The sequence below is a fragment of the Myxine glutinosa genome, chromosome 1 (assembly GCF_964187855.1).
Source record: "Myxine glutinosa chromosome 1, kmMyxGlut1.1, whole genome shotgun sequence".
NCBI lineage: Eukaryota > Metazoa > Chordata > Myxini > Myxiniformes > Myxinidae > Myxine > Myxine glutinosa.
In genome coordinates, this window is record NC_136261.1 from 15,311,011 (window position 1) to 15,599,368 (window position 288,358).

Below are 288,358 nucleotides of genomic sequence, written 5' to 3' on the forward strand. Positions count from 1 at the left end.
CCAAATCTACCCCCTTGCCCCTCCCCTCCAAATCTTCCCCATCACCCATCCCTTTCAAATCTCCCCCCTTGCCCCTTCCCTCCCCTCCCTCCTAAACTCCCCCAACACCCCTCTCCTCCGAGACTCTCCCTCGCTCCTCCCCTCTGAGACTCCCCTCTCACCCCTCCTCCTCAAAGCATCCTCCCTGCTTCTTCCCCCTTCCAACTTTCACCTTCATCTCCCCCAACCTTCTGCCTCGCTCTCCCCCTCCTCAAATAACACCTCACTGTGCCTCACCCAATCTCCATCAAACCTTATGTCTGCCCCATTCTTCCCTTTCTCCAAGCTATTCTGAAATCTCTGAAATCTCTGACACACCTTCAACAGCTCTCCCTACCTCTTCCTCCTCTTCCACATCTTACCCTACCCCTCCCCCCCCCCCTGTTCTGTATCCGATGCTCCCCCTTCCTCTTCATTAACGGTATGGACCTCAAACATCCGGGGCCTTCACTCAAACTTGACTGATCTCTCCATACAGGTTGCTTCTGACAAACCAGATGTGATCTACTTAACAGAAACTTTCCTCCTTCATGATGTCTCTGATGCCTTGGTATCTCTCCCAGGTTACTCCCTCCTCCGGTATGATAGACCTGAGCCTCGTCCTGGAGGTGGGGTTGCTATCTTTATAAAAAAAACTCTCTTCCTCACTCGCCCTCCACTGCCCTCTCTCCACCTCACCCCCAGGAATACCTTTGGCTACGGCTTCCCCTTCGCTCCCACCTTTTGTTCATATGTGTGTTGTACCGTCCACCAAACAGTGATGACTCCATCTACATCTCGCTGTCTGATAATATGGACCAACTTCTATCTACCCATCCCAACTCTCCCTCTTCCTCATATGTGGTGATTTCAATTGTCACCATGCCAGTTGGCTGGGTGTGGGTACCTCTCTCACCAGCCATGGCTCTTCAGCAAAGGACTTCTGCGACTCACTGGGACTGACACAATCTGTCAATTTCCCGACCCGGATGTCAGTCAACGGAGCATCTTCTCTTCTGGACTTGGTTATGACTAACTTCCCTGAAAATGTCTGCTGCTCTTCTTCTGCTCCAATCGGCTCATCTGATCATGTGCTTGTTAAAGTGGACATCTCTCTGACCATTCTCAGAGAGCCTCCTCAGCGTCGACGAGTCTGGCATTTCACTCAGGCCAACTGGCACGGTCTTCAAGCAGCCATCAATCATCTGGACTGGTCTCCCATATCTACCGCCTTTGACATCAACTCATCCTGGGAATTTTTTCAAAGTAAATTGCTCTCTCTCATGCACAGATTTATCCCATCTCGTCTTCAGTTGTCATACCCTTACTCCCGTCCATGGTACACGGATTCTTGTGGTGAGGCTGTTGCCCAGAAACAACTTGCTTTCGTCTCCTGGAAAGCAAATCCAATGGAAGGAAATCACATTTCCTTTCACAAAGCCCGAAACAAGTGTGTGTGCACCCTCAGGAGAGCCAGGAAACAATATCTCACCGTTCTCAAGACCGAACTCTCTTATCTGTCTCCCTCTTCCAAATCCTGGTGGCATCTGGTCAAATCTGCTTCTGGTGTTTGTTTCCCCTCCATCCCCTCCCTCACCTCAAACGGCTACACGGCTGACTCCGCACGTGAAAAAGCTGAATGCCTCAACTCTGTGTTTGCCTCTAAATCTTGTGTCCCAAACCCATCCCTCTCTGTACCCAACGTACCCAGTCGTACCCAGCTGCTCCTGGACTCTGTGTCCTTTCCTCCTGACAAGATGGAAAAGTTTCTGTCAACCCTCGACTCTGATTCTGCAACTGGTCCTGACGGCATCAGCCCACGGGTCCGAAAATCATGTTCTACCGCTCTTTAACTCCCTCTTTCTGTTCTCTTTTGCTCAAGGTCATCTGCCATATGCTTGGAAATCAGCCAACATCACCGCTTTGCACAAAAAAGGTGCAAAAACAGATCCTAGCAACTACAGACCAATCAGCCTTCTCCCAATTATCAGCAAAGTCATGGAATCCATCCTTGCTTCAGAAATGAAATCTTTCCTCTTCTCCAATGGCTTGATCTCTGACCATCAATTTGGTTTCAGACCTGGTCACTCTACTCTGGACACGCTGCTTCTGCTTTCTCAACAATGGATGGAGGTCCTCAACGCCAAACAGGAAATTAGAGCTGTCTCCCTTGACATTTCACGTGCCTTCGATACGGTCTGCCACCCAGCTCTGCTCACCAAACTGTCCTCCTTTGGTATCCATGGAAATCTCCATGGCTGGCGGACTTCCTCTCTGGTCGTAGTCAACGTGTGGCCCTGAATGGGTTTCTCTCATCTCCTCTTCCTGTTCAGGCTGGAGTTCCCCAAAGCAGTGTTCTGGGCCCTTTGCTTTTTCTGGTCTTCATCAATGATCTCTCTGACTCTCTTGAAAATCCTTTCTATCTAATGATGATGACTCTACTCTCTGTCGCTCCATTCCTCATCCCTCAGATCGGCAGTCTGCAGCCTCCTCACTCTCTGCAGACCTGGACAAAATCACAGACTGGGCAAACAAATGGAACATGTCTTTCAATCCTGACAAATCTCACACTCTTACGATGTCTCTCCGAAAAGACCGACTGGACAACCCTCCCATCCACTTTCTGAATAATCCTCTCCAAGAAGTTCTGTCACTCAATCTTTTGGGTCTCACTATCTGCCATGATCTTTCCTGGGAAAACCACATTTCAAATCTGGCCTCCAAAGCCGGTCGTCGACTGGGCATCCTCCGTCGTGCGAAGTCCTTCCTTGGTACACCTGAGCACCTCACCACTTACAAGGCTTTCATCCGCAGCTCTATGGAATACTGCTCTCCCCTCTGGTCTGGTGCTCCTGCCTCACACCTAGCTCGTCTTCACGCTGTTGAAACCAAAGCGTTCAGAATCATTGGAATCTCCCGCGATGAAGCTAACTCCAAGGGCCTTTCACTCACTCACCGTAGGCAGGTTGGTGGTCTTTCCGTCTTCTACCGACTCCTTTCTGGCCTTGCCCCCCCCCCCCCCCCCCACAGCTCTCTCTGGGCTCTGTCCCCCAAATATTCCTACAGGTCGCACAAGATCTGCCTGCAACCCTCTTATGGTTAAACTGCCAAAATCAAGACTTTCTGCTCACCTTCACTCCTTCATTCCTCTTTTCTCCCGCCTCTGGAACAAACTCCCTCACTCTCTTCAATCCCACTCCACCCTCCAGGTCTTTAAAACAGCTGTTCACAACCATCTCTTATCTTCCCCCATCCAAAACCTTGATCTTTTCTACCCCTGCTAATTTCGGTCCCCTTGTGTTTTATACCTCTCCCCCCTCTCCCCCCTTCCCACGCCTCGTCCCCCCAAGCCCTCTCCCTCCCACAGTTTTCCCTGTTCTCAAATGTTGTGTTTGTGTGCTTCCCTTTCTCTCCCCATCTTGTTTTCCGCTCCCTCTTTTTATATATTTTGTTTGTGTGGTTGATTTGTTTGTGAAATTAATGTTAGCTCTTTCATGAGCCTCGATTCAGTATACAAAAAAAAAAAAAAAATCCTCCAAAAGCCACTTTCTGGCACAGCCGTCCTCTGCAACCCACCAGGGATATTGCCCGGCCGACGCGACCAAACCTTTTCATTGAAGGTTGCTCACGTGGCGAAATGGCGGATGGCTTTCACTCGAGCCGGGGCTTTGAGGCAAGGATACTCCGGAACCTCAATGCAGATGCCCGACTACCCAGGCTCCACAGCACTCCCGCGATATCACCTATCGCACGACTTCCTTTCAATGACGCAAAGTTCACTCGCACTGTACGCTCGACCGCTCGGTCCGGAGCTTCCACAAAAACATCTTTTCACGATCTCCTCACGCCTCTTCTTCCTCGCTCCCTTTTCTTCCAGGTCACAATCCGATTTCCGGCCACATTTTACCAGGAGCACTTTTAAACCTTTTAACCTCAATAACCCTTTCCCTTAAGCCACAATGAGCATAATATTTAGAACCAACAATGATAACAATAACAACCATAATTAGGGCCGAATCCATAACACTTCCCCCCCTCAAGAAAGAAAGTTTGAACACAGCGAAAACTTTCTTTGTAGGCAAATTCTTGAAACCAACACAAGTAATCAATGTTTCCCCAAAAATAAAGCAACAAAACTTCGAACAACTTACAGAGATTTCCAAAGTTAATTCAGTCTGGACAAAGCATCAGCAACGACATTGTCCCTGCCCTTTACATGTTCAATTTCCAAGTTACCCCTGCAAAGCCAAACTCCATCTCATCAACCTCTGATTTTTACTTTTAGTTTCTTTTGAATGAAGGTTAAGGGGTTGATCAAAAATCCCAAGTCAAGCAAATCGATAGCACTTTTTCTGGGAGGCCGAGCTGAGGGCCAGGTTCCATGGTGGTTGGGTGTTAAGGCCTGGACATATTCACTACCTGGACGCCTTTAGGAACGTGGAGTTCACGGTTAGTCCGTGTAGGAAAGTTCACTACATGGACGCCTTTAGGAACGTGGAGTTCACGGTTAATCCGTGTAGGAATCTTGGCTCGGCTGCTCCTCAGCATTCAGTGCTTCCACTCTTTCTAACTTTCCTAACCATCATGGTTGGACCACTTGTCACTGTAGTCACATGAATGGCGGTCTCCTTCTCGGCCACTGCTCTGATATAATCCTTCCTTCGGGAGCTGCCACAACTCTGGAAGCCTCCATAATAATATCGATTGCAGCCACCACCACTATTACTCCGTGGTCCTCCTCTGTAGCCCCCTCGACCCCGAGGAAATGCCTTCCCTACTGTGATGGTCCGACCATCCAACTCCTTGCTATTCAGATCCTTTTCTGCAACTCTGGCGTCCTTTGAGTTTTCAAACGTGACAAAGCCAAACCCTCTTGACTTTTGTGTCTCCCTGTCTTTTATCAGCAGCACTTCCACAAGCGGTCCATATTTGCTGAAGGCAGACTCCAGAACCTCTTCCTTTGTTTTGAAGTACAGTCCCCCTACAAAGAGCTTGCCAATATTGTCTCCATCCCTGACGTGCGTGTGCCGACACTTAGTTTCAGGGTATTTCCTCTTCTCTTCAGGGCGCTTCCTACTAGGCTTTTCAACAAACATCGGGTTACCAGAAACTTGGCCACCGGCCAAATCATTCCCGATAACAAAAGATACTCCTTCTACAGGAAAAGTGACTTGTAAACCGACGGTGACCGGCCCTGACACCAAATCGGACTCCAAATGGATGACATGAAGTGGAGCACTAACACAGCCCCCAATCCCCTGTAAACGAACACTATCCCCAGTTGCCGTCTCCTCAGACAATGGCAAGATGCCTTCAAGCATTAAAGATTGATGTGCTCCTGTGTCCCTCAAGATCCTAATAGGTCTCCGGTTAGTCGAGGCTCCATCCAGTGACACAAACCCCTCTGAAATAAATGGTTGGTAACCCTTTTGAGGGCGATTTCTCACAATGGCCATTGCATTTGGAGTCGTACTAGTCGAACTCCGCTCCTGATTTTCCTTTCCCAGAGCATAACAGTTGGACATCAAGTGTCCAGGTTTATGGCAAAAAGTGCAAGTAGGCCCGGAGGAGAACCTCGTGGTCTGCCAAGGCATGGGAGCGGCGGTCTGCCTCGAGCCCCGCGGACGATAGGTCTGTCTTGGAACCGCAGTCTTCTGATTTCTAGAAGTCGTGGTGTCAGAGTGGTCCTCATTTTCATCTCGAGGCCGCCCCCATGGATTTTCATTCTCCGCCCCTGATGTACCATAGCTCCCCTGGCTATGTCTGGGCGAGAAGTTCGCTTTGTGGAACCCCATCCTGTGTGTTAAGGCATAGTCATCTGCCATGGTTGCTGCCTCATACAGCTTTGGTACTTTCCTTTCCTCCAGATGAACTTTAATGTCCTCGTGGACACACTGTTGGAATTCCTCCACCAGGATAAATTGTCGCAATAGTTCGAAGTCTTTTCCAACTCCTTTTGAATCACACCACCTATCAAACATGGTTTCTTTCAATCTGGCAAACTCCACATGGGTCTCACTCTCCCTCCTCTTGGCATTCCGGAATTTTTGCCGGTAAGCTTCCGGGACCAATTCATAGGCTTTGAGAATGTGTTTCTTCAATACCTCATAATCTGCACATTGGTCAATCGGTAAAGCCGAATAAATATATTGAGCCTTACCCACCAGAACACTTTGCTCTCGTATGGAACAGTACTCCTCAGGCCAGTTTAACAGTCGAGCCACTTTCTCAAAGTGTGGAAAAAACTTGGCTACCTCCTTTTCATTGAAGGGTGGAACCAGCTTCACATGTCTGCCAACATCCCAGATGTTTTGACTAGGTGTCGAACCAGTCGGCATGGATGGTACCTCTCCCCGTTCTTTCATTACATCCAGCTCCTTGAGTCTAATTTCCTGCTGAAGCGCCATTTCACGATCCCTTAACTCCGTTTCGGCTTTTCTCTCCTCTAGTTGGGCAACTTAGCATAACAATTGTGCATTTTGTGAGGAAAGCACCAAATTTGGCACACTAGTAGACTATCATATTATGAAAAGATCTGGATATTGGGCCATCTCAGATTCAGAGATTTGATTTTTGCAAGATTTCGATTCGATTGGGATCGAAGAGAACACCTTCTTCGTCTTCTGTGCAGTGAAGTTGCCAGCCCTGAATTCTCTGGCTACATCTGGGTGCTTCATTGGGAGTGCAACCATGTCCCTCAGGTGAACAGGGACCCACCTGGCATAGTGTGTGTGGTCTAAGGCATGGAACCATGGGACCAGTTCCGTCAGGGCATCAAGGTACATCGTGAATGAAGCCTGCCGCAGAGAACACACGTAGACCAGTACCAACATCTCTAGTTCCAGCACAGTTGCCCAGTACTGAAAGTTGGGAATGTCTTCTCCTCTCTGGTGACACCAGTCTTCGAACTCAGGCAGGTCTTCTGCATCATCAGCATATGTCATACAGTGGCGTTCATACGCACGGTGTCGCAGGATGTGCAGTGCCGCTGCAGTGATTTGATGAGCTCTTCTTGTGCGGGTGACGTGGGCAGCTCGCAGGAAGGAGTCGGCCGTCCCTGGCGTTGCAATCTCAGCTTGCAAATCTGCAAATCTTGCAAAAATCAAATCTCTGAATCTGAGATGGCCCAATATCGAGATCTTTTCATAATATGATAGTCTACTAGTGTGCCAAATTTGGTGCTTTCTTCACAAAATGCACAATTGTTATGCTATATTTAGCTTAGCTGTCGGACTATGTTTTTTTCTCCTCTAACCTTTCCTGGAGTTCTCTTTAAACTCTCCTTTCCTCTGCTTGTTTCTCTTCTCTTCTCTCTTCTGCTTTCCTTTCCTGGAGTTCTCGTTACTCTGCTTTTAATCTTTCCTGGAGTTCTCGTTCCTCTGCTTTTAATCTTTCCTGGAGTTCTCGTTCCACTCTCCTTTCCTCTGCTTTTTTGTCTTTTAACCTTTCCTGGAGTTCTCTTTCCTGTTCTGCTCTTTCCTTTTCTGCTTTCCTTTCCTCTGCTTTTAACCTTTCCTGGAGTTCTCGTTCCTCTGCTTTTTCCCTTTCCTGGCTCTGTAATTGCATCTCCAGTTTGCAGAGCTCCACATTTTCTTGTTCTTCCAGGAAACAATCCCAGGCTACCTCTTCCCATGTTCCTAATCCCACCATAGATTGTATCACCACTGTCTGCATCTCTGCCTTCTTCATATTAGTTCGGACCTCCAAGCTAAAATGTTTGGCCAATTTCCAGAGGTCTGATTTTACTAACGCTCTGAACTGTGCTTCACTAGGGGTCACTGCAAACTTCTCTGCGTCAAACTCCATGGCGACTATTGTTAACACCTGTTAACCTTCACACAAGAAATGTAAAAAAAAAAAATGTTTTTTTTGTTTGTTTTTTTTGGAAAAATTTAGGAATGTTGGAACAAGTTCCAAATTTGGGAATGTTAGGGAATTCTTTCCCGGACTAAATCTAGGGAATTTTATATCCCGGACGCAGACCCAATTTCGAGCCCACGAGTCAATTGGACGAGCCCCCAATTTCTGTTATGGGGTCCTCCCCTATTCCCTGGTCTCGGTAAACCTCCGAACCCTGAGAGGGTCCCCGGCAGAAAGATATGTTATCCTTGGTTGAAATTAATCAACAATGAAACCCTCCATGAAACCATCAAATGAAACAATCAAATCAATAATGAAACCACACCAAGGGTTATCAACAAACAATAATAATTATAAATCACACCGGAATCATGACACAAATAATAATAGCAATTCACCCTACAATCCCTATCTGAAGATGGTACCACCTTATCTAGTCCTTTACCCAAACTCACGGTACTCCCCCAATGTCTCTGTACCCCTCCAAGGCGAAGTCGATTCGCTCCAGTGAACGTTGGATCAATGTCCGATCAAAATCACTTGAGGAGTGGACAATCGAAGCAACCCAGAGGTCACGTGGTCCAACACCCCGCAAAATAGCGGTGGAATGGAAACCCTCCCAAAGACGCGCTCTGACATACACTTTTGCGGTTCAATCAGCGAGTCTCCTTATAATCCTCCAAAAGCCACTTTCTGGCACAGCCGTCCCCGGCAACCCACCGGGGAATAATGCCCGGCCGACGCGACAAAAACCTTTTCACTGAAGGTAGCGCACGTGGCGAAATGGCGGACGGCTTTCACTCGAGCCGGGGCTTTGAGGCAAGGATACTCCGGAACCTCAATGCAGATACCCGACTACCCAGGCTCCACAGCACTCCGGCGATATCACCTATCGCACAACTTCCTTTCAAGGACGCAAAGTTCACTCGCACTGTACGCTCGACCCGGAGCTTCCACAAAAACATCTTTTCACGATCTCCTCACGCCTCTTCTTCCTCGCTCCCTTTTTCTTCCGGGTCACGATCCGATTTCCGGCCACATTTTACCAGGAGCGCTTTTAAACCTTTTAACCACAATAACCCTTTCCCTTCAGCCACAATAAGCATAATATCTAGAACCAACAATGATAACAATAACACCCATAATTAGGGCCGAATCCGTAACAATACAAGTTCGTAAATAATGTCAGTATTAAAAATTTTTGAAGGACTCGAAGTCTCAAAGCTGTCTGTCACCAGGAAGTGAAGAGATTGCAATGAGACACTGGATTATTCCCCTCACCAAAAAAAAGGGAATTGCACCTGGGTCCATGTTTGTTTGCCTGTCTGTCTGTTTGTTTGTTACCTGGCAAAAACATATTTTTTGACAAGTATGTTGATCACTCTGGTTTGTGTGTGTGTTTGTTTGTCTGTCCTCTCACATACTTGCGCACAGGTCCCAATTTTAAACTGATCTTCACGAAACCTCACCAAATGGTAGAGTTAATGATCCGACAGAATCTTATTTATTTTTGAGGTCAACATAGGCCAAAACGTCAACATCGGCCAAAAGGTCAACATTGGCCAAAAGATCAACAACCTTTTCAAATTACTAAAATCGTCAATTTTCATCTTATTGACTTGAAATTTGAATGGAATTTTCCTTTCAATTTTGGGGGATGACAATTTTCATTGTCAAGTACTCCCAGTGGGGAATGAGATATACCAATGAAGATGTCATCATTGCCTTCATTATGACTTCATAATTCGACAAGTGCGCTGCAGTTCTTGATCAAATGCTTGATCCGATCAGAATGAAAATAACAAATTCTGCAACTATTAGTCCAATGGACACAAAATTTGGGCCAAAGGAGCGCTTCCTCCTGTATAATTTTTTATAACAATTATGACGTCATAGGTCACGTGGTGCCGGCGTCATCCTGGAAAAATCGAAAAACGTTGCAACTGCATGGGGAATAAGTGCTGTTAACGATGACGTCATAATTCGACAGGACAGCACTCAGCCTTATCAGTTTGAAATTTATTAAGTGTGATCTACACAACAATTATATTAGAGAATATAGATATATGATATCATCGCTTGCATGGTCTGGCAGCCATATTGGATCAAAGAAAAAAAACACCTTCAGAAACAGAAGAGTTGGCTCGCACCAAGTTGACTGCGCAGCGTAAATATTCCATGAATACCACCTCGTTGATCTTGTGATGGCATCATGGAGACTCTTCTGGGGAAGTTTTTCGTCCTCATGTTTAACGAAGCATTCAGTAATGAATGTTGTGGCCATAATGGTTCCCTTGGTCAAAGCATTACACATGCTTTCCTCTACCATCGGTGATGCAACTGCTTCAGTTACATCGTGGACGAGCCTTGTTGATGACTCTGCAGAAACGTCACTCTGCGGACGTGACCTCCGTCCGTCCGTGCGTGCGTGCGTGTGCGTGCGTGCGTAAGTGAAGGACCGCATTCGAATTTGGTGTGTGGGTGCAACCCACGTCAAAATCCAAGATGGCCGCCACCATATATATGTCTGAACATTGTGAGCGAAATATCTTGAAAAATAAGCGAAGTATCAACTTCTAATCTGGTGTGTGGGTGTATCTCGGCACAAGGAAGAACGCTATTGAAAATTATGTCGCCACGTCAAAATCCAAGATGGCCGCCACCATATATATGTCTGAACCTTGTGAGCGAAATATCTTGAAAAATAAGCGAAGTACCAACTTCTAATCTGGTGTGTGGGTGTATATAGGCATAAGGAAGAAGCCTATTTAAAATTGGGTCGCCACGTCAAAATCCAAGTTGGCCACCGCCATGTATGTCTGAACCTTGTGAGCTGAATATCTTGAAAAATAAGCGAAGTATCAACTTCTAATCTGGTGCGTGGGTGTATCGAGGCACAAGGAAGAACGCTATTGAAAATTGTGTCGCCACGTCAAAATCCAAGATGGACGCCACCATATATATGTCTGAACCTTGTGAGCGAAATATCTTGAAAAATAAACGAACTACTAACTTCTAATCTGGTGTGTGGGTGTATCTACGCATAAGGAAGAACGCTATTGAAAATTGGGTCGCCACGTCAAAATACAAGATGGCCACCACCATGTATGTCTGAACCTTGTGAGCGAAATATCATATCATAGCATGTTTTCTGCATCTTCCACTTTGTCAACTCACATCACTTCCCCGACGGGGGACCTAGGCGTAACGCTTGTTACCTCTGCAAGTGAAGGTTTTGTTTTCACCTCTGTCTTTTTGTCTGTGAACAGAATATCGCAAAACGTTATGGACGGATTCAGACGAAATATGGAGTGTTTGGGTGTGTGATGAGGACGAAATGATTCGAAGATTTCGGTGAATATCCAGATCCAGCTGCTGGAATAGATTCTTCACCATTGAGTGATCGGGCTTAATCCGACATACAGCACAATATCTGAAAAAGTTGTGGATTGATTCGGACGAATCTTGGTGTGGAGGTCTTAACTTGTTCTTGGTGTATGTGACAAGCAAGGTGTATGTCCATCCCAAGTGTGTCATGTCCATCAATTGTGGCATTGGTGGAAGTTCCCCATTTGAGTGTGACCATTCACTTATTTTAGCCTCGTCTTTCACTTGTTGCTCTCTTCATTTTTTTCTTCTTCTGTTGGGTTTATTTCTTGTATAAATTCACATATCACCTTTTAAAACATTTAAATGTGAAAATGCCAAAAGTTGGACAATCGCGCAACATTTTAACGCCATGCATGATCATGTGAGGTTGTAAACATTCTGGTTCACCGTGGAAAGTACTTGCTGCAAACTTTGCATTTGTGAAGCTGCTCACACATGAGGCTGCAATCTGATCGATATTATAAATGTCTTGTTGCAAAGCGTGCACATGTGCGGCCTCTCTTTGGTTGTTGACTGAAACCTCAATCAGCAATGCTGTCTTTTCCTTTTTGTGTTTGAGCACTATGTCCGGACGCAATGCTTTGTGAATTTATTTTTGGGTCTCCATCCGATTATGAAAATGACTTTTTGCAAACGGTGCAAACGTCAGGTTTTTCTCTCATTGGTTCCTATCTCCATATGCGGGTTTCGGAAGGTGGAACAGAACCCTCCCAGGACTCAAAGTGTACACCCGTGTGTGTATGTGTGCGTGTGTGTTTGTGTGTGTGTGTACATACATGTGCGTGAGCCCTCATATGCATGTATGTGTGAATTGTTGTCGTTGTTGGCTGCTATCTCCACACCTGCGTGGGTTTCAGGAGATGAAATGGAGACCAAACAGGCCTCAAAGTATCCACCTTCATTCTTTCTTTTCTCCTGTATGGATTCTGATGTGGTACATCAAAGACGAAGATTCCAAAAACGACGTGTAACAGATTGTGCACTTGTTAGGCCTCCCTATGGTACGAATGATGTCACAAGATAGTAAATTGCTCGATTGCAGAAATGTCTTCTTGCAAACCATGCACTTGTATGGCCTTTCTCATTGGTTGTATTCTCCATTTGGGGGTTTCAGTAGGTGGAAAGGAGTTCGACCAGGACTCGAACACCTCCAGTTCAGTAGAGGATCACATTTCAAGTATCAAGTTGTGAAGTTTTGTTGTTTACATATTTGTTCTTGTCAGGATCAGCACTGAAACCCAGACAGCCTCAAACGAGACCTTGTTTGTCGTAATAATCCCCTGGACAGTTTTCAAAATCTCATTGAGGGTCCTCTTTATCACTCATGTTGCTCCAGCTATCACTGGCATAATGTCGGTGCGCTTCAGCTTCCACGTACTTTTAACTTCATTTTTACCATCGACATGTCACACGTTTGCAAGAGGTTTGTGTTGTTGTTGCTGTGATTATTGTGGGGGGTCAATTTTTGAAATAGGCCTCCATTGGTCGGACAGCTGCCGGACCACACCCATATCTGTCGATTGACTCCACCCACCATAGAGCCGAGAGGAATAAAATGGCCACCATCTTCTTTCCCGGCCGAGCACATGAGGCCTCTGTTGATTATAACAAATGTCAGGCTTTGTTGCATCAGAATTCCATTGGCTTTGTTTGGGTTGTGTGTAAAATTCCGAGTAAGCATTAATCAAGTCCGTGCGCACCTCAAAAATAGTGTCTGAGATTCCCCTTGGTTAATACCGGGAAACTCACGGATAGCCAAAAGCGAGCTTTTAAACCCCAAATGCGGATTTTATCTATGCGGGGGAAGAAAGGGGAGGAAGCTGAAGCGCTTACCTGATCGATCCCACAGGGCAGTCCGCAAACCTGCAGAAAATAAACTCACACAAAAACCCGGATTTAAAAAGTACAAAAATAAACAGGTTTATTAAAACGGAATGCCGGTAACAAGAAACGCAACGATAAATAAGATTCCGAAATGGAGCGCTCCCACACCAGACTTATAACACAGACACAGGAAGAAAAGAACGGTGGAAAATAATGGTGTGATTTATCGTGGACAAAGCTCAACTCGCTCAGCACGTCAGCAATCGTCCCGGTCCAGCGCACAGTCCTGCCGCGGCTCCGGTGTTGGCGGGAAACCGCTCGTCGTTTGGCACGCGCGCGCAAAGTCAGGCCTCCGTTCTCCTCGCACGCCAAAGGATCGTTTCAGTCAGAGTGATGAAGGCCAGGGGTGAGCGAGAGGCAGGAACGTCGAGGGACGAGAGGAAGATGCAAAAGGTGAGGAAGGTCAAAATGCAGGCGTGAAGGGCAAACAGCAAGAGGCCAGGGTCATCGAGCAAGGGTGGAGGGCCAGAAGAAGAGAGAGGAAATGTCGGTGCTTGATGGCTTTTAACGTCGGCCCGTGACGTCATCAGCGCTTCTCCACCAATCAGCGCGCCGCTTCTTGCTCGCCTCTGACATCCTTGTTGGTCTTCACCAATCGGTACTCTGCTTCCTTCTGGGCCTTCCTTCCACCAATCAGCGGGTCGCTTCTTGCTCCGCCCTGGCCAATCACGAGTCCTTCCTTAACCTGGTCTTCCCTTTGGTTGACTCCCGCCCAATAGCGAGTCGCTTCTTGCTCTGCCCCGGCCAATCGCGAGTCTCTGGGGCGTGTCTTCGGCCTGCTTGAGCTATGTGAGGCGATGTAGATGGTGTTATCCATCGGCAGTGTTCAGAACTGGCTTTCGGTTTGTTTTATAATTATTTACTGCAACAAATGGGCCTTTCTCATGAGTGTTTATTGCGGTGCCATAAAGGACAAAGGATTAATCAAATAGGGCAAGATTTACAAGAGATAATTTACCCTTATGCCCTAATCTAGTTAACATGCCCCGCCCCCTCATGACGGGGACGAATATACACCTTAATCCGACATTCGGGCCAAACAGGCCCCCTACTTATTACATGGGGTGCTTCTTCTTCTTCACGACAGTCGGAGCATGATACCGACACAAATCTACCTGACGCTACATATCACTACCCTGACAAACATAACAATAGTTACGTAATTTTTGAGCAGCGCCATATGCGCGTTTCCCAATCTATATGTTGCTGGATTTTTAAAGCCAATTCTGTCACGCTTAATGACAAAGTCCCGAACATCGAACGACCACATGCAGGCTTTTAAGGACAAAAGGTTTATTATCACATAGAAAGTGTGACGGCAGAAACTTGCTAACTAAATAAATCTCTGACATTCTTGAGTCCCAAGCACAGAACTACTGTCATCTATATAGCCCCACAGAGGATAATAACTAACCCTTCCTGCCGCTCCTGTCGGAGTGGGTGTACTAACTGCCTCAAACCAGACCCAGCCCAGCTGTCAGTCAGACTCGTAATTGACGTGTAACCAAACCGTGAAGACCCTCGGAGATGAATTGTATGATGGTATTTGAGCATTTTCTTGGTTTCTGCAGCATTTAGTTCAAAGTCATTGGCAAATTTCTTCTGTGCGAGTTCGAAGATGACAATGCAAACTGCTTGACCACATAAATGTCTTGTTACAGATTGTGCACGTATAAGGCTTCTCTCGGGTATGAATTCAAAGACGACAATGCAAACTGTCTCTCCGCCTGAATGTCTTGTGACATTGTGCACTTGTCAGGCATCTCCCCCATATGAATTTTAAGATGAGATTTCAAACTGCCTGACAGCGTGAATGTCTTGTTGCAGATTGTGCACTTGTAAGGCCTCTCTCCGGTATGAATTTTAAGATGAGATTGCAAATTGTCTCCCCGCCTGCATGTCTTGTTGCAGAATGTGCACTTGTAAGGCTTCTCACCTGTATGAATTCTAAGATGAGATTTCAAACTGCCTGAATGGGTGAATGTCTTGTTGCAGATTGTGCACTTGTAAGGCCTCTCTCCAGTATGACTTTTAAGGTGAGATTGCAAATTGTCTCTCCGCCTGCATGTCTTGTTGCAGAATGTGCACTTGTAAGGCTTCTCTCCAGTATGAATTCTAAGATGAGATTTCAAACTGCCTGACTGCGTGAATGTCTTGTTGCAGATTGTGCACTTGTAAGGCTTCTCTCCTGTATGAACTCTAACATGAGATTGCAAATGTCCTGACTGCGTGAATGTCTTGTTACAGATTGTGCACTTGCAAAGCCTTTGTCCTGTATGAATTCGAAGATGAGATTGCAAATTGCCTGACAACGTGAATGTCTTGTTGCAGATTGTGCACTTGTAAGGCTTCCCTGCAGTTTGAATTTTAAGATGAGAATGCAAACTGCCTGACTGCGTGACTGTCTTGTTACAGATTGTGCACTTGTAAGGCCTCTCTCCTGTGTGAATTTTCAGATGATATTGCAAGTTGTGTCTCCGTGTGAATGTCTTGTTGCATGTTATGCACTTGTGAGGCTTCTCTCCAGTATGAATTCTAAGATGAGATTGCAAATTGTCTCTCCGCATGAATGTCTTGTTGCAAACTGTACACTTGTGTGTCTTTTCTCCTGTATGATGAAGCACGTGTTTCTTGAAAAGACTTGATTTTGAAAATGATTTGTTGCAAAATTTGCACTTGTGAGGTTTTCCCACCATGTATCCTTTCAGCTCTCCTTGCAAAAACTTTGATGTGTGGGATGACTTATAAGGAGCAACAGATTTTTCTCGATGCTTCCTTAACTTATCAACATAATCAGTTCTTTTAAAGTTGTGTTTTGGGTTTTTGTTGCATGGTTTCTGTTCTTCCTTTTTCAAGCGATGCCTGACTTGGACATCAAGAACGCAGTCTGGAAAACTTGTATCAAAATTCTTCTGAGTATGCTCAGTTTGATTGCCTGAGGAGGGGTTGAGGGGCAGAAACAAATCACAGACATGAATTTGAACTGGTTAATAAAGGGTTTTTTCAAAGTTTTAACACAAATTATCTTTATTCCATGTAAGTACAATGTGGACAGTTAAAGTCCATCTCAAATGTCCAAATTTCTCAAACAATTTGATTAATTAGATAAACATGGAAGTTTGTTACAATGAAAGAAAAACACATTATTTTAAAAAGAAACGACAAAGCATCTGATGATGCAAAGACCGTCCGCATCCGCTTTGTATTTAGACTTCCTCTTGCGTATGCGAAACATGACTAACAACAGGGCAAAAAAAAAATGACAATTTTATGCGACCTTACCCTTCAGACATCAAAACCAATAGGTTTCAGTGATTCAATATGCAAACCCTCCTTAAACTTCAAGTCGATCACATGGTTATCGACGATTTTGTGACCGTTACCTTTGACCTCTTGACCTCAAAACAACTGGATTCCCCAGCATCATATTGGTGAAGTAATTTATTGATGCAATATGCAAATTCTGTTCAAATTTAATCAATTCAATCGGATGAAAATTTGACGATTTTATGCTTCCTTGACCATTTGAACAACAACAACAAAAAAATTCGTCTCATCAGATCACAGAATATTTTGCCTCATGCTTTATCTTTCAAATGCCTTTTTGCACCAGGCATGTTGTCATGTGCCTTTTTCTCAGGAGTGGCTTCTGTCTGGCCACTCTCCCATCAAGCCAAGATTTGTGAAGTACTGCAGAGACTTCTCCTTCCAGCAGGTTCTCCCATCTCAGTTAAGGAGTTCTGCAGTTCTTTCACAGTGGTCATTTGGTTCTTTGTCACCTCCCTGACCAAGGTCCTTCTTGCCCGGTTGCTCAGTTTGTACGGACGGCCAGCTCTCAGAAGTGTCTGGGTAGTTCCATACGATTTCCATTTCCTAAAGATGGAGCTCACTTTGCTCTTGTGACCTTTCAACATCACATTTTGTTTTCTACCCTACCCCAGATGCCTCCTCACAATTATCTCGGAATTTGACAGACAGTTCCTTCATGGTAGAGTTTCAGCGCTGAAGTGCACTGTAAACTGTGGGACCTTATATAGGTGTGTTTGTTTCTTAATCCTGTCCAATCAAGTTGTGTAGACATCTCGACGATGATCAAAGGAAATTGGAAGCACCTGAGCTCAATTCGGAGTGGCATCGCAAAGGGGTTGAATACTTGTCGCCGAAAGACATTTAAGCTTTAAATTTTTCCTCATCTTCAAATACATGGAACACCAAAAACACGGTCCCTGAAGCTATGAGGCAGTGACGCTGCATAACTTTGCATCTATTAATTACGTAGTTTCAATATTTGTTGCATCCTGGCTATAAATTACATACATCAATTAATTAATTACTGTTTGAATATACATTTCAACCCTTTAGACTGCTGAGTCACCTTAGAACTTTGAAGTCCCCCAACACCTTTCAGTCCCCCAAGACCCTAAAGACCATCAAGACCCATTATAACCAGAATACCTAACCTCACCTCTCCACCCCTCACTCTGCTCTCCTTTCCACCACTCGCTCTCCTCTCCTCTCCTCTCCACCCGTCACTCTCCTCTCTCCTCTCCACCCGTCACTCTCCTCTCTCCTCTCCACCCGTCACTCTCCTCTCTCCTCTCCACCCGTCACTCTCCTCTCTCCTCTCCACCACTCACTCTCCTCTACACCTCCTCACTGCTTTTGACACCTCACTCCTCTCCTCACCTTTTGCCACCCTTCCCTCCTCTCCACCATGTCCCCGTTCCACCTCTCTCTCCCCTTCCATCATCACCCCTTCCTTTCTTCCTCCTTCCCTCCCCCCCTTTCTCTCTCTCCCTCACCCCATTCCCATTCCACTCCCCTTCCCCACCTCTATAATCCCCCCCTCACTTTCCCATCTCCTCCACTCTCTTCCACTCGACACCCTCTCTCCTGTTCCCCCCTCCCTTTCCACCCCCCCCCCCCCCCTGTACCCCACCCCTCCACTCTCCCATTCCCCTTTTCCTCCCCTCCTCTCCTCTCTCTCCCCCCTCTTGCTATTCCTGGCACAAAGCGACTCTGCGTTGCCCAGCAACCCTGGCTACTTTTGCTAGTTGCACATAAATTACAAATAACTAATATCACCAATGTTACAAATAAATTTGTAGAAAAAAAAAAATAGTTGTGTTTTGATTGGTGTATATCATAACACAGCAACTCAAGTTGTCAGGTCATTATCCTCAGTTAAAACAAGCCCGTGCCTCTGTGGCGACATGTGGGGAGGCAAGCGTAGCGAGGTGATCAACGCTAGTTCTTATAATAAAGCTTTGTTGAAAAATTGATGACAATAGCTAAAATGGCAAAGAAGTTACGGCCCGGACAGGCACACAGACAGACACATACACACAGAAGTGATATGCATCAAAATAAATTTAAAGAGAGTCCAAAATTCTCATTACCTTTTTGATCCAAAGCTTCCAAAGCGTCAGATTCAATCTTTATAATGTGAAGATCTGCAAACACATCAAATTAGAGACTAATAACAAAGTCTGTCTGCAGACAAAATCTAAAATTACAAAAACATACATTGCTGCATTAAACAGTAACCTTTTCTTTCCCCAACAATCCGAGATTCTCTTGACAACTGGACAGGTACTCCACCACAAACATGCATTTAAAAGGGCACGAATTACCTGTACAGATGGAAAGTGCACTCGGAATTCGAGACATTGCGGGTGAACAACTTCAGGGTGAAAGGACCGAGTTGAATGAAGACTTGTAATTCAAGAAATTGTGGATGAGAAATAATGAAATTAATTTGTATCAAACTGTATTTACATCCTTGTTGTTACCTCCACCACCAAAGGTTGACGAGGGTATTGTTTTACCCGTATGTCTGTCTGTTTGTATGTTAATCACCTACAGGAGTTGTACGCTGATCTTCACGAAACTTGAGCACCTGTTAGAGGCAGTGACAAGCTAAAAGCCTATTGTTTTTCAAGGTCAAGCATTGACATTCAAGGTCAAGCAAGACATTGTATTTCAAGGTCAAGGTCAAGAGGGCAAAAGGTCTAGGTCACAAAATTGTCAATTTTCATTGGATTCATTTGATATCTGTGTATTTTCTGGATATAAAACCGAAAAACACGGGCAGATGGTGAATCCTTCACGAAACTGAAAGAAATTTGTAGGGAATCCGTGAATCAAGCTATGTGTTCCGTGTTACCTCCCCAAACCCCGGTTACAGTGCCCCTCAGAGTCTCGAGATGCAACACAGCAGAAAGATTTGTTATTTTGAGTGTTCTCATAAACCATGGTAAAACCACACCAATGCATTGTGTAGAACAAAACAAGTAAATGTGTTAATAACTCTCACATACACAAAAATAACACTTAAATAAAGTACCATGAAAATATCACTGGAATAAAATGAACAATAGATATTGTTGCGAATATGGAATTTGGCCTCCATATCCGCTTGTAAATATTCCCCTATTTTCTCCAATACTCCCCAACTTTCCCCAATCCCCCATTCCCTAGTCCCATTGCATGTAAATAACAATCAGTAGAGCCGACCTTCCCCTTATTCCCCCATTAAATGTCGTGCCCAGGTCCACCGCACCACACGTAGACAACTTTCGGACATCTTCCTAGTTATTCTTATTCTATGTCAGTTAAGGCCTCGTTTCCATTAATTATGACTCTTCGTTGCACCAGAATGTGATTATATGGCATCAGTAGTGAGTTTAGGACCTTTCCCATACCTCCTCCCATCTTCTTCCCCGTCTACAACAACAGAGGGGCACGGCGCTGCGCGGGGGGGAGTGTGCGTCCTCCCACCGGCTCGGTTCGCCGCCATCGACAATGCGCTCCAGACGATGCGCTCCAGACCATGCGCTCCACGGGGTTACCACGAAGGGGCTCCTTGTCAGCTCCTCGTCAAGGGCGGAGCCTGGTAAACCCCCCCGCACGCACCCAATGAGAAGCAACGTGCCGATTCCACGAGGCGGAGCTAACGAGCCGAGGGCGTGTCACTCCCCGCCGGATATACACGGCCACGCGCCGGATGTGACGTGAGATGCGCCCCCAGCTGGAGAAAGAACGTTGCCTACGACCGCTGAGAGGAAGAGAACCCGCCTGTGAAAGAACGTTACCACCTCGAGCGCTGTGCAACCTTCCGCATCTCTGGACCGGACCGGGTCGACCCTGTCCTTGAGCCAAGAGTGCACCTTGAGCCATCGATACCCGCTGTCCTTTTCATCAACCCCCGTGTGAGTCAGCCTTGTCCCGTTTGCCTGTCGTCTGTTGGGGAATAATATAAGATTGTGTCTAAGTGCTTGTCTTTCTATGTTGTACCTCTCGTCCCTGTAATCTGACCTTCCGCACGAATATAATCTCCTCCGGAGGTCTTGAGAACCGTATCCCTGGTGTCGTCATTTTATAACCCAGCCGGGTGTCTTCTTTTTCTTATTGATCCAGCGTAGCGCGGCTTCGTCAAAGTTCGAGTACAATCGGGTAATTTGTGCGGACACGACGGCCATTCCGCTCGGCCCACCTTAACATCAAAGTCGTGTCTGTAACAATTGGTGTCGAGGAGTGAGATTCGGACCCGGGACTAAATTAGTTAGGCCCAAATTTTGGGAGGGAAAATCGAGCCGGAGCGCGTACGGCGCTCGACCAAATCGATCCGGAGCGCGGTCCCGCGGTTACTGCGCTCGACGAAATTATAACAGCAAAATTTGGATTTGTTTTACGAAACTCGAATTTTGAAAGTCGCGCTATGGCGGATCAAGACGGCTGGGGTCCGGTAGGGGAGAGTGAAGCAGGGTCGGTCCAGGACCAAATTGAGGGACATGAGGGACAGGAGGAGAGCGAAGCAGCGAGGGTAGCAGACGCACAAAATAGCGTCGTTGTGCCCGACATTGCGGGAGCGCAAAATGGCGCCTCGCTGGTCACCACGCCCGCGACCGTGGCAGCGCCCCTGGTGGATCCGAACCTTTTTATGTTGCAAATGGGGGCCCTTATGGAGAGGCTAGAAGCAAAAATGGGGGTAATGAATAACCAAATGGGGGTAATGGGAAACGAAATGGGGGTAATGAGGGACGAAGCGAGGGCTCGGAGTGAGCAATTGGGGGTAATGAGGGACGAAGCGAGGGGTACCAGTGAGGGGTTAGACAATAATTTTTAGGAGTTAGACAAGAAAATTGGGAAGTTAGACAATAATTTTGAGGGGTTAGACAACGGGATAAAAGAGGTGAGAAATGGGTTAACGGGGGTAGAAAACAGAATGGCCGCTCAAGAGAATCAAATGGAAGGGATGCAAAAAGGGTTAAAGGGGTTAGAAAACAGTATGGAAGGCAAATTGAGGGACATGAGGGACCAAGCGGAAAGGGAAGTTAACCAAATGGGGCAGCAGATAGAGGGGGTCAGAATGGGGGTAGAAACCAAACTGGATGCTCACAGGGAGGAAATGGAGCAGATGAGGGTGGCATCTGGGCAGGAGATGCAAGTGATGGGAGAAGAGATCAGAAGAGGAGTGAGTGAGGAGGTCGGAGGAGTGCGCGAGGAGGTGAGGCACTGTAAGGAGCACATGGAAAAGGAGGTGAGAAAGGGGACTGTAAAGTTACAAGGGGGCATAGAGGACCTGACGCAGGAGGTGGAACAGCTGACGGAGGGACAAAAAGGACTAACGGAGCAGGTTCAAAGGAACACTGCAGTATTAGGAGGTTTAAAAGCGACACAAAACGACATAAAAAACGACTTAATAGCGACAAAGAAGGAATGTCAGATAGTACGTGAGGGACTGACAACGAGGTTGGACGAGGTGATAGAGGTAATGGAGACGAAGGACCGGCAGGTGAGGACGCACATGGAAACGGTCAAGGTAGCCTTGGAGGACGTGCTTGAGGAGACGTACCGGGGAATAAAAGAGGTGAGGCACAAATTAGAAGAAGTGGAAGAAGGGGTGAGCGAAATTAAGAAGCGACGGAGAGGGGATAACAAAGAGATAAAAGAGGAGATAAAAGAATTGGTCCAAAGTCTGTGTTTGGATCGTGATGTGCTCATTAACCGGATGAGGGATTCGCAGGTGATGGAGGAGAAGCGAAGAGGAAGAGGACCCGGTGTAAGTGGTGACCAATATGGTCGTGCGTATGATGCGCCAGGGGATTTAAGAAGCTTGGGGATTGGTTTGGATCCGGGTGTTCGTGAAAGGCCGTTGGTGAGGTGTGTGACAGGTCTGGTGTGCGAAAAAGGAGGTGTGCGAGAAAGTCCGACTCTGGGGTGTGTGAGGAAAAAGTGTGTGCCAAGGAGTGAGGGTGCTGGCGAGAGTGAGTCGGTCGTAGAGCGTGTGCGAGGGAGCACATGGAAGCGCGGTGTGGTAAGTGTTACCGAAGGTGTGACGGGAGAGTGTGCGCAGGAGTGTGCGCGAGAAAGGTGTGTGACGGACAGGTGCATGGGGAAAGAGTGCGCTGTCAAAGGCAAGGAAGAATGCACACCTGTGGTGAGTGTTACAGAGGGTGTGACGGGAGAGTGTGCGCAAGAGTGTGCGCGAGAAAGGTGTGTAACGGACAGGTGCATGAGGAAAGAGTGCGCTGTCAAGAGTAAGGGTGAGTGTGCTGTCAGGAATGGAGGTGAAAGTAGTGAGAGTGCCATGGAGCGTGAGTTAGTTGTGACAGGTGAGCGAGGATGTACACCTGGGATGGAAGGATGCACACCTGGAATGGTAGAGCGTGAGTGGGAATGCACGCTGGAGTTGGTTGTGAGGCACGTGGTTGGGTGTGCGAATGAGAGCACACCTGTGATTGTCACAGAGGAGGTGACCGAGGAGGGGGCGCGAAGCGGTGTATTGGTGAGGTGTGCGAGCAACGAATGTGTGCCAAAGTGTTCGGTGGTCAGGTGTGTGACCAAGGCTGTGAGTGGAATGGGTGTACCTGGGTGTGTAAGGAAGGGTACGAGGAGCATGGGCACAGCTGGATGTGTGAGCAAGGAACGGGCTGCGGGGTGTAAGCGTCCAGGTGAAGCATCGACGTTACACGGGTTAGAGGTTAGAGCGACTTTTAGCCGAAGCAGGCCCTCGGTGCGTGCCGGGCCTCGCTTTGAACGGCCGCGTCCGTGCTCCACTAGGCGGAGCTGGCAGCCCGATAGAAAGGGTCGTCATGGCGACCACTTTTTGGTGAGACGTGCCGGCAGGTCGAGAGCGGGACATTGGATGGCTCCGTGCCGAGATGGTGCGTGGGATCTCGGCACGGGTAAGCCCCCGTCCCTGCCCCGAATGCCGGACGCATCCAGCCGCCGGCACAAAACAACCAGTATCCATTGCTTGGCTTTACGAAGCCGGGCTTTGGACAGGAATTGGCGCACCGAGAGGCATTAGTGAGTAGACTGGGTGATGAGGTTAGTGTTTTGGACCCAAAATTGGAGAAAAACAAAATTTGATGATTGGCAAGGGATTGGCAGTAGTGATTGGCAGATGATGGGCAGTGATTGGCAAATTTTTGATTTATTGAAATTTGATGTGCAAAATTGGTAGTGAGAGACCCCCGATGTGGTGGGATGGCAAATCCACCATCCTTCCCATGTGGGGGCAAAGGAGCACTAGCTTATGGGGTGTATGGCAGTGAAAACTAGCCCGGGTGGGTTAGGATATTGTGTGTAGGGATCTAGCGAAGATGACATTAGGTGACGTTAAGGTTAGTTAGTGACAAGGATACCTGTAGTGGGGACGCAGGTAGATTAGCGTGGATGATAATGACGTGGGAGCGCAATAGTTTAAAGGGACGACTGGGAAGCGCAAGTTTCAGAAGGGAGTAGTTAGATGAGATGATGCCGTGTGTGTGTGAGGATGGAACAGGTGTGATTGCACAGGTGTGCAACTGGACAGGTGTGTGGAGCAGTGTGTGAGTAGTGAGTGTGTGGATCAGCGTGAATGCGCTTGGGGAGAGAAGGGTGCAGGTGGCACCAGGTGTGAGAGCACAGGTGTGCAAATACAGGTGTGTGGAGAGAGTTGGAGTAAGTGGTACGGAGTGGTGTGCATGGTGCGAAGGTGTGGATGGGGGAAGAGTGGACCCCTTTCACGAGTACCCGGGGCGGGTAGTGTAAGTGTTAGGTAGAGGGTACAGGTAAATTGTGGTTGGATATTGGCATCTGTGGTGCGGTTGCAGAATGGTGTTGTGGATGGGTGCATTAGTGTTGTGGAAATGGCTGGGCGTGTAGCCTGTTAGTGTGTGTAGTTGGTTGGGCACTCCACCACTGTGAGGATGTCGGCCAGGTGAGGCCGCAGGTGGGCTCTGGGAGCCGGTAGAGTTGTGGATGGGGCCCGAGGATCCGGAGGACGGACCCGGGTAGCCCAGTGCCAGAGAGGGCACCGAGTGGGGAGAGAGCCAGAGGGCCTTCCCCAGGTAGTTAGGTTAGGGTGAGGAGCAGGTAAGCTCGGAGGCAACTGCAGTGGTGGAGGTGTGCAGGTGGGTAGACCCACTGGGAGAGGTACACGCCACAGCCCAGAAATTGTGCGAGGGCACCGGGAGATGAATCGGGGGAGTGAGACCCCAAATTGAAGAGCACCACAGTTTGGCCAATGGGAATTGGTTTTTAGAACCCATAGTGTAAGAGGGCCAATGGTTTGGCCGGAGAAAGACCCCGGGTAGTGTAAAGTTGTTAAAGTCATTTAGGAAATAGTTAGGATTGATGAACCTGTCGCACCATACGCAGCCACTTACCTGTGGTGATGATGATGACTCCACACCTGTGTTTTCTTTGTTTTGTTGCAGGAGATGAATTGCTGTGTGGATTTGTGAGACGCATCACGACGTGGATGAGACATTGGGGTGATTCCATCTCTCCCTCCCTAGGAGGGACTGATGTTGAATTGGTAATGGCAAATTTTGATGTTGAGTTGAAAATGGCAAATTTTGATGAGAGTTGAAAATGGCAAATTTGATTGGTTAGGAGGGAGAGAAGACGAATTTGGTTTATGGGAGGAACGGGGAAGACAGTAGGGATGTTTGTTGATTTGTAAAGTAGATGTTTATGGGTAGTGTTGTGTTTTGTGGATACAGTAAGGGGTAAGGGAGGGGCCATGTAGGTTACCTGGTGGGGGGGGGGGGGGGGGCGTACGATAGGAACGTACCTGTCTCACCTGGTTCCCATGTGCCCCCAGTGTGCATCACCTTACATTGCGTGCACTTTTGCGCCCTTACCACCTTACTCACTTGTCTGCTTCTTTTGTCTCCCACCTCCGAGGATCTGGCTTTGGGGTAGAGAGAGAGGAGAGAGAGGTGCTGGCTGCGCAGTTGTGGGCCTGCACTTTCGCTGTTTGCTGCCGGGATCGATACACCATATGGACCGCAATGTTTGTGGCCACCCACAATGGACCGCAGTTCGTTTGCGGCCAAGCACCACCCGGGGATGGACCTATGGGTCAACGTGGCACCTATGCCATACAGGTGAACCACTTTTAGTTAACACCAAGTGCACCACAAGAAGAGCAAGAGACACCTGCAGGGTTAGGGGTTGTCGAATTTATTTTTATTCCAATGAACAATGGTGACTGCACCGATTGGTGGTGGGGTGGTGCTTTTGATGCTGGGAAAGGGTGCTCTGCACGTTATTAAAGGCCGTCGGCCACAGAGCACTCGTGGGTTGGTGTATCGATGCTGGCAAGCGCGCTCTCTCTATGCATAACATCTGCATGTGTTCCTCCAAAAACAGGTCCTGGATCGTAGTGTAGATATCAGCGTAATCTTGTAAATAATGCTCCCTACCGGCTGTATGTGTAGTTTGAGAATTCTTTCCGGATTCGGTTATCCTGTGGGTGTGTTTCTGTGAGGAGAAGGGTGCAACGTCGCAGGGGGACATATTTACTCATTTGTGAATATCTGTAAAACTGTCGCACTCAGGGTAGAGTTAATAGTAGAGGGAACTACATTGCGTGCCACACTAAAGTAGGTAAAAATTTATCGGGTCGGGACGCCCCGAGGGTAGAGAAGGGTGCAATGTTGCGAATATGGAATTTGGCCTCCATATCCGCTTGTAAATATTCCCCTATTTTCTCCAATACTCCCCAACTTTCCCCAATCCCCCATTCCCTAGTCCCATTGCATGTAAATAACAATCAGTAGAGCCGACCTTCCCCTTATTCCCCCATTAAATGTCGTGCCCAGGTCCACCGCACCACACGTAGACAACTTTCGGACATCTTCCTAGTTATTCTTATTCTATGTCAGTTAAGGCCTCGTTTCCATTAATTATGACTCTTCGTTGCACCAGAATGTGATTATATGGCATCAGTAGTGAGTTTAGGACCTTTCCCATACCTCCTCCCATCTTCTTCCCCGTCTACAACAACAGAGGGGCACGGCGCTGCGCGGGGGGGAGTGTGCGTCCTCCCACCGGCTCGGTTCGCCGCCATCGACAATGCGCTCCAGACGATGCGCTCCAGACCATGCGCTCCACGGGGTTACCACGAAGGGGCTCCTTGTCAGCTCCTCGTCAAGGGCGGAGCCTGGTAAACCCCCCCGCACGCACCCAATGAGAAGCAACGTGCCGATTCCACGAGGCGGAGCTAACGAGCCGAGGGCGTGTCACTCCCCGCCGGATATACGCGGCCACGCGCCGGATGTGACGTGAGATGCGCCCCCAGCTGGAGAAAGAACGTTGCCTACGACCGCTGAGAGGAAGAGAACCGGCCTGTGAAAGAACGTTACCACCTCGAGCGCTGTGCAACCTTCCGCATCTCTGGACCGGACCGGGTCGACCCTGTCCTTGAGCCAAGAGTGCACCTTGAGCCATCGATACCCGCTGTCCTTTTCATCAACCCCCGTGTGAGTCAGCCTTGTCCCGTTTGCCTGTCGTCTGTTGGGGAATAATATAAGATTGTGTCTAAGTGCTTGTCTTTCTATGTTGTACCTCTCGTCCCTGTAATCTGACCTTCCGCACGAATATAATCTCCTCCGGAGGTCTTGAGAACCGTATCCCTGGTGTCGTCATTTTATAACCCAGCCGGGTGTCTTCTTTTTCTTATTGATCCAGCGTAGCGCGGCTTCGTCAAAGTTCGAGTACAATCGGGTAATTTGTGCGGACACGACGGCCATTCCGCTCGGCCCACCTTAACATCAAAGTCGTGTCTGTAACAATATAATTGTACCATCATTCCCCAATTCTCTCAAAGCAATACACTCACAATACGCCAAACGCGAGTGGAATGTAACATTCCCCAAAGTCCGTGCACGAATCCCCACGCGGTGAAGGTGGATGTTGTGCAGAACTACAAGAACAGGCAGTTATCAGCGTGGCTGCAAATGAGGAGTTATGAGGTGAGAGGTCGATATGGCAATTGAGCCGATATGGGAACCAACGGCGATCCACACGATGATGTCGATATGGGAATCCCAACGACAGAACACGAAGCACCAGGCGGACGGCCTCTTCGAGGAAAAAATGGCCGATCGGCCTGAAATGGAGGCTCTTGCTTTCCTGCCAACAATAGCTCACGCCTGGTAATAAAACCTGAGGCACAGGTTTAATTGCAATCGCAATATGACGATGTCGTGGGCAATCCCTTTCACGAAAAGCCTCAACTCATTCGCGATCAATGTCAAAAAAATCCGCTCGCAGCCTTGATGGGACTCACGGCTGTCTCGCTCATGGCCGTCTCCTTCCCCTCCGATCTCTTCCTCTCTCTCCTCTTCCGGTTTCTTTGCTGCGTTTTCCTTTTTCCTTCACAAACATTTCTTTTTAACTTTTACTGAAGTCATCTCCATTTCACACAAAAATCTTAACAACATAACCTGAAACTAAAAAAAATACAAGTATAAAACAACAGCAATGGCAGAAGTGATGAATCCGTAACATATGCTTATTATGTCGATAAACGCACATGACAAAGATCTACTGTAGTCTATATACCCCACAAAGATTAATAACATGACCCTTCCTGCTGCTTCTGTGGCGTTTTTCTAAGACGTTTTTTGTGGCGTTTTTCTGAAGCTGCTTCTCATTAAAAAAACAGTCATAACATTTATGATAATATAATAATATTATTGAAGTTACGAAACAATATCCCCACTCCCCAAGTGGTTTTTGATTGCGATATTGCCACCCTCACCCAACACCCTCATGGAAGTAAGTTTTATTTTTTAGAATGATGAGGCACGGTCTGATCTTTTCAATGACCTGATGTAACGTAAGTTATAGAAATAATAATTAGCAATAATAATAAGGACAAGTCAGGAGACGACAAAGGTTCACGAGCGAGCGGTATTCAATGACAAAGGACGGACTACAACCGAAACAGGCCCGGACAGGCCAGGCCCAGAAATGTCAGAACGAACGGGGTTACTGACCTTGAAATAAGATAGAAAATCATGCATAATCAGTTATGAGGTCAGTTAGCAACACAATACCGAAAATTTGGTTCGATTCCGACAACTTTGAAACTTTGACCTTTGTGACCTTCAAAGGTCAAAGGTCGAAGATTCTGAAATTTGTTGGAAAACTTGTATTTCATGATGTATGTGATAATATAAGATCATGTACGACATTTCACCCAATCAGGAAGTGAACAATGTAATAAAACCATCAAAAATCGACTTTTCTAAATTTTGTGACTTGTGACCTTGACCTTGGGGCGAAAAAAAACAAATCGAGCTCTGTGGGGCTAGACACATGACATTGGCCTAACCAAAAACCGAAACCCCTGTCAGATTCCAACAACTCCCTCGGAGATAATGTAGCTTTAACTCGATTACCCCCTAAAAAGACATCTTTTTCGGGCGTCGCTCCGCCCACAATGGGCGCAATACGTCCACTCTCGGCGGGACAGAACGAGATCATGATATCAACCTCCCACCCAAGTTTCATAAAGATCGGATGATATAATCGGGTAGTTATGCTGCGGACAGACAGACAGACAGACACACACCCATGATGAATATAGTGGTCACTCTGTTTGACACTGTTTGATAACTTGTGAACCAATAATAACATGAATCCCTGCAGCTCCCACAGGGAACGGTTGTGTACGAGTGATAATTAAAATTGTGTTGTTGACAACAAATCACTTCAACCTCAATATAGGACCTTCACAATACAAATTACTCCATTGCTCCCGGGCAAAAACCCAGGCAGTGTATAATCACAAGAGACGACAAAGGCATGAAGGGCAATTCTCTGGTTTTATCTGGGTGATTTTCTTTTACCAAGCAGAGACCTCGATCTTCCTCTGGATGAAAGAGGAGGCAAGAAAAAGATTTGGCTGCGCTGGTTCCCGTCGGGTAAGAATGCACAAACAAACATACAAATACACTTTCTTCCTTTTATATTACTAGGGTGTGCCCGTACGTGGGTGCAAAAAAACATGCGTGCAAACAACAACAACAAAAAAAAACTTTGAAACCACGTGGCAGTAACGACCACAGAACCCCCCCCCCCCCCTCTATTTACATGAAATGGTTTGGTCCATTCGCAAAGCCAAAGCGAACGGCTTGCGAGTACGGTAGAACCCCCCCCCCCCCCTCTATTTACATGAAATGGTTTGGTCCATTCGCAAAGCCAAAGCGAACGGCTTGCGAGTACGGTGACCATACCTTGGGAACCACTTGTCCGATTAATTTCAAACCTTGAAAAGGCACATCCTCGGGTCCCCAGCAATATACCTGGCAAGTTTCAAGTATATCGGACCCGTGGTTGTCGAGAAACAGCGGTCACAGACACACAGACACACACACATACACACACACATACACACAGAGATTACTGGAATTATAGATAGACTAGGGCATGCCCGTACTATATATATATCGAAAATTATATCCCCCCCCCTCTATTTACATGAAATGGTTTGGTCCATTCGCAAAGCCAAAGCGAACGGCTTGCGAGTACGGTGACAATCCCCCCCCCTCTATTTACATGAAATGGTTTGGTCCAAAGTGAACGGCTTGCGGAGTTTGGTAAATAAATCGCCATAGCTCGGTAACTACTTCTCCGATTAATATGAAACCTTGAAAAGGCACATCCTCGGGTCCCCAGCAATATACCTGGCAAGTTGCAAGTATATCGGACCCGTGGTTGTCGAGAAACAGCGGTCACAGACACACACACATACACACATACACACACACATACACACAGAGATTACTGGAATTATAGATAGATATGGGTGTGGATACAAGAAAGCAACATCAATTAGAGTGAAAAAAAACAGGAACAATGAGCCTGACAGTAACTGCTTACATGAAGTAAAAAGGTTCTCCGACTTATCTTAAAACTAATCCTTAATGCAACCTTCACATACACGGATTATTCTTATGAGTCCTTACGGATCGCCAACTCGTAGTCAATCACAAGCATCCGTAAATAACTCGCTGGTATCCGTAGATAACTCGTCACAACTCGCAACAACTTTTGACATGTCAAAAATCATCTTCCGTTATTTACGGATGCTTGCGATTGACTACGAGTTGGCGATCCGTAAGGACTCGTAAGAATAATCCGTGTATGTGAAGGCACCCTAAGACAGAGACTTGCACAGTTAGATACAGCACATGAGATGCGGAACAGAAAGAAGATGAGGATGTAGAGGAGGGTGGCCTCTCCTCCTTTGAGGTGCTGGAGGATGGCGAAGAGTGAGGCAAGCTGGACAGGAATGGAGGCGTGCTCATCAGTGCATTCCCCAAACCAGTGCAGCATGAAGTCTGGCAACAATCATCAAGGCCACAACTCGACTCTAACTGCCACCTACTGCAGCTGGGATGGCGATTTGCCCCTCCAGCACCAATACTCCAACTACTAATCAACATCGACGGCAGCTCTCGTCTCAATCTCCAATCTACAAAGCACTACTGACTGATCTCCAACTCGTGACATGCTTCTGACGGGTCTGCCACTCAAACTCCAGACACTCCTTTCGCTGGTCCTCATCAGAAACTCATGATGTGCCTCTGACTGGTTTCAAACTCCAACTTGTGGCACTCTTCTGACTGGTCTCTAACTTCAACGAGAGGTGCATGCTCAGTTGAAGGGTTTTTATTGGCTTGATGTGTGATGTCACCACCACTGCTTGATTTGACTCACTTGTCCCAATGTGACCTCTGGGGCACAGAGCAATGACCGCCGTGATATCACTCCCTAAGGGTGTCACCCACTCGGGCGCCATGACAGCATGCACATGGTTGGGAAAATAAATAGAGTGGAGAGGAAATGGAAAGCACATACAAAAGAGAAAATATAGAGGGCTGGATGGAAGACGAGGGACTATCCACATTCCACACAATTATTCCTGATGGCTAATTGTGTTTATTTTGAGATGACGAATGGAAACATTCATTAGCAGATAACTGTCCAAATAACGAATCCCTTCATCTCCCCCCCCCCCCCCCCCCTAACCCCTTTAAATCATTTCCATCACAATATATAAATTTGAAAAAAATAGTGCTGAAGAACAACTCACTCCCAAGCTCCCTCAAAGCTACTTCAAGCAAACTTGTGAAGTGCAATTTGCCATGCAAACTGCTTGCTCTCCTTCCCTCCATCACCCAACCCAACCACCAAATATTCGCACTCCATCTCCCCAAGAAAATATAATGGAAAAAGCACAGCATTGAGTAGGAATGCAACTGAATCAATTCAACAACACCAAGAAATCTCCACAAAGTGATTCACAAAACAAAAGGCAACAAAATGTATTCAAAGAGCGAGTGCAAAACTCTCATCACCTTTTTGATCCAAAGCTTCCAATGCTTCAGGTTCAACCTTTATAACGTGAAGATCTGTAAACACATCACATTAGAGACTAATAATAATGTTTGTGTGCAGACAAAATCCAAAACTGTAAAAGCAGAAATTCATCACTACATTAAACAATTCCCTCTTCTTTCTCCAATTGTATTTTGTTGTTGCATACAAAGCCAAGGCTCATGAAAGAGGGAGAGCATAACAGAACAAAGAACCAGGAGGAGGAGGGGCAGAGAACACCAATGGCAGCGTTGAAGGATAAAATCGAGGAAAACTTGGACAAACAGGAACGTCACTCGGTGGAGCGCATAGTCTCGCCTCGTGCGCTCATTTTGAGCAAAACTACCATCGTGAACTGAATATGCTATTATTATGGCACAATGATATTGTTACGGACGCGGCTAGGATGTTGATTGGCCGAGCGGATGGCCGCCGCGCCCGAACAGTTAGCCTGACTAACCCGATTTCTGGACGTTGGCCAAAATCGCGCCACAGATATTCAATAGGGAAAAGACAAAAGCGAAGGATGTGAAGAAGAAGAACACCAAAGCAAAAGGGTGGAAATACGAATATAATTTATTACTATTTACACAATCAAAGAAACCAAGGAGGAAAGATAATAAAATAAAATAGAAAGAGGGACAGACCAGAAGAACACAGTGCAAATTCCTAGCTTACCTATAGCAGTCTTAATTAACCCAGGGACAGAACAAACAAAACAAACTCACGTACACAAGAAGGATGGAATCGTTGGAATGAATGCTGGAAGGAGGAATGGGAAGGTTCAGCTGGGGCAGATGGTTCGGGGTTTGATCCCGCATGGGACGTCGGGCTGGACCTCAATGGCCACCGATGCCACCGCAATCTGGTTCCCGCGGGGTAACGGGTCGAAGCTGCCTGGTGGAGTCAACGCTGCTTGTGGAGCCAAAGCTGCTGGTTCTCTGGCTCACCTCAGGACGCGTCTCCCTTCTTTCCCCGAGGGCTCGTCCAGACTCGTCTGCCGTCTCTGGCGCAACTCTTAGAACTCTGAACTCATCTGCCGTCTCTGGCGCAACTCTTTCTTGGAACCTCTCTGGCGCAACTCTTTCTTGGAACCTCTGGCGCAACTCTTTCTTGGAACCTTTGGCGCAACTCTTTCTTGGAACCTTTGGCGCAACTCTTGTAATTGACCTCTCCCTCTCTTGCTTAGTCCAACAACAACTTCTCGGCTTTCGCGCGCGCGCTTTATAGCGCCTCAGGCGATCAAGCCGCTGGTGTCCAGGACACGCCCATCGGTCAGCTCGCCTCGGCCCTGATTGGTCGGCACAGCCCTCTGGCTCCGCCCTTGATGACGATGGGCGGGCACGCCCTTCTTCCCCGAGCTGACCACGCCGTAATGGCGGCAAATGCAGTTGGCAGTAGAGGTTTTGGGAATGGGAATGAAAGGGGATCTATCTATTTGAATTCGGTGCAATGGAGTATTAATTAATGGAAGACAAAGCCTTAACCTAATACACAGAATAAGGAAATAAACTACTGAACAGGGATATATGGTGTCCTTCGTGTATGCTTTATGGAATTAACTACGGGAATGCCCTTTCACCTTTATACAACACTGGAGTAAGGAGGGCGATATTTTACAACAATTTACACAACAACAAAAAAAAAACATTCTCATATCCACAACAATATTATGGACCAGATATCCATATAATACATATGCACATTATTATGACACATACATTGCCATTATCCATAGTGTTTGTCGACCATTTTTGTGCACATCGATATGAAATTGCATCAATTCAGATGTATATGAAAAAAAATTCCAACTATGTTCCCAATGGGGAGTCCATCATATGTATGAAGTTTCGCTTCAATCTATACAGTAGTTCTGGAGAAGATTTGTGTGCACCGTTTGTATTACCGATTTTTGTACATGACATCAACAGGTGCAGAAGGATTCCTGGCAATGATGCACGGCGAAAGGGAGGACTCAGTTTTCACTCCTTTTCTTTGTTTTCTTTCATTCTTGTTTGTTTGTTTGTCCGGCAAATATCTCAGCCATCCTTTGAGCTCGGAAGGTTAATGCTGACACAATAGTGAGCAAGTGATCTGGCAAAACAGTATGTCTTATTTTTTGATTAATCAATTAATTATTATCCATTTATTAAGTATTTATTTATTTATTTGGCATGGCGGCGGTGTACTTTGAATGCAGCTCCACTTGTTTACATTATTTTCACTCCAATATAGCCACCAGACCACGTGACCAATAACGTCATAAATTTATTTCTTCATTCACAGAACAGATACATGAAGTTTCAGGATGAGGGTTTTGATTCAACCAGTTTTAGCTGGAATACCACTTCAACGATGATGTCATCATTATCACCCTATGTACCATGTGGGGAGTTGATGACATCTGGCAAGCTTCAATTTTTTTTTCGTTGAGCAGATTCGGAGTTGTCCATTTTTTTTTCTTTTAATCCAATATGGCTGCCCCACCATGTGACCGATGTCGTCAGAATTATAAATAAAATATTCTCCAAGGGTACTCCTTCCTATGTTAAAGGTTTTGCATTGATCGGACGGTTATTGAAATGCACAGTCTTTGTACATCTGGATAGAGAGTGGTGTTACAATTGCCTGGCAACTCTTTTGGAGTGAAACAATGAAGGGATATTGGGATGAAAATGGTTTGGAGAGGAGGGAAAAACTTTGCAATGATTTGGGCTTGTGGGTGGGAGGATTAACAAGGATAGAAAATATCATGGTTTTGTACGAGGGATGATCCGAAATTGATGGTGAACAGCTGTTTCGAAAACATTGAGAGAAGAATGATATTGAAGAGAATGTGGAAGTTGGTTGCACAGGCTGAAAAAAAGAGGAACGAATGAGTGGAGGTGAGCAGAAGGGAATGACGTTTGGGACTTTGGGAGAACAGAAGATAGGAGTAAAGGAACCATGACATAATCTAGGGAGTCGTAAATTCCGACACGTGCACCCTTCGGGGCCTGGTGATGATGTCATGCAGCACCTGGTGAGGAATAGGAAAGGAGAGGTGGACAAGAATCCGATTCCCAAAACGTAATTCAATGGGAAACTTTGGCTGGGAAAAACCAACTGAGGGAAGGCAAGATGGTTTATTGGTCATGGAACGAAAAATGTAAAAGGACCTTCAAGGAACAGCAGCACGTTCACCTGTACTGTGCTACACAGCGAAGGTGCACTGATTTACACGATAAAACCACCTTGTGAGGTGAGGTACCTGTCGAGGTCGATCAGAACACCAAGCAAGGTTGTAATCTCATTAGTCCTTGCACGAAGGACATGTCACGTTGACCAAACATTATTACCACGTGACGAAAGCATCAACATGGTTTTTGAACTTCTTCTCTTACCTGAATAATCGGAAGGTGCGATTTGCAGTCCACAGGTATCGTGTTCAACTTCCACAACCCCCATCTCTCTGTCTCTCTCTGAGGACACCGGGAGGATATTAACCAAAAACCTCGTGATAAAACATCCGCCGGACACGAGCAAGCACATATTGGGGATTCCGGGGGAGCAGATTCGTCACGTTCAAAAACAAAGCAGGAATATTGAGTTTTTACCCACAATTCCAAGGCTGTGCTGGCTTAACCGGTAGGGCCGCTGGCTTAAGATCTCAGCGTGTTGAGTTTGAGCACCTGTCGTGCTGTTGAAACAACACCAGGTGGGTTGACTCAGTCTTCTATCATCTTTCCAAAGTCAGTAAAATGCGAAACAGATTACTGGTAACCGAGGCACCGCATCAGCAGCAAAGAAAATAAGCCACGCTTACCAAAAATGATGTAACCAGTAGACACAGTCTACATAGCAAGTAACACCAACTACAATTCCGAGTCAAACCTTTCTCGTTAACTGTTAACTCCAGGAATAACACACCGCTGACAATCACTCTTTGCTGCTATGTTTACATGCGTGAACCTTTTTACTGCTGTGCTCAGAAATGTTTTTTTGCAATCTGTTGATGCCATGTCGTTGTAGTGTGTGCCTGTGATCATTGCCTTTTTATTATCATTTTTTTCCACTGGAAAGGCGGCGGCTTCCTGCTTCCTGCTCATGTGAGCGAGATTGTTGCCACCATCTTTGCCTTGCTTTATTGATCAGCTGTGCTGAAAAGGAAGTTTGGTGTCTCGTCTTATCCAAAGAATTTAATCATGCCATTATTCCTGGATCCACTGTTCTCTATTATCCTCCGCACTAGCTAGCCTCACAGTAGGAGTCCAGAACCTACTTTCATGCTCCTTTGAGCCAGATGTCAAAAGCTGGACAAGGAAATAATGGATGAGAATATCGCCAACACCTTGACGACCAACTGTACTAGAATAGCAGACAATACCGGCGACATTATCCTGGGTCGTCCTTTAACCGCTGCTGTCACGAACCCTCTGTCGCCGTTTCCATGGCCACCGTCAGCCCCATCACTGCTGTGTCCACATCGGCTCCCAAATTAACGACCTGGCCATCATTGGCATTGGCAATGAATTACCGGCGGCGCTTTCCCAAGCCGAACGGAATAGACGTATTCCTGAATATTTGAACGTCCATGTTCTTCATAACTTGGAACACGAGCGGTCCTTCCTTTAATCAGGAGAGTGGACCGAGTTCTTCCTAAAGACGATACTTGTAAGGAAGCCACCAGCCATAGACTGCTTCACCATGCAGTACACGCAGTACACAGAGCTCACAACTCTGCCATTCTTGTGGCTACAGCCATACATCTATTACATCTCAGCTGAGTGACTCCAATCGGCAATTCTAATGGAAACCTAAAACAGAAAGAGGAACCAACAAGTCAAGTCGAGGAGGACGAGAGCTGAAAAATGTGGGCAAAAGCTGCAGGATGAAGTCCTTCAGGTTCAAGAAATTGAGCGCCAGGCCAATGAGATCAAGTGCCAGTCTCTGAGGGAACGCGAAGCCTGGGCTGTCCATCTAACAAGACAGACGTCCGAGGAAGGCTGAATGGGAACTGGAGAAAGAACGGATAATGGTGTCGTTTTTGGATGCAGGAGATGAGACACCAACATCTCCATCCAAGTAGCCGACAGTCACCCCTCAGCGTGGGATTCTGCATCGTGCGAATCGTCATTTACTCCATCAGCTCAACCAAACAAACTGTTGCCAGCGCAGCTACCGCCACAGCAACCAGAGCCGATAATATAAATCACTGCAGACCTACAACCTACTCTGCAATTAATCATTAATGACAATACATCACCGATTGAGAATGGGAAGCAGACGCATCAAATTATGTGTTTTGATTGAGTCTGATCAAACCTGGGACCCATGAGATGGCTGCAGGGATGTCAACAGGTGGACATGCCCTGGCATATTCATCCACAAGCAGCGCTCCATTACAACCTTCAACTTTTAATCCAAAAATGATAGCATGTCATCAGGCACCGCACCTGCCACCTTTGACTTCACCACACGGGCATCCAGCTTACCCATCCACGACGCCTGCCACATCCAACCTAAAGGACTTGCTGATAGCTTCATCCTGTGCGGTACCGAATAAGAGTTTGCCATATTTTCAGAGTGGCAGAGAAAGTGATTTTGCCCTTCTCAAGCTGGCATTGGATACCCTAATTAGCTATCACACAAACTTGCAGATCACACATACGAGCCCTGCAGGACAAGTATGGACAGCCGAGGAAACTCGTACAGAGTGAAAGTGGCGCCATCAGAAACATGGCAGCAGTGAGGCGTGGAGATGCAGAGGACTTTCAAGACTTTGCTCTGGCAGTGCACTCCCTCCTGGGTATGTTTTAATCTCTCAAGGGTGAACAATGAACATGGATTTCAACAATGTGGCTCACGTGTAGACAGGCTAATTAGCAAACTGCCATGAAGTTATCGTGATGGATTTGTCGAGCACTGCATTAACTTAGGACTCTTGAATGCAGATTATCTTCCTATAATTCACCAAATGTCCGTCTGTCTATTCGAAGGTACCGCACAAACGGCTGAACCGATCGCAATGATATTTTGGGTGGGTAATTCTGGGACCCCCTGGAGTAAAATAGGCTATATTGTTTTTCCAATTTTTCCAATTTCCCAATTTTTCAAAACACGATGGAATAATATTTACCGATATGAACAGTGATGTGGCTTTTGTTGAAATTCTACAAATACTGTTTATTCTATGCACCAGGAGAGAGAAGATCGACTCCTGACAAACTCTTCCTATATAAACGTGCGGCTCTGAAGTAACATGAGAGCATGTGCAAAGCGACTGAGAAACAGGTGTAGCAGCCGCTTCCGTTTTGCAGAATTCAATCTTTTTTCAAAATGGGCATCATGTAGTTTAGATTTTGATGATTTGCGTGTGATATGATTCAACAGATGTTTATATGAATGGTTTTAAATAAAAAAGAACCTTCAATTTCTGATATTTTTCCTTTTCATTTGGGCTTCCCAATTGAAGCCACGCCCCGAGGGCGGGTACCGTTGCTCTTAATCAGAACGACACTTTGCACCATCTGGCAGGTTGGATCCAGGGAAAGTTCCGAGCTAAATGTTCAGTGAACCAAGCAGTTGACCTCCACAAATGCGAGGGCCCTGGATAAGAGAAAAAGGATGATTCCAAAAGGACCATGCTTTTGAATTCAACAATGGAGCAGCTGAACTTAGTAGGTAAACTTGAAACATTACTGCTCAGACAGTACAGGAAGATGCGGTGCAGTGCACTGGTGCTTCTGTCAAGCTCGAAATATCATCAGTCGAGAACCCGAACCAAAGGCATGTGATAGATGCAGCATTCACTGCAACAATGCTGCGCTTATGAGTATTCTTTCCCAGTGGCTTCTCTTAGAGACGGTACCTCTACCGAGCTGGGACACCACTCCCTCTGATAAACAAGCCTCAACCAACAATATTAATCTGGTCAGATTACCGCACCTCATATTACCAAGGCAACCAATGTGGTTCGGCCGAAAGGGTGCTCCAGTGGCATTTTCTACCAACCTGGGCTGGTCTCTAAAAGGACCAGCCAGTGTACTGCAACAAAGGACAATTCAGTCATATTGCCTGTTTCCTGCCGTCATGCCTTAATCACCAGACCAAATGAAAAATGTGGAGAGACTCTGACAGACATGAATTCCAGAAGTCAACCTTTTGGGAAACAATGTCGGTGGACATGCAGGCCTTACCCGGCCCTTCACAGAACAAAACTTGGAATTACCTGGTTGTGGCTGCACAGCAGTGTCTCAATCGGTTGGCCTCAAATAAAGACTGTCCTACCTTAAGCACTCACCAGAGTGGGGAGACAGAGAATATTCTGTTTCCATGCTCACAGCACGATAGTTTTCCGGACCACGTCCAGACACTTGCCACGGGTAAGGATTTACCCCTCTGAGGCCGACTGATCTCATCAGAGAAGGAGGAAGACTACAACAACAACAACAACAAGCATTTTAAGGCCATTTTCCCTGCTTGAGCGGGGGTTAGCCTTGCGGGCCCCATGACAATCTTCTGCATTTTGCCCTACTTTCTACATCTCACCTTGTTAACCCCCTTTCCCGCATTTCTTCTTCCACCATCTTCATCCAAGTCTTTCTCGGTCTTCCCTGTTCTCTACTTCCTTCTTCATTCATTTCCATCACTCTTCTCAACCAGTCACTTTCATCCTTCCTCAACACATGACCAAACCATCTCAACCTGTTTCTCTTCAGAGCATCCATCACAGGATCTATTCCCATCATCTTTCGCAATTCATCATTTGTCTTCCTCTCTCTCTACAGTACTCCGCACATCCACCAAACCATTCGCATTTCCACCCTTTCCAGTCTTCGTTGCTGCTCTACGTTCATTACCCATGTCTCGCTCCCATAAATCATTCCACTTCTCACACATGCAGCATACACCTTTCCCTTCAGCTTCAATGACACTTCCCTCCTCGTCAGCACGCCACTCACTTCCCGTAACTTCCAGCAACCGTTGCTGCGTCTGATACACCTTCTCCATTCAGCATGTCTCCGAGGTAGCAAAATGTTTTCACACCTTCCAGCTTCACGCCATCTCCAAGATCCAACTCAACATTTCTTCCATCTGCAGCTCCCTCTGTGCACACCTTACAGTTGAATGTAGCTGCCACACTGGTTAAGGACCCTCTCAAACCAGTACATTTTTGATGATCCCACTCAGCGCACATTGTACATTGAATGGAGTTCACTCCGACACCCTTCCTGCACACAGGACACGGCCACTTCCCAGTTCTTTCCACCTCACCACTTGCCATCACCTTTGTCTTTCTGATATTCACCTTCAGACCTTTTGCCTCCATACATCCTTACACTTGTTCATCTTCTCCTTCAGTCCATCCATACTCTCCGCAATCAACACCAGATAATCTGCATACAAGAACTCCCACGGTAAACCCTCCTTCATGTTCCGAGCACCTCCATCACAGCTACAAATAGTAGTGGACTTAGTACCAACCCCTGATGCACTCCCACCTTCACCTCAAACTCACCAGTTTCCGTCCTTTGTCCTTACAGCTGTGCTCTCTCATATATTGCCATCACTACTCTGATGAACCATTCCTCCACTCTGTAGAAGTAGGACTTCTACATGGATTAATTAATTAATACTCTCTTGAATTAATTGTAGTTCTTGCAGGAAAATCACAGAAAGTTTGTATAGAATGTCTGAACCATTTCATCTCTTTATACATATGGAAAATGTATTCCTTGAGCTGAATAATGAGTAATGCTGTATTGGGAATTGTGAGGTGGAAAGAACATGTGGTCGAACCAAATTCTTTTTTAGCAATGCTTGTATGAAATCAGATGTACATTCGTCAGGCTGACAGGGATCCAAAGGGAGTACTCCAGTGAGGATCATGTTAAGAAGTAATAATGTCTGCTCAGGGAGACCCGAAAGGAACTTTTTTCTACAATACATCTGTTTGCTTATTTCTCAAAGCATACCTACGAGGTCTCATGATTTGCAAGAGCAAAGCCAGATGGAACCATAATGTGTGCAAACCCCCATCTTTCCCTTGAGAGGGACTTCCAAGGACTTTTACATGCATAAAAGGGAAGTCGGAAAGCTGGAAAGGAGGAAGTATGACGACGGACGTGCTTTACCGTTCTGCTGCGCAATTCTATGTTGTAACCAAGTGAACTCTGTGACATTTTGTATGTAATCTGTGCTTATTAGACCGAGATTTCTTCTTCCTAATGATACTTAATAAACTCTCCTAAAAGCAACTGATTGGTGGACATTGATGAGACCAGCACAGCTCTCTTCTTCCGCACCTCATCTCTCTCCAAATAATACTTCTTTGACAATGGCGTCCCTGGGTTCCTCGCAACTCTAACAGAGTCCAGGTAAGCTGATACTGGTGTGTCCTTTGCAGAACGCGAGAGAACCATGTGGAGATTTTATTAAATCACGTGTTAAAATCATGGCATGTGCATGTGTTTGTCGAAAGGTTGGTCTGTCAGGTCATGTCATGCCTGCAGCTGGTCATGCAGCAGGTCATGTTGCAGGTTGCAGGTTGCAGCAGCAGGTTGCAGGTTTTGTCTGCAGCAGGTCTATGATTGGTCCACATCGATTGGTGGATTGGTGTGGTGGTCGGCTGACCGTGGTGGTATTGGTACTTAATTGATTTGCCATTGCAAAAATGGGGTTGTGTACAATTGAGATGATTTGTGTGTCAAATGTGTGCATTTTTGTGTTTTAAACTCACAAGGCTTGTGACAAGTCCTGTGCACAACACAGACCTGCCCCAGGTTTTTGTGGGTGTTTAATGTTTAATGTGGGAAGATGTTTTTTGTCCCCCGTCGCACCTCGGAGCGAAAGGGGGACTATGGTTTTCCCCTCCGTCCGTGTGTACGTCCGTCCGTCCGCCCGTCCGTGCGTGCGTACGTGCATAAGCGAAGAACCGCATTCGAATTTGGTGTGTGGGTGCAACCCACGTCAAAATCCAAGATGGCCGCCGCCATGTATGTCTGATGCCATGTATGTCTGAACCTTGTGAGCTGAATATCTTGAAAAATAAGCGAAGTACCAACTTCTAATCTGGTGTGTGGGTGTATCTAGGCACAAGGAAGAACGCTATTGAAAATTGGGTCACCACGTCAAAATCCAAGATGGCCGCCGCCATGTATGTCGGAACCTTGTGAGATGAATATCTTGAAAAATAAGCGAAGTACCAACTTCTAATTTGGTGTGTGGGTGTATCTTGGCATAAGGAAGAACGCTATTGAAAATTGGGTCACCACGTCAAAATCCAAGATGGCCGCCTCCATGTATGTCTGAACCTTGTGAGCGAAATATCATATCATAGCATGTTTTCTGCGTCTTCCACTTTGGCAACTCACATCACTTCCCCGACGGGGGACCTAGGCGTAACGCTTTTTTTTCTTCTTTTTTTTTGTGAGTGGATGTCGGGTGTTTAATTGCTTTGGCATTGGAAACATGAGGTTGTGTCCATCTGGGTTGACAAAGTGGTTTGTGTGGTTAACATGTTGTTTTGTGGTGGTCAAATTGTGATTGTTAAATGTGGTTTGTGTGGTATGATTGTGGAAAACAAAGCTGGAAAATAACTCCACGTAAAGACGGATTTTCTGGTTAATGACTTGCAGCTGGTTCAGTGCGGCAGGCACTCCGATGTGCACACTGAGATGGAATGATCACGTGACAAACTGTTTAGGAATGTGCTTTGTCCCTTGGTGCAATTACTAACAGATGTTAATACAGAAGGGAAAATATTTTGAAAAAACGATGCATGGGACGGTTTTAACTATTACACATAGGAATGAATGCTTTGTTTAGACATAGAGGATCAAAAGCCGTTTAGTCTAAAGGAAAAATGGAGGAATTCGGTTAAAAAAGAGTAAAGTTATTTTTGGGGTAAGCGTCTATTTAATATGTACGCAATTTCGTTTTTATTGCTAAATTGATAAACACATGGTTTATGGAATTGAATGATCGATTTAGATACTTGCAATATGATATGGAAGCATGTTTAATTACGGAAAAAAAGTTAAAACAGAGGCTTTTTCGTACCTTGAGAAAAACGGACAAACAGGACAAAACACAAAAGATTTTAAATCCCTCTCAAGTCGCACAGAGACTAGTGAACCTAATTGTTAGAAATATGTACTTACTTAGCTGAGAAAGTGTGATCAGGAACAAAGACTTAAATCCATCCAGTCGCCAGTCGACACACAGAGAAAATTAAGTGACTGTGTCAGTGTACTGAGAAACACACCTTCTGTTTCCTGTTCAAAAACAACACTTCCTGTCGATTTAACAAGTTTGATGACGTTTCCCAGTTAGTTGACTAAGTAAGATCATTTTTAATATGGTTTGTTTGTTTAACATCAATAAATAAATAGATTAAAGAACAATACAATATTTTCGAAGTTATTGTAAAAAGGGCAGTTGTGCTGGGCAACAAGTCATGATGGCGGAGTTGGCAGAAGCGCTTGTTGTGCAATTATATTGATGAAGTCGATGGGACAATGCTAGGTTATCGTTGAGAAGTAGGGCCATTATGGTGTAATACTTTTCGTCTGAATATGCTACACAATTCTACACAATTTATAAAGGCTTTTCTGAAAAACGAATTATGATGTGGTTTAATACATGACATGGAATGACACTGCCCTCATGTGGAGATGATTGGAATAGCACATGTCTATCTCTCTTTGTCTCTCTAACTCTTTGTCTTTTTTCTCTCTGTGTCTATCTGTCTGTCTTTCTCTCTGTCCCCCTATGTGTCCCTCTCTAACTCTCTGTCCCTGTCTGTCTGTCTGTCTGTCTGTCTGCCTGTCTCTCGGTATATCTCTCTCTTTCCCTGTTTCTCTCTTTATTTGTCTCTCTTTATCTATCTTTCCTTGTCTGCATCTCTCTTTTGTTTTATGCTGTGACTAATGATGCTCATTGATGTTCATTATCCATGGAGTTATTGATATAATGGTAATGTTATACTGTATGCTGATGCAGTGTCATCCTTTATGTCTTTCTATCTCTCTCTCTGTCTGTCTCTCTATATGTCTGTCTGTCTCTCTTTGTCTCTCTCACTGTGTCTCTCTCTGTGTCTTTCTCTTTGTCTGGGTCTCTCTTTGTCTCTCTCTCTATCTCTCTGTCTCTCTGTGTCTAACTCTATCTCTTCATCTCTCTTTGCCCATCTCTGTCTATCTGTCTCTCTCTCTATCTCTATGTTTATGGATTTGGTTCTGATATGATGGATCATTGACAGGGTGTGCAGCTGCAGCTGTTGATGTTATATGATGAAAATGTTATATGCTGATGCAGTGTCTGTCTCTATCTGTCTGTCTCTGTCTGTCTGTCTCTGTCTCTCTTTCTCTGTCTCTCTTTCTCTGTCTCTGTCTCTGTCTCTGTCTCTGTCTCTGTCTCTCTCTCTCTCTCTCTCTCTCTCTCTCTCTCTCCCTCTGTCTATCTCTCTGTCTGTACGCTAATGATGTTATTACAGATGCTGATGTTATTTACAAATATCATCTATAAGCACTGTTGCATGTAGTTTGAAAATGATGATGTCATGATGATGTCATGTGGGATGTCATGTGGCATGTGTAAGCCATATTAGCTTTCCTGTCATGGCTAGTAAAATGTGGTATTTGGGAATAGCTAAAGGGTTTTTAATGTATAAAAAGGTAGACATGAATTGATGGCATTTTGGGGTTAAGGTTTAAGGGAATCAGAGATAACTAGAATCCGGGCACTCGGTAGAGCGCATACCTTCGCGGCAGCTACTGTTCTGTACTTGGCATGGGAGTGTATGCGATGTGAAACTTTATGTGAAATGCGATCGATTTTTAAAAATCAGAATTTGAGCAAATCTGTTTCATTCGTCTGTTAATATGCCTCCCCGATTGACAAATCTGCAATTTGAATTTCATTTGAGGTTGAAATGATCGCGGGAGATCGCGTTATAGTGATGACGTCTTGGATGGACATCCTCTTCTTCAGTCGCTCATAACTTTGAGTGAAATACGATCGAGTTAAAAATAGTCAGAATTTGAGCAAATCTGTTTCATTCGTTTGTTAATATGCCTCATCTCTTGACAAATCTGCAATTATAATTTTTTTTGAGGTTGAAATGATCGCGGGAGATCGCGTTATAGTGATGACGTCCTGGATGGACATCTTCTTCTTCAGTCGCTCATAACTTTGAGTGAAATACGATCGAGTTAAAAATAGTCAGAATTTGAGCAAATCTGTTTCCCAAAATCTAATCAAATGTGTCCCGTATAATAACCAATCATCCCACCAAATTTCATGCAATTCGGTTGAATACTTTTTGAGTTATGCGATTAACATACACACACACAGACATACAAATAAATACACAGCGATCAAAACATAACCTTCCGCTTTTGCGAAGGTAATTACCGAAATGGCTGTGAACCAGAGATGAGATTTAACCAAATAAATTGGTGACAGAGTTTCTGTCAAGATCTGATCTTCTTCTTCATTTTCTCTCTGCCTTTTGTGTTCTTTCTCTTTCTCTCTCTCTCTCTCTCTTCCTCTCTTCCTCTCTTCCTCTCTTCCTCTCTTCCTCTCTTCCTCTCTTCCTCTCTTCCTCTCTTCCTCTCCTCCTCTCTCTCTTCCTCTCCTTCTCCTTTCTTCTCTCTGCCTATATCCCTATTATTATATCTTCATAGCAGAATATCAGAGATTTATTCCTCAGATAAATAATATCGCTCTGACACATGTACATTTTGCATTATGATTCAAAATTGAGCCTGAACCAGTATTTTAGGCCCCCCCAGGATAAAATGGGAACTGTGGAAATAGGGTAAAAGTGGTACCACTGGCTCCAAAGGCCAACGTGGAGAGTCAGGTAATTCAGGGAACTAGGGAACTGTGGACCAGCAGGCTCGACAGGGTCCGAAAGGAGCACAGGACACCATAGACTTACAGTCTGGGGCTATGGGGCCCCAGGCTCTGTTGGGTCTGGGGTACCAATGATTGTGGCCTGGAACCATAGAACCCTCAGGCTTTACTGGTCCGACAGGTGAACAAGGTATCACGGGTTGGCACATAATATGTGGGAATACTCTCGTGGGGCTATTAGTTAAGGGAACAGCAAAATTTGATAAGCATATGGACTAATTGGACTATAGTGAATCTTTCATCGAATAAGTAAATAACTTATAATTATTATTCTAATTTGAAAAAATTTTAAATTTTGAATTTAATGTTTTTTTTACACAAAAAGAATTTTTTTTTCTGCAATTAGTTTTAGGAATTTTTAATTTTTTTAAATTCTTATAATTCTCTAATTTCTCTGGGTTTTGAAATTAGACTTTGAATTTTGGGGGCAATTTGCATTTTTACAATTTTTTTTTTAGAAAATTTGGGAAAAATGATTTTTTTCCATTGATTGACATTTTTTTGGATCATTTGAATTGTGGTTATTATGGAAATCTCAATTTGAATTCAAATTGAATATTATGTAAATGATTCTGGTAACAACGGAGTTATGACACAAGGTATCTGATCAATCTGTCTAACTGTCTCACAAATGAAAGATAAAATAGCCTTAACTGGCCGTAGAAGCTAGATTTTGTGATGGTAAAGGCTGGAAAGATTGAAGGCATTTTAGTTCACTAGTAGGATAAATATATGTATGAGTCGAGAATGGAGAAATGATGTCAGTTCTTTCAGGAGGGGTATGTTAATGGGTGACGACCTTGCACATAGGCCTCAGTGAAATGAAAGGGCTATTCTGAATAGATTGCGAAGGGATCATACATGGTGTTATCTAATTTGCTCATAATTGGGCTCTTAAAGTAAAAGTCTAACACATTGATATGGCCATTGTCAATGTGAAGGATATGTACATTAGATGTAAATTATATGTATAATATGTAAATACTTGAAAGGTTCAGAATCCTGCATGAATGCAAATTGGCGAGGGTAAAGAGCGCTGGTAAAGGGTACTCCTGTGCATTGATCAAGCCGAAACCTGTCACAGAGATGTTGGAAGACACATCTGGATATGTTACTAGAGAACAGAACAGATTACATGTTACATATTACATATTACATCATGTCATGTCATCAACATGTCATCATGTCATGTCATCATGTCATCAACATCAACATGTGCAACATCATATTACATACTACAGATTACACTACATATTGCAACATTACATATTACATATTACAGATTACATTACATTACATTACTCTAGGGTTAAAGAGATGTTGGAAGAAACATCTAGACATTATATTACATTACAGGTTATGCAAGACGACCTTCTAATATTCGACCCACCATTTTGAGCTGTCCTAGAAAAGGTGTTTTGATAGTTGAAATTCCGTGGATGTATTTATGGTGAGGTCCTCAAACACACATGACTGGTAGACGTTGGGGGTAGTGGGTAGTCTAAAAGGCTGGTCAGTCTGCTATCCTTTGTAGATATATGCATATATATTTAGAGGATATATATATGTACCAATGAAGATGAAGATGAAGCAAGGTGGTGAGGTGGACAAAGAAAGGGTCCAAATATATATATATATGTATATTACATATGTGGTTACCATTTTGTGTGGTTCCTTCTTGACAGAACGGGATACCTGCCTACCGACAAGGACGGTTGACTTTGGTGTAATTGAGCATCTACCTATCAGTGGTGACTCATCTACGGACCAATCAGGGAGATTGGTTCGTGGAACAGCCACAGGTAAGGGACGGTGCTCCTGAAGTCAGCTGAAATCGGAAATTATTGAGTGGAGTGGAGAGTTTCTTCCTGGAATTACGAACAATCTAGGAGACAACGCATCCAAGCCTACTTTGTACAAGGTGGAACAAACTCCGACTTTCCTTACAGTACATACAGTGTACGGTTGTAGCTGAAAGTGCAGATCGTCGTAGTTTGCCGAGTACATTCAGTGGGTATTGTGTGATATCACATACGGACAACATGGGAAGTGCAGTCTGAAAACGAAAGGGAGGCCAACCGGATATTCCACAGAAAGGTACTTCTACATATTACATGTACAATCATTATGGTATAGAGGCCATTAAAGAGGTTGAGAACTGGTATTTGTGGACAAAAGGACATGCCAAGGAGTTTCCAAGAGACGGTACATTTGAGCGAAGCCGATTGGAGAGATTAGGACAAGAATTGGAAGCCAGAAAGAGACAGAACCTAATGGTAGACTGGCTGGCATTCCATCATTGAGATGTTGAGTCTAGGAAGTGGGAACAGCAAGAAAGGACAACGGACCTAGAACATAAACTAAAGGTGATACAGGATACATTGGAGGAGATAAACGCGCAAATGCCTCTGAACGTAGGAATGAAAGTGACATTTGTCGCACCCAATCCCGACCCGTGTCCCCAAATAGAACAGCATAGAAGGTCCTCCTATGACCCAACAGAAAATCAGAGATCTGATCGGCAAGGAGGAGATAGAAGAGAAAAAGTGGAAAGAACAAAGGATGATACTGATCAGTGTTTCAGGTGTGGAGAACGAGGACACTGGAAAAGAAACTGTCCGTATTCCAGCAGGAGACAATTTGGCAGGGAAAAACAAGATCGAGGGTACCAGCAATCACCCGCACCTCAGACAACGGACAGGCCTCCATTGTTGCAGACCCCAAACGAGGATTGGCCTCAACAGACTAGATGGACATCTAAACCCTATAACTATAATGAGACCAAGATGAGCAAATGTCTGTGCTTCCTTTGGCTGCAAAGTCTTCTGAGCAAGAATAATTCATTTTTGTTCATTGGCAATGTAACACTAAATTGTTTAAGTTCCATAAAATTCCCAGAAAAGGAAGAGATTAAAATTGAATGCAGATATTGGGAAGTCTGGAAAATTGAAGTAAAAGGACCCCAGATTGGACTTAATTATTGGATACAGTTCAGGAAATCCTATTCTTGACGACTGTAAACGTGTGTTTATGGGGCATCATGGAGCCTTGAAATAAAAGACAAATTTTTGGGAACAATTGATTTACCAATTGGTGGGGAACGCCATGGGAGTCACTGGATGATAATGTGGGTTTGTGGGACAAATTGACATTGTTCATCTGGTATGTGAGTGTGTGTTTTAATCAATTTTGGGTTAAATAATATGGCAATAATTGACCATGAAGTAAAAAGGGAACTGCACATTTTAATAATGATAGACCAGATGGGAAAAAAAAACTGGATAATCTATTGTGGGACAAAACGTTGGTCTAAATGTGGACATTAATGGACAAATGTGGACATTGTCTGTGTTTCAAAAAATTGTGTCTGTGTTTCAAAAAATTAATGGACGAAAATTGATGGACAGACTTTACAGAAATGACACCCACCCTGATATGGAAATAAAGGTTCCGATGCAAACTAGTGTGCATAATGCATGAGTTTGTGTAACTTTCAAAAGATTGCTGAAAACAGCAGTATACCTGTTTCGAAATACGTAAATAACATGATATGGTTGGGATAAAATATCCATGAAATAAAAGACATAATTTGTTTATGAAGGTTATCTCAATTGAAAAAGCAGATGGAAATGCAAAGATTGCTCCTCTTTTGATGTGCCGATTTACAAGCAGCCATTAATTAACAGTAGGAAATTGTGAGTAACCTTGGGATTCCATTTTTCGATAATGCTTATATGAGGACACAAAGCTATTTATGGATATGAGCTTCATAAAATTAAAAGGTAATGATATGCCTTTGGGAGTCAAATTAGTCAAATTTGTTAGGGATCTTACACGGACTTAGCAGAGTCTCTTAGAGAGTCTCTCTGCTCACGAATTTCTGATACATATAAATTTGGATTTTATCAGAATGTAAAATTGTGCTGTAGGAATGGATGGGTATTCGGGGTAGATAATGTTTTAACAAACAAAGACAGAGGTGATAATGGGGAAGAGCTCACTAAGATGAGCCAGATGATTTATGAAAGGAGATTTTTAAATACTCCTTGAGAATAGTAATATTTTGATAAGTACCAGGGAATTGGTTCTGGGTAGAGACAAAATTGTTGAATGGATAACACAAGAAATGGTAATGGTAGACCTCAATGCATCTTGACTTATGAAGTAGAATGACGTAATGAGTGAATAATTTTATGAAACTGGTTAAATTAAATGAGATATTACTAAGACTCAGAGTTATGATTCTTCCTTAGGGAAGTTGGACGGCAGCTCCAAATCAATGGATGTGTAATAAACTGAAGTTTGGATGATATCTTTTGTTTTTAAAAAATAATAATAATAATAATGATAATCAATAATACTAATAATAATAGAATGCATTTATGGCAGTAAACGATAGTGGAATTTTACATGCAGCCGAATTGTCCTGAGGTTATGCATCAATATGATTAGAAATCCCAGGTTTTATATCTGGTGGAGGTCTCATGTGGAAGTATAATTGCTTGGTAGATAAAAAGGTACTGCATGTGAACAGAAACTTCTACAGCCATGAAGGCCAAACAAATTGGGAAAAACTGTAATTGCATACGTAAGTTGCAGATGAGTATTTTGGTAGACCAATTTTGGTAAACAAACTTTATTTGGAAAATATTTCCAAAGGTCTATTCAAATGTTACAGTGTGACAATGGTCAAGGGAAAAGACCCATTGGATGAATAAGATCTGTATTAGTATGATTGTAAATAAAATGTCTAAGAGTTAAGGGATAAGGGAACAAAATTCAATGATTGCACAAATGTTTGCAAGGTTGAGATAAATATATTTGGAAGAGTAGTAGGTAAAATATTCCAAGTTCTGTTCATTAAATGAATTTGTTGACTCTGAATTTAAAAGTTCGAACTTTTGTTTAACGAACATTTTGAAATAAATTGTTTAAATTGATAATTGTAATTGGAAATGTTTAGTGGTGGCTTGCCGAAAAGCTTTGGTGACGGTGTGTCTGGACAAAATAACTAACCATGAAATGGTGTTGAGAGAGGAACCAAATGTGAATTCCAATGAGGAAGACCTTCATGGTAACTTGGAAACAGAAATAAAAAGACTGAATCACATACTGATACAAATGGACGAGATAGCGTCGGAATAATACCATAAAAAGAATGTTATGAATTGTGCCAGTCTCAAAAGGCCTGTGAACTGATGCCACCAAAAGTTTGAAACCATGAAAATTGATGTGGCATAAAGTACCATTTTTGAAGAAAAAATACTACCGGTAGAAACTATTAAAATAATTCAAGTAAAAAAATTAAAAAAAAGTGAGGAATCTATGATAATGAATACATTATGCATAGTTTGTGTGGGATTAGATATTCCTGTTTGTGATTTTAGTTATATTTACCTATTACGAAGGAATTTATTCCTTTTTGATTTGCATTACAAAGACTACATGATTTAATTTTTCGAACTATGTTAACCTGAAAGCAACTTTATACAACTTTAACTTTTAAAAGGAACTTTTAAAACTTTTTATAACTTTAACTTTAATTTTTATAAACTGTATGTTAACCTTTGTGAAGTATATGAATAAATATAACCTTTTATATACAAGATCGAGGCTCGTGAAAGAGCGAACATTAATCACACAGAAAGACAAACCGACACATAAAACATATAACATCGGGAGCGGTAGACAAGATGGGGAGAGAGGGGGAAGGACACAAACACAACATTTGAGAGCAGGGACCGAGAGACATCGATACATCGAGAGATCTGAGAGAGGGCGAGGGCTTTGGGGGGGGGGGCATGGGAAGGGGGTTGGGGGTGGGAGAGGTATAACACATATGTACACTGCCAGGACTTCCAGGAAAGAAGTTGGAATTTCAAACAAGGTGGATCTGGGGTGAATTAGCGGGGGTAGAAAAGATCAAGGTTTTGGATGGGGGAAGATAAGAGATGGTGGTGAACAGCTGTTTTAAAGACCTGGAGGGAGGAGTGGGATTGAAGGGAGTGAGGGAGCTTGTTCCAGAGGCGGGAGAAAAGAGGATTGAAAGAGTGAAGGTGAGCAGTGAGCCGAGATTTCGGCAGTTTAACCATCAGAGGGTTGCTGGCAGATCTTGTGCGACCTGTAGGAATATTTGGGGGACAGAGCACAGAGAGAGCTGTACTGGGGGTGCAAGGCCGGAGAGGAGTCGGTAGAAGACAGAAAGACCACCTACCTGCCTGCGGTGAGTGAGTGAAAGGCCCTCAGAGATAGCTTCATTGCGGGAGATTCCAATAATTCTGAAAGCTTTGGTTTCAACAGCGTGAAGCCGAGCTAGGTGTGAGGCAGGAGCACCGGCCCATAGGGGAGAACAGTATTCCATTGAGCTGCGGATGAAAGCCTTGTATGTGGTGAGGAGCTCAGGTGTGCCGAGGAAGGACTTCGCACGACGGAGGATGCCCAGTCGGCGACTGGCTTTGGAGGCCAGCTTGGAAATGTGGTTTTCCCAAGAAAGATCATGGCAGATAGTGAGACCCAAAAGCTTGAGCGACAGAACTTCTTGGAGAGGATTGTTGAGAAAGTAGATGGGAGGGTTGTCCAGTCGATCTTTTCGGAGAGACATAGCAAGAGTGTGAGATTTGTCAGGATTGAAAGACAGGTTCCACTTGTTTGACCAGTCTGTGATTTTGTCCAAGTCTTCAGAGAGTGAGGAGGCTGCAGACTGCCGATCTGAGGGAAGAGGAATGGAGCGGCAGAGAGTGGAGTCATCAGCAAAGAGATAGAGAGGATTTTCAAGAGAGTCAGAGAGATCATTGATGAAGACCAGAAAAAGCACAGGGCCCAGAACACTGCCTTGGGGAACTCCAGCCTGAACAGGAAGAGGAGATGAGAGAAACCCATTCAGGGCCACACGTTGACGACGACTAGAGAGGAAGTCCGCCAGCCATGCGTGGAGATTTCCATGGATAGCAAAGGAGGAGCGTTTGGTGAGCAGAGCGGGGTGCCAGACCGTATCGAAGGCACGTGATATGTCGAGAGAGACAGCTCTAATTTCCTGTTTGGCATTGAGGACCTCCATCCATTGTTGAGACAGCAGAAGCAGCATGTCCAGAGTAGAGTGACCTGGTCTGAAACCAAATTTATGATCAGAGATCAAGCCATTGGAGAAGAGGAAAGATTTCATATCCGAAGCAATGATGGAATCCATGACCCTGCTGATAATTGGGAGAAGGCTGATTGGTCTGTAGTTGCTATGATCTGTTTTTGCACCTTTTTTGTGCAAAGCGGTGATGTTGGCTGATTTCCAAGCAGATGGCAGTTGACCTTGAGCAAAAGAGAGGGTGAAGAGAACAGAGAGACAGTGAGATAGAGCGGCAGAGCAGGATTTTAGGACCCGTGGGCTGATGCCATCGGGTCCAGTTGCAGAATCAGAGTCGAGGGTTGACAGAAACTTTTCCACCTTGTCAGGAGGAAAGGACGCGGAGTCCGGGAGCAGCTGGGTACGACTGGGTATGGTGGGTACAGAGAGGGATGGGTTTGGGACACAAGATTTAGAGGCAAACACAGAGTTGAGGCATTCAGCTTTTTCACGTGCGGAGTCAGCTGTGTAGCCATTTGAGGTAAGGGAGGGGATGGAGGGGGAACAAACACCAGAAACGGATTTGACCAGATGCCACCAGGATTTGGAAGAGGGAGACAGATAAGAGAGTTCAGTCTTGAGAACGGAGAGATATTGTTTCCTGGCTCACCTGAGGGTGGACACACACTTGTTTCGGGCTTTGTGAAAGGAAATGAGATTTCCTTCCATTGGATTTGCTTTCCAGGAGACGAAAGCAAGTTGTTTCTGGGCAACAGCCTCACCACAAGATTCCGTGTACCATGGACGGGAGGAAGGGTATGACAACTGAAGACGAGATGGGATAAATCTGTGCATGAGAGAGAGCAATTTACTTTGAAAAAATTCCCAGGATGAGTTGATGTCAGAGGTGGTAGAGATGGGAGACCATTCCAGATGATTGATGGCTGCTTGAAGACCGTGCCAGTTGGCCTGAGTGAAATGCCAGACTCGTCGACGCTGAGGAGGCTCTCTGAGAATGGTCAGAGAGATGTCCACTTTGACAAGCACATGATCAGATGAGCCGATTGGAGCAGAAGAAGAGCAGCAGACATTTTCAGGGAAGTTAGTCATAACCAAGTCCAGAAGAGAAGATTCTCCGTTGACTGAGATCCGGGTTGGGAAATTGACAGATTGTGTCAGTCCCAGTGAGTCACAGAAGTCCTTTGCTGAAGAGCCATGGCTGGTGATAGAAGTACTCACCCCCAGCCAACTGGCATGGTGACAGTTGAAATCACCACATATGAGGAAGAGAGAGTTGGGATGGGTAGATAGAAGTTGGTCCATATTATCAGACAGCGAGATGTAGATGGAGTCATCACTGTTTGGTGGACGGTACAACACGCATAGGAACAAAAGGTGGGAGCGAAGGGGAAGCCGTAGCCAAAGGTATTCCTGGGGGTGAGGTGGAGAGAGGGCAGTGCAGGGCTAGTGAGGAAGAGAGTTTTTTATAAAGATAGCAACCCCACCTCCAGGACGAGGCTCAGGTCTATCATACTGGAGGAGGGAGTAACCTGGGAGAGATACCAAGGAATCAGAGACATCATGAAGGAGGAAGGTTTCTGTTAAGCAGATCACGTCTGGTTTGTCAGAAGCAACCTGTATGGAGAGATCAGTTAAGTTTGAGCGAAGGCCCCGGATGTTTGAGGTCCATACTGTTAAGGAAGAGGAAGGGGGAGCATCGGATACAGAACAGGTGGAGGGGGGGAGCGGTAGGGCAGGATGTGGAAGAGGAGGAAGAGGTAGGGAGAGCTGTTGCAGGTGTGTCAGAGATTACAGAATAGCTTGGAGAAAGGGAAGAATGGGGCGGACAAAAGGTTTGATGGTGTTTGGGTGAGGCGCAGTGAGGTGTTATTTGAGGAGGGGGAAGAGTGAGGCAGAAGGTTGAGGAAGATGAAGGTGAAAGTTGGAAGGGGGAAGAAGCGGGGAGGACGCTTTGAGGAGGAGGAGTGAGAGGGGAGTCTAGGAGGGGAGGAGTGAGGGAGAGTCTCGGGGTGGAGGGGTGTGGGGGGAGTTTAGGAGGGAAGGGGCAGCGGGGAAGATTTGAAGGGGAGGGGCGAGGGGGGGAGTTTGGGAGGGAAGGGACAAGGGGAGGGATTTGAAAGGGATGGGATATGGGGGAGATTTGGAGGGGAGGGGTGAGGGAGGAGTCTAGGGGGGAGGGGCGAGGGCTATCTTGGAGGGGAGGGGTGAGGGGGTAGTTTAGGAGGGAGGGGGCAAGGGGGGAGATTTGAAAGGGATGGGTGATGGGGAGGATTAGGAGGGGAGGGGAAAGGGAGAAGATTTGAAAGGGATGGGTGATGGGGAAGATTTGGAGGGGAGGGGTGATGGGGAAGATTTGGAGGGGAGGGGTTATGGGGAAGATTTGGAGGGGAGGGGTGAGATTTGATTTTAGAAAGTGTACGATTAATGGGAAACGAACATTTATTGCAAAATGAGTTTCTTGTGACCTTCGAGTTAAAAATACGTTTCAGGACACTGGATGGAGCATGGAGTGCAGGAGAGTTTAGGGAATGTAGAAAAAAGGCACTATAGGAGATGGAATTTTTTTTGGGGATGAATAGATTTGGTGAGCAAGTCGAAAGCAGCCTTTTAAAGAAGAAGAAGAAAAAGGTGTTATAATATATGACGGAATACATAACTTGAGGGGAAAGTGTAAACATTGAAGGTTAATAACAGTGAAAACTATCTGGGGAAATGGGGGAGAAACACATGGCCGAAGAACGAACAAACGAATAAGAATGAATAAACGAATGAGAACAGAGAAGGAAATGTTTTTTTTTTGTTTTTTTTGTTGTTGAGATTTACACAAGGAAGTAGGCTTTGGGGTGAAAAGACTGGGAAAACAGAGAACGAAAGTTATTGGATCACAAACGACGGACCGCTAAGAGAAAAACAAAGCCTCAAGGTTGTACACTGTACAAGGCCTCAAGACACGACACGAATTAACACGATTTTCAATACAGGTATGAAAGATTTGCACCGAAAATCTTCCTCGGGACACAATATATGTACACACACCATAAAATAAATACAGTTACAGTATAACGAAAATACAAATGGGAACAATTACTTAACTTCGATTTCAAATCGCTCGCGACGCGGCAAAGGCCTTGCTTGCGACGTGGCAAACAGACAATTAATTTATGAAAGATAACACCGAGAAACTTCGAAGGTGCACAATTTGAATGGTTAAAGGAAAAACAGCAAACTGTTGAATGTGAAGCTGTTATAAGATATACATGATCAGTTAGAACATGGTAACATCATGCCAAGGTGTACCCTACCTGATCCAGAGTGTGTTTGAGAGCAGATTCAGATATGGCTGAATGAAGAACAACCAGTTAACAGCTAAGAAATGAAGCGATAACGGCTTTGGAAAGAGAGCGAACAGAAAAAAATTTGGCAAGAGATGAGATTACGTGTGGCATACACCCTCCCTTTGAAGAATGGCAAAGGCATCTTCCTCTGTAAGATTGGAAAGGATGTTCACCTTCACCAAGAAAATTTTATGACCACTGGCCTGGGTCACATTGTCATGAATGAGCGAAAGGCGATCACTTGATCCTGTTCAGTGCCTGGAACATCAAACACATCAACAATTGTTGGATGATAACATGCTACTTGCAACTTCTACTGGACGCTGTGACTTGATGTCATTGCTCCAACAACGGCCAGGGAACCAGCGCGGAGTTGTAAGTGGATGGCCTTGCCTCTTTTTCTACACTGGGCTTCCATAATTCCACTGGCTGTTCCTGGCGTGGACCACGGACAACTTGAACACCACAGTCCTAACATCGCTATGGATGGACCTGTTATCTCGGGTCCACGTCCTGCCGGTCGACCAACATCACAGCACTTGCTGCCCACTCACGATGAGTGAGGAGGCAGGTCAATGACAACTGGACGACAGCCTTGTTCAAGATCTGCTGCGGCTCATGGCAAGAGTGGCAAGGATGCTACATGTGGAGCAGGGTCAGTTTGTGATCTTGCCCACCTACCATGATAGCGGAAAACCTATGCGGAATAGTGTAGGTGCTATGAAGACATCAGAAGAATGTGGTTCATACTTGAATTTCAACCATATAAGTGATCAGCTTTTTCAAACAGAAGTTCAGCATTCACTCTGCAACAAGCACCTTGGAATCAACATGGCTGAATGGTTCAGATGTTTTAACATGAAATCATGCTGATAGTATTACCAAGATAATGGTGAAATGAATAAAGCGCATTACAGTAATAATCTTCATGATGGACTGGAATTTTGTGCAGTCGTATAAGGTGAAGTTTGTTTGCAGACACTTGGGATGCTAACCGATGTAAATGCAATAAACTGAACTGTTAAAAATTGTTGAATTTGATGAACAAGAGAACGCCTTCTGATGAGCAGATTCTTCAATGGAAATGGTGTATGCCTCAGGTAATGGAAAATTTTGATATCCAAAGAGGTAAATTGAAAACCTTCTAATTGCCCTATGAAAAGGCCAGAACAAGGGAGGAGTGTAGAAGTAGGACTTCTACATGGATTAATTAATTAATACTCTCTTGAATTAATTGTAGTTCTTGCAGGAAAATCACAGAAAGTTTGTATAGAATGTCTGAACCATTTCATCTCTTTATACATATGGAAAATGTATTCCTTGAGCAGAATAATGAGTAATGCTGTATTGGGAATTGTGAGGTGGAAAGAACATGTGGTCGAACCGAATTCTTTTTTAGCAATGCTTGTATGAAATCAGATGTACATTCGTGAGGCTGACAGAGATCCAAAGGGAGTACTCCAGTGAGGATCATGTTAAGAAGTAATGTCTGCTCAGGGAGACCCACAAGGAACTTTTTTCTACAATACATCTGTTTGCTTATTTCTCAAAGCATACCTACGAGGTCTCATGATTTGCAAGAGCAAAGCCAGATGGAACCATAATGTGTAGAAACCCCCATCTTTCCCTTGAGAGGGACTTCCAAGGACTTTTACATGCATAAAAGGGAAGTCGGAAAGCTGGAAAGGAGGAAGTATGATGACGGACGTGCTTTACCGTTCTGCTGCGCAATTCTATGTTGTAACCAAGTGAACTCTGTGACATTTTGTATGTAATCTGTGCTTATTAGACCGAGATTTCTTCTTCCTAATGATACTTAATAAATTCTCCTAAAACCAACCGATTGGTGGACATTGATGAGACCAGCACACCTCTCTTCTTCTGCACCTCATCTCTCTCCAAATAATACTTCTTTGACAACTCCTAACTTCCTCAATGCCCATGTCACTACTTCGCGTGAAACCCTGTCGAATGCTTTTCCAGATCAACAATCCCAAGAAGCAACTTCTTCCTTTTCTCCATGTACTTCTCCTGCAACTGCCTTGCAATAAAAAGCGCGTCTGTCATTCCTCTTCCTGGCATAAATCCAAACTGCATTTCGTCGATCTTCACTTTCTTCCTCATCATCCTCTCCAACACCCTTTCCAATACCTTCATTCCATGCTCCAATAACTTTATCGCTCCACACGAGCCACATTCCTGAAGGTCACCATTACCCTTGTATAGAGGGACGAGGGTACTCAGTTTCCAATACACTGGAATGCGGCCTTCTTTCACCACCAGATTACAGATCTCTGTCATTCTCTTCACACCCGAACTTCCTGCTGCCTTCAACATATCTCCCACAACTCCCGTCGGCCCTCCCGCTTTTCTCCTCGTCATTGCTTTTATCGCTTCCTCATCTTCTCTGCCGGTCCTAAAATGGGGTTACTCTCTATGTTGCCATCCCATTCATTCTCTGCATTCAACAGCATTTCCATATATCTCTTCCACCTTCCTTTAATTCCATCTGGGTCCACAACAATTTGTCCCACTTCATCCTTCAAGCAACTCACCCCCATCACATGGCACCTCTGTTTCGCTATCTGCTTTGCAATCGTGAATACTTCTCTCTGACCCTCTTCCGAATCCAAGCGTTCTCCGAACATTTTCCTTTATGCCTTCTGCGCCTTTGCTCCCTCTTTCTTTGCAGTCTTCTTGGCTGCTTTATACCTTTCATGCTCTGCCTCTACTGCCCCCGTACCCTTCGCCTTCTGCCACTCCGTGAGCTTCTTCCTCTTCTTGTCAATCCTCTTTCCAACTTCATCATCCCACCACCATGTTTCCGAGTGCCTCGGTGGTCCTTTTGTCCATCCACATACCTCACCAACGGCTCCCAATAGCCTATCTATCATTGACATCCAACCTCTTTCAAGCTCAACCACATCAACCTCTACCATACTCAGCCTCTCTTTTAATGCCTCCCTCACTGTCGCCTCTTTTAACCTCCACACCTTCATTCTCGGTTGGTACTTCATCCGTCGAGCTCTCCTCACACCTTTCACCCTTATGTCGCAGACAACCAAGTGGTGCTGTGAAACAGCCTCCTCCCCTGGGATCACCTTTGTGTCCCAGAGGTGCCCCCTATCTCGCCTACGCACCATCAGGTAGTCAATGGTTGTCTTCGACCCACCGGATGTGCATGTAACAAGCTTATTATCCGCTTTCTGAAAATGAGTATTGCAAATCAACAAACCAGCTACATCAGCAAACTCCAAACTCCTTTCACCTTCTCCATTCCTCACACCATATCCGTAACCCCCATGAACCCCCTCAAAACCGGCTATACTCCTTCCTACAAGTACATTTAGGTCTCCTCCTACGACAACAACTTCCTCATATTTCACGTTTTCCATCAGCTTCTCGATTGCACACCAGAACTTGTCCTTCTCTTCATCGCTCCGACCGACCTGCGGAGCATATCCCGAGATGACGTTCACCAAGAGCTTTCCAATCATCATTTTCACAATCATCAACCTTTTACTCACTCCAGTCACACTCACCACACTATCTACAAACTCCTCAGAAAACAGGACACCAACACCATGCATGCCTTGAGGGCACCCTTGCCACACAAACTTGTATTTCTGTCCCTGACTACCCTTCATCATTCTCACACCACTTCCCTTCCATCTCGTCTCCTGCACACAACATTTGTCCACTCTTCTTCTGACCAATACTTCCATCACTTCTCCTGATCTCTCTGTCATTGTCCCTACATTCCATGTCCCAAACCTCAGAAACCGATCTCCACGTGGGGCATCAGATGTTTCGTCGTCATAAATGTAGTGATTTCCACACTTGCTTTGATCAGGTTCGCCTCCTTCATTTTTGACGAGAGGGGGTGAGGACACCCATGGGGTACTTCAGGCTGTACCCTGCCCATTGTAATTGTCATGGTTCCCTTTTTGTGGCAATGTTTTATGGCCAGATGCCCTTCCTGACGCCAACCCTTTTAGTCGCCTCTGACGACATGCAGGGATACAGTGTACCTATTCTAAACCGGGGTGCACACCGGCAAGGAGGAAGACAACAGGTGGATAAGGAGGAAGACTACAACAGACAGATATCCTTGAACAAGATGTTGTGCATCCTAATGTTTTGAATCCTCATCAATGAGTAACCGAGCTCCTTCTTCGAGAATATGATGATCAACTGCTTCACTGTGGTCCAGAGCTAATTCCCCCTGAAGTGTGTCGCAAATACTGGCTTCTGCGTGGTCGAGAGGCTATTCGTCGACACCAACATCAATGCCAAGAGTTCCGAAGATGGCGTGCAAACCCTGAGGTGCCAACGAAGACTGATTCACCAACTGCTTGGTTACGGCAATACCAGCCTGCCTTCAACCCCACTGCAGTGGATTGCTTTGGTTCTTTCACCATCAAATTGGAAGAACAAAGAAACACTGGCGTGTAATCTTCAAGTCCCTCACTTCACCTCAGTGTATTGTTACGGATCTCTACGTCGGCCTTCTTCCCCTTCAGAAGGGGGGATTAGTCCCCTTGTTTGTGACTGACTGACGTGAGTCCTGATGCTGCACAGCTCCCTCCGGAAAGGCAGGTGCGCAACCCCGTTCGCGTCCGCGGACAGATGTTAATTGCCGAGCGGTTTAGCAACCGCGGCACGAACCATTTAAAAAAAACTAAACCCGATCCTTAAACATTGGCCAAAATCGCGCCACAGGTATTCAATGAGGGAAAAGACAAGGATGAAACGGATGTGAAGAAGAAGAAGACAAAAGTAAGAATAACAAATATGATTTATTACTATTATTTACAAGTCAAAAAGAAACCAAGGAAGGAGGAAGAATAATAAAATAAAGACAGCAGGAGTAAGAAGACACAGTGCAAATATTAGCTTACCTATAAACAGTCTTACTTAACCCAGGACAAGACACACAAAACAGACGACAATCAAACTCACACGAATGGGGAATGGAGGCAGGGATGAATGGCTGGAAGGAGAGGAAGGTTCAGCTGGACGCTGGCTGGAGCTTGATCCCGCACGGGACGTCGGGCTGGACCTCGACGGCCACTGATGCCACCGCAATCTGGTTCCCGCGTAGCAGCGGGTCGAAGCTGCGTGGTCTCAAAGCTGCGTGGTGGATTCAAAGCTGCGTGGTGGACTCAAAGCTGCATGGTGGACTCAAAGCTCATCTCCCACCTGGCGCATCTCTCTCGTGGGGGGTGTTGCGTGACGGGTTCTTTCTCTGCAGAACTGCTCATGGGGCTCCCTTACTCATCTGAGGTGGGGGCGTCGGGCCGCAGGTTATATAGGCCACACCCTCGAACCTTCGTGAACCTCCCCAAGCGTTCTCTCTCCGCCCTCTCAAGCCAAACCCCTTATACTTGGTTGGTTGTTCGGGGCTGGCTCACTCCTCCCCCCCTCTATGACGAGGTGGAGATCACGCCTTTCTTCCCCGGGCTGACCGCATGCTCAATGGAGTTTTGGGATGAAGAAAACCGCCCAATGCAGTTGGCAATGGATGCTTTGGGATATGGAGGCTTTGGGAATGGGAATGAAAGGGAATCTATCTTATTTCAATTCGATGCAATGCAGTGTTAACTAGTGGGAACAGAGCCTTAAACTACAAAGACTAAGGAGATAACTGTTTAGAAGGATATATGATTTGCTACGTGCATGTTTATGGCTTAACTAGGAGGACGACCTTTGACCTTTTACACTACGGAGGGTGATATTTACAACAAGGAATCATTACACTTACAACAAAAAAAAACACAGGATTCTCAAATCCGCAACAGTATATTTGAACCTCCTGGACGGCAGTCGATACTGATGCCTTCCTAATGTCTGTCTGTCGCTTCATTGCTTGCAGGGAGAAACCTCATGAGATCTTATTGGATAGAGGCCCCAACTTCAGAGGGGGAGATACGGAACTTCCACAAATCTTCTCTGCCCTCAAATCTGTTCTCGCCCAATATCTTGCCGACCGGCAAGTGAGCGTTTCCTTAATCCCACCCAATGCACCACATTTTGGTGGAGTATGGGAGTGAGAAATCAGGTCGGTGAAGAACAGCCTATGGGTCGTACTTGGAACCCGTATTGTGACGGAGCCTGTGTTGCGCCTCGTGAAAACATGTCTTTTTGTCCTTGACCAAAAACCAGCATGAGAAGATAAGTTTCGAGAATGTCCCTGTGCTCTTTCTCCCGCATCTTTCCCTTTGCTCATGCCAAAGAAGATAGGGTCTCGGTGGGAGATATCTGGCCCATTTTCCTTTGTCCGCGCTCATTTTTCAGCGGAGATTTTTTGTATAATTTTGTGTATATAAAGAAACTCTGGGTTGCCAATTTTCCAGGAGTGTATGGGGCCATGCTGTTCAATTGTGAATGGTATGACTCTTACACCCTCCACAGCGCTGTGATATTGGTTCATCAATAAATCTTGTTATCCCAGGAACTCAAGGTGTGGAACATGGTTCTATTCTCATCACGTACATACCATTCAAACTACAGGACTATATGTCTCAGTAAGTGTCGCTGGAGTGTCCTTGCGCCGCGGTTGTCCCGGGTCTTATAGATGCCCCTTTAGTGGGATGAGCGAGCACTCCCGGGTTCACCTTCAGTATAATTTCACTACATTCTCCCCACCGTTAAAACTATACTGCCGTGAGGCAGGTCGCAAGCAAGCGTCAGCAATAATCGAATGGGGGTACGTCAATCCACGTCAGTCAGTCCATCCGTAGCGGTCGGGGCGGCGAACTACCCTGCCAGTTCGTGTCCGGAGACTACCGGGTACGGCGTCCCCAAGCCCGGAGTCCCCCGCGTCGGAATAGCTGCCGGAGGTGGGTGTCGGAGGGGGCACCCCAGAGCCATCAGGCAAGGGAGTAGGCGACGACGGAAGTGATGGCAGTAGTTCCATAGAGGAAGCTTCGGTAGAGTCCATAGACTCATAGATTGGTTCGTCGATATCCCTGTTGTCGACCCCACAAGGGGCGAGATGGCGTACTGAGACAGTAGACTCGCGTCCGTCTGCCGTTATCACACGAGCATGCTCGGGATTAGCCTGGAGTACCCGCACCTTATCAACAAGGGGGTCGTACTTGCTAGCGCGAACCGCTCGTTTGAGATAGGCCGGCCCCAGCTCAGCGAGCCAGCTGGGTAAAGATTGGATACTACCCGAGCTTCTAGGGTGGTGGAACAGTCTTTCGTGAGGAGTCTGGTTGGTGGCTGTACATAGGAGAGCCCGGATCGAGTTTAGAGCCGCAGGTAGCGACCACGCCCATTTATCGAGGCCCCGGCCAAGGGTCCTGAGGCTTAGCATGACGGCCCTCCATATAATCCCATTAAAGCGTTCGATCTGCCCATTCGCCTGAGGCCGGTACGGGGTGGTGTAGCTCGAAGCGACATTATTTTGGAGCAAGTAGCCCCTCACCTCCTGAGACAGGAACACCGCACCCCGATCGGTATGCACGTAGGCCGGATACCCAAACATAGAAAACAAATTCTGCAGGCACCGTATAACCGTGGCAGCCGACATATCCCCGCACGTATAAGCAAAGGGGAATCGCGAATACTCATCAACGATAGTGAGCAGATAACGAGAGTTACTCGACACCGGCAGCGGCCCTTTGAAGTCCATCGCCAATCGCTCCCACGGTCTAGTAGCCCTAACCAGTGTCCCCATAGTAGGGTTGTAAAACCGCGGGTTGAGCTCCGCACAGATAGTGCAATCACGGCAGATCCGGCGGATGTCCTCAATCGAGTACGGCAGATTACCACTGCGCACAAAATGCACGAAACGCGCTACCCCGGGATGACACATAGTGCCGTGCAAAGCGTGCAGTCCCTCCAAAGTTACAACCCCCGAGCAAGTGGCCGGCCTCGATAAGGCGTCGGCGACCAGGTTGTCCTTCCCCGGGCGGTATTTGATGGTGTAGCAGAAGTCGGCGAGTTCGATACGCCAGCGAGTGATTTTCTCATTCTTAATGCGTTGAGCATGTAAGGTGTCGTACATGAATGCAACGCTTTGTTGGTCCGTGACGATTTGGAAACACCACCCGAGCAGGTACGGCCGCCATCGCCGAATCGATTCGACGATTGCATACGCTTCCTTTTCGACAGACGAATGCCTCCGCTCAGCGGAGGTGAGAGTCCGTGAAAAGAAAGCCACAGGGCATCCCCCTTGGGAGAGAGTCGCCGCTATCGCATGATCCGAGGCATCACTTTCCAAGACGAAAGATGCACTCTCGTCAATTGTCGCTACAGCGGCGCCAGCGATGTCGGCTTTAAGGCCCTCGAAGGCCGCCATGGTGGCCGGGCCCATGGGGAACGTGTCACAGGCCACGAGTGGGCGGAGCTTCATGGAGAAATTTTGCACCCACTTTGAATAGTGGGCGAACAGCCCAAGAGCGCGTTTCAGCAAAGCCCGATCGCTAGGCGGAGCCATATCGAGCAAAGGTCGTAGACGCTCCTTATCCGGAGAGACAGAGCCATGGGCCACGGTGTACCCCAGAAGATCTACTGTGCGTAGAGAGTAACGACACTTAGCCTCATTCATGCTTAGGCGATATTTCTGCGCGACCTCGAGGAAGCGCTTCAGATTAGCGTCGTGATGCCCCTGGTCATACCCACAAACCGTAAGATTGTCCAGATAGACAAAGACATCAGTCAAGTTCTCCTTCGTAACGAGGTCATCCATAGCCCTCTGAAAACAAGTGACCCCGTTAGTTACCCCAAAAGGGAGTCGAGTGAACTGGTACAACCGTTGACCCGATTCAAAGGCTGTATAGACGCGATCAGCCCTAGAGATGGGGACCTGATGATACGCACTATGCAGATCGAGAGTGCTGTAAACGGAGTACAGGGCCACCTGGCGTACCAGTGCATCCATCCCCGGTAAGGGGTCGGCATCCAGCTGTGGAAAACGATTAATCGTCTGTGAGTAGTCGATTACCATGCGCCGGCGATGGTCCTCACTCCGCACCACTAAGACTTGGGCCCGCCACGGCAACCGACTGGGTTCTATGATACCATCCTTTAAGAGCTGGGCCGTTTCTTCCGCAATGAATTGCGCGTCTGCGCGAGAGTAGCGCCGCAATTTTACGGCTACAGGGGTACAATCAGTGGTCAGGTTGGGGAACAGCGAGAGAGGCTCCACGTCCATCTGAGCGAGGGTGCACACAGCAAGCGTGTCCGGCCCACCGAAGTCCATTTCCAAATGTCCATGTCGCTTAAGGAAATCGTGTCCTAACAGTACGTCGGCACATAACGCAGGTAATACCATGAGATACACGTCTGGGAACATGCGTCCCTTTATCACAAGTGTCAATCGACATGCCCCTTTTGTGCTCAGCCGAAGTCCTTGGGAGGCCATGAAGATCCGTCGTGTAGTCCCGAGAACCAGCCACCCATGTTGATGCACTAGTCGTTTTTTTTTTTTTTTTTTTTTTTTTTTTTTTTTTTTTTTTTTTTTTTTTTTTTTTTTTTTTTTTTTTTTTTTTTTTTTTTTTTTTTTTTTTGTATACAAGGTCGAGGCTCGTGAAAGAGCGAACATTAATCACACAGAAAGACAAACCGACACATAAAACATATAACATAGGGAGCGGTAGACAAGATGGGGAGAGAGGGGGAAGGACACAAACACAACATTTGAGAGCAGGGACCGAGAGACATGGAGACATCGAGAGATCTGAGAGAGGGCGAGGGCTTTGGGGGGGGGCGTGGGAAGGGGGCGGTGGGAGAGGTATAAAACATATGGACACTGCCAGGACTTCCAGGAAAGAAGTTGGAATTTCAAACAAGGTGGATCTGGGGTGAATTAGCGGGGGTAGAAAAGATCAAGGTTTTGGATGGGGGAAGATAAGAGATGGTGGTGAACAGCTGTTTTAAAGACCTGGAGGGAGGAGTGGGATTGAAGGGAGTGAGGGAGTTTGTTCCAGAGGCGGGAGAAAAGAGGAATGAAAGAGTGAAGGTGAGCAGAGAGCCGAGATTTCGGCAGTTTAACCATCAGAGGGTTGCTGGCAGATCTTGTGCGACCTGTAGGAATATTTGGGGGACAGAGCACAGAGAGAGCTGGGGGTGCAAGGCCGGAGAGGAGTCGGTAGAAGACAGAAAGACCACCTACCTGCCTGCGGTGAGTGAGTGAAAGGCCCTCAGAGATAGCTTCATCGCGGGAGATTCCAATAATTCTGAAAGCTTTGGTTTCAACAGCGTGAAGCCGAGCTAGGTGTGAGGCAGGAGCACCGGCCCATAGGGGAGAACAGTATTCCATTGAGCTGCGGATGAAAGCCTTGTATGTGGTGAGGAGCTCAGGTGTGCCGAGGAAGGACTTCGCACGACGGAGGATGCCCAGTCGGCGACTGGCTTTGGAGGCCAGCTTGGAAATGTGGTTTTCCCAAGAAAGATCATGGCAGATAGTGAGACCCAAAATCTTGAGCGACAGAACTTCTTGGAGAGGATTGTTGAGAAAGTAGATGGGAGGGTTGTCCAGTCGATCTTTTCGGAGAGACATAGTAAGAGTGTGAGATTTGTCAGGATTGAAAGACATGTTCCACTTGTTTGACCAGTCTGTGATTTTGTCCAGGTCTTCAGAGAGTGAGGAGGCAGCAGACTGCCGATCTGAGGGAAGAGGAATGGAGCGGCAGAGAGTGGAGTCATCAGCAAAGAGATAGAGAGGATTTTCGAGAGAGTCAGAGAGATCATTGATGAAGACCAGAAAAAGCACGGGGCCCAGAACACTGCCTTGGGGAACTCCAGCCTGAACAGGAAGAGGAGATGAGAGAAACCCATTCAGGGCCACACGTTGACGACGACTAGAGAGGAAGTCCGCCAGCCATGCGTGGAGATTTCCATGGATACCAAAGGAGGAGAGTTTGGTGAGCAGAGCGGGGTGCCAGACCGTGTCGAAGGCACGTGATATGTCGAGGGAGACAGCTCTAATTTCCTGTTTGGCATTGAGGACCTCCATCCATTGTTGAGACAGCAGAAGCAGCATGTCCAGAGTAGAGTGACCTGGTCTGAAACCAAATTGATGATCAGAGATCAAGCCATTGGAGAAGAGGAAAGATTTCATATCCGAAGCAATGATGGATTCCATGACTTTGCTGATAATTGGGAGAAGGCTGATTGGTCTGTAGTTGCTAGGATCTGTTTTTGCACCTTTTTTGTGCAAAGCGGTGATGTTGGCTGATTTCCAAGCAGATGGCAGTTGACCTTGAGCAAAAGAGAGGGTGAAGAGAACAGAGAGAGGGTGAGATAGAGCAGCAGAGCAGGATTTTAGGACCCGTGGGCTGATGCCGTCGGGTCCAGTTGCAGAATCAGAGTCGAGGGTTGACAGAAACTTTTCCACCTTGTCAGGAGGAAAGGACACGGAGTCCAGGAGCAGCAGGGTACGACTGGGTATGGTGGGTACAGAGAGGGATGGGTTTGGGACACAAGATTTAGAGGCAAACACAGAGTTGAGGCATTCAGCTTTTTCACGTGCGGAGTCAGCTGTGTAGCCGTTTGAGGTAAGGGAGGGGATGGAGGGGGAACAAACACCAGAAACGGATTTGACCAGACGCCACCAGGATTTGGAAGAGGGAGACAGATAAGAGAGTTCGGTCTTGAGAATGGAGAGATATTGTTTCCTGGCTCTCCTGAGGGTGGACACACACTTGTTTCGGGCTTTGTGAAAGGAAATGAGATTTCCTTCCGTTGGATTTGCTTTCCAGGAGACGAAGGCAAGTTGTTTCTGGGCAACAGCCTCACCACAAGATTCCGTGTACCATGGACGGGAGGAAGGGTATGACAACTGAAGACGAGATGGGATAAATCTGTGCATGAGAGAGAGCAATTTACTTTGGAAGAATTCCCAGGATGAGTTGATGCCAGAGGTGGTAGAGATGGGAGACCAGTCCAGATGATTGATGGCTGCTTGAAGACCGTGCCAGTTGGCCTGAGTGAAATGCCAGACTCGTCGACGCTGAGCAGGCTCCCTGAGGATGGTCAGAGAGATGTCCACTTTAACAAGGACATGATCAGATGATCCGATCGGAGCAGAAGAAGAGCAGCAGACATTTTCAGGGAAGTTAGTCATAACCAAGTCCAGAAGAGAAGATGTTCCGTTGACTGAGATCCGGGTCGGGAAATTGACAGATTGTGTCAGTCCCAGTGAGTCGCAGAAGTCCTTTGCTGAGGAGCCATGGCTGGTGAGAGAGGTACCCACACCCAGCCAACTGGCATGATGACAGTTGAAATCACCACATATGAGGAAGAGAGAGTTGGGATGAGTAGATAGAAGTTGGTCCATATCATCAGACAGCGAGATGTAGATGGAGTCATCACTGTTTGGTGGACGGTACAACACACATATGAACAAGAGGTGGGAGCGAAGGGGAAGCCGTAGCCAGAGGTATTCCTGGGGGTGAGGTGGAGAGAGTGCAGTGCAGGGCGAGTGAGGAAGAGAGTTTTTGATAAAGATAGCAACCCCGCCTCCAGGACGAGGCTCAGGTCTATCATACCGGAGGAGGGAGTAGCCCGGGAGAGATACTATGGAATCAGAGACATCATAAAGGAGGAAAGTTTCTGTTAAGCAGATCACGTCTGGTTTGACAGAAGCAACCTGTATGGAGAGATCAGTTAAGTTTGAACGAAGGCCCCGGATGTTTGAGGTCCATACCGTTAATGAAGAGGAAGGGGGAGCATCAGATACAGAACAGGGGGGAGGAGGGGTAGGGTAAGATGTGGAAGAGGTGGAAGAGGTAGGGAGAGCTGTTGAAGGTGTGTCAGAGATTTCAGAATAGCTCGGAGAAAGGGAAGGATGGGGCGGACAAAAGGTTTGATGGTGATTGGGTGAGCCACAATGAGGTGTTATTTGAGGAGGGGGAAGAGCGAGGCAGAAGGTTGGGGGAGATGGAGGTGAGAGTTGGAAGGGGGAAGAAGCGGGGAGGACGCTTTGAGGAGGGGGAGTGAGAGGGGGGAAATTGAGAAGCAATGAGGGTGGGGAGATTTGAAGGGGAGGGGTGAGGGGGAAGTTTGGGAGGGAAGGGGCAAGGGGAGGGATTTGAAAGGGATGGGATATGGGGGAGATTTGGAGGGGAGGGTTGAGGCAGGAGTCTAGGAGGGGAGGGGCGAGGGGGCGTCTTGGCGGGGAGGGGTGAGGGGGTCGTTTAGGAGGGAGGGGGCAAGGGGGGAGATTTGAAAGGGATGGGTGATGGGGAAGATTTGGAGGGGAGGGGTGATGGGGAAGATTTGGAGGGGAGGAGTTATGGGGAAGATTTGGAGGGGAGGGGTGAGATTGGATTTTTGAAAGTGTACGATTTATGGGAAACGAACATTTATTGCAAAATGAGTTGCTTGTGACCTTCGAGTTAAAAAGACGTTTAAGGACGCTGGATGGAGGATGGAGTGCAGGAGAGTTTAGGGAATGTAGAAAAAAGGCACTATAGGAGATGGATATTTTTTTTGGGATGAATTGATTTGGTGAGCAAGTCGAAAGCAGCCTTTTAAAGAAGAAGAAGAAAAAGGTGTTATAAAATATGACGGAATACATAACTTGAGGGGAAAGTGTAAACATTGAAGGTTAATGAGTGAAAACTATCTGGGGAAATGGGGGAGAAACACGTGGTCGAAGAACGAACGAACGAATAAGAATGAATAAACGAATGATAACAGAGAAGGAAAATGTTTTTTTTTTTTTTTTTTTTTTTTTTTGAGTTGAGATTTACACAAGGAAGTAGGTAGGCTATGGGTGAAAAGCCTGGGAATACAGAGAACGAAAGTTATTGGATCACAAAAGACGGACCGCTGAGATAAAAAACAAAGCCTCAAGGTTGTACAGTGCACACTGTACAAGGCCTCAAGACACGACACGGCAAACAGACGATCAATTTATGAAAGATAAACACCGAGAAACAACCAAAGTTGCACACAATAACTTCACACACCGAAAGATAAATACAGTTTCGACAAAATACAATTGTGAACAGACTTAACTTCGAAAAACGTGGAGACCGTGTGGAGCTTCGAAAATCCCTGCCGCCGTCTCCAAGATCTCGCGAGAGGATCCAGGTCTTCAGAGACCTGGTCTTCAGAGATCTCGCGTTGATCGATAAAACTATCCGTAGACCCCGTGTCGATTAAGGCTTGTGAAAAAACGCCCTCGACCTTGAGCGGAATGATGGCCTGCGCAAGGCCGGAAGACCCAGCAGGTATTGTGCCGTCCGGGCGAGAAGATCGCGCTCGCGAGTGGATCCCACTCCAGCTGCAGTTTTCCGGTCGTTCGGGCAGCCCGTGGAGGATTCTCGTGACAAGCGCATAGTTGGCTGCGCTGGAGCAGGAGCATGTAAATCGTAAAAGCCACTGTCAGAGGATGTTCCCACGCCGGCTGCAGTTTGCCGGTCGTTCGGGCAGCCCGTGGAGGATTCTCGTGACAAGCGCATAGTTGGCCGCGCTGGAGCAGGTGAGTGTAATTCGTAAGAGCCGCCGTCAGATGGCGCTTGAGTCACGCGTAGAGGCTCACTGCCATTCACCGTTTCATGAGCTGGTGCGATAGCGTGTAATTCGTAAAAGCCGCCGTCAGATGGCGCTCGAGTCACGCGAAGAGGATCACTGCCATCCACTGTTCCATGAGCTGGTGCGGTAGCGTGTAATTCATAAAAGCCGCCGTCAGATGGCGCTCGAGTCCCGTGCAGCGTTCGCTGCGAATCCAGAGGAGTTGGCAAAGCAGTACTTCGTTGCTTGTTTGAGGTGGGCGTCCGGACGCCAGCCAAGGCCAATCGCGCCGCGGCTGGTCGTGGTCGCGCCGGTTGTTTAGGCAGCCCGATGTCCCCCATCAAGGTCGAGCGTGCAGCCAGGGGCCCGCGAGGAGGGGAGACGCTCATCAAGGCCGGGCGGGGCGCTCCGCTCGGTGCGCAGTCCGTTGGCTCAGCGATAAGCCCATTCAAGGCCGCGCGGGCTCGTGTACCTCGCACGGACTTTTTGCAGACCTTCGCGAAATGACCCTTGGTGGAGCACAGATGGCATATTGCCTCCCAAGCCGGGCTTTCTATTCGGGGGTGCTGCCGATTCCCACAAAAATAACATTTCGCGTACCGTTCAGGCCGTGGCCGGGCAGCGGTAGCAGCAGTCAGGCCGGATGCCGAGTCCGCTTCAGGAGCACCCAGGGACTCGGCCGTGGTCGAGTCCTCCCCCATATCCTCGGCGGTAACCCTCTCCGGTCGCGCGAGTTGAGAAGTCCCCGCCACGACTCGTGAGTGGTCATCAGCGGTAGATTGTTCACGGGCATCTGTAAAGACGTGAGCCAGCCGTAGTGCCTCCATAAATGTCAGCTCCGCGGTCTCCAAGTGTCGGAGCCTCAAGGCTCCAGAGCTAATTCCAGAGACGAAAGAATCTCGGAGAAGGTCATCTTGAACTTGCTCGTGGGTCCGTACCTCCTGAACGCAGTCCGCAAGGAGGTGTCGCAGCTCCTGCGAGTAGCGATCGATCGATTCCGATGGTTGTTGTCGCCGCTGAGAGAGCTGATGCAGGCCATGCACGGCGCTCCGTTTCTTTATGTATAGTCGCTTTAGCTCGGCCAGAGCAGTGGCGTACGTCTCAAATCGAGCAATGCACTGGTAAACGCGGTGATGGACCTTCGACTGTAACACGGACAGCTTAGCCGCCGTGGTGGGCTCTGTTTCATGCACGGCAAAGTAATTCTCCAGCGTTTTGAGCCAGTGGGTGAACTCCGACCCTGACTCCTCGGCTTGGGCATCGGCATCGAGAATCGGTACCATGATCATCTTGGGTTCAGCCATTTCGTAGACTTAAATGATATTAAATGTCGTGAAAATCAACCACAGACTTGACTTGTACCTTGGGTAGGTTTAATATCATTTAGATCTGTGGTAACATCCTGCAAAATACATTCATGCAATAGACATCAGAATCGGAGTATTACATGGGAAATGACCGATATCAATAGGCAAAGCAAGCAAGTCCGGCATATAGGTGCGTACATACCATTCAAACTACAGGACTATATGTCTCAGTAAGTGTCGCTGGAGTGTCCTTGCGCCGCGGTTGTCCCGGGTCTTATAGACGCCCCTTTAGTGGGATGAGCGAGCACTCCCGGGTTCACCTTCAGTATAATTTCACTTCAGATACCATAAGAGGAGAGTTTGGTGAGCAGAGCTGGGTGCCAGACCGTATCGAAGGCACGTGATATGTCCAGGGAGACAGCTCTGATTTCGTGTTTGGCATTCAGGACCTCCATCCATTGTTGAGACAGCAGAAGCAACATGTCCAGAGTAAAATGACCTGGTCTGAATCCCAATTGATAATCCGAGATCAAGCCAAATTGAAAATCAAGCCAAATCAAGCCAGATCAACCCAAAATTGATCCGGCTGTCGACGTTTAATGATAAAGGATGAGGTGTGAATGGACTGAAAGACTTTTTTTATTTCTACAAATTTCCTTCACAAATTTGGGGATGGCTGTTATAAAGTCTTTGCTGCTTTGTTTACATTCGTGAACGTTTTTACTGCTGTGCTTAGAAATGTTTTCATGCAATCTGTTGATGCCATGTCGTTGTAGTGCGAGCCTGTGATTATTACCTTTTTCTTATCATTTATTTCCACCGGTAAATGGTCAGGAGGGCTTCCGGCTTCTTGCTTGAGCCTCATGTGAGCGTCGTTGTTACCGCCATCTTTGCCTTGCTTTATTAAATCGTTGTGCAGAAAAGGAAGTTTGGTGTCCCGTCTGATCCAAACCGATTGATCCTGTTATTATTCCTTGATCCACAGTTCTTTTACCCTCCATTCCAGAGCCGACTATTCAGTTCAGCTACCTGTTACGTTCACCTGTTCTGTAAACATTACCAACACGATTCCCCGATCAGGTTTTCCACAGAGAAGGTGCACTGATTTACACGATAAAACATCACCTTGTGAGCTGAGGTACCTGGCGAGGTCGATCCGAACACAAAGGAAGGTTGTAATTTCATTGGTCTTGAACGAAGGACGCGTCACGTTAACCCAACATTATTATCACATGATGAAAACATCAACATGGTTTTTTTTAACGTGTTGTCTTATCTGAATAATCGGAAGGTGGATTTTGTAGTCCACAGGTATCGGGTTCACCTTCTGCAACCTCCATATCTCTCTGATGACTCGTGAGGATTTTTACCGGAAACCACGTGATGAAAAACCGCCGGACACGATCAACACATATTCGGGGTTTCACGGAAGCAGATTCGTCACGATGAAAAACGAAACAGGAATCTTCTTTTTTTGACCCACAATTCCTCGTCTGGTGTTCTCTTTACGGTTAAAATGGCTCTTTTAAGATGTTAGGGTGTTGAGTTGGAGCACCTGTCATGTCGTAATAACACCAGGTGGGTTGACTCAGTCTGTCGTCTTTCCGGTGTGGGTAAAATGAGTGCCAGAATCCAGGTAACAGGGGCACTGCATCAGCCGCACAGAAAATAAACCGTGCTTGCAGATAACGATGCATTCAGCAGCGCTAGGCTAAACATGAAACAACAACAACAATACCGTACCAACAACAATACCTGGAGGTACCTGGTTTTTATTTTTACCTGTACCCCAGGACGGGCCACCCCGTTCTCTACGCAATATCAGTTTTGCATAGGCGGAAATGCCGCCCTGAAGGTTGTTCATTAATTTGGCCTGGGGGTGATGTTCCCTGCGTAGCCCAAAGTCCCGACGGACGAGCGCCCAGTCCAATCTGCCGGGCCCCAGAGCGCACAACGATGATCACCGCGGACACCACACCAGACCGAGCACCCAGCCACCGCACCCACCCCCGCCGACCCCCGATACGAGCAATCGAGTCTCAAGGGCCACCTCTCACAAAGACGGTCACCCTTTCCGCCCCATGTCTCTGACCCAGGCTCCTGGCGGCCACAGGGTGGCATAGTTCCGAACCCGAAGGATCGGTAACCGCCACAATTTCGGTCTTCGAGGCCGGCCGATAGGCACAGTGTGACCGGCCAATTGGTGGAGTTTGTCCGCACAATGTGGGCGCTTTCAGGATGAACTTTAGCCGGGGAGCGTTTGGGCGCCCCGGTCTGATACTGCCGCCCACGCGCATAACAACTTGTGAGTGCACGTGGGTCCCGGCGGTCCCACTGGCCTAGCGCTACCATGTTTAGACAGCGAAATCCGTCCCCGGGCATCGGCGCCTACTCCCGAAAGTTGAGAGGGTAACGGCGTCAGGCACGGTAGGACACCCGCGGAGCCCCGGCGGACCAGGGACGCACGAGCCTACGCGTCAGCGTGCTACAGCGGAATCAACGGCTTCGGCCACGGCCGGGCCGATACTCGGCCCAGTCGCACCGGAAATGAACTGGTTCGACGCCCGCGCTGGAGTGGTCGCGGGCGACTGAGATGTATTAACAAATTAATTAATTAATTTGAGACGTCCGATTTCTAGTGTTTGGAAATTTGGGAGAGCTTGACCCTAGCCTTTCCCTTGCGAGGGCAAGGAGGAACTTAACACTTAACACTTAAGCTTAGCTTGAAGTACACCCTGACCAGCACTCACGGTGGGACGGCAAGGCAGCCAGAAGGGACGAGGTTCTCATGACCACATGGCCCTCGATTTGGGAAGCGAGAGGCGTTCCATTAGTGGACGCGCCCCTCATGCCCGACTTTTGGGCGGCCCCGGTAGGCCGTTTGTTTTGACGTTCCGTGACAAGCCCCGCACCCCCACCTCTGGGCCGACCGGGCGATCGGAATGAATCCCGGTGTCCCGATCCGAGCCTTCACAGCGGGCCGGCTGGGGAGTGACTGGCACCCCGAACCTGCACTTTCCGTCCCTACGGTCCCAAATACCGGGACCCCCCGAATACCACTTTATTCGACAAAATGAGGTGCGGCCTACATCTAGGCAAGACCACGGCCCAAACACGACCCCTTCACTCGACGATACCTATCACAATATACTTCGCATAAATTCGTAACATACCTTTTTCTTGTCGCGGTATACTTACGCTTCTCGACGCAGTGTGGAAACAACAATTAATGAAACAGATTCTAATTTGGAAGTAAAACGAAGGCGTGCACAATGAAACAAGATTTCCTCAGAATCGACCCTCGTGCCGGGGACGCGATGACGCCACTGCGCCCCAGCCTTAGAAAACCAACCTTATATAAGTCAATACCTCCAACGACTACTTACGCAATCGCATGACTGGCACGCCACGGCACGCGCCTACTCCAATGACTAATTACCTCCAACGACTACAACGCAGTTATCCGCAATTTTATATTAGTTAATACTTTCCATAAGTCGGTCAATATTTGTCTGATTTTCGCAAAATAAAGGTTGTCCTTACTGACCTAGTGGTGTTCCTATCTACCATAAGTAACCCGGTGAACCGATTCAAAATGGCCCCTCGCTACGATTTTCCACGATCACATTTTATTTTCACCACTTCAAATTGACCGAATTTCACCAAATAAGATACCACACTCGATGCGGGGACCTTATTTTCATGGTAAAACTGTACACAGAATTCAAATTCGTTGTGAAATGGAGCCATGCACCATAAAACCAAAATTTCCTCAGAATCGAGTCGCGCCGGGGACGTGATGATGTCACTGCGTTTACAGCGTTAAGAAACTAATTTTTTCTAAGTCCATATTTTGAATAACTCGGTCAATTTTTGCCCAATCTTCGCCAAATAAAGGTTCCCGTTACGTACAGATACCCCTCTATCCTCCTAGAGGCGAAGTCAGGATGAATTTCGTAATAAAAAATAAAGTCCTTCGGCGACGGAAATTCAACATGGGGCTTTCCTATGTAACTTTACCCCGAGGTAATTCCACCAAAAATCCCCGAAATTTCGCGGGTCCCGTTCTATTGAGTGTTAAGCTAATCTGGCGACTGCAAAATCTGAAAACAGAATTAAGATCCGAGTCCCCGAACCACCCGAATACCACTTTATTCGACAAAATGAGGTGCGGCCTACATCTAGGCAAGACCGCGGCCCGAACACGACCCCTTCACTTGACGATACCTATCACAATATACCTCGCATAAATTCGTAACATACCTTTTTCTTGTCGCGGTATACTTACGCTTCTCGACGCAGTGTGGAAACAACAATTAATGAAACAGATTCTAATTTGGAAGTAAAACGACGGCGTGCACAATGAAATGAGATTTCCTCAGAATCGACCCTCGTGCCGGGGACGTGATGACGTCATTGCGCTTCAGCCTTGGAAAACTAATTTTATATAAGTCCATAGCCGTCAAAAAATATTTGAAGACCAGTTTATTCGACTAAATGTGGCGCGGCCTAGCATCTAGTCAAGACCAAGTCACCAAGGCCGACCACGCATCCCGACCCCAAATTCCTCATTCGACGATAACTAAACAATATATTATATGACTCGCACCGTACATACCTCCTCCTAGTTCTTATTCTTGTCTTGGTATACTCACTCAGCCTCACCCTCGCACAGGTAACTGAGGTTGAAGAAACGGCGAAGCAAGGCCACCACCAACAAACATGTCCTCGCCTCGAATTTCCTCCCTGGGATTTCCTCCCGCCCACACAATCGCAGGGAAGATGGAGGGAACATAGGCAGGAAAGAACGGGAGGGACAAAGTGTCCAGTGTACTCGATCATGACTGAATCCTCTCAGCTCCCCCAAATGGCGTCTGCTCTGCCTCGTGTCCAACTCCGAACTCTTCTGCTTCTCCTTTTATATAAGTCCATATTTTGAATAACTCGGTCAATTTTTGCCCAATCTTCACGAAGTAAAGGTTCCCGTTACTTACAGATGCCCCTGTATCCACCTGGAGGCGAAGTCAGGATGAATTTCGTAATAAAAATAAAGTCCTTCGGCGACGAAAATTTAACACGGGGTTTTCCTATGTAACTTTATCCTGAGGTAAAGTGGGACACAGAGGTAAGGTGGGGGGTGGGAGAAGTATAAAACACAAGGACACCAAGGACTTCCAGGACAGAAGTTGGTATTTCAAAAAAGTGGATTTGGGGTGAAATTAGCGGGGGTAGAAAAGATCAAGGTTTTGGATGGGGGAAGATAAGAGATGGTGATGAACAGCTGTTTTAAAGAACTGGAGGGTGGAGTGGGATTGAAGAGAGTGAGGGAGTTTGTTCCAGAGGCGGGAGAAAAGAGGAATGAAGGAGTGAAGGTGAGCAGAGAGTCTTGATTTTGGCAGTTTAGCCATAAGAGGGTTGCAGGCAGATCTTGTGCGACCTGTAGGAATATTTGGGGGACAGAGCCCAGAGAGAGAGCTGGGGGGGCAAGGCCAGAGAGGAGTCGGTAGAAGACGGAAAGACCACCAACCTGCCTGCGGTGAGTGAGTGAAAGGCCCTTGGAGTTAGCTTCATCGCGGGAGATTCCAATGATTCTCAACGCTTTGGTTTCAACAGCGTGAAGACGAGCTCGGAGTGAGGCAGGAGCACCAGCCCAGAGGGGAGAGCAGTATTCCATTGAGCTGCGGATGAAAGCCTTGTATGTGGTGAGGAGCTCAGGTGTGCCAAGGAAGGACTTCACATGACGGAGGATGCCCAGTCGGCGACTGGCTTTGGAGGCCAGATTTGAAATGTGGTTTTCCCAGGAAAGATCATGGCAGATAGTGAGACCCAAAAGCTTGAGTGACAGAACTTATTGGAGAGGATTATTCAGAAAGTGGATGGGAGGGTTGTTCAGTCGGTCTTTTCGGAGAGAAAATGTGAGTGTGATATTTGTCAGGATTGAAAGACATGTTCCACATGTTTGACCAGTTTGTGATTTTGATCCAAAGTCCTTAGCCTACTGTAGACATTACTAACACGATTCCCCGATCATTTTCACCACAATGAAGGTACACTGATTTACACTAGAAAACATCACCTTGTGAGCTGAGGTACCTGGCGAGGTCGACAAGAACACAAAGGAAGGTCCTAATCGTATTGTTCCTTGTACGAAGATCACGACACGTCACGTTCACCCAACATTATTACCACGTGGTGCAAGCATTAACATGGCTTTTGAACTTGTCCTCTTACTCTTACCTGAATAATCGGAAGGTGCGTTTTGTCGTCCACGGGTATCAGGTTAACCTTCCACAACCTCCATCTCTTTCTGAGGACTCAATGAGGGCGTTTACCGAAAACCACGTGATAAAAACCCGCCGGACACGATCAACACATATTCGGGTTTCGCGGAAGCAGATTCGTCATGAACAAAACGATCCGAAAATCTTGACTTTCTACCCACAATTCCTCGTCTGGTGTTCTCATAAAAAATAGTTCGTTTCCCAATTTGTTGACTCAATATACAAATGCTTTCCCTAAAGTTTCCCCAGATGTCCAGGGTGCTGCCGCAGGAGTGAGCTACAGTGAGGGGTCGAGCCTGAACCACTGAGTCTGGACCATCATGCCATGGGCCATAACCTTGACGGAGGTTGTTGAACGGGAGCCGGGACGCAACAAAAAGTCCAATTCCTTTTGGTCCAAGGTGGAGAGACCTGGTCTGCAACCAAATTGGTGATTTGAGATGAGGTTGTTCAAGGAAAGGAAGGATTTCATATCAACTGTGATGATGGATTCCATAACCTTGCTGATGATTAGAAGGAAGCTGGTCGGTCTGAAGTTAAGGAGATTCGGTTTTGCACCTTTTTATGCAATGCATTGATGTTGGCTCATTTCCAAGAACATGGAAGATGACGTCAGGCAAATGAGAGGGTGAAACGGGCAGGGAGAGGATGTGCAAGAGAGAATGTGCAAGAGAGCATATGCAAGAGAGCATGTGCAAGAGACCATGTGCAAGAGAGAATGTGCAAGAGGCGATGTGCAAGAGAGCATGTGCAACAGAGGATGTGCAAGAGAGGATATGCAAGAGACGATGTGCAAGAGAGGGTGTCCCTGAGCCGTGCGTGGAGATTTCCCATTATTTTTGAGATAAAAAGGATGCTCCACCGAGTGCCATTCTACTTTGTTCTGTTTTGCAAATGTCGCTCTGTGAGTGATTTTTCATTTGTCTGTCTGTGGCTGTTTCTCTCCACAGAGCGTGAGCATGCTTTTCCCTGCAACCGTTGGACCGATTGCCAAGAAATGTTCACCATCGGAGCGCCGCCTTTTGTATAATTTTTTGTGATAGTTATGACGTCATAGGTCATGTGGTGCGGGCGCCATCTTGGAAAAATCGAAAAACTTTGCACCTCGATATCTCCGAAACCACTCCATGGAAAAAAATTGAAAGATGTCGCATTGCAAGTACTCCCCATGTGGAACAACATATGTTCATGATGTCATAGGTGCCTTCATTATGACGTCATAATTACACAAGTAGAACACTCGATCCGATCATTTTTTAAAATTTCTTGAGAAAAATTATGTGGGAGAAATTGATGACGCCATCATTCACGTGTTTTGGCAGCCATATTGGATTGAACATAAATCTACATAATCAACAAACCACAAAAACACAGCTGCTAATAAACACCACACAAAATCGTCCTGGCGACGGTCTGCAATCTTTGATTGCTCTTTCTTGTTTTATATGTTTCAAGTGAACAATGAACAACAATACACCGCTTCAATGTCGTAACTTTGATGATTCAGGAAGTTGAGGAAGAAAACTTCATGGCGGACATCTCTACCTCCTTGGAGAGGAAGTTCTGCGAATGTAGAAACCCAAGAGGCTTGTGTTTATGTGTTATTGTTGGTATTTCTGGGACATGGTGTTGTTGTTGGGAGTTTTGCCATTATCCGAGTGTGGAGCTGTGATGAGATCCCACATAGCCGTAATGTGATTCGGTGAGACATCAGTGGATCATTGGGGTTTATTTACAGTTTACATTTACCATTTACAGTTTACATTTACCATTTACAGATTTACATTTTACCATTTTCAGCTCTATTATGCTTGTGTTTATACATGCTTTGTTTATGCTTCAGATCTCGCTTTGATTGGGTAGATTAAAGCCTTTATACTGAAGTCGGCTTGTTTCTATTCCACATAAAGTCTGAAACTAATTGGCATTCTGCAAAATAAGCCGATAGGCAGTGTTTTCCATGCTAACAGAAAGAGTCTACAGCATCACACCCTGACAGGCAGCAGATTGGCAAGATGTTTTGCTGCTCAGTTGCGTGGATCAAAGATGGTATGAACAGGAATGTAGCGTGTCATTTGTGTTTGTTTTCCATCACGTCCTGTCAGGAACTAGACTTCTTTTGCTTTTATTGCAGGACATTTGTGGATAAGGAGACAAAGACATCTTTCATCATGTCATCAAAGAAGTCATCATGTTCACTTGTTTGCCCAGTCTGTGATTTTGTCCAGGTCTGCAGAGAGTGAGGAGCCTGCAGTTTGCCGATCTGAGATATGACGAATGGAGCGACAGAGAGTGGAGTCATTAGCAAAGAGATAGAGAGGATTTTACAGAGAGTCGGAGAGATCATTGATGAAGACCAGAAAAAGCACAGGGCCCAGAACACTGCCTTGGGGAACTCCAGCTTGAACAGGACGAGGAGATGAGAGAAACCCATTCAGGGCCACACGTTGACTATGACTAGAGAGGACGTCCGCCAGCCATGCGTGGAGATTTCCATGGATACCACAGGAGGAGAGTTTGGTGAGTTTGTATTCGGACTGCCTCTTGCGTGTGCTAAACATGACAAAAACAGGAAAAAAACTTTAAAAAATTGACTATTTTATGCGACCTTATTCTTTAGACATCAAAACCAATAGGTTTCAGTGACTCAGTATGCAAACCCTCCTCAAACTTCAAGTGAATCACATGGATATCGACGATTTTTTGACCTTCACCTTTGACCTTTTGACCTCAAAACAACTGGATTTCCCAACATCTTATTGGTGAAGCAATTCAATGATGCAATATGCAAATTGTGTTCAAATTTAATCAAGTCAATCAGATGAAAATTAATGATTGTATGCATTCTTGACCATCTGAACAAAAAAAAAACAACCTTTTTTCATCTCATCAGATCACAGAATATTTTGCCTCATGCTTTGAGTCTTTCACGTGCCTTTTTTGTACCAGGCATGTTGTCATGTGCCTTTTTCTCAGGAGTGGCCCTGCGAGACGTCATCTCTTCCTCATGTATGGGCCTCACATTTGACCACTGCGATTGCAGATGGTAGAAGGATTGCTTCCAAAAGGCTAGCAATCAACTTCCCGTTTTTAATTTGGCTTCCTGAAGATGTCAAAAAGCCTCTCTGTTTCCAGAGAGCACCATAATCATGAACAACCCCATGCGCATACCTGGAGTCTGTATAAATGGTGACCCTCTGGCTTTCCGCTAGACAACAGGCTCTAGTTAATGCATAAAGTTCTGCCTGTTGAGCCGAGTAGGTGTTTGGTAATTTCTCACTCTCCCATGTCTCAGCATCTGTGCATACTGCATATCCCGTCAATAGTGAACCCTCCTATGCTCGCGATGATGATCTATCAACATACACTACCAGATCTGCATCTGGGATGGGAATGTCCTTCAAGTCAATGCAAGGCACTAGTGCATGTGCCAATACCTCCGCCCAATCATGGGGCTCACCATCGTCCTCTGTTGGCAATATAGATGCTGGGTTCAGCGTTGGACAACGCTGAATGGTAAGGTTTGACGGCGTCAATAACCCTAGTTCATAAGTTGTAGCCCTTGATGCTGAAAGGTGCTGTGTTCCTGCCTTCAGCAAAACCATCGCCACCGCATGCTCAACAAGAAGAATTAAGGGGCACCCCAGGACTATTGTAGCTGTGGCTTCTACTGCATATGATGCTGCTGCCACTGCTTGCAAGCACTGTGGAAACCCTCGTGCTACTGGATCCAATCGAGTGCTGTGATTCGCTATGGGGCACAGTTTTCCCCCATGTTTTTGTACCAATACTGATTGGGCAAATCCTCCTTTCTCATGTGAATAGAGAAAGAAATTTTTGTCATAATCTGGCAGTCCTAAAGCAGGAGCTGATACTAAGGCATCTTTCAATGTCATAAAAGCTTGTTCAGCCTCCGGGGTCCATTTCAAAGGATTTGGACTGTTCGGTAAGCTGATGTCCAACAGGGGGCGAGTCAGTAATGCATAATCAGCAATCCACTGATGGCAAAACCCTGTTGTCCCCAGAAAAGATTTCATCTGCTTGACAGTTATAGGTTTTGGAAGTGTCCTGATCGCCTTTATACATTCAGGGCACAGTCGTCTCGTGTCTCCTTTCAAAATGTGTCCTAAATATTTCACCTCTTCCTTACAGAACTGCAACTTATCTCTCGAGGCCTTGTGGCCTTTGTCTGCCAATGCTGTCAGTAGCACAATAGTGTCCTGCTCACATGCTTCCTTTGAAGTCGAGCATATGAGAAGGTCATCAACATATTGTACCATCACTGAACCCCCAGGAAATTCAACATCGCTGAGGTCTTCATGTAGAGCACGTGAAAACAAAGTTGGGCTCTCTGTGTACCCTTGTGGTAACACAGTCCAGGTAAACTGTAAACTTTCGTACGTGAACGTGAAAAGATAACGCGAATCCTCATGAATGGGTACACTAAAGAACGCTGAACATAAGTCCACCACGGGGTAAAACTTCGTGTTGCATGGAATACTTGACAGTACAGTGATCGGGTTAGGGACCACTGGATAGGCTGGGATGACACAATCATTAATTGCTCGAAGATCCTGTACAAATCTCCAAGTAGTCTTGCCTGGCTTCTTCACAGGTAAAATAGGAGTGTTGCACATGCTCACAGTGCGAACTATAACTCCCTGATCCACCAATGATCGAATCACTGGTGCAATACCAGCTTTTGCCTCTGGTCTCAATGGATATTGGCGCTTTCTAGGCAGTGGCTTAGAATCATCTACTGTGATCCTTACAGGTGCAATACTCTTGATCCGTCCCACATCATTTGGATGCGTTGTCCACAAGCATGTTGGTATTTGATCGAGTGGGTCCTGGTCACCGTCGGCGTCGGAGCTGAGTAGGTATACCCCAACATCGTCAGTATCATCCGATTCAACAATCATGTTGAAGGTTGCAGAAAGCACCTGCTCTTTGAGCTGCCAGCAAAATCCATCTCCATCTAAGTCATAGAGTGGGGCGCTTTGAATTTCTCCCATGTATCCCCTGTTGTTACACTCTTTCAAAGTTGCACTCATTGTTCCAACATCTTTTGCTTCATACCCTCTGCCACCGCTAAGGTGACGTGTGGGGTTGTTGTTTCGGGTTGATTCCACAGGAGTTGTTGGTCTGGCGTCAAAGACACTGACATCCCAACTCCCTGTCGTCCTACCCACAACGACGTCAGATGTACATCATACTTGGTGTGCAGATATTTAGAAACCTGCTCTGCATAGGACACCTCTTCTCCTGTAGCATCATAACATGTTGTACAGTGAAGATCAGTCTGCCATGTCAGAAAGTCCATCAAAAAATTATCTACCCATTCCTGTACTTCGGGCATTTCATCCTTCAGTGTCATAAAACTAACACACAAAAGTTCCGCCATGGTTGTATCATCGATGTCCCATCGATGTGTTGTTGGTCTTGTCAGGTTGCCTAGCACCTCAGAAATAAAGTCGTGGGAGTGTTCTGGCATTTCTAGATACACTCCGTTTTCATTACAGATGACAGTACAATTCAATTTACACAATAAATCTCTTCCCATCAAATTTACTGGAACGCCAGATGCCACAAGAAAGGCATGTTGTGCAGTCAACGGACCAAGTTGGACACGCAATTCTTCCGTGACCGGCATGTGTATGGGAACTCCTGATACTCCGACCACCTTCGTATAGTATTTTGACAATGGTATATCGGGAAAATCTGCTTGTCATAACGTGGAACGCGTGGCCCCCGTATCGACCAGAAAAGGTGCCTTGCATCCGCCTACCGTCAAATTAACACTTGGTTCCTGTGCAGCCGACCCTGAGATTAAAGGAAGCGCTGCCACTTGGTCATTTTGGTCTAGTCAAAAGGGTGTTGCAGACCATCTATTCTGCTGAGGTCCTCCCTTAATTGGGGCGTTCCTCAATGGAACCCTATTTGTTGACGGAGGTGGTGGTAACTGGTAGTATCCCTGTTCTTGGTTTCCCTTTCGAAATTGTCTTTGGTTAATATATGGGCATCTCCTCTTCCAATGTCCCATTTCTCCACAATTGAAACATCGATTTTCTGTCATTGGCTGGTCTGTCCACCTGTTCACTTGTATTTCTGGGCTGCATCTCTTGGTCTCTGGGTTGCCACTCCAATCTCTGGTTATCTCCTACTGCATTTTTGCGTTGTTGCCCAGAAAACCTATTTCGTTGATTCGTAGTCATCAGGGCTTGCGTCTGTAGTTGCATCAATTTTTCGGCATTTACAGCACTGTTCCTGGCTTGAATTCGCTGATGATGCAAGGCATAATTCAATATTTCTTCCATCGGCTTGCCTTCCCAAGAAATACACTGTCTTTCCACTTCACTCTTCAATTTGGGCAACAGACCATTAATAAAAAGAGGTTTTAAGGCATTGTCAATTTGTGCCCGGTCTATTCCCGAATATAGTCGGAAAACATCTCGCAATCTGTCCAAATAATCGCTAGCATCTTTGCCTGATTTCTGCTTGCATGTAACCACTTTGTTCCAATCCATCACGAGTGGCAATTTTTGTATGGCCTCTATCAATTTATTTATCTGTGCCGTTCTAGCCGCCGTGGGCATGTCTAACTGTCCATCTTCCGCATTTACCCAGTTTGCCTCCTGCATTAAGTTCCTCAAAGTGGTGGTATTAGGAATTAACCACTTCAAAAGTATTTCCATATCTCTTGCAGTGGGCAACTGAGTTTCCACAATCAACCGCAGTTCCTCCGCAAATTGAAGTGGATCTGTTTTGATTGATGGCATACTACTCTGCAATGCCTTCAATTGATGTACCTGCCATGGTCTATACATCAGATCTGGGTGTTCCTGATTTGCCCCTGGCAATTGCCGCTGAGGAAAATTCAATAACACCACATTGTTCAAAACCTCCCTGTGAGAGAGTCAACTTTTGATTATTCATTAGCCAATCACATTGATCGTTAGATTGATTGGCATTTATCACACGACCCTTACTCCTTGTATGGTGAAATGGAGAGCATGATAAAGGTATAGCAGCTGGCTGCATCGCTTGCCCACTTTGAGTCGGTTCCTGTGCCCCAATTGCACCCTCTTGGGTAGTTACCTCAGATGGGTCACTTGTTTCACCTGTCCTCTGTTGACTAGAACCAATCGCTGCACTCTGTTCTGGTCTTTCGGCAGGTACAGGTACAACCTGTGGCTGATATACAATATTTCTCCGATAAGGTGGAGGAGTTTCCTCTTCCAGTTCATTTATCTCGTATGACCTTGCTTCTGGATACAATTTGGGTTGGGATTGCTTTCCATTTTTTTTTTTTTTTTTTTTTTTTTTTTTTTTTTTTTTTTTTTTTTTTTTTTTTGTATACAAGATCGAGGCTCGTGAAAGAGCGAAGTTGCTTCACCTCTTTTGCTCACTTCACGAAATTGCTCACTTGAAGAGGCATCTGAGTGGATACCTTGCCCAATCTATGCTGTATCTGTTTCACCTCTTTCTTCAAGCCCCCCATCTTTGCTTTGGTCTCCCTGTCCCTAGACACAACGTCCCAGTAATAGAATGGTTGCCAATCCACTTTGAACTTCTGTCTCCCTCTTGTTTGTTTGTTTTGTTTGTTTGTTTATCTTCTTCATTCTTCAACTTCATTTTGTTTAACTTCATTGTTTATCCTTGCAGAGTCCACTTCCCATTTTGCCTGTGTGTGAGTAACACTCTATACTCACTCAATGTACCAAATTACTACTAGGACTACACATCGGACTACACCTGTACCCACTATCAACTGTGTGTACTGCAAAAATCTCTGAAGTTTGTTCCACCTTATACAGAGTAGCGTTGAATGCGTTGTTTTCTAGCTTATTCCTATAAGCTCCACTCTGTGGTCTCCCAGGAAGTAGGGCTGTCAACCGATCCGAGACCGGGACGAAATCCCAGCGGTTTCGGCTTTCGAGACGGTCCCGAGATAAATTGACTGACGCAATTTCTCGGTAAAAAAATCCCGGTTAAAATTCCAACTTCTTGCAGATATTTTCCATAATAGAGGCATTTATTGAGCCTTGCTTTCATTACTCTGCTTCTGCACAAGCATCATTTTTCGCAAGTGTAGCTGAACTGATACAAACGATGATAGATAAAGTAAACTCACTGTTCCAGGATTTTCCCCTTGTCAACAAACAATGCACTGCAAACGAATCCGAATTCCGAATCCGGATCTTCACCAACATCTAATCATGTCGTCCTTGTCACACACGCTGCATCTCCACAAAATTTCGTCCGAATCCGTCCACAACTTTTTGAGATATTGTGTTCACAAACAAACGGACAAACAGACAGGAGTGAAAACATAATCTCCATCGACCTTTGGTGGCGGAGGTAACGAAATCAGGATAAAGGTCCCAATGAAAATCCCCCGCATCGCGGCTTTATTTAAACCGTTGAATCCTTCCGCTGTATCACTCCGCCTCGCCCCGCCCCGCTGCGGTCACGTGTCCGTCCTTGGAGACGAGTTACGGAATGTGGTTGCTAGGGTCTTTAGCACATTAATATCGAGGGACTCGCTCGAGGCCCGTGAATGGAGGGACGATGTTTATTTAGATTAAAAACACGTTTATAACGGATTATTCTACACACAATGTATTAATATAAGTACAATACATTATGTAGTTTATGAAATGAGTTTTTGATGAACGTTTATGTTTAATTGTAATGCTAAATCTATAAATTGTAAGAATTCCTCGGGGTTTGGTTTGACGGTTTGAATGTGAAAGTATTTTGGTTATCTTATCTCCACTTTAGGCCTGATAAGTTGATTACGTTTACTTTAGTCACAGAGTCAAAATAAGGAGGGGGGGGGGGTGATCACTACACCGCCTGCTTTATAATTTACTAGCAGAAGTACCCGGCATTGCCGGGCAGGGGAGGGGAGGGGAACGGGGGAGCGAGCCCCTTGGCAAAGCGAGTGATTTTTTTTCATAGCGTCATCACGTGATCGCTCTGAGCGAATCAGCGCCCACCTGCTCTGATGCCGTGGATTCCATGCGCTGAGGTAAATATTAATAAAAAATATTTCGTTGTGTGGCAGGAACTTCTGAAAATGTCTGCCATCGTCCTGGTGGGGCTTCCCAGGAATTCAGGTAACGCAGTCGGGTTGATCAAAGCATGGGCTTGGATAACGTGGGTGCCTCATCAGTCGACAATTGTTAAAACATGTGAACATTCGATGAAAGGCGTTATTTAGCATTATTAGTTTCAATTTCTGGAATAAGGGGTCGGTATATTCGATCCGTCCACCGAACGGCTATCAACAGGTTGAACAAAAAATTGTACATTCCGATTTGAGTTGAGGCACGCAACGCTGCGTCATTATAGCCCGCTTAACGGAACTATTTAAAAAAAAGTAACATACACATGTGCGCAGCAGCAGGACGCAGCAACTATTGAACTATCATGAATATCGAACTGTCGTACGTGTACGCGCGCGAGCTACGAGAACGCTTGACATGCCCGATCACAACTCACAAAATGATAATGAAGCTCCAACCGGGACTCGAATATGCCTGGGCAGAAACATTTTCTCCCTCTCTGACATTCCGAGCAAGAAATTACACGACAATACAAACTGTAATGAGATAACCCGGTCCCATCGGTGGCCGATCATCTGCATGTAGGCGGTGTATTTTATTTCATCCCGGTAAATGGAAGCTAAGTCGGAATTTAAGTACTCAACATCAGAAATGAATTTTTTTCATTGTTGTTTATATATTGTAATGAAATTCCATTATTTTTGAAGCCTTATATATATATATATTTTTTTTTTTTAAATGTATTACTTTGTCAGGAACCGAGCCGATCCGAGATCCCGTTATGAAAATTGAAAATTTATCGAGACGGTTCCGAGACGGGATTTTGAATCTAGCTAACAGCACTACCAGGAAGTATCTCTCCACCTTTTCAAGCGATGACTTCAGGTGATTTCCAGAGAGTCTCCCTGTCCTGTGGCTTTTCCACACCCCAATCTCACTGATCGGTGTTGCAGATGAGTCTGGATCAGTAAGTCGGTCTTTTGAGGGGGAATCAAACAGAAAATAACCACATATAATATAACTATATAACTATAGACTCACCACCTTGCTCGTTTTCCAAGGTTGTCTTCACATTGATGTTTCACAAATATCTCAAAGCTTCTTTCTTGAGACCGCACTTTTTAATCCATCAATCAATTTATTCGATTAAATCAATTCAATTATTCAATTGCAATCAATTTATCAATATTCATCAATAAATCACATTAATCAATCAGATAACTCTATACCTAAGCCTTTTCTCAATGTTGCCAAAACAGTTCCATTCACTGATGGAGACATATGATCATCGGTCGTCACCTTTGGCCCATACCTTAGGTCAATTGACAAATCACCGTTCTGCCTCTGGATCATATCTGACATATTTTTCAATCCTGTCTGATCACAAATTCAAGTTTAACAACCACTGAAGGCAACTCAACCCTTCATTTGTGAGACAATCAGCCAAATTGATCAGACAGATATGCACCAGTTCATTGGGAAATAGAGAGAAAAAAACAACATGTCTCACTTTGAATGATACCCAAAGTTCTTGACAATTAAAATGTTATAAAACTCCTGAAATGTTCTACCAATGAATGACAATGAATTCATAATATGTACCAATGCAATCCAATCATACTGAAATTTTGACACTCCAATAAATCAGCAATGAAACAGCATCATCAACAAAATTTGAGAATGAACATCAACAATGATCAACAATGATGACAATCATGATGACAATGATGACAATCAACAACAATGATCAATCTCATCAACAATGAGAGAAAACAATGCTAACTATGGAAGGTGAAAACAGGTAAAAGACAGGTAAAAAAGCGAGGGAAAAGAGGAGGAAAGAGGGGAGGAAAGAGGGGAGGAAAGAGGGGAGGAAAAAGGTTGGGGCAAGGGAGTAGGAGGAGTGGCAGGATGCAACGAAGGAGGAGAAAGCAAACAAGGGAAGAGTGAGGCTGGGGGGAGGATGGGGCAGGGCTCCCTTAGGGATGTGAATACTATGTGAAATACGACACTCATTGTATTATCCTAAAGATAACTGTGTATTATTGGTCGCACTCATAACTTAATCTTGTACACCGCTCCTTTCCTATGCCATCTCCAGGCATTGCAAATCGTCATTGCCGGGCACCAAAGGGGGCTCGGCAGTGACGCACGCTGAAAGAGAGTACTCAGTTTTCACTCTGGTTTCTTTCTTTCTTGTTTGTTTGTTTTCTTTCTTGGTTGTCCGGGCGATATCTCAGCCATCCTTTGAGCTAGGAAGCTGAAATTTCGGCACAGTAGTGAGCAAGTCCTTTGTCAAAAACAGTATTTTTTTTTTTTATTAATCAATAAATTGAGGAGTTATTTAATTATTAGCGATTAATTAAGTACTTATTTAATTAATCAAATTTCCTTTCTCTTCTGACCATTAACTCAGGCACCTTTTGAGTTAGGAAGCTGATATTTGGACATGCCAATGACCAGGTGATTTGGCTGCAAAGGATATTTTTGATTTATTAATTAATCAATTAATCATTTAATTATTTGATTAATGACAAAAACTTCTTTTTATTTTTTAAAGTTACAGATTCTGATGAAATAGTGGTAGTTTATGTGTTCTCTGACCAAATTGATTAATAATTTAATTTTTTATGATTATTATTTATTTATTTTCATTATTAGTCATTTATTTATTTTCTTTCTCATTTGGCCAATATCTCAGGCACCTTTTGAGCTGGGAAGCTAATATTTGGACATGAGTGACCAAGTGATGTGGCTGTCAAGGATATTTTTGATTTATTGATTAATCATTTCATCTATTAATTATTTCTTGATTAATCGATTAATTATTTATTGAGTAATCAATTAATTATTTAATTTTTTATAAATGACTTATTTAATTAAATTTCTAAAAGATACATCTTCAGATGAAGCACTAGTGGTTTAGTTATGCGATTAGCCAATTGATTATGAAAATATTTTGTGATAATCTTTTATTGATTTTAATTATACAATTAATCAATCAATTAGTGTACACCTCTCCCTCCCAATGCAGCCTCAATGAGCTGCACTGCGGTATTGCCGGGCGCCGGAGGCACCTCGGCAATGCCGCGCTGTAGGATATTTAATTATTTGGCATGGGGGCGGTGTACTTTGAATGTATGTGTACTTGTTTCATATCTTGTTTCCCTAAACAAGGCTTTCAGAGATTGTGTGTTAATGCTGTCCCCTGCCTTGAACTGCTGTGACATTTACACTCATATAGTGACATTTAACCATTGAACTGTGTCGTACCATCGCACAAATTACTTTAGCACTATGGGACCATGGTTTTGATGGGGGGGGGGGGGGGGGGTGGGGGGGGGGGGAAGAGAGGTGAGGATAGAGGACACATACCCACACACCCAAAAACATAAAAGCCACATAATGAGGTGATATGCTAAATCAACATAGGACCAACATGGGATATGGGATCAATAATCCTATAGGATCCCGAGAGAAAGAAAGAAAACAAGAAAATAAACAGCGCAACGTGCCTTATACAATCAGTAATATGACATGACTTGGAGGGGGTGGATGATGGTAGGATGGGGTTAGGGTTAGGATTGGGATGGAGGGGGCAGGAAATATAAGGGGGGGAGGGAGAGGACATTTTAAAGGGTCAACAAATTCATGTACAAAAATTCATTCATGTATAAACAGATCTAAGTTTTTGTTTCATCATAACAGGTATAATTTTCGTTTTTCCCCTCCATTAATTACCTTGCCAAATGTCATAGTATGTTATTTCATTAAATTCCCTTATGACCTCCCCAATACTTATCTGTAACTTACGTATGTAATTACAATTTTCTCCCAAATTTGTTTGGCCTAAATAGCCACAAAATTGGCTGCTAACATGCAGTACCTTTTATCTACCAAACAAGTACCCCTCTACATAAGATCTGTACCAAAGAAGGGGTAGGGGAAACGAAGAAGGGGGTAGTTTAAAATGGGGATGGTAACACCTCACCACACATTACGGGTGGGTGTTAAGTAAAAGGACTGAAAATTAAAAAGGGAAAAATTTTTTTTTATGGAAAATTTTGAAAAGACAGGTGAAAATATGAAATTATCAAATGTACATCCCATGAAATTATCAAATGTACATCCCATTTTTAGAGATTCCGTATCCCAGTGGCATGGGATTGCCTCTCATTAATTTTTATCTTGATTGAATGATTTTTAGCTGTCATCCAAGATGGCCGCCGCCATAAAAAATCCTAAAAAAGTATATTTTCCTAATCAGGGTGCAAATAAACAGGTAAAAAGTAGGTTTGGAAAAAAAAAGGAAGGGGAAAGGGACGCAGAAGGGAAGAAAAAGGGGGGGCAGGGAGGGAGTTGGATAATGGTTGGATGGGGTGAGGGTGAGGAGTTAGGAAGGAGGGGGGCAGGTAATGGAAGGAGGGAGGGGGGGAAGGGTGGAGGAAGGTTGGGGGGGGGGGTGGGGCGGGAGAGGATGAATGATGTCGATATGGATGTATGATGATGGGAAGGAGGAAGGAGAAAGAGGTTACATTGAAAGAAAAAAATGCTTCTGATCCCATATGTAATATGTGGACAACGGGACCTGGAGGCATTCCCACACATCACCAAGTGGTTGCTATGGGGACCAGCCTGCACGCATGCCAACGTCCAAGCTGGGAAAGCGTGCACACAGCATTGGTCCGTGCATTTGTCTGGCGCGCGTCCCCATGCGGAGAACAGCTCGTTTTGGATTGACTCTTATGAAGGTACAAAACCATATTCGTGCCACAATGGGAATCTATGTTTTAAAATCGAACCAGCCGATTTTCCCTTAGCACTGCACAGACACTGTATAAAAATTACTTTTTACAAAAAAAATCGCTAGTTATCGAGAAATCCTCGGATAATCGTTAAAAATCGCTTTGTTCCCCCCCCCCCCCCCCCCCCCCCGATGTCAATGATCATCAATCAATGATGTCCATCCGTCAATCTGCTCGTTTTTATGGTTCCAAGCATTCGGGATCTCAACCATTATTTTTAACGGGAAATCGACACACTTATGAGTTGTTAACCACCAAAACTGAGCAGATATAGGACGCAAACCATTAAACTGGGATCACTTATAAAATATATACAAAATTCACATGAAATGAACAGAAATACACACAAAAGCATACGAAATACACAAAATCCATTTTTCAGTTTTCCATGACTGGACGAATGCAGCACCCTTTCTCTAACGCCCCATGGGTCCATTAGTGGCTCTTTGAACTCGTAGAATGTACCGAGAAAAAAACAAAGTAGAGAAAAAGAAAAAAGAAAAAAAATTTTGGGGAAATTTTTAAAAAAGGAAAAAAAACAAGAAAAAAATCGTCATGATTTCTGAAATGTTCCAGGGTTTCTACACACCTTAAAGACCCCGAGGAGGACCAGCGGTCCTCCCACGAAGAGGTATGCCTCGTGGTTCTCCCACCTACCACATAAACACATAAACAGAAAAAACAAAACAGCTGCACGAAACTTGACAATTTCGCAGATTCTCATCGTACTGCACAGATGACAAAAAGGCTTACCTTGTTCACCTGGTCTTTGTACCACCTGGGCAGTCGATCCCCTATGGACCACCAACTTGTAGTCGAATTTCTTTATTCTACCACTGAAACTTCAAGAAACTCGTTTTAACAAAATCAATGTTTTATTGACTTTTGAGAGTTTTTGTTGTATAAATAAACATACTAATTCTAGATCTTAATGACGTCGTTCTGCCGGTCGTAGCTGGAGCTCCTTCTCATTGTTGACCAGTCTCTCAAGTTGCTTGATCAGTTCAACTGGTCTTCAGTTTTCACTCCTCTCCAGTCGCTCTCCCAGTTCCACTCCTCTTCCAGTTGCTCTCTCTCGGTTATAAAGCAAAAACTCCTTTGATCTTACGAGCATGCAGGGGTCAACCCAGGGGTGAATACCCCTGGGACATGAGAGCTTGCAAGCATCTCTGCTTCTCATCCTAAAGCCTTATTTGGCTCTTTTGGGTTAGCTGTCTATGTTGGGAACTAAAAGCACTACATACTCCCTCCAAGAGGTCACTTTCTTATGACCTGCCTGAGGGGGAATTTTCCCAGTGCCTGGGGTTGTCAGAAATGACAAAAGCTATTCCATAGATAGCACATTTCTTATCCTGGCTCCATAAATGGAACAAAGGCTATTTTGACAGGCACAAATGCTGTCTTTAATTATACTAGGGCATGCCCGTACTATATATAAGCTAGGACGTGCCCGTACGTGGGTGCCCGTTCCTTGCCAAAAAAAAAAAAAAAAAAAAATTTGTGTAGGGGTGTGTGTGTGTAAACATCCTAGGGCGTGCCCGTACGTGGGTGCAAAAAAACATGCGTGCAAACAACAACAACAAAAAAAAACTTTGAAACCACGTGGCAGTAACGACCACAGAACCCCCCCCTCTATTTACATGAATGGTTTGGTCCATTCGCAACGACCACAGAACCCCCCCCCCCTCTATTTACATGAAATGGTTTGGTCCAAAGCGAACGGCTTGCGGTGTTTGGTAAAGAAATCGCCATAGCTCGGTAACTACTTGTCCGATTAATTTCAAACCTTGAAAAGGCACATCCTCGGGTCCCCAGCAATATACCTGGCAAGTTTCAAGTATATCGGACCGGTAGTTGTCGAGAAACAGCGGTCACAGACAAACATACAAACACACATACACACATACACACATACACACAGAGATTAATGGAATTATAGATAGATTGGCTCTAGTCCCAAGACTCTTACTCAGTTAACAGTTCAACATATTCCATTTTACACAAGAGCACATTTAGATATATTTTAGCAATATTGTCAATATGGATATTTATTCCACAATGCCCAGTCGGCGACTTGCTTTGGAGGCCAGCTTCGAAATGTGGTTTTCTCAGGAAAGATCATGGCAGATAGTGAGACCCAAAAGCTTGAGTGACAGAATTTATTGGAGAGGATTGTTGAGAAAGTAGATGGGAGGGTTGTCCAGTCGGTCTTTTTGGAGAGATATAGTGAGAGTGTGAGATTTGTCAGGAATGAAAGACATGTTCCACTTGTTTGACCAGTCTGTGATTTTGTCCAGGTCTGCAGAGACTGAGGAGGCTGCAGACTGCCGATCAGAGAGATGAGGAATGGAGCGGCAGAGAGTGGGGTCATCAGCAAAGAGATAGAGAGAATTTTCTGGAGTCAGAGAGATCATTTATGAAGACCAGAAAAAGCACAGGGCCCAGAACACTGCCTTGGGGAACTCCACCCTGAACAGGAAGGGTAGATGAGAGAAACCCATTCAGGGCCACACGTTGACTACGACCAGAGAGGAAGTTCACAAGCCATGCGTGGAGATTTCCATGGATACCATAGGAGGAGAGTTTTGGGTTCAGAGTGGGGTGCCAGACCGTATCGAAGGCACATGATATGTCAAGGGAGACAGCTCTAATTTCCTGCTTGACATTGAGGACCTCCATCCATTGTTTAGACAGCAGAAGCAGAATGCCCAGAGTAGAAGGACCTGGTCTGAATCCAAATTGATGATGAGAGATGAAGCCATTGGAGACGAGGAAAGATTTCATATCTGAAGCAATGATGGATTCCATGACTTTGCTGATAATTGGGAGAAGGCTGATTGGTCTGCAGTTGCAAGGATCTGTTTTTTGCACCTTATTTGTGAAAAGCAGTGATGTTTGCTGATTTCCAAGCTGATGGCAGATGGCCTTGAGCAAAAGAGAGGGTGAAGAGAACAGAGAGAGGGTGTGAAAAGCGGCAGAGCAGGATTTTAGGACCCGTGGGCTGATGCCGTCAGGACCAGTTGCAGAATCAGAGTCGAGGGTTGACAGAAACTTTTCCACCTTGTCAGGAGGAAAGGACACAGAGTCCATGAGCAGCTGGGTACGACTGGGTATGGTGGGTACAGAGAGGGATGGGTTTGGGACACAAGATTTAGAGGCAAACACAGAGTTGAGGCATTCAGCTTTTTCACGTGCGGTGTCAGCCGTTAAGCCGTTTGAGGTGAGGGAGGGGATGGAGGGGGAACAAACACCAGAAACAGATTTGACCAGACGCCACCAGGATTTGGAAGAGGGAGGCAGATAAGAGAGTTCGGTCTTGAGAACGGTGAGATATTGTTTCCTGGCTCTCCTGAGGGAGGACACACACTTGTTTCGGGCTTTGTGAAAGGAAATGAGATTTCCTTCCGTTGGATTTGGATCCAACGGGAGACGAAAGCAAGTTGTTTCAGGGCAACAGCCTCACCACAAGATTCCGTGTACCATGGACAGGAGGAAGGGTATGACAACTGAAGACGAGATGGGATCAATCTGTGCATGAGAGAGAGCAATTTACTTTGAAAGAATTCCCAGGATGAGTTGATGTCAGAGGCGGTAGAGATGGGAGACCAGTCCAGATGATTGATGGCTGCTTGAAGACCGTGCCAGTTGGCCTGAGTGAAATGCCAGACTCGTCGACGCTGAGGAGGCTCTCTGAGAATGGTCAGAGAGATGTCCACTTTGACAAGCACATGATCAGATGAGCCGATTGGAGCAGAAGAAGAGCAGCAGACATTTTCAGGGAAGTTAGTCATAACCAAATCCAGAAGAGAAGATGCTCCGTTGACTGAGATCCGGGTCGGGAAATTGACAGATTGTGTCAGTCCCAGTGAGTCGCAGAAGTCCTTTGCTGAAGAGCCATGGCTGGTGAGAGAGGTACCCACACCCAGCCAACTGGCATGGTGACAATTGAAATCACCACATATGAGGAAGAGAGAGTTGGGATGGGTAGATAGAAGTTGGTCCATATTATCAGACAGCGAGATGTAGATGGAGTCATCACTGTTTGGTGGACGGTACAACACACATATGAACAAAAGGTGGGAGCGAAGGGGAAGCCGTAGCCAAAGGTATTCCTGGGGGTGAGGTGGAGAGAGGGCAGTGGAGGGCGAGTGAGGAAGAGAGTTTTTTATAAAGATAGCAACCCCACCTCCAGGACGAGGCTCAGGTCTACCATACCGGAGGAGGGAGTAACCTTGGAGAGATACCAAGGCATCAGAGACATCATGAAGGAGGAAAGTTTCTGTTAAGCAGATCACATCTGGTTTGTCAGAAGCAACCTGAATGGAGAGATCAGTCAAGTTTGAGCGAAGGCCCCGGATGTTTGAGGTCCATACCGTTAATGAAGAGGAAGGGGGAGCATCGGGTACAGAACAGGGGGGGGGAGGGGTAGGGTAAGATGTGGAAGAGGAGGAAGAGGTAGGGAGAGCTGTTGAAGGTGTGTTAGAGATTTCAGAGATTTCAGAATAGCTTGGATAAAGGGAAGAATGGGGCAGACAAAAGGTTTGATGGAGATTGGGTGAGGCACAGTGAGGTGTTATTTGAGGAGGGGGAAGAGCGAGGCAGAAGGTTGGGGGAGATGAAGGTGAAAGTTGGAAGGGGGAAGAAGCAGGGAGGATGCTTTGAGGAGGAGGGGTGAGAGGGGAGTCTCGGAGGGGAGGAGCGAGGGAGAGTCTCGGAGGGGAGGGGTGTGGGGGGAGTTTAGGAGGGAGGGGAGGGAATGGGCAGGGGGAGAGATTTGAAAGGGATGGGTGATGGGGAAGTTTTGGAGGGAAGGGGGGATGGGGAAGATTTGGAGGGGTGGGGTGAGATTGGATTTTGAAAAGTGTACGATTCATGGGAAACAAACATTTTTTGCAAAATGAGTTTGAGACCTTCGAGTCAAAAATACATTTGAGGACACAGAAGGGGGGGTGGAGTTGTGGATAGTTTAGGGAAAGGAGGAACTGTAAGAGATGGTATTATTATTATTTTTTGGAATGAATAGATTTGGTGAGCAAGACGAAAGCATCCTTTTGTAGGAGAAGAAGAAAAAGGTGTTATAATATATGAGAGAAAATAGTTGTTCAGGGGAGAGATTATACATTTCTAACCACGTGATCGCGTACAACGTGAACGAAGAATGAACGAACAGGTAAGAACAACAAATAAATGAATAAGACCTGAGAAGGAAATATTTTTTGGGTTTTTTTTTTTTTGAGTAGAGATATTAAACAGGGAGGTATGGGGTGAACGACTGGGACGAAACAGAGAACGAAAATAAATGCAGCGCATTCGACGAACCACTGAGAGAAAAACAAAACCACAAGGTCGGAGACGGTATGGAAGCCTAAGCCTACTAGTACTAGTACTAGGCCTCAGAATACTCAATACGCATTAACCGACGATTGTGTATACATGTACGAAAAATTAGCACCGAAAATTTTCCAAAAGATACGCTCTAGGTACATACACCGAAAGATAGATACAGTCTCGACAAAAACACAATTGTGAAAGATAACGTAGCTTCGAAAGCGTGAGCGCATGGAACAGTTTCGAAAAGACGTGACCTCGACGTGATCTCGCGAGATCTCTGATCTCGGTTTCCAAGATCATTTGATGGCATTTGAGCATTTTCTTGGTTTCTGCAGCATTTAGTTCAAAGTCATTGGCAAATTTCTTCTGTCTGTGTTCGAGGATGACAAGCAAACTGCTTGCCCACATGATTGCCTTGTTCCAGATTGTGCACTTGCAAGGCTTCTCTCCGGTATTAATTCAAAGATGAGAATGCAAACTGTCTCTCCGCCTGAATATCTTGGGACAGATTGTGCACATATAAGGCCTCTCTCCGGTATGAATTTTAAGATGACAATGCAAACTGTCTCTCCGCCTGAATGTCTTGTTGCAGATTGTGCACTTGTAAGGCCTCTCTCCAGTATGAATTTTAAGATGATGTTGCAAACTGCCTGAATGTGTGAATGCCTTGTTACAGATTGTGCACTTGTAAGGCCTCTCTCCAGTATGAATTCTAAGATGAGATTGCAAACTGCCTGACAGCGTGAATGTCTGGTTACAGATTGTGCACTTGTAAGGCCTCTCTCCTGCATGGATTTTAAGATGAGATTGCAAACTGCCTGACAGCATATATGTCTTGTTACAGATTGTGCACTTGTGCGGCCTCTCTCCTGTATGAATTTTAAAATGATATTGCAAACTGCCTGACAGCGTGAATGTCTTGTTGCAGATTGTGCACTTGTAAGGCCTCTCTCCTGCATGAATTTTAAGATGAGAATGCAAATTGCCTGACTGCGTGAATGTCTTGTTACAGATTATGCACTTGTAAGGCCTCTCTCCTGTATGAATTTTAAGATGATATTGCAAACTGTCTGACCGTGTGAATGTCTTGTTGCAGATTGTGCACTTGTAAGGCCTCTCTCCTGTATGAATTTTAAGATGAGATTGCAAACTGCCTGACTGCGTGAATGTTTTTTTACAGATTGTGCACTTGTAAGGCCTCTCTCCAGTATGAATTCGAAGATGAGATTGCAAATTGTGTCTCCGTGTGAATGTCTTGTTGCAGATTGTGCACTTGTAAGGCCTCTCTCCTGTATGAATTCTAAGATGAGATTGCAAACTGTGTCTCCGCGTGAATGTCTTGTTACAGATTGTGCACTTGTAAAGCCCCTCTCCCGTATGAATTTTAAGATGAGAATGCAAACTGCCTGACTGCGTGAATGTCTTGTTGCAGATTGTGCACTTGTAAGGCCTCTCTCCAGTATGAATTCTATGGTGAGATTGCAAATTGTCTCTCCGCATGAATGTCTTGTTGCAAACTGTACACTTGTGCGTATTTTCTCCTGTGTGATTAAGCATGTGGTTTTTTAAAAGACTTGATTTTGAAAATGATTTGTTGCAAAATCTGCACTTGTGAGGTTTTCCCACCATGTATCCTTTCAGCTCTCCTTGTAAAAACTTTGATGTGTGGGATGACTTATTAGGAGCAACAGATTTTTCCCTCTGCTTCCTGAACTTATCAACATAATGAGTTATATTTAAGTTGTGTTTGGGTTTCTTGTTGCATGTTTGCTGTTCTTGCTTTTCCGAGCGAGGTCTGACTTGGACATCAGGAACGCAGCCTGGAACACTTGTATAAGTTTGAAAACTTGAAAGCCTGGAAAAGTCTGACTTCTGAGTATGCTCAGTTTGACTGCCTGAGGAGGGGTTGAGGGGCAGAAACAAATCACAGACATGAATTTGAATTGGTTAGTAAAGGGTTTTTTCAAAGTTTTCACACAAATTATCTTTATTCCTTCTAAGTACAATGTGGACAGTTAAAGTCCATCTCAAATGTCCAAATTTCTCAAACAATCTGATTAATTAGACAAACATGGAGGTTTGTTACAATGAAAGAAAAACACATTATTTTGAAAAGAAACTACAAAGCATCTGATGATGCAAGGACCGTCCACATCCACTTTGTATTTAGACTTCCTCTTGCATATGCGAAACATGACAAAAAACAGGAAAAAAAAAATGACAATTTTATGCGACCTTACCCTTCAGACATCAAAACCAATAGGTTTCAGTGATTCAATATGCAAACCCTCCTTAAACTTCAAGTAGATCACATGGTTATCAACGATTTTGTGACCATCACCTTTGACCTCTTGACCTCAAAACAACTGGATTCCCCAGCATGTTATTGGTGAAGTAATTTAATGATGTAATATGCAAATTCTGTTCAAATTTAATCAATTCAATCGGATGAAAATTTGACGATTTTATGCTTCCTTGACCATTTGAACAACAACACAAAAAAAATTCGTCTCATCAGATCACAGAATATTTTGCCTCATGCTTTGTCTTTCAAATGCCTTTTTGCACCAGGCATGTTGTTTTGTGCCTTTTTCTCAGGAGTGGCTTCTGTCTGGCCACTCTCCCATCAAGCCAATATTTGTGAAGTGCTGCAGAGACTTCTCCTTCAAGCAGGTTCTCCCATCTCAGTTAAGGAGTTCTGCAGTTCTTTCACAGTGGTCATTTGGTTCTTTGTCACCTCCCTGACCAAGGTCCTTCTTGCCCGGTTGCTCAGTTTGTTCGGACGGCCAGCTCTCAGAAGTGTCTGGGTAGTTCCATACGATTTCCATTTCCTAAAGATGGAGCTCACTTTGCTCTTGTGACCTTTCAACATTACATATTGTTTTCTACCCTACCCCAGATGCCTCCTCACAATTAGCTCGGAATTTGACAGACAGTTCCTTCATGGTAGACTGGTAGAGTTTCAGCTCTGAAGTGCACTGTAAACTGTGGGACCTTATATCGGTGTGTTTGTTTCTTAACCCTGTCCAATCAAGTTGTGGAGACATCTCGACGATGATCAAAGGAAATTGGAAGCACCTGAACTCAATTTGGAGTGGCATCGCAAAGGGGTTGAATACTTGTCGCCAAAAGACATTTAAGCTTTAAACTTTTCCTCATCTTCAAATACATGAAACACCAAAAACACGGTCCCTGAAGCTGTGAGGCAGTGAAGCTGTGTATCTTTGCATCTATTAATTACGTAGTTTCAATATTTGTTGCATCCTGGCTATAAATTACATACATCAATTAATTACTTACTGTTTGAATACACATTTCGACCCTTTAGACTGCTGAGTCACTTTAGAACTTTGAAGTCGCCCAAGACCCTGAAGACCATCAAGACCCCTAAAGACCCAAAATAACCAGAATACCTAACATCACCTCTCCACCCCTTACTCTGCTCTCCTTTCCACCCCTCGCTCTCCTTTCCTCTCCACCCTCACTCTTCTCTCCACCCCTCACTCTCCTCTCCACAAAGCTTTATTATGAGATCTAGAAGAGGAGAGTGAGCTCTCCACTTCTAGTTCTCATAAAGCTTTGTTGAAAAAATTATGACGAAAGCTCAAATGGCAAAGAGGTTAGGGCCCGGACAGGCACACAGACAGACAGACAGACAGAAAGACAGACACACACACACAGAAGTGAATGCAAAACTCCTGCACTGAGGACAGGCTAAAAACACATCATACACCACTGCTTGACATTCCGTGTCCTGCATGAAATATGCAAAAGCTTCTCCATGAGCCTTCGACAATAAAGACTAAAATTACACATCTTCTTATCCACCTTCAAAAGTTTCCCTTCACTATTTTTTCACGCATTCTTTTCATAGTGTTGCATGAATGGCCTCCACAAAGAAAGCATGCAATGTTGACTGAGAATCGCACACGCCAGGGTCATCGTTTGAAATGAAGATGACCAGTTTCAGACAAAATTTGACACGGAACACTCCAAGTTGTGGGCGATGCACCGCATTTCAATGAGAATTTCAAAACACACTCGTCATCACGATTGCAACTGTCCAATATTCGTCCTCCAGGGACTACAAAAAGAACGGAAATGATTTGTACAGGAAGTACAACAGTAGATGGGTAGAAACGTTAGAAATGAAATCAGGCCACATTTACAACAAGTGCATATAAGCTTGGTGGTGAGTGCACGAAAGTTTGGTGGTGAGTGAATGAAAGATTGGTGGTGAGTGCACGAAAGTTTGGTGGTGAGTGAATGAAAGATTGGTGGTGAGTGCACGAAAGCTTGGTGGTGAGTGCACGAAAGCTTGGTGCAGAGTACACGAAAGCTTGGTGGTGAGTGAATGAAAGCTTGGTGGTGAGTGCATGAAAGCTTGGTGGTGAGTGCATGAAAGCTTGGTGGTGAGTGCATGAAAGCTTGGTGGTGAGTGCATGAAAGCTTGGTGGTGAGTGCACGAAAGCTTGGTGGTGAGTGCACGAAAGCTTGGTGGTGAGTGCATGAAAGCTTGGTGGTGAGTGCATGAAAGCTTTGTGGTGAGTGCATGAAAGCTTGGTGGTGAGTGCATGAAATATTGGTGGTGAGTGCACGAACGCTTGGTGGTGAGTGCATGAAAGCTTAGTTGTGAGTGCATGAAAGCTTAGTTGTGAGTGCATGAAAGCTTAGTTGTGAGTGCATGAAAGCTTGGTTGTGAGTGCATGAAATTTTGTTGCATTTCCGTCAATGGTGTGGGTTTGATCTCCTTGGCTGCTGAATGGATATTCCAGCATTATGCGACAAAGCGTAAACCAGGATCAATTCCAGGCTTGAAGTGTTCACGACTCACAACTTACCAAAACTCAATCAAGTGCAGGGGAACTTGAAGTTGGTATATTTTAAATGTGCAAGTGTGAACCTCAACAAGGATAAAAATACAAGGAAAGCAACTTTATTATTACCTGCAGTGTCCACAGCATCCCAATCAGGTTGTTCAATCTTCACAAAGGAAACTGAAAAAATAGAGCAAATTGGTATGGAGTTAAAATGTAAGGAAATATTCCATGCATAAACAAATCAAATTGGTATAACGAAACAAAGTAAGGAATTGCATAAAAAAGCAAATATGATTATCCATGAAAAATACCCAAACAGCACACAGACATTGGGATGATGTTGGCAACAGATATCGGATCACTTTTTTCTTTTTTTTACCATGATACACCTTGCTGGAGGTTTTAAATAGTTGTTGTCTCACAAATCATAACTTAACACTTGAGCCACCACCTGTCACAGGGAAGGGGAGATTGGAGGGAGGGTGGGAGGAGGCAGGGGAAAGAGTGGGAGGATGGAGGGGAATAGGTGTGTTGGATGAAGCAGGACCTAGAAAGTGGGAGGAGGGAGGGGAAGGGGTGAGATTCCGGAGGGGGTGGGGGTGGGAGGAGGCCAGCGGTAGGGTGGGATGAGGGAGGGAAATGGGTGTGTTGGTGGTCCCGAGGGAAGAGGGAGGGGAATGGTTGGGGTGAGAGACCTGAGAGGTGGGATGGGAGGAAGTGGGAAGAGGGAGGGAAAGGGGTAGGAGGAGGTGGGAAGAGAGGGTAGGGGTAGGGTGGGGTCTGGAGGGAGGGGGTGGAAAAGGTGAGATGGGAATCCAGAGGGAGGGGTGTGTGATGCGAGGAGGCAGGGGAGAGGGTGGGATGACAGAGGGGAAGGGGAGAGGGTGGGATGACGGAGGGGAAGGGGAGAGGGTGGGATGAGGGTGGGGAAGGGTTTGGAGGCTGCACATGGCGTTGACCGGCTGATCGAGTCAATATATTCTAGTTTTGTATTTTAAATTAATTTTCTGATATTTGTCGAACGTGTTTTTCACTTGGAATTGTGGGTTATGATGTGTAAATAAAGGTGGAAAAAAGTCTGATTTAATGACATTTAATGCCAGGCTGTAAGCAATATAAGGTCAAATTATAAAAAGGGGGTGCAGGCTTTCTATTGGCACTGTATGTGTGAAAATTTTATTGAATAACCATCCACTCACGACCTCCACCAGCACCACTCCTTCAAATATACCCACTCCCCTCCCTGGCAGAATATCATGGCAAAAGCAAAGCATTGAACAGCAATGTTATTAAATACTTTCAGCATTACTGTGTAATTTCCACAAAGTGAGGCAACAAAAATAAATTAAAAGAGAGTCCAAAAATTCTCATCACCTTTTTGATCCAAAGCTTCAGGTTCCACCTTTATAATGTGAAGATCTGCAAACACATCACATGAGACACTTATAACGTTAGTGTGCAGATAAAATCGAAAATTATAAAAACAGACATTCCTGCATTTAACAGTAACATTTTCTTTCCCCAACAATCTGAGATTCTCCACATTTTACCAAAAACAATAGATGCTGCACAGGTACTGCACGGCAAGCATGCATTTAAAAGGGCACGAATTACCTGCACACATGTGAAGTTCACTCGGAATTCTCGACATTGCGGGTAAACAACCTCAGGGTGAAAGGACCGAGATGAATGAAGACTTGTAATTCAAGAAAATGTGGATGATAAATAATTAAATGAATTTCTATCAAACTGTATTTACATCCTTGTTGTTACCTCCACCACCAAAGGTTGACGAGATTATCTTTTTACCCCTGTCTGTGTGTCTGTATATTAATCGTCTACAGGAGTTGTACGCTGATCTTAACGAAACTTGAGCACCTGGTAGAGGCAGTGACAAGCTGGAAGCCTATTGTTTTTCAAGGTCAAGCATTGACATTCAAGGTGAAGCAAGACATTGTTTTCAAGGTCAAGAGGGCAAAAGATCAAAAGGTCTCGTTCACAAAATCGTCAATTTCCATTGGATTCATTTGATATCTCTGTGTATTTTCTGGATATAAAACCGAAAAACATGGGCAGACGGTGAATCCTTGTCGAGATAAACCCTTGGTCGACCCATGTGAGTGCGTCTCTTAATTACGTTTAACATATCCAAATACTGCAAAACCAGAGGTTCTTGGAAGTGCAACGGAGAACATTTATGTTCTCCAGTGATCAAGTATGTCATCCAATTTAAATAAAATAAAGAGTGTAAAAGTTGTAGAAATTAATTAATTCTGGAATTTCCCATTTTTACACCGTTGAAGCAATGTCTGTTGCACCACCCGATCTAAAACATCCATTAGTGTTTCATGCTTGTTTTTTGTGTTTTTTTTTTTTTTTTTTTTTTTGTTTTTTTTTTTGTATACAAGATCGAGGCTCGTGAAAGAGCAAACATTAATCACACAAAAAGACAAACCGACACACAAAACACAAAAAACAAGGGGAGCGGCAGACAAGATGGGGAGAGAGGGGGGAGGACACAAAAGAGAGGGGGAAGAAGGGGAAGGACACAAACACAACATTTGAGAGCAGGGACATCGGGAGGACTTGGGGGGAGGTGGGAGAGGATTAAAACATATGAACACTGCAAGGACTCTGGGGTGAATTACCGGGGGTAGAAAAGATCAAGGTTTTCGATGGGGGAAGATAAGAGATGGTGGTGAACAGCTGTTTTAAAGACCTGGATGCTTAAAAACAGTATGTGTCCTGTTTGGAATGATTTTCAATTTTGTTGGATAGCCAGATAGGCAGACAGATTAAAATAATTATCTCACGACCATCTGCACATGTGGGCTCGGGACAAATTCAGAGCCAAGGTACTGTTAAATAGCAGGATTGTTTTCCGATTCGTGTTCAAAATGTAATATTCAATTTAAACAAGGTGTTCCTCAATCATAAACTGACGTTTGTAGACAGACAGAAGAACGGGCATGAACCAATTGCTTAACCCCGCTTTTCACGTGAAGGTGTTGAATTGAATGAGTTGAACGAATGAATGGAAATGGTGGGATCTTGGGGTGGAAAAATACTGAGAAGAAAAGGAGACGCATGACTGGTCAGTTTTATGCTTTCTGATTGGCCATTAAGTGTATTCAACAAAATTGACAATAGGATACAATTGACAACGGGACTCAAAAACACCATCATCATACTAAAATATGCAATTTGGTGTCTGTCTGTCTGTCTGTCTGACGTTTTTTGACCATGATGCATTAGGTTGTTACTAATCTAATCTCAACAAAACTTGACAGGAGGACAAACTAAGGGTGACACAATAAAGGTTGTAGCGAATTCATTTGCCCCATTCCCCAAGGGGGTTTTCTCCACCAAGGGGTTTTCCCTGCCAAGGGGGTTACGCGTTGAAGTGTATATCAGTGTTAAGTTAGCTTTATTTTGTTTTGTTTTCCAAGGACGCTTCTAAAAACAAAAATTATGATAAGAGCATACAATTGATGTTATTATAAAACTAGCAGAAGTGCCCGGCATTGCCGGGCGGGGGAGGGGAGGGGGAGGGGAAGGGGAGGGGAGGGGAACGGGGGGAGGGGAGGAGAGGGGGGGGAGGGGAGGAGAGGGGGGGAGGGGAGAAGAGGGGGGAGGGGAGAAGAGGGGGAGGGGAGAAGAGGGGGGAGGGGGAGGGGAGGAGAAGGGGAGGGGGAGAGGGAGGGGGAAGGGGAAGGGGGAGGGGGGAGGGAAGTGGAGGAGATGGGGAGGGTGGAAGGGGAGAGGGTAGGGTGGAGGGGGAAGGGAGGGGGAAGGGAGGGGGAAGGGAGGGGGAAGGGAGGGGGAAGGGAGGGGAAGGGGAAGGGAGGGGAAGGGGAGGGGAGAGGGAAAAGGGGAGGGGGAGAGGGTAGGGTGGAGGGGGAGGGGAAGGGGGAGGGGGGAAGGGGAGAGGGTAGGGTGGAGGGGGAAGGGTTGGGGGAGGGGAGGAGGGGGAGGGGGGAGGGGAGAAAGGGGAGGGGAGGGATACAGATGGTTACTGCCAATTGATCACATCCACAAATGATGTAATCCACACAATTTATGTACTTTACATAACGTTAATAGGAATACATGGCCGTGTCGATGGGAAATACAGTTTGTTTGAAATAAATCACAAATATCGGATGAAAGTTTTTAAAATTTTGAACTATTCTCACTCAGAGTTAAACATCACCGCAATATTACGCCATTGCTTCAACGTTTTCTGTGAATTATATGTCATGGCAATGTTCCTCGCTGAAATGTGAAAAAACGCAATCGCTTTTCGCTCTGAATTACGTGCGAATGCGTAACTGTGAGATTATGGCGGCAAGGCTGGAACATCACGTGATCGCTCTGAGCGAATCAGCGCGCTGCTCTGCCACCGGCTCAGATTCCGTGTATAATATTCCTCGCTGAAATGCGCTGAGGTAAATATGAATAAAAAATATGGATCTCGTCAAATATTTTTAGGTAGGCCATGTCCTTCCCAGGCTCAATGGCCATGTCTATGCGAAATATCAAGCACGTGAGCCTCTCCTTTTAGGAGTCTATCGGTAACATTACACACACACAAATGGTGTTTTATATATATACAGTAGATGGTCTGGCTGCGGGGATGGAACATCACGTGATCGCTCTGAGCGAATCAGCGAGCTGCTCTGGCACTGGCTGAGATTCCGTGTATAATGTTCCTCGCTGAAATGCGCTGAGGTAAATATGAATAAAAAATATGGATCTCGTCAAATATTTTGAGGTGGGCCATGTCCATGCCAAATATCAAGCACGTGAGCCTCTCCGTTTAGGAGTCTATCGGTAACATTACACACACACAAACTGTGTTTTATATATATAGATGAACAACGTTTGTGTTCACACCGTGATGACGTGCTTGCCAACCGGAGCAGAAGCGGGGGAAGGAGAGCCATGAGGTGAGTTGTAATGGCTGAAATGTGTTTGGTGCGAACGGGTGCTCGGTGAGCTTGGGGGTTTGGCGAGACCCGTGCGGTCGTGAAGGGCCCATTGTGAGGGGTGAGACTGACACGGAGTGCGTGGAGAGACAGTGCATACTGGAGTGCGTGGAGAGAGAGTGCGTACCGGAGTGCGTGGAGAGAGAGTGCGTACCGGAGTGCGTGGAGAGAGAGTGCGTACCGGAGTGCGTGGAGAGAGAGTGCGTACCGGAGTGCGTGGAGAGAGAGTGCGTACCGGAGTGCGTGGACAGAGAGTGCACACCGGAGTGTGTGAAGAGAGAGTGCACACCGGAGTGTGTGGAGAGAGAGTGCACACCGGAGTGTGTGGCGAGAGAGTGCATACCGGAGTGTGTGAAAGGTGTGTGCGCACCGGTGTGTGCGATGACGGAGTTTGTGAAAGGTGTGTGTGCGCTTGGGTGTGCGAGTGTGGAGTGGGTAGCGGGTTGTGATGACGCGGCCCAGGCATCGACGCTGACCGGGGTAGTGCTTAGCGGGACGAGTAGCGTACGCGAGCCACCGGTGAATGGTGTGCCGTGGGGACCGGAGGGAATCGGTGCTGCGTCGGTCTCGCAAGGACCGGCGTGCACGATTCGTGCCTCCGGCCCCCGCACGGTATTGTTGGCGCCGTACCGCGGCAAGGGCGATCGGCGGGTTTTGAGGGGAGGTTTGGATTTTCGGAGCCACGCACCTTACCGGGTGAGGTGCTCTGATTGTGGCCAGTTGGGTCATCGTGCGTGGGACCGAAGGGCCCCGCGCAGGGATGGAGCCCGGCAGCTGGGCCCATCAATCCCTCCCCCCTTGCATCGTCAATGCTATAAATCCCGGCCCGAAACCCCGCTCTCTCGCTCTCTCTGCCCCGACGCTCTCTCTGCCTGGACTGCCTGCATATAGACGCTCTGCCACGCACGCTCTGCCTGGCTGACCGTGAGATACACTCCTCGGAATACTGCTACGTGCACATCCGTGATCAACACCCCTGCCGCGACCATCTCCGGCTGTGGTGTCCCGGGTTGGAGCGATCCTTGGGGGTATCCGCCCAACGAGCCCGTCCAGGCAAACTGCACAAAGCGGCCGCGCTTTGTGCGCATTCCCCTCTTCCTTCCCTTCCCCAAACGAATCTGAGGGCCCTTGTCTGGCAACGTAGGTAACGCCGTTAGGATTCTTCGCTGTGTCCATTTCCTGTGAATACTGTACATTGTAATAAATCCTGTGGTTTGTTTCCAACCTGACCGTCATCGTCCTTTCAACATTGGCCTAGCATTGCCTGAATTGCAACCACTCGATCGGGTTCAATAGTGTTAACGGCACGAGTTACACGATGCACAACCGCTCGGGCGTTCAATACCAGCATGACTCGTGCGAGGTTCAGTCCCCGTTCTCACAGCTGCGTGTGTTGAAGGTACTCGGGTCATGAACATTAACCCTTCCACGCGTAGCTGCGGGCTCGGCGGCTGGAATTGCTTAGCAATCCGTCCACCACGAGTGTAGTGTGGGTGGCGGCCTCGTGGACTCGGAGTTCGAGGAGGAGCAGGGCTTAATCCCCCCTTAGTACGTCGACGAACCCGAGATCCGCAACAATATCATAATACCATTGATATGACGAAACAAAAACCCCACTCCTCAAGTCGTTTTTTGACTTGCGATATTGCCACCCTCTCCCCAACACCATCATGAAGGTAAATTTTATAATCGGGAATTTAGAATAATGAGGCACGATCTGATCTTTTCAATGACCAGACTTAACATAAGTAACAGTACTAATAATTAGCAATAATAATGATAATAACTGAACCCCTGCCGCTCCCTCAGGGAATGTGTGAACGAGTGATAATTGAAATTGTGTTGTTGAAAACAAATCACTTCAACCTAAATATGCGATCGGTGGCCTTCCCTCCTTCGAAGTGCTGGAGGATGGAATGGAGGCGTGCTCATCAGTGCATTCCCCAAAGCCGTACAGCATGGTCTGGCTCCAATATTCGAGGCCACAACTCGACTCTAACTGCCACCTGCTGCAGCACGGATTTCACTTGCCCCTCTAGATGCAATACTCCAACTGCTGGTGAACATCAACTGCAGCTCTCATCTCAATCTCCAATCTACAAAGCACGACTGACTGATCTCCAACTCGTGACATGCCTCTGACGGGTCTGCCTCACAAACTCCAGACACTCCTTTCGCTGGTCCTCATCAGCAACTCATGATGTGCCTCTGACTGGTTTCAAACTCCAACTTGTGGCACTCATCTTACTGGTTTCCAACTTGTGACCCACCCTCTGACTGGTCTCCCACTTCAACTGGAGGTGCATGCTCAGTTGACAGGTTTTTGTTGGCTTGATGTGTGATGTCACCACCACTGCTTGATTAGCCTCTCTTGTCCTAATGTGACCTCTGGGGCACAGAGCACTGACTGTCGTGATATCACTCCCAAAAGGTGTCACGCACTCAAGCGCCATGACAGCACGCACATGGTTGGTAAAATAAATAGAGTGGAGAGGAAATGGAAACCACATATAATAGAGAAAATATAAAGGGCTGGAAGGAAGACGAGGGACTGTCTACATTCCACACAATTATTCCTGATGGCAAATTGTGGTTATTTTGAGATGGCGAATGGAAACATTCATTTGCAGATAACTGTCTAATTAACGAATCCCTTTATCCCTCCTCCTCCCTCGTCATTTTCATAGCAATACATAAATTTGAAAAATAGTGCGGAAGAACAACTCACTCCCTGAGCTCTCCCAAAGCTACTTCAAGCAAACTTCTGAAGTGCAATTTGCCATGCAAACTGCTTGCACTCCTTCCCTCCACCACCCAACCCAACCACCAAATATTCGCACTCAATCTCCTCAAGAAAATACAATGGAAAAAAAACAGCCACATTTCCAAGCTGGCTTCCAAAGCCAGTCGCCGACTGGGCATCCTCCGTCGTGCTAAGTCCGTCCTTGGCACACCTGAGCTCCTCACCCACATACAAGGCTTTCATCCGCAGCTCAATGGAATACTGTTCTCCCCTCTGGGCCGGTGCTCCTGCCTCACACCGAGCCCGGCTTTTTGCTCTTGAAACCAAAGCATTCAGACTCATTGGAATCTCCCACAATGAAGCTGAGTCTGAGGGCCATTCACTCACTTGCCGCAGGCATGTTGGTGGTCTTTCTGCCTTCTACCGACTCCTTTCCGGCCTTTCTCCTCCAGCTCTCTCCGTGCTCTGTCCCCCAAATATTCCTTCAGGTTGCACAAGATCTGCCTGCAATCCTCTTTTGGTTAAACTGCCAAAATCAAGACTCTATATTCACCTTCACTCTTTCATTCCTCTTTTCTCCTGGAACAAACTCACTCACTCTGTTCAAGCCCACTCCTCCCTCCAGGTCGTTAAAACAGCTGACCACCACCATCTCTTATCTTCCCCCATCTAAAACCTTGATCTTTTCTACCCCGGTTAATTCACCCCAGATCCACTTTTTTGAAATACTCACTTCTTTCCTGGAAGTCCTAGCAGTGTCCCCATGTTTGTTTTACCTCTTCCACCCCCACCCCTTTCCCATGCCTCCTCCCCCCAAGCCCTCTCCCTCCCACAGATCTCCCGATGTCCCTGCTCTCCATCTTGTTCTCCCGCTCCCTTTATCACGTTTTATGTGTCAGTTTGTCATTTTGTGATCAATGTTAGCTCTTACACGAGCCTCGAACTTGTACACACACACAAAAAAAAAATTGAGTGGTCATGCTACTGAATCAATTCAACAATACCATGAAATCTCGACAAAGTGATTAACAAAACAAAAGGCAACAAAATATATTTAAAGAGTGCAAAACACTCATCACCTTTTTGATCCAAAGCTTCCAATGCTTCAGGTTCAACCTTCATAATGTGAAAATCTGCAAAGACATCACAAAAGAGACTAATAATAAAATTTGTGTGCAGACAAATTAAAAAACTGTAAAAGCAGAAATTCATTCCTATATTAAACAATTCCCTCTTCTTTCTCCAATTGTATTTTGTTGTTGCATACAAAGTCAAGGGTTGTGAAAGAGAGAGAGAACATAACAGAACAAAAGAACCAGTAGAAGGAGGGGCGGATACACCAATGGCAACGCTGAATGATAAAATCTTGGAAAACTTTGACAAACAGGAACGGCAGTCGGTGGGGCACACAGTCTCGCCTCGTGCGCTCATTCTGAGCAAAAATAACCTGATGAACTGAACATGCTATTATTATGGCACACTTATATTAATGGCCAATATATCCATATGTACCCGATGATGTCACATACATTGCCATTATCCATAGTTTTGATGATTGTTGGGATATTTGTCGATCATTTATGTGCACATTTATGCGAAATTGCATGTGAAAAAAAGTTCAAACTACACTCCCAATGGCTAGTCGATCATGTGTATGAAGTTTTGCTTCAATCTGCAAAATAATTCTGGAGAATATTTGTGTGCACCGTTTGTATTGCCGATTTTTGGACATGACATCAACAACAGGTGCAGAAGAAGACCTGGCAATGATGCACGCTGAAAGGGAGGACTCAGTTTTCACTCCGTTTTTGTTTTCTTTCATTCTTGTTTGTTTGTTTGTCCGGCAAATATCTCAGCCATCATTTGAGCTCGGAAGCTGAAATTCTGGCACTATAGTGAGCAAGTGGTCTGGCAAAACAGCATGTCTTATTTTTTGATTCATCAATTAATTACTTAATTATTATCCATTCATTAATTAATTATTTATGTCGCATGGCGGCGGTGTACTTTGAATGCAGCGCGACTTGTTGACATTATTTTCAATCCAATATGGCCACCAGACCACGTGACCGATATCATCATAAATTTATTTCATTTACAGAAAAAAACACGTTAAGTTTCAGGGTAAGGGTATTGATTCATCCAGTTTTAGCTGGAATACCACGAAAACCGATGATATCATCGTTATCACCCGATATACCCCATGGGGAGTTGATGACGTATGGCAAGCTTCAAACTTTTTGGTTGAGCAGATTCAGAGTTGTCCATTTTTTTCCTTTAATCAAATATGGCTGCCATACCATGTGACCGATGACGTCAGAATTATAAATAAAATATTCTCCAAGGGTACTCCCTCCTATGGGTATGTGACGGTCTCCAAGTTTTGCATTGATCGGACAGGCAGTTGCAAAGAAAACAATTTTTGGAAGGATATGGGGAAAAACTTTAAAAGGATACAGGCTTGTGGGTGGGAGGATTGACAAGGACAGAAAATATCATGATTTTGTTTGAGGGACGATCCGAAATCATGGTGAACAGCTGTTTTGAAAACATGGAGAGAAAAATTAGATTAAGAGAGTGTGGAAGTTGGTTACACAGGCTGGAAAAAAGAGGAACAAATGAGTGGAGGTGAGCAGAAGGGAATGAGGTTTGGGACTTTGGGAAAACAGAAGACAGGAGAGAAGGAACCATGACATAATCGAGTCGTAAATTCTGACAAGTGCACCCTTCGGGGCCTGGCGATGACGTCATGCAGCGCCTGGAGAGGAATAGCAAAGGAGAGGTGGACAAGAATCCGAATCCCAAAACGTAATTCAATGGGAAACTATGGCTGGGAAAAACCAACAAAAAGGTAAAAGGCCCTTCAAGGCACAGCAGCCACATGTAACGTTCGCCTGTGCTGTAGACTTCACTAACATGATGCCCCGATCATGTTCTCCACAGCGAAGATACACTGATTTACACAAGAAAACATCACCTTGTGAGGTGAGGTACCTGTCGTGGTCGATCAGAACACAAAGGAAGGTTGTCATATCATTGGTCCTTGTATGAAGGACATATCACGTTGACCGAACATCACCACGTGATGAAAATATCAACATGGTTTTTGAACTTGTCCTCTTACCTGAATAATCAGAAGGTGGGATTTGCAGTCCACAGGTATCAAGTTCCCTCATCTTCCCCGACCCCTCCTCTGTTCTGTACCCGATGCTCCACTCCCTCTTCTTAAACGGTATGGACCCCAAATATCCGGGGCCTTCGCTCAAACCTGATTGATCTCTCCACACAGGTTGCTTCTGACAAACCAGACGTAATCGACTGAACAGAAGCTTTTCTCCTTCAAGAGGTCTCTGATTCCTTAATATCTCTTCCTGGTTACTCCCTCCTCCCCTATGATAGACCTGAGTCTTGTCCTGGAGGTGGGGTTGCTATCTTTATCAAAAACTCTCTTCCTCACTCTCCTTGCACTGGTCTCTCCACTTCACCCCCAGGAGTACCTTTGGCTACGGCTTCCTCTCCGCTCGCACCATTTCTTCACGTGTGTTATGTGCCGTCCACCAAACAGTGATGACTCCATTTGCATTTCGCTGTCTGACAACATGTACCAACTTCTATCCACTCATCCCCACTCTCTCTTCCTCTTATATGGTGACTTCAAATGTCATCATGCCAGCTGGCTGGGTGTGGATACCTCTCTCACCAGCCATGGCACCTCAGCAAAGGACTGCTGCGACTAACTTGGACTGACTCAATCTGTCAACTGCCCGACCCGGATCTCAGTCAATGGAGTATCTTTGTCACTCAGGCCGACAGGCACGGTCTTCAAGCAGCCATCAATCATCTGGACTGGTCTCCCATCTCCACTGCCTCTGACATCAACTCTTCCTGGGAATTCTTCCAAAGTAAACTGTTCTCTCTCATGCACAGATTTATCCCATCTCGACTTCATTTGTCGTACCCTTCCTCCCGTCCATGGTACACTGAATCTTATGGTGAGGCAGTTGCCCTATGGTACACTGAAGTTGCCCTAAAATAACTTTCCTTTGCCTCTTGGAAGGCTAATCCAACTGAAGGCAATCTCAGTTCATTTCACAAAGCTTGGAACAAGTGTGTGTCTACCCTCAGGAGAGCCAGGAAACACTAGCTCTCTACCCTAAGGACTGAACTCTCAAACCTGTCTCCCTCCTCCAAATCCTGGTAGCGTCTGGACAAATCTGTTTCTGGTGTCTCCCTCCTCCAAATCCCCTCCTTAACCTCCCGCACCTCAAACGGCTACACAGCGGACACTACACGTGACAAAGCCGAATGCCTCAACTCTGTGTTTGCTTCAAAATCTTGTGTCCCAAACTCATCTCTCTCTGCACCCACTTTACCCAGTCAAACCCAGCTGCTCCTGGACTCTGTGTCCTTCTCTCCTGACAAGGTGAAGAAGTTTCCGTCAAACCTCGACTCTGATTCTGCAACTGGACCAGACGGAATCATCCCACATGTCCTAAAATCCTGCTCTACCGCTCTATCTCACCCTCTCTCTGTTCTATTCCCCCTCTCTTTTGCTGAAGGTCATCTGCCATCCGCTTGGAAATCAGCAAACATTACCGCTTTCCACAAAAAGGTGCAAAAACAGATTCTTGCAACGACAGACCAATCAGCCTGCTCCCAATAATTAGCAAGGTCATGGAATCAATCATCGCTTCTGACATCAAATCCTTCCTCTTCTCCAATGGCTTGATCTCTGATCATCAATTTGGAATCAGACCAGGTCATGCTACTCTGGAGATGTTGTTTTTACTGTCTCAACAATGGATGGAAGTCCTCAATGCCAAACAGGAAATCAGATCTGTCTCCCTTGACATATCTCGTGCATTCCATAAGGTCTGGCACCCCACCCTGCTTCACAAACAATACTCGTATGGTATCCATGGAAACCTCCATGCATGGCTTGCAGACCTCCTTTCTGGTCGCAGTCAATGTGTGGCCCTGAATGGAATTCTCTCATCTTCCCTTCCTGTTCAGGCTGGAGTTCCTCAAGGCAGTATTCTGGGCCCTGTGCTTTTTCTGGTCTTCATTACGACTCTCTGGAAAATCCTCTCTATCTCTTTGCTGATGACTCCACTCTATCAGATTGGTAGGCAGCATCCTCTTCACTCTGCAGACCTGGACAAAAATCACAGACTGGTCAAACAAGTGGAACATGTCTTTCAATACTGACAAATCTCACACTCTTGCTATGTCTCTCCGAAAAGACAGACTGGACAACCCTCCCATCTACTTTCTGAACAATCCGCTTGAAGAAGTTCTGTCACTCAAGCTTTTGGGTCTCACTATCTGCCATGATCTTTCCTGGGAAAACCACATTTCCAAGCTGGCCTCCAAAGCCAGTCGCCGACTGGGCATCCTCCGACGTGCGAAGTCCTTTCTGGGCACTTCTTAGCTCCTCACCACATACAAAGCTTTCATCTGCAGCTCAATGGAAATATGGAATACTGCCTCTGGGCTGGTGCTCCAGCCTCACACCTATCTCGGATTCACGCGGTTGAAACCAAAGCTTTCCGAATCATTGGAATCTCCCGTGATGAAGCTGATTCTGAGGGCCTTTCTCTCTCTCTCACCGCAGGCAGGTAGGTGGTCTTTCTGTCTTCTACCAACTCCTCTCCGGCATTGCTCCGCCTGTTCTGTCTGTCCTCTGTCCCACAAATATTCCTGCAGGACGCACAAGATCTGCGAGCAACCCTCTTCTGGTGAAACTGCCAAAATCAAGACTCTGTACTGTACTCACCTTCATTCTTCTTTTCTCCAGCCTCTGGAACAAACTCCCACACTCTCTTAAATCCTTCTCCTCCCTCCAGGTCTTTAAAACAGCTGTTCACCACCACCTCTTATCCTTGATCTCTTATTCACATTTCCCCATCCAAAACCTTGATCTCTTCTACCCCTGTTAAAACACCCCAAATCCACCTCTTTAAATCGCAAACGTCTTTCCTGAAATTCTTCGAAGTGTTCATTTGCTTTATACCATGTACCCATCTTCCTGAAATCAACCACCAACTATTGTTGAGGTCATCGTAGGCCAAAAGGTAAATAGGCCAAATGTCAACCTTTTCAAATCTCTAAAATCCTAAATTTTCATTCGATTGACTTGAAATTTGAATCGCATTTACATATCAGCTTACTGAATTCAACCACCACTTACTGTATATTTGAGGTCAACATAGGCCAAATTTCTAAAATTGTCAATTTACATCCGATTAACTTAAAATTTGAAGACTATTTGCATATCAGGTCACTGAATTCAACAACCAATTATTTTTGAGGTTAAAAGGATGCTCTACTGAGTGCCATTATGCTTTGTTCTGTTTTGCAAAAAAATGTCGCTCGAGGAGTGATTTTTCATTTGTCTGTCTGGCTGTTTCTCTAAACATAACGTGAGTAAGCTTTTCTCTGCAACCGTTGGACCGATTGCCAATAATTTTTCACCATTGGAGTGCCTCCTTCTGTATAATTTTTTATGATAGTTATGACGTTATAGATCACGTGGTACAGGCGCCATCCTGGAAAAAAAATTGAAAACCTTTGCACCTCTATATCTCCGAAACCGCTCCATGGAAAAAAAATTTAAAGCTGTCTCATTGCAAGTACTCCCCATGGGGAACAACATATTGTTATGTTTGTGGGGGAATGATATGTAGGGTCAGGTAGATTTGTGTAGATATCATGCTCCGGATGTCGGGTAAGAACCATCACCATGTAATAAATTCTGTTTAGCCAAATGTTGGAGTAAGGGTATCTTCGTCCCCGTCATGAGGGGGCAGGGCATGTTAACTAGCTTAGGGCTAAGGATAAATTGTCCCCTGTAAGTCTTACCCTTTGTGATTTATCCTTTGTCCTTTTTGGCACTGCACCATAGACACTAGTGAGGAAATGCCCATTAATTGCACTAAATAATAACGATAAAACCAACCAGAAGCTAGTTCTGAGCACAGCCATTTGGACGCACCAGCTACATTGCCACTGAAGACAAGCAGGCTGAAGACACGCCCCGAGGAGCCGTGATTGGCCAGGGCAGAGCAAAAATCTACCCGCTGATTGGTGGAGAGAAGGCCAAAGAAGAAGCAGAGCGCCGATTGGCAAGGACCAACGATGACATCAGAGGCGAGAAAGAAGCGGCACGCTGATTGGTGGAGAAGAGCTGATGACGTCACGACCCCAACGATAAAATAACTCTCGGACTGACATTTTCTCTCTTGCCTTTTGCCCTTCATGCCTTTATCTTGCCCTCGATGACCTCTTGCCCTTCCTCGCCTCTCGCATCTTCCTCTGTCCCTCGACGTTCCTGTCTCTCGCTCAGCCCTGGTCCTCGACACTCTTGTTGACACCATCCTTTGGCGTGTGAGGAGAACGGAGACCGACGCGGCTGGGGAGGCAAGCTGCGCACCTGCCGTCCAAGATGGACCATGCTGTGAGGCCTGGCTTTGTGTGTGCGCGCCAAACAACGAGCGGTTTCCCACCAACACCGGAGCCGCATCAAGACTGCGCGCTGGGGCCTGGACGATTGCTGATGACGCACCGAGCGAGTTGAGCTAAGTGCCATAATTACACTATTATTTTCCAGTTCTTGAATTCCCCTCTCTGTGTACGGTGTCTTTTCTGGGAGCGCTCCATATAGGACTTTAGTTTACCGTCGCGTTTCTTGTTATCGGCATTTCTTTTAATAAACCTTTCGTTCTTTTCTGTACATTTTAAATCCGTTTTCGTGCGAGTTATTTTCAGCAGGTTGAAGACTGCCCAGAGGGATCGCTCAGGTAAGCGCTTCAGCTTCCTCCCCTTTTCCCTTTCTTGCCTCCTGCGCTGTATAGTAAAGTCCGCAATTGAACTGAATGCTTCGGAGTTTAAAGCTCGCCATTGGCCATCCGTGACTTTCCTGGTGTTAAGTGGGAGGGAATCACACGACAAAAAAAAAAAAATTGAAAGATGTCGCATTGCAAGTACTCCCCATGGGGAACAACACATGTTCAATGTCATAGGTGCCTTCATTATGACGTCAGAATTAGACAAGTAGAACACTCCGATCAGTTTAAAATTTCTTGAGAAAAATTATATGGGAGAAATTGATGACGTCATCAGTCACGTGTTTTGGCAGCCATATTGGATTGAACAGAAATCGACATCATCAATAAACCACACAAACACAGCTGCTAAAAAACACCACACAAAATCGTCCTGGCGACGGTCTGCAATCTTTGATTGCTCTTTCTTGTTCTATATGTTTCAAGTGAAGAATGAACAATACACCACTTCAATCTCGTTAGTGATTCAGGAAATTGAGGAAGAAAACTTCATGGAGGACATCTCTACCTCCTTGGAGAGGTAGTTCTGTGGATGTGGAAACCAAAGAGGCTTGTGTTTATGTGTTATTGTTGGTATTTCTGGGACTTGGTGTTGTTGTTGTTGGGAGTTTTGCCGTTATCTGAGTGTGGAGATGGGATGAGATCCCGTGGAGCCGTAATGTGATTCGGTGAGACATAAGTGGCTCATTGAGGTTTCTTTACAGTTTACATTTCCCATTTACAGCTTTACATTTTATCATTTTCAGCTTTATTATGCTTATGTTTAAACATGCTTTGTTTATGTTTCAGATCTCGCTTTGATTGGGTGGATTAAAGCCTTTATACTGAAGTCGGCTTGTTTCTATTCGACATCAAGTCTGAAGTCAATTGGCATTCTGCAAAATAAGCCGATAGGCAGTGTTTTCCATGCTAACAGAAAGTCTACAGTATCACACCCTGACAGGCAGCAGATTGGCAAGATGTTTTGCTGCTCAGTTGAGTGGATGGTATGAACAGGAATGTAGTGGGTCATTTGCGTTTGTTTTCCATCACGTCCTGTCAGGAACTAGACTTCTTTTGCTTTTATTGCCGGACATTTGTGGATAAGGAGACATAAGACATCTGTGTCAGGACTGCATCTAACAAGAGTGTGCACCATTTTTAGCCACTGCTATTGCATGAAAAATAATCCTTTTATCAGCTTCGTCCTGGTTTGAACACAATGATTCTATGTTGTTTTTTTACCTCATATTGTCTGGTTAATGGTGTTGTTTCCTCTTGGCCACCACTGATATACATTGCCTGCTCAGCCTTCAGCTGTTCTGAAGAATGTTGCACAATATACTCCATGTAGTAACCGTGCAATGTTTGCTTTTTTTTGTCCATGGGTCAAAAACTTTGAACAGTTTTGAGGAACTGGAACATTTCACTGTACATGGAATACCTGGCCTTGGCATGCTCCCCTCTTTGAACAGGCCTGGCCCTTGATACTGTTCTCCATTAACTTGTTAAAGATGATGTGTATCTGCTTGACATCGTCTTCTGGTGTGACTCTACCGTTGTGCATGAGATGGCCAAGAAAACATTCAGCCATGTCTCGAAAACATATATTCACCAGGGTCACTGTGGTAGGAGGTACCATCATCTGCATGGTTGCATGTCCATCAAAGATAACAGCATTGCATCTCTGGATTTCTGCAATCTTGTCTCCAGGTACTAACTTTTGAAGTTTGTGCATTACATATGACTGGGTCCAGGACATAATGGCACCATCCTTAGAAAAGAGACTTAGTGGTAGTGGAGCATTCTCAAATGCAAGCACTCTTTTCAGAAGCACCTCCGTGTGTGCATTCACAGCCAGAAGTCTGAGATACACCACTTCACTATCGATGGAATCATCCTTGTGAAGCACCCATACCTTTTGATGCATAGCATACACTACCAGTCAAAAATTTTAGAACACCTAAATTTTTCCAGTTTTTATTGAAATTTACGCAGTTTAATGTCTCAATGTGCTCTGAAATTAAGCATAGAACAAATAAACAATTGGAGATAAAAAAAAGAAATCATAGACTCATTATGTTGAACAAATTTTAATTAAAAATTTTGACTCAGCAAAGCAGCCACCTTTTGCAGATATAACCGCCGAACACACGTGTGGCATTCTTTCTGCAATGGAAATCAAATATTGTTTGGGAAGTTCTTCCCAACACTGTTGCAGAAGTTCCTACAAAAGTGTTGCACTTGTAGATTGCTTTGCATTCACCCTTCTGTCCAGTTCATCCCACACCAGTTCGATGGGGTTTAAGTCTGGAGACTGTGCTGGCCATTCCATGATTTGAAGCCTCCCGTCTTGTTCTTTTCCTCGAAGGTAGTTTTGACATAGCCTGGAGGTGTGTTTCAGGTCATTATCTTGCTGAAGGATGAACCCCTGACCAACTCGGCATACACCAGAGGGTATTGCATGGCGCTGTAAAATGCTGTGGTAGCCCTTTTGGTTCAGGGTGCCAGTCACTCTGTGCAAGTCACCGACTCTGGATCCAGCAAAAGAGCCCCAGACCATCACGCTTCCTCCTCCATGTTTGACAGTTGGTGTCACACACTGAGGAACCATCATTTTGCCGACTCCACGGCATACAAAAACCCTGTGTGATGAACCAAAGATTTCAAATTTTGATTCATCGGTCCATAAGACCTTCTTCCAGTCTTCAGTCGTCCACTGGCGGTGCTTCATGGCCCAGGCAAGCCTCTTTATCTTATTTTGCCATCTCAGCAATGGCTTTCTTCCTGTCACTCGACCTGTCAAACCTGTAGCTCGACGTCTTCTCTTCACAGTTGAAACTGAGACTTGCTTACTTCGACCAGTGTTAAGCTATGCTTGAAGCTGTTGTCCTGTCAGCCGCCTATCACGCAAGCTGTTGACTCTCAGAAACTTGTCTTCTGATTCTGTTGTGGCTTTGGGTCTACCAGACCTCTTCCTGTCAGAGTTTCCTCCAGTTTCCAATATACTACTTCCTGCAGTGCAATATTGTCCAAATAATACTTCAGAGGGTGTAATAACAGTCTGTTCCAATACTGCTTTTACACAGACGGGGTTTGTAATCAAGTAATCAGCAGAGGTTGGGACACCTGTAGGAATTGTTTGCATCAACTTTCAAGGCTTAATTTACTTACATTGCTGCAGAACAGCTGTAAGTTGTCAACCCATTACTTGTTCCCTGAAGGCCTTTTTGTCCCCCGTCGCACCACGGAGCGAAAGGGGGACTATGGTTTTCCCCTCCGTCCTTGTGTGCGTGTGTACGTGCACTGCAATATCTTTATAAAAGTAAGCGAAGGACCGAATTCTAATTTGGTGTGTGGGTGCAACTAGGCATATGGAAGAACCCTATTGAAAATTAGGTCGCCACGTCAAAATCCAAGATAGCTGTCACCATATCTAAACCTTGTGAGCGCGATATCTTGAAAAGTAAATGTCTGAACCTTGTGAGCGGAACATCTTGAAAAATAAATGAACTACTAACTTCTATTCCGGCATGTGGGTGTATCTAGGCATAAGGAAGAACGCTATTGAAAATTGGGTCGCCACGTCAAAATCCAAGATGGCCACCACCATATATATGTCTGAACGTTGCGAGCGAAATATCTTGAAAAATAAACGAACTACTAACTTCTAATCTGGTGTGTGGGTGTATCTACGCATAAGGAAGAACGCTATTGAAAATTGGGTCGCCACATCAAAATCCAAGATGGCCACCTTGCGTCTTCCACTTTGTCAACTCACTTCAACGACGGGGGACCTAGGCGTAACACTTGTTTTACAATATTATTGTGCAATTTACATTATTTTTCCGTTTTTGCTCAACTAAACTTATTTTTTAACCTCGAGCAGTTTACTGCTTACCTTTGTACCATTTCAGGTTATTCACTGGACATTAAACTGCGTAAATTTCAATAAAACTGGAAAAATTGAGGTGTTCTAAAACTTTTGACCGGTCGTGTACATGGTCCTAATTTTTACCCTGTGCTCGCGAAGCAAAAAGCAGGGTTTGGTGATCAGTTGCCCATGTGCGTGTGTGCATTTTTAATATTCATTTTCTCGGCAACCGTTGGTCTGACTGACACGAAATTTAGCTGTTCTGAAGCTTGTTGCACTGTACCTTGTGTTGCAGGATGTGACCACAGTGCGGTGATGCTTGTTCAATTCTAATACCTGGCCCTATTCCAAATTTTCAGGTTTCAGGTATACCAAAGTATGTGGGTACAGACACCTCAATAGCAATGCCGCCTTTTCTTTTTGTATACGAGTCCTCTGCTAAGTTGTAATTCTTTGTTTTCTATGTTGAGAATGTGAATATCTTGTTGGTTGTAGTCTCCATTTGTGGGTTCCAGGAAGTCGAAGAAAATTCTCCCAGACCTCAAAATCTCCACCTTCATCTTTGGGAAAGGATCATAATTCATCAAACAGATTGTAAACCTCATTCTCATAGCTTTGCTCCAAGGGTTCTTCTTAGCATCCTCAGAGAAACCACTGACAACCTCCAACTGTAGCTCATTTGTGGTGATATTCCCAGGAATGTTTTTTAATAACACAGTAAGGGTTATCTTGATCATCCTTGTTGGTCCGACTATCACTGGTACAATTTCAACTTTCTTCAATTTCCAAGAGCTCTTGACCTCATTTGGCAGATTGGTCATTCGTATTTGAGCATTTTCGTTTTTCGTATTTGAGCAATACATGATGGCATATTTGAGCATTTTCTTGGTTTCTGCAGCATTTAGATCAAAGTCATTGGCAAATCTCTTCTGTGTGAGATCTAAGAAGACAATGCAAACTTCTTGACCATGTGAATTTCTTGTAACAGATTGTGCACTTGTAAGGTTTTTCTCCTGTATGAACTTTTCTGTGAGAATGCAAACTGTCTCTCCGCCTGAAAGTCTTGTTTCGTATGGTGTACTTTTAAGGCCTATCTCCTGAATGAATTCCAAGATGAGAATGCAAATGTCCTGACCGCATGAATGTCTTGTTGCAGATTGTGCACTTGTGCGGCCTCTCTCCTGCATGAATTCCAAGATGATAATGCAAACTGCCTGATTGCGTGAATTTCTTGTTGCAGATTGTGCAACTGTAAGGCCTCTCTCCTGTATGAATTCTAAGATGAGAATGCAAATTTCCTGACTGCATGAATGTCTTGTTGCAGATTGTGCACTTGTAAGGCCTCTCTCCTGTATGAATTTTAAGATGAGAATGCAAACTGCCTGATCGCGTAAATGTCTTGTTGCAGATTGTGCACTTGTAAGGCCTCTCTCCAGTATGAATTCTCAGATGAGATTGCAAACTGCCTGGCCGGGTAAATGTCTTGTTGCAGATTGTGCACTTGTAAGGCCTCTCTCCTGTATGAATTCTAAGATGTGATTGCAAACTGCCTGACCGCGTAAATGTCTTGTTGCAGATTATGCACTTGTAACGCCTCTCTCCAGTATGAATTCTCAGATGAGTTTGCAAACTGCCTGACTGTGTGAATGTCTTGTTGCAGATTGTGCACTTGTAAGGCCTCTCTCCTGTATGAATATTAAGATGAGATTGCAAACTGCATGACTGTGTGAATGTCTTGTTGCAGATTGTGCACTTGTGCGTTTTTTCTCCTGTGTGATTAAGCATGTGGTTTTTGAAAAGACTTGATTTTGAAAATGATTTGTTGCAAAATTTGCACTCGTGAGGTTTTCCCACGATGTATCCTTTCAGCTCTCCTTGCAAAAACTTTGATGAATGGGCTGATTTCTTAGCAACAACAGATTTTTCTCCATGCCTTCTCAACTTATCAACATAATGAGTTCTATTTAAGTTGTGTTCAGGTTTATTGTTGCATGGTTGCTGTTCTTGCTTTTCCGTGCGAGGTCTGACTTTGACAACAGGAACGCAGCCTGGAACACCTGTATCAGAAAACTTCTGAGTATGCTCAGTTTGAATGCCTGAGAATGGGTTGAGGGGCACAAAGAAATCACAGATATGAATTTGAATTAGTTAATGAAGAGTTATTCAAAGTTATAACACAAATTATCTTTATTCCTTGTGAGTACAATGTGGACAGTTAAAGTCCATCTCAAATGTCCAATTTATCAAATGTCCACATTTCTTGAACAATCTGATTAATTACATAAACATGGAAGTTTGTTGCAATGAAAGAAAAACACATAATTGTAAAAGGAAACTAGAAAGCTTGGCGTGAGTACTTGTAAACTAGGTGGTGAGTGCATGTAAACGTGGTGGTGAGTACATGACAGCGTGGTGGGGAGTGCAGATAGACTTGGTGGTGAGTGCATGTAAGCTTGGTGGTGAGTGCATGAAAGCTTGCTGGTGAGTGCATGAAAGCTTAGTGGTGAGTGCTACAAGCTTGGGGGTGTAGAAGAAGGACTTCGACAGAAATCCAAATTAATTAATACTATCTTGAATGAATAAATTCCCCTGTAGTTAATTGTAGTTCTTGCAGGAAAATCACAGAAAGTATGTATGAAATAGTTTATCATTTTCATCTCTTAGGCCCATATGGAAAATGAATTTGTGCTCGTGAAATGTACTCTTGAATTGTGGAGCTGAAAAACTGTGCTCAGCAAATTCTTTTAAATGCATGAATTTTTCTTTGTAAGTGAAATCAGATGCAATGCCAGGCTTTGATTGCAAATGAAAGAAGGACATTGCAGTGAAAAATCATTGTCAGCTGTTGTAAAGGAAACAAGCGTTACGCCTAGGTCCCCCGTCGGGGAAGTGATGTGAGTTGACAAAGTGGAACACGCAGAAAACATGCCATGATATGATATTTCGCTCACAAGGGTCAGACAAACATGGAGGCGGCCATCTTGGATTTTGACGTGGCGACACAATTTTCAATAGCGTTCTTCCTTATGCCTAGATACACCCACACACCAGAAGGTACTTCGCTTATTTTTCAAGATATTTCGCTCACAAGGTTCAGACATATATATGGTGGCGGCCATCCTGGATTTTGACGTGGTGACCCACTTTACAATAGCGGTCTTCCTTATGCCAAGATACACCCACACACCAAATTAGAAGTTGGTACTTCGCTTATCTTTCAAGATATTCTTCTCACAAGATTCAAACATACATGGCGGCGGCCATCTTGGATTTTGACATGGCGACCCAATTTTAAACAGCGTTCTTCCGTGTGCCTAGATACACCCACACACCAGATTAGAAGTTGGTACTTCGCTTATTTTTCGAGATATTTCGCTCACAATGTTCAGACATATATATGGTGGCGGCCATCTTGAATTTTGACGTGGCAACCCAATTTTCAATAGCGTTCTTCCTTATGGCGAGATACACTGACACACCAAATTAGAAGTTGGTACTTCGCTTATTTTTCAAGATATTCATCTCACAAGGTTCGGACATACATGGCGGCGGCCATCTTGGATTTTGACATGGCGACCCAATTTTCAATAACGTTCTTCCTTATGCCTAGATACACCCACACACCTGATTAGAAGTTGGTACTTCACTTATTTTTCAAGATATTTCGCTCACAAGGGTCAGACATATATATGGTGGCGGCCATCTTGGATTTTGACATGGCGACCCAATTTTCAATAGCGTTCTTCCTTATGCCTAGATGCACCCACACACCAGATTAGAAGTTGGTACTTCGCTTATTTTTCAAGATATGCAGGTTACAAGGTTCAGACATACATGGCATCAGACATACATGGCATCAGACATATACATGGCGGCGGCCATCTTGGATTTTGACGTGGCGACCCGATTTTAAACAGCGTTCTTCCTTATGCCTAGATGCACCCACACACCAGATTAGAAGTTGGTACTTCGCTTATTTTTCAAGATATTCATCTCACAAGGTTCAGACATACATGGCGGCTGACACTCTCCTCTCTCCACCTAGCACTCCTCTCCTCTCCAATCCCTCACTCCTCACCTCTCCAATCCCTCACACTCCTCTACTCTCCTCTCCAATCCCTCACACTCCTCTCCTCTCCAATCCCTCACACGCCTCTCCAATCTTGGATTTTGGATTTTGACGTGGCGACCCAATTTTCAATAGCGTTCTTCCTTATGCCTAGATACACCCACACACCAGATTAGAAGTTGGTACTTCGCTTATTTTTCAAGATATGCAGGTTACAAGGTTCAGACATACATGGCATCAGACATACATGGCGGCGGCCATCTTGGATTTTGACGTGGGTTGCACCCACACACTAAATTCGAATGCGGTCCTTCGCTTACGCACGCACGCACGGACGGACGGACGGACGGACACACGGACGGAGGGGAAAGCCATAGTCCCCCTTTCACTCCGCTGAGCGACGGGGGACAAAAAGGCAACTCGGGGAGGACAATTCTGAAGGGTCATTTGTTATCCTTGTCGGCCTCGCCCATATTAATTCATTTGCAGAATAGTTAAATCTCTTTATAATTGCAACTTTCAGGGACCTTTTAAAATAATGTAACGGGTAATGTAGTAGTTAGTATAACTTCCATAGACAACTTTGTGAGGGGCTCTTTCCAGACACATGGTATTTGACCCGGGTAATTGTCTGTCTGTCTCTGTCTCTCTGTCTGTCTCTGTGTATCTCTATCTCTCTCTCTCTCTCTCTCTCTAAAAGGAAAATTCTCTTTGATTTCTCACCAGGCCCGACAGAACCGCCCACTGGGGAAAGGACAAAATTAATTCCTGCCCGGGCTCCACGTTATCTCGAAGCACGATTTACTTCAAGCCTGGCAGGCTCGGGGGAATCATTTCACCAGGGAACGACCAGATCTCAAAGTTTCGCAAGGTCGTAAACAGCTAGAACTCCCTTTGTCTTTCTCTCTGCTTCACTCTGCCATCTGGCACATGTAAGGTTTTACGATTGTGTTATCTGATGTTGAAAATGTACAAATACATGCACAGCACGATTCTGCTTTAGAGTTTTCACGGCAGGGCCACGGGTTGTCCACCTTGTCGTGACCACTGCTCCATGGCGCCATGACTGACCTGATTGTCGAATAAACTACGTTTCCTGAGAACTGCATTTTGGCTGGACTCCAAACTTCCGAATCCGGGCGAGCGGATCGACGGTTTGAAAGGATTCGAATCCGACAATATGGCGCAGGGCGAACACCTAGACTCTCAGCAGGAGACGAGCCTTCAAGGAAATACGAGTCGGGAGGAAAAGGCTGCGCAGCCACCGATCGGAAAAGGTGAGCCACATTGGGCTGGGATAATCTAGAAATTTTTGCCCCGACTCGTTCCTTGAAGTGTGGCATTGTGCCAGCTGGGAGCCGTCTGTGCTCGACTCAAACTAAATTTACGAAATTGTAAACGCGGGTTTTTGCCTACTGGAATCGTTTGACAATCAGGTCAGGGATCTGAAGTTCAGCGTGCCAAAACGGCCGCCAGTAGAACTGAGAATATCCCAGGAAGGATAATTAGCCTAACTCGCTCAGAGAAATGGGGAGAGCCCAGAGTAAGCGATACCTCTTCGAAAGACTCCAGCGTTTTTCATGTTAGGGAAACATGGAAAAGAAGCAATTAAATCAAGGAAGAGTTGGGCTAAATTGACGAAGAACCTAGGAACACCTTGGCCAACCAAAGGGTAGGGGTATTTCACAGAATCAGGGTTTGAGAGGTCCTGCGTGTTTAAGGACGTTGCAGAAAGGGACCAAGAACATACCCAGGAAGGACAGCCAGAGAGAAGATTGGTAACACCAAGCGAGGCAAGTGAGGCTCTCAAGAAATGGGCTGTACTGACAGAATACCCCGAGGGAAATGGCCAGAAGGCAGGAACTCCTGGTGGCGAGATGAAACTCGCACCAGTTGAGTTGGAAGTCGGGAAACGAAAAAACTACTGCTGAGCAGGTAGGCTTGATAGGGTCGTGAAAACTACAAGGTGAGTTCAGGTAGAGAAACTCACAATTAGGAAATTGAGTTTGAAGCAGTGAAACCCAAAAGAGAAAAAGAACAGAGCAGGTAACATCAAGAGAGACAGGAGGGCCCACAGGGGGCCAGGTGGTTCGACAGGTAGGAATCTCGAGAGAAGCAGATCCTCCTGGAGTACAGGAATTGGAATATTCAGTCAGGTAAAGGGAGGACAGGATGCAGTAGGATTCCTACCCCCCCCGAACCCCCACTCCCCTGAACCCCCCACCACCCCCCCCCCCCACTGCTCCCACTGTCCCACCTTCCCATACCCACCCCCTCCACACCTGGACCATCTCCCCTAGTACCAGGTGCAGTGAAAATGTATCAAAGTTGAACCCGGGGTGTGATGCTCACTTGAACCACTGAGGGGCGTCTATAAGACCTCGGACGTCCGCGACACTGAGCCACTCCTGTGACATTATACTATGACATGTAGTCTTGAATGGTACGTACCCGCTCATATTCTAGGCTTGCTTGCATTGACTAATATTGTCGATCCTTCCTATATGATGCCATGATCCTGATATATATTGCATGATTGTATTCTACAGGATGATGCCAAAGATCTGATTGATATTAAACCTACCTATGGGACAAAGTTGTGGACTTGGTTAATTTTCACAACACTTAATATCAATCAGATCTACGGAAATGGCGGGACACAAGATGATCCATGTACCGACGTTCAGCGCCGACCCACAAGCAGTGGACTCGGGCTCGGAGCTAACTCACTGGCTCAAATCACTGGAGAACCAGTTCAAAGCACAGGATACCGTTCCCACTGCTGAAATGAAACTGGACGTGCTGCAGACTAAAGTGGACCATTACGTCTACAGGAGCATCGAACAATGTACGACGTACAATGCCGCTGTGGCAGAGCTAAAACGAATTTACATTAAAAAACGGAGTGTGGTGTACTCCAGGCATCTGCTCGCAACGAGGAATCAACAGCCCACTGATACGGAAGATCACTTCGCCCAGGAACTGCGACGTCTACTTGCGGACAGTGCTCAAGAGGTACGCACTCACGAGCAAGTCCAGGATGATCTTGTCCGAGATGCTTTTGTCTCTGGGATTGGCTCTTCTACTCTCAGGCTAAGACTTTTAGAGACAGCTGACCTGACGTTCACGGAGGCTCTATGGCTGGCACACGTATACACTGAGGCCCAGGAGCAATCTAATGCCTATGACCACACACGGGTCGTTGCGGGGACTTCTCAACTCGCACGACCGGAGAGAGCTACCGCCGTGGATCCGGGAGCGGACACGACCACGCTAGCGGAACCCATGGCCGCTCCCGAGGAGGACCCGGATTCTGGCTTGGCGGCTGCTGTGGCGGCTAGGCCAAAGCCTGTACGGAATGCTACGTGTTACTTCTGTGGGAATCGGCAACATCCCAGGTCAGCGAGTCCGGCTCGGGAAGCGCTTTGCCATTTGTGTTCGACAAAAGGACATTTTGCAAAAGTCTGCCGAAAGACTGCGTGGGGCTCGCGAACTCGCGCGACCTTGAATGGGCTTATCGCCGAGCCAACGGACCGAGCATGGAGCGGGGCGCCTCACCCGGCTTTGATGAGCGGCGCTCCTCCTCCTGGGCCCTTGGCTGCACGCTCGACCTTGGTGAAGTACATCGGGCCGCCAAAACAAGTGGCGCTAACGCGACCGAACGCGGTGCGACCGTCCTTGACTGGAATCCGAACGTCCCGTGATGGCTTTGAAACTATGCGCGTGACACGAGCGCCATCCGACGGCAGTTCGTGCGAACTACAAGCTCTTGTTTCAGCACATGAAACTACAGTTGGCTGTGACCCTTCTCGCGTAACACGAGCGCCCTCTGAAGGCTGCTCATACAAATTACAAGCTCCTGCTCCGGCACGGCAAACTATACGTTTGACACGAGTGCCCTCCGGAGGCTGCTCGAACGACTGGAAAACTGCAGCCGGCGTGGGATCTACACGCGAGGCGCGATCATCTCGCTCGGATGGCACAATACCTGCCGGATCTTCCGGCCTTGCTCAGGCCATTATTCCACTCATGATCGAAGGCGTTTTTGCGCGGGCTTTAATCGATACGGGGTCTACGGATAGTTTTATTGATCTTCGACTGGTGCAAAGAAATGGGTGGCCGGTTCTAGGGACAACACGACGGATCTTTATGGCATCCCAAGGGCTTAGGCTCAGCACAAAAGGAGAATGTCGATTGAAGCTTGTGATAAAGGGACGCATGTTTCCAGATGTACATCACATGGTCTTACCTGCTTTATGTGCTAACATTCTGTTAGGACACGATTTTCTTAAGCGACATAGACGTTTGGAAATGGAGTTCGGTGGGACTGACACGCTCGGGGTGTGCACTCGCAAGAATGGAAATTGAGCCCCTTTCGCTGTTCCCCAACCTGACTACTGACTGCACTCCCGTAGCAGTGAAATCACGGCGCTACTCGCGAGCAGACGCGCAATTCATTGCGGAAGAAACGCCCAGCTCTTAAAGGAAGGTATCATAGAACCCAGCAGGTCGCCGTGGCGGGCCCAGGTCTTCGTGGTGCGAAGTGAAGCGCATTGCAGACGCATGGTAATCGACTATTCACAGACGATTAATCGCTTTACACAGCTGGATGCCTACCCCCTACCGGAGATGGACGCACTGGTTCGACAGGTGGCCCAGTACTCAGTTTACAGCACTCTCGATCTGCGTAGTGCGTATCATCAGATCCCCATCTCTAGGGCCGATCGCATCTATACCGCCTTTGAATCGGGTCAAAGGTTATACCAGTTCACCCGACTACCTTTTGGGGTGACGAACGGGGTCGCCTGTTTTCAGAGGGCTATGGACGACCTCGTTGCTAAGGAGAACTTGACAGATGTCTTTGTATATCTGGACAATCTTACGGTTTGTGGGCATGGCCAGGGGCATCATGATGCTAATCTGAAGCGCTTCCTCGAGGTCGCGCAGAGGTATCGCCTAACCATGAATGAGGCTAAGTGTCGTTACCCCCTATGCACGATAGGTCTTCTGGGGTACACCGTGACCCACGGCTCTGTCGCACCAGATAAAGAGCGACTGCGGCCTTTGCTCGATACGGCTCCGCCCTGCGATCGGGCTTCGCTGAAGCATGCTCTCGGGCTGTTCGCCCATTATTCCAAGTGGGTGCAAAATTTCTCCACGAAGCTCCGCCCCCTCGTGGCCTGCGACACGTTCCCCATGAGCCCAGTTGCCTTGGCTGCCTTTAGGGGCCTTAGGTCCGACATCACTGGCGCCGCTGTGGCGACGATCGACGAGAGCGAATCTTTCGTCTTTGAAAGTGATGCCTCGGATCATGCGATAGCGGCGACACTCTCCCAGGGGGGGCGCCCTGTGGCTTTCTTTTCGCGGACTCTCACCTCCGCTGAGCGGAGGCATTCGTCTGTTGAAAAGGAGGCATACGCGATCGTCGAGTCGATTCGGCGATGGCGACCGTACTTGCTCGGGCGATGCTTCCAAATCATCATGGACCAACAAAGCGTGGCGTTCATGTACGACACCTTACATGCTCAACGCATTAAGAATGAGAAAATCACTCGCTGGCGTATCGAACTCGCCGACTTCTGCTACACCATCAAATATCGCCCGGGGAAGGATAACCTAGTCGCCGACGCTTTATCGAGGCCGGCAACGTGCGCGGGTATCATAACTTTGGAGGGTCTGCGCGCTTTGCATGACTCTGTGTGTCATCCTGGGGTGACTCGTTTCGCTCATCTTGTGCGTAGTGGTAATCTACCATACTCGATTGGGGACATCCGCCGGATCTGCCGCGACTACGCTGTATGTGCGGAACTCCAACCGCGTTTTTACAACCCTCCCATGGGGACGCTGGTTAGGGCTACTAGACCGTGGTAGAGATTGGCGATGGATTTCAAGGGACCGCTGCCGGAGTCGAGTAACTCTCGTTATCTGCTCACTATCGTTGATGAGTACTTGCGATTCCCTTTCGCTTATACGTGCGCGGATATGACGGCTGCCACAGTCGTACGGTGCCTCCAGGATTTGTTTTCTATGTTTGGGTATCCGGCCTACGTGCATACCGATCGGGGTGCAGTGTTCCTGTCCCAGGAAGTGAGGAGTTTCTTGCTCCAAAATAATGTCGCTTCAAGTTACACCACTCCGTACAGACCCCAGGCGAATGGGCAGATCGAATGCTTCAATGGGATTATATGGAGGGCCGTCATGCTAAGCCTCAGGACCTTCGGCCGGGGCCTAGATAAATGGGCTTGGTCGCTGCCTGCGGCGCTGAACTCGATCAGGGCTCTATTATGTACGGCCACCAACCAGACCCCTCACGAAAGACTGTTCCATCACCCTAGAAGCTCGGGTAGTATCCGATCTTTACCCAGTTGGCTCGCTGAGCCAGGGCCGGCCTATTTCAAACGTGTGGTTCGCACAAGCAAGTACGATCCCTTAGTGGATAAGGTGCAGGTACTACAGGATAATCCCAAGCATGCTCGTGTGATGACGGCAGATGGACGCGGGTCCACTGTCTCCGTACGCCATCTCGCCCCTTGTGGGGTCACCGACCCTTATAGGGATATGGACTCTCCCGAAGCTTCCTCTTATGGAACATCTGCCGTCCCTCCCTTCGTCAAATACACCCCTGCCTGAAGGCTCTGAGGTGCCCCCTCCGACACCTGCCTCCAGCGGCTACTCCGATGCAGGGGACTCCGGACTTGGGGATGTCGTACCCGGTAGTCTCCGGACCCGTGCTGGCAGGGTAATTCGCCACCCTGACCGCTACGGATGGACCGACTGACATGGAATGACATCCCCAAACAATTAATGCTGATGCACGCTAGAGTCCTGCCTAGCGGCAGTGTAGTTCTAACGGCGGGGAGAATGTCGTGAAAATGTATCAAAGTTGAACCCGGGGTGTGATGCTCACTTGAACCACTGAGGGGCGTCTATAAGACCTCGGACGTCCGCGACACTGAGCCACTCCTGTGACATTATACTATGACATGTAGTCTTGAATGGTACATATCCGCTCATATTCTAGGTTTGCTTGCATTGACTAATATTGTCGATCCTTCCTATATGATGCCATGATCCTGATATATATTGCATGATTGTATTCTACAGGATGATGCCAAAGATCTGATTGATATTAAACCTACCTATGGGACAAAGTTGTGGACTTGGTTAATTTTCACAACACCAGGCGCTGAACCTGTCACCCCATCCTCAACCCCCCCCCCCCCCCCCTCATCAGAGTCTCGGGTATTGACTGCTCTGTGGAACCCCCCCCCCTCCTCCCGACCCCGAAAGCTCTCTCTACCCCCCCCCCCCCCCCCAACCACCCCCGGCATGAATGAATTTTGAATGGTGCGAGAGGAACATGAATGAATGTGGATTTTGATAAGGTGTGCGAGTAGGCGAGTAGGTGTGCAAGTAATGCGAGTGTGTCGACACCACTTGATGTGCAACACCACTGTGTGTGCTTCAAATGATGTGATTATTGTGAATATTGTAATGAGGTCTCTGGGCTGTGAAGAATAGACATGAGAGTGTGTCGTGAGGAGTAGGTATGCTCCAGGATGCGGCATATTGGCCGGCTAAATGATTGTGATTCGCTGCTTGATGTGCCGGGTAAGCCGATTTTAGCGTCCATCCGAGGGCCGACATCCTGATGGTGGCCATTGAATTAAGCCACAAGCGATCGGAGTGTTGCTTTAGATTGTAGATTGATCGCGGCTCCGTGGGAGGTGCGTTGAGTTTGGGAATGGAGTTATTGTGCATTCGGGCTGCAGCCGAGCGAGTTCCGAGTCATGTGTGCGCTGTATGGGAGGCCCTCCGTTTGGGAGCGGTTGTTGTTGTAGTTGTTGTTGGATGGATTGGTCGGGTGCTGCTGCTAATTGGCTGCCATCTTGAAGTTGTGGATTATTGGTGTTTCCGCCCGGTTAAATTGAGTCCTTTGTTCATTTTGAAATTCTTTATAAGACTCTTGTTAGTCACATGACCATGCGCGGAAGCGACCTGTAGGAGGTGGATTATACCGTGGGCGCGGGCGAACGGGTGGAAGGATGGAGAAAAATTAACTGTTGGCTTGGCAGGCTAAAATTGCGTACATAATTTGTAAACGAAAGAGATGGCAGCTTGGTTAGGGATTTGTGTGCAGATCATTTGGGGCGGGAATACTTGCTTTTAGGATCGATCAATTGGAATGTCGGCATCTCGTTCGGAGCCCCCCCACCGCCGCCCACCACCCAACAGGTCCGTGGGCGGTTGTTATCCCCGTTGTGGGGGCAGGCCCGGCGGGAAGCGACACGAGTGGTCGACGGGCTGCAGACTGGTCAGGGTGGTTCATGTGGTCTTGTGAGGTGCTGTGCGGATGCGAGTCCTGTAGGGAGAGCACTCGGATGAACGTTGATGCGAAGCGGTTTCTTGGGAGAGTTACACTCGATGGGCTGCCTTTGCCTCTGCAGCGGCAATTAGGGCAGGAATAGGGAATTTGTTCAGAATGCCGGCAATAACCCGCCTAAGGACACCATGTGATTTTAATGGCTATCCTAGGATGGAGCACACATTGTGAGTTGCACATTACTTAACAAGACATGGGATTTAATGAGATGCGTAATGTGAAGGATTAAAGTTCTGCTGGTGTGAAATGCTGTCAAGGGTGCGAAATGCACACCTTTGACCTGGAGGGAAGTTATTTTTGGTAACTTACTTTTGTGATTTGCATTTCATTGGATGGGAAAATGGGAAAATATGGGATATAATATGGAACCTCTCTGTTTTTCTATCTGTCTCCGGCTTGGAGGGCCAAGATGGGCTGAGGTTGACCAAGCAATTGTTGCTTGAAGCTTGGATGGGTCAATATGGATATTTGACAAATTGGGGTTACAAACTCACCATGGAAGGAGAACGGAGGTTATGGTTTCATCGCTGTGTCTGTCTGGCTGTCCAGCAGGCCATGGAGTTATATTTCTGAAACACGTATTTCAAAGAGGCAGGGGTGTGTGTCTGGAGAAAATTGTGGGTTATTGTGGGTTGCGGGTTGGGCACTCTTGGTGGGCACTGGGGGGCTGCAGTTGTGTGGACTGGGGGACGAGGGCGGCGTAGGTGACGTGAGGGGAATGCCACGCACTGTGACCTTCTCCCCCAAGACCAAGGTTGTGGGTATGGTAGTGTTTTTTTTTGGCAGAAGGTACTCACCACATTGGCCAGCTGAGGCTAGAGCAGCTGTGGTTCTCGCAGGGGGGCCGAAGGATGGATGGTGGGTTGCACCCCTATGGACACTCATGGGCCATGTTGGCGTTTTGACTGCTCACCTTGTCCCGATGACTCTTGCACGGTAGAGGTGCGGAACCGTCGCAGCCACATGTAGTTGTTTAAAACAGTTCACCGTTGGAGGCAGATCCACATACTTGCCAGTATAGTAGGGACAAAAGTGAAATTTGGTTGGCCCAATGATAAATTTTGGGATTTTATAGGGTGGATGGCACTTTGGACCTGACCAACTGGCAATTACCTGCACATCAAGATAGACGTAAGGCCTTGATTTTTACTGTCCCAGGTTTCAGGACTTGCTTGTTAAATTGGGGACAGGTAATTTGGAGTTGGGGGTGGGTGAGAGTGATGACATGGTCAGTGAGACGGGTGGAATGTGGGCCACACAGTGTCTTGTGGGTGGCGTTTGTTTATGTGTGGAGGTTTGGAGGCATCGTGGTTGCTGGGTAATGACAAAAGGAACGTCGTGGTGGTTGGCAACTGGTGGTGGTGCGACGGACAGCCATAGGCATGCTGGGTAAATGTTCACCACCTGAATGATAACGTGTTGTAATGAAAACTGTCAAGGGTGTCCATTTACAGGTAATTTGATTCTGTTCAGGAGATTTTTATTTTTTGTTTTATTTGCAATGAAATAAACAAATTTTAAAAAGGGAGGTGATTGGACACAGGTTCATGGGTTTTTTTGGACAGGCTTTTGGCGGGAATGTGGCATGTTTCACGGGGACAGATGATATTCGGATGCGAGAATTATTAAATTTTCATTAGTTTTCACCATTGAGTGATGTGGCCAACCACCGAGTGCCATTCTAGTTGTGAAATGCTATTTGGCCGAGGGCATTTTTTCAGAATTTAATGTCGATATTGGGGAATTATGGAGGAAACGCCATTGATCCCGACGGGGTGTGGGAAAGTATGGGACAGCCAGAGGCTGAAACAGGTGCATGGGGAACAGGGGCATGGTGTGCTGGGGGCATGGCCCAGGCAGGGGGCCGGGTGGATTAGGGAAAATTGATTTGTTTCAAATAATCGTTGGAATAACGGTTTCTGTTGGATGAGTTCAACAGGCGTTGCCAGAACCAACAGACCACGCCATCCACTGGTAAAACACTTCACCAGGAAGACCGCCCTCGAGCCATGGTGGATTGGGCCTCTTCAGGTATTATTGACCACACCAACCACAGTCTTCTGCAAGGGTAAGTCTTCCTGGATGCACGCCACTCACTGCAAATTGGCCTTCCACACTGAACCCAAAGATGGGACTACTGGGTAGAACACTGGCTGGCATGGGGGATTGGCTTAATCACCCAAGGGGCCGCCTCAAACGTTCCCAAACTATTTACCCTAGACACAAAGGGAGACACCTATGGTTGCCCCAACCTGGATATACCAGGAGGAAACATCATGACCTGCACAGCCAAGTGGGAAAAACGAAAGGTATGGGGAAGTCCCATGCTACCCAGGGAATTGACCGTGGAGGACGGTGAAAAATTGCTGCTCCCCTGGATAGAGACGCGAACACAATCAATGGAGGGGGCCGAGTGGTTTGATCCCCTTAACACCCAGACAGCAGCAACGTGGTACACTTCCTCCCCAAACCAGGGGCATACAGAGATGCTACACATAAACTACACTACCCGGGTGATACGACCAGGCTACCATTAGGGACGCGGCTGCTTCTCGGTGGCCTTTAAGGCCGCCTTTGACACCTCCACTAGCCTAACCATATATTGCTCGATTAAAGCTGGGAAGAAAGGCCAGCCAGCCATTGAAAAACTGCAAAGATTAATCCTAAAAAAGAAAGTATATAAGGAAATAACAAGTTTGAAACCGGGGGAATCAAACACCTACTGGGGAGTGAGTAGGGAGATTACGGGGGTTTTTGAGCAAGACCGATGCTGGTCCTGCATGCCCTTCCCAGAGAGTTCAGGGGTGGGTATCAAAATGCATGCACCACCATACTCTCTTAATGATATGTGTTCTGGACCCATGGGGCCCTCCTGTACAACTACAAACATCGAGAGGGCAGGTGTGAACCAGGACCACAAGTGTGAAAGACAATTCATTAACCCCATACACATAACCTCCCCCGCCACCAGGCCGAAACTGGTATGGGCGCGAGCAGTCAAGGGGATCGTCTGTCGAGAAGCATCAGGAAAACTTGAAATGGGAACATCCGACTGCGCTAATACCAAACACAAAACCAGTACACATAACCGGCCCCATGATGTTAAGGGTACCGCTTAGAGATAACACCACAACCATAACAGCCATTACCTTCACCACGCAGGGGGGCCCAATGGACTTGGAGTGTCCAAAGGGATGCCAGATTCCACCCCCCCCCCCCCCCCCCCCACGGGGCCATGTAGGTGTGCGGAGATAAAGCATACCCTTATTTACCAGACCAGTGGGGAGGGCGATGCGACCTGGCCACAGTAACACCTGAATTGGAGATGGCAAAAGAGGTCCAGGACCTACAGTCACGTGAAAAAGTAAGTACACCCCATGTAAAGTTTTGACTTTTTCAATATATTTCAACATACAGCTATTTGATCTTCATTTCAACAATATTGACAGATAAAGGTGATATAATATAACAAATATCATGAAACATTTACCTTTTGCAGTACATTGTATAATTTAAATAAACATAAATGCAAATTTCGCATGTGGAAAAAGTAAGTACACACCATGAAATTAAAAAAAATATCTTTTTAACATATGTGTATGTCAAGTAGTAGATTTGTTATTGCCTAAAGTTCAGTTATAGACGTTGGGTGCTAATGTGTTATGATTTATATGATGTCTAAAAATGCTATTTCATAAAGTAAATAAAGGGTTTTTGCTTCGTTTTAGTTTTGGATGAGGAAAGGCTTAAAATGAGGTCATGCTGAACAAATTGTATACGTGTGCTTTTTTCGAGGCTGGTCGTAAAACCACGCCCACATGCGCTTGTTTTTGCGTAATGCTAGTAGAATGACATGATCGTTAACCATATATATTTTGTTTTAATCTCAGCAACGCATGACTCTGTATAAACATGCTTTGGATTACTCATGTACACAAACCCATAAAATATATGGGTTTGTTTGGCTAAGCATACACTCTCCTCATTGTGAGTTACATTTCTGTTTTCTCGGAGCCCAGAGAAACATTTGGTCCAAATGATAAGGACGGGCTGACTCCCCCGAATGACAGGGATGACGGTGGGGGCTTGGCACACCGGGGAGGAACCTCTCCCAGTTTTGTTTGTTCCCTCGGAGATTTCCTGATAAAACGTGTCCCTATATAAATGGACTGGGAATCGATGTGTTTTCAGGAAGGCTTGACGTGGCATGAGACTGGCTCTTGCTATAGATGTCTTGGCCTCCTCCGGATCTGTATAAGTTGGTTCTTTAATAAAGCTGCGCCATTCCAGGCTATTGTGGACTTCTTTGGCAAACGAAGAGCTGATTCTTCACAGATGGTACCAGGAGTGGGGTGTCAACAGACGCGGAGGACGGGAAACGGAGCCCGATGGACAGGAGGAAGGCTGACCTGAGGCCGGCGCCGGCACGCTGATTTGATTAAAGGTGGGAGTTGTTTTATATCAGAGGGCTATTATTCCAAATTCGTACCTTCCTCCTTCGAGCGGGTTCAGTCTCCTTGTCTTCCGCGCTGTCTGCACTCGAACAGAAATTGTAAGTAGAGGCTCATTTAGGCCTCAGAATGGCGTAGCTTTGTTAAAGCCAGGATAAACAAGTAAGGATAAACCAGGAAGGACTTAACAGTAAGCTTAAAGTTACAGTTAGCACCAGGAGGGGAAAATGAGGTCGGACAGCCATATAGGTTGAAACCAGGTGGCCAAGATTTTTCCAGGAAGGAACAGCCCAGAGACAAGATGGGGTATGCCATTGCATGCCAGGGAACGAAGGGCTGTGGCTAACTTAGGTAGAACTTAAGAGGGCCATAGGAACATGGCCAGTAAAAGGATTTGCGCAGGATATCGGTGAAGATATCGGTGAAGATAACGTTCGGTAAGGGTAACGTTATAACTTAACAAGGGAGAGGGGAAAATGAGGTCGGACAGCCATATAGGCTGAAACCAGGTGGCCAAGATTTTTCCAGGAAGGAACAGCCCAGAGACAAGATGGGGTATGCCATTGCATGCCAGGGAACGAAGGGCTGTGGCTAAACTTAGATAGACGGCCAAAGGGACATGGCCAGGAAGGGTGAAATGCGTAGGTATCAGGTAGGTTTGACAAGAAGGTAGTGACAACTACGAGGTCAAGCCAGGAAGCTCTAGACTAAGTTCTAGACAAGAGGTCCAGATAAAGCAGGCCAGGATCTGGTGGACAAGAGAAAATAAATAAGCTCACAGGAAATGGGCCAGGTGGCCACAGGGTGAGAAGGACAGGTTAGGTTTTGAAATATTGAAAATTGAAGCAGGAGCTGCATTGTAGGAATTTGAAGCTTCAGAGCCAAAGGAAGCAAGTTCAGGAAGCAAAGTTCAGGACAAAACAATTAAGGAGGTAGTTAAACAAGTAAAACAGCGAGTGATGCCGCTGGACCAGATACCAGACCAAGACCCCCCACCCCCCCCAAGACCTGAGCTCAGTCCCGGGGCTCTAGGCAACACCCCCCACCCCCCCAAGACCTGAGCTCAGTCCCGGGGCTCTAGGCAACACCCCAACACCCCACCCTGCCTTCCCTTTTTTTTCACCTCAACCCACCCCCCGTCCAAACCCGTCCCAAAAAAAAAAATCCTTTTCCTTGAATGAGAGACGTAACATGAATGAGGAATGAATGTATATTGGGATGTTAATTGACGTGTGTGTCTGGCCAATGTGTTTGTCTGTGTGTCAAGTGCAAAGCAGAGGGTTTCGGTGTGAAACTTTGTAAGCGATCTGCTCGACTTGGGGGAAATTCAGGCCGGGAATGTCCATTTTAACGTCTATCCGAGAGAACAGGCGAGGTCCTGAACTGAGTCCGGATTTTCATCTGTTTGGGAGTTGTTTGGGAAGCGAATTGATATAAATCGGGTCAGGAAAGCACCCGGAGTGCCCTTGTCGATCTACTGTTGATATGAAGCGGTTTCTTGGAGATGGTTGCAGAATTCGAATCAATATGTGTGTTTTACTTGAATTGAAGAGTTCATTCAATGGCAGATATTGTGGATTGTATGTGTGGGATGTATCGCTGAGGCAGCTCACCTTTGAAATTGGTGTCATATAGTGCATTTTGGGGTCGGGTGCGATGAGGTTGCTCAGAGTGCCGGCGATAACTCGCCCACTCTCAGAGGAAGTGTGTGCCCAAATGCATTGTGGGTCATTTCGACTTTGCTGGATGTCGGACGTTCACATGTCAGTATCTTGTCAGAATCTTCTTCTTCATGTCATGTCCTTCATCCTTCATCTTCTTGTCAGAATTAGACATGAGTCATGAGCCATGTCGGAATAGTGGCCGGCTGCGACATATATGCCAGGCAATGTCACAGGACGAATACGTTATTTAAGATGGATTTATAAGATGGATAGATGGATGGATTTATTTAAGATGGCTAAAATAAACGATTTCAAGACAGAGTAATTAATTTCCGGAGTCAAGTTCCAACAGGAAGTCTTGTTCATACAGTAAGGTACAGTGCGGAGTGGCGGCTGGAAGATGCATCGATGCATTTGTGTTGATCGATGCGGACACAGATTTAGTATGCTGGTAAGGTTGTTATTAAAACACATATGGGTCTGAGGGCAGATAATGTGGGACAAGCTGCCTCACGGGCGCTGCAGGGAGAGTATTTGGAAATTCAATAATTTGAACAGAAATGTCACGTTTTCAACAGAACGCTGATCCGAGGAAGGAGGACGGTTGAGGTTTCAACTGTCGGTATGTGGTGTGGCTTGTGCCAAGGTGTGGGCGCGAGGAGGTGTGTTGATGAAGCGTTGTGCGAACGAGGAGGGATGTGCGAAAGGTGCACCAGGTAGAGAGGTGCTGCATTGTGAAGCACGCCTCGTACGGAAGTTCCTGGACGGATTGTGACGGTTGTTGGATTCGTAGGAGCTAGCATTTTGCGATGTAGAGCCTCAATAAGGGTCATTTGTCTGTCTGGATGTGGTTCTTGCAGGGAATGACGCCGGACTTGTATTATTTGCGGAAAAATAAAGCGCTGGTTACCCCAATTCGAAGTTTGACCTTTTAAAGTTTAGTTGACCTTTGTTCGAGATATGCAAGGGAAAGGTCAGAGGTAATTCACTAACCTTGGAAGAACGACAGGCGGAGTCAGTCTACAGGGTGTTGCTTTAACGACAGGATATATAGGACTTAAATCTGGAGAATATCGGGACATTATATTGTGGGTAAAACCAAAATCATGTACATAATTAGTGGACAGAGAATACAGTACGCTTGGAATTTAATTTAACCGGGCCGAGCGGTGGGGATTTGAGATGGATTTGAGTCACGTTAAATGGAGGACATTTGTGAGGATGAAGAGATGCAAGTAACGTGGATTAAATTGTGGTATCACGAGTTGGGTGCCAGAGATATTGTGGTTATTATAACTCACTGATTATAGGGGGCGCCGGGCGCACCGAGTACAGATCGGGTTGCATGATGGAGCACGCATGCATGGATTTTGGCTTTGCGAGGCCCCGGATAGAAATTGGCATTTCGATGCTGTGGATTATATTGTACCTGCCCGGAAAGGGGATGTCCTGTGCTGGGGCTGGCGACATGCCTCTGTTATTTGTCTGTCTGTCGGTCTGATTGTAAGTCTTTGGTACTGGGAGGGCTAATTGAGTGCTCAGGCGTCATTGTTCCATGGAGGCAGGAGCTGTGAGTCACAAAATGTAAATGTAACACAGAGAGATGAACAGGACAACAATGGAGTTTATATGGACGGGTTTGGGGATGCAACTTCGTCCGGGGGTTTTGGTCCAGCCTGCAAGGAGTCCAGGGGCTTGTTTTAGGGCTGGGTCGCCAAAAATGGGATGCTGTGCCCATCTGGATGTAAAATTATCCATCAAGGACGGGGAATAATGTGCAGTGTGATTGGGTAAGAGGTAAAGGCCATAAAACACCAACCCCATGAGGAACGAAATAAATGGAGAGATGTTGGGATCACATGATGGTTGGGATTGAAGAACAACCTACTGGGATTTCAAACCTGTGTTTGGGTCTGGGGCAACTGGGTGATGGGCAACAGTGTATGAGTGAGTAATTATGATCTGTTTAAGTGTAAGAGGCGGTGGAGAAGAAAGGGGTGATGAAAAGTTATTTGTTTTAGTGTGAAGTAGGTTGGTTGCTTATTTGTCACAGTAAGATGAGAGTTGTGTTTTTAAGCTTGGTCTTTGAATGAATTGTTGCTTGGAATGTGTTGATTGGAAAAGTGATTTCTGATCGCTGATCCGATCTGGTTTTGAATTGTTGATTTAATTTTGAATTGATTGGAGGTAATAAGGATTTGTGTTGATTTCCTGATTTGAGTTCATCTGGAAACAAAGACAGATGGGATTAATGTGTATATCAGGAACAATTTGGAAAAGAAATATGGATATATGACATTACTAAAATATAACCAAGCAATTGAGAGTTCTTGGGTTAATGGGATATAAATAAATGCATCTACAAGTTGATGGTTTATAAAAATTTAGTTCTGGATGATACTTAAACGATGAACAATGTTGGCAATATACAAAGAATGTGACTTGTTTTTTGGGGGGCAAAGTTATGAGTGGTTGTGGGCAAACGAAGATTAATTTAGATTTATCATAGTTAAGTTCGAGGAAGTTGATTTGAAGCCAGAATTTCATTTGGATGCCAGAAAGGAGAAAGGAGATGCTGAAAGCCAGAAAGGAGATGCTGTTGTCTACTCTGAATGACAGGTGGCGGTATCCAGGGCGCTGAGGAGTTTGTTCACGTTGTAAAGTTTGTTTATTTAGTTTGTTTATTGTAGAAAAGAGTGCTTTTGGGATTCCGGAGCCAGAGTGGATAATTTGAGGGTAGTAGGTGGAGTAGAGGACATCTTTGCAGTGCGGTAGGTGGTCCTTGTGGGGCTTGGGAGTGAACTGATTTGGGTTTAATAGGCACAAGCTGGTCTAAACAGGGTGAGGAGGATGGTGTGATTGATGATGTCAAAGGAGGCGTTGAGGTGAGGAGGATGAAAATGTTGAGGTTGCCGGCATCAGAGGAGAGAAAAGGTCGCTGGTGATTTTGAGGAGAGCAGTTTCAGTACTGTGGCTGGAGCAGAATCCGGATTGGGATGTTTCATACAGGTTATTGGCAGAGTGGTGATGTTTGAGTTGAGTGGCCACAGCACGTTCCAAAATTTTTGACAGAAAGGGTAGATTGGAGATGGGTCTGAAGTTATTTAGGGTGTCAGGGTTTAGTCCAGGGTTTTTCCAGAATGGGGGTGAAGTTTCACGAGTTTTTGGGGAAATCGGTATGTGAAGCTGGATTAAGTTGGAACTGCTTGATGAGCCATGGAGATGGATTGGGTTTTGTTGTTGGTTGTCTGGGAGTTCGGTTGTTGCATTGCCAAAGGTTTCTGTGTGGTGGACACACTCGTTGGCTGTTGTCTTGTGTGACGTGGCATGAGACTGGCTCTTGCTATAGATGTCTTGGCCTCCTCCGGATCTGTATAAGTTGGTTCTTTAATAAAGCTGCGCCATTCCAGGCTATTGTGGACTTCTTTGGCAAACGAAGAGCTGATTCTTCACAGATGGTACCAGGAGTGGGGAACACGTGAGGGACCTCATGGGCATGACCGTTGATTAACTTCGAAGATCTGCAAGGACTGCGTCTGCAAAGGGTGGGGGGAGCCAGTTCCGCAGGGGAAGTGATGCACCCTCTGGCGGAGCAGAACCTCATCTGGACCAGACGTCTTCGTTGTGGATCCGAAACGTTAATGAACTTTCATGTTTTGAGCCCTCAGGCTCCGAGCACGCACCACACGACACGTTCGCCAAATGCACGGGCGAGGCGCTTTGGGCGCACGATATGCCCTTGGGAGATACCCGCATTACACAATTATTTTTTCAATACCCGCATTACACAATTATTTTTCAATAAAACCCGATGTGGCACGTTGTCTCTTAAGATACTTTGTCTCGACGAGACAAGAGGAAGGAATGTCAAGTAGTAGATTTGTTATTGCCTAAAGTTCAGTTATAGACGTTGGGTGCTAATGTGTTATGATTTATATGATGTCTAAAAATGCTATTTCATAAAGTAAATAAAGGGTTTTTGCTTCGTTTTAGTTTTGGATGAGGAAAGGCTTAAAATGAGGTCATGCTGAACAAATTGTATACGTGTGCTTTTTTCGAGGCTGGTCGTAAAACCACGCCCACATGCGCTTGTTTTTGCGTAATGCTAGTAGAATGACATGATCGTTAACCATATATATTTTGTTTTAATCTCAGCAACGCATGACTCTGTATAAACATGCTTTGGATTACTCATGTACACAAACCCATAAAATATATGGGTTTGTTTGGCTAAGCATACACTCTCCTCATTGTGAGTTACATTTCTGTTTTCTCGGAGCCCAGAGAAACATTTGGTCCAAATGATAAGGACGGGCTGACTCCCCCGAATGACAGGGATGACGGTGGGGGCTTGGCACACCGGGGAGGAACCTCTCCCAGTTTTGTTTGTTCCCTCGGAGATTTCCTGATAAAACGTGTCCCTATATAAATGGACTGGGAATCGATGTGTTTTCAGGAAGGCTTGACGTGGCATGAGACTGGCTCTTGCTATAGATGTCTTGGCCTCCTCCGGATCTGTATAAGTTGGTTCTTTAATAAAGCTGCGCCATTCCAGGCTATTGTGGACTTCTTTGGCAAACGAAGAGCTGATTCTTCACATGTACATATCAATATTTGATCTTCATTTAAACAGTATCTATAGATAAAGGTGATCTAATTGACAAAAAACAATGAAAAGTTGACTTTGCAATAATTTATTCAACAAAAAATTAACAGAGATGCCATTTCCTTCTGTGGAAAAAGTAAGTACACCCTTGGCTCTAATAGGTGGTATTGCCCCCTTTGGCAGAAACAACCTCAAGTAGGCGTTTCTTATAACTGTCTACCAGTCTCTGACATCGACTGGGAGAAACTTTTGCCCACTCCTCCATGCAGAATTCTTTCAGCTGTGTGATGTTTGAGGGGTTTCTTACATGCACAGCTCGTTTCAAATCCCCCCACAACATCTCAATGGGATTTCGATCTGGGCTTTGACTTGGCCATTCCAGAACCCCCCCAATTTCTTTCTTTTCAGCCATTCCTTGGTGGATTTACTGGTATGTTTAGGGTCATTGTCATGTTGCAAGGTCCACCTTCGGTTGAGCTTCAACTTTCCGACAGATGGCCTCACATTATCCTCAAGCACCCTCTGGTACAATGAAAAGTTCACAGTGGATTCTATGATGGTGAGCTGCCCAGGCCCTGATGCAGCAAAGCTGCCCCAAACCATAATATTTCCACCACCATGCTTTACAGTTGGTATCAGGTTCTTGTGGTCAAATGCTGTCTTTGGTTTTCACGAAACATGTCTTCTGGTACTGTGGCCAAATAGCTCTACCTTTGACTCATCTGTCCAGGGCACATTGCTCCAGAAGTGCTGGTCTTTGCCTCGGTGTTCATTGGCAAACTTTAGTCTTGCCGTGATGTTCTTTCTGGACAGCAAAGGTTTCCTCCTGGTACACCTCCCATGTAGATCAAATTTATGCAGCCTCTTTCTAATGGTAGACTCATGCACTTTGACATCAACAGTGGCAAGAGCTACCTGTAGGTCCCGTGATGACATTCTGGGGTTCTTAGAGACTTCTTTCAGCATCTTGCTGTCTGCTCTCAGGCAGAACTTGCTGGGGCGGCCTGGCCTGAACAAGTTGGCAGTTGTTTGGAATCTTCTCCACTTGTAGATGATCTTCCGGGCAGTCGAATGTTTGATTTCAAATTGTTTGGAGATCTTTTTAAATCCCTTCCCAGACTCGTCGGCATCTATAACCTTCTTTCTGAAGGCCTCAGAGAGCTCTTTTGATCTAGGCATGGTGACGCCGCACACTTCAACAACAAAGAGCAAACCAAACTAAATGTCTGAGGTTTAAATAAGACAGGTTCCTCCAAGATCCTCTCCAATGATGTTCTAATCATTTGCACCTGAGTTGGTGCACCTGATTCTAATTTTAGGTAGTTGAAGTAGTGATAAATGTACGGGTGTACTTACTTTTTCCACATGCGAAATTTGCATTTATGTTTATTTACATTATACAATGGACTACAAAATGTAAATGTTTCATGATATTTGTTATATTATATCACCTTTATCTGTCAATATTGTTGAAATGAAGATGAAATAGCTGTATGTTGAAATATGTTGAAAAAGTCAAAACTTTACATGGGGTGTATTTACTTTTTCACGTGACTGTATACCCCTCGTCGAGTCGATACAAACGCCAGGTGTTACAGGACATACCATCTAGGGGCCGCCATAAGAGACATGCCATATGGGACGAGGACGGACAGACCAATTTGCATGGCCACGGTTGGGAGAAGACAGTGGGCTTTTTCTGCCCCTTTTGTGGTACGGTAATGAACAGCTATCGCTTGGATAAATTGTCCTCGGCCCTAGAAAAGGTAGCTAGCTAAACGGCACAGGCCCATCAGGAACTATTAAACGCAGTCACTGAAATGAGGACAATGGTGCTGCAAAACCAGGTAGCCCTAGACATGCTATTGGCCGAACGGGGAGGTGTTTGTGGGATCATAGAGGGAAAATTTTGCACCTGGATTCCGGATCCTCGGGAAGTCGTTCAGGCGGCAATTGACGCGATTAAGAAGGTGGGCTTGGGCCTGACCAGATATAGACTACATCGTGAGGACTTAGGGATAACCGCTTGTTTCCAATCCTGGGGTGGAAAAATAGTAACGTGGGTGTTAACCGCCATAGGAGTGATTATTGCGGTTGTGATAGCACTGATTCTAATGAAAGCTCTTGTGCTTGTGTGTGTGTGAAAAGGTACTTTGCAGTAGGGAACCCGAAGGAAGCGCTGGTGAAGACTATGGTCCTGTTCGCCGATCCAACTGAAGACTTGGACAACGCTGTTTTAGATAGCAATGATTGCTCTTCCCCATATCTCTCCCAAGATGTAGCAGTTAATTCCCCACGTATGTCTCCCCTTATCCCAAATAAATATGATGTTGATAGTTTAGATCCCCACGGGGTTTTTGACATGGAGGACATGGATTTTCTCTATGCGATAACTGCGCACGTACTGCAGGAAAACGAGCCATTGGAGAATGTGTCACTGCAAATTGATGCCGATAATGCCACAGTCATTTCAGTCAACACCAAAGGACTGATCGGGGATAATCTGCTGCCATGGGATGGGGATAATCCGACGCAATTGGACGGGGGGATTTCGGGGGTCGCTTCGCCTTAGTTTTGTACATGCCTGTTGCGCTTTCGCCTTTCGACTGGGGGTAATTTCAGCCACACCTCCGCCGCTTCAAGGGTGGGTTGGGAGACTCCCTGGGTGCAAAATGGTGTAAGGAAGTGCACTGCCGAGGACGAAGGGGCTCTTGCGATTCTACTCGTACCAGTTGTTTCTGCGAAATGGTTTCTGTAGAAACAAAAGGGTCAATGTTGGCCTCGTCAATATTCAGGCCCGACTCGTGCAGAACCGCCCGCTGGGGAAAGGACAATTAATTCCGGCCCGGGCTTCACGTTATCTCGAAGCACGATTTACTTCAAGCCTGGCAGGCTCGGGGGAGTCATTTCACCAGGGAACGACCAGATCTCAAAGTTTCGCATGGTCGTAAACAGCTAGAACTCCCTTTGTCTTTCTCTCTGCTTCACTCTGCCATCTGGCACATGTAAGGTTTTACGATTGTGTTATCTGATGTTGAAAATGTACAAATACGTGCACAGCACGATTCTGCTTTAGAGTTTTCACGGCAGGGCCACGGGTTGTCCACCTTGTCGTGACCACTGCTCCATGGCGCCATGACTGACCTGATTTTCGAATAAACTACGTTTCCTGAGAACTGCTTTTTGCCTTGACTCCGAACTTCCGACTCCGGGCGAGCGGCTCGACGGTTTGAAAGGATTCAAATCTGACATCCTCACATACCTACGAGTTCTCATGGCTTGCAGGAGCAAAGCCAGATGGAACCATAATGTGTGCAAACCTCCATCGTTCCCTTGAGAGGACTTTTTGCAAGTATAAAAGACGGTCAGAAAGCTCGGAGGTCATCAGAAGACTGGCCTGCTCTACTGTTATGCTGTGTAATTCCATGTTGTAACCAAGTGAACTCTGACACTTTGTATGTAATATGTGCTTATTAAACCTAGATTTATCTATCTATAATTCCAGTAATCTCTGTCTGTACGTTTGTACGTTTGTACGTTTGTCTGTGACCGCTGTTTCTCGACAACTACCGGTCCGATATACTTGAAACTTGCCAGGTATATTGCTGGGGACCCGAGGATGTGCCTTTTCAAGGTTTGAAATTAATCGGACAAGTACTTACCGAGCTATGGCGATTTAGCCGTTCGCCGTTCGCTTTGCCGTTGCGAATGGACCAAACCATTCATGTAAATAGAGGGGGGGGGGGGGGTTCTGTGGTCGTTCGCTTTGGCTTTGCGAATGGACCAAACCATTCATGTAAATAGAGGGGGGGGGTTCTGTGGTCGTTCGCTTTGGCTTTGCGAATGGACCAAACCATTCATGTAAATAGAGGGGGGGGTTCTGTGGTCGTTGCGAATGGACCAAACCATTCACATCGAATCATCGAATCACATCGAATGGACCAAACCGTTCGCTTTGGACCAAACCATTGCATGTAAATAGAGGGGGGGGTTCTGTGGTCGTTGCGAATGGACCAAACCATTCATGTTTTTTTTTTTTTTTTTTTTGGCAAGGAACGGGCACCCACGTACGGGCACGTCCTAGCTTATATATAGTACGGGCATGCCCTAGTTCTTTCTAATGATATTTAATAAATTCTCCTAAAACCAACCGATTGGTGGACATTGATGAGACCAGCACACCTCTACTCTCCTTCCTCTTCTGCACCTCATCTATCTCCAAATAATCCTTCTTTGACAATTGGTGTTCCTGGATTCATCACACCTCCGCGGGGTCAAGACACCAGGTCAGTGACCTTCGGACAACGTGACCGAACAATATGGAGAGCTGTTATTGCATGTGTACAGTGTCCATGATATCCTTAAAGCATTATATCCTTGCATAGCATTATGTACAATCCTAGTGTTTTTAAACAGGTCGGTCTGTCAGGTCGTGTCATGTCTGCAGCAGGTGGCAGGTTGTGTCTGCACCATGATTGGTCAACATTAGTGTGGTGGTCGGTTGTAGACAAGTAGTTGTCTTGTAGTAGTTGTGGTTGTAGTGTAGTGACAAGTAGCGTTCTTGAGAAAGTGTTGGGAAAACTGGTTGTGTGTAACTGTCCAACTATAATTGAGATGATTTGTGTGTCGAATGTGTGCATTTGTGTGTTTTAAACTCACAAGGCTTGGGACAGGCTCTGTGCAGTGCACACACAGATCTGGCCCGAGTTTTGTGGTTGGATGTATTGGGATTTAATTGATTTGGCATTGGAAAAATGGGGTTGTGTGCATCTGGGTTGATAAAGTGGTTTGTGTGGTTAAAATGTTGTTTTGTGGTGGTAAAATTGTGATGGTTAAATGTGGTTTGTGTGGTATGATGGTGGGAAAAGGCTGTGAAATAATAATTCCATGTAATGAAGGTTTTAAATTCTGATTCGGCTTAATGATTTACAGCTGGTTCAGTGGTGCAAGCACTTCGATGTGCACACTGAAATGCGAGGGCCTTTAATCAGCAACAAAATATCATCAATATCATCAGCAACAAAATGATGTATAAAAACCCCATGTAGAGTCAAATGGCTGGGCAAATAAATGGGATATTGTTACAAACATCTCTTCTCTTTTTCAACACTTCGGAAATACTGATTTAGCAAAAAAAGGGTTTAAAATGACCCTTTTCGAAAAAATCTCAACTGGCATCCATCCTCCTCCGATAAAACACCCCATTCCCTACCTGTTTTCAGTGGATGCCTGCTTTTAACATGAAATGATTTTCAAAATGAATTTTTCAGGCTCATTTCCTCTACTATAAACACTAAACAGTGTTTTAAAATATATATATAATTAAGGGGTTACCATGGTTACAGTGGGGGTCAAAGGTCAACCTATAGCAAAAATATATAATTTTCTCACACTTTCTAATAGATAGGCAAAATGCCATATAAAACTAAATTTACTGGTTCAAATTGCTATTTATCAATCCTCACATAGAAGAGCAGTTTTTAGTAAGGGAAGATTGATGTAATACCCCTCTGTGGGCAATTAGTGAAGGGTGAAAATGAACCTTTTCTTCAAAAACTACATAGAAATTGTGAAAAAAACCTCTGTTTTGTATTTACCGGTACATGGAATTGTTAAGTGTGATGTTATAGCATACAGTATGCATTGGAAAATGTCTCCAAACCACCATGGTCAAGATTCCTAGTATTGTTTGAGACTTTATTCTGTTTGCCAACAACCTACGGATAACGTAGTTTGAACCGGGGCTCCGACTACCTACACATCTTCATCATCAGGTGTTATGACACAGCTCTTGGATGAAACAGATATAAAATCTTGTGCTATGCTAAGAATTCTATCATGGTGGTTTGGATGATCATTTTCTCCCAGCAACATGCTAACCAATAGGTATAGTGATTGTGGAACTATTTTCTGAGCATGCTTTGAATCGACATCATATTCAGTGTAGCTGATGGTTTCTTGAATATCTGACCGTATGCGACTCACTAAATGATACATAGACCTACCAAGATTAGTGTCATCGTCTACAAGAAATACACTCTTAAGATTCTTCTCAGCCTGTTTTGTCTCACTCTCTTGTGAAATGTCAATGAGGTTTTTTACTAATATCTGTTTCGACAACTTTGGAAGTATTAGGAGTGAATCTTGCTTTCTCTCATTTGCAACGATTTCAACTCTTTCACCAAAATGAGCCTTCAGTCTATTTCTGAATGCCCTCAGAATATTTGAGTCAGGATTAGGATTGCAGTGAGAACTACATGGGCTGTCATCTGAGGACAGCAGTTCGCAGTACCTATTCCAAACACTTCTCACAGAAAATATATTTCCTGCTTTCAGTTCAACATCAAGTTCTCTCATAAGTTCGTGTAAGCAAGGTTGGTCAAAGACATCACCAGTCTCCTTCTCGGTGTCGAGCTTTTCAGCATTTCTGAAGAATGTTACATAACATTTCAAATGGTATTTAGCTTCAGACGCAACAAGATCTGCCACACCCGCCACACGATATGAGAGCATTGGGTCCATTTGCATGGCACGCTCCATCACTTTCATCGATGTTGGCAAAGTGAGAATTTGGTGAAGACTGTCCGGTGTGTTCTCTTGGCAGAATATGCACTTCTCCCACTGCATGACACTTACACTTCTGCGGGTTGTGGTGGGTTGGGGCCTATCTTCATTCTCTGATGTAACATGAGTCGCACTTCGTTTTTTCAGACGTTGGAGGTGGTCCTTGCTAGTAAAGCTTGAAAAGCAGTCCTTATGCCAGACTACCTTTTCGAAATCAAGTGTTTCATTTTGCAGCCTGTCGAGGGCTTCTAGATACTTTGCACAGTTGTGTGATATACGTGTTGCCAGGGCACTCCTCAATGACTCGATGCCACGTGGGGTTGACTGACGCACGGCAGCTCCCGCTCTGTCCTTTTGGCAAATGATGCATTTGCGTCGACGCGACGGCGTCGATGGTCGCTTACGTTTTTGGTTTGAAATACTGGCAGCAGCCTCCATTGCCTGGAATACAAAACAAATGGTATTAACCGTTTTGCTACTGCAACTGCACAATCATGCAGTAGTGAAAGGGTTAAAAAAGTGACTGTCATAAAATTGGGACAGCTAGGCTAGGCCTACTACTGTTTATAGCTTTGGGACACCATGTAACTTTGCACTGTCATCTTTTCATCTGGAAGATTTCTTTCAAGCACCAAAACAGGCCTAGTATTAGTAAAATCCAATTAACTGTCTCTCACTCATCAGAGATACATGTAGTTCAGCAGGTGTATGCATGCCAAGCTGTGTTCACCATGTATGTTCACTGTGCAGAGCACATGTTAGGCTAGGCCCTGTCCTTTGCTACTTTCACTTTCGTTTTCAGTTTGTTATAGTTTCAAAGAAGTAACAATTACAAAGACCTTCATGTCATAATGTCATAATCCACCATCTTAAGACAATGGATTATTCAGCTGCACCGCTGCTGCTACCTTTATGGAAGTATCGGAACTAAAATGACTGGGATGGAATCTAGCTGCTGTGTACATGGTAAAAGGGGTATGACATCACAAGCTTTGAAATGAGGCATTGGAAACTTATAACAAATAAAATATATGAAATATTATTGCAAGGTATATCTGAAAACTACCTCCAAAGTTACAAAATCTTTGAAAATAACAATTTGGCAAAAAAGGGGTTAATATGACCCTTTTCGGGAAAATCTCAGCTGGCATCCACCCTTTCCCAATGCACCACCCCATGCCCTAACTCTTCCCACTGGATGCCTGTCTCTAACATTAAAATGATTTTCAAATCAATTTCTAAGCCACTTTTTCACTTTCGTTTCCTCTACTATTAGGAATGTGCTTTGTCCCGTTGTGTAATTACTAACAGATGTCACAGAAAGGAAAAATGTTGTGGGAATAACGATGCATGGGAAGTTTTCACTGACATAGGAATGAATGCTTGGTTTCGTAATATAGAGACTTTGAAGCCATTTAGTATACAGAAAAAATGGAGGAATTCGGAGAAGGAATAAGAAACGTAGGTTTGACTGAAGCCGTCTACTTAATATGTACGCAATTTCCGTTTTATTGCTAAATTGATTTAAAAAAAACACATGGCTTATTGGACTGAATGATCGATTTCGATACTTGCAATATGATATGGAAGCATGTTTAATTACGAAAAAAAAGTTAAAACAGGCTTTTTCGTACCTTGAGACAAACGAAAAAAACAGCACAAACACAAAATATTTTTAAGTTGCACAGAGACGAGTGAACCTAATTGTTAATGTTAGAAATATGTACTTACTTAGCTTAGAAAGTGTGATCATGATCAGGAACAAAGACTTAAATCCATCCAGTCGCCAAACAGGGAAAATTAAATGACTGCATGCTCTTCAACACACCTTCTGTTTCCTGTTCAAAAACTCCACTTCCTGTCGATTTAACAAGTTTGATGACTTTTCCCAGTTAGTTGACTAAGTAAGATCCTTTTTAATATGGTTTGTTTGTTTAACATCATGAAATAAATAGATTAAAGAACAATACAAGATTTTCATAAGTTATTGTGAAAAGGCCAGTCGTGCTGGGCAAGAAGCCATAATGACGGAGTTGGCAAAAGCGCTTGTTGTGCAATTATATTTATATAGTCGATGGGAAAATGTTAGGTTATCTTTGAGAAGTAGGCCCATTATACAAAATTGTTTGCGATTTAAATAATGGTGACATACATTTCGTCTGAATTATATGTCTGAATGTCTCAATATGTTGTATGTTTGAATACGCTGTTTAAAACTCAACAGGATTTGCTGCCATGAATGGACAGACACTGCCCTCATGTGGAGATGTTTGGAATAGCACATCAATATATGTATCTCTGTCTCTGTCTATCTGTCTAACTCTCTCTCTGTATCTCTCTGTCTCCCTGTGTCCCTCTTTGTCTCTTTCTCTAACTCTTTGTCTCTTTTTCTCTCTCTCTGTCTCTTTCTGTGTTCCTATCTGTGTCTCTCTCCAACTCTCTGCCTGTCTCTCGGTCTATCTCTCTCTTTCCCTGTTTCTCTCTTTATTTGTTTCTGTTTATCTATCTCTCCTTGTCTGCATCTCTCTCTTTCGTTTTATGCTGTGACTAATGATGCTCATTGATGTTCATTATCCATGGAGTTATTGATATAATGTTAATGTTATATGCTGATGCAGTGTCATTCTTTATGTTGTGGTGCTGTGCACACACGATTCGATTGCCAGAGAGGTAAGCCACAACCGTTGGTATAACAAAGAGTCTTTATTCAAAGCTCGCACGTCAGCACTGGGCGGGCTCGAGCTTAGAGCCCGCATATATGTCCCGAGGCCACGCCTAGTCCCCGGGCGTGGCCGATCGGTCGAAGGGCGGGGCATGTGCTTTCATTCCCCGCCTGGATGCTCAAGCCACCCACTGGTGCGTGGAATTATTGCCCCTTGTGCCCGCCACACGTGCCCCCCCAGAATTCCCGCGCACCTGAAGGGTGAGTTTGCGGGGAAGCCGGATGACCCGGCCGAAACGCCCCCTGGCGATGGGTGCAGGGCTGGGGGGTAGCGGGACGGTGGGGCTGGGGGGTGCCGGGACGACTGCCGGGGGGCGGCCTCGACGCGGAGGCAGAGCTGCTTGCGGGGGGTGGTGCGGATCGAGGTGGGCCGGCTTGAGGCGGTCCACGGAGATGCGATCCGGGGCACCGCCGATGTCGATGGTGAAAAATTTGTCCCCGGTCTCCAGCACGTGGAAGGGCCCGTCGAACGGGGGCCGTAGCGGTGCCCGGTGGGCGTCGTGCCGGACGAAGACGTACTTCGCCGTGCGAAGCTCCGGGGCGACGTGGGAAGGCGGGCAACCGTGGTTTGCCGTCGGCACCGGGGCGAACCTCCGGGCGGTCTCCTGAAGGGCGGAGCGCTGTTGCGCCGCAGACCAAGGAGCCGTGGAGTCGGGGATAAATTCACCCGGTACCCGCAGTGGTTGCCCGAAAACCAGCTCCGCCGAGGACGCGCGCAGGTCGTCCTTGGGCGCCGTCCTGAGGCCCAGCAGGACCCAGGGGAGTCTGTCGACCCAGCCGCCGTCGCGGAGGCTGGCCCGGACCGCGGCCTTCATTGAGCGATGAAAGCGCTCGCACAGGCCATTGGCCTGGAGGTGGTAGGCCGTGGTGCGGTGTAGTTTCAGCCTGAGCCCTTGGGCCACCGCGGCCCAGAGCTCCGAGGTGAACTAGGGGCCACGGTCGGACGAGATGTCTGAGGGGGCACCGAACCGGGCAACCCAAGTGGCGATGAAGGCTTGCGCCACATCAGCCGCAGACGTCGCCGCCAATGGTACGGCCTCCGGCCACCGTGTGGTGCGGTCCACCACGGTGACGAGGTGGGTGAACCCCCGCGAGGGGGGCAGAGGTCCCACCAAGTCGACGTGCACGTAGTCGAACCGACGCTCGGGCACCGCAAACGGGGCCAACGGGGCCTGGGTGTGGCGGTGGACCTTTGCACGCTGGCACGCGAGGCACGTCCTGGCCCAGTCGCGGACGTCCTTCCGGAGGCCATGCCAGACGAACTTCGCCGCGACGAGCTTCTGGGATGCCTTCGTGCCCGGGTGGGACAGGCCGTGGATGGCGTCGAAAACTGGGCGCCGCCAGCCAGCGGGCACGCTGGGGCGAGGCCGGCCGAGGGAGACGTCGCATAGGAGGGCCGCGCCCGCGGCGTCAAACGGCACCTCGTTGACGCGGAGGCCCGTGACGGCGGTCCGCAAGGCCTGGACGCCGGGGTCGGCTGTCTGGTCCTCCGCCATCCGGGTATAGTCGACCCCGAGGTGGACCGCGTGCATGACGGACCGGGAAAGGCAATCTACCACCGGGTTGTCTTTACCCGCCACGTGACGGATGTCCGTCGTGTACTCGGACACGGCAGAGAGGTGACGCTGCTGCCGTGCCGACCATCGCTCGGCGACCTTGGCCATCGCGAACACAAGGGGCTTGTGGTCGACGAAAGCCGTGAACGGGCGGCCCTCCAGCAGATGGCGGAAGTGTCGGACCACCAGTTGGAGCCCGGGCAGCTCGCGGTCGAAGGTGCTAAAGCGGCGTTCGTGCGGGCGAAGCTGCCGGCTAAAAAACGCCAGCGGTTGCCAAGCACAACGCACCCACTGCTCGTGCACCGTGCCCACCGCGTAGTCCAATGCGTCGGTGGTGAGGGCGATCGGTGCATCGGGCGCCGGGTGCGCCAGCATGGTGGCGTCGGCCAGGGCCAGCTTTGCGCCCGTAAACGCCGCGGCCATCGGCTCCGACCAGGCGATGTCACCTTTGCCCGGCTTGCCCCGGAGGGCCTCGTGCAAGGGGTGGAGGAGCTGGGCGACGTGGTGCACGGAGCGGTGGTAAAAATTTACCATGCCCAGGAACTCCTGGAGCCCTTTGATCGTGCGGGGCCGTGGGAAATCCCTGACCGCCTCCACCTTGGCCGGTAAAGGGACGGCCCCGTGCCTGGTGATGCGGTGCCCCAAGAAGCCGATGGTGGCGACGCAGAAACGGCACTTGGCGGGGTTGATGATTAGGCCATGCTGGCCCAGGCGTTCGAAAAGCGTGCGGAGGTTAAACTGCCAAAGTCTAGGCTCTCTGCTCACCTTCACTCTTTCATTCCCCTTTTCTCCCGCCTCTGGAACAAACTCCCCCACTCCCTTCAATCCCACTCCTCCCTCCAGGTCTTTAAAACAGCTGTTCACCACCATCTCTTATCTTCCCCCATCGAAAACCTGGATCTTTTCTACCCCCGGTAATTCACCCCAGAGTCCTTGCAGTGTTCATATGTTTTATTCCTCTCCCACCTCCCCCCAAGTCCTCCCGATGTCCCTGCTCTCAAATGTTGTGTTTGTGTCCTTCCCCCTCTTCCCCCTCTCTTTTGTGTCCTTCCCCTCTCTCCCCATCTTGTCTGCCGCTCCCCTTGTTTTTTGTGTTTTGTGTGTCGGTTTGTCTTTTTGTGTGATTAATGTTAGCTCTTTCACGAGCCTCGATCTTGCATACAAAAAAAAAAAAAAAAAAAAAAAAGGTGGAGCAGGTGCTCCTCCCAGGACACGCTCGCGACTAGGATGTCGTCCAGGTAGACAAAGAGGAAAGGTAAGTCGTGCAAGACGCTGTCCATAAGCCGTTGGAACGCCTAGGCCGCATTCTTCAACCCGAAAGGCATTCTCAGGAACTCGAAGAGGCCGAAATGGGTGATGACGGCTGTCTTCGGGACATCGTCCGGTTGGACGGGCGTGTTTGCCAACCGGGCGGAAAAGTCCTGGATATGCGGGATCGGGTAGCGGTCGGGGGTGGTGGCATCATTGAGCCGGCGGTATTCCCCGCATGGCCGCCATCCTCCGCCGGGCTTCGGCACAATGTGCAGAGGAGAAGCCCAAGCGCTGTTGGAGCGCCGTATGATCCCCAGCCGCTCCAGCGTGGCGAACTCCGCTTTCGCCATGGCGAGCTTCGTGGGTTCGAGTTGGCGTGCCCGGGCATAGACCGGTGGTCCGACCGTGGGTATATGGTGCTCCACCCCGTGTTTAACGGCCACCACTGAGAACGTGGGCCGTGTGAGGGCCGGGAAACTGGCGAGGAGGCGGGTAAAGTCGTCCGCTGCCGGAAGCGTGCAAACTAAACTCGCCGGGACGGAACCTTCCAGCAAGCCGCTTGGCAAGCCGCTCGGTGAGCCACTCAGTGAGCCGCTCAGTGAGCCGCTCAACGAGCCGCTCAGCGAACAAGCGAGCGAGCTGAAGGTTTCGGCCTGGACGAGCCGTCTGCGCTTCACGTCGACCAACAGCCCATTCGCACATAGGAAGTCCGCACTGAGCTGTGCCATTGGCATGCTGGCGGTCACGAACGACCATTGAAAGCGCTGCCCTCCGAACCGCAGGGAGAGGCAACGCTTCCCGAATGTGCGGATGGGTGTACCGTTGGCGGCAAGCAAAGCGGGGCCCCGGCCCGCGGTTTGCTTGTCGGACGTGGAGGCGGGGAGGACGCTTACCTGCGCTCCTGTGTCGCAAATAAAACGGCGACCGGACAAGGTGTCCGTGATGAACAGGAGGCTGCCGGAATGGCCGACGCTCATGGCCGCAAGTGAGCGCCAGTCGTTTCCCGACCCGTCAAAAGAGCACGGCGGGCGACACGTTTTAGCCTGGTAGCCGAACCTGGCATGGTAGTAGCACCAGGTTTGCGGCGGTAACGGCCACGGCGGCCGTGCCGGCGGCGGTGGTGGTGGCGGCGGCGGTAGTGGACGGGGCGTAGCAGCGGCCACGAGGGAAACCGGGGGCGCTGGAGCCTCCGCGCCAGGATCCACTACGGCAGCACCGTACACCGACCGCGTGTCGCAGGCCGTGAAATACTTGTTGGCCTCTACGGCCAGGGCGCGGGGGTTCCTTTATTTTGGAACCGGCCAGCGCGAGGCGTACTTCTGCAGGTAGCTGGCGTAGGAAAAGCGCCCGGAATAAGAAATCCGGGGGCTGGTCTCCAAGCAGGGACAGCATGGAATCCATCCGGACGGATGGTCGTGTGTCGCCGAGGGCGGGAAGGTCCAGGAGGCGGTCGGCCCTTTCGATCTCCGTGAGCCCGAACGTGGCGGTGAGGAGACGTTTCAGTGCCTCGTACTTGTTGTCGCCCGGCGGGCGCTGAAGGATGGACACGACTCGGGCGGCAGTGCCGGGCCCGAGGGCAGCGACCACGTGGTAGTACCGGGTCTCGTCCGCCGTTATGCCTAGGAGTTGGAATTGAGCTTCGGCCTGCAAAAACCAAACGTCGGCTTGCGCTTCCCAAAACTCCGGGAGTTTGACTGCGACGGCGTTGGTGGCCATGGCGCGTTCGGTGGTCAGCAACGGCTGAACCAATCGGGGTCACCAGTGTGGTGCTGCGCACACACGACTCGATTGCCAGAGAGGTAGGCCACAACGCGTTGGTATAACAAAGAGTCTTTATTCAAAGCTCGCACTTCAGCACTGGGCGGGTTCGAGCTTAGAGCCCGCATATATGTCCCGAGGCCACGCCTAGTCCCCGGGCGTGGCCGATCGGTCGAAGGGCGGGGCATGTGCTTTCATTCCCTGCCTGGATGCTCGCGCCACCCACTGGTGCGCGGAATTATTGCCCCTTGTGCCCGCTACAATGACAATGTCTCACAATGTCTCTGTCTGTCTCTCTGTCTCTCTATCTCTCTCTCTCTCTATCTCTGTGTCTTTCTGTCTCTCTTTGTCTCTCTCAGTGTCTCTCTCTCTCTGTGTCTTTCTCTTTGTCTCTCCCTCTCTCTATCTCTCCGTCTCTCTCTGTCACTCTTTGCCTGTCTCTCTCTGTCTAACTCCCTCTGCCTCTCTTTGTCTGCCTCTCTTTGTTCATCTCTCTTTGTCCGTCTCTGTCTATCTGTCTCTCTCTCTATCTCTACGTCTATGGATTTGGTTCTGATATGATGGATCATTGACAGAGTGCGCAGCTGCAGCAGCAGTAGCTGCATCTGTGCTGCTAATGCAAATGCTATTGCTGATGATGTTATTATGCTGATGCATTAGCTGATGCTAATGATGTTATAATGATGTTATTACCAATGCTGATGTTATTTACAAATATCATCTATAAGCACTGTTGCATGTAGATTGAAAATGATGATGTCATGATGATGTCATGTGGGATGTCATGTGGAAGCCATATTAGCTTTCCTGTCATGGCTAGTAAAATCTGATATTTGGGAATAGCTAAAGGGTTTTTAACTTGCAACTTGGTAGAGGTATTAAAAAAAAGAAAAAAAAGGTAGACATGAATTGATGGCATTTTGGGGTTAAGGTTTAAGGTAATCAGAGATAATTACCGAAATGGCTGTGAACCAGAGATGAGATTTAACCAAATGATTGGTGACAGAGTTTCTGTCAAGATCTGATCTGCTTCTTCTTCTCTCATTCTCATTCTCTTCTCTTCTTCTCTTCTCTTCTCTTCTCTTCTCTTCTCTTCTCTTCTCTTCTCTTCTCTTCTCTCCTCTCTCTCTCTCTCTCTCTTTCTTTCTCTTTCTCTCCTTCTCTCTTTCTATATCCCTACTATTTTATCTTCATAGCAGGAATGTCAGAGATTTTTATTTCTCAGATAAATAATATCGCTCTGACACACATACATTTTACATTACGATTCAAAATTGAGCCTGAACCAGTATTTTAGGCCCCCCCAGAATCAAAGGGGAGTGGTGGACATAGGGTAAAAGTGGTACCACTGGCTCCAAAGGCCAACGTGGAGAGTCAGGTAATTCAGGGAACTGTGGACCAGCAGGCTCTGCAGGGTCCAAAAGGAGCACAGGACAGTGGTTTGTGTGGTTAACATGTTGTTTTGTGGTGGTCAAATTGTGATTGTTAAATGTGGTTTGTGTGGTATGATTGTGGAAAACAAAGCTGGAAAATAACTCCACGTAAAGACGGATTTTCTGGTTAATGACTTGCAGCTGGTTCAGTGCGGCAGGCACTCCGATGTGCACACTGAGATGCGAATGATCACGTGACAAACTGTTTAGGAATGTGCTTTGTCCCTTGGTGCAATTACTAACAGATGTTAATACAGAAGGGAAAATATTTTGAAAAAACGATGCATGGGACGGTTTTAACTATTACACATAGGAATGAATGCTTTGTTTAGACATATAGAGGATCAAAAGCCGTTTAGTCTAAAGGAAAAATGGAGGAATTCGGTTAAAAAAGAGTAAAGTTATTTTTGGGGTAAACGTCTATTTAATATGTACGCAATTTCGTTTTTATTGCTAAATTGATAAACACATGGTTTATGGAATTGAATGATCGATTTAGATACTTGCAATATGATATGGAAGCATGTTTAATTACGGAAAAAAGTTAAAACAGAGGCTTTTTCGTACCTTGAGAAAAACGGACAAACAGGACAAAACACAAAATATTTTAAATCCCTCTCAAGTCGCACAGAGACTAGTGAACCTAATTGTTAGAAATATGTACTTACTTAGCTGAGAAAGTGTGATCAGGAACAAAGACTTAAATCCATCCAGTCGCCAGTCGACACACAGAGAAAATTAAGTGACTGTGTCAGTGTACTGAGAAACACACCTTCTGTTTCCTGTTCAAAAACAACACTTCCTGTCGATTTAACAAGTTTGATGACGTTTCCCAGTTAGTTGACTAAGTAAGATCATTTTTAATATGATTTGTTTGTTTAACATCAATAAATAAATAGATTAAAGAACAATACAATATTTTCGAAGTTATTGTAAAAAGGGCAGTTGTGCTGGGCAACAAGTCATGATGGCGGAGTTGGCAGAAGCGCTTGTTGTGCAATTATATTGATGAAGTCGATGGGACAATGCTAGGTTATCGTTGAGAAGTAGGGCCATTATGGTGTAATACTTTTCGTCTGAATATGCTACACAATTCTACACAATTTATAAAGGCTTTTCTGAAAAACGAATTATGATGTGGTTTAATACATGACATGGAATGACACTGCCCTCATGTGGAGATGATTGGAATAGCACATGTCTATCTCTCTTTGTCTCTCTAACTCTTTGTCTTTTTTCTCTCTGTGTCTATCTGTCTGTCTTTCTCTCTGTCCCCCTATGTGTCCCTCTCTAACTCTCTGTCCCTGTCTGTCTGTCTGCCTGTCTCTCGGTATATCTCTCTCTTTCCCTGTTTCTCTCTTTATTTGTCTCTCTTTATCTATCTTTCCTTGTCTGCATCTCTCTTTTGTTTTATGCTGTGACTAATGATGCTCATTGATGTTCATTATCCATGGAGTTATTGATATAATGGTAATGTTATACTGTATGCTGATGCAGTGTCATCCTTTATGTCTTTCTATCTCTCTCTCTGTCTGTCTCTCTATATGTCTGTCTGTCTCTCTTTGTCTCTCTCACTGTGTCTCTCTCTGTGTCTTTCTCTTTGTCTGGGTCTCTCTTTGTCTCTCTCTCTATCTCTCTGTCTCTCTGTGTCTAACTCTATCTCTTCATCTCTCTTTGCCCATCTCTGTCTATCTGTCTCTCTCTCTATCTCTATGTTTATGGATTTGGTTCTGATATGATGGATCATTGACAGGGTGTGCAGCTGCAGCTGTTGATGTTATATGATGGAAATGTTATATGCTGATGCAGTGTCTGTCTCTATCTGTCTGTCTCTGTCTGTCTCTGTCTGTCTGTCTCTGTCTCTCTTTCTCTGTCTCTCTTTCTCTCTCTCTCTCCCTCTGTCTATCTCTCTGTCTGTACGCTAATGATGTTATTACAGATGCTGATGTTATTTACAAATATCATCTATAAGCACTGTTGCATGTAGTTTGAAAATGATAATGTCATGATGATGTCATGTGGCATGTGTAAGCCATATTAGCTTTCCTGTCATGGCTAGTAAAATGTGGTATTTGGGAATAGCTAAAGGGTTTTTAATGTATAAAAAGGTAGACATGAATTGATGGCATTTTGGGGTTAAGGTTTAAGGGAATCAGAGATAATTACCGAAATGGCTGTGAACCAGAGATGAGATTTAACCAAATAAATTGGTGACAGAGTTTCTGTCAAGATCTGATCTTCTTCTTCTTCATTTTCTCTCTCTCTCTCTCTCTCTCTCTCTCTCTCTCTCTCTCTCTCTCTCTCTCTCTCTCTCTCTCGCCCCCTGCTGGCCGTTCGTGTGTTGGGCGTGGCGTCATGGCGGCTGTGAGCAACTGCTCTGTGGTGTAGTGAGTTCTTTGCGAGTTTTCCTTCTCTCCTGCCCTCCCCTGCCCCCCCCCCCTCCCTCTCCTTCCTATCCTGTGTACTTTGGCACTTTGGTTTCATCCGTTCTACACCTTTGTCTTCGAGAGAGAGAGGATTGAGAGCGGGCCCGTTTTGGGTGCGGCCTACTGGCTTCGACGGCGTTTTGTAAGCCATTTTTGTGCTTATAATGCACGTTTATTACTTACTTTAGTTTGATTATTTTGGTTTGATACCTTCTTGTCCGGTTCGGACAAGTGGGGGTGTTGAATTCGCTGGTATGGCGAATGCACGCTCTCGGTTAGAGGCGTTCGATAGCCTAACGAGGAAGGATGCATTTGTGTGTGTTCCACCAGAAGGAGTCCTCACTGAGGATGTGGTACTCGCAGTGGGGAAAATAATCGGGTGTGAGCATGTCCGAGCTGCCTCACGAATGAATCAAAAAGTTGTTATCTTCCTGTCCGAAGAAAACTTTGTTCATGACGTCGTGAGTGCAGGTTTAGCCACAGAAGGTGGTGTGTTTATGTTAGCGTCCCCCATGGATACTCCAGCGATGAAAATCGTTGTATCAAACGTACCACCATTTATACCAAACAACAAACTAATGTCAGTCCTTTCTCGTTATGGAACAGCTGTGTCAAGAATGTCCATGATCCCTCTGAAGAGCCGAGACGAGAGGATAAAACACGTAATGAGTTTCCGTCGCCAAGTTTACATGGTACTTCCCGATCGTGGGGATGATACAGGGTTAAATATTTCATTTAAAGTAAAATCCGACGATCGGGAGTATCAAATGTATGCCTCGTCAGCCTCACTAACGTGTTTTCACTGTGGAGCCTTTGGTCACGTTAAACGTTTTTGTCCCAAGGTTTCGTGTTCAAAGTGTGGGGAAAATGGCCACGCATACACCGATTGTAAAAAGGATAATACTCGTGTTTCTATTCAACCGATTGGAGTTAATCCTGTGAGTGTGCCGGTTCCTGCTGTTCCCTCCTGCAGTGAGACGAACAATAGCAGCATCGATGCGCATATCCCGAGTCCAGAAAACGATCGCACTTCACTTCCTGTCACGGAAACCGAAGCGACCCCAACTCGCACAACCTTTGCTGCGATTCCCTCATGTAGTGAAGGAATGGAGGAGGACCCTATTATTGGTTCTAAAAAATGAAGGGCGTCGGTTGATAATTTTTCTACCAGTAATCCTAAAAAGGTGGTATTGGAGAAGGCCAGTGTAGCTGAACACACACCTCAATGTGTTCCTAATGCTTCCAGCGGGTTTGAAAAAAGGGATGGTGAATCCGGTGCTGCAATTGAGGATAATATGTCTGAAAGTTCGAGTACAAACTCTGTGGACGCAAATTGCTATAGGGGTGAAATAAGTTGCAACGCTGAACATGTTGATAAACCCTCGAACGAACCATTACGATCATTGACATCAGTCACTGTGAACGAGCAGACAGTGACTGACTCATCCCTCTGCAGTGCTGCTCTACCGATGCAGATTCAAAACTGTGTTACCGAGTCGTTCATCGATTCGGTAGATTGTGCTCCACAAGAGGATGAAACTGAGGCTTCAACTTCTGACGAGCACAAATATCACCAGGGCATCGTGGATTGCACAGTGGAGCTCTCCAGCGAATCCCCAGAGATACTGACAATTCCCATAGTGACCACGGAGGCCGACATCCTCGATCCTGGAGGGACCTTGTCAGACTTGTCGGAATCTGATGAGGATGAGGAGGTGCCTGAGTTGTCTCAGTCTCAGTTGAGTCAGCCAATGATATCTCCTCAACTCGTACTCTCCTTTTTGAATGAAACCTATAGACAGCGAAACGTAGTTATCAGGGATACATTTCCTGATTTAGGTTCATTTATTCAATCAGCAAAGGAAATAACAAGAAAGGGCAAGGAATTTCCACTAACAAGGTCACAATTTCACCGACTCAGGAAATTTATTACAAAAGCCAGTCTTGAGATTTCGCAACACCCAATCAAACCCTTTGATAAGGAATGAAGCAAATTACCTTTGGCACCTTGAACATTAACGGTGGAGGTGCAAACCCAAACCGCCAAGCTCAAGTGCAAAGTTTGTTTAGGCGCAAAAACGTCGATGTACTTTTACTACAGGAAACGCACATCACCCAAAACGTAGAATATGATTGGTGTCGCGTTTTTGGGGGACAGTGCTTTTTTAGCAACCTGTCTTCCCTTTCGGCAGGTGTTGCGTTCGTACTTCGACCAGGGCTAGTACCTGAGTCAATCCTCTTCCAGGAGATCATTAAAGGCCGATTCAGCTCTCTTGAACTGGAGGTTAATAACTTCCATTTCACATTATTCAATGTGTACGCACCAAGTGAGAGCACAGAACGGAAAGCTTTCTTTGCGTCTGTGATTAATCACCTGCAGACAGTTGATCTAAACCAATGTATGTGTATCGGGGGTGATTTTAACTGTACCTTTGAACCTGTAATGGACAGGAACTCGGCAGAACCTCATCCCGAATCATGTATTGATTTATCCCTTTTCCTTTCTCGGGTGGGTTTGCTAGATGTATGGAGGGTACTTTTCCCCAATGAACCTCAGTTCACCTGGAGCCGCATCACCAGAGGAAGAGTGTCCTTCGCGAGACTCGACCGATGGTATATAAACTCACCCTTTAGAAACGCTATAGTCTCTCCAGATTATTTTCCGTCAATATTTTCAGACCATCATCTAGTAACCATGGGGTTTCTCTTTCCTCAGTCAATAAATAAAAGTGCATACTGGAAATTTAATACCAGTCTTCTAGAAGATGGTCTATTTAAAGAAGCCTTCCAAGTTTTCTGGGCTAATCAAATCCAAAGAAAGCCCTCTTTTTCTTCTGTTAATCTTTGGTGGGACAATACGAAAGCCCAGATTCGGGTGTTTTGCCAACAGTTTAGAGCAAACATTACAAATGTGAAGAATATAACAATGACTTGTTTGGAAGCTGACATTGTACAGCTCGAAGGTAAACTTGCTAAAAATAATAATACAAGAAACTTCCAGTTATTACTAGAAAAGAAGACTCAGTTGAGAGAGTTAATCCAGGAGAAAGCAGCAGGGTTGTTGCTCAGACTAAGGGTTAAGAACTTAAAGGTTTTAGATACCCCTAGTAAAGCTTTTTTTCGTCTGGACTCTGTCAGCAAAGCACCCAAGAACATCTTTTCGGTAATTAATCCTGGCGGAACTGTCGTTGTTAATCCCAGAGACAGACGGTTATGTGTTCAGGACTTCTTTTCCAAACTGTTTTCAAAACAGGTCGTTTGTGAGGAAACAATGAGACTTTTAACCTCTCACCTATCCTCGTTAACCGAGTCCCAGCGGCTGGATATGGACTCGCCAATTGCGCTCGAGGAGTTAACGCAAGCCCTGGCTGGAATGGACTCGGGAAGAGCCCCTGGAATCGATGGTCTGCCGGCTGAATTTTATGTGGAATTTTGGGAACTATTAGGTCCAGAACTGATGCATGTTCTTGAATCATCACTGACTCATGGAGAATTGCCTTTAAGTATGAGAAGAGCGGTGATGTCCCTTCTTCCAAAGGCTGGTGATTTGCGACAAATGAAGAATTGGAGACCTGTTTCTCTACTATGCACTGATTATAAAATCCTTTCAAAAGTTCTGGCGAATCGAGCTAAAAGGGTAATTGGCGATTTGGTTCACCCTGATCAGAGTTATTGCATTCCAGGTAGATCTATGTATGATAACATATTTTTCATTAGAGATCTCATAGATGGCAACTGTGTGCAGAATGATTTTGGTATAATTTTTCTTGATTTAGAAAAGGCTTTTGATAGAATCGATCATGTCTTTTTAAATCATGTGCTTGAAGCCTGTGGATTTGGAGATAATTTCAGAACTTATATTGCTTTATTGTACAACAATATATTCAGTTTAGTTAAGGTGAACAATGAGCTTTGTTCTCCCATACAGGTTCAAAGGGGGGTAAGGCAAGGTTGCCCCGTCTCCGGCTTACTGTTCACCCTTGTAATGGAATCACTTCTCGTGTTACTAAGGAATAACGTTTCTGGAATGAGTATATCTCCTGATCATCCTCCAGTTGTTGTATCGGCGTATGCTGATGATGTCGCAATCATTGTAAAAAACAATAACGACATTGCAGCTCTGGCTAAGTGCCTACATTTGTTTGGTTTAGCTTCCTCGTTGAAGTGCAACTGGGAAAAGAGCAAAGCGCTATGGGTTCCCTCTGTCAGGGACAGCGCATCTGGAATGGCGCAAGACCCGCCAATACACCTTCCTGCAAGTTTAAAGTGGGTGGATGGAGGTGTTCGCTATCTGGGAGTGTTCCTTGGATCCCCACAGTACAGCCAGAAAAACTGGGAAGGTGTCGCTGAACGCGTAAAGAAGAGATTGAGTAGATGGAGGAGAGCCCTGCCTCACCTTTCGTATAAGGGCCGAGTTTTGGTAGTCAAGAACCTCGTCGCCTCCTTCCTGTGGCACAGATTCATCTGCCTGCAACCACCAGAAGGCTTGGTGAAGGAAGTGCAAAGACAACTGTTGGAGTTCTTTTGGGGAGGGCATCACTGGTTACGGCCAAACGTTGTATGCCGTCCATTGGCCGAAGGTGGCCAGAGTATGGTCGACATCAGGAGCCGCATAATGGCCTTTCGGCTATGCACTGTGCAAAAACTTTTGGCGAAAGAACAACTACCAAACCATGTTTTGGCCACCCACATTTTGCGGCAAGCTGGTGGGCTGGGATATGGCCGCGAATGTTTCTTGGTCCTGCTTCAACAAGTTGACACATCTCCTCTTCCTGTTTTTTATCAGAGTGTGTTGAATGCTTGGCAGAACCTCACTGTGTGCCGTCAGGAAGACACCTACGATATTCATATGTTTGCACAAGAGCCTTTGTTCTGCAATCGGCTTTTCCCAAACATACCCAAAAGTAGGGACCTCTGCCAGCATTTCATAATTGCCGGCATCACAAAAGTATGGCACCTCCGGCAAGTTTCAGGTTGCGGGTGGAAATCAGCTCGAGAAGTAGCCGAGCTAGCAGGAATTCGGTCCGAAAGAGTGACTGCAAAAGTGGTGAGAGAGGTGATACGAATAGGGGTACGGCTGAGAGTATGCTGGTCCCACGAGCTCGAACCATTGCACGATGAGTGGATTTTTCCTGGGTTACTGGTGCACTTCAAGTTGGAAGACTTACCCCCGGTTAGCATGGGGATAAGCCCCTTTCAAGAAACCAGCAGTAAAGAGCTATACAAGTCATGTGTCAAGTTACTGCTGGGGGATACGCCGCTAAATGGAGTAATCCGGTGGAAGAAACTGTTGCCTGTGGGACCCCCCTCTGAACCTGTATGGAACTCCATGTATAGCAAGCTCATAAGTAAAAGATCTGGTGATCTCCAATGGAGACTGATCCACTGGATAGTCCCCTCCAATAAGTTAATCAGCCATTTCTCTCCTACATCCACATGTTGCCCATTCTGCATATGCACGGAGGACGTGTTCCACGCCTTCATTAATTGTGTGAGATTGGTTCCCTTGTTTCGGTGCTTTAATCTTGTGGCACACAGAATGAGGGTTGTTTTCTCGTTGCGTTCTTTTATTTTCGGCTTTAATGCCAAGCCAAGCAAGGAGAATATGTTAATGAGGTTTCTGGTCGCAACAGCCAAGCTGGCAATATATCTCTCAAGAAGGGAGAAATTGAACGGAAAACCTGCCGGGGAATGCAATGTAATGTTGTTTTTCAATGCCCTTGTGTCAGCAAGACTTAAACTAGAGTTTTTTTTCTATAAAGATGCAAACAATCTTGATGAATTTGCCAATACTTGGTGTCATGAAGGGTTGTGCGAGGTTCGTGAGAACCAACTGGTAATGTTTTTGTAGGTTGCATAAAGTTAATGGTTTACTTTGGCAAATTGTGTGCCGTGATACCTCTGTTACCTTTTCATTTCATTGCTTTTTCTTGCATTTTTGATTGGTGTAAAGATATAAATACATTTTTGTACTATTTTGATAATAAAAGGACTTCAAAAGTCAAAAAAGTCTGTCTGTCTGTCTGTCTGTCTGTCTGTCTGTCTCTCTCTCTCTCTCTCTCTCTCTTTCTTCTCTCTGCCTATATCCCTATTATTATATCTTCATAGCAGAATATCAGAGATTTATTCCTCAGATAAATAATATCGCTCTGACACATGTACATTTTGCATTATGATTCAAAATTGAGCCTGAACCAGTATTTTAGGCCCCCCAGGATAAAATGGGAACTGTGGAAATAGGGTAAAAGTGGTACCACTGGCTCCAAAGGCCAACGTGGAGAGTCAGGTAATTCAGGGAACTGTGGACCAGCAGGCTCGACAGGGTCCGAAAGGAGCACAGGACACCATAGACTTACAGTCTGGGGCTATGGGGCCCCAGGCTCTGTTGGATCTGGGGTACCAATGATTGTGGCCTGGAACCATAGAACCCTCAGGCTTTACTAGTCCGACAGGTGAACAAGGTATCACGGGTTGGCACATAATATGTGGGAATACTCTCGTGGGGCTATTAGTTAAGGGAACAGCAAAATTTGATAAGCATGTGGACTAATTGGACTACAGTAAATCTTTCATTGAATAAGTAAATAACTTTTCAAATTAGAATAATAATTTTATCATTATTGGGAATTTTAAATAATTTTAAATAATTTTGAATTTAATGATTTTTTCAAAGAATTTTTTTTCTGCAATTAGTTTTAGGAATTTTTAATTTTTTAAATATTTTTAAAATTTTTCTAATTCTCTAATTTCTCTGGGTTTTGAAATTAGACTGATTTTTTTTGGGGGGGGGGGGGCAATTTGCATTTTTACAATATTTATTATTATTTTTTTGGAAAATTTGGGAAAAATGATTTTTTTCCATTGATTGACATTTTTTGGGGAACATTTGAATTGTGGTTATTATGGAAATCTCAATTTGAATTCAAATTGAATATTACGTAAATGATTTTGGTGACAAAGGAGTTATGACACAAGGTATCTGATCAATCTGTCTGTCTCACAAATGAAAGATAAAATAGCCTTAACTGGCCGTAGAAGCTAGATTTTGTGATGGTAAAGGCTGGTAAGATTGAAAGCATTTGAGTTCACTCGTAGGATAAATATATTGTTGCGGATATGGGACTTGGCCTCAATATCCGCTTGTAAATACTCCCCTATTTCCCCAATACTCCCCAACTATCCCCAATCCCCCATTCCCTAGTCCCATTGCCTGTAAATAACACTCTGTAGAACCGACCTTCCCCTTTTTCCCCCATTAAATGTCGTGCCCAGGTTCACCGCATCTCACGTAGACAACTATAGGACATCTTGCTAGTTATTCTTAGTCTATGTCAGTTAAGGACTCGTTTCCATTAATTCTGACTCTTCGTTGCACCAGAATGTGATCGTATGGCACCAGTAGTGAGTTTAGGACCTCCCCTTACCTCCTCCCATCTTCCCCATGAAACAACAACAACAACAACTACAACTACAACTACAACTACAACAACAGAGGAGAATGGGGGCGGCGCGGCGCGGGGGGAGTGTGCGTCCTCACACCGGCTCGGTTAGCCGCCATTGACCATGCGCTCCGACGGGGTTACCACGAAGGGGCTCCCTGTCAGCCCCTCGTCAAGGGCGGAGCCGGTAACCCCCCCGCACGCACCCAATGAGAAGCAACGGGCCGATTCCATCTGGGGCGGAGCTAACGAGCCGAGGGCGTGTCACTCCCCGCCGGATATACGCGGCCACTTACCGGACGTGACGTCAGATGCGCCCCGAGCTTGAAGAAGAGCCAGTCACGACCTTCTAGCGCTGAGAGAGACCTCCCGCATCTCTGGACCGGACCGGGTCGATTCTGTCCTTGAGCCAAGAGTGCACCTTGAGCCATCGACTACCCGCTTTCCTTGCCATCAATCCCCGTGTGAGTCAGTTTTTGTCCTGTTTATCTGTCGTCTGTCGGGGCTAGTATAAGACCGTGTTTAAGTGCCTGTCTTCCTATGCTGTCCCTCTCATTCCTGTAATCTAACCTTCCGCCATAATATAACCTCCTCCGGAGGTCTTGAGAACTGAACCCTTGGTGTCGTGTCATTTTAATCCCAGCCGTTGTGTCCTTTTCCTTCATTGACCTAGCATAGCGCGACTCGGCCAAGGTTCGAGTATAATCGGGTAACTTGTGCGGACACGGCGGCCATTCCGCTCGGCCCACCATAACATCAAAGTCGTGTCTGTAACAATTGGTGTCAGGAGTGTCGGATTCGGACCTGGGACTAAATTTATTAGGCCCAAATTTTGGAACACCAATTGTACCACTAGGGTAACAATTGGTGTTGGGAGGTAGAATTCGATCCGGAGCGCGTTTCCCGCGCTCGAAATTATAACGACGAAATTCGATTGTGTTTTACCAAATATAAAAACCCGAATTTTGAAAGTCGCGCTATGGCGGATCAAGACAGCTGGGGTCCGGTAGGGGAGAGTGAGGCAGGGTCGGTCCAGGACCAAATTGAGGGACGCGAGGAGAGCGAAGCAGCGAGGGCAGCAGACGCACAAAATAGCGTCGTTGCGCCCGACGTTGCGGGGGCGCAAAATGGCGCCTCGCTGGTCACCGCGCCCGCGACCGTGGCAGCGCCCCTGGTGGATCCGAACCTTTTTATGTTGCAAATGAGGGCCCTTATGGAACAAATGGGTGAGCAATTGGGAGACCAAATTAGAGGTCTGAAAAGCAGTATGGGGGTAATGAGGGAAGAAGCGAGGGGTACTGGTGAGAAGGTAGACAAAAATTTTGAGGGGTTAGACAATGGGATAAAAGAGGTGAGAAATGGGTTAATGGGGGTAGAAAATAGAATGGCTGCCCAGGAGAATCAGATAGAGGGAGTGAAAAATGGGTTAGAGGGGTTAGAAAACAGGATGGAAGGCAAATTGAGGGACATGAGGGACCAAGCGGAAAGGGAAGTTAACCAAATGGGGCAGCAGATAGAGGGGGTCAGAATGGGGGTAGAAACTAAACTGGATGCTCACAGGGAGGAAATGGAGCAGATGAGGGTGGCATCTGGGCAGGAGATGCAAGTGATGGGAGAGGAGATCAGAAGAGGTGTGAGTGAGGAGGTCGGAGGAGTGCGCGAGGAGGTGAGGCACTGTAAGGAGCACATGGAGAAGGAGGTGAGAAAGGGGACTGTAAAGTTACAAGGGGGCATAGAGGACCTGACGCAGGAGGTGGAACAGCTGACGGAGGGACAAAAAGGACTAACGGAGCAGGTTCAAAGGAACACTGCAGTATTAGGAGGGTTAAAGGCGACACAGAAAGAACTAAAAGATGACTTGATAGCGACGAAGAGGGAATGTCAGATGGTACGTGAGGGACTGACAACGAGGTTGGACGAGGTGATAGAGGTAATGGAGACGAAGGACCGGCAGGTGAGGACGCACATGGAAACGGTCAAGGTAGCCTTGGAGGATGAGCTTGAGGAGACGTACCGGGGAATAAAAGAGGTGAAGCAGAAACTAGAAGAAGTGGAAGAAGGGATGAGCGAAATTAAGAAGCGACGGAGAGAGGATAAGAAAGAGATAAAAGAGGAGGTAAAAGAATTGGTCCAAAGTCTGTGTTTGGATCGTGATGATGTGCTCATTAACCGGATGAGGGATTCGCAGGTGATGGAGGAGAAGCGAAGAGGAAGAGGACCCGGTGTAAGTGGTGACCAATATGGTCGTGCGTATGATGCGCCAGGGGATTTAAGAAGCTTGGGGGTCGAGATGGACCCGGGTGTTCGTGAGAGGCCATTGGTGAAGTGTGCGACAGGTCTGGTGTGCGAAAGAGGAGGTGTGCGAGAAAGTCCGACTCTGGGGTGTGTGAGGAAAAAGTGCGTGCCAAGGAGTGAGGGTGCTGGCGAGAATGAGTCGGTCGAAGCGCGTGTGCGAGGGAGCACAAGGAAGCGCGGTGTGGTAAGTGTTACAGAGGGTGTGACGGGAGAGTGTGCGCAAGAGTGTGTGCGAGAAAGGTGTGTGACGGACAGGTGCATGAGGAAAGAGTGCGCTGTCAAGAGTAAGGGTGAGTGCGCTGTCAAGAATGGAGGTGAGAGTAGTGAGAGTGACAAGGAGAGTGAGTTGGTTGTGACAGGTGAGCGAGGATGTACACCTGGGATGGAGGGATGCACACCTGGAATGGTAGAGCGTGAGTGGGAATGCACGCTGGAGTTGGTAGTGAGGCACGTGGTTGGGTGTGCGAATGAGAGCACACCTGTGATTGTCACAGAGGAGGTGACCGAGGAGGGGGCGCGAAGAGGTGTGTTGGTGAGGTGTGCTACCAACGAATGTGTGCCAAAGTGTTCGGTGGTCAGGTGTGTGACCAAGGCTGTGAGTGGAATGAGAGTACCGAGGCATGTAAGGAAAGGTACGAGGAGCATGGAAACGGCTGGATGTGTGAGCAAGGAACGGGCTGCGGGGTGTAAGCGTCCAGGTGAAGCATCGACGGTAACCGGTTTAGAGGTTAGAGCGACTTATAGCCGAATCGGGCCCTCGGTGCGTGCCGGGCTTCGCGTGCCGCGAGAACCAGCGGGGATCCGAGCCACGGCGGGTTCGAAAGGACCGCCGTGCGCGATCCACGCTGGGCCTCGCGTGGAACGGCCGCGTCCGGGCTCCACAAGGCGGAGCGGGCAGCCCGATAGAAAGGGTCGTCATGGTGACCACTTTTTGTTGAGGCAGTCCGGCAGGTCGAAATCGGGACATTGGATGGCTCCACGCCGAGATGGTGCGTGGGATCTCGGCCCGGGTAAGCCCCCGTCCCTGCACCGAGTGCCGGACGCATCCAGCCGCTGGCACAGAACAACCCGCATTCATGGCTTGGCTTTACGAAGCCGGGCTTTGGACAGGGACTGGCGCACCGAGAGGTATTAGTGAGTAGACTGGGTGATGAGGTTAGTGTTTTGGACCCAAAATTAGAGAAAAACAAAATTTGATGATTGGCAAGGGATTGGCAGTAGTGATTGGCAGATGATGGGCAGTGATTGGCCAAATTTTTGATTTGTTGAAATTTGATGTGCAAAATTGGTGATGAGCGATGGGCCCGGTGGGTAAGGGTGGCGTCCTTGCTACCCTTCCCATATAGTGTGGGGCAAAGGAGCAATAGCTTATGGGGTGTATGGCAGTGAAAACTAGCCCGGGTGGGTTAGGTTATATTGATAGGGCCCTAGAAGATGACATTAGGTAACGTTAAGTTTAGTTAGTGACTGATACCTGTAGTGGGGACGCAGGTAGATTAGTATGGATGATAATGACGAGGGAGCGCAATAGTTTAAAGGGACGACTGGGAAGCGCAAGTTTCAGAAGGGAGTAGTTAGCTGAGATGATGCTGTGTGTGTGAGAATTGAACAGGTGTGATTGCACAGGTGTGCAACTGGACAGGTGTGTGGAGTAGTGTGTGAGTAGTGAGTGTGTGGATCAGCGCGAATGCGCTTGGGGAGAGAAGGGTGCAGGTGGCACCAGGTGTGAGAGCACAGGTGTGCAAGTACAGGTGTGTGGAGAGAGTTGGAGTAAGTGGTACGGAGTGGTGTGCATGGTGCGAAGGTGTGAATGGGGGAAGAGTGGACCCCCATCACGGATACCCGGGGCGGGTAGTGTAAGTGTTAGGTAGAGGGTACAGGTAAATTGTGGTTGGATATTGGCATCTGTGGTGCGGGTGACAGAATGGTATTGCGGATGGGTGCATTAGCGTTGTGGAAATGGCTGGGCGTGTAGCCTGTTAGTGTGTGTAGTTGGTTGGGCACTCCACCACTGTGAGGATGTCGGCCAGGTGAGGCCGCAGGTGGGCTCTGGGAGCCGGTAGTTGTAGATGGGGCCCGAGGATCCGGAGGACGGACCCGGGTAGCCCAGTGCCAGAGAGGGCACCGAGTGGGGAGAGCGCCAGAGGGCCTTCCCCAGGTAGTTAGGTTAGGGTAAGGAGCAGGTAAGCTCGGAGGCAACTGCAGTGGTGGAGGTGTGCAGGTGGGTAGACCTGTTGGGAGAGCTACACGTCGCGGCCCAGAAATTGTGCGAGGGCACCGGGAGATGAATCGGGGGAGTGAGACCCCAAATTGAAAAGCACCACAGTTTGGCCAATGGGAATTGGTTTTTAGAACCCATAGTGTAAGAGGGCCAATGGTTTGGCCGGAGAAAGACCCCGGGTAGTGTAAAGTTGTTAAAGTCATTTAGGAAATAGTTAGGATTGATGAACCTGTCGCACCATACGCAGCCACTTACCTGTGGTGATGATGATGACTCCACACCTGTGTTTTCTTTGTTTTGGTGCAGGAAATGAGAATTGCTGTTGGATTTGTGAGACGCATCACGACGTGGATGAGACATTGGGGTGATTCTATCTCTCCCTCCCTAGGAGGGACTGATGATGAATTGGTAATGGCAACTGTTGTTGGATGATGTTGAGTTGGAGATGGCAAATTGGCAAAATGGCAAATGATGGCAAAGATGGCAAAAGAATTATGATGTTGAGTTGGAGATGGCAAATTTTGATGAAAGTTGAAAATGGCAAATTTGATTGGTTAGGAGGGAGAGAAGACGAATTTGGTTTATGGGAGGAACGGGGAAGACAGTAGGGATGTTTGTTGATTTGTAAAGTAGATGTTTATGGGTAGTGTTGTGTTTTGTGGATACAGTAAGGGGTAAGGGAGGGGCCATGTAGGTTACCTGGTGGGGTGGGGGGGCGTACGGTAGGAACGTACCTGTCTCACCTGGTTCCCATGTGCCCCCAGTGTGCATTACCTTACATTGCGTGCACTTTTGCGCCCTTACCACCTTACTCACTTGTCTTCTTCTTTTGTCTCCCACCTCCGAGGATCTGGCTTTGGGGTAGAGAGAGAGGAGAGAGAGGTGCTGGCTACGCAGTTGTGGGCCTGCACTTTCGCTGCTTGCTGCCTGGATCGATACACCATATGGACCGCAATGTTGGTGGCCACCCACAATGGACCGCAGTTCTTTTGCGGCCAAGCACCACCCGTGGATGGACCTATGGGTCAACGTGGCACCTATGCCATACAAGGTGAACCACTTATAGTTGGCCCCCTGACAGCCACAATAGAGAAATGGACGCGGTTGGCGCCTTTCTTTATTTTTGAAAGAAGTAAGAAGGCCAAGTGCACCACATGAAGGCAAGACCAGCGGCAGAACATCGGCCGGCTGCGACACCACCGGTGATTTATAAACACTTTATTGGTGCACCGGATGGTGCTGACTGTGTGATGGGGTGGTGCTTTTGGTGCTTGGAAGGGGTGCTCTGCACATTAATAAAGGCCGTAGGCCACAGAGCACTCGTGGGTTGGTGTATCGATGCTGGCATGCGTGCTCTCTCTATGCATAACATCTGCATGTGTTCCTCCAAAAACAGGTCCTGGATCGTAGTGTAAATATCAGCGTAGTCTTGTAAATAATGCTCCCTACCGGCTGTATGTTTAGTTTGCGAATTCTTTCCGCAATTTGGTTATCCTGTGGGTGTGTTTCTGTGAGGAGAAGGGTGCAACGTCGCAGGGGGACATATTTACTCATTTGTGAACATCTGTAAAACTGTCGCACTCAGGGTAGAGTTAATAGTAGAGGGAACTACATCTGAGTGCCACACTAAAATAGGTAAAAATTTATCGGGTCGGGACGCCCCGAGGGTAGAGAAGGGTGCAATGTTGCGGATATGGGACTTGGCCTCAATATCCGCTTGTAAATACTCCCCTATTTCCCCAATACTCCCCAACTATCCCCAATCCCCCATTCCCTAGTCCCATTGCCTGTAAATAACACTCTGTAGAACCGACCTTCCCCTTTTTCCCCCATTAAATGTCGTGCCCAGGTTCACCGCATCTCACGTAGACAACTATAGGACATCTTGCTAGTTATTCTTAGTCTATGTCAGTTAAGGACTCGTTTCCATTAATTCTGACTCTTCGTTGCACCAGAATGTGATCGTATGGCACCAGTAGTGAGTTTAGGACCTCCCCTTACCTCCTCCCATCTTCCCCATGAAACAACAACAACAACAACTACAACTACAACTACAACTACAACAACAGAGGAGAATGGGGGCGGCGCGGCGCGGGGGGAGTGTGCGTCCTCACACCGGCTCGGTTAGCCGCCATTGACCATGCGCTCCGACGGGGTTACCACGAAGGGGCTCCCTGTCAGCCCCTCGTCAAGGGCGGAGCCGGTAACCCCCCCGCACGCACCCAATGAGAAGCAACGGGCCGATTCCATCTGGGGTGGAGCTAACGAGCCGAGGGCGTCACTCCCTGCCGGATATACGCGGCCACTTACCGGACGTGACGTCAGATGCGCCCCGAGCTTGAAGAAGAGCCAGTCACGACCTTCTAGCGCTGAGAGAGACCTCCCGCATCTCTGGACCGGACCGGGTCGATTCTGTCCTTGAGCCAAGAGTGCACCTTGAGCCATCGACTACCCGCTTTCCTTGCCATCAATCCCCGTGTGAGTCAGTTTTTGTCCTGTTTATCTGTCGTCTGTCGGGGCTAGTATAAGACCGTGTTTAAGTGCCTGTCTTCCTATGCTGTCCCTCTCATTCCTGTAATCTAACCTTCCGCCATAATATAACCTCCTCCGGAGGTCTTGAGAACTGAACCCTTGGTGTCGTGTCATTTTAATCCCAGCCGTTGTGTCCTTTTCCTTCATTGACCTAGCATAGCGCGACTCGGCCAAGGTTCGAGTATAATCGGGTAACTTGTGCGGACACGGCGGCCATTCCGCTCGGCCCACCATAACATCAAAGTCGTGTCTGTAACAATATGTATGAGTCGAGAATGGAGAAATGATGTCAGTGTTTTTTTCATGAGGGGTATGTTAATGGGTGACGACCTTGCACATAGGCCTCAGTGAAATTAAAGGGCTATTCTGAATAGATTGCGAATGGATCATACATGGTGTTCCACCTGTGTGTACTGTAATTGGCTCATAATTGTATAATCTAATTTGCTCATAATTGGGCTCTTAAAATAAAAGTCTAACATTGATATGGCCATTGTCAATGTGAAGGATATGTACATTAGATGTAAATTATATGTATTATATGTAAATACTTGAAAGGTTCAGAATCTTGCATGAATGCAAAATGGCGAGGGTAAAGAGTGCTGGGAAAGGGTACTCCTGTGCATTGATCAAGCCGAAACCTGTTTTTACAGAGATGTTGGAAGAAACATCTGGATTCCATCATTGGGATGTTGAGTCTAGGAAGTGGGAACAACAAGAAAGGATAATGGACCGAGAAAATAAACTAAAGGAGATACAGGATATATTGGAAGAGATAAACGCGCAAATGCCTCTGAACGTAGGAATGAAAGTGACATTTGCCCCACCCAATCTCGACCTGTGTCCCCAAATAGAACAGCATAGAAGGTCCTCCTATGACCCAACAGAAAATCAGAGATCTGATCGGCAAGGAGGAGATAGAAGAGAAAAAGTGGAAAGAACAAAGGATGATACTGATCAGTGTTTCAGGTGTGGAGAACGAGGACACTGGAAAAGAAACTGTCCGTCTTCCAACAGGAGACAATTTGGCAGGGAAAAACAAGATCGAGGGTACCAGCAATCACTCGCACCTCTGACAACGGACAGCCCTCCGTTGTTGCAGACCCCAAACGAGGATTGGCCTCAACAGACTAGATGGACATCTAAACCCTATAACTATAACTAGACCAAGATGAGCAAATGTCTGTGCTTCCTTTGGCTGCAAAGTCTTCTGAGCAAGAATAATTCATTTTTGTTCATTGGCATGTAACACTAAATTGTTTATGTTCCATAAAATTTCCAGAAAAGGAAGAGATTAAAAATTGAATGCAGACATTGGGAAGTCTGGAAAATTGAAGTAAAAGGACCCCAGATTGGACTTAATTATTGGATATAGTTCAGGAAATCCTATTCTTGACGACTGTAAACGTGTGTTTATGGGGCATCATGGAGACTTGAAATAAAAGACAAATTTTTGGGAACAATTGATTTACTAATTAGTGGGGAACGCCATGGAAGTCACTGGATGATAATGTGGGTTTGTGGGACAAATTGACATTGTTCATCTGGTATGTGAGTGTGTGTTTTAATCAATTTTGGGTTAAATAATATGGGAATAATTTACCATGAAGTAAAAGGGAGCTACACATTTTAATAATGATAGACCAGATGAAGAAACTGATAATCTGTTGTGGGACAAAACGTTGGTCTAAATGTGGACATTAATGGACAAATGTGGACATTGTCTGAGTTTCTAAAAATTATGACTGTGTTTCTCAAACATTAATGGACGAAAATTGATGGACAGATTTTATAAAATGACACCCACCCTGATATGGAAATAATGGTTCAGATGCAAACAAGCATACATAAAATGCATGAGTTTGTGTATTTTTTTTTCTTCAAAAAATTGCTGAAAACGAAAGTATACCTGTCTCGAAATAAATAACATGATATGGTTGGGATAAAATATCCATGACATAAAAGACATAATTTGTTTATGAAGGTTATCTCTTTTGAAAATGGCAGATGGAAGTGCAAAGATTGCTCCTCTTTTGATGTGCTGAGTTACAAGCAGCCATTAATTAACAGTAGGAAATTGTGAGTAACTGTGGGATTCCATTTTTGATAATGCTTATATGAGGACACAAAGCTATTTATGGATATGAGGTTCATGAAATAAAAAGGTTATGATATGCCTTTGGGAGTAAAATTAGCCAAATTTGTAAGGGATCTTGCACTGACTTAGCAGAGTACTCTGCTCACGGATTTCTGATACATATAAATTTGGATTTTATCAGAATGTAAAATTGTGCTGTAGGTATGGATGTGTATTAGTGGTAGATGATATGGTTTTAACAAACAAAGACAGATGTGATAATGGGGAAGAGCTCACTAAGATGAGCCGGATGATTTATGAAAGGAGATTTTAAAATACTCCTTGAAAATGGTAATGGTAGACCTCAATGTATCTCGACTTGTGAAGTAGAATGACGCAATGAGTGAATAATTTTATGATGCTGATTAAATTAAATGAGATATTACTAAGACTCCTAGAGTTATGATTCTTCCTTATGGAAGTTGGAAGACAGCTCCAAATCAATGGATGTGTAATAAACTGAAGTTTGGATGATATCTTTTGTTTGTAAAAAATAATAATAATAATAATGATAATCAATAATACTAATAATAATAGAATGCATTTATGGCAGTAAACGATAGCGGAATTTTATGTGCAGCCTAATTGTCCTGAGGTTATGCATCAATATGATAAAAAAAATCCCAGGTTTTATATCTGGTGGAGGTCTCATGTGGAAGTATAATTGCTTGGTAGATAAAAGGGTACTGCATGTAAACAACAACTTATACAGCCATAAAGGCCAAACAAATTGGGAAAAACTGCAATTGCATACGTAATTTGCAGATGAGTATTTTGGTAGACCAATTTTGGTAAACAAACTTTATTTGGAAAATATTTGCAAAGGTCGATTCAAATGTTACAGTGTGACAATAATTGTCAAGGAAGAAAAAAACCCATTCGATGAATATAAGATCTGTAATAGTATGATTGTAAATAAAATGTCTAAGAGTTAAGGGATAAGGGAGCAAAATTCAATGATTGCACAAATGTTTGCATGGAGATAAATATATTTGGAAGAGTAGTAGGTAAAATATTCCAAGTTCTGTTCATTAAATTAATTTGTTGACTGAATTTAAAAGTTCGAACTTTTGTTTAACTAACATTTTGAAATATACTCAGAGGCAAAAGTTATTGTGACATGGAATTTTTTCATTGGTAATCTTGTGAATGAATTTTTGGATTTGAACCAGAGAAAGAGTGTGTTAAAATGGTCGAAGAAACGCAACCAAGCAGTTGTTGTTCGAATTGCACGAAATTTGCAAGAAGCATGACATATTCGAGAAAAATGGCCAGCAATGTTTACTTTAAAAGGCCAGACAACCAGACGCTTATCATTTCCACTCAATGCAGTCTTAAGAAGTGCAGAAGTCAGAAAAACACCTCTATTCATCGTTCTGGAACAAGTTCGACATGCCACGCCTTGGGGAAAATGACAGATGGAGAGCTATAGGTATGCTTCAGTCTGGTACCTCGCAGCGTGATGTTGCTCGTCGATTCAACGTCCATAGAAACACCATTTGGCACAGCTTCACCGAGCTGACGGTAGGACACGTGTCTACAGGTGCACAGGTGAACGTTACATCAGGCCATGTGTTCTGGAAGGGGATCGTTTTGGAGGTGGGGGCGTTATGATCTGGGGTGGGATAACAGCTGCAGCAAGAATGCCAATGATTGTGATTGAGGGGAACTTGAATGCTGTGAGGTACCGAGACGAGATTTTGCAAATGGCCGCTTTACCGTTTTTGCAACAGAACGGCCCTAGAGTGACGTTTCAACACGATAACGCCAGACCACACGTTGCTCGAGTTGTACAGCAGTATCTTAATCAGAACAATGTTAATGTGTTACCCTGGCCTGCAAGATCCCCTGATTTGTCACCCATTGAACACGTCTGGGCTGAAATGGAGCGACGCTTACGACGTCATCCGAATCCTCCAAAAACGCTGCAGGAACTCCGCCAAATCCTTCCTCGGATATGGAATGATCTTCCCAAGGACTTTTATCGACGTTTAGTGGCCTCAATGAGGCGAAGGTGCCAGGCCTGCATCAATGCACAAGGTGGACACACTCGCTACTGACCGTGTGAACTTGCTTGTGAACCCCCTCTTGTGTTGTGGCTCATTTGCATATGCCAGGTGCACTGTTCTTATGGACTGTTGATCGTTACCATACCTTGAAACATTTGTCTTTCCATGTAATAACATTTCATTCGCGGCAGTAAAAGTTTAACACTGATTCTGTTTGTTGTTTGTGTGTCACAATAACTTTTGCCTTTGAGTATAAATTGTTTAAATTGATAATTGTAATTGGAAATGTTTAGTGGTGGCTTGACTAAAAGCTTTGGTGACGGTGTGTCTGGACAAAATAACTAACCATGAAATGGTGTTGAGAGAGGAACCAAATGTGAATTCCAATGAGGAAGACCTTTATGGTAACTTGGAAACAGAAATAAAAAGACTGAATCACATACTGATACAAATGGACGAGATAGCGTCGGAATAATACCATAAAAGGAATGTTATGAATTGTGCCAGTCTCAAAAGGCCTGTGAACTGATGCCACCAAAAGTTTGAAACCATGAAAATTGATGTGGCATAAAGTACCATTTTTGAAGACCACATACTACTAGTAGAAGCTATTAAAATAATTCCTCAAGTAAAAAAAGAAAGAAAAAAAAAGTGAAGTATCTATGATAATGAATACATTATGCATAGTTTGTGTGGGATTAGGTATTCCTGTTTGTGATTTTAATTGTATTTACCTATTATTAAGGAACATATTCATTTTTGATTTGCATTACAAAGACTACATGATTTAATTTTTCGAACTATGTTAACCTGAAAGCAACTTCATACAACTTTAACTTTTATGAGGAACTTTTAAAACTTTTTATAACTTTAACTTTAATTTTTATAAACTTTATGTTAACCTTTGTGAAGTATATGACTAAATATAACCTTGTGAATGGTGAAAGGAAAACAGCAAACTGTTGAATGTGAAGCTGTTATAAGATATACGTGATCAGTTAGAACATGGTAACATCATGCCAAGGTGTACCCTACCTGATCCAGAGTGTGTTGAGAGCAGATTCAGACATGGTGAATGAAGAACAATCAGTTAACAGCTAAGAAATGAAGTGATAACTGCTTTGGACAGAGTACGAACAGAGAAAAATTTGGCAAGAGATGAGATTACGTGTGGCATACACCCTCCCTTTGAAGAATGGCAAAGGCATTTTCCTCTGTAAGATTGGAAAGGATGTTCACCTTCACCAAGAAAATTGTGTGACCACTGGCCTGGGTCACATTGTAATGAGTGAGCGAAAGGCGATCACTTGTTTCTGTTCAGTGCCTGGAGCATCAAACACATCAGCAATTGTTGGATGACAACATGCTACTTGCAACTTCTACTGGACGCTGTGACTTGATGTCATTGCTCCAACAACGGCCTGGGAACCAGCATGGAGTTGTAAGTGGATGGCTTTGCCTCTTTCTCTACACTGGGTTTCCATAATTCCGCTGGCTGTTCCTGGCGTGGGCCACAGACAACCTGAACACCACAGTCCTAACATCGCTATGGATGGACCTGTCATCTCGGGTCCACGTCCTACCGGTCGACCAACATCACAACACTTGCTGCCCCCTCACGATGAGTGAGGCAGGTCAATGACAACTGGACGACAGCCTTGTTCAAGATCTACTACGGCTCATGGCAAGAGTGGCAAGGATGCTACAGTGGAGTAGGGTCAGTTTGTGATCTTGCCCACCTACCATGATAGCAGAAAACCTACGTGGAATAGTGGAGGTGCTATGAAGACACCAGAAGAATGTGGTTCATACTTGAATTTCAACCATATAAGTGATCACTGATCAGCTTTTTCAGAAGTTCAGCATTCACTCTGCAACAAGCACCTTGGAAGCAACATGGCCGAATGTTTCAGATGTTTTAACATGAAATCATGCTGACAGTATTACCAAGATAATGGTGAAATGAATAAAGCACATTACAGTACTAATCTTCATGATGGACTGGAATTTTGTGCAGTTGTATAAGGTGAAGTTTGTTTGCAGAGACACTTGGGATGCTAACTGATGTAAATGCAATAAACTGAACTGTTTTGGATTGTTGAATTTGATGAACAAGAGAACGCCTTCTGATGAGCAGATTCTTCAATGGAAATGGTGTATGCCTCAGGTAATGGGAAATTTTGATATTCAAATAGGTAAATTGAAGACCTTCTAACTGCCCTATGAAAAGGATAGAAAAAGGGAGGAGTGCAGAAGAGGGACTTCCACAGAAATCCAAATTAATTAACACTATCTTGAAGTAAGAAGTTCCCCTGTAGTTCATTGTAGTTCTTGCAGGAAAATCACAGAAAGTATGTATGAAATAGTCTATCATTTTCATCTCTTAGGCCCGTATGGAAAATGAATTTGTGCTCGTGAAATGTACTCTTGAATTGTGGAGCTGAAAAACTGTGCTCAGCAAATTCTTTTAAATGCATGAATTTTTCTTTGTAAGTGAAATCAGATGCAATGCCAGGCTTTGATTGCAAATGAAAGAAGGACATTGCAGTGAAAAATCATTGTCAGCTGTTGTAAAGAAAAAAAGGCAACTCAGGGGAGGACAATTCTGAAGGGTCATTTGTTATCCTCACATACCTACGAGTTCTCATGGCTTGCAGGAGCAAATCCAGATGGAAACATAATGTGTGCAAACATCCATCGTTCCCTTGAGAGGGACTTCAAGGACTTTTTCCATGTATAAAAGATGGTCAGAAAGCTGGGAGATAATCAGAAGACTGGCCTGCTCTACTGTTATGCTGTGTAATTCTATGTTGTAACCAAGTGAACTCTGTGACACTTTGTATGTAATCTGTGCTTATCAAACCTAGATTTCTTCTTTCTAATGATATTTAATAAATTCTCCTCAAACCAACCGATTGGTGGACATTGATGAGACCAGCACCCCTCTACTCTCCTTCCTCTTTGCACCTCATCGATCTCCAAATAATCCTTCTTTGACAGGGGTGAGTGCATGAAAGTGTGGAGGTGAGTGCATGAAAGCTTGGTGTTGAGTGCATGTAAGCTTGGCTGTAAGTGCACGTAAGCTTGGTGGTGAGTGCATGTAAGCTCTATGGTGAGTGCATGGAAGTGTGCTGGTGAGTGCACATAAGCTTGGTGGTGAGTGCATGGAAGCTTTATGGTAAGTGCACGTAAGCTTGGTGGTGAGTGTAAGTGTACGTTAGCTTGGTTGTGAGTGCACGTAAGCTTTGTGGGGAGTGCACGTAAGCTTTGTGGGGAGTGCATGTAAGCTTTATGATGAGTGTGTGTAAGCTTGGTGGCGAGTCCATATAAGCTTGGTGGTGAGTCCATGTAAGCTTGGTGGTGAGTCCATGTAAGCTTGGTGGTGAGTCCATGTAAGCTTGGTGGTGAGTCCATGTAAGCTTGGTGGTGAGTCCATGTAAGCTTGGTGGTGAGTCCATGTAAGCTTGGTGGTGAGTCCATGTAAGCTTGGTGGTGAGTCCATGTAAGCTTGGTGGTGAGTCCATGTAAGCTTGGTGGTGAGTCCATGTAAGCTTGGTGGTGAGTCCATGTAAGCTTGGTGGTGAGTCCATGTAAGCTTGGTGGTGGGTGTAGGTAAGCTTGATGCATTTCCATCAATGGTGTAGGTTTGATCTCCATGGCTGCTTCGTGGATATTCCAGCATTATGCGACAAAGCGTAAACAATCCAGGATCAATTCTAGCTTTGAAGTGTTCATGACTCACAAGTTACCAAAACTCCATCAAGTGTTGGGGAACTTGAAGTTTGTATATTTTAAATGTGCAAGTGTGAACCTCAACAAGGATAAAAATACAAGGAAAGCAACTTTATTATTACCTGCAGTGTCCACAGCATCCCAATCAGGTCGTTCAATCTTCACAAAGGAAACTGAAAAAATAGAGTAAATTGGTGTTGAGTTAAAATGTAAGGAAATATTCCATGCATAAACAAATCAAATTGGTATAACGTTACACAGTAAGGAATTGCATAAAAAAGCAAATATGTCTATGCATGAAAAATACGCAAATAGCACACAGACATTGGGACAATGTTGGCAATAGATATAGGATAACATTTTTTTTTTTTTACCATGACACACATTGCTCGGGGTTTTAAACAGTCGTCTCACAAATCATAACAACACTTGAGCCACCACCTGTCACTGGGAAGGGGTGGGAGATTGGAGGGAGGGTAAGAGGAGGCAGGGGAAAGAGTGTGAGGAGGGAGGGGAAGGGTCGTGTTGGATGAAGCAGGACCTGGAAAGAGTGGCATAGGGGAGGGAAATGGGTGGGTTGGTGGTCCGCAGGGAGGAGGGAGGGGAATTGGTGGGGTGGGAGGAAGTGGGAAGAGGGAGGGGAAGGGGTAGGAGGAGGTGGGAAGAGGCAGGGTGAGGAGTAGGGTGGGGTCTGGAAGGAGGAGGGTGGAAAAGGTAGGGTGGTAATCCGGAGGGAGGGGTGTGAGATGCGAGGAGGCAGGGAAGCGGGTGGGATGAGGGAGGGAGAAAGTGGGATTAGGGAGGTCAAGGGGAGATGGTGGGATGAGGGAGGGCAAGGGGAGATGGTGGGATGAGGGAGGGCAAGGGGAGAGGGTGGGATGAGGGAGGGGAAGTGGTTGGAGGCTGCACATGGCGTTGCGCAGCTTATTCAACCAATATGTTGTCGTGTGTCTCCCTGTCGTGAACACCCACCGCAGTGCGACACGGATGACCAAACGAGCTTTAATTCCAAGCCGTTCAATCCAATGATGGCGCTATTCTTTACACGGATGACCATATTTCCAAGGTGAAAGGAGGATGACAAACTTACCTGGATGGCTCCCACCCGACGTCTTCGCACCTGGATAATCAATCAACTCAAACCGACACGGAATTAAAATGCACAAAAATACCGGCTTTTTAGAAGAATGCCGGTAACAATGAATGCACAATAAAAACTATGATTCCTAACTGGGACGTCCCCACGCAGACTCGAATTCAGACAAAGGGGGAAATAACTGTGAAAATAAATGCATTATTTTTGTGGCCACTTGTCTCTGAGCTGCTCTTGAACCTCGTCAGGAATCATCCAGGCATCCACGTCCTTGCGTGGGAACCACACGATGCACTGCCACGAGCGGGAACTTGGCCTCGTGTGTAGTCCGCGTCTCCCCGCAGAGCGCGAAGTCAGCAGGCCGCGCTCGTTCCACTCGCCCCCGCTCGTCAATGAATTCCCCTCGGGCAGGAGCGCTATGAACTCCTACCACTCGCCATGAACTCCCGAAGCAGAGCGAGATATCAAATCGTGACCGTTCACCGCCAAAGCCAGAATATGCGATTAAGTCAAGAGGAACAGCCAAGAGGAAGAGGAAAATGTCCGGGGAGAGCGATCATTTATACTCAAGGCTCTGACGTCATCCGTGCCTACTCCACCAATCCCATCGTCCCATCCTGGCAGTCCTTGTGCCAATCAATACCAGACCAATCACTGCTCTTCGGGGCGTGGCCTCCTGGACCTGCTTGCTTGTGTTGCGATGTGATGGCTGGCAGTGCCAGCGGTAGTTGAATGTCCCGGTTCTGGTTGCTTTTATTTTGTGTTATAAATGCGCGATTTCCTGTCTATGTGTGTGTACTGCTGGTCTTTTTTTTTGTTGTTGTTGTTGTATACAAGATCGAGGCTCGTGAAAGAGCTAGCATTAATCACACAAAAAGTCAAACCGACACATAAAACACAAAATAAGGGGAGCGTTAGACAAGATGGGGAGAGAGAGGATAGGACACAAACACAACATTTGAGAGCAGGGACATCGAGAGAAATGTGGGAGGGAGAGGGCTTGGGGGAGGGTGGAAGAGGTATAAAACATATGAACACTGCAAAGACTTCCAGGAAAGAAGTTGGAATTTCAAAAAAAATGTATTTGGGGTGAATTAGCGGGGGTAGAAAAGATCAAGGTTTTGATCACAAGGAACAAAGAAAAAAAGAAGAGGCCATTACATACAGGGGATTAATTATCCATAATCCCTAACTAATTAACAAACCCCACTCCTCTTGATGGGAAAGAAGATACGTGCATACACGACATCCGGTCTCAACAAATTTCCTACTTTTGACACATGGGGTTTTTTTTTTCTTCACGACAGTGGGAGCACACAACAGAACAATTCCACCTGGACGAAGGTAATCACTGCCTACCCCCTACAAACGTAACAATATTCAAGTTTTCTATTTTTCATTGAATAGAAGAATAGAATGATCGTTTTAAGGCCATTTTCCCCACTAGAGCGGGGGTTAGCCTTGCGGGCCCCATGACATTCATGGTTCCCTGTTTGAGGCAATGTTTTTTTTTAATGGCCGGATGCCCTTCCTGACGCCAACCCTTGGTCACGCTCTTACGATGCGCAGGGATACGGTGTACCTATTCTAAACTGGGGTACACACCGGGATCATTCATCCCAGCAAGCTGGTACTCAATTTGCCGACCTCGGAAGGATGACAGGCTGAGTCAACCCCCCTGGCGTTAATTCAGCGATCGATCGGGATTCGAACCCAAGATCCTAGGATCCCAACCCGGCACCCTAACCGCTAAGCCAACACCAGGCTTAATTTTCTTATTTTCTTTATTTTCTTTACTTTACTTTATTTTCATTGATTTTATAATATTTGTCGGATGTGTTTTGCACTTGGAATTGTGGGTTAAGATGTGCAAATAAAGGTGGAAAAAGTCTGATTTAATGAAGTTTAATGCCAGGCTATAAGGCAACAAAAGGTGAATTTTTTGAAAGGTGTGCAGACTTTCTATTGGCACTGTATTTGTGAAAATCTTATTGAATATCCATACACTCACGACTTCTCCCAGCACCACTCCTTCAAATATACCCACTCCCTTCCCTCGCAGAATATAATGGCAAAAGCAAAGCATTGAATAGCAAAGTTGTTAAATACTATCACGTGGACGGCTCTATTAAAGCGGAGCAAAACAAGAAAGACCAATTGAGCGTTACTTTGAGGCGTTATTCAATAGCGGATTTCACTACACAAGCACGGGCTGGAGAAGAAGAAGAAGCTGGCAGCTTTTACCTTAAGCGATCTCCAAGCAGTCTTCAATCCTGTGGAAATTAAACTCACATAAACCGGATTTTATGTTCAAAAATAAACAAGGCTTTTTTTTCCACGGATGCCGATAATACAAAATAAAACGCAATGCTCAAATAAATGTTCTAAATTGGGACGTCCCCACACCAGAATTGAACACAGATGGAGGGATAAAATAACGTTGGAAAGGAATTGTGTGTGATTTTATTTAGTGCACTTCGCTGCGAGTGGCTTGTGGGGTCTCGTCAGGGTCGCCAAAAGTAGTCTGTGGTGTTGGCGGGAACCTTCGGTCGTTGGTGCAAAACAGGCCTCCATTGGCAGAAACCTCTCGCTCCACACTGCCAGGGAAGCGTACACTGCCGCAGCAAGCCTCGCGTCCCCGCACGATCGCTCATGTGGTCCCGTACGTGAACACAGGGAAGGAGAATCGTCAGCGCTCCACTGTCTTTCCACTATCCATCGTCATCCAACGAGCAAGGGTCCAGGGTCAAGAATGCAAGGGGCAACGTCAAGTGCAGGGAGAAGGTCCAGAACGAGAGGGGCAAAATGCCGGCCAGCCAGTTCTTTTATTGGCCGTCTCGTGACGTCAGCTGTCCTCTCCACAAATCAGCATGCCGCTTCTTACTTGCCCCTGACATCATCGGTGGTACCTGGCCAATCGGCGCTCTGCTTCCCCCTCGGCCTTCCTTCCACCAATTAGTGGCCAGCTTCTTGCCCCTGCCTTGACCAATCACGAGTCCCTCCTTACCCTGGCCTTCCCGTTGGTCGACACCTTGTACAATAGCGAGTCGCTTTTTGGTCCGCCCTGGCCAATCACGAGTCTCCGGGGCGTTCTTCGGTCTGCTTGAGCGATGTGTGCCTGCCAGGCGGGATTGTTAGCCTTGGTGCTTGATGCCTGCCTTCCGGTTGGGTTTTATTATTATTTATGTTGTAGTTAATGGGCCTTCCTCCCTAGTGTCTATGGTGCAGTGCCGAAAGGGCCAAAGGATAGATCACATCGGATAAGACTTAAAAGGGATAATTTACCCTTGTGCCCTAATCTAGTTAACAAGCCCCGCCCCCTTGTGACGGGGACGAATGCACACTTAATCCGACATTCAGGCGAAACAGGTCCTCTACTTATTACATGGGGTGGTTCTTCTTCTTCACGCCAGTCAGAGTATAATACCTACACAGATCTACCTGATCTATATATCACTCGATCCTAAAATTCATAACAATACTTTCAGCAATGCTGTATAATTTCCTTAGGCCTTACAATGCTTTCAGCATTGCGTAAATCGATAGGAATCAAAATAAATTTAAAGAGTCCAAAATTCTCATCACCTTTTTGATCCAAAGCTTCCGAAGCATCAGGTTCAATCTTTATAACGTGAAGATCTGCAAACACATCAAATTAGAGACTAATAACAAAGTCTGTGTGCAAACAAAATCTAAAATTATAAAAACAGACATTGCTGCATTGAACAGTAAGCTTTTCTTTCCCCAACAATCCGAGATTCTCTTGACAGCTGGACAGGAACTCCACCACAAACATGCATTTAAAAGGGCACAAATTACCTGCACAGATGTGAAGTGCCCTCGTAATTCGAGACATTGCGGGTAAACAACTTCAGGGTGAAAGGACCGAGTTCAATGACGACTTGTAATTCAAGAAAATGTGGATGAGAAATAATGAAATTAATTTGTATCAAACTGTATTTACATACTTGTTGTTACCTCCACCACCACCACCAAAGGTTCACGAGGTTATCGTTTTACCATATATAATTATAAGCTTAAGCCCGAGAACTCAATCCCAAAAATTCACTCATTATCTTACCCCCCATCCATTATTCATCCTTAAACTTTCCAATAACCTTTTTATTCTTTGAAGAAAACAACTTATCACCCGACTTATAATTACTTGTATCATATATATTGTTACGGTTTTTAGAACCTTCACTTTGTAAAATTTAGGAAATGTTCCCTTATAAATGATCCCCTGTAAATATCCCCATTATTTGGCTTTATTAAAGATCGCACCCTAGTTAGTCCATGTACAACACGTAGAGCACCATAGGACCTCTCTGTAGTTATTTCATTATTATGTGTTTCAGTTAAGGATCTGTTCCCAATAGTTGAATCTGCGTTGCATTAATCAAATAAGATAGGCCCCTTCAATTTCCCCAATAATCCCTCCCGCTCTTCAAAGTGCAGAGAGAGAGCGGTAGGGCAGCGTTCGCTGCCCCTTGTCTTGATCCGATTGCTTGCCCCAAGCCGCCATTGAACATACGGTCTCAAGCCGAGGAAAAAGGGGGCGGGACGCAAGAACAAGGTGTGGCACATCAACTCGCCATCAGAGGTGGAGCCAGCGAGCCCTTCCCAGCCAACCAAGGCTGATGAAATACCATCACGGGCGTGGCTCTATGAAGCGCAGATTAATCTTGAAGCACGTAATATAAGCGCCAGCGCGAGCCTTTTTGACAGAGTCGACTTGGGTTGGAGACGGCACTTGGTGGGGTCTGGCTGAGAGACGAAGCTGTGCGGAGCTCTTTGACGAACTGCTTCAGAAAGCCCCTAACGCGTGAAAATATACGTGCAGCTGCCGCCGGCTTTCGCCTAAAGCCCAGAGCATGGACCGGAGCGAGGACTGGAGCGGACCTCGACGCTGCGCATCGGCCCGGACCTTCCTGCCCTGCCAGTCTGCCTGTACATTCTCCTCCTTCCAGCCATTCCTTCCTGCCAATGCCTATTCGTGTGAGTCTGTTTGTTCTGTCTGGGGTATAATATAAGACTGTTTAAGGCTGCCCTGTGTATCTGCTTCTTCCTCTTCTTCTGTATATTCTTTGCCTTTCGTTTCCTCTTCATTTTGTGTAAATAATTAATAAATACCTGGTATTCCTTTACTTTGGTTTCTTCGTCCCCCGATCGCTTTTGTCCTGTCTCCAATTGAGTACCTGTGGAGCCTCCAACCAACCAATTTTGGCCAACCGCTATAATCGGGTTAGTCTATTTGCTAACGGCTCGGATCGTGGATTGCTAAACTGCTCGGCAATCTACCATCACATCCGCGGTTTCGGCAAGGACTCATTTCCCTGCTTTGCGGAGAGATTGGTGAAGGTATTTGGGAAATCCTTGACCAATCACCCTGGCCAATCTCATCCCGCAAAGGAGCGAGATAGTTCCAGGACTCGGACGGCCAGCTTAAAAGACGAGGGGATTAAGCCCCCCTCGGTAAGGGGAGTGCCGAAACCGAGATCCATAACAATTGGTGTCAGGAGTGGGATTTGGACCCGAACCAAATTTTTAAAACATCTTTAAAAAATTTGGTCAAAAATTTATGAGCGGCCGAAATCTTATTAAAACATCTCAATTTTAAAATCGTGCCATGGATGATCAAGGCGATCGGGTGCCGGTAGGGGAGAATGAGGAGGTAGAGTCGACCAAGGACCCCAGGGCAGAGATGGGAGAGATAGAGGAGGAGGATAATGAAGATGCTGTAGCGGGGGTTGCAGGCGCACAAGATGGCGGCGCCTCGCACGAGGTTGCAGGAGCACAAAATGGTGCCTCGCACATGGCGTCAGGGGCTGCGCTCGCTGCGCAATTTGGGAGGAATGAATGTGCAGGAATGAATGTGCAGGAATGAATGTGCAGGACCTCGTGGCGCAGATCTATGCAGCCATACGAATGGGGAATGAGGAATTACAAAATAATATTGGAAGCCAAATTGGTGGATTAAAAACTGAGATGGGAAGCCAAATGGGGGGATTAAGGAAGGATATGGGAGAAATGAGGGCCAATATTGAAGGGTTTGGAAACGGATTGAGTGAGCAAATAAGTAAATTTGGGGACAGCATGGGTGACCGCATACAAAAATGTGGGGAGAACATAGACCGCATGGCGGGCGAGAAGGTCCCAAGGGTACGCGACGAGGTAACGTGGTTTGAGAAGTGCGGGGTGAGCAAAGCGAAGTCACGTGGACGGGCATAGAAATCGCGACCCGGGGTATGGGGAAGCCAGCGACCGCTGAGGTGGAAGAGAAAATTTTAATAAAGCCAGCGGTCGTCGAGGAGAAAGAAATTAACGAATTAATTATAGTGGAAATTGGGTTGGAAGAGACGCCGGACTTAGAAAAGCACTCGCGGGGTGAAGAAATGGAAAATGTGCAAAGTCCGTGCTCGCATCATGATGTCGTACTTGCTAATCCTTATAAAGATCTGCAGGTGCGTGTGGAGAGGAGGATCCCAAAGGTGAGTAAGGTGGTATATGGTGCAAAAAGATTTGCAGGAGAGTGTTTGCCGCGAAAAGAATTTTTGCGCGCTTGGGATTGAGACGGCACCCGGGAGCTCGTAAAAGGTTCGTGGTGCGCGTTATGATTGGAAATGGCACGCGGGTGAGGAAAAGGTGCGTGAAGGTGAACGGCGCGCGTGTACGAATGGCGTCGGAGCGCGAGTGTGATACCGGGTGCGAGGGAGAGTGCACGATAGTGTATGGAAGTGAAACCGAGTGCGAGCGAGAATGCACGTCGGAGTGTAAGTGTGAGGAGAGTGCCGTGGAGAGTGAGATGGATGGAGAGAGTGTGCGAGAACGCACACCTGGGTTGGTTGTGGCGCGTGTGCGGGAGGGCACATCAGAGCGCGTGAGTGGGTGGATGCAAGAGTGCACCGCCATGAGTGGTACGGAGTACGTACCAAGGGAGAGTGCGCAAGACGGTGCGCGAGGAGGTGTGTTAATGAAGTGTGCAAATGACGAGTGTGCGCCAAGGTGTGCGAGAAGGTGTGCGGTGGTCAGTGGGCGCAGCCATCTTGCAGAGGCGGAAGTATGCATAACAAATTTTAGCCGGCGAAGCCGGTGTTGTCAATAAACGAGTACGTATTATGTTGAAAATCTGATTATGCCTTGGCTCGAGAATCCGAAGCGCAGTGGGCGCAGCCATCTTGCGGAGGTGGAAGTATGCATAACAAATTTAAAACGTTCATTAGGAGTTTCTTTCACCCGTCGTCGTTTGATTCACAATCTTATGCACCTCCGATGTATTAATAAAATAATTTAAGACCAACATCGGCCCGCACGGGCCTGGTTATCTTCAACAAAACGTGTCACCAAACACCGGACCCAATGAGAGACGAGCATTTGCAAAAATATTTCTAAAATGAAAGCGCTCAATGGTCGCCGCCATCGACCGGATGCGGAAGTTTGCATAAAACAATTGCGAAAAAGTTCAATAGGAGTTTGTTTCACCCGTCGTTCTTTGATTCACAATCTAATGAAACCTCTCATTAGTAATTAAAATACGTTAAGACCAACCTCGTTATCTTCAACGAAAATCGTCATCAAACACCAGAACCAATGAGATTCGAGCATTTGGAAAAATATTTTTTTTAAAGCTTATTACGCGTTTCGGACGGTGAAAATGGCGTCAAATATTCTAACATTGACGAATAATTATTTTTTAGAAATCTCACGGCCGTATGGGGTTTTTCACGGCCAGAAATACGGTATAAGCGGTTTACATATTTAGTTTAGAAATACGGATAGTTTTTCACGGCCGGAAATATCCGAAGTTGAGACGGAATTCACCGAATTAATCACTGCAAGCTAACTTCTTCTGGTGGACGAAGCCGCCGTGCCCAGAGAGTCAGAGAACCAGCCCTGGCGCCTGACAGTGACTGAAGTTAGAAGACTACACACCTACTGTGAAAACGTATGTTAAGCCCTGTTAAAAATAGGCCTTTGTGAGAGAAATGAGTGTGCCTGGGTGGTGTGCACGGAGAGAGAGTGTGGTGACGAAATGTGCGGAGTGTATGGAGACACCTGGATGTGTGAGGAGGAAAAGGAACGAGTGGTGTGAGCATGCAAGTGAAGCATCGACGTTGACCGGGGCAGCGTTCAGACCGACGTCTAGCCGACGCGAGCCCTCGGTCCGTGCCGGGCTTTGTGTACTGCGGGAACCGGCGGGGATCGGTGTCGCGTCGCTCCTGTTCGGAGCGTCGTGCACGATTCGTGCCGGGCCCCGCTCCGCACGGTCGGGTCCGCGCTTTGCCGGGCAAGGCGACCGGCCCGGTTTGAGGGAAGGTAGGAGGGGTCGGAACGGTGCCCCCTTGTGGTGGTGGCGTTCCACCCAGGCAAGGCTGGCCCATCGCACTTGGGAGCGCAAGGCCCTGCGTAGGGATGGTGCTTTGAACCTTGGCCCAACCAAACCTCCTCCCCTGAATCGAATGCCGGACGGACCCAACCGCAGGAGGCCAAACCACCCGCATTCATTGCTCGGCTTTGCGAAGCCGAGCTTCGAAAATGTAACGACGCACCGAGGCTCAGAATAATGGATGATTAGGGGGTGGCAGTAAAAATGATTGGCAGTAATGATTGGCAAATTTGATGGGTAAAAATGATTGGCAGTAATGATTGGCAAATCTAATGGGCAAAATTTCATGGGTATATGGTATAGTCGGAGATGCCCGATGTAGAGGAATGGTAAATCCACCATCCCTCACATCGCCAGACACATGAGCAATAGTTTATGGGGTTTGGCTGTGCAAACTAGCCCGGGAGGGTTAGGATAAAATGATAGGAATTTAGAGAAAAATGACAATAGGTAACGTTAGATTTAAGTAGTGACTTTTTGTACAGGTAGTCGGGGACGTAGAGAGGTTAGAATGGTTGTTAACGACGTGGTATGTGCAATAGTGTAAGGGATGACTGGGGATGCACTAGGTTAGAGGGAAACCAGGTAGCCAGATGATGCAGTTGTGTTTGTAGTGAGAGTGATGAAATGAGGAATTGGTATGAAAGTGCACGGTAGTGCTGGTCATGAAATGAGGCAATGCTCGTGAATGATGTGTGTGTGTGAAGGAGGTGATTGAGCAGCGTATTGTGAAAAGTGCGATTGTGAGTTGTATTGAACGAATGAGCCTGGGAGGAAAGGAGTGTGCAAGTGCAGGTGAAGCACAGGTGTATGGAGAATGGTTGTGTGGAATAGCTAGTATGGAATAGATGGTCTGGAGTGAACGGAGCATGGAATAAATGGAGTATGGAATAGATGGAATGGAGTATGGAATGGATGGTGTGGAGTGAGTAGTGTGGAATACGTGGAGTGGAGTGATTGGTGCGAAAGGAGTGGATGGGGAAGATGGACCCCTTCACGAATACCCGGGGAGGGTAGTTTAAAAGTAGGTAGAGGGAGTAGGTAAATTGTGGTTGGATATTGGCATCTGTGGTGCGAGTAGTTGCACAGAGTGTTGGATGGGTGCATTAGTGGAGTCAATTGCCTGGGCGCGTGGCCTGTTAGTGAGTGTAATTGAATGGGCACTACACCACTGTTAGTATGTCGGCCAGGTGAGGTCGCAGGTAGGATCTGGGAGCCAGTAGAGTTGTTCAATGGGGCCCGAGGATCCAGGGAAGGACCCGGGTAGCCCGACGCCAGAGAGGGCGGTCGGGGGGTGAGAGCGCCAGAGGGCCTTCCCCAGGTAGGTTAGGGTAAGGAGCAGGTAAGCTCGGAGACAACTGCAGTGGCGGAGGTGTGCAGGTGAGTAGACCTGCTGGTGAGCCACACGACCCAGCCCGGAAATTGTGCGAAGGCACAGGGTGAAGAATCGGGGGAGTGAGACCCCAAATTGGTGAGCACCACAGTTTGGTCAATGGGAGTTCGGTTCTTAGAACCACATAGAGTAAGATGGCCAATGGTTTGGCAGGGAAAGACCCCGGGTAGAGTAAAAGTGTTAAAGTCATTTAGAAGTATAGTTAGGATTGAAATCTCTTCGCACCATCTGCATCCACTCACCTGAGGTGATGACAGGACTCCACACCACTGATTTGTGCAAATGTTTGGAATGGTGAGACGCATCATGACGTGGGGGTGACATTGTGCTTGTTGTTCCATCTCTTCCTCCTTAGGAGGAATTGATGTGAAATTGGGCTTGATGGCAAATTTGGTTGGAGGGATTGTGGACGAATTTGGTATTAGGGGAGATATGGGGAAGACGAGACGGTAGTGACGAATTTGTAAATGTGTAGAATTTTGTAAATACGGAGTAAGGGCAACGGTAGGGTTGACGGGGGGGGGGGGGGAGGGGGGGGTTGACGTACAGTAGGGACGAGCTTTCTCCGCTCGCTCCCATGCGCACCTCACCTTGCGTTACCTTGTATTAATGTGTACCCTTGCGACCTTGCCCCGATGCTTGCTGTGTCCTTCCTTCCCCACTCACGGCTTGTTCTTTTGGGTCCGGGGGGAGTGCGCAGGTAGCCGCAGCTGTGTGCCCGAACCGCCGCTGCACAGCCTGCCTGGACCGGTACACCACCTTATGGACCGCACGACTTGCGGCCTAGCACCACCATATGGACCATGGTTCTGTGGCTAAGCAACACACTTATGGACCCCACGTGTTGGGGCCTGGCCCCTCTGCTGGGACCGGCCATGATGGCCAGAGAAAAGTTTGCTTGCGGACCACGGTGAGGTGGCCCCCCTTTTCCATACAGGTGGACCACCCTTAGTTGGCCCCTGTTGGCCATAAATAAAAAAATTGGACGTGTTGTGTGCCTTTTTATTATCCTCAAATAGGCTGCAAGCAAAGAAGAGTCAACATCAAGAACAAGACAACATCAGGAAACATCGGCCAGCAGAGCGGGAGAAACAAGAAACAAGGTCATCGGTTTGTTTTTTATGTGATGACATGTGTGAAAATGAGCACTGGATGGTGCTTTATTGTATTTATTGGTGCTTTGGTGAATTGTAATGCTCTTGTGCTCGGGGGTGCACTGCAATATCAATTGTGCATCCCCGGGCATGTGGGTATGGTGTATCGGTGCAGTGCAGTGCATGCTCCTTCCTCTTTCGAAACATCTTTTTGGTCTCCCAAAATGACAGGTCCTGGGTTCACATTGTAAATACCAAATAGTGTCTTGTGAATGATGCTCCCCACCATATATGTATAGTTTGAAGACCATTCCGCAATTCGGTTATCCGGTGGGTGTGAGTCTGTTAGGTAGGATGCAACGCAGCAGGGGGACATACTTAATTGTTTTAAAACTGTCACACTCAGGGTAAGGTTAATAGTAGAGGGTTACTACACCTCAGTGTCACATTAAGTAAAGTTATTTCGGGCCGGGACGGCCGTGGAGGAGAGACGGGTGCTGTGTTACGGTTTATAGAACCTTCACTTTGTAAATTTTAGTAAATGTTCCCTTATAAATGATCCCCTGTAAATATTCCCATTATTTGGCTTTATTAAAGATCGCACCCTAGTTAGTTCATGTACAACACGTAGAGCACCATAGGACCTCTCTGTAGTTATTTCATAATTATGTGTTTCAGTTAAGGATCTGTTCCCAATAGTTGAATCTGCATTGTATTAATCAAATAAGATAGGCCCCTTCAATTTCCCCAATCATCTCTCCCGCTCTTCAAAGTGCAGAGAGAGCAGTAGGGCAGCGTTTGCTGCCCCTTGTCTTGATTTGATTGCTTGCCCCAACCCGCCATTGAACATGCGGTCTCAAGCTGAGGAAAAAGGGGGTGGGATGCAAGAATAAGGTGTGGCACGTCAACTCGCCATCAGAGGTGGAGCCAGCGAGCCCTTACCAGCCAACCAGGGCTGATGAAATACCATCACGGGCATGGCTCTATGAAGCGTGGATTGATCTTGAAGCGCGTAATATAAGCGCCAGCGCCAGCCTTTTTGACAGAGTCGACTTGGGTTGGAGACCGCGCTTGGTGGGGTCTGGCTGAGAGACGAAGCTGCGCGGAGCTCTTTGACGAACTGCTTCAGAAAGCCCCTACCGCGTGAAAATATACGTGCAGCTGCCGCCGGGTTTCGCCTAAAGCCCGGAGCGTGGACCGGAGCGAGGACTGGAGCGGACCTCAACGCTGCGCATCGGCCCGGACCTTCCTGCCCTGCCAGTCTGCCTGGACATTCTCCTCCTTCCAGCCATTCCTTCCTGCCAATCCCTATTCGTGTGAGTCTGTTTGTTCTGTCTGGGGTATAATATAAGGCTGTTTAAGGCTGCTCTGTGTACCTGCTTCTTCTTCTTCTTCTTCTGTATATTCTTTGCCTTTCGTTTCCTCTTCATTTCGTGTAAATAATTAATAAATACCTGGTATTCCTTTACCTTGGTTTCTTCTTCCCCCGATCGCTTTTGTCCGCTTTTGTCCAATTGAGTGCCTGTGGCGCGATTTTGGCCAACCGCTATAATCGGGTTAGTCTATTTGCTAACGGCTCGGATCGTGGATTGCTAAACCGCTCGGCAACCTACCATCACATCCGCGTTTCGAGCAGGGACTCATAGGCAGGACGTAAAACCTCAAAAGGCCTTTATATAAAATGCTTGAGGCATTTCTTGTTAAAAGTTGGTAACAAGTGTTTTTAACATAATTTGGGTATGCTGAATCTGAATCCGGTTGTGACCAAGCTGGAAAATGCTTTATAGTGGCTCAAAATCGCAATTCAAAATGGCCGCCAAAATCGCACATATTTGATGTGTGAAATTTTGTTATTTCATGCTTTAGGTTAAAACTATGTTAGCAGAGTAGGTATTTGGTCTTTTGAAAACACTTTCAGCATGGATAATTCAAACTAAGTTGATACCAAACAAATACAAGCTGCTGGCACCCCACCAGAGGACAAAATCCAAGATGGCCGCAGTAAAATTTGAAAAATGCATATATTTGGTTTCCCACTAGCCACAGATATGTTATTGGTGTCTGAATGTAGTACTTAAGGTTTAGAGTTAAAACAACTCATTAATCACAATACTGACTATTTCTACAACAGCAAACATATTGGATGATACCTGGAGTAGTGGTAGTTATACTGCCTCATTCATGTTATTGCTTTTCATAAGTTCTCTTTCAGATTATTGGAATCATTTTATGCTGGACGACAATCCGTGGACTTATTTAAGGTGTTTAACATACTTAATCAGCGCAATGGCATTAGGTAAGATATACATGCTAACATATTGTTGTCTAAGCTACAGTTTAAATGTGTACACTCGGAGCGGCTTATTTAAGACTTAATTATAAGTATAGTATTATAACCTGTATATTTATGAACATGCTTATTGGGTACGAGTGTTAACCATGGCTTATCTCTTTTCAGAAAAATGGACCCAGTGCTTAGTCTCAAGAGGCGATCTTCATCACCATCCCTGAGTCTCTGTATCATTTGTCAGGACGACAAGGATGTGCACCAGGCTGGGAAGCAGGGTTTGCTGACACTCCGAGATGCTGTAACCGCATGAAGTAAACTCAGAGATGATAGCAACAGAGATGTTATTGATAGACTCGAAATTGTGCTTCAGTCAACAGATGTAGAGTCAGTTGTGTGGCATAGACATTGCTATGCACAATTTACTGACAAGGGAAAAATTCAGCGGTTGCACCAGCATCAGAAAACATCAGGATGTAGTATGGACACAGATGGAGAACAAGCATCGAGCAGCAAAGAAACATGCATCTCTTCCAGATCAACACATATATTGCGAGGATCTGTCCTGGGTACTGACTGGGACAAATGCTTATTCTGTCAAACTGTGCATATAAAGCATAGACTTGTATCTGTAACAACACAGAAAATGAGTGCGCAGATAATCGAGGCGGCACAGTTTGATAAAGTGTTACGTATTCGAGTTGCATGTGTCAACGATCTGATTGCGTCAGAAGGCAAATACCACCTTCAATGCTATGTGAACTTTACGAGGTCCACACAAGCTATTCAAAGCATTAGTCACAGAACTGATCTAGCCATGGCGTGGCTATGTTCAGAGCTGCAAGTCTCAGCTCAGAAAGGACATGTATTGGAACTACATGATGTTTTCAATCGGTACTGCTGCCTGACCAAGGATGCAAACATTGAGATTCCACCATCGTTTCTCAGCTGCAGGGCTTCTTTCACAGAAAAGCTAAAACATCATTTGACGGAGATCTACGAGTTCATCCCTATGCTAGATAGGGCACCCTCGGGAAACAAAACGCTTCTCGTTCCCACAAAATATCGCCATATTCCCATTTCACAGATGGAAGATCAAGACAACGACGAACTATTCACGCCAGTCCATCAACCTGGAGATGACATTTTCCTTTCATTAGTCCACGTAGCCCTTAAGATTAGAGGAGACCTCGTGTCACAGGCAGGCCACAAAGGATTCAACGTCAGTGAAGATGATGCAGCTGCATGTATACCAGATTCCCTATATATGTTCCTTCGTCTTCTGTTTGAAGGCCAGTCAGCTCTTGATGGTGACACTGATGAAAATGACGACGAAGTACTGGAGGCAAAAGTTCGGTCAAACGTCCTAAACATTGCACAAGATATTGTATTTGCAGTCAGCCATGGGAAAAAGTGGACCCCAAAGCACATTGGACTTGGAAGTACATTGCACCAGGCAACAAGGTCCAAACATCTGGTGCAACTGTTTAATAGTGCAGGTCATGTCCTCAGCTACGATTCTATCCTACAAGTGGATAATGCTCTGGCAGAGCATACCATCCAGAACATGGATACTGAAAATGGTGCAGTCATTCCCCCTAATTTGACACCGGGAAAATTTGTACATTTTTCCGCAGATAACATTGACATCAATGATTCATCGATGGATGGAAAGAACACGTTCCATGCCACTCAGATGGCTGTGTGGCAACGAGGTCCTGCTCCAGACTTCAACTTCCATGATCTTGTACCATCGAAGCATAAATCACTTTCAGTGCCAGATGCCATGAATAACATAATAGAAGCCAATGTCAGGGAAACACAACGTACACCAGCGTTTACTGCAGAAATCCAGCCAGAATGGTATACCGAAGTTGAACATGAAAAGGCATCAGCGCAACTGGCGCGAGCTACAGATATGTCTTTCTTCATGAAATGGCAAAATGAAAATCCACAGTTGGGATGGACGCAACGCAATCAGTTTTACAGCACGACGGATCCAGAAATGACAACGATTGGCTACTTACCAATTATTCAAGCCCCGGCGCATGAGCTTTACACTCGAACTACGGTCATAAAACGCTGCATGCACATCAGCTCAAAGCTAGGTCAAAAGTATGTAGTACTCATGGTAGACCAAGCATTGTATTGCAAATTACTGGAGTTGAAATCTGCGATACCGGAGTTCAAGGAAGTTCTCATCCCTCGCCTTGGTGGTCTTCATATCTCCTTGAACTTTCTCAAAGCTATTGGCCAGCACATGCAGTCGTCGGGGTTAGCAGATATCTGGTCCGAGAGTGGAATTATGAGACCGTCCACCACAGAACACTGTATGGCAGGCAAGTCATATTCTAGAGGAATGCGAGCTCACAAACTAACATTGCAGGCACTTTGGCAAGTGCTTCTACCACAACTTACAAGCTACCTTGAGGAGCATGACGAGCAGCTGAAAAATGAACTGGACAATGCGTCAGATTCGATTGATGATCTTACCGCAATCATTGGATTTTGATTGGATTTTGTCCTCTGGCGGGGTGCCAGCAGCTTGTATTTGCTTGGTATCAACTTAGTTTGAATTATCCATGCTGAAAGTGTTTTCAAAAGACCAAATACCTACTCTGCTAACATAGTTTTAACCTAAAGCATGAAATAACAAAATTTGACACATCAAATATGTGCGATTTTGGCGGCCATTTTGAATTGCGATTTTGAGCCACTATAAAGCATTTGCCAGCTTGGTAACAACCGGATTCGGATTCAGCATACCCAAATTATGTTAAAAACACTTGTTACCAACTTTTAACAAGAAATGCCTCAAGGAGTTACAAATGCTGACTTTTCCTCCTGATGAATAATGATGAATAATGCTGTATTTGTCTATCATTTCCCTGCTTTGCGGAGAGATTGGTGAAGGTATTTGGGAAATCCTTGACCAATCACCCTGGCCAATCTCATCCCGCAAAGGAGCGAGATAGTTCCAGGACTCGGACGGCCAGCTTAAAAGACGAGGGGATTAAACCCCCCTCGGTAAGGGGAGTGCCGAAACCGAGATCCGTAACAATATCAACAATCATATCTGAATAAACATCTTCTGTATCAATTTTCAATATAAAACTATCTGTATCCGTATAAAGTAGATTAACATCATTTTGATATTTCTTCCTTAAGTTATTGTAAAAGTAATCATACATTAATGACTTTGACAAGTCAATAATTGATGTTCCAATAAAATAGGTTTGGCCATTTCAATACTCTTTAACCAAATGGATAGCACAAAAGTTCTCTGAAAACACCTCTGCTCTTTGAAAATTGGGTCTATTAATTAATTTTGTTGCTCGTTTCCAAGATGAAGCAAGTCTTATGTTTTGTCTATTCCTAACATTTTCCATCGTCTTTCCAAATACAGCATTATTCATCAATTTATAAAAGTCTTTCACAACATCAGTTTTTGCTTCAGTTCTCTGGAGTGTATTAAAATCAATATACTCGTTAAACCAATGGCTTTGTTTAAACTGTAAAACTCCATGGATCTTCTTTATTCTCAACCCTGCTGATAAACATTGTCTCAAGTTCCTTTGATGTAAAACATAATTTCCTTTGTTATATAATGTAGTGAGTAATTTTTCTGTTGATTTACCTTTTGTATTAAATGATTGTTGATAATCGCTTAACCATTCTTTTCTTGGTCTTTCTTTATCAGGAGCGTAAGGCAGATCTTTATGTTTATTATGAAGTTCTTCAGGATATTTCAAATCAACCTCAAAATAATATCCAATTTTAGCTTTATCCAATTCTTTTTGTGTAGAGATAACGATATCCTGTAAAACCTTTTCATAATCTTTCTCTTTAATCCATTTGAGTTTTCCATAAGGTAGGGCTTGAGACATAGCCCATCCATACAAATTATTAGCATCATAATACATCAAATAAGAACTATCTTTTGTAGCATCATAATTAGAAAGATATTTGGTGTTAGCTTTAGCATATCTACTCGAACAGACTTGTGATAGTCCTCCTCGTTTATCCTTTTCTATCATCAAAAGCATATCTACATCACTGATTAAATCCAAATCCTGTTTTGTCATTTTTAACATAGCACTCCAAGCCAAACCAGGAGCAGTGTAATAGTGAGCGGGATCTAATCCATCAGAATTTTTATTATGGCAGATGGTTCTAAACGTCTCAAATACATCAGCCAATAGTTGGACATCAGTTTTAAGATACAAATCGTGATACTCTCCAAGGTTCTTTAAATTAAACTTTTTCCAAACATTTTGTGCTCGAGTATAATCTTCATCAGATATATGAGTTTTATTTAACTCGTCATAAAAATTTTATTTTGAGGGAAGTTGTGTTTCTTCAAATCTCTCAAATGAATCCATATAATCATACGGATATATCCCCTTTTGTGATAAGAGTTCAATCTCTTCTTGATTTATGAAATACTATGAAAGACTCGGAAAGTTTTGAATATTTGACACCAAGTTAGATAATGGACTTGCCATAAATTTAAATGTATCAAGAAACCTGATAAGAGTTATAGGAGATGTATGAATTGTTTTTTTGAATGAAATGTATTTTTGGTCCGTGTTAGGAATTGCTGAAATGTCTCCAGATGTCTTTGAAAGTTCATTAATAAATAGATGCGTATCATAATGAGCGTTGTTATGAAGAAAGACAGGAATGAAAGAGGGGAGTTTATAATTAATATTACAACTTTGATGAGCAGGACCTCTATATTTACCAGTGAGATGACGATGATCTCTAACCTTTAGACCTTCACCAATTTTCTCATCATAAATATGACAGACAACCTTTGGTTGCCCAAATTCTGTTTCTTCTTCTTTTGCTAAGGACATTGGTTTATTGGTTTTTTTCATTATTGAAGATAATTTGATGCAGTCTCTTTCCACTCGCCTCACAAACCCCTCTGGGGCATTTGAGCCTCTATACTCCTCTATCTTGTTGTATTTATCACCTACGGATGATTTGATATAATAACAGAAACCACAAGGAGTATGTTATTGATATTTACTCGTGTAAGACCCTTTAGGGTCTGGAGAAGCAGTATTTATCTTTTCAAGGATACTTTCAAAATCAGCATATATCACAAATGGATGTTTTATAGATTTGTTAGAATCTTTGAATGAAACGTTTGAACCTACCTTTGGCATATTAATTACAGTTGATTTATGATTCCTACAGTATTTTGAATGTTGGTTTTATCTTTCTTCAGGATGAAAGAAGTTGAGACATCGCTCACAGGGATAGGTTTTATTTGTTCTTTTGACGACTTGTGAGGTGATTAATCTTGATAAATTTTTGATGTAAGCATAATGTGAATTTTCTCCTGAACTATAACAAAGAAAGAAGGTCGATGTGTGTTTTATCATCTTTATAGTTATCAGAAATTTTAATATCTGAATTTTGTTTGTATCCGTTAATCCATATACAGTCACGTGAAAAAGTAAGTACACCCCATGTAAAGTTTTGACTTTTTCAACATATTTCAACATACAGCTATTTGATTTTCATTTCAACAATATTGATAGATAAAAGTGATATAATATAACAAATATAATGAAACATTTACATTTTGTTGTCCATTGTATAATTTAAATAAACAAATGCAAATTTCGCATGTGGAAAAAGTGGCAAGAGCACTTTGACATCAACAGTGGCAAGAGCTACCTGTAGGTCCCGTGATGACATTCTGGGGTTCTTATAGACTTCTTTCAAGATCTTGCGGTCTGCTCTCCAGCTGAACTTGCTGGGGCGGCCTCGCCTGAACAAGTTGGCAGTTGTTTGGAATCTTCTCCACTTGAGGATGATCTTCCGGACAGTCGAATGATTGATTTCAAATTGTTTGGAGATCTTTTTTTAAAATTCCCAGACTCGTAGGCATCGATAACCTTCTTTCTCAAGGCCTCAGAGAGCTCTTTTGAGCTCGGCATGGTGATGCTGCACACTTCAACAACAAAGAGCAAACCAAACTAAATGTCTGAGGTTTAAATAAGACAGGTTCCCCCAAGATCCTCTCTAACGATGTTCTAATCATTTGCACCTGATTCTAATTTTAGGAATGTGAAGTAGTGATAAATGTAGGGGTGTACTTACTTTTTCCACATGCGAAATTTGCATTTATGTTTATTTAAATTATACAATGGACTACAAAATGTAAATGTTTCATGATATTTGTTAAACAGTCGCGTGAAAAAGTCAGTACACCCCATGCAAAGTTTTGACTTTTTCAGCATATTTCAACATGCAGCTATTTGATCTTCATTTCAACAATATTGACAGATAAAGGTGATATAATATAACAAATATCATGAAACATTTACATTTTGTAGTCCATTGCATAATTTACATAAACATAAATGCAAATTTCGCAAGTGGAAAAAGTAAGTACACCCTTGGCTCTAATAGGTGGTATTGCCCCCTTTGGCAGAAACAATCTCAAGTAGGTGTTTCTTATAATTGTCTACTAGTCTCTGACATCGACTGGGAGAATTTTTTGCCCACTCCTCCATGCAGAATTGTTTCAGCTGTGCGATGTTTGAGGGGTTTCTTGTGTGCACAGCTCATTTCAAATCCCCCCACAACATCTCGATGGGATTTAGATCCAGGCTTTGACGGCCATTCCAGAACCCTCCATTTCTTTCTTTTCAGCCATTCCTTGGTGGATTTACTGGTATGTTTCAGGTCATTGTCATGTTGCAAGGTCCACCTTCGGTTGAGCTACAACTCTCCGACAGATGGCCTCACATTATCCTCAAGCACCCTCTGGTACAATGAAGAATTCAAAGTGGATTCCATGATGGTGAGCTGCCCAGGCCCTGATGCAGCAAAGCTGCCCGAAACCATATTTCCACCACCATGCTTTACAGTTGGTATCAGGTTCTTGTGGTCAAATGCTGTCTTTGGTTTTCGCAAAACATGTCATGTGTTTTTTTTTTTTGTTTGTTTTTTTTGTATACAAGATCGAGCGAGGCTCGTGAAAGAGCGAACATTAATCACACAGAAAGACAAACCGACACATAAAACATATAACATCGGGAGCGGTAGACAAGATGGGGAGAGAGGGGGAAGGACACAAACACAACATTTGAGAGCAGGGACCGAGAGACATGGAGACATCGAGAGATCTGTGGGAGGGCGAGGGCTTTGGGGGGGGGGCATGGGAAGGGGAGGTGGGAGAGGTATAAAACATATGGACACTGCCAGGACTTCCAGGAAAGAAGTTGGAATTTCAAACAAGGTGGATCTGGGGTGAATTAGTGGGGGTAGAAAAGATCAAGGTTTTGGATGGGGGAAGATAAGAGATGGTGGTGAACAGCTGTTTTAAAGACCTGGAGGGAGGAGTGGGATTGAAGGGAGTGTGGGAGTTTGTTCCAGAGGCGGGAGAAAAGACGAATGAAAGAGTGAAGGTGAGCAGAGAGCCGAGATTTCGGCAGTTTAACCATCAGAGAGTTGCTGGCAGATCTTTTGCGACCTGTAGGAATATTTGAGGGACAGAGCACAGAGAGAGCTGGGGAGCAAGGCCGGAGAGGAGTCGGTAGAAGACAGAAAGACCACCTACCTGCCTGCGGTGAGTGAGTGAAAGGCCCTCAGAGATACTGGTACTGTGGCCAAATAGCTCTACCTTTGACTCATCTGTCCAGAGCACATTGTTCCAGAAGTGCTGGTCTTTGCCGAGGTGTTCATTGGCAAACTTTAGTCATGCCCTGATGTTCTTTCTGGACAGCAAAGGTTTCCTCCTGGCACACCTCCCACGTAGATTAAATTTGTGCAGCCTCTTTCTAATGGTACACTCGTGCACTTTGACATCAACAGTGGCAAGAGCTACCTGTAGGTCCCATGATGACATTCTGGGGTTCTTAGAGACTTCTTTCAGCATCTTGCGGTCTGCTCTCAGGCTGAACTTGCTGGGGCGGCCTGGCCTGAACAAGTTGGCAGTTGTTTGGAAACTTCTCCACTTGTCGATGATCTTCCGGCCAGTCGAATGATTGATTTCAAATTGTTTGGCGATCTTTTAAAATCCCTTCCCAGAATTGTAGGCATCTATAATCTTCTTTCTGAAGGCCCCAGAGAGCTCTTTTGATCTAGGCATGGTGACGCCGCACATTTCAACAACAAAGAGCAAACCAAACTAAATGTCTGAGGTTTAAATAAGACAGGTTCCTCCAAGATCCTCTCTAACGATGTTCTAATCATTTGCACCTGAGCTGGTGCACCTGATTCTAATTTTAGGTATTTGAAGTAGTGATAAATGTAGGGGTGTACACTACTTTTTCCACACGCGAAATTTGCATTTATGTTTATTTAAATTGTTCAATGGACTACAAAATGTAAATGATTCATTATATTTGTTATATTATATCACCTTTATCTATCAATATTGTTGAAATGAAGATCAAATAGCTGTATGTTGAAATATGTTGAAAAAGTCAAAACTTTACATGGGGAGTACTTACTTTTTCACGTGACTGTACTTTAATAGATGGATTATTCATTTTCTCAAATTTAGGAATATCCACCAAAGACATTGGAAATTTTAAATCTTTAACAGAAAGTGTATTCTCATATTTCTTGTAATGAGATACTCTTTCTTGATTCTTATTTTGAGGAGAAAGGTGGGCGCGAACCGACCAGCGGAAACATTTATTATCTTTCGTTTGAATATTAACAACCGCTTTTATAAGTTTCATTTCTCTTGGTAAATCAATATAAGAAGACGCTTTAAGAGGGTCTGATTTCAGAATGTGTATATAAAAGAAAATGGTTTTACTAATAGTACAGACTTGGCATTTAATATGGAATTTTTTTTTTTTCTTGACTTGGGTTTACTTTCTTGACTCAGTATATCAATCTGGTGAGTTTCTTTTACACTTTGGTGATTTATTTGTTAAAAGAACCATGTCACTGTTTGTCTGGCGCAGGAAGAAGTCAACAACAGGATTATATCACAGGTGGCGTGGCAAAATGTACGGACAGGTGCATTTGATGATTGGCTTCACAGTCGGGTATACAAGGGTTGTTGCGTTCTGCATTAGTGGAAAACAACTGCTGCACGTCTACAAAAGTTCTTGCCGCTTCCTCTGGAGATGGTCCGTCAACTCGACAATGCTGTTTGTCATGGAGTGGTGACTTTACTAAATTACGGCATGAAACAGCGTGCTATTGCTCGGCAGTATGGCATCACTCAAGGTCAGGTGTCAAAGATCCTGAAACGAAATGCTCAGAGGGGTGTCCCTACTCCAATACCGAGGCCAGGACGTCCCCGCAGAACCACAAGGAGGGATGATCGCCAGCTGCACGGGTTAGTCCGCAATGGCCGTACCAAGTCAGCTAATCGGCTAAGGGCTGAGTGGCAGCAACTGACAAATGTGCCTGTATCCAGAAGGCTACTCAACCAACGACTGGTTCAAGCAGGCTATCATGCCAGGCGTCCCCTGAGAAAGCCACGCCTGACCAGACAACACCGCCAGCGCCGATTGCAGTGGGCCAGAGAGCACAGTCAATGGCAGCCAAGACACTGGAATCACGTGATCTTCAGTGACGAGTCTAGATTTCTGGTTTATCGTCAAGATGGCCACGTCCGAGTGCGCAGACAAGTGCATGAAGCCTTCAACAAAGATTGTATAGTGCCAAGAGTCCAAGCTGGAGGTGGTGGGGTGACCGTTTGGGCTGCTTTTCATGCAGGAGGCAAAATTGACCTGGTTTCTTCTGAATGGAAACCTGAACCAGTTCAAGTACAGGGCCATTCTGGAAGAAACATTGCTTCCATTTGCTCGTGCAGCCTTTCGAGGAAACTTTGTCTTCCAAGATGACAATGCACAGCCTCATCATGCTCGCATGATCCAACGCTTTCTTGCTGACCGTGGTGTAGAGCATATGGAGTGGCCTGCCATGTCCCGGGATATGAATCCGATAGAGAACTTGTGGGCAGAATTAACGCGTCAAATCGACCACTTGGACCAGCAGCCGACCTCTGTGCGTGAATTGCAGCAGGCTATTGTCACTGCATGGCAAGCGATTCCTGTCCAAACCTTGGCAAATCTCGTGAACAGCATGCCTCAATGTGTACGTGCTCTCCTGAATGCTCGGGGGGGGGGGGGGGGGAGGGGGGGGGGGAGTTACACGAAGTACTGAACTGTAATTTTAGTCCGTAATCCCAGTCGTAATTTAACTTTTGTTTTTGTTGAAAAAATTTTTGGCTAATGTGCAAAATAAAGAGATACTTCTGGAAAACGTACAGAAGTTTAACACAGTACTGTCCATGAATTGAGTTCGATATCAGTTTACATCACTTTCAAGGATCAATTTATTTGTTTCAAAATGTCAAATGTGGTTTTTGTTTCTTTTAAAGGTCACATTAACAAAATCTAGAATAATTTCAACGTAATTCCAATGAACTTTTGGTTCTAAGTCATCTTGAAAAGTAAGTTCACCCCCACAAAAAAAATATTCCATATTAAATGCCAAGTCTGTATATCCACTACCCACCACACCACAGTATTATCTACATCCTGCTCCTGTTTTATAAGTTCGCCAAAAACACCCGATGATAAGAAATCTTGGAATGATGTGATAAAGTGAGGGTCTGTTCTCATGTAGGGGGTTTCTTCAACGTCATATTTTACGATACCCATTTTTACCCCCATATAAAACTTCAAAGTGTTCATCTCAGACAACGTATCTTTTATAAGTGTTTGAACAGCAGGTGTAACCATCTCAATCGCATCAGCGATTGATTTTGGTCCAGGAGTTCCCAACTCAAAAACCCTTATCTTAATATGACCCTTAAATGCTCCATCAGAGTTTTTAATAGAGTATCCAGACATAGTCTTGTGTTTGCGTGATTGAAGGTGAGACTTAAAGCCATGCTTTTTAATGTCCTTATTGCAGACATCACAGTGTTTAACATCAGACATAGGAGGTAGTTCTCCTGTATTTCGCCGATGCTTTTTTGTTATAAGATGTTTGTTATACCAGACCTTTTTAATGTCCTTAGAACAGACATCACAGTGTTTAACATTAGACTCTGGAGGTAGTTCTCCTGTATTTCGTCTGTGCGTTTTTGTTGTTAGATGGTGCGCCAAAGCACGCTTATGATATTCATGATTACAAACGTCGCAATACGTTGTATCCACCATATTTATATAGTAAGAAACTTAATGAAAATGTCGTGGTAATTTATAGATATTTCTTTGCTTGAACTAAAAATGTCGTGGTAATTTATAGATATTTCTTCGCTTAAAATGAAATAGTATCAGTGATTTCGACCACTTAAGAGTGGTCTCTTTTATAAGTAATTTTATGCTTAAAATAAAAATCAATTCTTGGCACCGATCCAAATTAATATGTCTAAATTTTTAGCCGCGTCCCAGACGCTGCTCATAGAGTGCCCGCTGCTGTTGTTGTTGTTGTTCTTCTTCTTCTTCTTCTTGTTCTTGCAGAGAAGACAAAACCTCAAAGCTCCACCCATTCTGGGAACCATAGCTCCACCCATTCTGGGAGAGCCTTCATATAAACAAATATCCACCATCTATCTATAATTCCAGTAATCTCTGTATGTCTGTGTGTATGTCTGTGTGTTTGTCGTTTGTCTGTGACCGCTGTTTCTCGACAACCACGGGTCCGATATACTTGAAACTTGCCAGGTATATTGCTGGGGACCCGAGGATGTGCCTTTTCAAGGTTTCATATTAATCGGACAAGTAGTTACCGAGCTATGGCGATTTCTTTACCAAACTCCGCAAGCCGTTCGCTTTGGACCAAACCATTTCATGTAAATAGAGGGGGGGATTGTCACCGTACTCGCAAGCCGTTCGCTTTGGCTTTGCGAATGGACCAAACCATTTCATGTAAATAGAGGGGGGGGATTGTCACCGTACTCGCAAGCCGTTCGCTTTGGCTTTGCGAATGGACCAAACCATTTCATGTAAATAGAGGGGGGGGATATAATTTTAGATATATATATAGTACGGGCACGCCCTAGTTTTATTAACTCGCATAGCTTTGAGGCCTGTTTTGTAGGCCCGTGGTGTCTTCCTCTCTCACACAGTTTTATTTCAAATCAAATTCGATATATCATTTCATTTTTCACAGTCGCTAACATAGTTTTAGACTCGGTTGAAAAAAAACAGGAAGAAAATCCGATGAAAGTTGCCCTTTATAGAACGAAATGAATTCTCAAAGGCCTGTAACTTCAAGTCCATTGAGATTTTTTTTTTAAATCGCGGCATGGTCAGTCATACACCGCCCGAAATAAGAGACGGGAAAATGCCGAGATATATATATTTTGTTTAAATCGCGGCATGGTCAGTCATACACCGCCCGAAATAAAAGACGGGAAAATGCCGAGATATATTAAAAATTCGTCCATTTGATGACAATCGCCACGATGAAATATTTAATTTATACGTCGTCACAATAATGTGGAGAGAGGAGCATAGCTTCGTTCACGTGTCGCCACATACGGGAAATTGCCGAGATATATATATATATTTTAAATCGCGGCATGGTCAATCATACACCGCCTGAAATAACAGACGGGAAAATGCCGAGATATATTAAAAATTCGTCCATTTGATGACAATCGTCACGATGAAATATTTAATTTATACGTTGTCACAATAATGTGGAGAGGAGCATAGCTTCGTTCACGTGTCGCCACACACGGGAAATTGCCGAGATATATTTTTTTAAATCGCGGCATGGTCAGTCATACACCGCCTGAAATAACAGACGGGAAAATGCCGAGATATATTAAAAATTCGTCGCCACACACGGGAAATTGCCGAGATATATTTTCACTTTGCACAAAAATAACATCAAGTAATCGAATCAAAACGAATGTCCTGTGCCTATAACATCAACGTTATAGGCACAGCTGCATCTAGGCATTGTGTAACATCGACGTGGCTTTTGTTTTAATTAAAACTTTTTGTACTTGTTTACTTAATAAATACAATGTTTCAAAACACAAAAGACAAATTTCAATCAATTTCCTCATTTAAAAAGGATACCGAAATATATTGCACGGATGTAAAATTGAACAAAGATGATTACAATAACTTTTGGATTAAACCTATAATTAAAGATATTATGAGCTACTCAATCCCTTTTAAAGGAAGAGCATTCTCTGTCTTTGGGAAACCATCAATTAAAGTAGTTATAACAAAAGTTCCACCACTTTTTATGGAGATCTATAACAAACAGGGGGTAATAAAAGATGTAAAAGTATCAAAAAATAAAACTCTTTTTACTGAAGCTACCGAAAAGGAGGAAAAAACTATTATCTCCAAACAAGGTGAAATTTGTATTTTTTTTTAACAACCCCAAAGATGTTAATCTTGATGAAATGAAAGATGTTGATATATCAGGAGAAATGTCATTTCGCTCAATAGTAGTTAGGAACCATTTTAAAATTACCTTTTATATTAAAAATATAGAAGTTGAATCTGTTAATAAAAAAAGTATATGGATATAGATGGTGATGTTTTTTCTGCTAATTAAATATGTTATTATTCAAGTGAAGACATTGGGGATTATGATAGTGATGATAAAATTGGAACATAAGACAGTTATGATGCAGAGAGTTTGTCTTCAAACGATAGCTATGAAAGTAGTTTTATAGATGATGATGATTATGAAAGCACCGATTATAGTGAAGTTGATTTTTAGTTTAAGTAATCTTTGACAATATAAATATGATAAACCCAGACGATATACTTGAATTTCCTGATTCTCCATATGATAAATTAGAGAATTGTCCGGCTTGTGATAGAGTGGGATTAAATACAGAGTCAAAAGCGCATAAACCATGTTTATTCTGTGATTATCTTTTAATTAATGATAATAAAAAATATAATATATATAGAGCAAAAGTTGGTTCTTTAAAATTAGAACCAAAAATGAATTACTTTACAAGATTAATAAGAGAGATGAATGTTAAGTGTTATGATGATAATACACCATTTCTTACAAGGGAAGAGACTATTTGTATTTAGGAAATGTATAGGGGTTTAATGATATTTATTATTCAAAATAATTTCAATGGAAATGTTAATACAAGATACGATATAAATAAAATAATGGATTATCTTGAAATTAAACCTGACCTCAGGATAAAATATAGAGTTTCTAAAAAAGCTCATAAAAAGTTAGATGACTTGTTTTTCAAAGATATAAATGAATGATTTTTTTACCCGTTTGGGAAAACAAGATAAAACTTAACCATAAAAATCTGCCAAATTCATTAAGATGTCTAATAGTCGGATCAAGCGGATGTGGAAAAACCTGTTTGCTTTTAAAGATGCTCCTTACCCCCAACTTTTTAGATTATGATAATTTAATAATTTTTACGAAGTCAAGTTTTCAACCCGAGTATCAACTACTATCACAAGGTTTTAATGCAGATCTTCAAAAAGAGGATATAATCGGTTTATTTAAACTTCAAAAAAAACGAAATGATTATAACATTGAAGATATAATACAACTATTTTGTGATACACAGAAATCAAAACAGAAACCAAAACCCATAACTTATATTCTCAGTGATAATACGGATGATATACCTTTACCCAAAGATGTCGATCAATCAAAAAAGAACCTCGTTATCTTTGACGATTGTGTTGATGAGTGAAACCAAACGGTTATGGATAGCTACAATACAAGAGGGAGACATTCTTCTTGTAATTGTATTTATCTCAGTCAATCATACTTTCAACTCCCTCGTCGCTCAATAAGAAACAATGCCAATACTTTTATTTTGTTCAAGTTAAATTCAATCGATATAAATAATTTTTGGAGATAATTGCTCTACGTTATGTCGTAAAAAAGAATTTGAGTCTCACATGAAACACAAGATTGAAAAATATAAATATATTGTTGTGAAACAAGATGAGATACTAACTGATATTTTTTTATTTTATAAATAATTACACACATAAATGGCAACTATTATTATTAAACTAGTGGGTAAATCTGCTTCAGGAAAAAAACTTTCATAAATCTAAACTCTTGAATAGTAAAAATGAAAAGATTGTAAGTTTTTTTTAAAAACACCCTTTGATTCGTATTGTAGGTACTACAACCAGAGCAATGCGACCAGGAGAAGTAGAAGGTGAAGATTATTACTGCATTTCAATGGAGGAACATATGCGATTGAGGAACGAAGGTCAAATATTTGAGGTCTCTCTTGGCATGACAAAATATTCATATTGTAAGAGTGAGTTAAACAAACTAAAATCTGGTGGTCTTGGGATTTTAGAAACTAATCCAGAAGGAACTAGAACGGGCACTCGGTAGAGCGCATACCTTCGCCGCAGCTACTGTTCTGTACTTGGCATGGGAGTGTAGGGAACAGAACAACAAAAATACGATTTTGACCTTTTCGTGACCTTGACCTTTGACCCGATTGCTCCCAAAATCTAATCAAATGTGTCCCGTATAATAACCAATCATCCCACCAAATTTCATGCAATTCGGTTGAATACTTTTTGAGTTATGAGAATAACATACACACACACACACAGACATACAAATAAATACACAGCGATCAAAACATAACCTTCCGCTTTTGCGAAGGTAATGAGACAAATTATGAAACGTCTGAGTGATAAAAGAGTTAAGATTTTATCATTCGGTTTAGATGTTGATGAAGAAACTCAACGCCAACGCATGAAAAGCAGAGATACGAGTATTAGTGAAGAAGAAATTACAACTCGTATTAATGCTAATATAGAATTTGATAAAATATTTAAAGAAAAGGATTTATTTGAACACATCTACTTTAATGATAAAGAAAAGGAAAATTTTCTGATTGACCTTTATACTTCAGTAAATGATGTTTTTCAAAAAAAAAATACAGAAAATGAATGCCAAAGAAAGAGCAGGAAAGTTTAAGGAACATCAACAATTAGTTTCAAAAGTTGTTAAACAACAGGAAGAGATAAAGAAGAAACGGAGGCAGAAATTAACTGGTGAAGAAGCCTTTGAAAGAAAACAAGAGAAATTTTTTTAACCACTTTTTAAAACTTAACAAATGATTTCACCTGCAGTTCCCACGATAGAATATACTCCGAAAAAACTTCAAATGCTCAAAGATTTTAGTCAAATGACGGAGCAAGAACTAGGAGAATTAGAATATGATTGTTGTAAAGAAGTCAATTCCACAACATTGCCCAATGATAGGTTTAATACAAATTCGAATTCTAGCAACACCTGTAAAATACGATCATGCAATATATCAGGATTATAATAAAGGAGAAGTCCAGCAATTTATCAATCAGAGCAAGCAAGCCGAGATCATCTAAACATACGCACCATTCGAGTCTACGCTGTCACAGATTACATGTCACAGGAATGATCCGGAGCGATGGCAGTCCAGGTTCTTATAGACGCCTCTCAGTGGTTGGAGAGAGCATAACACCTGGGTTCAACTTAGGTACAATTTCATTGCATTCTCCCAGCCGTTAAAACTACACTTCCGCTAAGGCAGGAATCAAGCACGCAGCCATAATAATAGTAGGGGCAGCAATGTTCCGTCCATGTCAGTCGGTCCATCCGTAGCGATCGGGGTGACGAATCTCCCTTCCGGCACGAGTCCGGAAACTACCGGGTGCTACGTCCCCAAGGCCGGAGTCCCCTGCGTCGGAGTAGCCGCCTAATTCAGGTGACGGAGGTGGCACTACAGAGTCTACAGGTTGGGGTTCGTTTAGCGGTGAGACGGCCGGCGGATACTCCACAGGCGGAGCAACGGGAGAGTTCATGGACTCGTAAATTGGTTCGTCAATTTCCCCGCAAGGGGCCAGGTGGCGTACGGAGACTGTTGACTCGCGTCCATCTGACATCAGCACACGAGCATGTTCGGGATTAGCTTGGAGTACCTGCACCTTATCCACTAGCGGATCATACTTACTCATGCGAACAGCCCGTTTGAGGTAAACCGGACCCGGCTCTGCAAGCCAACTAGGTAAATATCGGATACTACCTGAACTCCTCGGGTGATGAAACATCCATTCGTGGGGAGTTTGATTGGTAGCCATACACAGTAAAGTCCTGATCGAGTTCAGTGCCGCAGGTAGCGACCAGGCCCATTTGTCTAGGCCTCGGCCGAGGGACTTAAGACTCAGCGTAACGGCTCTCCATATAATTCCATTGAAGCGTTCGACCTGTCCATTCGCCTGCGGCCTATATGGAGTGGTATAGCTAGAAGCGACATTATGCTGGAGTAAGAAGTTCCTCACTTCCTGGGACAGGAACACTGCGCCTCGATCGGTATGCATGTAGGCTGGATTCCCAAACATAGACAAGCGTTACGCCTCGGTCCCCCGTCGGGGAAGTGATGTGAGTTGACAAAGTGGAAGACGCAGAAAACATGCTATGATATTGTTACGGAAACGGAGTACGGCGCTCCCCTTAGCGGGGGGGGGGGGGGGGGGGAGTTAATCCCCCTTCTATTTGCACTGGCTGTCTCCAATCCTGAAGCTGCAACGTCCTTCCCGGACCGACGGTAGGGTAGGGTTTGTATAGGCCTAGGGGTTCGCTACGTACCTAATTACTACCGCCAGCCGGGAACGAGGGAATAACTTCTGCTCGAACCACGGTTCTAGATGTTATTTGCCGAGCGGGTTAGCAGTCTGAAGTTCGAGCCATTAACAAAGACTAAACCCGATTCATATGCGTTGGCCGAAATCGCACCACAGGGACTCAATGTGGAAGTCTCTAAAGCGACCGAATGTGAAGAAGCAAAAGGGGTAAAGAAAGAACACAGGTATTTATTAATTATTTACACACAACCAAAGCAAGAGAAGAAAAGAAATGCAATTTACAGGGACAATGGAAAAGCAGATACACAGTGCAGTGGTTAACTTAAACAAGCTTACTTATACCCAGGACAATACAGACAGAATGAAATCACTCACATGAATAGGGAATTGCAGATTGGATTGGCTGGAGGGAGAAGAAGGTGGGACCACAGGGCTGGAAGGTTTGGCAGGGCAGCACAGCAAGCAGGTCCGCTCCTGGCTGGAAGCGAGGAAGGCGGCGGCAGGCACACTTATCTCGTTCCACGCGGCAGGCACACGTATCTCGTTGCACGCGGCAGGGCTGGTTTTTGCTTTGACACGCCTCTGGCTCCCTCGATCATCTGCTCAGTGGGGGCTTCCCTCGACGGGTTATATAGCCACGCCCTACCAAGCCATAGCCACACTTTACCAAGCCGTGCCCACCGAGTCCTGGTTGGGCGCAAGGGCTTCCTGGCTCCACCCCCTGATGACGATGGGTGGGCCACGCCCTTCTTCCCCGAGTTGACCACGTGCGTAATGGAGGGCGAATTCAGTTGGCAATGGAGGTTCTGGGGCAATTGAAAGGGGATTCTACCTTATTTAATTTGGTGCAATGCAGAGTCAACTAATGGAAAACAGAGCCTTAAACTGGAACACATAATGATATAACTATTTAGAAGGGCCTATGATTTTCTACGTGTGTGCGATGGACTAGCTAAAGGGACGACCTTTGACTTTTACCAAATGGAGGTATTTACAAAGAATTACTATTATTTACAGAGGGTGATATTTACAACAATTACACCAAGTGCAGGGTTTCCCAAATCCGTTACAATATGATATTTCGCTCAAGGTTCAGACATACATGGTGGCGGCCATCTTGGATTTTGATGTGGCGACCCAATTTTCAATAGCGTTCTTCCTTGTGCCTAGATACACCCGAACACCAAATTAGAAGTTGGTACTTCGCTTATTTTTCAAGATATTTCGCTCACAAGGTTCAGATATATATATGGTGGCGGCCATCTTGGATTTTGACGTGGCGACCCAATTTACAATAGCGTTCTTCCTTATGCCGAGATACACCCACACACCAAATTAGAAGTTGGTACTTCGCTTATTTTTCAAGATATTCATCTCACAAGGTTCAGACATACATGGCGGCAGCCATCTTGGATTTTGATGTGGCGACCCAATTTTCAATAGCGTTCTTCCTTACGCGGAGATACACCCACACACCAAATTTGAAGTTGGTACTTCGCTTATTTTTCACGATATTCATCTCACAAGGTTCAGACATACATGGCGACGGCCATCTTGGATTTTGACATAGCGACCCAATTTTAAACAGCGTTCTTCCTTATGCCGAGATACACCCACCCACCAGATTAAAAGTTGGTACTTCGCTTATTTTTCGAGAGATTTCGCTCACAAGGTTTGAACAAAAAGAAGGCCACAGTTGGTACCGCGATACACCGACACACCAAATTAGAAGTTGGTACTTCGCTTATTTTTCAAGATATTCATCTCACAAGGTTCAGACATACATGGCGGTGGCCATCTTTGATTTTGACGTGGCGACCCAATTTTCAGTGGCTTTCTTCCTTATGCCTAGATACACCCACACACCAGATTGAAGTTGGTACTTCGCTTATTTTTCAAGATATTCAGCTCACAAGGTTCAGACATCCATGGCATCAGACATACATGGCGGCGGCCATCTTGGATTTTGACGTGGGTTGCACTCACACACCAAATTCGAATGCGGTCCTTCGCTTACGCATGCACACATGCACGGACGGACGGACGGATGGAAGGACTGACGGACGGATGGACGGGCGGACGGACGGAAGGACACACGGACGGAGGGGAAAACCATCGACCCCCTTTCGCTCCGCTGTGCGACGGGGGACAAAAACAAGATCTGCAGGCACCGGATAACCATGGCGGCTGTCATATCTACGCACAGGAAAGCAAAAGGGAATCTCGGGACCTCATCAACAATTGTGAGCAGGTAACGCGAGTTACTCGAAGCCGGTGACGCCGGCAGTGGCCCTTCGAAATCGAGCGCCAATCTCTCCGACGGCCTAGTAGCTCAGACTGGCGTTCCCATAGAAGGGTTGTCGAAGCGCGGTTTGAGTTCAGCACATACAGAACAAGTGCGACAGATCTGACGAACATCCTCAACCGAGTAGGGCAAGTTATGACTACGCACAAAATGAGCGAAACGCGTCACTCCGGGATGGCACAAGTTCTCGTGCAAAGTGCGCAGATCCTCAAAAGATATGAGACCCGCACACATCACCGGCCACGTTAAGGCGTCGGCAACCAGGTTATCCCTCCCAGGGCGATATTTGATTGTGTTGCAGAAATCTGCGAGTTCGATCCGCCAGCGAGTGATTTTCTCATTCTTAATGCGTTGAGCATGCTGGGTGTCTTACATAAACGCAACGCTCTGTTCGTCCGTGATAATTTGGAAGCATCGTCCGAGCAAATAGGGACGCCAACGCCGAATCGACTCGATGATGGCATACGCCTCCTTTTCGACAGATGAATGTCTCCGCTCAGCGGAGGAGAGAGTTCGCAAAAAGAAGGCCACAGGGCACCCCCCTTGGGAGTGAGTTGCAGCTATCGCATGACCTGACGCATCACTTTCCAAAACAAAAGATTTATTTTTGTCTCATCATCTTGTACGAGAACGGGACATGGACGAGAACAACATGACTCACAAAATGATCCAGGTGCCGCTTTTCGCGGCAGACCCTCAGGCGGCGGACGCAGACGCAGAACTGACACATTGGCTGAAAGTCTTGGATAACCAGTTCAAGGCTCAGGAGGCCGTCACCAATGAAACAAAACTCAGAGTGCTGCAAGCAAAGGTGCACCATAACGTGTACATGGCAATTGAACACTGTGCGACGTTCGATGCAGCTGTGGCGGAGCTGAAGCGTATTTACATAAAAAAACGAAGCGTGGTCTACGCATGACATTTGGTTGCGACGCGACGTCAACAGCCCACGGAGACTCTAGATCAATTTGCTCGAGACCTCCAACGCCTACTGAAGGAGAGTACCCCGGCGGTACGCACTCATGCACAAGTTTGTGATGACCTTGTATGCGATTCTTTCGTCGCAGGACTTAGGTCTCCTGTCGTCAGACAGAGACTGCTTGAAGAAGCCGATTTGACACTAGATGAAGCACTCCGGCTATCTCACGTGTATACCGAAGCACGGGAACAATCCGACGCGTATAAACGCCCATACGTCACTGCGGGGACATCTCAACAGATTCGACCAGAGAGAGCTACCGCCGAGGCCGAGGATGCAGCCTCGTCACCTCCGCCGAAGTTGGAGACCCCGGCCACGACCGAAGATCCCGATCCGGGCTTAACGTTGGCCGCTGCGGCGGGATCCAAGTCCGTGAAGTAATGCTACGTGCTATTTCTGCGGGAATCGGAATCATACCAGGTCAGTCTGCCCTGCTAAAGATGCGAAGTGTCATTTGTGCTCAAAGCTGGGACATTTTGCAAAAGTTTGCCGAGCGTCGCGGAGCAGACGAGCCCGTTCGACGATGAATGTGCTTATCGCCGAGCCAGCGGCACAAACGGCGCGCGGTGCACCTTGCCCGACTTTGATGGAGATCGCCCCTTTCCGTGGGCCCCGAGCTTGTATTAATTGTTGTAAAGAAGTCAATTCCACAACATTGCCCAATGATAGGTTTAATACAAATTTGAACTCTGGCAACACCTGTAAAATACGATCATGCAATATATCAGGATTATAATAAAGGAGAAGTCCAGCATTTATCAATCAGAGCAAGCAAGCCGAGATCATCTAAATATACGCACCATTCGAGTCTACGCTGTCACAGATTACATGTCACAGGAATGATCCGGAGCGATGGCAGTCCGGGTTCTTATAGACGCCTCTCAGTGGTTAGAGAGAGCATAACACCTGGGTTCAACTAAGGTACAATTTCATTACAATGATGATGATGGATTATTTCAGCAACTTGAGGTAAATCAACCTCCCAATTATATTGTGGAAGATCTTCAAAACAATGAATATTCGGCAGATTCAAAAACCAGAGCAGGTCTCATTCCAACAGAAGAACCAGCACAGTTCTATCTTGTGAAAGAAAAGGTATTGATATTTAATGATAAATTGGTGTTCTTAAGTTCTGCCCAACCACCTATTAAATTAACCTCTAGATTAATGTTTCTTCTCACAAAATATGGATACTATAGTTCAAGTTATTTTGATGAACCGTTGAATACACAAAGTGAAGATGATAGGGTATATATTGAATGACTAAACTCACTTGATTATGGAGTTTTTGTTGCTGGTAAAAGTAAGAAGAATGAGAAGGAAAAACATATTGTTGATGCTTTAAGCAAGCTTGGTTTAGCCTCGGGTTCGGGTGTTAGCTTTCTTCCATATGACCCATCACAATTAGTTAATAGGCTATTATTGTTGTTAGGCAGTAAGAAGGCTGGGAACAACAATTGTTTTAATGAAGCCTCAGCCATTTTAGATCAGTTAATGAACATGAAAATAATTAATAAATGTCAATACAAAGATATTTTATTACATATTAAATAAGATGAGAAGCACAATTCTGAGTTTTAATTTCACGACGAGTGATTACACAGCTTCATTCCCTTACCCACGACAACTTGACCCCACAAAAGAATATGAGGCTTCTTTGTTGTCAATGGAAACTTACAATACCCTTTTTAATATCACAGAGAAAAATAAAAAGTTTAGTTATGATTCAGGAAGCGGATACAAAACTATAACAGTTTCATCCGGAGCATACGAGATTTCTCAAATATCTTCTGAAATTTCTCGCCTTATGAAAGACCAAGGTGATGAACCAAAAAATGTTGCAATAGATATTCAAAAACATACTTCAAAATCAACTATTAAACTTAAAAATAATTATAAAGTTGATTTCACGATTGAAAATTCGTTCAGAGAGCGATTGGGTTTCTCTTCAAAAAAGATTGAAACTAACGGGACGTTTTACAGTGATAATGTCATTCAAATATCCTCCGGTATAAATTCGGTATTAATTCAGTGTGATTTGATTGATGGTGCTTATAACGATGGAATAAGAACAAATACAATATTTTCATTCAGCGCATACTCAACCCCGATTGGTTATAAATGTAACATGGAACCAAAAAATCTTGTCTATTTACCTGTGTCAGGAAAACCCATATACAGAGTAAATTTTAGGATAACCGATCAAGATAATCGTATGATTTCCTTTAATGAAGAAATTATATCCATCAGAATTCACCGACGTGAAGTTTTTCAATAAATAAATAATGGTTATTGTGAGGAAACACGAGTTGGGAAAATATAAAATAATTACAGGGGATGGGATGTTCCTTTCACCATACTATAAGGGTGAAGGTATGTTTCTTATTGAGGATACTACAAACCTTAGAGACAATGGGGGTGTAGAACATCAATTTAGAAATAAAGGAGATGGGATAATTGATACTCTAATGGGTATTGGTTCAACCATTCTTAAACATAAAGACCTAATTGGTTCAACCGCTTCTGCTGTGGGAAATGTAGCAGGTGCTATAAAGGGTATAAAAGATGCTCAAAAGGAGTCTCATAAATTACAAGCAATCAAAGAAATTAAAAAAGGCAAAACTCAACTATCTTCACAAGAACGACGAAAAATCATTCAAATACTTGGGTCAGGGTTTCAATGATTTTAATGCTATATAAATACAAGTATGGAAGCAATAATTGATAGTATCTATGATTTGGATGATACGATTATCATTTCAAACTCCACTAAAAAGGAAGACTATTTTAAGGTAAATGCTATAACAGTAACAGACTGGAATTCAAATGGAACAAAAAGTTTTGAAATAAATAATCAACAAACTTACTTGAATCTAGCTGATAGTTTCTTGTTGTGTAAATTTAAATTCACTAAGACTATAATAATACTGATGCTACATTCATAAATGATTTCTTCTGGAAAATGTTTGATAGTATTCGTTTGTATATTGGAATGCAAGAAGTGGAAGCGGTTGATTATGTATCTGCTACATCTGAAATGATAAAATTCACACATTCATTTAGTGATAGAATGGGTAAGGGGTCAGTTGAAGGTTTTATTCCTGATATGACAACTGGAACAAGCATTACGCCTCAGTCCCCTGTCGGTGAAGTGATGTGAGTTGACAAAGTGGAAGATGCAAGGCGGCCATCTTGGATTTTGACATGGCAACCCAATTTTCAATAGCGTTCTCCCTTATGCGAAGATACACCCACACACCAGATTAGAAGTTAGTAGTTCATTTATTTTTCAAGATATTCCGCTCACAAGGTTCAGACATACATGGCGGTGGCCATCTTGGATTTTGACGTGGCGACCCAATTTTCAATAGGGTTCTTCCATATGCTGAGTTGCACCCACACACCAAATTAGAATTCTGTCCTTCGCTTACGCAGGCATGCACGTCCGCACGCACGGACGGACGCACACACGGACGGAGGGGAAAACCATAGTCCCCCTTCCGCTCCGCGGTGCGACGGGGGACAAAAATACTTATAAATTAATCAATTATCCAAACCCCACAGATGCGAATGACTTAATTGGATTCAGTGATTTATCACAATATTTATCTTTAAATAAAACATCACGATTTGTTAAACAAGTAAAATTTACAACCACAACACCTGGTCAAACAGACCATTCACCTTTCCTCATTAAATGTAACTATCTGCTTACAATTTAATTTCATAAAGAAGGACATATAGTTAATATGTCGAATACATAAATGGGGGTATGATATGCCTGATTTAGGGTATAATTGGTCTTTTTCAATAAACTTAGAAGACCTACATGATTTTAAGCAGTCTCGTAAAGAAGAATATTGTCCACTTGGTGAGGATAAGGAGTTATGTGGAAGTACAATTAGCAAACAACAAATACATGATTTCAAGAATAGAAAATCATATGACAGCAAAACAATAGTTTATATGACAAAGAAGGAAGGTAATGAGATAAAGATAGAAAGCCAAGGAATACAAATCGATTTGGTAGTGGGAAGATGGGGTGGTATTACCTGTCATAATATTAATCTCACATATATTTCTGATACATAAATGGCAGGGAGAAGACTACAAGAGAATTATAATTTTTGTATTCAGGGATACCTACAAGAAAAGGGTGCTCGGTTTTACATACCTTATGAATTGGAACATATACATGGGAATTTTGTAATTAAGAACTGGCCTTATACTGATATTGCTAAACCCACAAATGGAGACTTGATTAAAATATTAAATAAAAATGAACTTCTCAAAGTTATGAAATATAAAACTCTTTTAGAAATCATCAATAAATCTTATTGGTATCCTCTTATGAGAAAAATAATTACAGATACAAGAATATCTCAAAATCCAGATGAATATATGTATGATATTCTTTGGGGCTCAAACTCAAGGGTAGCAAGGGATGAGGAAGGAGTTGAAGAAGAGAGGGAGAATTGAGAAAAAGGAGAAGGAGAAAAAGGAGAAGGATGAAAGGGAGGAAAGAGAGAGGGAGGAAAATATAAAAAGATGGAAATCAGTGAGATTAATAAGAGATTGAAGGTATTACAGCAAATAAATCAAACTCAACACACTGAGGAGGAAAATAAAGAAATGAAAGTCTCATGGAAATATTATTTTCAAGAATAATTGTTCCATTACTTTCTGGGGGGAGATTTAAAAGAGAAAGTGGGGATAAAGAAGAAGGAAAAGATTATGTGGTTGATGATGTTGGTGTTATTGACTTTAGTTGGTTTTATTTGTAAATAAATGGAGGAGAGAGTGAAGGCATTCTGAAGGATTCTTTATGTTTTAAAAATCAAGATAGAAATGTATATGTTGAAAAGCAAAAAGGTTTTTGTACTCTGTAGGAATTTTTCTCATAAATAAATGAGTTGTTGTGTTAAGTGTAAAAAGAAAACTAATCTGAAAAATATGTCGCATGTTAAAGGTAAAAATAATAGAGTTTATGAAAAGGGGATATGTTTAGTGTGTAGCTCTAAAAAGTGTCAATTCATTTCTCCTAAAAGTGGAGGAGATATACAAAAGTTTTCGTCAGGGAGTAAATTTACAACAACTGGAATTCCAGGGGAACTACATCTACCTGGATATTCGTTCTGCGGTCCAGGAACAAACTTGGATAAAAGATTAGATGAGGCTGACAATCCTAAACCTTGGTCTAAACCTCTAAATAGGGTTGATGAAGTGTGTATGAAGCATGACATTGCTATGGTGAAACCGATACATATGAGGGAAAACATGAAGCCGAAAGAGAAATGTTGTATAATTTGTCTTTGATACGAAATCCAACGTTGAGAGAGAAAGTTGATAGGTTTATTGTGAAAAAATTGATAAGTGCTAAATTGAAACTTGGTCTTGATTATTCACCCTCAAAAAACTATTTGGCTCTAATGATGTCATCAAGACTGAGGAGCTTTTGGCTAATGAATTACATAAACCTATAATAATCACAAAGTTTAAAAGAAGGAAAATTTATTCTGAAGGCACCGACCACATTTGGTCCGCTGATTTAATTGAACTAAATAATGATAAGGGATACAAGTATGCTTTAACCGTTATTGATTTGAGGAGTAGATATGCTTAGGTTGTTCCTTTGAAAAACAAAAGGGGTAATACTCTTATATTAGCTTTCAGTGGAATATTTCGTAAAAGTAAAAGGAAACCAAAGAAGTTATGGACTGACAAGAGAACAGAGTTCTTTCACAAAATATTTATAAAATTTCTTAAGGGGGAGGGTATTAAATTATACAGCACCTTTAATGAAGGAAAGGCACTTGTTATTGAGCGTTTTAATCACACTTTGAAAGAGAGACTACAGTCACGTGAAAAAGTAAGTACACCCCATGTAAAGTTTTGACTTTTTCAACATATTTCAACATACAGCTATTTGTTCTTCATTTCAACAATATTGATAGATAAAGGTGATATAATATAACAAATATCATGAAACATTTACATTTTGTAGTCCATTGTATAATTTAAATAAACATAAATGCAAATTTCGCATCTGGAAAGAGTAAGTACACCCCGACATTTATCACTACTTCAAATACCTAAAATTAGAATCAGGTGCACCAGCTCAGGTGCAAATGATTAGAATATCGTTAGAGAGGATCTTGGAGGAACCTGTCTTATTTAAACCTCAGACATTTAGTTTGGCTTGCTCTTTGTTGTTGAAGTGTGCGGCGTCACCATGCCGAGATCAAAAGAGCTCTCTGAGGCCTTCAGAAAGAAGGTTATAGATGCCGACGAGTCTGGGAAGGGATTTAAAAAGATCTCCAAACAATTTAAAAATCAATCATTCGACTGTCCGGAAGATCATCTACAAGTGGAGAAGCTTCCAAACAACTGCCAACTTGTTCAGGCCAGGCTGCCCCAGCAAGTTCAGCCCGAGAGCAGACCGCAAGATGCCGAAAGAAGTCTCTAAGAATCCCAGAATGTCATCATGGGACCTACAGGTAGATCTTGCCACTGTTGATGTCAAAGTGCAAGAGTCTACCATTAGAAAGAGGCTGCACAAATTTGTTTTGCATGGGAGGTGTGCCAGGAGGAAACCTTTGCTGTCCAGCAAGAACATCAGGGCAAGACTAAAGTTTGCCAATGAACACCGAGGCAAAGACCAGCACTTCTGGAACAATGTGCTCTGGACAGATGTGTCAAAGGTAGACCTATTTGGCCACAGTACCAGAAGACATGTTTGGCAAAAACCAAAGACAGCATTTGACCACAAGAACCTGATACCAATTGTAAAGCATAGTGGTGGAAATATTATGGTTTGGGGCAGCTTTGCTGCATCAGGGCCTGGGCAGCTCACCATCATATAATACACTATGAATTCTTCATTGTACCAGAGCATGCTTGAGGAAAATGTGAGGCCATCTGTCGGAGAGTTGAAGCTCAAACGAAGGTGGACCTTGCAACATGGCAATGGCCCTAAACATACCAGTAAATCCAGCAAGGAATGGCTGAAAAGAAAGAAATGGAGGGTTCTGGAATGGCCAAGTCAAAGCCCAGACCTAAATCCCATCGAGATGTTGTGGGGGGATTTGAAACGAGCTGTGCATGCAAGAAACCCCTCAAACATTGCACAGCTGAAAGAATTCTGCATGGAGGAGTGGGCAAAAATTTCTCCCAGTCGATGTCAGAGGCTGGTAGACAGTTAAAAGAAATGCCTACTTGAGGTTGTTTCTGCCAAAGGGGGCAATACCACCTATTAGAGCCAAGGGTGTACTTACTTTTTCCACATGTAAAATTTGCATTTATGTTTATTTAAATTATACAATGGATTACAAAATGTAAATGTTTCATGATATTTGTTATATTATATCACCTTTATCTATCAATATTGTTGAAATGAAGATCAAATGGCTGTATGTTGAAATATGTTGAAAAAGTCAAAACTTTACACGGGGTGTACTTACTTTTTCACGTGACTGTATATAAAAAATTCACACAACTCGGTTCTCGACAATGGGGGTACCTATAATTCAGGACATTGCAGATAATTACAATAATACAGTTCATTTATCAACAAAATCAAAACCATCGGAAACATTTACAAAATTAAAATATGAAAAGGAGATTAATTTGAGAAAGCCCAAGTTCAAAGTTGGTGATATTGTAAGAATATACAGATGGAAAAGCCATTTTGAGAGGGGTTATACAAAGAGATGGATGAATGAACTTTTTAAAATCGTTGATGTAATGAATACAGTTCCTTGGACCTACAAGTTACAGTCACGTGAAAAAGTTAGTACACCCCATGTAAAGTAGTACACCCCAAGGTAGGCCGCAATCATCCCACTCAAGCTGCGGGCAGTCGTCCATTCTCAAGAGAAGCAGGAAGTCCATTTTAAAAAAGCCTGCGCTGGAACCCTTTATATAAGAATGGGTTGTGCGTGTCATTTCCTGTGGAAATTCCCTGGGCAAGCCTGGACATGTCTTAACTGGAAATGATGTAATGGAAATTCCCTGAAAATGATGTAATGTCAAAACTGAAAATGATGTAATGTCTTAACTGGAAATGATGCAATGGTGGAGAGTTTATAAAGTGGGCGGGACTTAACAAAGTGGGTGGGGCTTAGCAAAAAGTGGGCGGGTCTTAACAAAAAGTGGGCAGAGCCTACCAAAAAGTGGGTGGCACTGGGGGATTTCAGACAAGGTCATTAAGAGAAGTTTATTATTTCATATCAGCTCAACAATGATACCTAAACCAGGAGTTAAATTCCAATGCCATATTTATCGATATTTTAGATGGTGATTGTTCTTTTAAGAAAATTAAGCTATGACCTAAAAATGAAGCACAAATATTCGTTGGGTCTCTGTACAAGTATATTGAAAAAATGGGGAGCATTAATAAGCTAAATGCAGACCATTGACTTCAATGTGTTTTAGTAGTCGGTAAATGGGCTTAGAAAAAGAGGAAAAAAAGGGTGATTTAGTGCGTTTCAATGCGCTTTCCCCATTCACTTACATGTTAATTCGAAGGTGAGCCAGAACCAACATTTACCCTCTACTAGTAACACACCGGTGATCAATGCCATCATCACCTTCCTGCAGTAGAACTGCCCCAGCACCCAGATCACTTGCATCGATGGCCCACTTGAAAGGTTTTCGAAAATCTGGTGCTGCAAGGACAGGAGAGCTCATCAACGTCGCTTTGACTTGGGCAAAGGCAGCCTGGCATTTGTCATCCCAAACAAACTTTGTCTCTTTCCTCAGCAAATTCGTAAAAGGGGCTTCCACGTCAGAAAAATTGCTGCAGAACCGCCGGTACCAACCAGCCATACCCACCAAGAATATCATAAGCTCTTTTTCCCTTTTGGAATTTGGAAGCGTTCAATGGCTTTTATCTTATCTTGGCTGTGATTGGTTGCACATGACCCTGACCAACTACATGGCTTAGGAACACCACCTACGCTTTTACAAACTCACTCTGAGCTAAGTTGATTGTCAACCTTGCCTCGGTCAATTTCTTGAAGAATGCATTAATTTGCTTAGATGATCTTCCATTGTCATGGTGTGGATGATGACATCATCCAGAAAAGCCTCCACTCCCTCAAGGCCTGCAATAAGCTGATTAATTAGTCGTTGAAACATAGCATGACCGTTTTTCAACCCCAAAGGAAGAACCTTGCACTGGTACAACCCATTTGGTGCGACTGTGGGGAAATGGATCGATATTATGGGATTTGTAACTTGTCGTAATTTCTAGATGTGACCTTTAATAACGATAAAAGTAACCACAGCTAATTCCTTGTCACACAGCGCTTTGAGGTCGCGCCTGCATATATAATTAATTATGCATAAACTCCCTCTGGCTTTGCACGACTCGGACAATGTCTGGTTTCTTATTAAACCTTGTGAAAATTACTTTCTAAGGGGAGTTCTCTCTCGGAGCAGCAGGAATTTGGCTGGATGCTGATACCGTTGTACCAACACCAGAACGAGGTCGTAAATATCTCAGTAACAGGCCTTACTGCCTTTGTCTTGGTTTCTCTCTCCCGGGTCAGATGGTAAATAAAAGACAGATCAAACGTTGTTGCTTTGCTCATATCTCCGTGCCCAGCACAATTTCATTTAGAGTTTTCATGCGAGGCTACGAGCGACTGAGTTCTGGCTCGTCATGATGATTCTCCACAGCTGTGTTGACTGAATAATAAACCTGCTACTTGAGAACTGAATTTGACTGGACTCGTTCAGGATTCTGTCTCCGGGCGAGCGGGACCGACGCTGTATCCAGCATTTGGCGCAGCGAGCAGGGTGACATGGAAATTCCAGCAAGACGAGCCTTCGAGGGATCAGAGGAGAGAGAAGGCCACGTGCGGCACTCAATTTGACTAAAGGCGAGCCTTTTGTGCTTGGGATATCCTAAATTGTGCTCGACTCGTCCCTCGAGTTTTGGCTTGTCTATCCGGGGTTGTCTGTCCTCGGGACCAAACCAAAATTACGAGATTGTAAATGCGGGTTTTTCTACCCAGTGGCAGAGTTGTTGTTCAGTCAAGTTTTAGGGGGTCAAGTTGTAGGGGTGGGGGGGGGGTGGGTTGTGAGGTCCTGCACGCCAAAGGCACCGCCGGTAGGACTGAGATCATCCCAAGAAGGACAGCCTAACAAAGATGGGGAACACACCAAGAAAGGGGAGCGAGCCTCTCAGGAAGACCCCAGCATTTTTTATGTTTAATAAATATGGGAATGCTGCAGTTAAATCAGGAAAGAGATGGGCTGAACTGACAAAGAACCTGAGCGGACCATGGCCACAGGAGGGGACTTTCACGCTGGAAGTGGTGGAAGCACTTTATGAGACTGGACAAAGCAGAGGAGAGAAAAATCAAGATTGATTGGAAAGCGTATAGTTGGTCGAAAGATGAAGCAAGACATGCAAAGATGAAAGACAGCATGAAGTCTGGCAACAATCATCAAGGCCACAACTCGATTCTAACTGCCACCGACTGCAGCTGGGATGGTGACTTGCCCCTCCAGCACCAATACTCCAACTGCTGATGAACATAGACAGCAGCTCTCGTCTCAATCTCCAATCGACAAAGCACTACTGACTGATCTCCAACTCATGAGATGCCTCTGATGGGTCTGACGTTTCTCTCAAACTCCAGACACTCCTTTTGCTGGTCCTCATTAGCAACTCATGATGTGCCTCTGACAGGTTTCAAACTCCAACTTGTGGCACTCCTCTGACTGGTTTCCAGCTTGTGACGCACACTCTGACTGGTCTCCCACTTCAACTGGAGGTGCATGCTCAGTTGACAGGTTTTTATTGGCTTGATGTGTGATGTCACCACCACTGCTTGATTAGCCTCTCTTGTCCTAATGTGACCTCTGGGGCACAGAGCACTGACTGTCATGATATCACTCCAAAAAGGTGTCACACACTTAAACGCCATGACAGCACACACATGGTTGGTAAAATAAATAGAGTGGAGAGGAAATGGAAACCACATATAATAGAGAAAATATAAAGGGCTGGAAGGAAGAAGAGGGACTATCTACATTCCACACAATTATTCCTGATGGCTAATTGTGGTTATTTTGAGATGACGAATGGAAACATTCATTTGCAGATAACTGTCTAATTAACGAATCCCTTTATCCCTCCTCTTTCCTCAAGTCATTTTCATAACAATATATAAATTTGATAAATAGTGATGAAGAACAACTAACTCCCAAGCTCTCCTAAAGCTACTTTAAGCAAACTTCTGAAGTGCAATTTGCCATGCAAACTGCTTGCTCTCCTTCCCTCCATCACCCAACCGAACCACCAAATATTCCCACTCCATCTGCCCAAGAAAATATAATGGGAAAAGCACAGTATTGAGTTGGAATGCAACTGAATCAATTCAACAATACCATGACATCTCCATAAAGTGATTTACAAAACAAAAGGCAACAAAATGTATTCAAAGAGCAAGAGCAAAACTCTCATCACCTTTTTGATCCAAAGCTTCCAATGCTTCAGGTTCAACCTTTATAACGTGAAGATCTGTAAACACATCACATTATAGAGTAATACTAACGTTTGTGTGCAGACAAAATCCAAAACTGTAAAAGCAGAAATTCATCACTACATTAAACAATTCCCTCTTCTTTCTCCAATTGTATTTTGTTGTTGCACACAAAGCCAAGGCTCATGAAAGAGGGAGAGCATAACAGAACAAAGAACCAGGAGCAGGAGGGGTGGAGAACACCAATGGCAGCGTTGAAGGATAAAATCGAGGAAAAACTTGGACAAACAGGAACGTCACTCGGTGGAGCGCATAGTCTCGCCTCGTGCGCTCATTTTGAGCGAAAATACCATAGTGAACTGAATACGCTATTATTATGGCACAATGATATTATGGACCAGATATCCATATAATGCATATGCACATTATTATGACACATACATTGCCATTATCCATAGTGTTTGTCGACCATTTTTGTGCACATTGATATGAAATTGCATCAATTCAGATGTATATGAAAAAATATTCCAACTATGTTCCCAATGGGGAGTCCATCATATGTATGAAGTTTCGCTTCAATCTATACAGTGGTTCTGGAGAAGATTTGTGTGCACCGTTTGTATTACCGATTTTTGTCCATCACATCACCAGGTGCAAAAGGATTCCTGGCAATGATGCACGCCGAAAGGGAGGACTCAGTTTTCACTCCTTTTCTTTGTGTTCTTTCCTTCTTGTTTGTTACTTGCAAAATCGAAGATTTTTCAAGTATATTGGTCGGTTGTGTTTGTGGTTCTGTCTGTCTGTCTGTCTGTTTGTTACTTGCAAAATCGAAGATTTTTCAAGTATATTGGTCGGTTGTGTTTGTGGTTCTGTCTGTCTGTTTGTCTGTCTGTCTGTTTGTCTGTCTGTTTGTTTGTCTGTTTGTTTGTTTGTTTGTCACCAGCCTACAGGTCACAATTTTCAACCGATCTTCACCAAACTTCACCAAATGGTAGAGTTGGTCAAAAGCCAGAAGCCTGTTGTTTTGGGGTCAATAGGTCAAAAGGTCAACATAGGCCAAAGGTCACCAACTTTGCTAAAGTTCTACAATCCTCAATTTTCATCCGATTGACTTGAAATTTGAAGACCAGTTGCATATCTGCTCACTGAATTCAACCACCAAGTATTTTTGAGGTCAGCATAGGCCAAATGGTCCACATAGGCCAAATTTCTAAAATCCTCAATTTTCATCCAATTGACTTGAAATTTGAAGAGGACTTGCATATCTGGTCACTGAATTCAACCACCAAGTATTGAGGTCAACATAGGCCAAAATGTCAACATAGGCCAAATTTCTGAAATCCTCAATTTTCATCTAATTGACTTGAAATTTGAATAAGACTTGCATATCTGGTCACTGAATTCAACCACCAAGTATTTTTGAGGTCAACATAGGCCAAAAGGTCAACATAGGCCAAAAGGTCAACATAGGCCGAATTTCTAAAATCCTCAATTTTCCTCCAATTAACTTGAAATTTGAAGAGGACTTGCATATCTGGTCAATGAATTTAACCAAGTATTTTTGAGGTCAACATAGGCCAAAAGGTCAACATAGGCCAAATTTCTAAACTCCTCAATTTTCATCCAATTGACTTGAAATTTGAAGAGGACTTGCATATCTGGTCACTGAATTCAACCACCAAGTATTCTTGAAGTCAACATAGGCCAAAAGGTGAACATAGGCCAAATTTCTAAAATCCTACATTTTCATCCAATTGACTTGAAATTTGAAGAGGACTTGCATATCTGGTCACTGAATTCAACCACCAAGTATTTTTGAGGTCAATATCGGCCAAAAGGTCAACATAGGCCAAATCTCTAAAATCCTCAATTTTCATCCAATTGACTTGAAATTTGAAGAGAACTTGCATATCTGGTCACTGAATTCAACCACCAAGTATTTTTGAGGTCAACATGAGCCAAAAGGTCAACATAGACCAAATTTCTAAAATCCTCAATTTTCATGCAATTGACTTGAAATGTGAAGAGGACTTGCACATCTGGTCACTGAATTCAACCACCAAGTATATTTGAGGTCAACATAGGCCAAAAGGTCAACAAAGGCCAATTTTCTGAAATCCTCAATTTTCATCTAATTGACTTGAAATTTGAATAGGACTTGCATATCTGGTCACTGAATTCAACCACCAAGTATTTCTGAGGTCAACATAGGCCAAAAGGTCAACATAGGCCAAAAGGTCAACATAGGCCTAATTTCTAAAATCCTCAATTTTCCTCCAATTAACTTGAAATTTGAAGAGGACTTGCATATGTGGTCAATGAATTTAACCAAGTATTTTTGAGGTCAACATAGGCCAAATTTCTAAACTCCTCAATTTTCATCCAATTGACTTGAAATTTGAAGAGGACTTGCATATCTGGTCACTGAATTCAACCACCAAGTATTCTTGAGGTCAACATAGGCCAAAAGGTCAACATAGGCCAAATTTTTAAATTCCTAAATTTTCATCCAATTGACTTGAAATTTGAAGAGGACTTGCATATCTGGTCACTGAATTCAACCACCAAGTATTTTTGAGGTCAACATAGGCGAAAAGGTCAAAATAGGCGAAGTTTCAAAAATCCTAAACTTTCATCCGATTGACTTGAAAATTGAACAGCATTTGCACATTGAGTCACGAAATAGGGAAACAAACTATTTTTGAAGTCAAAAGGTCAAAGGTCAACTCAAGGTCAACCTTCAAAAATCATCATTTTTCATCTGAAAAAATCGTCACTATTGACCCGAGCTTTGATCAACATTGTCAATGTTAATCTTGATGAAATGGACAATTTGCTGTGTCAATGTAATTTTTTCTGGGGGTGGATTTTGCAAGTATCGTGCTCCGCATGACGTATTCTTATTTGTTTGTCCGGCAAATATCTCAGCCATCCTTTGAGCTCGGAAGGTTAATTCTGGCACAATAGTGATAAGTGCTCTGGCAAAACAGTATGTCTTGTTTTTTTATTAATCAATTAATTACTTAATTATTATCCATTTATTAAGTATGTATTATTTATTTATTTGGCATGGCGGCGGTGTACTTTGAATGCAGCGCTACTTGTTTACATCATTTTCAATCCAATATAGCCACCAGACCACGTGACCAATAACGTCATAAATATATTTCTTCATCCACAGCATGGTGTTGGCTTCGCGGTTAGGGTGCTGGCTTGGGATCCGAGGATCCTGGGTTCGAATCCTGCTCGATTGCTGAATTAATGCCAGGAGGGTTGACTCAGCCTGTCATCCTTCTGAGGTCAGCAAATTGAGTACCAGTTCACTGGTAATTCCCTGTGTGTCGCAAGAGGCGACTAACAGGGTTGGTGGCAGGAAGGGCATCCGGCCATAAAACATTGCTTCAAAAAGGGGACCAAGGTGCCTGAAAAAGGCCAACTCCTGCTCTGCGGGGTAAAATGGCCTCGAAAGGTGGTTGGTATTCACAGAACATATACATGAAGTTTCAGGATAAGGGTTTTGATTCATCCAGTTTTAGCTGGAATACCCCTTCACCGATGATGTCATCGTTATCACCCGATGTAGGGAGTTGATCACATCTGGCAAGCTTCAATTTGTTTTTTTCGTCGAGTGGATTCAGAGTTGTCCATTTTTTCCCCTTTTATCCAATATGGCTGCCCTACCATGAGACCGATGTCAGAATTTATAATTAAAATATTCTCCAAGGGTACTTCCTCCGATGTTAAAGGTTTTGCATTGATCGGACAAGAATTTGCAAAGAAAACATATTTTTAAAGCAAAAATTATCTGGATAGAGAGTGGTGTTGCAATTGTCTGGCAACTCTTTTGGAGTGAAACTATGAAGGGATATTGGGATGAAAATGGTTTGGAGAGGAGGGAAAAACTTTGGAATGAGATAGGCTTGTGGGTGGGAGGATTAACAAGGACAGAAAATATCATGATTTTGTATGAGGGATGATCCGAAATCATGGTGAACAGCTGTTTTGAAAACATGGAGAGAAGAATGAGATTTAAGAGAATGTGGAAGTTGGTTAGGAACGAATGAGTGGAGGTGAGCAGAAGGGAATGAGGTTTGGGACTTTGGGAGAACAGTAGACGGGAGTAAAGGAACCATGACATAATCTCGGGAGTCGTAAATTCCGACACGTGCACCCTTCGTGCCCGGTGATGACGTCATGAAGCACCTGGTGAGGAATAGGAAAGGAGAGGTGGACAAGAATCCGATTCCCAAAACGTAATTCAATGGGAAACTTTGGCTGGGAAAAACCAACTGAGGGAAGGCAAGATGGTTTAATTGGTCATGGAACGAAAAATGTAAAAGGACCTTCAAAGAACAGCAGCCACATGTAACGTTCACATGTACTGCAGACCTCACAAACACGATTCCCCGATCATGTTCTCCACAGCGAAGGTGCACCGATTATGATTTACACGATAAAACATCACTTTGTGAGGTGAGGTACCTGTCGAGGTCGATCAGAACACCAAGCAAGGTTGTAATCTCATTGGTCCTTCCACGAAGGGCATGTCACGTTGACCAAACATTATTAGGCCTACCAAGTGACGAAAACCTTAACATGGTTTTTGAACTTCTCCTCTTACCTGAATAATCGGAAGGTGGGATTTGCAGTCCACAGGTATCGGGTTCACCTTCCATATCCCCCATCTCTCTGTCTCTCTCTGAGGACACGGGGAGGATATCAACCAAAAACCTCGTGGTAAAATATCCACCGGACACGAGCAAGCACATATTGGGGATTCGGCGGAAGCAGATTCGTCACGTTCACAACCACAGCACGAATATTGAGTTTTTCTTTTTACCCACAATTCCAAGGCTGTGCTGGCTTACCCGGTAGGGCAGCTGGCTTAAGATCTCAGGGTGTTGAGCTTGAGCACCTGTCGTGCTGTTGAAACAACACCAGGTGGGTTGACTCAGTCATCTGTCATATTTCCATAGTCGGTAAAATGGGTACCAGCTTACTGGTAACCAAGGCACCGCATCAGCGGCACATAAAATAAGCCACGCTTACCAAAAGCAGTGTAACCAGCAGCCATAGCCGACATACCAAGTTGCAAGTACCAACAACTATAATTCCGAGTCAAACCTTTCGCGTTAACTGTTAACTCAAGGAATAACACACCGCTGACAATCACTCTTTGCTGCTATGTTTACATGCGTGAACCTTTTTACTGCTGTGCTCAGAAATGTTTTTTTGCAATCTGTTGATGCCATGTCGTTGTAGTGTGTGCCTGTGATCATTGCCTTTTTATTATCATTTTTTTTCCACTGGAGATGCGGCGGCTTCCTGCTTCTTGCTCATGTGAGCGAGATTGTTGCCACCATCTTTGCCTTGCTTTATTGATCAGTTGTGCTGAAAAGGAAGTTTGGTGTCTCGTCTTACCCAAACAGTTTAATCATGCCATTATTCCTGGATCCCCTGTTCTCTATTATCCTCCGTACGAGCTAGCCTTACAGTAGGAGTCCAGAGCCTACTTTCATGCTCCTTTGAGCCAGGTGTCAAAAGCTGGACAAGGAAATAATGGATGAGAATATCGCCGAAAGCTTGATAACCACCACAATACCGGCGACATTATCGCGGGTCGTCCTTTAACCGCTGCTGTCACGAACCCTATGTCGCCGTTTCCATGGCCGCCGTCAGTCTCATCACTGCTGTGTCCACATCGGCTCCCAAATTACCGACCTGGCCATCATCGGCATTGGCAATAAATTACCGGCGGCGCTTTCCCAAGCCGAAAGGAATAGACGTATTCCTGAACATTTGAAAGGCCATGTTCTTGGGAACTTGGAACACGAGCGGTCCTTCCTTTAACCAGGAGAGTGGACCGAGTTCTTCCTACAGACGATATTTGTCAGGAAGCCACCGGCCATAGACTGCCTCACCATGCAGTTCACAGAGCTCACAACTCTGCCATTCTTCTGGCTACAGCCGTACAGCTATTACATCCCAGCTGAGTGATTTAAATCGGCAATTCTAATGGAAACCTAAAACAGAAAGAGGAACCAACATGTCAAGTCGAGGAGGACGAGAGCTGAAAAATGTGGGCAACAGCTGCAGGATAAAGTCCTTCAGGTTCAAGAAATTGAGTGCCAGGCCAATGAGATCAAGTGCCAGTCTCTGAGGGAACGCGAAGCCTGGGCTGTCCATCGAACAAGACAGACGTCCGAGGAAGGCTCAATGGGAACTGGAGGAAGAACGGATAATAGTGTCGTTTTTGGATGCAGGAGATGAGACACCTACATCTCCATCCAAGTAGCCGACCATCACCCCCCAGCGTGGGATTCTGCATCGTGCGAATCGTCATTTACTCCATCAGCTCAACCAAACAAACTGTTGCCAGCACAGATACCGCTACAGCAACCAGAGCCGACAATATAAATCACTGCAGACCGACAACGCACTCTGCAATTAATCATAAATGACAATACATCACCCAATGAGAATGTGAAGCAGACGCATCAAACTATTGTTTTGAATGAGTCAGATCACACCTGGGTCCTCATGAAGTGGCGACAGGGATGTCAACAGGTGGACATGCCCTGGCATATTCATCCACAAGCAGCGCTCCATTCCAACCTTCAAATTTTAATCCGAAAATGTTAACATGTCCTCAGGCACTGCACCTGCCACCTTTGACTTCATCGCACGGGCATCCAGCTTATCCATCCACGACGCCTGCCACATCCAACCTCATGGACTTGCTGATAGCTTCATCCTGTGCAGTACCGAATAAGAGTTTGCCTTATTTTCAGTGGCAGAGAAAGTGATTTTGCCCTTCTCAAGCTGGCATTGGATACCAGAATTAGTAATCACACAAACTTGCAGATCACACATCATCCCTTTATGTGGTGATTTATGTGGTGATCACCACAATCAATCACCTCAATCACCTTTATGTGGTGATTTCAATTGTCAACATGCCAGTTGGCTGGGTGTGGGTACCTCTCACCAGCCATGTCTCCTCAGCAAAGGACTTCTGCGACTCACTGGGACTGACACAATCTGTCAATTTCCCGACCCGGATCTCGGTCAACGGAGCATCTTCTCTTCTGGACTTGGTTATGACTAACTTCCTTGAAAATGTCTGCTGCTCTTCTTCTGCTCCAATCGGCTCATCTGATCATGTGCTTGTTAAAGTGGACATCTCTCTGACCATTCTCAGGGAGCCTCCTCAGCGTCGACGAGTCTGGCATTTCACTCAGGCCAACTGGCACGGTCTTCAAGCAGCCATCAATCATCTGGACTGGTCTCCCATCTCTACCGCCTCTGACATCAACTCATCCTGGGAATTCTTCCCAAGTAAATTGCTCTCTCTCATGCACAGATTTATCCCATCTCGTCTTCAGTTGTCATACCCTTCCTCCCGTCCATGGTACACGGAATCTTGTGGTGAGGCTGTTGCCCAGAAACAAGTCTCCTGGAAAGCAAATCCAGCGGAAGGAAATTTCATTTCCTTTCACAAAGCCCGAAACAAGTGTGTGTCCACCCTCAGGAGAGCCAGGAAACAATATCTCTCCATTCTCAAGACCGAACTCTCAAATCTTGTGTCCCAAACCCATCCCTCTCTGTACCCACCGTATCCAGTCGTACCCAGCTGCTCCTGGACTCGGTGTCCTTTCCTCCTGTCAAGGTGGAAACGTTTCTGTCAACCCTCGACTCTGATTCTGCAACTGGACCTGACGGCATCAGCCCACGGGTCCTAAAATCCTGTTCTTCCGCTCGTTCACTCCCTCTCTCTGTTCTCTTCACCCTCTATTTTGCTCAAGGTCATCTGCCATCTGCTTGGAAGTCAGCCAACATCACCGCTTTACACAAAAAAAGGTGCAAAAACCGATCCTAGCAACGACAGACCAATCAGCCTTCTCCCAATTATCAGCAAAGTCATGGAATCCATCATTGCTTTGGATATTAAATCTTCCTCTTCTCCAATGGCTTGATCTCTGCTCATCAATTTGGTTTCAGACCAGGTCACTCTACTCTGGACATACTGCTTCTGCTGTCTCAACAATGGATGGAGGTCCTCAATGCCAAACAGGAAATTAGAGCTGTCTCCCTTGACATATCACATGCCTTCGATACGGTCTGGCATCCGCTCTGCTCACCAACCTCTCCTCCTTTGGTATCTATGGAAATCTCCACGCATGGCTGGCGGACGTCTTCTCTAGTCGTAGTCAACGTGTGGCCCTGAATGGGTTTCTCTCATCTCCTCTTCCTGTCCACTGTCCAGGCTAGACTTCCCCAAGGCAGTGTTCTGGGCCCTGTGCTTTTTCTGGTCTTCGTCAATGATCTCTCCAACTCTCTTGAAAATCCTCTCTATCTCTTTGCTGATGACTCCACTCTCTGCCGCTCCATTCCTCATCCCTCAGATCGGCAGTCTGCAACCTCCTCAATCTCTGCAGACCATGACAAAATCACAGACTGGGCAAACAAGTGGAACATGTCTTTCAAACCTTTCAAATCTCACACTCTTACGATGTCTCTCTGAAAAGACCAACTGGACAACCCTCCCATCCACTTTCTGAGCAATCCTCTCCAAGAAGTTCTGTCACTCAAGCTTTTGGGTCTCACTATCTGCCATGATCTTTCCTGGGAAAACCACATTTCGAATCTGGCCTCCAAAGCCAGTCGCCGACTGGGCATCCTCCGTCGTCGTGCGAAGTCCTTCCTTGGCACATCTGAGCTTCTCACCACATACAAGGCTTTCATCCACAGCTCAATGGAATACTGCTCTCCCCTCTGGGCTGGTGCTCCTGCCTCACACCTAGCTTGTCTTCACGCTGTTGAAACCAAAGCGTTCAGAATCATTGGAATCTCCCGCGATGAAGCTACCTCCGATGGCCTTTCACTTACTCACAGCAGGCAGGTTGGTGGTCTTTCTGTCTTCTTCCGTCTCCTCTCCGGCCTTGCTCCTCCAGCTCTCTCTGGGCTGTCCCCCAAATGTTCCTACAGGTCACACAAGACCTGCCTGCAACCCTCTTATGGCTAAACTGCCAAAATCAAGACTCTCTGCTCACCTTCATTCCTCTTTTCTCCAACCTCTGGAACAAACTCCCTCACTCTCTTCAATCCCACTCCTCCCTCCAGGTCTTTAAAACAGCTGTTCACCACCATCTCTTATCTTCCCCCATCCAAAACCTTGATCTTTTCTACCCCTGCTAATTTCACCCCAAATCCACTTTTTTGAAATACCAACTTCTTTCCTGGAAGTCCTTGGTGTCCTTGTGTTTATACTTCTCCCACTCCCCCGCCTTCCCATGCCACCTCCCCCCAAGCCCTCTCCCTCCCACACATTCCCGATGTCCCTGCTCTCAAATGTTGTGTTTATGTGCTTCCCCTTCTATCCCCATCTTGTCTACCGCTCCCCTTTTTATATACCTTGTTTGTTTGTCTCTTTGATTTGTTTGTGTGATAAATGTTAGCTCTTTCACGAGCCTCGATTCTGTATACAAAATAATAATAATAAAAAATAAATAAACAGCATTCAAAATACTGTGGAGAACATAAACCCACCGTAATTAATATGCCTAATGCAGGTTCAAACGTATCATTCAAAGATTTCAACAAAACTATGAAACATCCATTCGTGATATATGCTGACTTTGAAAGTATCGTTGAAAAGATAGATACTGCTTCTCCAAATCCCCAAAAAAATCATACACGAGTAAATATCAAAAACATACTCCTTGTGGTTTCTGGTATTATATCAAATCAACCGTAGGTGATAAATACAAGTTAGAACTATATAGAGGAGACGATGCTTCAGAGGAGTTTGTTAGGCGAGTGCAAAGGTATTGTGTTTTGATTAACTGAGACAATGAAAAAGACCAATCTACCAATGTGCTTAACAAAAGAAGAGAAAATTATGTTCAGAGATAATAAGATATGCCATATTTGTGATGAGAAAATTGATGAAGATGAAAAGGTTAGAGATCATTGTCATCTTACAGGTAAATATAGAGGTCCAGCTCATCAAAGTTGTAATTTTAATTTTAAACTCCCCTCTTTCATTCCAGTCTTTCTTCACAACAACACACATTATGATACACATCTATTTATAAATGAACTTTCAAAGACATCTGGAGACATTTCAGCAATTCCTAACACAGATCAGAAATACCTCTTTCACAAAAACAATTTTATAAAAACAGGATTTGACATTAAATATATATATGGTATAACTAATATAAGATTTCTTGACACATTTAAATTTACTAGTGAGGTAGCCATGCTACACACGGGTGGGAGGCCAGAAGCAAACAGACAATGCAGAAACGGCGAATGCTAAAGCATGAAACCAATAAATTCCGCATTCCTGTAGCACCTTCAGTCGCACGTCAGACATGGACAGCAAGTTCGTTAAGGACTTCCATGAAAAACGTACCCATTGGCAAACAAACGGGTACGTTTGTTCCATACCCAGTCAATGGCGAATCTGCATATGGCGAGCCACAAATTCACGCTTAGAAAGTAGAAACCATCACGGCATTTCGTCATTTACTTGAGCTCGATATCTATTTTTTCATTCCAAACAGCATAACTCTAATAACAAATGAAATAACATTAATATAAAAAAACAAGAAGACGTCATGCGTAGCACGATACTTGAAAAATCCGCCCCCCCCAAAAATTTCCATTGATACAGCAAATTGTCCATTTCATGAAGATTAAAATTTACCATCTTGATCAAAACTCGGGTCAAGAGGATGAAAAGTGACAATTTTTCAGATGAAAAATGATGGTTTTAGAAGTTTGACCTTGAGTTGACCTTTGACCTTTTGCCCTCATAAATAGTTGGTTTTCCAATTCAGTGAGGCAACACGCAAATGCTGTTCTATTTTCAAGTCAATCGGATGAAAATGGATGGGTTTTCAGATGAAAATTGATGATTTTAGAAGTTTGACCTTGAGTTGACCTTTGACCTTCTGACTTCATAAATAGTTGGTTCCCAATTCAGTGAAGCAATGCACAAATGCTGTTCTATTTTCAAGTCAATCGGATGAAAATATATGGGTTTTCAGATAAATTGATGATTTTGGAAGTTTGACCTTGAGTTGACCTTTTGACCTCAAAAAAAGTACGTTTCCCAATTTAGTGACTCGATATACAAATGTTATTCAATTTTTAAGTCAATCGGATTTAAAATGGCGATTTTAGAAATTTGACCTACAGATGACGTTTGACCTTTAACCTCAAAATCAATGGGCTTCTCAATTGGGATGATCTAGACAAATTGGTGAAGTTTCGTGACGATTGGTTTAGAATTGTGACCTGTAGGCGGGTGACAAATAGACAAACAAACAAGAAGACGTCATGCGGAGCATGATACTTGCAAAATAAGCCCCCCAACCCCTCCCCAAGAAAGAAAATTCCATTGATACAGCAAATTGACCATTTCATTGAGATTAAAATTGACAATCTTGATCAAAGCACGGGTCAATAGGAATAAAAGTGACGATTTCTCAGATGAAAAATGATGATTTTGGAAGGTTGACCTTGAGTTGACCTTTGACCTTTTGACCTCAAAAATAGTTGGTTTCCCTATTTCGTGACTCAATGTGCAAATGCTGTTCAATTTTCCAGTCAATCGGATGAAAATTGACGGCTTTTAGATGAAAATTTATGATTTTTAAAATTTGACCTCGAGTTGACTTTTGACCTCAAAAATAGTATGTTTCCCAATTTAGTGACTCGATATGCAAATGCTGTTCAATTTTCAAGTCAATCGGTTGAGAATTGACGGCTTTTTCGATGAAAATTGATGATTTTTAAAATTTGACCTTAAGTTGACCTTTGACCTTTTGATCAAAAATAGTTATTTCCCAATTTGACTTGATTGACTTGATATACAAATGCTATTCAATTTTCAAGTCAATCGGATTTTAAATGGCGATTTTAGAAATTTGACCTCCAGATGACTTTTGACCTTTGACCTCAAAATCAACAGGCTTCTCAATTGGGACGACTTATACAACTTGGTAAAGTTTCGTGACGATCGGTTTCGAATTGTGACCTGAAGGCCGGTGACAAACAGACAAACAGACAGAACCACAAACGGAACCGACCAATATACTTGAAAAATCTTTGATTTTGCAAGTAACAAGAAGACGTCATGCAGAGCACGATACCTGCAAAATCGCCCCCCCCCCCCCCCCCCCAAGAAAAAAATTCCATTCATACAGCAAATTGTCCATTTCATCAAGATTGAAATTGAGACAGTCTTGTTCAAAGCTCGGGTCAATAGGAATAAAAGTGATGATTTTTCAGATGGAAAATGATTTTGCAAGGTTGATCTTGAGTTGACCTTTGACTTTTTAACCTCAAAAATAGTTAGTTTCCCTATTTAGTGACTCAATGTGCAAATGCTGTTCAATTTTCAAGTCAATCGGATGAAAATTGAGGATTTCAAAAAACTTGGCCTATGTTGACCTTTTGGCCGATGTTTACATAAAATATAATTTGTGGTTGAATTCTGTGACCAGATATGCAAATGCTCTTCAAATTTCCAATCAATCGGATGAAAATCGAGGATTTTAGAAATTTGGCCGATGTTGACCTCAAAAATGCTTGGTGGTTGAATCCAGTGACAAGATATGCAAGTCTTCTTCAAATTTCAAGTCAATTGGATGAAAATTGAGGATTTTAGAAATGTAGCCGTTGTTGACCTTTTGGCTGATGTTGACCTCAAATATACTTCGAGATTGAATTCAGTGACCAGATATGCAAGTCCTCTTCAAATTTCAAGTCAATTGGATGAAAAGAGGATTTTAGAAATTTGGCCTATGTTGACCTTTTGGCCTATGTTGACCTCAAAAATGCTTGGTGGTTGAATTCATTGACGAGATATGCAAGTCCTCTTCAAATTTCAAGTCAATTAGATGAAAAATACCTTTTGGCCTATGTTGACCTCAAGAATACTTGGTGGTTGAATTCATTGACGAGATATGCAAGTCCTCTTCAAATTTCAAGTCAATTGGATGAAAATTGAAGGTTTTAGAAATTTGGCCTGTGTTGACCTTTTGGCCTATGTTGACCTTTTGGCCCATGTCGACCTCAAAAATACTTGGTGATTGAATTCAGTGACCAGATATGCAAGCCCTCTTCGAATTTCAAGTCAATCGGATGAAAATTCAGGATTTTAGAAATTTGGCCTATGTTGACCTTTTGGCCGATGTTGACCTCAACAATACTTGGTGGTTGAATTCAGTGACCAGATATGCAAGTCCTCTTCAAATTTCAGGTCAATTGGATGAAAATTGAGGATTTTAGAAATTTGGCCTACCTTGACCTTTTGGCCTACGTTGACCTCAAAAATACTTGGTGGTTGAATTCAGTGTCCAGATATGTAAGTCCTCTTCAAATTTCAAGTCAATTGGATGAAAATTGAGGATTTTCTAAATTTGGCCTATGTTGACCTTTTGGACCATGTTGACCTCAAATATACTTGATGGTTGAATTCAGTGACCAGATATGCAAGTCTTCTTCAAATTTCAAGTCAATCGGTTGAAAATTGAGGATTTTAGAAATTGGGCCTATGTTGACCTTTTCGCCTATGTTGACCTTTTGGCCATTGTTGACTTCAAAAATACTTGGCGATTGAATTCAGTGACCGGATATGCAAGTCCTCTTCGAATTTCAAGTCAATCGGATGAAAATTGAGGATTTTATAAATTCGGCCTATGTTGACCTTTTGGCCTATGTTTACCTAAAATATAATACGTGGTTGAATTCCTTGACCAGATATGCAAGTCCTCTTCAAATTTCAAGTCAATTGGATCAAAATTGAGGATTTTAGAAATTTGGGCTATGTTGACCTTTTCGCTGTGACAAGGATTGGGATGAAGGAATACCCTTATTGTTGTTTGCTACGAGGGAATCTGTTCAGAAGTCATTGGGGTTCAGTCCTTTTGAACTTGTGTTTGGACACGCAGTGCGAGGACCGTTGAAATTGGTGAAAGAACAGTGGCTACAGGAGGAGTCACAGTCAACAGTGGTGGAGTATGTGTCAACGGTTAGGCACAGATTGGCAAAGGCTTGTGAAGTTGCGAGAAGAAACTTGAAAGTGACACAGGATAAAATGAAAGTGAGACATGACAAGAAATCTTAGATAAGAAATTTCAGTCCTGAGGACTGAGTGTTAGTGTTGCTTCCTGTTCCAGGTCAGCCACTACAGGCTAGATATTTTGGTCCCAATGCAATCGAAAGGAGGGTTAATGAAACAGATTACGTGGTGACAACTCCCGACCGACGGAAAAAGCGGCAGCTGTGTCATGTCAACCGACTGAAGAAATATCATGAGAGGAAGCCTGTGGAAGAAATGGTTCCTGTCTCACCTGTCGTGCCTGTAGTCGGGGTGCAAGAGAATCCAGAGGTTGATGCCGGTGTGAAGTTTCATAACTTTTATGACCAGGCTTGTCCCAGATTGACGAACACAGAAGTGTTGAGTCATTTAGATGAGAAATTAGGTCATTGACGAGGGAACAACAAGGACAACTGTTCAGCCTAATCTTTGAGTTTGCACATTTGTTCACAGATGTACCTGGTCGTACTGACTTGGTATATCATGATATTGAGGAGGGGGAAGCCACTCCTGTGAAGCAACTCCCCTATCAGATGAACCCTGTGAAGATGGAGTATCTTCGGAAGGAGGTTCAGTATATGTTGGAGAATGACATCATCGAACCAAGCAGCAGTGAATGGAGCTCACCATGTGTGTTGGTTCCAAAACCCGATGGCAGTTTTCGCTGTTGTACGGATTTAAAACGGGTTAATGCAGTGACCAAGACCGACTCCTATCCAATCCCGAGGATTGATGACTGTATTGATAGAATAGGCCCAGCTAAATTTGTAACTAAATTTGACTTGCTGAAAGGGTATTGGCAGATTCCTCTTCCTGATAGAGCCAAGGAAATCTCGGCTTTGGTCACACCAAATGGGTTGTATCCGTACAAGGTTCTTCCCTTTGGATTGAAAAACGGGCCTGCTACATTTCAACGGCTGATTAATAAGCTTATTGCAGACCTTGAGGGGGTGGAGGCTTATCTGGATGATGTCATCATCCACACCATGACCATGGAAGATCATATTAAACAAATCCATGCATTTTTCAAGAAACTGACCGACGCAGGGTTGACCATCAACTTATCTAACAGTGAGTTTGTAAAGGCACAGGTGGTGTTCCTAGGCCATGTAGTAGGTCAGGGTCAGGTGCAACCGGTGACAGCCAAGATAGAAGCCATTGATCGCTTCCAAGTTCCAAAAGGGAAGAAGGAGCTTATGAGATTCTTGGGTATGGCTGGTTGGTACCGGCGGTTCTGCAGGAATTTTTCTGATGTGGTAGCCCCTTTAACGATTTTGCTGAGGAAAGAGACCAAGTTTGTTTGGGATGACAAATGTCAAGCTGCCTTTGCCCACGTCAAAGCAATATTAATGAGCTCTCCTGTCCTAGCAGCCCCGGATTTTCAAGCACCTTTCAAGTTAGCCATTGATGCAAGTGATGTAGGGGCTGGGGCAGTTATATTACAGGAAGATGAGGATGGAGTGGATCACCCGGTGTGCTACTACTCCAGAAAGTTTAACAAACATCAGGCAAATTATGCCACTGTGGAAAAAGAGACCCTTGCTCTCCTGCTAGCGCTTCAGCATTATGAGGTGCATCTGGGAACTACAACCTTTCCGATAAAAGTCTTAACTGATCACAACCCCTTAACCTTCATTCAAAAAATGAAAAATAAAAACCAGAGGTTGATGAGATGGAGTTTGGCTTTGCAGGAGTTCAACTTGGAAATTGAGCATGTAAAGGGCAGGGACAATGTCGTTGCTGATGCTTTGTCCAGAGTGAACTAACTTTGGAAATTTCTGTAGGTTGTTTGGAAGTTTTGTTGCTTTATTTTGGGAAATATTAATTATCGTTGCTCACGGGAATGGATGATTTGGGTGTGAGTTTTACTTTTGTTTGTTAAAAGAGTTTTTACCTGCAAATAAAGTTTTCACTATGTTCAAACTTTCTTTCTTGAGGGGGGAAGTGTTACGGATTTGTCACTTCCATTGTTGTGGTTTTCCTCCACTGTAAACATTTTTGATTCCATGTACTATTATTGTTGTCGTTTAAGGGAAAATGAGATTACTATTTTCAAAAGGTAAAAAAGTTAGTTTTAAATGAAACCGGAACCGGACGACAATGAAGAGGAAGAGGAGGAGGAGAAGGCGGAGCGAGTGAGTCGGGGAAGAAGCCTAGCTGCTTCGAGGTCTGGAGCAAACGTTGACGAACGGAGGTCACTAGCGAACTTCGGGTTTCCCGGGAAAGGGATTCTTGCGACAGAGTTGTTATCGCTATGACAGATCAACCTGCGTGTCAGGTTTTGACGGCTGATTCCAAGGACAATCATCGTCGTGCCGTTACGCCTCGAGAACGGGCCGTCGGCCATTCTGACCCGCGCGCTTTGCGCATCGCGCAAGGTTTTTCGCTTCGCTTCAACCATTTTCACCGCATCCAGACGTTTATCTGGTGTGTGTGTGTGTGTGTAACGTGGATTTTGAAGGTAAATCTGCGGTTCGCCGGTTTGGAGCCGTGAAACGTCCATACTCGAGGGTGTGATTTCCCATTCGTCTGGAGGGCGCCTTTGGATTTCCCCGTCGCCTTGAGGGCACCTTTGCGCAGCTTTGGCCGCGTGACTGTGACTGTCGTCCGAACGGGATTCTGGTCTTGATTCGACATCGTTCTGACGATTACTGGAACGGATCGACTTTGGCTTGAAGCCGGAATCAACTTTGGCTTGAAGCCAGGGAAAGAGACATTGGGGAATGTTCTTCTTTTCGCTCACTTGGAGCACAGTGAGTTATATTGTACGAACCTGATGGTACCATCATAGGAAATATATATTGGTTGTACAAGTAATTACTATTGTTGTTGTACTGTTATTCTTGTGTGATCTTAATACAATATTTGTTTGTTGGTAACAATTGGTGTGGCTTCACCATTGATTTTTGACATACAGAATAACACATTTTTCTGCCGTGAATCCTCTCAGGGCTCGGAGGTACACCGTGACAGGGGGTTGGGGAGGAGCACGTATCAATCATAATGTGCCATTACAAATTCACAATAACACAGGCAGTGCGATTGAGTAAAAATCTTTTTTTCCAGACACTGGTCACAATCAAAAAACTGAAATGGAACTTGGCTGGATATATGGGAAGGACAGAGACAAGAATTACAAAGCTGCATTCTAAGGAAGGCCCTGAAAGAAGCATGGTGACATCCAAGATCAGATTGAGGAATTAAGTTATGTTACTATTTGACTTTTTGGCATCAATTTTTCAACAATGCTCTGTTAAGAGAATATGGAGAACCAAATTAATGAATTTTCCATTTTTTTTACCTGTCGATTAAAAACAAAATCGTTTGAGTAGCATGGACGTGGATGGGCTTGGCATTCTGAGATTCTTGTTGCCTTTGGTAACAGGTTTGCAGTCATTGTTGTGGACATTCTCTTGACAGCCAATCGTCTGGCTTTCTTCAGGAGGATCAGTGGTGCTGGCTGGTTGTCAGAAGTTACAGGTGGTTCTCCGAGTTGTGCTCACAAAAAATATGCCCAAAGGGATGTACGATATCACGATAGCTTTCTCCTTACTGGTTCACTGAATATCTCGTCTACTGCTGAGGAACGCATACAAGAGGGGCATGCACAACCTGGTGTGGGTAATGCTATGTGAATTTAACAAACCTTTAGAAGCAAAACATTTTTCAGAGCATTTTTTCATGTGAGCAATCCAACGTGGGTTGCACTATGGAAGTTCAAGCTCCGTTTGGAAATAAAATCCTTGTCACAAATATAACTTTAGTAAGGACGCTCTTGTTTGTCATCTCCACGTGCAGGTTTAGGAGGTGCGAGTAAGTTCTCCAAGAACTCAAAATCTCCACCTCCTTTTTTGGTGAAGGATCATTATTCATGAACCAGTTTGTGAAACTTCGTTCTCATAGTTTTGTTCCAAGGGCTCGTTTTAGAATCCTCACTGAACCTCTGACAGTCTCGACCTGCAGCATGTTTGTCGTGATATTCCGCGGAATGTGCTCAGTTGGTGTTTTCTTGATCATCCGGATTCCCTGTTGCTCCAAATATCACAGGTACAATTTCAGGTTTCTTCAATTTCAAAATCCTCTTGACGTCATTTTTCAGATCCTGGTGTTTCAGATTTCAGCTCTCCTGTATGGATATTGATGTGCCTTTTCAAACTGCCTTTTTCAGAGAAACCTTTATCACATATCGAGCATTTGTAAGGACGCTCTCCTGTATGGATCCTCGTGTGTAATTTCAAACCGCTGTTTTGAGAAAAACCTTTATCACATATCGAGCATTTGTGTGGACGCTCTCCTGTATGGATCATCATATGCTTTTTCAAAACACCTTTTCCAGAGAAACCTTCACCACATATCGAGCATTTGTGAGGACGATCTCCTTTATGGATCCTCGTATGAAATTTCAATTTACTGTTTTTAGGGAAACCTTTATCACATATCGAGCATTTGTAAGGACAGTGTCCAGTATGGATCTTCATATGCAATCCCAAATCGCTTTTTTGAGAAAAACCTTTGTCACATATCGAACATTTGTGTGGTCGCTCTCCTGTATGGATCATCATATGTAATTTCAATTTACTGTTGTGAGAGTAACCTTTATCACATATGGAGCATTTGTGAGGTTGCTCTCCTGTATGGATCATCATATGCCTTTTCAAATCGCCTTTTCCAGAGAAACCTTTATCACATATTGAGCATTTGTGAGGACGCTCTCCTGTATGGATCATCATATGCTTTTTCAAATCATCTTTCTGAGATAAACCTTTGTCACATATCGAGCATTTGTGAGGACGATCTCCTGTATGGATCCTCATATGCCTATTCAAATCACCTTTTCCAGAGAAACCTTTATCACATATCGAGCATTCGTAAGGTCGCTCTCCTGTATGGATCATCATATGCTTTTTCAAATCACCTTTCTGAGAGAAACATTTGTCACATATCGAGCAGCTGTAAGGACGCTCTCCTGTATGGATCCTCATATGCAATTTCAATCCGCTGTTTTGAGAAAAACCTTTATCACATATCGAGCATTTGTGAGGACGCTCTCCTGTATGGACAATTGTATGCAATTTCAAATGGTGGTTATGAGGAAAACCTTTATCACATATTGAGCATCTGTAAGGACGCTCTCCTGTATGGATCATCGCATGTGATTTCAAATGTTTTTTTTGAGAGAAACCTTTATCACATATCGAGCATTTGTAAGGACGCTCTCCCGTATGGATCCTCATATGTATTTTCAATTTGCTGTTCGGAAAGAAACCTTGATCACATATCGAGCATTTGTGAGGCTGCTTTCGTGTATGGACCATCATATGTATTTTCAATTTGCTGTTGTGAAAGAAACCTTGATGACATATCGAGCATTTGTGAGGTCCCTCTCCTGTATGGATCATCACATGTGTATTCAAATGACCTTTTGTCAAGAAACCTTTATCACAAACAGAGCACTTGTGGGGGCGTTTTCCAGTGTGGATCCTCATGTGAATTTTGATGTTACTCATTGAAGCAAAATCCTTTCTGCACACATTACACTTGTAACATATTCGCTTTTCTAGAACCTTTTTGTGTTTGTTTAATTTAATATTAATCTTGGTTTTGCGAGGCCCAGACAAGCAGATGTATTTTATCGGAAGTGAGTCTTGATCTCGTGATTGTTTCTTCGAAAAAGGCTTCTTCCTCACTGTCACGCTGCGACTGGATCTTATTTGTCCCATCTTACTTCTTGATTGTTCTACAGAAACAAAGAACACAATATTTTCTTTTTTTGTCAAAATCAAAATGCAAAATATTTAACACTTTTCTGAAATATTTATAGTTTCTCAACACAAAAGATTGTATGTTAATTTTTTTTACGTTTCCACTCACCAGTTGCAAAACAGGAAGCACTTCCGTTTGACATGTGACTATCATCTGAACCTTCCTTTACAGAAGCACATTTTGAATCTTCTGTGACAGATGAATCGTTTTTGTGTTGTCTGCCTTCCACATTTACAGGACAGACATCACCTGTGTGGAAATCAGCGTCAATCTTTTGGAGGGAAATGAGATTGAAAACCATCTCGAGAGTTTATAGAACATGTATCGCCATACAATGTGTACTTCATTTTAAATATAACAATGAAGTTAAAGATTGTTAAAGAAAAATTCCGGTTGTTAAGCGCGGTTGAAGCAGTCTTCTACATCACCCTCACCAAGTTGCTCAGACCTGGCCCTCAACCTCTCAGTGTACTCTAAGGTGACGTTTCCCCGACACTTCCCCCACATAATAACCTTCTGACCCCTGCTCTGAATCTCACACCTTTTCTTCATCCTCACCAGAAACATCACAGGCTTGTGCTGGGAGGTAACATGCTCTCCTACCAAGGCCTTGCAATCCTTTACCCTCCACAACTGTCAATCCCTTACCCCCACCAAATCCAGTTCTGTTCTGTCCACTCCTATTGGTTATCTTGTAGCTTTCCCGCTTTTGAAAGAATGAACCAGCTATGGCCATCCCATTCCTTGCCAGCAACGCCACCAGCTCTTCACCCTCTCTATTCAATTCCCCCAACCAAATTTACCAACACATTCCTCTTCACCCGGCTCCGCTGCACCGACATGCAGGTTAAACTCCCCAACAATGCACTTGCACAGCATCACCTCCATCCTAACCATTCCTGTCATCCTCTCCAGTGCGTGCCTGAATTTCTGCTTCTACGTCCTCGACTTTCCCGTTGGTGGCCTATATACAGATACAACACACACCATTTCCCTCTAAAACAACACCCAGGCCATAACTCACCATTCCCCCCATGTTTCCACTCTGACCACCTGCTTGCTGATCTCTTCTGAAACTATTATTCCTACACCATTACTCATTTCATCCACACCCACGTGCAACAGCTGTACCCCCTCCTGCAAACCTCCTGGCCCTGCCCCCTTTCCATCTGGTCTCCTGCACACACAACTCTTCCAACCTCCTTCTCTGCATCTAGCATTTGGAAAGGTGGAAAACAAATAAACACTACGAGGACAAACAGGAGAGAACACACAAAAAAAAAAAAGAAAAAAAAAGAAGCTTACATGCACTCACCACGAAGCTTACATGCACTCACCAGCAAGCCTTCATGCACTCATCACCAAACTTTCGTCCACTCACCACCAAACTTTCGTGCACTCACCCTCATGCTTTCGTGCACTCACCACCAAGCTTTCGTGCACTCACCACCAAGCTTTCGTGCACTCACCACCAAGCTTTCGTGCACTCACCACCAAGCTTTCGTGCACTCACCACCAAGCTTTCGTGCACTCACCACCAAGCTTTCGTGCACTCACCACCAAGCTTTCGTGCACTCACCACCAAGCTTTCGTGCACTTAGTTTCGGTCAACCCTGACTCTGATTCTGCAACTGGAACTGACGGCATCAGCCCACGGGTCCTAAAATCCTGTTCTTCCGCTCTTCCACTCCCTCTCTCTGTTCTCTTCACCCTCTCTTTTGCTCAAGGTCAACTGCCATCTGCTTGGAAATCAGCCAACATCACCGCTTTACACAAAAAAGGTGCAAAAACAGATCCTAGCAACTACAGACCAATCAGCCTTCTCCCAATTATCAGCAAAGTCATGGAATCCATAATTGCGTCGGACATGAAACCTTTCCTCTTCTCCAATGGCTTGATCTCTGATCATCAATTTGGTTTCAGACCAGGTCACTCTACTCTGGACATGATGCTTCTGCTGTCTCAATAATGGATGGAGGTCCTCAATGCCAAACAGGAAATTAGAGCTGTTTCCCTCGACATATCACGTGCCTTCGATATGGTCTGGCACCCCCGCTCTGCTCACCAACCTCTCCTCCTTTGGTATCCATGGAAATCTCCCCACATGGCTGGTGGACTTCCTCTCTAGTCATAGTCAAAGTGTGGCCCTGAATGTGTTTCTCTCATCTCCACTTCCTGTTCACCTGGAGTTCCCCAAGGCAGTGTTCTGGGCTCTGTGCTTTTTCTGGTCTTCATCAATGATCTCTCCGACTCTCTTGAAAATCCTCTCTATCTCTTTGGTGATGACTCTACTCTCTGTCGCTCCATTCCTCATCCCTCAGATTGACAGTCTGCAGCCTCCTCACTCTCTGCAGACCTGGACAAAATCACTGACTGGGCAAACAAGTGGAACATGTATTTCAATCCTGACAAATCTCACACTCTTACGATGTCTCTCCGAAAAGACCGACTGGACAACCCTCCCATCCACTTTCTGAATAATCCTGTCCAAGAAGTTCTGTCACTCAAGCTTTTGGGTCTCACTATCTGCCATGATCTTTCCTGGGAAAACCACATTTCAAATCTGGCCTCCAAAGCCAGTCGCAGACTGGGCATCCTCCGTCGTGCGAAGTCCTTCCTTAGCACACCTGAGCTCCTCACCACATACAAGGCTTTCATCCGCAGCTCAATGGAACACTGCTCTCCCCTCTGGGCTGGTGCTCCTGCCTCACACCTAGCTCGTCTTCATGCTGTTGAAGCCAAAGCGTTCAGAATCATTGGAATCTCCCGTGATGAAGCTACCTCCGAGGGCCTTTCACTTACTCACCGCAGGCAGGTTGGTGGTCTTTCTGTCTTCTACAGACTCCTCTCCGGCCTTGCTCCTCCAGTTCTCTCTGGGCTCTGTCCCCCAAATATTCCTACAGGTCGCACAATATCTGCCTGCAACCCTCTTATGGTTAAACTGCCAAAATCAAGACTCTCTGCTCACCTTCACTCTTTCATTCCTCTTTTCTCCCACCTCTGGAACAAACTCCCCCACTCCCTTCAATCCCACTCCCCCCTTCAGGTCTTTAAAACAGCTGTTCACCACCATCTTAACCAGGGGAACCCTGGTGTTGGGCTAGCGGCTAGGGTGCCGGCTTAGGATCCCAGGATCCTGGGTTCGAATCCCGGTCGATCGCTGAATTAACGCCAGGGGGGTTGACTCAGCCTGTCATCCTTCCGAGGTCGGCCAATTGAGTACCAGTTCACTGGTAATTCCCTGTTTGTCGCTAAAGGCGGAAAAAAGGGTTGGCGTCAGGAAGGGCATCCGGCCGTAAAACATTGCTTCAAAAAGGGGACCAAAAAACAACAACAACCACGGTTCCCGAAAAAGGCCAACCCCCGCTTGCGAGGAAAAATGGCCTCTAAAGGTGGTTATTATTATATATCCAAAACCTTGATCTTTTCTACCCCCGCTAATTTCACCCCAAATCCTCTTTTTTGAAATACCAACTTATTTCCTGGAAGTCCTTGGTGTCCTTGTGTTTATACCTCTCCCACCCTCCCCCCTTCCCACGCCGCCTTCCCCCAAGCCCTCTCCCTCCCACACATTCCCGATGTCCCTCACAAATGTTGTGTTTACGTGCTTCCCCTTCTCTCGCAATCTTGTCTACCGTTCCCCTTTTTATATACTTTGGTTCTTTGTATGTTTGATTTGTTTGTATGATAAATGTTAGCTCTTTCACGAGCCTCGATTATGTATACAAAAAAAAAAAAAAAAAAAAAAAAAAAAACAAGCGTTACGCCTTGGTCCCCCGTCGGTGAAATGATGTGAGTTGACAAAGTGGAAGATGCAGAAAACATGGAAGAGTCGATAATATTTGGATTTTGACGTGGCGACCCAATTTTCCCCGTCGGTGAAGTGATGCGAGTTGACAAAATGGAAGACGCAGAAAACATGGAAGAGTCGATATTATTTGCGAGTGGGTTGGACACACACCCACACACCAGATTAGAAGTTAGTAGTTCATATATTTTTCAAGATATTCCGCTCACAAGGTTCAGACATATATGGTGGCGGCCATCTTGGATTTTGACGCGGCGACCCAATTTTCAATAGCGTTCTTCCTTATGCCTAGATACAGTCGCGCACCAGATTAGAAGTAGTTGGTTTATTTTTCAAGATATTCCGCTCACAAGGTTTAGACATACATGGCGGCGGCCATCTTGGATTTTGACGTGGCGACCCAATTTTCAATGGCGTTCTTCCTTATGCCTCGATACACCCACACACCGGATTAGACGTTAGTAGTTCATTTATTTTTCAAGATATTCCGCTCACAGTGTTCAGACATTTACTTTTCAAGATATCGCACGCTCAAGGTTTAGGTATGGTGACAGCCATCTTGGATTTTGACGTGGCGACCTAATTTTCAATAGGGTTCTTCCATATGCCTAGTTGCACCCACACACCAAATTAGAATTCGGTCCTTCACTTACGCACGCACGGACGGACGGATGCACGTACGCACGGACGGACGGACACACACACGGATGGAGGGGAAAACCATAGTCCCCCTTTCGCTCCGCGGTGTGACGGGGGACAAAAATGGAATTTGGAAAAGGTGGATTTGGAGTGTATTAACGGGGGTAGAAAAGATCAAGTTTTGGATAGAAGAACAGAAGATATGGTGAATAAGAGAAGATAAGAGAATTTACCCAATACTGCACATAGATGGTAGATGTCCAAACCACAGTTTCTGAAATTTAGTTCATAACAACTCAGACCTTGATTTAGGTTTAAATAAACATTTCAGAATTAAACAGATTCTTTTCTTGAGAAGAAAGACCAAATTGTTCTTGGGAAAAAACAATTTCCATATTTTGTTCGTTTTGTTGACCGTTTCGGGAATATCACATTAAACATGCTCCATGTCGAGGCTGTCAGAGGTTCCGTGAGGATTCTAAAACGAGCCCTTGGAACAAAACTATGAGAATGAAATTTCACAAACTGGCTCATGAATAATGATCCAACGTTTGGGTTGGAATTTGTTTTCAAATGAAAGCTTTTTTTGTTTTTTTCAACGTTCACATTTTTCATTCAAATATTTCCAAGATATAAAGACTGATGTGATGAATTTCACTGTTTAAACAAGGATAAGAAAAGGTGGAGGTACATCATATTGGGTGGAGGTACATCATATTGGATGTGGGGGTTCTCTTGGTCACTTCCGGGAGATTGAACGGCTGTCTCCATGCAGCGGGCCTGTCCCAAGAGAACTATGCAGAACTATAGAACAACAACAATAATAATGTTTAAGCCCATCCATGGCTAAAGAGAGGTACTGAAACTACCAGAGCAAAGCATTGCTCGCCATCGCAAATCCCCATGCTTTGTACCCAAAGCAAAGTAAAAAGATGGAAACAAGTTCCACCAGGAATGACCCAATATCAAATCTTGAGGGTTTCCTTTCCATTTTGACCCGTGACGCTAAATCCTAGGGCATAAACTGGGAGTCAAAGAAAAAGTTTACATATTTCATGTGTCCCCCAATGCTGATTGCATATACAAGGATACATTAAACAAGACCGAAAGTCTAACAGTGGCGTAGCCGGGATTGTTTGATACTTCAGTTGAAGAGGATGGTATGACGTGGGTGGAGATACCAGTTACAGTCACGTGAAAAAGTAAGTACACCCCATGTAAGTGTACTTACTTTTTCCCCATGCGAAATTTGCATTTATGTTTATTTAAATTATACAATGGACTGCAAAATGTAAATGTTTCATGATATTTGTTATATTATATCACCTTTATCTATCAATATTGTTGAAATGAAGATCAAATAGCTGTATGTTGAAATATGTTGAAAAAGTCAAAACTTTACATGGGGTGTAGATACTTTTTCACATGACTAGCAAATAATGTCAGTATTAAATTACTTTGAAGTACTCTAAATCTCGAAGCTGTCTGTCACCATGGATGTGAAGAGATTGCTTTGAGGCACTGGTTTATTCTACACCAGGAAAATTAACCAGTGTTGCCAGGTGACAATGAGTCGCTTCTTGATGGGAATATGAATGACGGGGGGGGGGGGGGGGGGGGATAGGAGGGAGGAGGAGGGAGAGGGGAGGGGGAGGAGAGAGAGGGAAGGGGGAAGGGGAGCGAGGTGGAGAAGGGAAGGGAAGGGAAAAGGGGAGGAGAGGGGCAGAGGAGGGGAAAGAAAGGGGGAAGGGAGGGGGGCAAAGACTGAAAGAAGGGGGGGATAGGGAGAGAGAGGAGGGAGGGTGGAGGGGAGATAGAGAAATGAGGGAGGAGAGAAGAAGGGAGGGTGGAGGGGGAAAGGGGGAGAGAGGAGGGAGGGGGAGAGGAGGGGTGGGGGAGTGAGGAGCGGGAGGAGCAGAGAGGCGAAAGAGAAGGGAAGGAAACTGGAGCGACAAAGCGGGGGAGGGGTGGGGGGAAGGGGGAAGTGACTATATCGAACAAAAATGTTAGTCAATTAACAAATGGGTACGTGAAAACAAAATGGCAGCTCTGTCTACACCATTTCTTGCAAGGGCAGCCTCAATAGTGTTCATCAAGTGGTGGTTCACCTCGTTAATCATATTGAAAGAGTGTGTCATAAGGCATAACACACCCAAACTTCCACGGCCTTGTGACAAATTAATTAAGTACACAGGCATTTCTCAATTCATTTGTGGAGCCCTCAACAAACAGCTTAAGCACTCCAACGAAATGGGTGATAAGGAACGGCTGGCTTGGCAAGCGAAAGCAAGCCGATTGCTTCTGGTTGAAATTGCCGAATAATTTTAAAAACAGATCGATTTCAAGCAGCAAATCATGTGGTAACTACTGAGAGCAGACAAATTCAAAAAAGGGTGTTATAACACACCCAAACTTCCCCGGCCTTGTGACTACAAACAAAAAGGGAGATCTGACTATTGCAATGCCATGGCTTGCAAAAGCAGCCTGAATAGCATTCACTAAATGCGAAATATGGTAAATTTTGTTGGATTTCACTCCAGATTTGGACATTATTTAGTCTACAGCATCCAATCCTCATATCCGAATCCAGATTTTGATTTCGATTTGATTGATTTTGATGCTTCAATTTTGTAATGATAAATAGATTGTGTTTCCAAGGCAAGCCACGTTTGAGGAGGCCAAAACAAAATGGCGGGTTAAGAACCCAGCGAATGTAGTGGCCTGAACAAGATGGCGGGCCGCCATATTGGAAAGCCACCACATCGGGTGTTTTTTCTCATGAACACCTTGTTAATAATCTTCAAAAAGGGTGTTATGGCACACCCAAACACCCAGTTTTCATCCTTGCAATCTGTTGAAAGTCCAGGTGTATGCATGCAAAGTTTGGGGCCGCTAGCTTTCATGGTGTTGGAGTTATGGTGGAGACAGATGGACGGACACTGACGTTTATTATTATAGATGTTGGTCAGTTAATCAACACTATCAAAGTGACCTCAGCACCATCCCGACACACACCACTGTGTGTGTTATGGAATGAGGTGTTTTACGGCAGCCGGAGTGCAAATCCTGGACCCAGTGAGTTGGTACTCATTTTTCCGACCTCGGAAGGATGACAGACCGAGTCAACCACACCTGGTGTTAATTCAACAGCTGACTGGGATTCTAACTCAGGACCCTGGGATCCCAAGCCCTCCACCCTAACTGTTGAGCCAACACCAGGCTTAGGGTGGTTGGAGGCAGTCATAAGAAATGCTAAATGCTTGAAAAACCCTTAATCAAAGTTTTAATTGTATATGATCTTGGAGGCATGCACCCTCCTCCCCGTCATATATCATCACCCTGTTGTATTATTTCAGTTCCCCCCCCCCCCCCCCCCCCCGATCATCAAGTGTGATAATTTGCCCCAACCAGGTATATGATGTAATATATGAACACCCTAGAGGGTGTTGAAAGAAACATGACTGGCAACGCAAAATGGCATTGCATTCTACCGTTCAGAAGCGTAATTGTCGGCTATAAAACTCACCCAACATGTAGGATAAATATGTGAGGGACATACATACATACGTAGAGACAAACACTGCAAGCACAGGAACCAAACATCTACGCCGTTAAAAAAAGTTTGTTTAATCACGAATTTGCCAGTTCTAAAAGCCTCTTTGCAAGTTTGAATAAGAGGAAGAAGCAGTAACGTATGGTTTATTCAGACAGCAGTTTGAACGGAAACATTTATTATTCTACGACAGAAAAAACCCCTTTAGAAGGAAACGGAAGGAGCATACAAAATTATATATATACAGTAGGCCTGGGTGATAATGGAAAAACCGATGTCACGATAATGGACCTCATTATCACGATTATCGCGATAAGGCCGAAAAAAATATATTGTTGGTCTCTGGTCAGAACAAAGTTCCAGAATTGATGCGGTGATGCGGTTTTTTTTTTGAAAAGCGGGGATTGCACATATAAAGGTGTTGTTTTTTGTGTCCTCATGCCTTGCGGTCCTCCTCATCTGCCGTGGCGCCGTCCAGAGAGAAATTAAAGACAGCCAATGGGACTGGTAGGCCTTTTTGTAAATAATGAACACAAGTTTAAGTTATTTTAAAATGTATTTATTCTGAAAATCATTAAGGTCTTCAAGCATATTATAGACTGCCATTTCGTTCTCGAGATCGTCTCGCCGTACCGTCAAACGCATCAACACTGCACATGCGCAAGTGATCTAACAGGCAGATGGTCTCCCACGATCTCTTCTCCCAGTCCACCAGATTATCACAGACACTTACATCTTCATAACACAGGAGATAGTGTCCAGGACTAACTAACGAGACTACCCGCAGCTCCCTAGGCCTTCTGGTTGCTTCACAAAAATCCGACAAAGAACGTCTTCGTTTCAATAAATGACAATATCCAGCCGATTGGATTCATGACGGCACGGCACACAAAACTACTCATATCTTTGGAACGGCTGGTTGGATTTGGACGAGCTAAACGTAGTTTTGTAGGGGACCATATTTCCCGAGATAGCGCGCCAGCCCGGCAACAACAGGCGTGTGCTGTTGTAGGTACCGTTGGAAATTTGAAAAGAAAAAAATTGTTGACGCACAGGGTCAAAATCAATGCGTGCGCTGACCAGAGACCGGAAATATATATTTCTCGGCCTAATATCATGATAACATAAAAAAGAAGAAAAAGACATGAAATGTCATAGCCCCCCCGACATGGTTTTACTAATTTTGCTGTACAGAGTTTAAAGGCCATCATTCAGCCATCTTTGGTCGAATTATAAAACAAAAATATCTGCATATGTATTGCTTATACATCGTCTTTGTGCCAAGTTTGAAGAAAATCGGACCATGCATGTCCAAGAAATTGGACACACGTTATAAAATAAACCACCTTTAGAGGCCATTTTTCCCCGCAAGTGGGGGTTGGCCTTTTTCAGGAACCGTGGTTGTTGTTGTTTTTCGGTCCCCTTTTTGAAGCAATCTTTTACGGCCGGATGCCCTTCCTGACGCCAACCCTTTTTGCCGCCTTTAACAAACACGTTGCAGTAATAAAATTGCTGCCAGTTGGCGATCTTGGATCTGATCTCGAAACAAGTGATGTGCACATGTAAGCCATCATTCATTATCTATGTGCCAAGTTTGAACAAAATCGGCAAATGCATGTTCGAGAAATGGTTGACGAGCTGTTCAACATTGGGTTTTTTTAGAACTAAAATGGCCGCTAGTCCGCCACCTTTGATCGCATCGCGAAACAAAATGATGTGCAGATGCATACCACCATGTGTCGTCTTTATGCCAAGTATGAACAAAATCGGTTCATACATCTCCGAGATATGGTTGTTGACACAGGGACGCACGAGACAAAATCCATAAACCCCATTTCGGACCAAGTCCAATGGGGCTAATAATATAATTAATGTTTTGAGAACCATGTGGCATACAATAAAAATCCACATAAAAACAAGCTGAATAGTCATAGTTACCTGTGTTCATACTCTTTATGTCATAATTCTGTTAGAATTTGTTGAAAGTCAAATCTCATTTTACCTGGACGAAATCGCTTTGCTCCTTCGCCGAGTGACTGGATGAGCACTGAGCAGTTTGCAAAGCGGTTTATGCAGAACGTCTGGCTTGGCAAGCAATAGCAGCCTGCTTGCTGACGGAACACACAGAGCAAGCTGCTTGCTAACAGAACACACCAATAAGCGGCTTACTAACGGAACACACCGAACAAGCAGCTCACTAATGGAAAACACACAATTTGTGAAGAAAGTCATATATGATGATCTTCACTCTTCGGGCATTTAAAATTACGCCTTTGATGTAGAACTTTTCGGGCTGACACGATGCCCTCGAGGTACGCACACTCGTCTCTGATCTGTCTAGCCTGGGTTCGAATCCCAACCCAAGTATAAACTGGCAGATTGGTGTTTCACAGGCAGGGTGATTCATCAATGTGAGTGCCATCCCTCTGATGGATGTGAAACGAGGGGTCCTGTCTGCCAGCATGGGTTGGTGAACGTTGAAGATCCCATGGTGTCCTTCGCAAAGAGGAGGTGAGTATGCCGGCACCATGGCGAGGTGAACTAACTCGGCGAATGTGAGGCCTCGCCAGCCGGTTCTTGAATGACTTGGGCCAGGCTGTTAATGCCTTATGCAGGCATTAAACCCCACAAGGTGGGATAATAGTGACCATTAAACAACTTTGATGTTGCACTTCGCGAATAATAATTGCCAAGCAATCCCATGTCGTGACAAAAATGTAAAAACAAATAAATGAACGAAATAAAGTCGCCATGTTTGCCTCTCATTTGGTCCATCGTGAACGGTGAGAACAACGAGATTACCTGCTTATCCTTGTCTTCGAAGCCAAAACTCCACAGAGTACGCTCACCTTGTCTATCTTTAACAAGATGTTGCCTTCAGTGCTCAACTTCTCGACCAGACAAAGTTAACTCAAACGGATTGGCGATTTCGACATCGGCAGCTTTCGTCGCGTTCATTAATTGGTTGTTTGTTTTAATGTTTATTGTTTATACCATTTAAATTACATCTTGGAGAAAAAAACATTCCATTTTATACCATCTGCTTTTGGTTCATGAGTTATCAAACAGAGTGACCACTATATTTGTCATGGGTGTGTCTGTCTGTCTGTCCGCAGCATAACTACCCGATGATATCATCCGATATTGATGAAGCTTGGGTGGGAGGTTGATATCATTATCTAGTTGTGTCCTGCCTAGAGTGGGCATATTGTGCCCATTGTGGGCGGAGCGACGCCCGAAAAAGATGTCTTTTTAGGGGGTAATCGAATTCAAGCTACATCTTCTCCGAAGGAGTTGGTGGAATCTGACAGGGGTTTCGGTATTTGGTTAGGCCAATGTCATGTGTCTAGCCCGACAGAGCTGGATTTGTTATTTTCACCCCAAGGTCACAAGGTCACGAAATTTTGAAAGTCGATTTTTGATGGTTTTATTACATTGTTCGCTTCCTGATAGGGTCAAATGTCGTACATGATCTTATATTATCACATACATCATGAAATACAAGTTTTCCAACAAATTTCAGAATCTTCGACCTTTGACCTTTGAAGGACCTGCCACCTGCCATCTGCCACGTGGGCCCCCGAACCCCCAGTCCTGGCCTGTTTCGGTTATAGTCCATCCTTTGTCATTGAATACCGCTCGCTCGTGAACCATCGTTGTCTCCTGACTTGCATTTTATAGCGCTGCATTTAATACAGGTATATCCTTTGAGAGAAACTAAACACACCAACCGCTCAAAGCAGTCACGACACCGTCAATATCCGGGTTCAAGGTGCGTCCGATACCGACTGCGCATGCGCAGCACCTCTCGTGATAACAAATATGGATATCGTTATCGCGATAGTAAATCCAAAGCACGATTATCACCCAGCACCAACATACAGTCGTGATATTTTGCGCAGCAATAGAAACATATAAGACTACACAGAAATAACGCACAAACAACAACAACCATAGCCACAATAACAATCGAGTGTTAGAAAAGATCCTTATTTTCACGTGTTTTACTTCATGTGTTTCAACCTGAATGAAAAACGTAAAGGTATAGCATGCAGAATGTGATACATGACAGGTTCAACGAAATGTCCGGCCTGAACGCTGTAGGAATCAAAATGGCGGTGTGTGGAGTCAGCCGTCGTACCGCTGTAATGACATCACATCATCCCTGACATGTGAACAGATCCTCAGCTCTGATTGGTGTACGTTTGAGGGGACATACATATATACAGACAGATAAACACTGTTCCAGATGGCTTTGCCCTTTGGGGTACGCCGTAAAAAAAAAAGTTCATAAATCTGCCTCCAATTACATTTTTTGGTTTCCTACCATGTGGTATTCCATTTATTGTCAATGTACCCTGGGGCGGGGTCAAAATGATACTTTTGGTGCACCTTATTGCCATGTGGTGATCATAACAACCAAGTTTGTAAATTTTTACACAACCGTCCACGAGTAGACTGCATGACTGACAGACGGACGGACAGAGCTGATTGCAATATGACGACGATGAAGGATCTTCATATTTTTCAAAAAGTGTGGGTTAACGAGGATAAGCCTTGGCAAAAGAGAGAGAACAAACCACTTCTTGCATGCCGATAACGTAAATGCACCGTTTAACAAGGAACACTGAGGAATTTAATACAATTTACAAAACAAAAATAAAAATAGGGGCAATAGACCCCAATTTTTTTCTAAAACTGTGTACAAACTTTGGGACATCACGGGTAACGAAGGTTGTGATCAAGGTTCATCCAAATTGTGTGTGGATTTTCAGAGAAGAGAGCAAAATACCTATTTGGGGGGATCAAACCTGGACCCAATTTGATCCCCCCACTCCCTCCCCTTTTGACCCCCGGTAGTTCCACTTTGGGGGGCTGGGTTGATTCAAACCGGGGCCTACTATGACCCCCGGTAGACCTCCGAGACCTCGATTTTTTAATGCCGCGAACAAACGTAAGTTCCAACACAAAATATAATTTTAGCCAAGTTTGGTCACAATCCCATCAGTACTTTAGGAGAAGAAGTTGCAAGTGTTTATGGACTGACTGACGATGTGCCATTCCATAAGCTCTCTGGAAATATGTTCCAGGTGAGCTAAAAATTGACCTTGTACCATACATAAAAAATCCATTCATATTAGACAATAAAAAAAGTGCATCAAAAGAGGCTACACATGTAAAAAAAAAAATAATAATAATAATAAAGCAATGGCAGAAGATCAAGATATTTGTTGACATGCTATGTCGTATAAAAAACACACATACCAGACGTGGATCTTAATCCATCATCCTGAGAGCGGAGGCTGCAGACGTCACTGAACCCGATTCCAGAGACACCAGGACGATTTTCCAGCTGCACATTTTGGAATCCAACAAAGTTTTGGCAGAAACTGGAAAGTTCCCGAATAACATTATCCAAGTTGACGAAAATACTTCCCAACAGAGAAGAACCTGCAATCTGGACATCTTGTGGCTTTAAAAAAGAATTCATAAATTTACAGAAGTCAGCATACATTGCAAATTGAAATTTCTCTTTGGAGAGAGCAAAGAGCTCGTCCCGCAATGAATCCGACTCCGTACAAGCTCGAATAACCTTCTGGTTATCAATTCCAAGCTCATCGATCACTGCTTGGGCTGTTTCTTCTCTCAGGCCTTGTGATTGGAGCCATTCCAAGAAGCTCTCCATTTCACCGATGACCTGCCAAGGATACAATGTTTATGTTATTCACAGAAAAGTTATACATGATATATTCCTTACTCTGTTTGGAATTTTTGTTTTACCAAACCAATTTTATCCGGCAAAACGATGCAATTTCATTTGGGGAATGAGGGGAGAAATGCGGATAACACGATGCGGCACGACCAGGCATATCCCAAGCGCGTCAAATACAAATGGGGAAATGCATTTCTTTTAATTTATCATATTAAAATACGCAATTTTGGTCTGCTTGTTCGGTCTAACCCTAACAACTCAAATGCAATTCTCTCTCCTCAGGCGAGGGTAATAACACATGATAATCGCATAATATTAATGATGTTATGAAACAATATCCCCACTCCTCAATGGGTTTTGTGGATTGCGATATTGCCTCCCCACTCCCCCACCCCAACATCCTCAATGAAGTAAATTTTACTATCAGGAATTTAAAATGGTGAGGTACGGTCTGATCCTTTCAATGACCTGATCGAACATGTTATGACATCATGCGTGTTCTGATCCTTTCAATGACCTGATATAACATTTTCTAATATCATGCATGTTCTGATCCTTTCAATGACCTGATCTAACATGTTATAATATCATGCATGTTCTGAACCTTTCAATGACCTGATCTAACATGTTATAACATCATGCATGTTCTGATCCTTTCAATGACCTGATCTGACATGTTATATCATGCATGTTCAGATCCTTTCAATGACATGATCTCACATGTTAAAATATCATGCACAGTCTGATCCTTTCAATGACCTGATCTAACATGTTAAAATATCATGCACGGTCTGATCCTTTCAATGACCTGATCTAACATGTTATAATATCATGCACGGTCTGATCCTTTAAATGACCTGATCTAACATGTTATAATATCATGCATGTTCTGATGCTTTCAATGACCTGATCTAACATGTTATAATATCATGCATGTTCTGATCCTTTCAATGACCTGATCTGACATGTTATAATACCCCCCGTTTCCAGGAGGCTGGTACTCATTTTGCCGACTTCAAGAAAATGACAGGCTGAGTCAACCGACCTGGTGTTATTTTAACGACGTGACCCGAAGATCTTAAGTGAGCCACATGAACCATGAAGCCAACACCAGGATTAATTTCACAAGTGACGAAGTAGAACAACACTCGGTAGCGCACAAACCTCCGCCAGGACAAGCAGATCACGTTTTGTATCCACTGATGGGCCGGATCTGGATTCCGACCTGAACCGAAATCGAATCACCTTGTTCTTGTCACTTTCCCATCTCTGAGCTACAAAACTACATTAAAATGAAATATAAATCCTTGTTCCAGGGTTAATATTTAGGAAATTATCAATATTTTAAAATGTGAAAACAGCCCATTTTTGGGCCTTTGTTTAACATCGAGTTAAATGTGAAGACTTGTGGCCCAAATTCAGGTGTTTAGTGTTTCAAAGTGCAATACCTTCCTTAATAACTGAAATATTGAAATGAAACTTTCAGTGAACAAAGCCCACGAGATATACATTAATTAGCGATATTAATTACTTTAGTGAATAAATTAACCTTGTGAACTCGAAGAAAAGTATCACCGATGCAGAAACTTAGTTCATTGATAAAGTACTGAAGGTAGAAAGCCAATCTATGTGAATCAAATCTTGTTTAACTGGTATTTGATGATGTAAGAGCTTGCAAACCATGAACCATCGAAATTTGGTCCAAAAGGCCAATGGGCCCCCGAGTTCACATGAAATGAAGGAGTTTTGCTGATCAAACTTCAACAAGAACTTCAATTTCATGTTTCCGGACTTTTTTTGAATACTCGGACAGATAATATTGATAGCCGGCGAAGCCGGTGTTGTGAATGAACGCGTACGTATTATGTTGAAAAGCCAGATTTTGCTGATCCTTTGAGAATTTCGAAGCTTTGACGCATCAAACACAGAGTTATAAATAGAATCTGGAGAGCCAATGAAGCCTCTCTTTTGAAGCAGCCGGAAGCAATGAGACGGCCATCTTGGAGGGCCGATTGTCAGCTGCTTCGAACTTTTTGACACAGACAGATCTGCATAAGTCTCTCGCCAAAAATATGCCTCAATGTGCTGCATTTGGTTGCACAAATGCCACAGGGAAGAGCTCCAATGTATCATTTCATAGGTAAGTGGGATAATGTTGTGCACAACAGATTATTGTACAACAGAAACACTGGAAAGGTTAGCATGTGTTCCTATGTGGTTCTATATATACCTCCGTGATTCCAACTCATGTTCTTCCTTACCGGTCGGTGCAGAAACCATGTTGGGAATAGGAGGGTTAGGGAAGAGGGAGGGTTGGAGAAGAGGGAGGGTTGGGGAAGAGGGAGGGTTGGGGAAGAGGGAGGGTTGGGGAAGAGGGAGGGTTGGGGAAGAGGGAGGGTTGGGGAAGAGGGAGGGTTGGGCAAGAGGGAGGGTTAGTGAAGAGGGAGGGTTAGTGAAGAGGGAGGGTTAGTGAAGAGGGAGGGTTAGTGAAGAGGGAGGGTTAGTGAAGAAGGAGGGTTAGTGAAGAGGGAGGGTTAGGGAAGAGGAAGGGTTAGGGAAGAGGAAGGGTTAGGGAAGAGGAAGGGTTGGGGAAGAGGGAGAGTTAATGAAGAGGGAGGGTTAGTGAAGAGGGAGGGTTAGTGAAGAGGGATGGTTAGTGAAGAGGGAGGGTTAGTGAAGAGGGATGGTTAATGGAGAGGGAGGATGGTTAATGAAGAGGGATGGTTAATGAAGAGGGATGGTTAATGAAGAGGGATGGTTAATAAAGAGGGTGGATTAATGGAGAGGGCGGGTTAGGGAAGAGGGAGGGTAATGAAGAAGGAGGGTAATGAAGAGGGAGGGTTAGTGAAGAGGGAGGGTTAGTGAAGAGGGAGGGTTATTGAAGAGGGAGGGTTAGTGAAGAGGGCGGGTTAGTGAAGAGGGAGGGTTAGTGAAGAGGGAGGGTTAGTTAAGAGGGAGGGTCAGTGAAGAGGGAGGGTGAATGAAGAGGGAGGGTTAATGAAGAGGGAGGGTTAATGAAGAGGGATGGTGAATGGAGAGGGATGGTTAATGAAGAGGGATGGTTAATGAAGAGAGTTAATGAAGAGGGATGGTTAATGAAGAGGGAGGGTTAATGAAGAGGGATGGTTAATGAAGAGGGAGGGTTAGTGAAGAGGGAGGGTAATGAAGAGGGAGGGTAATGAAGAGGGAGGGTAATGAAGAGGGAGGGTAATGAAGAGGGAGGGTAATGAAGAGGGAGGGTAATGAAGAGGGAGGGTTAGTGAACAGGGAGGGTTAATTAAGAGGGAGGATCAATGATGAGGGAGGGTTAGTGAAGAGGGAGGGTTAGTGAAGTGGGATGGTTAGTGAAGAGGGAGGGTTAGTGAAGAGGGAGGGTTAGGGAAGTGGAAGAGGAGAATTCTGCCGAATTTTGTTTGTTACTCTCAAAATCTGGTTGGTCAAACTCTATTAATATAACATCATAAGGGACGAGGGAGGGGAGGCAGTGGCATGTACATGTGATGTTACATCTTGGAGCATGTTGTGTGTATGTACACATGGTGTTACCTACATCTTGGAGCATGTTGTGTGTATGTACACATGGTGTTACCTACATCTTGGAGCATGTTGTGTGTATGTACACATGGTGTTACCTACATCTTGGAGCATGTTGTGTGTATGTACACATGGTGTTACCTACATCTTGGAGCATGTTGTGTGTATGTACACATGGTGTTACCTACATCTTGGAGCATGTTGTGTGTATGTACACATGGTGTTACCTACATCTTGGAGCATGTTGTGTGGTATGTGCACGTGGTGTTACCTACATCTTGGAGCATGTTGTGTGTATGTACACATGGTGTTACCTACATCTTGGAACATGTTGTGTGGTATGTTGTGTGTATTGTAAATATAATATTCTTGAATTTGTCCAATAAACAGACAAAAAGAAAAGTGCAACAAGTATTCCATTCTCTTCAATGACCATTGAGATACTGGTTTCAACTTCAAAATTTTAAATTTTACTTCTTCTGTCGAGTCTGACTCGACTTTGTTATCCCTTTTACGCCGCACCCAGTGACCCGATGCCCACGGCACTAATGGAGTTACGATCTACGAACCGCGCTCTTTGTTTATCACGTACAGCCATACTCGAAAAATCTGAATTAGCGGACGTTGGGGCCCAAAAGCATCCGATTAACTGCCGATACGACGCCATCTTACGACGCCATCGTATTGGCGTCTGCTGGGTGAAGGCAAAGCAAGCCATCCGCTGATTGGACAGGCAAAGGCGAAAGCAAGCCGTCCACTGAGTGGACAATCCAGAGCATGCATTTGTGCCGGTGTCGGCGATCGTTGTTCATATACGCACTCTTCATTCTCATCTTTTTTCCTAACTCTTACTCGGACAAGCAAATCCCCTATGGCATCCATAATGGTACACTCTATCCATACACCACATCCTCCCTTCCGTGGATGTTCCACGGGTTTCGGCGAGTTACTAGTATTAGTCACCGATGCGCGCAATGGTTTGTTGACAAAACATTCGGCCCGCCAATCGGCTTCGCGGCTGCTGATGTTGCGCCGCATCTCATTGGCTCTCCAGGTTCTATATATACCTCCGTGGCACCAAATCGCTCCATGGAGGCCGCCATCTTGCGGATGCGGAAGTATGCATAAAAAATTGCGAAAAAGTTCAATAGGAGTTTGCTTCATCAGTCTTTGTTTGATTCACAAACTTATGCACCTCTAATTTGTAATTAAAATACTTTAAGACCAACCTCGGCCCGCACGGCCCTGGTTACCTTCAACGAAAATCTTCACCAAACACCGGAACCAATGAGATTCGAGCATTTGAAAAAATATTTCAAAAAAGCTTATTACGCGTTTCGGACGCTGAAAACGGCGTCAAATATTGTAAAATTGACGAAGAATTATTTTTTAGAAATCTCGCGGCCGTAGGGGATAGTTTTTCACGGCCGGAAATATCCGAAGTTGAGACGGAAACATCAAACAAGAGGCTTTGGCTTCGCCGGCTCATTGCGGCTTTGCAGTCGGGTCATATGAGATATCGATTACGGATAACCGTCCCTGCTGCACAGGCCTCAATCAGTCACCGATCGAATGGATAAAACAAGCAAATAAAATCCACAGTCATCCACGTTATAAATGCATCATTTTACTAAAATACCTATGAATAACAATTAAAGCCTTTTAAACTTCCATTATATATATACCATACTTACGAAAAAAGCGATTTATTATCGTGTTTTTACAACGAAGATTGGACGAGGAAAACCGGGCTGCAAGTGAAAATTCAGCACAGCCGCCATTACCGGATGTGATGTATTCTTTATGACCGGATGTGGTATTTCTTTTTTAATTACCGGATGTGATCGGGTTTTTTTCATTACCGGATGTGATGTGACTTTTCATTACCGGATGTAATGGGTTTTTTTCATAACCGGCTGAAACTTTCCATTTTTCAGATCATTAAAAAATACATGGAAATCGATCAATTATCACCAAATTCCGCAGAGATGAAGGAAATAAATAAATTTTAACTTCTAGAAATTTTAAAACAACAACTTACTCTCCTTCGGGTAAATTGATGTTGATTTTGATGACGTCAAACATCGAACGAATTTTTTTGTCCATGTTCCTGCGATCGGACAAAACATTTTTATAACGAGGTTGAAAGTGTGAATGTCCTCTACGTAATCGATAGTAGTTTACCCAGATTAGTGAAATTATCACAAACTCGGGGGGAGAGGAGTTCAAAACAGAACGATTGCGGTTCCGGAGCCAAATCAATGAAATGGGCCGGAGCGGGTGGGAATTATAATATACGTTGAATGTCACATGACGACATCTCATCCCCCTCGTGTCGTCATCATCCATCCACAACTCTCTGATATATCGTGATGTGTATAATCATAATGTTGGCCCTTTCTCTCCATTATGAAAAATCCCTTCAAATGATTGTTTTACAGATCTTGTTTGGTGCATTATTTTTAAAAAGTGCAAGGGTGCCAATATTTTTGGCCACAACTGTATATGGTATACACACTTCTACAATAAAACAGAATGTGTCTGATATATGCCAGTGTAGCGGTTACCGCTGGATGTACATAATCGCCTTGCACCGGCCAGAACACGGCCAGACGCGCCTCTCCCGGGCATGCCCGGACTCACTGTTCCCGGGCACGCCCGAACCTCCCGGGCACGCCCGGTCTCGTCTTTCCCGGGCTCGCCCAGAGCGTCCGGGCATGCCCGCTATCGCCTTTCCAGGGCTCGCCCAGAGCGTCCGGGCATGCCCGCTATCGCGTTTCCAGCGCTCGCCCAGAGCGTCCGGGCATGCCCGCTATCGCCTTTCCAGGGCTCGCCCAGAGCGTCCGGGCATGCCCACTATCGCCTTTCCAGTGCTCGCCCAGAGCGCCCGGGCACGCCCAGCCTCGACTTGCCAGGCCGCAGCCAAACACGCCCGGGCAGGTCCAGACTCGCCTTTCCAAGGCTCGCCCTTGATACCCGGGCATGCCCGGTATAGCTTTTGCCGGGCAAACTTCCCGACATAAATGTGTATATATATTGTTGCCCGAAAAACGGGCTTGTCAGAATACCTGAGCTGTTTGGTTTCAATAAAGCAACTCGGACGAATTCCGTCTTTGGTCGCGTCAATTCTTTCGACTCGCGTTGGAGCGCAGCTCCTTCATTGGTGACCTACCGACATGGATACGGCAGTGACGCTTAAACTGCCTACCTTCTGGGAGGCTCACGCGGCTGTTTGGTTCGCCCAGGCGGACTCCCAGTTCGCCCTGCGAGGCATCACCGCGGACGACACCCGCTTCCACCATGTTGTGGCGACGCTCGGTTCCGCCACCGCGGCCCGCGCCTTGAGCCTCCTCCAGCACCCGCCGGCTGCTGACAAATACGACGCGCTGAAGACGCTCCTCCTCGGCGCTTTCGCCCTCTCACCGGCAGCACGCGCACGGCGCCTGCTTGACCTGCCCGAGCTCGGCGACACGCGCCCGTCCGAGCGCATGGACTATATGCTCTCGTTGCTCGGCGAGCACTCTCCGGCATTCCTGTTCCGGGAGCTGTTCCTCCGTCAGCTGCCTAACCCGGTACGCCTCGCCCTGGCTGGCACGTTGATCACGGATTCCCGCGCCCTCGCCAGGGAAGCCGATAAGATCTCCTCGGCGGGCCAGCACATCGGCGCGGTTACCTGGAGCCTGCCGCCGTCCGAGGCGACGCCCACGACGCCCGAGCGCCCTGCGCGGTTGGAGGCCGAACTGCCGGTGCAACTGGCGGCCGCCACGCCGCACCGCCCGCTTCCGACACGACGGCTGGGGCCTCCACCTGACCGGGCGTGGTGTTATTACCACGCCAGGTTCGGACACAAGGCTCGGACGTGCCGGCCCCCGTGCACTTTCGGCAGGTCGGGAAACGGCCGGGCCGGCGTTCATTCCCAGCCATGAGCGCCGGCCACTCGGGCAACTTGCTGTTTATTCGGGACAAAGCGTCTGGACGGCGTTTCCTGTGCGACACCGGCGCCCAACTGAGCGTCATACCTGCCTCCGAGCAGGACAGGCTGGACGCAGTTTGCGGCCCCTCTTTGGTCGCTGCTAATGGCTCGGCCATACGCACTTTCGGCCCACGCGTCGTCACCCTCTGCTTCGGCAGCCAGTGCTTTCAATGGACTTTTGTTACCGCCAGCGTCCCCGTGGCTTTGCTGGGCGCCGACTTCCTCTGCGCGCACGGGCTGCTGGTCGACGTCAAACGACGTCGCCTTGTCCACGCCGAGACCTTCAGCTCCCTGGCGTGCACAATGAGCAGCTCCGCGCCGACCGAACTGGCGTGCGCCCTCCCGGCAACGAACGAGTTCGCTCGCCTGCTCGTGGAATTCCCGGCCCTCACGCGGCCGACGTTTTCGGCCGTCGCGGTGCGGCACGGGATCGAGCACCACATACCCACTACGGGCCCGCCGGTCTACGCCAGGGCCCGCCGCCTCGACCCAGCCAAGCTCGCCGTGGCAAAGGCCGAATTCGACGCGTTGGAGCACCTCGGCATCGTGCGGCGCTCCGATAGCACGTGGGCCTCGCCACTGCACATCGTGCCAAAGCCGGGGGGTGGATGGCGCCCGTGTGGCGACTACCGCCGTCTCAATGACGCTACCACCCCCGACAGGTACCCGATCCCGCATATTCAGGACTTTTCCGCCCGTTTGGCGGGACGGGTCATCTTTTCGAAAATTGACCTGATACGGGGCTACCACCAGGTACCTGTCCGGGCGGCCGACGTCCCGAAGACGGCCGTCATCACGCCGTTCGGCCTGTTCGAATTTTTGCGGATGCCGTTTGGCCTCAAGAACGCGGCCCAGGCGTTCCAGCGCTTGATGGACGGCGTGCTGCGCGACCTGCCGTTTCTTTTGGTCTATCTGGACGACATCCTCGTCGCTAGCACGTCCCGCGCCGAGCACCTCCTCCACCTCCGAACACTGTTCGGTCGCCTCAGCGAGCACGGCTTAATTGTCAACCCGGTCAAATGCCACTTCGGCGCGACGACCATTGACTTTTTGGGCCACCGCATCACCAAGACCGGGGCCGTGCCGCTGCCGACCAAGGTCGAGGCCATCACCACGTTCCCGCATCCCCGTTCCATCAAGGCCCTCCAAGAGTTCCTCGGCATGGTGAATTTTTATCACCGATTCGTGCCCCGCGCTGCTCAGCTCATGCGGCCCCTTTACGAGGCCCTCCGGGGCAAGCCGGCCAAGCATGACATTGTTTGGTCCGCGGCCATGGACGCGGCCTTCGCCAGTGCCAAACGGGCCCTCGCCGACGCAACGCTGCTGGCTCACCCGGTGCTCAACGCGCCCATCGCCCTCACTACGGACGCCTCCAACTACGCGGTGGGCGCCGTCCATGAGCAATGGGTGGACGGGGTTTGGCAGCCACTCGCTTTTTTCAGCCGGCAACTCCGGCCGAACGAGTTAAACTACAGCACGTTCGACCGCGAGCTGCTCGGGCTATTCCTGGCCTTTCGCCATTTCCGACACCTCCTGGAGGGCCGCCCGTTCACGGCTTTCGTCGACCACAAGCCGTTGGTCTACGCAATGGCTAAGGTCACGGAGCCGTGGTCGGCCCGCCAGCAGCGCCACCTCTCCGCCGTGTCGGAGTTCACCACGGACATCCAGCACGTCGCTGGCAAAGACAACACCGTGGCCGACTGCCTTTCGTGGGCCAGCGCGAACGCGGTCCACCTCAGCGTGGACTTCACGCTCATGGCGGCCGACCAGACCACCGACGCCTCGGTGCAGGCACTCCGCGTGGCGGACACGGGCCTCCGCCTGGCCGACATCCCCTTCGCGGGCACCGTCCTGCTCTGCGACGTCTCCCAGTGCCAGCCTCGCCCCATCGTGCCCGTTTCCTGGCAGCGCCGCATCTTCGCCTCCATCCACGGCCTTTCTCACCCGGGCCGGAAAGCTTCTCAGAAGCTGGTGTCGGCGCGTTTCGTCTGGCACGGCCTTCGACGAAACATCCGCGACTGGGCCAACGCCTGCACGGCCTGCCAGCGAGCCAAGGTCCACCGCCACACCCAGGCCCCGCTGGCACCTTTCGCCGTGCCTGAACGGCGTTTCGACCACGTCCACGTGGACCTGGTGGGTCCCCTGCCCCCCTCGCGGGGGTTCACCCACCTGCTCACCATGGTGGACAGGACCACCAGGTGGCCGGAGGCCGTGCCCCTCACCTCCACCACCACCACCGACGTGGCGCAGGCGTTCATCGCCACCTGGGTCGCGCGCTTCGGCGCACCAGCGGACATCTCGTCCGACCGCGGCCCACAGTTCACGTCTGAGCTTTGGGGCGCGGTCGCCCGTTCGTTGGGGGTCACGCTGCACCGCACCACGGCCTACCACCCCCAAGCCAATGGGTTGTGCGAGCGGTTTCACCGCTCCATGAAGGCCGCACTCATGGCCGGCCTTCAGGACGACGGTTGGGCCGACCGGCTGCCGTGGGTCCTTTTGGGCCTTCGCACGGCCCCCAAGGAAGACCTCCAGGCGTCCGCCGCCGAGCTCGTCTACGGCCAGCCACTCCGCGTCCCGGACGAATTCGTGCCTGACGCTACCAGTCCCTGGTCCGCCGCTCGCCAGCGCTCGGACCTCCAGGAGGCCGCCCGACGATTTGCCCCCGTGCCGACGTCCCGCCACGGTGGCCCCCAGTCCTACGTCCCCCCGGCGCTTCGCACAGCGGAGTACGTCTTTGTGCGTCATGACGCGCACCGGGGGCCACTCCGGCCGCCGTACGACGGGCCCTTCCGGGTCCTGCGACGGGGCGACAAGTCTTTCATCGTCGACTTCGGCGGCCGGCCGGACCGGATTTCTGTGGACCGCCTCAAACCGGCGCACATGGACGTCGACCAACCACCACGGTTGGCCCTTCCTCCGCGGCGAGGCCGCCCCCCCGTCCACAGTTCCCCCCGCTCGACCACCCACCACCACGTCAGACCCCTCCCCACGACCCTCCAGGGGTCGCTTCGGCCGGGTCATCCGGACCCCCCTTAAATTGACCCTGCCGGTGCAGGTCGATTCTGGAGGGGCGTGTGTAGCGGTTACCGCTGGATGTACATAATCGCCTTGCACCGGCCAGAACACGGCCAGACGCGCCTCTCCCGGGCATGCCCGGACTCACTGTTCCCGGGCACGCCCGAACCTCCCGGGCACGTCCGGTCTCGTCTTTCCCGGGCAGGCCCGCTCTCGCCTTTCCAGGGCTCGCCCAGAGCGTCCGGGCATGCCCGCTATCGCCTTTCCAGGGCTCGCCCAGAGCGTCCGGGCATACCCGCTATCGCCTTTCCAGGGCTCGCCCAGAGCGTCCGGGCATGCCCGCTATCGCCTTTCCAGGGCTCGCCCAGAGCGTCCGGGCATGCCCGCTATCGCCTTTCCAGTGCTCGCCCAGAGCGCCCGGGCACGCCCAGCCTCGACTTGCCAGGCCGCAGCCAAACACGCCCGGGCAGGTCCAGACTCGCCTTTCCAAGGCTCGCCCTTGATACCCGGGCATGCCCGGTATAGCTTTTGCCGGGCAAACTTCCCGACATAAATGTGTATATATATTGTTGCCCGAAAAACGGGCTTGTCAGAATACCTGAGCTGTTTGGTTTCAATAAAGCAACTCGGACGAATTCCGTCTTTGGTCGCGTCAATTCTTTCGACTCGCGTTGGAGCGCAGCTCCTTCACCAGACATATAACCTTTATGTTATCTATCTATAATTCCAGTAATCTCTGTGTGTTTGTTTGTACGTTTGTCTGTGACCGCTGTTTCTCGACAACCACGGGTCCGATATACTTTTAACTTGCCAGGTATATTGCTGGGGACCCGAGGATGTGCCTTTTCAAGGTTTCATATTAATCGGACAATTACTTACCGAGCTATGTCCAAAAAACGATTCAACCAATCAGAGAGCAGCGAGCTATCACGTGTGCCGAACGTGGCGGACACACTCTGCCTCGGATGGCACATTTGAGAGCGTATTCATTTATTTCCCGTCGGCAAACTATGTTGGCGCTATGTTGGCGTTAAACGATGTTTTAAAACTAATTAAAACCCCGGGGGGATTGTCACTGTACTCGCAAGCCGTTCGCCGTTCGCTTTGGCGTTGCGAATGGACCAAAACATTTCATGCACCAAACCATTTCATATAAAGCGTTCGCCGTTCGCTTTGGCGTTGCGAATAGACCAAAACATTTCATGAACCAAACCATTTCATGTAAATAGAGGGGGGGGATATAATTTTAGATATAGATATAGTACGGGCATGCCCGAGTTACTTTAAATGTAATATGTTTGTCAAAATTTATGTGAACTGATTTATGAACTATTATTTGTATGTAAATATAATCCAAAGATTCTAAACATTAACTGTAACTTTGTAAGGAAAGTATTGTAGTGCGGTGCTATGCGAACGACTTGTCTTGCCAAAAACGGAAGCAACAACGTATGTAATCAAAAGCGTCTTTATTCCAAGGATCAAACTATAGCACTGCCGTGCTCGTAGTAAGGGAAACATATGAAAATCTGTTAACTAAATTGTTACCAAAAAATTTCTTCACCAATATGTTTGTAAAGGTGTGTAATAACATGTGTTAAAATGTTGAAGGTCAACTCCCGTGGGAAACCCAGAAAAAAAGCTGTTGAATTCGGGTACCGAAAAATTATTTTCGAGAATTTTTATTTTTTTAAATCGGCCCTTAAGTAACTTATGAGGGGTCAAATAAGGGTTTTTCATGATTCTGAGTTGATTGTTAACATTTATATTTCACCACAGACACTCCTTTGTGGAAAATAATTTCTAAATATATCTCATTTTCTACTTTGCAGGACATGGAGTCTAGCAATATGGATGAAGACGTTACTCCACCTGTGCTCAATTGCTTCATCTGTGCACGCTCGGATACACCAGCTGAAAGGCTCATACAGGCAACTGGCACTTTGGCTGTCATCACTGATTGATCCTCAAGCGCAGCATCAACCGCAACCTCATCATTGATCTGTTCATCGGTTTCATCCACAATGGTGTCAAGAGTGCCAGAAGTATCTGGAACATCATCTCCACTCCTACTATTAAGGAAGCAGTATTTGTAGTTTTGTGTCTCCGTGTAAGACTCAGTGTATCCCAGCCGGTGGAACTTGTTGAGCATCCATTTTGACCCAAATCTATGATCAAGTTGTATGGCAAGCCCCATTTGGTGTGGCAATACTCCAGACCGAGGTCGACAGGCCTTAATAAAATTCTGCCCCCAAACGGCAACTCTTTCGTCTGTCTTGACAATCGGTCTCAAGAACATCTGAAGGCTTGCAGGAACAAGTGTCAGCTGACTATCGATGTCAGTCATACTGTGTGTGGTGGGGTATGACTTTGGACCTAAATCAATCAAGGCAATATCATTGGATATGAACTTGAGTGCCGTCTTTATGATCTGAGTCTTCTCATCTCCATGGTCAAGATTAGCATGATGCACTCGCAGAATATTGTCGGTGCCATCTTTGAGACAGAGTACATCTGCCCTTCTTTCCTGTGTTGTGAAATACAAGGTGTTGAAGGAACTGCGCTCCAACGCGAGTCGAAAGAATTGACGCGACCAAAGACGGAATTCGTCCGAGTTGCTTTATTGAAACAAAACAGCTCAGGTATTCTGACAAGCCCGTTTATCGGGCAGCAATATATATACACATTTATGTCGGGAAGTTTGCCCGGCAAAAGCTATACTGGGCATGCCCGGGTGTCAAGGGCGAGCCTTGGAAAGGCGAGTCTGGACCTGCCCGGGCGTGTTTGGCTGCGGCCTGGCAAGTCGAGGCTGGGCGTGCCCGGGCGCTCTGGGCGAGCCCTGGAAAGGCGATAGCGGGCATGCCCGGACGCTCTGGGCGAGCCCTGGAAAGGCGATAGCGGGCATGCCCGGACGCTCTGGGCGAGCCCTGAAACGGCGATAGCGGGCATGCCCGGACGCTCTGGGCGAGCCCTGGAAAGGCGAGAGCGGGCATGCCCGGGAAAGACGAGACCGGGCGTGCCCGGGAGGTTCAGGCGTGCCCAGGAACAGTGAGTCCGGGCATGCCCGGGAGAGGCGCGTCTGGCCGTGTTCTGGCCGGTGCAAGGCGATTGTGTGCATCCAGCGGTAACCGCTACACACGCCCCTCCAGAATCGACCTGCACCGGCAGGGTCAATTTAAGGGGGGTCCGGATGACCCGGCCGAAGCGACCCCTGGAGGGTCGTGGGGAGGGGTCCGACGTGGTGGTGGGTGGTCGAGCGGGGGGAACTGTGGACGGGGGGCGGCCTCGCCGCGGAGGAAGGGCCAACCGTGGTGGTCGGTCGACGTCCATGTGCGCCGGTTTGAGGCGGTCCACAGAAATCCGGTCCGGCCGGCCGCCGAAGTCGACGATGAAAGACTTGTCGCCCCGTCGCAGGACCCGGAAGGGCCCGTCGTACGGCGGCCGGAGTGGCCCCCGGTGCGCGTCATGACGCACAAAGACGTACTCCGCTGTGCGAAGCGCCGGGGGGACGTAGGACTGGGGGCCACCGTGGCGGGACGTCGGCACGGGGGCAAATCGTCGGGCGGCCTCCTGGAGGTCCGAGCGCTGGCGAGCGGCGGACCAGGGACTGGTAGCGTCGGGCACGAATTCGCCCGGGACGCAGAGCGGCTGGCCGTAGACGAGCTCGGCGGCGGACGCCTGGAGGTCTTCCTTGGGGGCCGTGCGAAGGCCCAAAAGGACCCACGGCAGCCGGTCGGCCCAACCGTCGTCCTGAAGGCCGGCCATGAGTGCGGCCTTCATGGAGCGGTGAAACCGCTCGCACAACCCGTTGGCTTGGGGGTGGTAGGCCGTGGTGCGGTGCAGCGTGACCCCCAACGAACGGGCGACCGCGCCCCAAAGCTCAGACGTGAACTGTGGGCCGCGGTCGGACGAGATGTCCGCTGGTGCGCCGAAGCGCGCGACCCAGGTGGCGATGAACGCCTGCGCCACGTCGGCGGTGGTGGTGGAGGCGAAGGGCACAGCCTCCGGCCACCTGGTGGTCCTGTCCACCATGGTGAGCAGGTGGGTGAACCCCCGCGAGGGGGGCAGGGGACCCACCATGTCCACGTGGCCGTGGTCGAAACGCCGTTCAGGCACGGCGAAAGGTGCCAGCGGGGCCTGGGTGTGGCGGTGGACCTTGACCCGCTGGCAGGCCGTGCAGGCGTTGGCCCAATCGTGGATGTTTCGTCGAAGGCCGTGCCAGACGAAACGCGCCGACACCAGCTTCTGAGAAGCTTTCCGGCCCGGGTGAGAAAGGCCGTGGATGGAGGCGAAGATGCAGCGCTGCCAGGAAACAGGCACGATGGGGCGAGGCTGGCCCTGGGAGACGTCGCAGAGCAGGACGGTGCCCGCGAAGGGAATGTCGGCCAGGCGGAGGCCCGTGTCCGCCGCACGGAGTGCCTGCACCGAGGCGTCGGTGGTCTGGTCGGCCGCCATGAGCGCGAAGTCCACGCCGAGGTGGACCGCGTTCGCGCTGGCCCGAGAAAGACAGTCGGCCATGGCGTTGTCTTTGCCGGCGACGTGCCGGATGTCCGTGGTGAACTCCGACACGGCGGAGAGGTGGCGCTGCTGGCGGGCCGACCACGGCTCCGTGACCTTAGCCATTGCGTAGACCAACGGCTTGTGGTTGACGAAAGCCGTGAACGGGCGGCCCTCCAGGAGGTGTCGGAAATGGCGAACGGCCAGGAATAGCCCGAGCAGCTCGCTGTCGAACGTGCTGTAGTTTAACTCGTTCGGCCGGAGTTGCCGGCTGAAAAAAATAGTGGCTGCCAAACCCCGTCCACCCATTGCTCATGGACGGCGCCCACCGCATAGTCGGAGGCGTCCGTAGTGAGGGCGATGGGCGCGTTGAGCACCGGGTGAGCCAGCAGCGTTGCGTCGGCGAGGGCCCGTTTGGCGCTGGCGAAGGCCGCGTCCATGGCCGCGGACCAAACAATGTCATGCTTGGCCGGCTTGCCCCGGAGGGCCTCGTAAAGGGGCCGCATGAGCTGAGCAGCGCGGGGCACGAATCGGTGATAAAAATTCACCATGCCGAGGAACTCTTGGAGGGCCTTGATGGAACGGGGACGCGGGAACGTGGTGATGGCCTCGACCTTGGTCGGCAGCGGCACGGCCCTGGTCTTGGTGATGCGGTGGCCCAAAAAGTCAACGGTCGGCGCGCCGAAGTGGCATTTGACCGGGTTGACAATTAAGCAGTGCTCGCTGAGGCGACCGAACAGTGTTCGGAGGTGGAGGAGGTGCTCGGCGCGGGACGTGCTGGCGACGAGGATATCGTCCAGATAGACGAAAAGAAACGGCAGGTCGCGCAGCACGCCGTCCATCAAGCGCTGGAACGCCTGGACCGCGTTCTTGAGGCCAAACGGCATCCGCAAAAATTCGAACAGGCCGAACGGCGTGATGACGGCCATCTTCGGGATGTCGGCCGCCCGGACAGGTACCTGGTGGTAGCCCCGTATCAGGTCAATTTTCGAAAAGATGACCCGTCCCGCCAAACGGGCGGAAAAGTCCTGAATATGCGGGATCGGGTACCTGTCGGGGGTGGTAGCGTCGTTGAGATGGCGGCAGTCACCACACGGGCGCCATCCACCCCCCGGCTTTGGCACGATGTGCAGTGGCGAGGCCCACGCGCTATCGGAGCGCCGCACGATGCCGAGGTGCTCCAACGCGTCGAACTCGGCCTTCGCCACGGCGAGCTTGGCCGGGTCAAGGCGGCGGGCCCTGGCATAGACTGGCGGGCCCGTAGTGGGTATGTGGTGCTCGATCCCGTGCCGCACCGCGACGGCCGAAAACGTCGGCCGCGTGAGGACCGGGAATTCCGCGAGCAGGCGAGCGAACTCGTTCGCTGCCGGGAGGGCGCACGCCAGTTCGGTCGGCGCGGAGCTGCTCATCGTGCACGCCAGGGAGCTGAAGGTCTTGGCATTGACAAGGCGACGACGTTTGACGTCGACCAGCAGCCCGTGCGCGCAGAGGAAGTCGGCGCCCAGCAAAGCCATGGGGACGCAGGCGGTCACAAAAGTCCATTGAAAACGCTGGCTGCCGAAGCAGAGGGTGACGACGCGTGGGCCGAAAGTGCGTATGGCCGAGCCATTAGCAGCGACCAAAGAGGGGCCGCAAACGGCGTCCCGCCTGTCCTGCTCGGAGGCGGGTATGACGCTCAGTTGGGCGCCGGTGTCACACAGGAAACGCCGCCCAGACGCTTTGTCCCGAATAAACAGCAAGTTGCCCGAGTGGCCGGCGCTCATGGCTGGGAATGAACGCTGGCCCGGCCGTTTCCCGACCTGCCGAAAGTGCACGGGGGCCGGCACGTCCGAGCCTTGTGTCCGAACCTGGCGTGGTAATAACACCACGCCCGGTCAGGTGGAGGCCCCGGCCGTCGTGTCGGAAGCGGGCGGTGCGGCGTGGCGGCCGCCAGTTGCACCGGCAGTTCGGCCTCCAACCGCGCAGGGCGCTCGGGCGTCGTGGGCGTCGCCTCAGACGGCGGCGGGCTCCAGGTAACCGCGCCGATGTGCTAGCCCGCCGAGGAGATCTTATCGGCTTCCCTGGCGAGGGCGCGGGAATCCGTGATCAACGTGCCAGCCAGGGTGAGGCGTACCGGGTGAGGCAGCTGGCGAAGGAACAGCTCGCGGAACAGAAAATCCGGAGAGTGCTCACCGAGCAACGAGAGCATATAGTCCATGCGCTCTGACGGGCGCGTGTCGCCGAGCTCGGGCAGAGCGAGCAGGCGCCGTGCGCGTGCTGCCGGTGAGAGGGCGAAAGCGTCGAGGAGGAGTGTCTTCAGCGCGTCGTATTTGTCAGCAGCCGGCGGGTGCTCGAGGAGGCTCAAGGCGCGGGCCGCGGTGGCGGAACCGAGCGCCGCCACAACATGGTGGAAGCGGGTGTCGTCCGCGGTGATGCCTCGCAGGGCGAACTGAGAGTCCACCTGAGCGAACCAAACAGCCGCGTGAGCCTCCCAGAAGGTAGGCAGTTTAAGCGTCACTGCCGTATCCATGTCGGTAGGTCACCAATGAAGGAACTGCGCTCCAACGCGAGTCGAAAGAATTGACGCGACCAAAGACGGAATTCGTCCGAGTTGCTTTATTGAAACAAAACAGCTCAGGTATTCTGACAAGCCCGTTTATCGGGCAGCAATATATATACACATTTATGTCGGAAAGTTTGCCCGGCAAAAGCTATACCGGGCATGCCCGGGTGTCAAGGGCGAGCCTTGGAAAGGCGAGTCTGGACCTGCCCGGGCATGTTTGGCTGCGGCTTGGCAAGTCGAGGCTGGGCGTGCCCGGGCGCTCTGGGCGAGCCCTGGAAAGGCGATAGCGGGCATGCCCGGACGCTCTGGGCGAGCCCTGGAAAGGCGATAGCGGGCATGCCCGGGAAAGACGAGACCGGGCGTGCCCGGGAGGTTCGGGCGTGCCCGGGAACAGTGAGTCCGGGCATGCCCGGGAGAGGCGCGTCTGGCCGTGTTCTGGCCGGTGCAAGGCGATTGTGTGCATCCAGCGGTAACCGCTACAGTCTCTTCGTATTTCTCTAGAAGTTTTATCTTTAGCCAATGCTTTGAATAAGAAAGGCTCTTCTCTGGTGACTGATCAAACTCCTGCAGCTTTTCATGGACTTGATCCATGTTCATTACCCCATGCTCTAATTCTGAGTCTAACCATTCGCAGAATTCAATAAAAACTGCCTCTCGCTCCTCATCAATACTCCTCTGTCCTCTCTTCCTTTTTCCTTCCTCATCAGTCTTGGACAAACTGTCACCTCTCGCAAACATAAGTTTGCATCGCAAATGGTGCAGTGTTTCTTCTGCTACCAAGTCGTTGATCCCTTCCAGGCGTCCAGTGACTTCAGTGCCCCAGTCATCCCCGCGACTCCGTGCTGTCTTCAGCAAGCTTGCCTTCAGTGTATCTGCAGTCAAATTATCTGGCACTCTGTATTTCTTTCTAGCTTGTGCTGGATTATTTTTGTAGAGCTGGGCTGGTTGGTTGCAAAGAATGCATACATCCTTATACAGGAGGTCAACTGACTGTGATCTTCTAGAACTGCAGCCAGTTGATGAACTGAACTCACAAGTAGTGCGTCTTCTCTTCAACTTTGATGACTCTTTCTCTGCCTTTGATGCTTGAGCTGACTTCTTGGTGGTTGCAACAAAGTTGTTGTACAGATCATTTTTACACTTCTGGTGGTACCTCAGTTTTCCTTCCTTTTGAGCCTCCTTCATAATACGTTCCACAACAGTAACATTTTCGACAGTTTCTGCTTGTTTCAATAAAGTTGAGTATCCCTTTGGAGTTGCCTGTATGAGCCTTTCAGCTGGTGTATCCGAGCGTGCACAGATGAAGCAATTGAGCACAGGTGGAGTAACGTCTTCATCCATATTGCTAGACTCCATGTCCTGCAAAGTAGAAAATGAGATATATTTAGAAATTATTTTTCCACAAAGGAGTGTCTGTGGTGAAATATAAATGTTAACAATCAACTCAGAATCATGAAAAACCCTTATTTGACCCCTCATAAGTTACTTAAGGGCCGATTAAAAAATATATAAATTCTCGAAAATATTTTTCGGTACCCGAATCCAACAGCTTTTTTTCTGGGTTTCCCACGGGAGTTGAACTTCAACATTTTAACACATGTTATTACACACCTTTACAAACATATTGGTGAAGAAATTTTTTGGTAACAATTTAGTTAACAGATTTGTGAAATATCTCATAAAATGCCCTTACGATCGGGGCTTTGAGCCCCGTGTATATCCCGAGGCCACGCCTACCCCTCGGGCGTGGCGGACACCCTCCTGGTGCGCGGAATGATGTCATCGCGCCAACGAGCCATCGTGTCCGCCACACGCGCCCCCCCCCCCCCAGAATTCCCACGCACCTGAAGGGTCAGTTTGCGGGGCAAACGGATGACCCGGCCGAAGCGCCCTCTGGCGGCTGGCGGCGTCTGGGATGCCGGGATGCCACCGGCTGCCCCTGGGATGGGTGCGGGACCGGCGGGCGGCGTGCCGGCGGGGTTGGGCGGTGCAGGGGGTCCGCCCACCGGGGGGCGGCCCCGACGCGGGGGCTGAGCCACTGGCGGGGGATGGTCCACGTCGAGGTGGGCCGGTTTGAGGCAGTCCACGGACACGCGGTCAGGAGTACCGCCGATGTCCAGGGTGAAGTGCTTCGCCCCGGTCTCCAGCACGCGGAAGGGCCCGTCATACGGGGGCCGCACCGGTGTCCGGTGGGCGTCGTGTCGGACGAACACGTACTCCACCGTGCGAAGCTCCGGGGCGACGTGCGTTGGCGGGCACCTGTGGTGCGCCGTCGGCACCGGGGCGAACCCCTGGGCGGTCTCCTGCAGCGCGGAGCGCTGCTGCGCTGCGGGCCATGGTGCCGTGGAGTCGGGGAGGAACTCGCCCGGCACCCGCAGCGGTTGTCCGAAGACCAACTCCGCTGCGGATGCGCGCAGGTCGTCCTTGGGCGCCGTCCGGAGGCCCAGCAGGACCCAGGGGAGCCTGTCGACCCAGCCGCCGTCGCGGAGGGTGGCCCGGAGCGCGGCCTTTAAGGAGCGGTGGAAACGCTCGCACAGGCCATTGGCCTGGGGATGATAGGCCGTGGTACGGTGCAGCTGGACACCGAGCCCCCGCGTGACCGGCCCCCAGAGCTCTGAGGTGAACTGGGGGCCGCGGTCGTACGAGATGTCCGAGGGGGCGCCGAACTGGGCAACCCAGGTGGCGATGAACGCCTGCGCGACGTCCGCCGCCGTCGTCGCCGCCAAAGGCACGGCCTCCGGCCACCGGGTGGTGCGGTCCACCATGATGAGGACGTGGGTGAAACCCCGCAAGGGGGGCAGAGGTCCCACTAAGTCCACGTGAACGTGGTCGAACCGACGTTCAGGCACCGTAAACGGGGCCAACGGGGCCTGGGTGCGGTGGTGCACCTTCGCGCGCTGGCGCGCGAGGCACGTCCTGGTCCAATCGCGGACGACCTTCCGGAGGCCATGCCAGACGAACTTGTCGGCGACCAGCCTCTGGGAGGCCTTCGTGCCCGGGTGGGACAGGCCGTGGAAGGCGTCAAAAACCCGGCGCTGCCAGCCCGCGGGCACGATTGGGCGAGGCCGCCCGAGGGAGACGTTGCACAAGAGGGCCGTGCCCGCGCCGTCGAACGGCACCTCGGTGACGCGGAGGCCCATGACGGCGGTCCGCAAGGCCTGGACATCGGGGTCGGTGGTCTGGTCCGCCGCCATCCGGGCATAGTCGATGCCGAGGTGGACCGCGTGGGCAACGGACCGGGAAAGGCAATCCGCCACCGGGTTGTCCTTCCCCGCGACATGCCAGATGTCCGTTGTGTACTCAGACACGGCCGAGAGGTGACGCTGCTGCCGGGCCGACCACGGCTCGGCGACCTTGGCCATCGCGAAGACCAGGGGCTTGTGGTCGACGAAGGCCGTGAACGAACGGCCCTCGAGCAGATGGCAAAAGTGCCTGACTGCCAGGTGAAGCCCGAGCAACTCGCGGTCGAAGGTACTGTACCGGCGTTCGTGCGGGCGAAGCTGCCGGCTGAAAAACGCCAGTGGTTGCCAAGCTCCACGCACCCATTGCTCATGCACCGCACCCACCGCGTAGTCCGACGCGTCGGTGGTGAGGGCGATCGGTGCATCGGGCGCCGGGTCCGCGAGCATGGTGGCGTTAACCAGGGCGAGCTTCGCGCCCGCGAACGCCGCGTCCATCTGATCGGTCCAAACGACGTCACCTTTGCCCGGCTTCCCCCGGAGGGCCTCGTGCAGGGGGCGCAGGAGCTGGGCGATGTGGGGCAGGAAACGGTGGTAAAAGTTCACCATGCCCAGGAACTCCTGGAGCCCCCTGATCGTGCGGGGGCGCGGAAACCCCTTGACCGCCTCCACCTTTGCTGGTAAGGGGATGGCCCCGTGCCTGGTGATGCGGTGCCCCAAAAAGTCGATCTCGGCGACGCCGAACCGGCACTTTGCGGGGTTCACGATCAGGCCATGCTGGCCCAGGCGTTCGAAGAGCGTGCGGAGATGGCGCAGTTGCTCTTCACGGGACTCGCTTGCGACGAGGATGTCGTCCAGGTAGATATAGACAAAATCCAGGTCGCGCAAGACGCTGTCCATCAGACGTTGGAACGCCTGAGCCGCATTCTTCAAACCGAAGGGCATCCGAAGGAACTCAAAAAGGCCAAATGGCGTAATGACGGCCGTCTTCGCGATGTCCTCCGGCCTGACGGGGACCTGGTGGTAGCCGCGTATGAGGTCCACCTTGGAGAAGCAGGACATGTTCGCCAACCGGGCGGAAAAGTCTTGTATGTGGGGGACCGGGTAATGGTCGGGTGTGGTGGCATCGTTGAGGCGGCGGTAGTCCCCGCACGGCCGCCATCCCCCATCAGGCGAAGTGCACGATGTGTAGCGGCACGATGTGTAGCGGCGATGCCCAAGCACTCTTGGAGCGCCGTACGATGTCCAGCCACTCCAGCATAGCGAACTCCGCTCTCGCCACCGCGAGCTTCGTCGGTTCGAGGCGGCGGGCCCAGGCGTAGACCGGTGGCCCGACGGTGGGTATGTGATGTTCCACACCGTGCTTTACGGCCACCGCCGAGAAGGTGGGCCACGTGAGGGCCGGGAAACTGGCGAGGAGGCGGGTGAACTCGTCCGCTGCCGGAAGCGTACAAACCAACCTCGCTGGGACCGAACCGCTCAGAAAGCCGCTTGGCGAGCTGCTCGGTGAGCCACTCAGTGAGCCGCTCAACGAGCTGCTCAGCGCGCAAGCAAGCGAGCTGAACGTTTCGGCTTGGACGAGGCGTCTGTTCTTCACGTCTACCAACAACCCGTTTGCACAGAGGAAGTCCGCACCGAGCAATGCCATGGGCACTCCGGCGGTTACGAACGACCACTTGAAGCGTTGCCCTCTGAACCGCAGGGAGAGGCAGCGCTTCCAGAATGTGCGTATGGGTGTTCCGTTGGCTGCAAGCAACGCGGGGCCCCGGCCCGCGGTTCGCTTGTCGGACATAGAGGCAGGGATAACGCTCACCTGTGCACCTGTGTCGCATAGGAAGCGGCGCCCGGACAAGGTGTCCGTTATAAAAAGAAGGCTGCCGGAATGGCCGACGCTCAGGGCCGCTACCGAGCGCCGGCTTGGCAGTTTCCCGACTTGCCGAACGAGCACGGCGGGCGACAACTCCTCGCCTTGTGGCCAAACCTGGCGTGGAAATGGCACCAGGTTTGCGGTGAAGGCGGAGGCCACGGTTTTTGCGGTGGTGGTGGGTGGGGCATGGCGGCAGCCACGCGGTGTGCATCAGCCTCGGGAACCCCGAGGTGTGGTGCATCAGCATCAGCGTCAGCCCTGGGATCCGCGATGGCCGCACTGAAGCTCGCCCGCGTGTCACACGCCGCGAAAAACTTGTCGGCCTCGACGGCCAGCGCGCAGGGTTCCTTTATCTTGGAACCGGCCAACGCGAGGCGTACCTGGGCCAGTAGCTGGCATAAAAAGAGCGCCCGGAATAAAAAAATCCGGTGCTTTGTCCCCCAGTAGCGACAGCATGTGGTCCATTCGGACCGATGGTCGCATGTCGCCGAGGTCGGGAAGGTCCAGGAGACGGTCGGCCCGTTCGTCCTCTGTGAGGCCGAACGTGGCGATGAGGCGACGCTTGAGCGCCTTGTACCTGTGGTCGGCCGGTGGGTTCCGCAGGACGGACACGACTCGGGCGGCTGTGCCGGGCCCGAAGGCGGCGATGACGTGGAAATAGCGCGTCTCATCCGCCGTTATGCCACGAAGC

The 288,358-nt window shown here is 45.9% G+C and overlaps 4 protein-coding genes across 4 annotated transcripts; all 4 read right to left on the bottom strand.

Annotated features, from left to right (window-relative positions):
- Window positions 1-13,163: 13,163 nt before the first annotated feature.
- Window positions 13,164-153,161, bottom strand: LOC137421421 (uncharacterized). Its single transcript, XM_078770882.1, has 14 exons — window positions 153,096-153,161; window positions 111,010-111,063; window positions 103,595-103,639; window positions 102,347-102,397; window positions 97,864-99,295; window positions 92,659-92,722; window positions 81,565-82,428; window positions 71,544-71,894; window positions 36,641-36,780; window positions 35,418-35,500; window positions 35,205-35,282; window positions 31,803-31,856; window positions 18,552-18,605; window positions 13,164-16,087 (listed from the first exon to the last, which is right to left on the bottom strand). Exons 1-14 carry the CDS (start codon window positions 153,115-153,117, stop codon window positions 14,808-14,810), a joined length of 4,572 nt encoding a protein of 1,523 aa, XP_078627008.1. The 5' UTR covers window positions 153,118-153,161; the 3' UTR covers window positions 13,164-14,807.
- Window positions 119,718-160,817, bottom strand: LOC144893656 (uncharacterized). The gene is made up of 2 exons (XM_078784698.1): window positions 160,753-160,817; window positions 119,718-123,723 (listed from the first exon to the last, which is right to left on the bottom strand). The coding sequence occupies exon 2, from the start codon at window positions 123,410-123,412 to the stop codon at window positions 122,711-122,713; it is 702 nt and encodes a 233-aa protein (XP_078640824.1). The 5' UTR covers window positions 123,413-123,723; window positions 160,753-160,817; the 3' UTR covers window positions 119,718-122,710.
- Window positions 149,768-153,220, bottom strand: LOC144893650 (uncharacterized). The gene is made up of 2 exons (XM_078784628.1): window positions 153,193-153,220; window positions 149,768-151,805 (listed from the first exon to the last, which is right to left on the bottom strand). The coding sequence occupies exon 2, from the start codon at window positions 151,800-151,802 to the stop codon at window positions 150,555-150,557; it is 1,248 nt and encodes a 415-aa protein (XP_078640754.1). The 5' UTR covers window positions 151,803-151,805; window positions 153,193-153,220; the 3' UTR covers window positions 149,768-150,554.
- An 87,804-nt stretch (window positions 160,818-248,621) lies between the features above and the next one.
- Window positions 248,622-270,390, bottom strand: LOC144889707 (uncharacterized). The gene is made up of 4 exons (XM_078770893.1): window positions 270,289-270,390; window positions 264,613-265,045; window positions 251,456-251,596; window positions 248,622-251,321 (listed from the first exon to the last, which is right to left on the bottom strand). Exons 2-4 carry the CDS (start codon window positions 265,031-265,033, stop codon window positions 249,673-249,675), a joined length of 2,211 nt encoding a protein of 736 aa, XP_078627019.1. The 5' UTR covers window positions 265,034-265,045; window positions 270,289-270,390; the 3' UTR covers window positions 248,622-249,672.
- Window positions 270,391-288,358: the final 17,968 nt, after the last annotated feature.

Bases quoted from the DNA above. Each gene is read 5' to 3' on its own strand.
- LOC144893656 (XM_078784698.1), bottom strand. From the start codon at position 123,412: ATGCTTAATCACACAGGAGAAAAAACGCACAAGTGCACAATCTGCAAC.
- LOC144893650 (XM_078784628.1), bottom strand. From the start codon at position 151,802: ATGGAGGCTGCTGCCAGTATTTCAAACCAAAAACGTAAGCGACCATCG.
- LOC137421421 (XM_078770882.1), bottom strand. From the start codon at position 153,117: ATGATCACACTTTCTAAGCTAA. The intron at 103,640-111,009 runs GTGATGAGTGTT...ATGTGTTTGCAG, and splicing joins GGAAGCTTTGGATCAAAAAG to ATCTTCACATTATAAAGGTG. The intron at 102,398-103,594 runs GTGATGAGAATT...CTATTTTTTCAG, and splicing joins TGAAGCTTTGGATCAAAAAG to TTTCCTTTGTGAAGATTGAA.
- LOC144889707 (XM_078770893.1), bottom strand. From the start codon at position 265,033: ATGGAGAGCTTCTTGGAATGGCTCCAATCACAAGGCCTGAGAGAAGAA. The intron at 251,597-264,612 runs GTATGTGTGTTT...ATTTCCACACAG, and splicing joins TGGATTAAGATCCACGTCTG to GTGATGTCTGTCCTGTAAAT. The intron at 251,322-251,455 runs GTGAGTGGAAAC...TTGTTTCTGTAG, and splicing joins TGCTTCCTGTTTTGCAACTG to AACAATCAAGAAGTAAGATG.